The sequence below is a fragment of the Salvelinus alpinus genome, chromosome 18 (assembly GCF_045679555.1).
Source record: "Salvelinus alpinus chromosome 18, SLU_Salpinus.1, whole genome shotgun sequence".
Lineage (NCBI taxonomy): Eukaryota > Metazoa > Chordata > Actinopteri > Salmoniformes > Salmonidae > Salvelinus > Salvelinus alpinus.
The window spans coordinates 4,499,279-4,787,636 of record NC_092103.1 but is presented as its reverse complement, the minus strand read 5'-3'; the positions used below and the strand labels follow the sequence as shown (position 1 = coordinate 4,787,636).

General features: G+C 41.9%; 13 protein-coding genes, 2 long non-coding RNA genes and 2 pseudogenes across 25 annotated transcripts; 9 read left to right on the top strand and 8 right to left on the bottom strand.

Annotated features, from left to right (window-relative positions):
• Positions 1-7,045: 7,045 nt before the first annotated feature.
• On the top strand, positions 7,046-18,876 carry LOC139544616 (transmembrane channel-like protein 2-A; annotated as a pseudogene).
• Positions 18,877-26,799: 7,923 nt separating this feature from the next.
• LOC139543566 (G2/mitotic-specific cyclin-B1-like) lies at positions 26,800-30,276 on the top strand. Its single transcript, XM_071349761.1, has 9 exons — positions 26,800-26,916; positions 27,177-27,311; positions 27,407-27,526; positions 27,704-27,886; positions 27,990-28,148; positions 28,914-29,150; positions 29,243-29,383; positions 29,760-29,870; positions 29,999-30,276. Exons 1-9 carry the CDS (start codon positions 26,896-26,898, stop codon positions 30,101-30,103), a joined length of 1,212 nt encoding a protein of 403 aa, XP_071205862.1. The 5' UTR covers positions 26,800-26,895; the 3' UTR covers positions 30,104-30,276.
• A 13,939-nt stretch (positions 30,277-44,215) lies between these two features.
• LOC139543565 (uncharacterized) lies at positions 44,216-49,133 on the top strand. Its single transcript, XR_011668736.1, has 2 exons — positions 44,216-44,724; positions 46,437-49,133. It is a non-coding gene; the product is annotated as an uncharacterized lncRNA (long non-coding RNA).
• Positions 49,134-64,865: 15,732 nt separating this feature from the next.
• LOC139544625 (pro-MCH 1) lies at positions 64,866-65,512 on the bottom strand. The gene has a single exon (XM_071351944.1). The coding sequence runs from the start codon at positions 65,418-65,420 to the stop codon at positions 65,022-65,024; it is 399 nt and encodes a 132-aa protein (XP_071208045.1). The 5' UTR covers positions 65,421-65,512; the 3' UTR covers positions 64,866-65,021.
• An 11,862-nt stretch (positions 65,513-77,374) lies between these two features.
• Positions 77,375-85,631, top strand: spag8 (sperm associated antigen 8). 2 transcript variants are annotated; one of them, XM_071349759.1, is made up of 7 exons: positions 77,375-77,600; positions 77,897-78,056; positions 78,313-78,358; positions 79,382-79,496; positions 79,686-79,748; positions 80,744-80,869; positions 83,638-85,631. In XM_071349759.1, the coding sequence occupies exons 1-6, from the start codon at positions 77,529-77,531 to the stop codon at positions 80,855-80,857; spliced, it is 570 nt and encodes a 189-aa protein (XP_071205860.1). In that variant the 5' UTR covers positions 77,375-77,528; the 3' UTR covers positions 80,858-80,869; positions 83,638-85,631. The 2 variants fall into 2 exon arrangements, with proteins under 2 accessions (XP_071205860.1, XP_071205859.1); XM_071349758.1 differs by lacking the exon at positions 83,638-85,631 and having other exon boundaries at positions 80,744-81,736.
• A 5,498-nt stretch (positions 85,632-91,129) lies between these two features.
• Positions 91,130-148,841, bottom strand: LOC139543559 (atrial natriuretic peptide receptor 2-like). 2 transcript variants are annotated; one of them, XM_071349752.1, is made up of 22 exons: positions 147,849-148,841; positions 137,293-137,474; positions 132,631-132,744; positions 131,697-131,832; positions 131,444-131,538; positions 129,673-129,808; positions 124,347-124,431; positions 117,220-117,340; positions 115,975-116,070; positions 115,026-115,103; positions 110,506-110,610; positions 110,026-110,097; positions 109,175-109,334; positions 108,897-109,052; positions 102,483-102,651; positions 99,914-100,060; positions 99,036-99,159; positions 95,126-95,194; positions 94,855-95,029; positions 93,893-93,991; positions 92,142-92,233; positions 91,130-91,661 (listed from the first exon to the last, which is right to left on the bottom strand). In XM_071349752.1, the coding sequence occupies exons 1-22, from the start codon at positions 148,549-148,551 to the stop codon at positions 91,599-91,601; spliced, it is 3,177 nt and encodes a 1,058-aa protein (XP_071205853.1). In that variant the 5' UTR covers positions 148,552-148,841; the 3' UTR covers positions 91,130-91,598. The 2 variants fall into 2 exon arrangements, with proteins under 2 accessions (XP_071205853.1, XP_071205854.1); XM_071349753.1 differs by having other exon boundaries at positions 115,975-116,049.
• A 483-nt stretch (positions 148,842-149,324) lies between these two features.
• On the bottom strand, positions 149,325-159,600 carry anapc2 (anaphase promoting complex subunit 2). Its single transcript, XM_071349756.1, has 14 exons — positions 159,288-159,600; positions 158,768-159,026; positions 158,334-158,655; positions 157,953-158,085; positions 157,482-157,701; positions 157,182-157,301; positions 156,893-157,010; positions 153,322-153,500; positions 152,951-153,092; positions 152,594-152,669; positions 150,761-150,964; positions 150,476-150,608; positions 150,117-150,358; positions 149,325-149,978 (listed from the first exon to the last, which is right to left on the bottom strand). Exons 1-14 carry the CDS (start codon positions 159,363-159,365, stop codon positions 149,766-149,768), a joined length of 2,439 nt encoding a protein of 812 aa, XP_071205857.1. The 5' UTR covers positions 159,366-159,600; the 3' UTR covers positions 149,325-149,765.
• Positions 159,580-162,625, top strand: ssna1 (Sjogren syndrome nuclear autoantigen 1). The gene is made up of 3 exons (XM_071349760.1): positions 159,580-159,950; positions 161,696-161,895; positions 162,338-162,625. The coding sequence occupies exons 1-3, from the start codon at positions 159,899-159,901 to the stop codon at positions 162,428-162,430; spliced, it is 345 nt and encodes a 114-aa protein (XP_071205861.1). The 5' UTR covers positions 159,580-159,898; the 3' UTR covers positions 162,431-162,625.
• A 126-nt stretch (positions 162,626-162,751) lies between these two features.
• On the bottom strand, positions 162,752-198,080 carry LOC139543561 (taperin-like). Of its 2 annotated transcripts, XM_071349754.1 has the most exons (4): positions 195,748-198,078; positions 168,960-169,155; positions 168,274-168,398; positions 162,752-166,614 (listed from the first exon to the last, which is right to left on the bottom strand). In XM_071349754.1, exons 1-4 carry the CDS (start codon positions 197,920-197,922, stop codon positions 166,552-166,554), a joined length of 2,559 nt encoding a protein of 852 aa, XP_071205855.1. In that variant the 5' UTR covers positions 197,923-198,078; the 3' UTR covers positions 162,752-166,551. The 2 variants fall into 2 exon arrangements, with proteins under 2 accessions (XP_071205855.1, XP_071205856.1); XM_071349755.1 differs by lacking the exons at positions 162,752-166,614; positions 168,274-168,398 and adding an exon at positions 168,416-168,706 and having other exon boundaries at positions 195,748-198,080.
• Positions 198,081-199,011: 931 nt separating this feature from the next.
• On the bottom strand, positions 199,012-201,898 carry LOC139543556 (transmembrane protein 203-like). Its single transcript, XM_071349751.1, has 2 exons — positions 201,798-201,898; positions 199,012-201,238 (listed from the first exon to the last, which is right to left on the bottom strand). Exon 2 carries the CDS (start codon positions 200,934-200,936, stop codon positions 200,520-200,522), a length of 417 nt encoding a protein of 138 aa, XP_071205852.1. The 5' UTR covers positions 200,937-201,238; positions 201,798-201,898; the 3' UTR covers positions 199,012-200,519.
• LOC139543554 (delta-aminolevulinic acid dehydratase-like) lies at positions 201,839-213,142 on the top strand. Of its 4 annotated transcripts, none has more exons than XM_071349743.1 (12): positions 201,839-201,956; positions 202,796-202,918; positions 203,486-203,536; positions 204,692-204,788; positions 209,359-209,494; positions 209,598-209,681; positions 209,821-209,909; positions 210,070-210,125; positions 210,225-210,312; positions 210,423-210,509; positions 212,275-212,404; positions 212,509-213,142. In XM_071349743.1, the coding sequence occupies exons 2-12, from the start codon at positions 202,803-202,805 to the stop codon at positions 212,565-212,567; spliced, it is 993 nt and encodes a 330-aa protein (XP_071205844.1). In that variant the 5' UTR covers positions 201,839-201,956; positions 202,796-202,802; the 3' UTR covers positions 212,568-213,142. The 4 variants fall into 4 exon arrangements, with proteins under 4 accessions (XP_071205844.1, XP_071205848.1, XP_071205846.1 ...); XM_071349747.1 differs by lacking the exon at positions 201,839-201,956 and adding an exon at positions 201,964-201,982; XM_071349745.1 differs by lacking the exon at positions 201,839-201,956 and adding an exon at positions 202,022-202,132.
• Positions 212,691-218,261, bottom strand: LOC139543558 (uncharacterized). The gene is made up of 4 exons (XR_011668735.1): positions 218,128-218,261; positions 214,899-217,988; positions 213,670-213,759; positions 212,691-213,549 (listed from the first exon to the last, which is right to left on the bottom strand). It is a non-coding gene; the product is annotated as an uncharacterized lncRNA (long non-coding RNA).
• Positions 218,262-218,514: 253 nt separating this feature from the next.
• On the top strand, positions 218,515-228,438 carry LOC139543557 (F-box/WD repeat-containing protein 5-like; annotated as a pseudogene).
• Positions 228,439-229,616: 1,178 nt separating this feature from the next.
• On the bottom strand, positions 229,617-252,004 carry traf2b (Tnf receptor-associated factor 2b). 3 transcript variants are annotated; one of them, XM_071349741.1, is made up of 11 exons: positions 251,980-252,004; positions 242,877-243,075; positions 241,600-241,678; positions 241,122-241,220; positions 238,682-238,843; positions 238,453-238,527; positions 234,717-234,791; positions 233,538-233,774; positions 232,934-233,237; positions 232,618-232,766; positions 229,617-232,469 (listed from the first exon to the last, which is right to left on the bottom strand). In XM_071349741.1, exons 2-11 carry the CDS (start codon positions 243,044-243,046, stop codon positions 232,251-232,253), a joined length of 1,569 nt encoding a protein of 522 aa, XP_071205842.1. In that variant the 5' UTR covers positions 243,047-243,075; positions 251,980-252,004; the 3' UTR covers positions 229,617-232,250. The 3 variants fall into 3 exon arrangements, with proteins under 3 accessions (XP_071205842.1, XP_071205841.1, XP_071205843.1); XM_071349740.1 differs by having other exon boundaries at positions 251,818-252,002; XM_071349742.1 differs by lacking the exons at positions 242,877-243,075; positions 251,980-252,004 and adding an exon at positions 242,032-242,870.
• On the top strand, positions 251,985-258,146 carry coq4 (coenzyme Q4 homolog (S. cerevisiae)). 3 transcript variants are annotated; one of them, XM_071349748.1, is made up of 7 exons: positions 251,985-252,151; positions 254,275-254,427; positions 254,890-254,986; positions 255,129-255,231; positions 255,325-255,454; positions 255,543-255,636; positions 256,325-258,146. In XM_071349748.1, exons 1-7 carry the CDS (start codon positions 252,019-252,021, stop codon positions 256,506-256,508), a joined length of 894 nt encoding a protein of 297 aa, XP_071205849.1. In that variant the 5' UTR covers positions 251,985-252,018; the 3' UTR covers positions 256,509-258,146. The 3 variants fall into 3 exon arrangements, with proteins under 3 accessions (XP_071205849.1, XP_071205850.1, XP_071205851.1); XM_071349749.1 differs by having other exon boundaries at positions 252,011-252,127; XM_071349750.1 differs by lacking the exon at positions 251,985-252,151 and having other exon boundaries at positions 254,299-254,427; positions 254,873-254,986.
• A 5,505-nt stretch (positions 258,147-263,651) lies between these two features.
• Positions 263,652-272,167, bottom strand: bspry (B-box and SPRY domain containing). Its single transcript, XM_071349739.1, has 6 exons — positions 271,317-272,167; positions 270,476-270,574; positions 270,095-270,325; positions 265,391-265,416; positions 265,120-265,244; positions 263,652-264,973 (listed from the first exon to the last, which is right to left on the bottom strand). Exons 1-6 carry the CDS (start codon positions 271,707-271,709, stop codon positions 264,438-264,440), a joined length of 1,410 nt encoding a protein of 469 aa, XP_071205840.1. The 5' UTR covers positions 271,710-272,167; the 3' UTR covers positions 263,652-264,437.
• Positions 272,168-273,584: 1,417 nt separating this feature from the next.
• zmynd19 (zinc finger, MYND-type containing 19) lies at positions 273,585-276,536 on the top strand. Its single transcript, XM_071349738.1, has 6 exons — positions 273,585-273,844; positions 274,940-274,999; positions 275,152-275,258; positions 275,419-275,559; positions 275,720-275,900; positions 276,112-276,536. Exons 1-6 carry the CDS (start codon positions 273,794-273,796, stop codon positions 276,253-276,255), a joined length of 684 nt encoding a protein of 227 aa, XP_071205839.1. The 5' UTR covers positions 273,585-273,793; the 3' UTR covers positions 276,256-276,536.
• The last annotated feature ends 11,822 nt before the right edge of the window (positions 276,537-288,358 follow it).

Here is a 288,358-nt window from a genome sequence, read left to right as displayed (position 1 = left end):
CATTCTAACCACTTTTGTGAGAAGACCGATTTTCGGGATGTCTCCTGGTCTGACAAACAGTGCTGTAGCTCTGCCATATTACACCGCAGATGCGGAAGGCCGGTGTAGGCGGATGCGGTGGATTGAGACAGATATCTCTAGAGTAGCCCTTTCCTGCAGTCATAGACCAAAAGGGCACTCTTTGGCCTCATAGGTGGAATGTTATGAATATTTTTCATAATTTCACAATTAATAAAGATTTTTTTTTAAATCAACAACGAAAATCCGGTGTTTCTATGTGAAACAGTTTTGTTTTATTTCTGTCTTCTGTGATGTATAGAAATTGTAATATTGGGATGCAAACTCAAAATTGAATACATTTCAACTCTATATCTGACATGGTACAGGTGTCATATTTTTTTTAAAGCCCATAATCATGTGTGTAAGGTGTATACTTTTGTTTCAAAGTAGATTTGTTTAAGATTAACTAGAATCACTCTGTGTGATCATGATTTAGCCCACTGCTGTAAAAGGTTAAATTGACCGATTTAAATTTTTTATTATGTTTTTTTTATTACATTGATGCACGCATCTATAGACTCTTAAGGATTTTAAACTCTGTAACTGTTTTAAAGTCACCATTGGCCTCATAGTGAAATCTCTGAGTTTCCTTCCTCTCCGGCAACTAAGTTAGCAAGCGTGCCTGTATCTTTGCAGTGACTGGGTGTATTGATACATCTTCCGAAGTGTAATTAATAACTTCACCATGTTCAAAGGGATATTTTCACATCTGCTTTTCTTTACCCATCTACCAATTGGTGCCCTTCCTTGCGAAGCATTGGAAAACCTTCCTGGTCTTTGTGGTTGAATCTGTGTTTGAAATTCACTGCTCGACGGAGGGACCGTACAGATAATTGTATGTTTGGTGTACAGAGATGAGGTAGTCATTCAAAAATCATGTTAAACACTATTATTGCACACAAACATATGTGACTTGTTAAGCACATTTTTATTCCTGATAATTGTACCTAGATAGACTTACCTAGATAGTTTCCCTTGTGTATCAAGAATGGTCCCCCACCTAAAGGACATCCAGCCAACTTGACACAAGTATGGGAAGCATTGGAGTCAACATCGGCCAACATCCCTGTGAACGCTTTCAACACCTTATAGAGTCCATGCCCTGACAAATTGAGACTGTTCTGAGGGCAAAAAGGGGTGTAACTCAATATTAGGACGGTGTTCCTAATGTTTTGTACATTCAGTGTGCGTGGGGTATAGAGATTTTATTTTATATTTAACCTTTATTTAACTAGGCAAGTCAATTAAGAACAAATTCTTATTTACAATGACGGCCTACCAAAAGGCAAAAGCTCGGACGGGAGCTCGGATTAAAAATACAAAATAAATTAAATAAAAATATAGGACAAAGCACACATCACGACAAGAGAGACAACACAACACTACATAAAAGATCAGGTAGTCATTCAAAAATCATGTTATTATGTGATTTGTTCAGTAAAGTTTTACTCCTGAACTTATTTAGGTTTGCTATAACAAAGGGGTTGAATGCTTATTGACTCAAGATATTTCAGCTTATCATTAGAAAAACACGAGTTGACTTTGATATGATGTGGTATTGTGTGTATGCCAGTGACAAAAAATCTAAAAATTCAGGCGGTAACACAACAAAATGTGGTAGAAGTCAAGGGGTGGGAATACTTTCTGAAGGCACTGTAAAACTAGCTGAAACGAGCCACCTACGATTCCCCACAGGGCAGCTTCTTGTTATTGTTGCTAGCTATTTGGCCATCCAGAATCATAACAACATGGACTTTTGCTCCATTGAAGCCTGCGCATCGTTTTCGTGACATTGTCAGTTAACCCGTTTATTAAACCGTTCGGGCTTTACAGATGTTTTTGTGAGAAGAACCGTTTTCTGATATGTGGACTACAGAGAAGGGTCCACTCCCTTCTGTCTGACACAGAGACTGTCCTATGAAATGGTTCCTGGTTATCTCTAGGGGTTATCATGGGTGTAGTTCAGAAAACTACCACCAGACCATTCTAAAACACCTTCTTTACCCTCTTTGAGGATAATACAGTGCCACCGACACGGCCCGCTACCATGGATTATGGGCCTCCCCCTCCCCTTCTCCGTGGCCGAAAGTAAGACATTTAAACGTGTCAACCCTCGCAAGGCTGCCGGCCCAGACGGCATTCAAAACCACGTCCTCAGAGCATGCGCAGACCAGCTGGCTGGTGTGTTTACGGACATATTCAATTGCTCCCTATCTCAGTCTGCTGTCCCCACATGCTTCAAGATGTCCACCATTGTTCCTGTATCCAAGAATGCAAAGATAACTGAACTAAATGACTATATTCCCATAGCACTCACTTCTGTCTTCATGAAGTGCTTTGAGAGACTAGTCAAGTATCATATCACCTCCACCTTACCTGCCACCCTAGACCCACTTCAATTTGCTTACCGCCCCAATAGGTCCACAGACGATGCAATCGCCATCACACTGCACATTGCCCTATCCCATCTGGACAAGAGGAATATCTATGTAAGAATGCTGTTCATCGACCATAGCTCAGCATTCAACACTATAGTACCCTCCAAGCTCATCATTAAGCTTGAGGCCCTGGGACTCAACCCCGCCCTGTGCAATTGGGTCCTGAATATTCTGACAGGCCGCCCCCAGGTGGTGAAGGTAGGAAAGAACATCTCCTCAACACTGGGGCCCCACAAGGGTGCGTGCTCAGCCCCCTCCTGTACTCCCTGTTCACCCATGACTGCGTGGCCATGCATGGCTCCAACTCAATCATCAAGTTTGCAGACGACACAACAGTAGTGGGCTTGATTACCAACAACGATGAGACAGCCTACAGGGAGGAGGTGAGGGCACTCGGAGTGTGGTGTCTGGAAAACAACTTCTCACTCAACATCAAATCAAATCAAATGTATTTATATAGCCCTTCTTACATCAGCTGATATATCAAAGTGCTGTACAGAAACCCAGCCTAAATCCCCAAACAGCAAGCAATGCAGGTGTAGAAGCACGGTGGCTATGAAAAACTCCCTAGAAAAGCCACAACCTAGGAAGAAACCTAGAGAGGAACCAGGCTATGAGGGGTGGCCAGTCCTCTTCTGGCTGTGCCGGGTGGAGATTATAACAGAACATGGCCAAGATGTTCAAATGTTCATAAATGACCAGCATGGTCAAATAATAATAATCACAGTAGTTGTCGAGGGTGCAACAAGTCAGCACCTCAGGAGTAAATGTCAGTTGGCTTTTCATAGCCGATCATTGAGAGTATCTCTACCGCTCCTGCTGTCTCTAGAGAGTTGAAAACAGCAGGTCTGGGACAGGTAGCACATCCGGTGAACAGGTCAGGGTTCCATAGCCGCAGGCAGAACAGTTGAAACTGGAACAGCAGCACGGCCAGGTGGACTGGGGACAGCAAGGAGTCATCATGCCAGGTAGTCCTGAGGCATGGTCCTAGGCCACCGGATAAGACAGGAGATATACTCCAGATACAACAGACTGACCCTAGCCCCCCGACACATAAACTACTGCAGCATAAATACTGGAGGCTGAGACAGGAGGGGTCAGGAGACACTGTGGCCCCATCTGATGATACCCCCGGACAGGGCCAAACAGGCAGGATATAACCCCACCCACTTTGCCAAAGCACAGCCCCCACAGCACTAAAGGGATATCTTCAACCACCAACTTACCATCCTGAGACAAGACCGAGTATAGCCCACAAAGATCTTCGCCACAGCACAACCCAAGGGGGGGCGCCAACCCAGACAGGAAGACCACGTCAGCGACTCAACCCACTCAAGTGACGCACCCCTCCTAGGGACGGCATGGAAGAGCACCAGTAAGCCAGTGACTCAGCCCCTGTAATAGGGTAAGAGGCAGAGAATCCCAGTGGAGAGAGGGGAACCGGCCAGGCAGAGACAGCAAGGGCGGTTCGTTGCTCCAGAGCCATTCCGTTCACCTTCACACCCCTGGGCCAGACTACACTCAATCATATGACCTACTGAAGAGATGAGTCTTCAGTAAAGACTTAAAGGTTGAGACCGAGTCTGCGTCTCTCACATGGGTAGGCAGACCGTTCCATGAAAATGGAGCTCTATAGGAGAAAGCCCTGCCTCCAGCTGTTTGCTTAGAAATTCTAGGGACAATTAGGAGGCCTGCGTCTTGTGACCGTAGCGTACGTGTAGGTATGTATGGCAGGACCAAATCGGAAAGATAGGTAGGAGCAAGCCCATGTAATGCTTTGTAGGTTAGCAGTAAAACCTTGAAATCAGCCCATGCCTTAACAGGAAGCCAGTGTAGGGAGGCTAGCACTGGAGTAATATGATAAAATATTTTGGTTCTAGTCAGGATTCTAGCAGCCATATTTAGCACAAACTGAAGTTTATTTAGTGCTTTATCCGGGTAGCCGGAAAGTAGAGCATTGCAGTAGTCTAAACTAGAAGTAACAAAAGCATGGATGAATTTTTCTGCATCATTTTTGGACAGGAAGTTTCTGAAAAAAGCAAAGGAGATGATCATGGACTTCAGGAAACAAGAGAGGGGGCACCCCCTTACCCACATCGATGGATCAGCAGTGGAGAAGGTTGAAAGTTACGTTCCTTGGCGTACACATCACGGACAAACTAAAATGGTCCACCCACACAGACAGTGTTGCGAAGAAGGCGCAACAGCACCTCTTCAACCTCAGGAAGCTGAAGAAATTTGGCTTGTCCCCTAAAACCCTCACAAACTTTTACAGATGCACAATTGAGAGCATCCTGTAGGGCTGTATCACCACCTGATACGGAAATTGCACCGCCCACAACCGCAAGGTTCTCCAGAGTATGGTGCGGTCTGCACAACGCATCACCGGGTGCAAACTACCTGCCCTCCAGGACACCTACAGCACTCGATCTCACAGGAAGGCCAAAAGATGGCAGGACAACAATCACCCGAGACACTACCATCCAGAAAGCGAGGTCAGTATAGGTGCATCAAAGCTGGGACCGAGAGACTGTTAAACAGCCATCACTAACACAGAGAGGCTGCTGCCTAAATACAGACTCAACATCATAGGCCACTTTAATAAATGGATCACTAGTCACTTTAATAATGCCGCTTTAAAAATGTTTACATATCTTGCATTACTCATCTCATATGTATATACTGTATTCTATACCATCTATTGCGTCTTGCCTATGCCGCTCGGTCATCGCTCATCCATAAGCTTCCCACAATAAGTTGGGTGAATTTTGGCCCATTCCTCCTGACAGAGCTGGTGTAAGTGAGTCAGGTTTGTAGGCCTCCTTGATCGCACACGCTTTTTCAGTTCTACCCACAAATGTTCTATAGGATTGAGGTCAGCGCTTTGTGATGGCGACTCCAATACCTTGACTTTGTTGTCCTGAAGCCATTTTTCCACAAATTTGGAAGTATGCTTGGGGTCATTGTGCATTTGGAAGACCCATTTGCGACCAAGCTTTAACTTCCTGACTGATGTCTTGAGATGTTGCTTCAATATATCCACATAATATTCCATCCTCATGATGCCATCTATTTTGTGAAGTGCACCAGTCCCTCCTGCAGCAAAGCACCCCCACAACATGATGCTGCCACCCCCGTGCTTCACGGTTGGGATGATGTTCTTCGGCTTGCAAGCCACCCCCTTTTTCCTCCAAACATAACGATGGTCATTATGGCAAAACAGTTCTATTTTTGTTTCATCAGACCAGAGGACATTTCTCCAAAAAGTATGATCTTCGTCCATGTGCAGTTGCAAACCGTAGTCTGGCTTTTTTATGGTGGTTTTGGAGCAGTGGCTTCTTCCTTGCTAAGCGGCCTTTCAGGTTATGTCGATATAGGACTTGTTTTACTGTGGATATAGATACTTTTGTACCTGTTTCCTCCAGCATCTTCACAAGGTCCTTTGCTGTTGTTCTGGGATTGATTTACACTTTTCGCACCAAAATACGTTCATCTCTAGGAGACAGAACGTGTCTCCTTCCTGAGCGGTATGACGGCTGCGTGGTCCCATGGCGTTTATACTTGTATACTATTGTTTGTACAGATGAACGTGGTACCTTCAGGCATTTGAAAATTGCTCCCAAGGATGAACCAGACTTGTGGAGGTCTACAATTTTTTTTTCTGAGGTCTTGGCTGATTTCTTTTGATTTTCCCATGATGTCAAGCAAAGAGGCACTGAGTTTGAAGGTAGGCCTTGAAATACATCCACAGGTACACCTCCAATTTACTCAAATCATGTCAATTAGCCTATCAGAAGCTTCTAAAGCCATGACATCATTTTCTGGAATTTTCCAAGCCGTTTAAAGGCTCAGTCAACTTAGTGTATGTAAACTTCTGACCCACTGGAATTGCCATACAGTGAATTATAAGTGAAATAATCTGTAAACAATTGTTAGAAAAATTACTTGTGTCATGCACAACATAGATGTCCTAACCGACTTGCCAAAACTATAGTTTGTTAACAAGAAATTTGTGGAGTAGTTGAAAAACGAGTTTTAATGACTCCAACCTAAGTGTATGTAAACTTCCGCCTTCAACTGTATTCTTATTCCATTCCTTTACTTAGATTTGTATGTATTAGGTAGTTGTTGTGGAATTGCTAGATTACTTGTTAGATATTACTGCACTGCCGGAACTAGAAGCACAAGCATTTCGCTACACTTGCATTAACATCTGCTGACCATGTGTATGTGACCAATAAAATTTAATTTGAAGCCTTTTTTGAAGTTGTGATAAAGTTTCCCACTCCCTGATGTCATCCAGCAAGGATTGACATTGATGCTCATCGTGTTTTTGTTTCCAGAAACTCATTTGTCTCGGTTATAATACCTATGAAGGCAGGTCACATACTGTAGTTGTCATAGTGACGGGGAGTTAGTTACTCGAGGAGGGTACCGGTCCAGGTATAGCTCTGGCTCTGTGCACCTGAGGAGGTGTCGGTGCGTTCATTCCACAGTTACAGAGCATAGCCAAGGAAGAAGAGAGAGTAAAGTACCTTCACATCACCATGCCTATGAAGAGTGATGTAGCAGCGATGATGGAGGATGGTGAGTTGAGATTCAGAATGTCAGTGGTAAATGTTTTAATGCTCTGGCTTTGAGGTGAATTAAAGCCTTATATGGGATGCAAATGGATGACAGGTATCTTACCGGTTGAGCAAGGGGCTAGTAACAGAAAGGATGCTGGTTCAAATCCCAGAGCCGAATAGGTGAAACATCTGTTGATGTGCCCTTGAGCAAGGCACTTAACCCAGACTGCTCCATGGTCGCCGTCAGTAATGGCTGATCTCTGGCCGTCACCCCAATCTCCGAGGGTCTCTCAGGATATGCAAACAACAAATTTCGCATTTACGTGTATAATACACACTTGTGAAATAGGACAAATGTAAGCACCCACCTAATTATTATTAAATGCTAAAATCCGTGTAAACTCAGCAAAAAAAGAAACGTCCCCTTTTCAGGACCCTGTCTTTCAAAGATAATTCGTAAAAATCCAAATAACTTCACAGATCTTCATTGTAAAGGGTTTAAACACTGTTTCCCATGCTTGTTCAACGAACCATAAACAATTAATGAACATGCACCTGTGGAACGGTCGTTAAGACGCCTAAGCGGCACTACAGGGAGACAGGACGGACAGCTGATCGTCCTCGCAGTGGCAGACCACGTGTAACAACACCTGCACAGGATCGGTACATCCGAACATCACACCTGCGGGACAGGTACAGGATGGCAACAACAACTGCTCGAGTTACAACAGGAACGCACAATCCCTCCACCAGTCCTCAGACTGTCCGCAGTAAGCTGAGAGGCTGGACTGAGGGCTTGTAGGCCTGTTGTAAGGCAGGTCCTCACCAGACATCACCGGCAACAACGTCGCCTATGGACACAGATCTACCGTCGCTGGCACAGACAGGACTGTCAAAAAGTGCTCTTCACTGACGAGTCGCGGTTTTGTCTCACCAGGGGTGATGGTCGGATTCGCGTTTATCGTTGAAGGAATGAGCGTTACACCGAGGCCTGTACTCTGGAGCGGGATCGATTTTGAGGTGGAGTGTCCGTCATGGTCTGGGGCGGTGTGTCACAGCATCATCGGACTGAGCTTGTTGTCATTGCTGGCAACCTTAACGCTGTGCATTACAGGGAAGACATCCTCCTCCCTCATGCGGTACCCTTCCTGCAGGCATGACAATGCCACCAGCCATACTGCTTGTTCTGTGCGTGATTTCCTGCAAGACAGGAATGTCAGTGTTCTGCCATGGCCAGCGAAGAGCCCGGATTGAGATCCCATTGAGCAAGTCCTGGACCTGTTGGATTGGAGGGTGAGGGCTAGGGCCATTCCCCCCAGAAATGTCCGGGAACTTGCAGGTGCCTTGGTGGAAGAGTGGGGTAACATCTCACAGCAAGAACTGTCAAATCTGGTGCAGTCCATGAGGAGGAGATGCACTGCAGTACTTAATGCAGCTGTTGGCCACACCAGATACTGACTGTTACTTATGATTTTGACCCCCCCTTTGTTCAGGGACACATTATTCAATTTCTGTTAGTCACATGTCTGTGGAACTTGTTCAGTTTATGTCTCAGTTGTTGAATCTTGTTATGTTCATATTTACACATGTTAAGTCGCTGAAAATAAACGCAGTTGACAGTGAGAGGACGTTTCTTTTTGTGCTGAGTTTAGATACATTTTGGGTGATTTTGGTCAGCTAAGAGATGTCTGAATGAGTGGTGGAAATGTATTTGTTTGTGTTGTCATTCAGTTGGAACCGAGATTGACGGGGATGTGAGTAACAGTGAAGGTAAGTGGAGATGAGTTCTCACCCTACCCGTATAACACGGAGCTTATAGTTGTGTCTTTCTCTGTGAATAAGGCAGACAACTATTGACACTGGTTGTTAGAATTGAACTGATATTTTTAAAAGCTTCAGCTCTAACTGTATTAGTGGGGGTTTTTACATGCTGAAAGTGTATATTTTTGCTTGTGTGTTTAAGCTGTTGTGTGTTTGTGTGTGTGTGTATATACAGACGACACCAGTCGAAGGGGTGGGAACAGAAGACCGGCGGCTGATAGAGGAGGAGCCCGCAGCAGGGTCAAAAAGCCAGCCAGCGAGGATGAGGATGATGAAGAGGAGGCTCCCAGAAACCGCAGAGGAGCCAATGAGAAGAAGGCCACTAAGTCACGTGACGGCGACGATTACAATGAGGATAATGCCCCCAAGAGGAGACGAGGAGGAGCAACAAACAAAAAGAAAGGAGGAAAGGCCCAGGACAGTGATGGTGAGGAGGAGAAGGGGAACAAGGGAAAGAAGAGGAGACCAAAGTTAAGAGAGGATACACCAAGGGGAAGGGCAAAGGAAAGGAGAAGGAAGATGAGAAGGAAAAGAAGAAGGAAAAGAAGAGAGCAGGTATCTTGGATGGAAATCAGGACCCCAAGCGATAGTGTGATGACCTTAGAGAAGATTCTAAACGTAATACTACACAGCACAGGAATCAAAGTAATGGGTCAAATACATTATTTAAGTGTATTATACAGTATTTGCCAGAGGTGGGACCAAGTCATTGTTTTACTAGTCACACAAGTAAGTCCCAAGTCAAGACAGTCAAGTCCGAGTCAAGTCAAGACCATCAAGTATCAAGTCAAGTCTCAAGTCCTAAACTTTGAGTTTCGAGTCCTAAAGTCATAATGTGCTCTTCACCAAGTGTAATACCATTTCATATTTTAATAGTATATTAGTATAATAGTATAATAATAGTATATTAATAGTATAATAGTATATTACGTTTACGCAAATTATGAATGCTTTTAAAATATCTATATATTTATTGCTTTCCAAATAAACGTTATATTTCCATGGAAATACATGGGTAGCCATGAGAAAGACACCCCCCCCCCCCCAATAGTGATCGACTATTGAGGATCGCTATGGGGCGCAATCGGGCGAAGTAGGCTTGTACACAATCGCCCAACCTTAACAGACACACACACACACTCTGTGTGGTTACAGTAGGCTAACGTATGTCAATGGTTTTAGGAACAGCAGTAACATCAGGCAGGATTTAGGCTACCAACTGGCTAGCCAGTTGTAGCTCAATCTTGGGTGCAATGATCAAGTTCCCGCACTGACTGACTGTGTGGAGGTTCATTGATTTAACGTTCCTGTCACGTTCGCTGGAATAAATGTCGGACCAAGGCGCAGCGGATGTTGAGTTCCACATTATTTATTAGAAAGTGAAACTTAGCAAAGACAAAAATACAATAAACTAACAACGAACCGTGACTACAGAGATGCTACGTGCAATAACTCAAAACAATATCCCATAAACCAAGGTGGAAAAAAGCTACCTAAATATGATCCCCAATTAGAGACAACGATTACCAGCTGCCTCTAATTGGGAATCATACACAATCACCAACATAGAAAAACAAACCTAGAACCCCACATAGAAATAATAAAATAGACTAACCCCCCAGTCACGCCCTGACATACTCTACCATAGAAAATAAGGACTCTCTATGGTCAGGACGTGACAGTTACTTTATCCTACATGATACACCAGTAAAGTAATAAAATATATAGCTGTCGGCTATATTAGCCACGACTTACCATTCTTTGTGCAGCTTCAAATGTTGAACAAAGTTGGAAATTCTTGCGCCTCTTTTCTTCCAGCATGTTTTGCAAGTTGCAATCAGTTTTTTGTTGATACAGCGTCGCCTTTTATCCGAAAATGATAATTTTGGGTATCATCTTTCCAAGGGCTCCATCTGAATTCACCCGCCGACGTTCCTCTGCACTGCCACGCACAACTTTTTCTCAGCTGGCACAATTTGATTGGTTGCTGTCCGATTCAAACTGTAATCCGTAAAATGAAGAGTTGATGCGCTGCACACTTTTTTAATAGCATCATTTTTTATATTTGGGCTTGGGGAGGGTATCAAGTCCAAGTCAAGTCACAAGTTATTGGTGTTAAAGTCAAAGTCGAGTTGCAAGTCATCATATTTGTGACTCGAGTCCAAGTCATGTGACTCAAGTCCACACCTCTGGTAGAATATGACTTCCGGGTTGGAGCGAGCGGTCGCATTCGCGCTTTGGTCCGCAGGTAGTATAACTTTTCATTACATTTCATTACATTTCATTATAGTACAACGGTTTGATTTGTCTAATCTTAGCAATTTCTTCTTAGCTAGCTACATAGCCGTCTTTGTATCAAAAATAATTGCGTAATTATCGTATTACGTCGTCCTAACGCAGTCTACACTGCTATCTGCCCAGCAGCTAGCCAGCTAGCAAACGTCCACCGTCTACCGAATAGCAGCACTGTAGCAACTATTACACTCAACTGAACGACTTGATTAGTGTAGTGTTAGCTAGCTACATAGTTGTCTTTGCTGTCTTCGTATCCAAGATAATTGTGTAGTTTAGAGTGTGTAGTTTTAGAGTGATTATCTTAATTTACCGAGGTTAGCTAGCCAGCTATTTGTCGTCCTTAACATAGGAGACACTGCTAGCTAGCCAACAGCTAGCCAACGTCTACCGAATAGAACTTCCGCACTCAACAACCCGGTCGCATTCCGCTTCGCTCCACAGGTAGTATCACATTTTCATTTCATTTCATTACAGTACAACGGTTTGATTTGTTTGATCGTAGCTAGCTACACAGCTAGCTACATAGCCGTCTTTGTATCAAAGATAATTGTGTAGTCTAGAGCGATTTTCTAGGTTAGCTAGCCAGCTACTGTCGTTCTTTTAACGCAACGTAACGTAATCAACACTGCTAGCTAGCCAGCTAGCCCCCGAATAGCAGCACTGTAGAAACTATTACACTCAACGGAACGACTTGATTAGTGTAGTGTCAACAACGCAGCCACTGCCAGCTAGCCTACAAAGTCAACAACGCAGCCACTGCCAGCTAGCCTACTTCAGCAGTACTGTATCATCTTAATCATTCTAGTCAATAAGATTCTTGCTACGTAAGCTTAACTTTCTGAACATTCGAGACGCGTAGTCCACTTGTCATTCCAATCTCCTTTGCATTAGCGTAGTCTCTTCTGTAGCCTGTCAACTATGTGTCTGTCTATCCCTGTTCTCTCCTCTCTGCACAGACCATACAAACGCTCCACACCGCGTGGCCGCGGCCACCCTAATCTGGTGGTCCCAGCGCGCACGACCCACGTGGAGTTCCAGGTCTCCGGTAGCCTCTGGAACTGCCGATCTGCGGCCAACAAGGCAGAGTTCACCTCAGCCTATGCCTCCCTCCAGTCCCTCGACTTCTTGGCACTGACGGAAACATGGATCACCACAGATAACACTGCTACTCCTACTGCTCTCTCTTCGTCCGCCCACGTGTTCTCGCACACCCCGAGAGCTTCTGGTCAGCGGGGTGGTGGCACCGGGATCCTCATCTCTCCCAAGTGGTCATTCTCTCTTTCTCCCCTTACCCATCTGTCTATCGCCTCCTTTGAATTCCATGCTGTCACAGTTACCAGCCCTTTCAAGCTTAACATCCTTATCATTTATCGCCCTCCAGGTTCCCTCGGAGAGTTCATCAATGAGCTTGATGCCTTGATAAGCTCCTTTCCTGAGGACGGCTCACCTCTCACAGTTCTGGGCGACTTTAACCTCCCCACGTCTACCTTTGACTCATTCCTCTCTGCCTCCTTCTTTCCACTCCTCTCCTCTTTTGACCTCACCCTCTCACCTTCCCCCCCTACTCACAAGGCAGGCAATACGCTCGACCTCATCTTTACTAGATGCTGTTCTTCCACTAACCTCATTGCAACTCCCCTCCAAGTCTCCGACCACTACCTTGTATCCTTTTCCCTCTCGCTCTCATCCAACACTTCCCACACTGCCCCTACTCGGATGGTATCGCGCCGTCCCAACCTTCGCTCTCTCTCCCCCGCTACCCTCTCCTCTTCCATCCTATCATCTCTTCCCTCTGCTCAAACCTTCTCCAACCTATCTCCTGATTCTGCCTCCTCAACCCTCCTCTCCTCCCTTTCTGCATCCTTTGATTCTCTATGTCCCCTATCCTCCAGGCCGGCTCGGTCCTCCCCTCCCGCTCCGTGGCTCGACGACTCATTGCGAGCTCACAGAACAGGGCTCCGGGCAGCCGAGCGGAAATGGAGGAAAACTCGCCTCCCTGCGGACCTGGCATCCTTTCACTCCCTCCTCTCTACATTTTCCTCTTCTGTCTCTGCTGCTAAAGCCACTTTCTACCACTCTAAATTCCAAGCATCTGCCTCTAACCCTAGGAAGCTCTTTGCCACCTTCTCCTCCCTCCTGAATCCTCCTCCCCCTCCCCCCCCTCCTCCCTCTCTGCAGATGACTTCGTCAACCATTTTGAAAAGAAGGTCGACGACATCCGATCCTCGTTTGCTAAGTCAAACGACACCGCTGGTTCTGCTCACACTGCCCTACCCTGTGCTCTGACCTCTTTCTCCCCTCTCTCTCCAGATGAAATCTCGCGTCTTGTGACGGCCGGCCGCCCAACAACCTGCCCGCTTGACCCTATCCCCTCCTCTCTTCTCCAGACCATTTCCGGAGACCTTCTCCCTTACCTCACCTCGCTCATCAACTCATCCCTGACCGCTGGCTACGTCCCCTCCGTCTTCAAGAGAGCGAGAGTTGCACCCCTTCTGAAAAAACCTACACTCGATCCCTCCGATGTCAACAAATACAGACCAGTATCCCTTCTTTCTTTTCTCTCCAAAACTCTTGAACGTGCCGTCCTTGGCCAGCTCTCCCGCTATCTCTCTCAGAATGACCTTCTTGATCCAAATCAGTCAGGTTTCAAGACTAGTCATTCAACTGAGACTGCTCTTCTCTGTATCACGGAGGCGCTCCGCACTGCTAAAGCTAACTCTCTCTCCTCTGCTCTCATCCTTCTAGACCTATCGGCTGCCTTCGATACTGTGAACCATCAGATCCTCCTCTCCACCCTCTCCGAGTTGGGCATCTCCGGCGCGGCCCACGCTTGGATTGCGTCCTACCTGACAGGTCGCTCCTACCAGGTGGCGTGGCGAGAATCTGTCTCCTCACCACGTGCTCTCACCACTGGTGTCCCCCAGGGCTCTGTTCTAGGCCCTCTCCTATTCTCGCTATACACCAAGTCACTTGGCTCTGTCATAACCTCACATGGTCTCTCCTATCATTGCTATGCAGACGACACACAACTAATCTTCTCCTTTCCCCCTTCTGATGACCAGGTGGCGAATCGCATCTCTGCATGTCTGGCAGACATATCAGTGTGGATGACGGATCACCACCTCAAGCTGAACCTCGGCAAGACGGAGCTGCTCTTCCTCCCGGGGAAGGACTGCCCGTTCCATGATCTCGCCATCACGGTTGACAACTCCATTGTGTCCTCCTCCCAGAGCGCTAAGAACCTTGGCGTGATCCTGGACAACACCCTGTCGTTCTCAACTAACATCAAGGCGGTGGCCCGTTCCTGTAGGTTCATGCTCTACAACATCCGCAGAGTACGACCCTGCCTCACACAGGAAGCGGCGCAGGTCCTAATCCAGGCACTTGTCATCTCCCGTCTGGATTACTGCAACTCGCTGTTGGCTGGGCTCCCTGCCTGTGCCATTAAACCCCTACAACTCATCCAGAACGCCGCAGCCCGTCTGGTGTTCAACCTTCCCAAGTTCTCTCACGTCACCCCGCTCCTCCGCTCTCTCCACTGGCTTCCAGTTGAAGCTCGCATCCGCTACAAGACCATGGTGCTTGCCTACGGAGCTGTGAGGGGAACGGCACCTCAGTACCTCCAGGCTCTGATCAGGCCCTACACCCAAACAAGGGCACTGCGTTCATCCACCTCTGGCCTGCTCGCCTCCCTACCACTGAGGAAGTACAGTTCCCGCTCAGCCCAGTCAAAACTGTTCGCTGCTCTGGCCCCCCAATGGTGGAACAAACTCCCTCACGACGCCAGGACAGCGGAATCAATCACCACCTTCCGGAGACACCTGAAACCCCACCTCTTTAAGGAATACCTAGGATAGGATAAAGTAATCCTTCTCACCCCCCCCCCCCCCCCCTTAAAAGATTTAGATGCACTATTGTAAAGTGGCTGTTCCACTGGATGTCATAAGGTGAATGCACCAATTTGTAAGTCGCTCTGGATAAGAGCGTCTGCTAAATGACTTAAATGTAATGTAAATGTGGTATTTGCTAAAATAGGATACAGCCTGAATTTAAAATGGATTAAATTTAGATTTTTTGGTCACTGTCCTACACACAATACCTGATAATGTCAAAGAGGAATTATGTTTTTCTAAAAGTTTACAAATTAATTAAAAATGAAAACTGAAATGAGTCAATAAGTGTTCAACCCATTTGTTATGGCAAGCCTAAATACGTTTAGGAGTAAAAATGCACATACAAGCTCCCTCAGTCGAGCAGTGAATTTCAAACACAGATTTAACCACAAAGACCGCAGGGAGGTTTTCCAATGCCTCGTAAAGAAGGGCACCAATTGGTAGATAGGTAAACAAACAAACAGACATTGAATATCCCTTAGAGGATGGTGATCCCTTTGAGCAAGTTATTAGTTACACTTTGGATGGTGTATCAATACACCCAGTCACTACAAAGATACAAGCGTCAGTCCTAACTCAGTTGCCGGAGAGGAAGGAAACAGCTCAGCGATTTCACCATGAGGCCAATGGTGACTTTAAAACAGTTACCGAGTTTAATTGCAGTGATAGGAGAAAACTGAGGATGGATCAACAACATTGTCATTACTCCACAATACTAACCTAATTGACAGAGTGAAAAGAAGTAAGCCTATACAGAATAAAAATATTCCACAACATGCATCCTGTTTGCAACAAAGCACTAAAATAATACTGCAAAAAAAAGTGGCAAAGCAATAAACTTTTTGTCCTGAGTACAAAGTGTTATGTTTGGGGCAAATTCAATACCACACATTACTGAGTACCACTCTCCATATTTCAAGCATAGTGGTGGCTGCATCATGTTATGGGTACGCTTGTAATAGTTAAGGACTGGGGAGTTTTTCAGGATACAAATAAACGGACTGGAGCAAAGCACAGGCAAAATCCTAGAGGAAAACCTGGTTCAGTCTGTTTCCACCAGACACTGGGAGATTAATTCACCTTTCAGCAGGACAATAACCTAAAACACATGGCCAAATCTACACTGGAATTTCTTACTAGGACGGTAAATGTGGCCGAGTTACAGTTTTGACTTAAATCTACTTGAAAATCTATGGCAAGACCTGAAAATGGTTGTCTAACAACCAGTTTGACGGAGCTTGAAGAATTTTGAAAAGATAAATGGGCAAATGTTGCACAATTCAGGTGTGGAAAGGTCTTAGAGTCTTGCCCAGAAAGACTTACAGCTATAATAGCTGCCAAAGGGCTTCTACAAAGTATTGGCTCAGGGGTGTGAATATTTATGTAAATGACATATTTAATTTTAAATATATTTGCCAAAATGTCTAAAAACATATTTTCCCTTCGTCATTATGGAGTATTGTGTGTAGATAGGTGTAGAAAAAAAAGTCATCTATTTTGAATTAAGGCTGTAACGGAACAAAATGTGGAATAAGTCAAGGGTTATGAATACTTTCTGAAGGCACTGTATTCCCACCCATAAGTGAGAAACCTACATGCCAAGTATAGACCATATTGTGGTCCATAAGCTAACTGTCTGTCTGTCTGTCTCTGTCTGAGTGCAGCAGTCCATCGTGGATGAGCAGGAGAACCAGAAGGATGAGAACATCCACCTGAGGAGGTTCCTGCGTGTGCTGGCCAATGTCATGATCATCTGCTGCCTGGAGGGAAGTGGCTACCTCATCTTCTCTGTGGTGAAGAGGTTCCAGGAGTTTGCCAACAGGGACGATCTGAGCTGGTACAAGAAAAACGAGGTAATGCTTGGAGAATGGCGTTGATGTCAAGTACATTCTTTCAAACCAATAGAATCTGTTTATTTTTTGAAAAAATGTATAGTGATATTATGTTATATAGATGTAGGATCTTAATTTGATCACCTGTTGCAGGATGTTTAAAAAGGCTTCAGAAGTTTGTAATTTCCACTTCGAAATTTCAGACTTCATTTTCCCTTACACAAAACGTATCAACCCCTACAAAAATGGCCATTAATTTTAATCCACATAATGTTTCCTGTTGATGCAGGATTATTTTCCTGTTGTAGCAAACTGGCTCAAATTAATATCCTACATCTGTAATAGTGCAGCCTTCTTTTTTATCACATTCATTACTGACTAAACAAACTTCCCTCTCTTTCATCACTGACATATTTTGTATCATATGGTGTTGTGTAAAGTGGTGGTGTAGTGGGGAGATGGTATGATTCCTGCCATGGTTCCTCTGTGTAGTTGGAGCTCATCATGTCCCTGTTGGGCCTGGTGTGTCCTCCCCTGTTTGAGACAATCGCTGAGCTGTAGGAGTACCACCCCCAGATCACCCTCAAATGGCAGCTGGGGCGCATCTTTGCCCTCTTTCTGGGAAACCTCTACACCTTCCTATTCACCCTATTTGATGAGGTCAAAAATAAGGTACTGTAAGGCTGCCTCTGGCTGCTTCAGGCTACTACCAGACCTCTTGTTTATCTTAAATTAATATTAAGAGCTGGATTACAGAATGTTTATTCCTTTTTGGGATAATATGAAAGAGTAAAAGAAAAGGATAAGGTTTTATAATGGGATGGGACTGATATTCCTCATAGCGATGCATTGTCATTGGGGTGAAAGGGTAGCGCATAGTAATAATGACCTGTGATTTGATGGCTTCCTTCCACTCAACTTGAGGTGTCCATTAGGAATGCGTTCATCTGGGCCCAGAAGGAATACTAACTTCACCCTCCGCAACAACTACACGGATGCCACCCCACCCCCCACGACCACTCTGATGTCATCAGGGGGCCATGCTGGGAGACCGCCGTTGGCATAGTAATGGAACCTTACTGATATCCTCATCTCTGGTATGTTCATTGTTTGTGTTGTATGTACTGTACCTTTGTAAAGCGTGTGTGTTGTTCATCATGTGACAGGAGTTTGTGAAGCTGACCGTGTCAGACATCCAGGTGACCTACCTGACCATCCTGATTGGTGACTTTGCGCGGGCTGTCATTGTCAGGTTCCTCAACTACTGCTGGTGCTGGGACCTCAACGCCCCATATGTAGGTCCTCCAATGGTCATTGTTACAAAGGGATACAGTATATTACATAGTTATGTCTTATTTTGTCTATTGGTGGGGATATTCTAGATTTGTACATTTTTGTTTGAATCACAAGTTTGAATCACTGTTTGTGATAGGGTTTGTAACTCCCTCTGTAGCCATCGTATGGCGAGTTTGACATCAGTGGCAACATTCTTGGTCTGGTCTTCAACCAAGGAATGATCTGGTAAGAGATCTCTATTTTGGTTGCAGAACTATAGACCTCATGCAGTATATTCCACATCCCTGCAATGACACTGTGTGTGCGTGTGTGTGTTTCAGGATGGGTGTGTTCTATGCTCCAGGGCTGGTATTGATAAACGTCCTGCGTCTCCTCTTGTCCATGTACTACCAGTGCTGGGCCGTGATGGCCACTAACGTGCCCCATGAGAGGGTCCAAATCCAACAACTTCTACATGGGCCTCCTCCTCATCCTCTTCCTCAGTCTACTGCCTGTGGTCTACACTATCATGACCCTGCTACCCTCCTTGGACTGTGGGCCATTCAGGTAACAAACATACACACAGGCTGTTGCTGTTTTTTCTTCAAACAATACAAAACATACACATAAACCGACTGCATACAGACGAACACAAACATCAACGACATCACACCTGCCCACACCCCCATCTCCAGCCCCCACATTACCCTCCGCCACATGGCCTCAAACTGCACCATTTTGTTTCTCTCCTTCCCCCAAGCACTTTCAACATTTAGATAATAAAGCATTTGACCTTTACATTGTGTAAACAACGGAGAACTGGTTGATTTCCAGTGTTTTTTTAAATACCCATCGGGTATCTCACTGCACCCTCATATGCCATGTCTTGAAATATGCATACAAAGGATCAAAAGTAAAGTTACATTGTAATATTTCTGACAGCCAACTTTCTAACTCTGCCCATAAGTTTTGAACTGTATTGCATTCCAAGAAGACATGGATTATTCAGTCATTGTTAGTTTTACACTTAAGACATGACTCTACCATTCTGCTTTAGAATTTGTGAATTTTGTCCCTTGTATCATACATTGTATACATTCGTTTATTAAGCCTACATTTTTGTTTAGTGTAATTTTATTATTTATGTTCCAACATTCCCTTAATTTGTGCCAATACCAGTACTTTTAAAGTCTTGGCTCCAATAGTTTATATTTTCTTCCTAAGATATTGTCAGTTGGATAGGCTCTGTGCAAGGTTTTGGATATTTTACCTGTAATATGAATATCCTTTTTTAAATTTGTACCCCATTTTTCTCCCCAATTTCGTGATTACGATCTTGTCTCATCGCTGCAACTCCCCAACGTGCTCGGGAGAGGCGAAGGTCAAGTCATGCGTCCTGTGAAATATGACCCGCCAAACTGCGCTTCTTAACACCCGTTCACTTAAGCCGGAAGCCAGCTGCACCAATGTGTTGGAGGAAACACCATTCAACTGACTACCGAAGTCAGCCTGCAGGCGCCCGGCCCGCCACGAGGAGTCGCTAGAGCGAGATGAGCCAAGTAAAGCCCCCCTGGACAAACCCTCCCCTAACCCGGACGACGCTGGGCTCAATGTATGCCACCCTATGGGACTTCCGGTCACGGCTGGTTGTGACACAGCCTGGGATCGAACCCAAGGCTGTAGTGACGCCGCAACACTGCGATGCAGTGCCTTGCATCACTCAGGAGGCCCATGAATTTCCTTTTCTGACTCAACTAGGATTCCCTCAAGATTGCTCTGATGTTCAAAAGATTTCTGATATACATTTTGTGATATGAACATTTTAAGTTACATGTATTTGAAAATATCTACATTGGTCAGTCCAAAATAGCTTTTTAACTCTGTCATGGAAATAAATAAATGTCCTATTAATTTACGGTTTCTATGCCAATTTACGGTTTCTGAAAAGCTGTCCAAGGATGGTTCCATAGGGTTGTGTTTTAAGGGAGTGATATTGGTTCTTGTAGAATATGTTTCATTGAAATTGTTAATGTTCTTAGGTTTATCCTTTGAAAACAGACACATGAAAAGGTGGGGTAATTGGTATTAGCTTCTACACCTGCATTGCTTGCTGTTTGGGGTTTTAGGCTGGGTTAGGCTGGGTTTCTGTACAGCACTTCGAGATATTAGCTGATGTACGAAGGGCTATATAAAATAAACTTGATTGATTGATTAGCGAGAATAAATATAAAAACTTTAGGAGCCATTTCATTCTGAAAAGGTTTATTCTACTTGTAAGATGTATGGGAAGATTGTTCCATTTAATTAGATCTGCTTTCATATTGTTGAGTAATGGGATAAAGTTATCCTTATATATTTGTTGTTTGTTGTCATTTATTAAGCATCCTATTTTGTGGTCTACTTAAAGGATTGCTGTAGATCATTAGTTATTATTTTTCCTATTGCCATTATTTTATTTTTTTCACATTCATTTTGTGAAAGTGTCTGATGCCCTCCCAGTCATCCCGTCCCAATCCCTCTCTTCACGCTCACCAATAACCACCATTGAATCTTAGCTATCATGACAAACAAGGAATAATCATGACTCGACATCCTCTCTTAATCTGTCCAGAACTCTTATTCATTTTACAGCACAAAAATAAATAAATCTCTCTTCTCCCTCTCACAAGCCAAACCCATCCCTTTCCACCTCCCCCTCCCAGTTCTCCCCCAAGTCAAGCTTGTACCAACTTCCCACCCTTGCCCACCCAAGCCAAGCTTGTCCAAACCTCCCATCCTTGCCCACCCAAGCTTGTCCTTACCTCCCATCCATACCCACCCGAGCTTGTCCCAACCTCCCATTTGTCCCACCCTCCCTACCGCTCAGACACACTTACACCCAGATTTACTCATCCATTCTAGCCAAACTTATACCCTATGCATCCACATACCCATTCTCTCCCACCCTCCTACACATATTCATCATCCCTCACTCTTAAGTGAGCTGGTCTAAGGCATCACAGACTCCTGAACATCTAATCAAATGGCTACCCAGACTATTTGCATTGCCCCCCCCCCCCCCACACCTCTTTTACACTGCTGTTTGAGCATAAAAAAAAACAGGAAGCAGGAGGATGGAGTCATGGTCAAATTTGCCAAATGGAGGATGAGAGATGGGCCTCGTATGTGTTTCTGCGGGTAAAATAAACGTGGTCTAGAGTTTTAGCGCACTTTGTGGTGCAGGAGACGGGTTGGTAGAAGTGAGGTATGACGGTTTTAAGTCAACCTGCTTTAAAGTCTCCACTGAGTGGTTTCTTGTTTGTTTATGGCCCCATACAGTTCATTGTGTACCAGAGTGGTGTTGGCATGTGGAGGAATATAGACAGCAGTGATCATTACGGATGAGAACTCTTTTGGTAGATAAAAGGGTCTACAGCTTACCATGAGGTATTCTGTATCAGGTGAGCAAACGTTTGAGATTTCCTTCATACTTGAAGCAGCACACAAGTTGTTATTTATGGAAAAACACCTTTTGATTTCCCCGAAGCCGCTGTCTGATCCTGCATGGAGAATCCACGAGTACTACGTGCATAGCTTCAAATTCCAGCCACATTTCAGTAAGACATGTAATATAGCAGCTTTTCAAGTCTCTACGATAGGAGACCCTTGAACTAAGCTCATCCATTTTATTTTCGAGTGACTAGACATTTGCTAATAGAACAGAGGGGAGCTTCGTTTGGTTCTCTTCTTCACCTTCATTCCAAACAAACATTATCAAGAACGCCTAGCCCTAGCGTCACCATCTAAGTTAACTAGCTAGCTAGGCTGTTGGCTTGTAAAAGACAAAGAAAGCTAAACTCGTTTTTATGAATTGCTCATGCATTTAAATAGCTAGGCAAATACACAGCTAATTTAGCCATCTAGCTCGGCTAATGTTGCTAACTAACTAACTATGAGCTAGCTAGATAAGTGTACATTTAAAACTTGCCCAAGACAGTTCACAGAATTGTTAATTTAAACAACTTCAGCCAATTGATTAATTACAACATTTTGTTAACATTAGATAGTTAATCCAGAGATTCTTACCTTTGCCTCGATACGGCAGTCTAGTTCAGATCATCATGGCCCTGGTGAGTGATGTGACGCTTAAGACATTCATTTATAGTTCTGAATGATAAGCCTACACGAAACACAGTTCTTATTTGCAGGGTTTCTAAAATCCACAATGGATCAAATTAATGGTGGAAATTTATTAGAACCATTTCCGTGTTTGACCGCTAGGTTTTATGGGTATTATGACTCATACTTCTTCTTCTTTGGTATTATGGCAGTGCGCAAACAAATGTTATAGGTGCATGCTGTCACCTACTGTATTGGCTGTGTATCAGCCTACTATTCTGGAATATGATTTCATTACAATTTGTGAAAATAAAAATGCCCTACCAACTAACCCTACATCCATTAAAACCTCAATCATTATTCCACTACTTTGGCCCCATCTGATCCTACACAGGCCAGCAGCCTGGGAGGACAGGACACTATTGTTCAAAACACCTTGTAACGCTTCTGCAGTAAACTATTGTACACCCAAGCACTTCTCTGCAGTTGCCACCACAAAATCTGTCCTCTGTGATTTACATTCCATTCCTGTGGTACAGTTGACAATGGCCATGAACGCAAAAACAAAAAACCTTACTGAAGCACGTGTTATTTATATCACTCTTTATTAAACTTGTCCTACTCACAGGGATTCTTATAGGATCCCTCACCCTGGACCTATCTTTCTCTACTACTCGCTTCACTGCCTCATCATACGACACTTTCTGCGCTACTCTGATCCTGGCAACCTCAACCTGCCTTTCAACGGACACCTCTGATCTCCAGCACCATGGGTACCCCTGCAGTTTACACTCACAACTTTTCCACTGATACTACACATTCCTTTGTCTCATGTCTCCCGGGTGGCGCAGTGGTCTAGGGCACTGCATCGCAGTGCTAGCTGCGCCACCAGAGTCTCTGGGTTCGCGCCCAGGCTCTGTCGCAGCCGGCCGCAACCGGGAGGTCCGTGGGGCGACGCACAATTGGCATAGCGTCGTCCGGGTTAGGGAGGGTTTGGCCGGTAGGGAGGGTTTGGCCGGTAGGGATATCCTTGTCTCAGTATGTAAAAATGTAATAAAATGTATGCACTCTACTGTAAGTCGCTCTGGATAAGAGCGTCTGCTAAATGACTGTAAATGTAAATGTAAATGTCATCCTGCACACTTCTCACATCTAGGAATCTCCCTCCTACACACTGCTACTACATTACCATAAGCTTGACAACTAAAGCCCTCACGGGATAACTAGCACACTAACTAGACTTTATGTGGTAAAAACTCTGCATCAAAACTCAGTAGTACAGAAAGTGTATTCTCTATTTCACAACGATCTCCACCAGGTCTGCATCGCACCAAAAAGGGGGCGTTGCAAATCAGGAATCTTCAACTTCAGTTGACCCTCCTCAACACTAAACCCCACTCCCGTTATCACTCCTTTCAATGGTGCCCTGTTCCAGGGGGAAAGCAAGTCACAGTTCTTGTCCCCAGCCACATGGTGCAGCGCCCACGCTCCCTCTGGATGGCAGAAACACAAAAGAATCGACACGATTCCACATCAAGTCACTTTCACCGACCCAACATTCCCCAACCTCTTGTCCACCCAACTTGACACCACATATGGATCAACCAGAAGGCAAGGATCCATTCTCTTCAAAAATCGCACTCCCACTGGGTAAAAAACATATTTATCACCAGCAGGATGAGGTTCAAACTCTGTTTCTTCGTTGCACCTGCCACCGCAGTTAATTCATCCTCACTCTCATCATGTTCAATTTCCTTTGACTCATACTTTGGTAGACTATACACATCAAGGAAGTCTCGCGATGTTGTGGCCTCTGGGTTTAGAATTTTTTTATTGCAACAATAATAACAATATTACACATCAATACAGGGACATTCCTGTGAATACAACGAAAAAAAACTACAAATAATAGAATACCAGGTGTCACAAGCCGGCTCATAGCCTGTGACAAAAATGAGGGGACACGAACAACAGGTATAGGCCAATTAAAAGTGTTCTTTATTATAAACAAAACTATTAACTTTAAACTAAGAAAAAGGAATGAGGTGTGGAAGTATCATAATGTAAGGTGTATGTAAAGTGCATGGATGTGTGAATCTGTGTGTGTGAATATGACTGAGTGAAAACTATGCAAAACTACAAAGGAACAAACAAAACCGGATCATACCTGGAGGAGCAGAGAGAGAGAGATTAGTGAAGCAGCAGTTTAAATACCCTGAGCCCAGGTGACTCCAATCACTAACGACCCTCCTCTGCCTGCAGGAGGACCCGCCCCTGCAATGCAGAGGAGGAGCCGTGACACAGGCAACCCCTCCACCCCCTAAAAAATTAATAATTCAGGACATCATTAATATGTGACAAGGCAATGAGTCTGTATCAGACATTCAGAGACATGACTTCTGATAATTTCCCCAACTTTTTAAGTTTCACAAGTTTGAGGGATTTATAAAATTGTAACAGTTAAATGAAAAAAACTACAAAATAAGGATTTTTTCCACCCCATTTACATTTGTGAATATAATATTTGGCCAAGAGAATAATAATGTTAATAAAATAGTTATGATCGGAATTACAAGGATAAGCATAATGACATTTAACATCAGGTAATTCTGAAGATTTTATACGCAACCATTCATGAATTTCAATCCATAGTTTACTTGAATGGCGACATGAAAAAAATAAATGCTCTGTGGATTCAGAGGAACAAAAAACACAAGGCATTTTGTCAAAACGGACTCTTTTGTGCAAGAAATCATTAACAATGAGTTTCTTTAACTTTTGGGATAACTGGACAAGTAAGGTGCAAGGTTGTTGCTTTTGACCGTAGCATGGGTTGGTCACTTCCATAGGAATATATTGAATTATAATCACCAACAATTACTTAATTAACTGCCAATTGTATCCACTTTTTGTTGCATTTTTATCCAAAAGATTCAAGTAATTCATTTGTAAACTTGGAAAGAGAGAACAACCTCATAATACAACAAAGTGTTCTTAATAAGTCCAAGTAAAGGAAGTGGAATTGCTTTGCAAACCTTCATATATTCTCTGAGTAATATTAACCTGAAATTTACCAATGAACTCATCAAACGGCAAAAACTCCCCAGTGTTGTCTACCAAATCACATACAAAACTGAATACCCTTGTCAAACTAAAGGCCTTTGAAAACGGATTTCCTATTAACTTGAATAACTCTATTATTCCAAGTCAATGTTTTGTGTGGGGAAAAATTGTGCTTGAATAACATTTTCCAAAAAAATAACATATGCTGGTGAAATTTAGACAATTTCACAGGTCATTTTGGAGGGTCAAAATCCACCAAGTTTATTAAACAGACTGTTAGGGATATGATACCACATAGAGGTAGGATTAGACAGACATCATTTCAACCATTTAATTCTAAAAGCACCCACTAACGACTCAAAGTCAATAGCCTGTAAACCTCTACGATCATAGTCTTTCACTAATTCTGATCTCCGAATATAATGCGTTTTATTCCTCCAAACAAATCTAAATATAACAGCATTGACTTAGAAGAAATAAAAAGGGACTGACTTGGGTAAATGATTCTAGATAAACCATCAGTCTTGGACAAAAGAATACGACCCAAATTGAGATATCACGTTGCAGCCACTGACTTAATGAAACTCTCATGGAATTAACCATATTATCGACGTTTAAAGAGTCTCTATCTGACACGTGCCTCTTTCTAGAGCTCCAAAATTCCGACCTGAAGATCACTGACGTCATGATTCAACCTAGTTTTTTCCAGAGGTCCTAGTTGTCTTTAAAGCACCATTATACATACACGTGCCACGTTCAACCAGTTAGCAAGTCGGAAATTTCAGAGGGTCCATGATTCAAGGGGTTTTTGGGAGATCCCTACTCCATTGAAGTTGAAATGTAAAATGGTTAAGGTAAGGGTTTCTGGTTAGGGTAAGATTTAGGGTGGGACGTCTGATCCCAGATAGCAACAAACTACTTTCCTAGTTCCGACTTGCACGTAAACGCAGCATTAAGACCGTAAATACTCAAATAACAGTACAGTCCAAAGTGTACACTTGTAGGGTGGGACAGTACAGTCCAAAGTGTAAGATTTAGGGTGGGACGTCTGATCCCAGATAGCAACAAACTACTTTCCTAGTTCCGACTTGCACGTAAACGCAGCATTAAGACCGTAAATACTCAAATAACAGTACAGTCCAAAGTGTACACTTGTATTAGATAAAATACAGGTTAAGAAAATCAGCTACAAAGGTTTATAAGAATCTTTGGGGCATGTCATCTATATGGTAAGACACACCTCAACAAAATTGTACATTAACTGTAAGTAAGTACAATACAGTGCCTTTGTTTTGAACTGGATAACTTGCTTCTTATTTATAAGGTGGCAGAAGCCTTTAAAAAAAACAACGAGCTAGATCCTGTCATGTGATTACTGGTCGTCCTAGGAACGCATTCTAATCAGCTGCGTGTCATCCAATCAGATGGCAGCGCATTTTGGAACGCAACGAATGAAATTCGAGTAAACCAGGATTTAAACTACGGCTATTCACCCTTAGAAATTGTGTGCAGTAAGAGTATTCTCTTTCACCGAAGCATCGTATATTTAGAAATGGCTCACCGTATGACCAGAGTAAGTTGTATTTTTCAGAATTCGTTTTGCATTACGATATATTTGGTTTATTTTAGCTATTTGTGTTACGTTTGCAACTTGTTCATTGCTTTTGTTTAGAATTCAAGCTCAAATGCAGAGTGACTCGCCTCGTGCCTCAGCAAAATGTTTTGCTGCTGCATTTTCTGAAGTTATTGTTTACTCGTTCAGATATATGCTATATCGTGTTCTATTTGAATAATAAACTATTATTCTACATGGTTCCCTTTTTATTCCTGTAGAATCGTCTGGGTTCCTCAGAGAACCAAACTGCTCTGCAAGGCAAGGTGGTTCTGGGAACCAAGCCTACACTGAGAGCACGAGCTGCGCTTGGCGAAATCGGAAATGTTGGTGTCCCCAGACAGACTCTGAAAAAGGTGACTATTATATATTTTGGGAACTTCACAATGCATAGGTTTCTAGCTGCTCTGTTTCTAGTACTAAAATACTGTGCTTCATTTTTATTCTACAGGATGTCAAGGCAGAACCCACAAAGGTGGTTGAGAGGAAGGCCAGTACACGGGTGGCAAAGGTCCCTGAAGTCCAACAACCCCAAAAAGTTGCTATTGCCCCTGTTAAACTGGAGGTTCAGGTGAGATTTCTGGGGCAGAGGGCAAGAATTTGGCTGCTTGTGATTTTATTTGTAATAGCCTTCAACCTGCTCAACTCCATGCACTATCATGATTAGACTTTGTTCACCACCATACCCCATATTGAATACTAACACTTGTGTTTTATATATAAATAAATGTTTTTTTTTGTCTGACAGGTTTTACCTGAGCCAATGTCTCCCACAGCAATGGAGACCTCTGGCTGTGCTCCCATTGAACTGTGCCAGGCCTTCTCTGATGTTCTACTTAATATTAAAGATGTGGATGCTGATGACTATGACAACCCCATGCTCTGCAGTGAATATGTGAAGGACATCTACAAATACCTTCAAAAACTTGAGGTTGGTGTATTATGTTTCTTAGCTGAAAGCTGAGGTCCAGGAAATGCACTTTATTTTCCTGCCTGTTGCTTACATATCCCTTTTGTGTCGTCTCCCCTCAAAGGTTGATCAGGCTGTTAAAACCAATTATCTGGAAGGACAGGAAATTACAGGCAACATGCGTGCCATTCTCATCGATTGGCTCGTCCAGGTCCAAATCAAGTTCCGCCTGCTGCAGGAGACCATGTATATGACTGTGGGAATCATTGACCGCTTCCTTCAGGTAATTTGCTTTACCTGCTGTCCTAGCCATCCTGATGAGAAATTACTGCCAGTGAACTACAGTGTAGCAGGAACGTCACACAGCCCACCAGTGGGCTTGCTCGCTGACCACGTTTAAATGCGCACAATATTCTGGTTGGTAGCTCATAGTCTTATTTGGGATAAGCTGTTTACATGCACCTTTGATAAGCTGCTCACAAGTAGCCATGAATAAACAGGTTCCTTGTAAGTTCGTAGGTTAAATGGTAACTGTAATATGGACACTGACTGTAGGCCTAAAACCTGTCATATGTAGCATAATTAACTCTTGCGGCACTACATTTCTTGCAGTAAAATGATAAACCATGTGTTTTGTCTCACACATTAGTGGCGAAATGTGACGCTTACATCATGTGCATTCTTAATAGATGCTGAATCATCTTTGACACTGTTATGCAATCAGACAGCATTTCAACTACACAAAATATCCACCCAAGACGATGTGTTTAATCTGCTTTTAATTTCCTTAACTAGTCAAACTGATAATTAGTCCTGTGCAATATCTTTACATAGTTTTTTGGCATTTTCTCCCCGGGCTGTAAACGACATTGACAACTTTACCGACATTGACTAGATTACTAATGCGCTCTATTGACGTAAGGCATTATTCTGGTGAGCACTACTTCATTTAGTTTTCTAGGGCAACACATTAAGGCAGAAGCTGCATGTAGTTGACAAATGGCCTACCAACTTATGGAAATTATAAGCAAAAAATTGTCTCCAACAGGATAACCCAGTGCCCAAAAAGCAACTTCAGTTGGTTGGTGTGACTGCCATGTTCATCGCCTCCAAATACGAGGAGATGTACCCTCCAGAGATCGCAGACTTTGCATTTGTGACTGACCGGGCCTACACCACTGCCCAGATCAGGGACATGGAAATGACGATACTGAGAGTGCTGAAGTTCAGCTTTGGCCGCCCTCTCCCCCTCCAGTTCCTCAGAAGGGCCTCAAAGATTGGCGAGGTATACCAACCCCTTCAACACTGACACTCCATCTGTATTGCCTACAGTCACACCAGTTATAGAATCAAAATGACTAATTAAAATCTCTCCAGGTGACTGCTGAGCACCACACCCTGGCGAAGTACTTGGTGGAGCTCACCATGGTGGACTATGAGATGGTGCACTTCCCTCCCTCCCAGGTGGCCAGTGCAGCCTTCGCCCTCACCCTGAAGGTCTTCAACTGCGGTGACTGGGTAAGATGTCCTTCAGTAATTGCTGTGGGTGTCTCTATTTTCTGAGTGGAATCCACCATATTTGCTTATCTGGTCTCTGATCAGTGATTGTGGGGAAAGAAGCCCTTTATGTAACTAGGCAAGTCTGTTAAGGACACATTCTTATTTACAATGAAGGCCTAACCTGGGAGCCGCTGGGTGAATTGTGCGCCACCCTATGGGACTACAATCACAGCCGGTTGTGATACAGCCTGGAAGCGAACCAGGGTCTGTAGTGATGCCTCTAGCACTGAGATGCAGAGGGTTAGACTGCTGTGCCACTCGGGAGCCCTTGGTGTATACCAGGTCACTGCATCACTTGATCTTCTCACTTACTGCCTTTGTATCCTCTCCCCAGAGTTCCACACTGCAGCATTACATGAACTACACCGAAGACTGCCTAGTCCCGGTCATGCAGCACATTGCAAAAAATGTTGTGAAGGTGAACGAGGGACAAACTAAGCATATGGTGCGTAGAGGATCCGCCTTATTAGTGAAAGCCATTTACTTAGTTTACAACTCTTTAAATGCACCTAATTGTAAGACTTCATCTTCTACAAAATGACCTGTTGCCGTAACTTGTTTTTTCTTTTGCAGGCAGTTAAGAATAAATACTCTAGTCAGAAGCATATGAAAATAGCCACCATTTCACAGCTGAAGTCTTCGCTGATCAAGGACCTTGCAAAGCAGCTCACCCTATGAGATGCCTGACAGCACTGCTGATTGTATTGTACAGAATGTATGTAACTTATGTCGTTTTAACAATTATGGGAGAAACATTGGTGTTGGGTAGTGTACAGTCGGGTAGACAAAAAGCTTATATTCAAGGAATGCTGTATATTCAAGTAATGCCAATAAACATTTTACCATTTTAATTCCGCTTTGCTGTACAGACACTTTATGGTTAACCTATTTTTGGCTGTCGGTTGGGGAGTGGCAATCTTTACCAAGGATCACCTTCAGTGCTCGGTTGTCTCAACAATTTTATTAGCTGGTTTTAGGCATTAAACTTTCTAATGGCTCTTTGTTGACTGATGCTGGGTGCTATAGTCCATCAGCACCGGCTTCTGCCTTAATGTCAAGGAGCCAGAAGAGAGCTTATCCTCACAAATAATCCTGATGGCTATCAGTCTGTTTTCTGTAATGATTATTGTTTTAAAGCCTGTTATGGCTGTGCAGTGAAATGTGCTTTCCTGAGCTGTCATAGACACTTGCTTAAGCTTTAATGCGCAAGCCTTCATGAACTGGCCTCTGATATAGAATCAGCTTGAGTCCCTCTGTCGAAGATGCTTGGACCTTTAATTTTTTTAATTAAATTCATTGGTATTAACAAACGCCCCCATAAATGAGAATTAACATGTTTGGCTGTGATCTTGCAGTTACTCCACCTCAAGAATTGCATTTGGCGACAGGCTCGGCATACTCAGTCTGGCTCTCGTCCAAGCAAATGAGGAATGTGTTCACTCAGGCTATCCAGAAGGCCAAAGTTAGTTTAAGGAGCAGTTCTCTCTGTGGGTCGAACCCTAATTTAATTTTTTCCGCTGCCCCGCTACAAAGTTTCTCCCTGCAGGCAGTCGCTGAGTCCGAGGTGCTAAAGGAGCTCCTTAAACTTGACCCGTAAAAACGATCTGGGTCAGATGGTTTAGACCCTTTAAGTTTGCTGCCCCTATCATCTCCAACCTTTGAATGTGTCTCCTTTCTTTGGAGGTTCCCATTGCTTCGAAGGCAGCCACGGTTTGTCCTTTAAAGGGTGAGATCAAGCTGATCCTGTTATAGGCCTATTTCTATTTTGCCCTGTTTATCAGAAGTTTTGGAAAAACTTGTCAATAATGAACTGGCTTTTTTGATGTCTATAGTATTCTCTCGGGTATGCAATTTGGTTTCTGCTCAGGTTATGGATGTCACTGCAACCTTAAAGGTCCTCAATGATGTCACCATTGCCCTTGATTCTAAGCAATGTTGTGCTGCTATTTTTATTGACTTAGCCAAAGCTTTTGTTACGGTAGGCCATTCCATTCTTGTGGGCCGGCTAAGGAGTATTGGTGTCTGAGGGGTCTTTGGCCTGGTTTGCTAACTACCTCCAGAGTGCAGTGTATAAAGTCAGAATCTGCTCTGTCACCAAGGGAGTACCCCAAGGCTTGATCCTAGGCCCCACCCTCTTAATTTACATCAACATAGCTCAGGCAGTAGGAAGCTCTCATCCATTTATATGCAGATAGTCTTATACTCAGCTGGCCTCTCCCTGGATTTTGTGTTAAATGCTCTACAACAGTGTTCTTAGTGTCCAAGCTTTCTCTACCCTTAACCTTGTTCTGAACACCTTCAAAACAAAGGTCATGTGGTTTGGTAAGAATGCCCCTCTCCCCACAGGTGTGATTACCTCTCTCAGGGTTTAGAGCTTGAGGTAGTCATCTCATTGAAGTACTTGGGAGTAAGGCTAGACGGTGCACTGTCCTTCTCTCAGCACATACCAAAGCTGCAAGCTAAAGTTAAATCTAGACTTGATTTCCTCTATCATAATCGCTCCTCTTTCACCCCAGCTGCCAAACTAACCCCGATTCGGAGGACCAATCACCCATGCTAGATTACGGAGACGTAATTTATAGATCGGCAGTTAAGGGTGCTCTCGAGCTGCTAGATGTTCTTTACCTTCGGCCATCAGATGTGCAACCAATTCTCCTTATAGGACACTTCACTGCACTCTATACTCCTGTAAACTGGTCATCTCTGTATACCCTTTTATGACCAACTGGTTGATGCTTATTTATAAAACCCTCTTGGGCCTCACTCCCCCCTAAATGAGATATCTAATGCAGCCTCCACATACAACACCCGTTCTGCCAGTCACATTCTGTTAAAGGTCCCCAAAGCACACACATCCCTGGGTCGCTCGTCTTTTCAGTTTGCTGCAGCTAGCGACTGGAACGAGTTGCAACAAACACTCAAACTGGACAGTTTTATCTCTTTCAGACTCCATCATGGACACACACATGCTGACAGTTGTGGCTGCTTTGCGTGATGTATTGTTTTCTCTACCTTGCCCTTTTTGCTGTTGTCTGTGCGCAATAATGTTTGTAACATGTTTTGTGCTGCTACCATGTGTTGCCATGTGTTGCTGCCTTGCTATGTTGTCTTAGGTCTCCATGTAGTGTTGTGTTGTCTCGCTTGTTGTGATGTGTGTTTTGTCCTATATATATCCCCGTCCCCGCAGGAAGCCTTTTGGTAGGCGGTCATTGTAAATAAGATTTTTTTCTTAACTGACTTGCCTAGTTAAATGCATCGTTCATTTAGAAGGAATTCATATTGCACAACTTGGTCTTGTAACTGCTAGTGTCCACTAGAGGGAGGTAGTGCTCTGGATACAGTCCTATCTTGGTTAGTGACTGTTTAGTGATCTGCTAGAGTAGTTCTGACATGCCCACAACCTGCAAGTGACATGGAGCTAATTTCCTTTATTGATGCTTGCATGTAGGGCACATTTAGAATTTACCATTGTAAAACTTGTCACTAGTCTAGTCCAAAGATTTTGTTGGCCGTCACTGTAAATAAGAATTTGTTCTTAACTGACTTGCCTGGTTAAAGGTAAAATAAAATAGTTTAAGTGCGGAATGCAACTGCTTGTGACACCTGATGGGCTTAGAGGGGAAATGGCAGTTCAGTTCATTAATGGTGTTCACGTGCATTTAAGATGCCCCACCTGAAGGCTCTTTGCTGGCTACATGTGGCTGTGCTAGCCCAGATGCTCTGAGCTGCTCCTTTTCAAGGCCTCATCACTGCAGTCTTAAGGAGCAGATATTCAGGTCAGATCCATTCCACTAGTCAAGCCCCATTCTGGCTTCTGATTCCAGTAGACATGTTTTTAAATGAACATGGATCCATCCCTTTTGTCAATGAAAAGTTATTTTATCTTGTAACAGACCCATTTTCTTAGTGGATAGGCTTGGAAAACAAGGTGTCAACAGCAGTTATCTGATTCCATAGTCATAACTGTTCATAAATCCTAATTCCAAGTGGATGTAGATTGAGATCTGTAATTCCATTTTCTTGTCCAACCTTCAGATTTAACAGACATTTCCTACACATCCAGTTACCCTAACAGCCATTCCAATGAGTTTAGTCTACCCTTTGAACTCACAGATTCCAGTTTAGGAACAATGTCACCTGTCTTTTTTCTGCCACAGCTTTTTGCTACGGGGCTCCATTGCAGACAAGGCGGTAGACTAAGACCTACTTGACAATTCTCGGAATATGAGGATCCCATTAATAGAACAGGCAGATGCACAGGACTCATAACCCGTCCTGGAGAAAGCAAGCGGCGTCAATTACAATTGATCACCTCAAGCCTCAAATATTTAAGGCAAATGGACACAGCAGAGGGGGAGAAGTTCACTTTAGCCCATCCACAGCTGCACGACAGGGGACCTTGTGCAATGAGACCCATGAGGGGATTCGCAGAGCTTACGCTGTACAAGACCACCTGTCATCCCACAGAGGCCCTTCACTTTATCCATTATGATCATCATAGGCCATCATAAGTGCATCTGCTGACAGCTCAAACTGTTTGTTGGACAACAGCTTGTCACCGAATGAGAAATATTTCAGTAATGTTTTTGTTATTTGGAATTAAACCTGGTTTACTGTAGTTTGTTGTACAGATCGCATTGCCAGATCCTGACATTTTCTATAAGTCTAAATTAGTACAAATTATTAACACCATTATTATACCAAGCAGCACTCACTGAAATATGTATTTATTGGAGAATTAAGAAAAACATTGCTTTAGTAAATTGCTTTTAGAACACAATAAATGCAAAGTAGAAAAACAAAACCTGCTGTCATAGGCAGAGGGGATGTGTTAAAGAACATCTATAGGTTCATCTTTTTAGCTCTACCTTATGCTGCTCTTCATGGGGACAGATGATAATTAGTTTCAGTTACCCTGGAAAGCTGTGCTTTTAAACCCGGCCCATGCTGAGAACTCATGCTTGAAGGGTGAGGTCATGAATGGGCAGGAAGATCAGTTTACAAGACAGATTACTTCTGTGGAGCCTGAAACCATACGGTTGAAGCCGGCTGGACCCCTGGATTTTTGGCCTTTAGCTTATTTGTGGGAATTTCAAGGAAAGCAGTTGTAGGGTAGAGTGGGGTAAGTTGAGACAAAGGGGTAAGTTGAGCCACATTTGTTTCTTTGTGTCTAAGAAACCATACACAAAATGTATAATTTTACCAAATTTAGGAAGAGGTCATAATTTCATGGAGACTGTGAAGAAAGAAACCACATGGAAAAAGTGGTAAGCAAGTTAGGGAACAAAATGAACTAGCTTTACACCAAGTCAAATGAATTTATTGTGTTAGAGGTTTTATGATGCTTGTATCTAAACCAAAGTAGATCGTTTTAAGATTGTTCTATACATCAGTTGGGGTTTCTATAAGCTTTAATATGAGGTCCTAAACCTAGCATGAAAGCGCATCATTGAAGCTTTCTGTGATATGAATCAAAATGTTTGCTTTGGGGTAAGTTTAGCCAATAGCAAGTTGAGGAAATGTAAGTATTTTCATCCCAGGAGTAATGCAAGGCATTATCGCTGGGATATGAGGTAACAACAGGGCCTATCCTATGCAAAAAGTGTTCAAAAAAGTACTAAGTCTTTGTTAGGTGTTAAGCCGGTGTTAAAATACGCTTAAAATTAATAAAAGACAAAAAAGTGATTGTGTTGAATTGTGTTTGGGAAATAAAGATAGACATGGTTTTAAAAAGGTAGTGGTAATATTTTAGTCAGTACAGAAATGTGTAGGCGGCTTAACTTACATGGCCCACGGCTCAACTTACCCCATACCTGGGTTAAGTTGTGCAAAGAGACCACTTTTGACATAGTGGAATAGTGGAGATGAGTGACCACATAACTGTAGTGATGAATGACCTCTCACTCATTAACCTGTGTATTATTGTTGAATATTGAATAACAACAATATACCATATGTCAAAACTGGATTTATGATTTGTGAAGTTCACACTTGGAATACCCCAGAATTACATCAAATTACACACTCATTACATCAAATTACAAACTCACTGATGACATCTTAAATACACTTTTGGGATAATATTTATTCAAACATATTCAATCAACACTAAGGCACAAAAACTCATGTCATATTCTATTTTTATTCAAGCCCTCCTCAATAAATGAATTCAAGAGCCAGGTTTGAGGTCCAGAAAGAATGGAAAACTTGGTCTCAGAAACCCATTTAATATTTCTGAGATAAACTCAACCAAAGTTGAATTGTCCAAGACCAGAGTCGAAAGTTTGGAAGTGTTTCTCAGTCTAAACATTATCCGGGATGGCCAGTGCACCCTTGAAAATGAGTCAATACGCATTCTCAATTCACAACCACTGTGTATGTGTGTCTCAATTCAATAATGACAAGTCAAACAAACACAACCCCACAGAGGAGATGTTAGGGTTTCTGTGGGGTGCTAATAGGTACGCAGCTGCCAACCGGACTGAAGTCTCTAGGCCTGAAAGTGAAGCACAAATAAACACAGGGGCATTCATTTTCACAATTTATAGATAATAATAAAATAAAAAAATCTGTGTGCTTCCTGAACTTTACAGATCTTTGCTGCTCAATGGCACGTTAAGGAAAGAAAGGCTCCTATTGTGGCCTGAACACTGGTCTGTTTCAACCAGGTGTGAAAAAGCATCACTACTTGGTTCATTCCAATTTACTGAACAGAACTTTCCTCTGACCACGTAACCTCTCTATGTTAGAACTTAACGGCAACAGCTCTTTCACCCTCTGCCCAACCAAGTTCATACCCTCACATTTGTTGAATAGTACAACATTGATCCTTATACTGCACATTTTCTTACTTAACCAAACCCACTGTTTGTTTCTTGTCTTTGCTCTAAGAACTGAGAACTTCCCAACTCATCTGACTTTGTAACACAACAGATACACTGGTAACAAAGTATTTACATAGTTATTATCTTGTGAAAAATTGCTATGCTGTTATCATTGAATAAAGTTTATGATAATGCCATTAGCTTTATAAATGATCTGTCAAATCAGATCACTTTTTTCTCAATTTTTATCCATAAAAATGTGATACATTGACACTGTGTTGCAGTTGTGCTAATGCCTATTTTGCAAGTTAACATGGCTGTGTTTACAAAGGCAATTCTGATATTTTTCTCACTAATTGGTATTTTTACCACTTAGATCAGCTCTGGAAAAGATCTGATGCGATTGGTCTAAAGACCAATTAGTGGAAAAAAGATCAGAATTGGGCTGCCTGTGTAGACGCAGCCTATTACTACCTTATTATTGTGAGTCGAATCATACTGTTACCTAGTAATTGTCAAATTGTTTAGGGATTAATGCCAATGTACTTTGTTTATGTTTTGATTTGACAATATGTTAAATCAACACATTTTCAAATGATCCAGCTCCTCTTTCTACAGAAATTCTTGGAACCACTGGCTTTTGCAATTTGACTACATCAAGAAATCTTTAATGGAAAACAGTTTACAACAAGATTTTTTATCAGCCGGAACTATAGGTATTGTTTTTTGTATGTATTACACTTGTACAATATTGATCACTTCATGACAATTCCAGCTGGGGGTTTTCTGCAAACTGGCCTTGAACCTGGAATGAACCCTCTTATCAAGCGGTAGGTTCAAATTTAGTGCAGAATCTGACGGGAAATGGCACATTTCCAAAACATATCTTTCTATACTATCAGTCTATCACCACCATGTCCTGTACTGTAATCTATGCTCAAGATAGATCCACTCTTCATTCCCATAACCATATTTCCACCCCAATCCCTATACACGATTTATGAATACCTCATCTGTATATCTATATTCCAGATTGGCTTTGACACGTACACCACAATGTGAATGAGCTATTGGCTCTGACTTCGTAGGATTTCAATTCTACCACATATTGAAACCATGGTGTAAAAGGCTCCAGATGTAGCCGGAAGTCTATGGGGAGTGATGTAAAGATGCTGTATGATTGCTCTTTCATCATGTGGCTCATCATACAGCAAGATGCTGTAATTTGACCTTGGTGAATCAGCCAGTCAAGCTAACACTTGTCCAGTCATGTTATAAATCTTTAGGGCATGTAGGGAGGAGGGGGAGGCTGCTGCTGCTGACACATTGTAAATCTACCTCTGGGGTCACTTGACCATCTCCAATGTTGTTGTGAGTGTGTGTGTTGCAGTGGATTCGCTGAGAAGGCCATTGCACCTGGACACTTTCTGTGAGTTTGCTCACCAACCAGAATCCATTCTTTAGAGAACAGCTGTCCATGCATCATCATAATTCTATCATGACTTTGAATTGACCCGAATGAGACAACACAATCCATTACCTGTTTCCTTACATAACATGTTGGAGAATTAAATTGATGAATATGTCCATGTAAAATGATTTCAGTGAAAGTTTACTATCATCAACTGGGATGACCTTATTGTAAGAGCAGTGTGTTCGGGTAGTTAATTTCTACCCAAAGCGTGCCAAAACGCTATGTACAGTAGGCACACAATGCTGAGTAAGCACTTCCATAAATTGGAATGGGAAGGAGCCTCATTTTTCTTTTTCTTTATATGAAAGGTGGGTAATTCCCTACAAAAGACAATCCCATTACTATCAACATGGTTAAGCTCTTCAGATTTTTTACATTCTTCATCTGTCATCATTCTCTCATAAATTACCTTGAGTTTATATGCCAATATATGCCTTCATTAATAAACAATTCTCTCAACGACTCTTTCAGTTTGAGTTGTTCAGTATAGTGTAGAGGTACTTAACCTTGTTGGAATAGCTCATCCCCTTGCCATGAGGATGTTGTGTGTGAATATTGTCACTGATGGCTCTTCGCTCTGACCAGGACATGAATGGTAAATGACTCTGAGTGAATCAACACAAATCATTTATTAGCTGTTTGTTTTCCTCATTGGCATACAACAGAATATGGGAAACTAATTCCCCCATAGGTGGAATTGCCATGGGGGAATATTCAGAACAGGTGGTTTCATCGAATTGCAGGAAATTTGCTTTAACTGTCAACTTTGGGCATGAAAAAACAGTCCAACTCCTCTTTCAACATTTTCAAACAGAAATGGGGTGTGCATTTGCTGGTTCATCGATGTATCATTTTGGTAATGCTCACTGTGACCGACATAGTCAGTTCTTTAGCTAAGCTAGCCACTTGAGGCTAGGCAGTAACTTCTCCAGTATGTGTAGACATCATTTCACATGATTTGTTTTTGGATGGAAGCTGTAGAGATCAGAAAGAAATGGCACTTCTGTAGCCAAATATCTTATTCATCCATTTTTGTTTTAGTTTATAAGCATTCAATGACCTGGTATGATAAGTTTTACAATTTAAAGCCATTATTTTTGTGTTTTTCTCAAAGTCAACCTTTAAAGTAACAGATTTCTATGAAATATGACCTATAATTAATTACAATATAAATGAAATAGTTTTAATTAAGCATGTTAAAAATAAGCTTTTCTGTGTTGGAATGGTGTGGGCGTACTCCAACAGAATGGTGTGAGCGTATACTGGTCATAAAAAATATTCATGTGATTAGACTGCTGATTGGCAGGTTCATCCTCCTCAGGAGGATGACATCATCCTCTATGAGAAAATAGCAACAATTTATGAAACGGTCTCTTTGAGATACAAGATTGAGATTGGGTTTTTGAAGTGTTTTTTCCCCCTCCAATTTATGCTTTGCCACAAATACAAGTATAGGATGAGTCAACAACATTGTATGGCTATAAGTTACCAGAATATTAATTTTTAAATGTGAGATTTTCATGCGACAGTTACTTTAAAACTGCAACATTTTCTCTCAGCCTTATGGCAGAATGTGTAGAGTAACAGGAAATTAGCTTTAAAACTGCAAAATGTTCTCTTTTCCTCATGGTAAAATGTGAAGAATAGCATGAGATGAACTATAAAACAGCACATTTTTCTCTCTGTTACATTGCAAAATGCAGGAAATTAGCTTTAAAATTGCAAAATGTTCTCTCAGGCTCATGACAAAATGTGTAGAATAGCATTATAAAACGGTACATTTTTCTCTCTGCCACATGGCAAAATGTATTGAAATGCAGGAAATTAGGTGTTTTCCATAAATATATATATACAGACATTTCTCCAAAAAGTACTATCTTTGTCCACATGTGCAGTTGCAAACCGTAGTCTGGCTTTTTTATGGCGGTTTTGGAGCAGTGGCTTCTTCCTTGCTGAGTGGCCTTTCAGGTTATGTTGATATAGGACTCGTTTTACTGTGGATATAGATACTTTTGTACCTGTTTCCTCCAGCATCTTCACAAGGTCCTTTGCTGTTGTTCTGGGATTGATTTGCACTTCGCATCAAAGTACGTTCATCTCTAGGAGACAGAACACGTCTCCTTCCTGAGCGGGATGACGGCTGCGTGGTCCCATGTTGTTTATACTTGCATACTATTGTTTGTGCAGATGAACATGGTACCTTCAGGTGTTTAGAAATTGCTCCCAAGGATGAACCAGACTTGTGGAGGTCTACCATTTTTTTTCTGAGGTCTTGGCTGATTTCATTTGATTTTCCCATAATGTGAAGCAAAGAGGCACTGAGTTTGAAGGTAGGCCTTGAAATACATCCACAGGTACACCTCCAATTTACTCAAATCATGTCAATTAGCCTATCAGAAGCTTCTAAAGCCATGACATTATTTTCTGGAATTTTCCAAGCTGTTTAAAGGCACAGTCAACTTAGTGTATGTAAACGTCTGACCCACTGGAATTGTGATACAGTGAATTATAAGTGAAATAATCTGTCTGTAAACAATTGTTGGAAAAATTACTTGTGTCATGCACAAAGTAGATGTCCTAATCAACTTGCCAAAACTTGCCAAAGTGGTTGAAAAACGAGTTTTAATGACTCCAACCTAAGTGTATGTAAACTTCCGACTTCAACTGTATATATATTCATTGGGGGCCTTCCACTTAACCTTCCACTTATACTGTGTTTTCAAAATACCCCTCCATATACCCCTCAAAATACCTCTCAAGAGAGGCATATTAAGTAATGACAAACTGTAGAGTTGCACAGTTTGACATGACTTACTGTTCGTCCCCCCTCAATATCAACACCACAATTTCGCCCCTTGAATTCACTCCAATGAGAACAATTCATCTGGAAATGCTCTGTAGTTAATCTTTTCCTATCTGATCATCTGTCCACCGCACCCCCAGTCCTTGTGAACAGAAGTGGTGCTATTGATTAGATTAGTCAATAAAAGCTAGTTCCCCCTACTACTATTATACTAATGCAATTAGAAAGAATGTCCCAGGAAGGCAGCCTTGCAGGCCAGGTTATAAAGTGCACCAGAGCTCGTAAATTATTCACAAGCCCCTTCACCAGCTGAGGCCTCCATTAGAGACGAGCAGGCGGTGGCCGATGATGTCACACAGCCCCATGGAGCCAGACAAGGGCACCTGGGAATGAAACTGAATGATTGAGTCAGCTGTGCACGCTCCGTTCAAACCGCTCAGGCAGTATCATTACAACCTATGTCCAGGACAATGAATGAAGGACTGTAGTTGAAAAGTTATGTAACCCCATTTGATTGGGTCGGACAAGAGAGATGGGAAAATGTGACTGGATTTGATAGCTTTTCTCACAAATGGGACCATTTATGAAGAGCCACATGAATGTTTTGACAAAGTGACAGTGTATCAAAGATCTGAATTTATATTTTATATTCCAGTCTTGGACTGCAGTAAAGGGAACGTGTGACCATTTTTTTTTATCTACCCAAAAATATATATCTCAGATGGAGATCACAAAGGGCATCTAACAACTTCTGTTATATTTAGCCTGTTCCATCATTGTTACATCAACAAGGTTCTATGTGGCTAAGCCCAGACAGAATACATTGAGGTTAATACCCATAAAATAGCAGACATTTTTCATGTCATTCATAACAGCACACATCTAAAGTAAACACTCTTGTGCAAAACACCGAAATGGAGAATAGACTGATTGAAATCAGCCAATTGACAGGATGTTTTATCACACAGCTCAAAGCAGCTCATCTACCTTCAAGAGCCACCTTGAGAGGCCCATCAACTAGTCACCTCGGGATTGCGACTGCCATTGACTATTGACTGCTCGTCAATAAGGATTAGAACTAGCCTGTTTCATAACAGCCGTTTTATAATGTCCATGTGTCATAAAAGCTAAAGCACAGCATAGCCTGTCTTCCAATTTCCTTCAGCATTAGCCAGGACTATTGTCTTTGTAATGCCAAATGCCAAACAAGGCAGCAACAGCTGAGCTGGCTATGACTGAAACAGACAGGCAAATCCAGACTATACCCAGCCCTCAGTCCAGGTTTAAAAACACCATGAAACAAGAATTGCGTATTTAAAGAAAGAGTCTGAGGTATTTCTGCTCTCCTGCTGGTCTGCTTCTCTCTCATTTCTGGGAAGTCCAGCTGAAAGTATATACAGTAGAAACACTGTGGAAAAATCAACATTCTGCAACAAAGCCAAGAGCGAAGGGATGACATTGCCAAGCGCTAGCTCTCTGCTCTGAGCTCAGAGTTTCAGGAGGGCTGGAAAGGGCTTCACTTCAAATCAAATCAAAGTTTATTTGTCACGTGCGCCGAATACAACAGGTGTAGACCTTACAGTGAAATGCTTACTTACAGGCTCTAACCAACAGTGCAATTTTAAGTTTAAAAAAGGTATTAGGTGAACAATAGATAAGTAAAGAAATAAAAACAACAGTAAAAAAGACAGTGAAAAATTACAGTAGCGAGGCTATATACAGTAGCGAGGCTATAACAGTAGTGAGGCTATATACAGGAACCAGTTAGTCAGGCTGATTGAGGTAGTATGTACACGCAGGTATGGTTAAAGTGAATATGCATATATGATAAACAGAGAGTAGCAGTAGCGTAAAAGACGGGTTGGCAGGTGGTGGGTGGCGAGACACAATGCAGATAGTCCGGGTAGCCATTTCATTACCTGTTCATGAGTCTTATGGCTTGGGGGTAAAAACTGTTGAGAAGCCTTTTGATCCTTTGGCGCTCCGGTACCGCTTGCCATGCGGTAGCATAGAGAACAGTCTATGACTGGGGTGGCTGGGGTCTTTGACAATTTTTAGGGCCTTCCTCTGACACCGCCTGGTGTAGAGGTTCTGGATGGCAGGCAGCTTAGCCCCAGTGATGTACTGGGCCCTACGCACTACCCTCTGTAGTGCCTTGCGGTCGGAGACAGGTGCAGTTGCCATACCAGGCAGTGATGCAACCAGTCAGGATGCTCTCGATGTTGCAGCTGTAGAACCTTTTGAGGATCTGAGGACCCATGCCAAATCTTTTTAGTTTCCTGAGGGTGAATAGGTTTTGTCGTGCACTCTTCACAACTGTCTTGGTGTGTTTGGACCATTCTAGTTTGTTGGTGATGTGGACACCAAGGAACTTGAAGCTCTCAACCTGCTCCACTACAGTCCCGTCGATGAGAATGGGGGCGTGCTTGGTCCTCCTTTTCCTGTAGTCCACAATCATCTCATTACTATTGGTTACGTTGAGGGATAGGTTGTTATTCTGGCACCACCCAGCCAGATCTCTGACCTCCTCCCTATAGGCTGTCTCGTCGTTGTCGGTGATCAGTCTACCACTGTTGTGCCATCTGCAAACTTAATGATGGTGTTGGAGTCGTGCCTGGCCATGCAGTCGTGGGTGAACAAGGAGTACAGGAGGGGACTGAGCACGCACCCCTGAGGGGCTCCAGTGTTGAGGATCAGTGTGGCAGATGTGTTGCTACCTACCCTCACCACCTGGGGGCGGTCCGTCAGGAAGTCCAGAATCCAGTTGCAGAGGGAGGTGTTTAGTCTCAGGATCCTTAGCTTAGTGATGAGCTTTGAGGGTACTATGGTGTTGAACGCTGAGCTGTAGTCAATGAATAGCATTCTCACATAGGTGTTCCTTTTGTCCAGGTGGGAAAGGGCAGTGTGGAGTGCAATAGAGATTGCATCATCTGTGGATCTGTTTGGGCGGTATGCAAATTGGAGTGGGTCTAGGGTTTCTGGGATAATGGTGTTGATGTGAGCCATTACCAGCCTTTCAAAGCACTTCATGGCTATGGACGTGAGTGCTACGGGTCTGTAGTCATTTAGGCAGGTTGCCTTAGTGTTCTTGGGCACAGGGACTATGGTGGTCTGCTTGAAACATGTTGGTATTACAGACTCAATCAGGGACATGTTGAACATGTCAGTGAAGACACCTGCCAGTTGGTCAGCACATGCCCGGAGCACACGTCCTGGGGTATGCACGTACAGTCACTGTGGGGACGACGTCCTCGATGCACTTATTGATAAAGCCAGTGACTGATGTGGTGTACTCCTCAATGCCATCGGAAGAATCCCAGAACATGTTCCAGTCTGTGATAGCATAACAGTCCTGTAGTTTAGCATCTGCTTCATCTGACCACTTTTTTATAGACCGAGTCACTGGTGCTTCCTGCTTTAATTTTTGCTTGTAAGCAGGAATCAGGAGGATAGAATTGTGCTCAGATTTATCAAATGGAGGGCAAGGGAGAGCTTTGTACGCGTCTATGTGTGTAGAGTACAGGTGATCGAGAATTGTTCCCCCTCTGGTTGCACATTTAACATGCGATAGAAATCAGGTAGAACTGATTTAAGTTTCCCTGCATTAAAGTCTCCAGCCACTAGGAGCGCCGCCTCTGGGTGAGCGGTTTCCTGTTTGCTTATTTCCTTATACAGCTGACTGAGTGCGGTCTTAGTGCCAGCATCCGTCTGTGGTGGTAAATAAACAGCCACGAAAAGTATAGATGAGAACTCTCTTGGCAATTAGTGTGGTCTGCAGTTTATCATAAGATACTCTACTTCAAGCGAGCAAAATCTAGACTTCCTTAGATTTCGTGCACCAGCTGTTGTTTACAAATATGCACAGACCGCCCCCCTCGTCTTACCGGAGTGTGCTGTTCTATCTAGCCGGTGCAGCGTATATCCTGCTAGCTGAATATCCATTTGATGTCCTGTTGGTAGGATATTCGTGATCGTACCTCATCTAATATATTGTCCAATGATTGCACGTTGGCGAGTAATATTGACGTTAACGGCACATTTCCCACTCGCCTTCTGCGATTCCTTACGAGGCACCCCGCTCGGTGTCCTCTGTACCTACGTCTTTTCCTCTTACCAATAACTGGGATGTTGGCCTTGTCGGGTGTTCGGAGTCCTGTGCGTCCTGCTTGTTGAAGAAAAAATCTTTGTCTAATCCGAGGTGAGTAATCGCTGTCCTGATATCCAGAAGCAATTTTTTTGCCGTAAAATACGGTGGCAGAAACATTATGTTCAAAACAAGTAACAAATAACGCGAAAACCCCCCACATAATAGCACAATTGGTAGAGCGCCCGTAATACTGCTGCCAATTCATCCGGCGCCATTTCACACTTCTCAGAGCATTAAACTCACTGGCTCAAACTAGCATCCAAGATGTTATTGCACTAAGACCTTTGGGATATTTGGTCAATGCTCTCTAATTTAACGGTTTGATTTGATTTATTCTCTGTTTGATGACATGGAGGAAGCAGTCAGTGCAGAGCAGTGCATTCATTGTGCTGTGTCATGCCTTAATGTAACCTTTATTTAACTAGGCAAGTCAGTTAAGAACAAATTCTTATTTACAATGTCGGCCTAGGAACTGTTGGTAAACTGCCTTGTTCAGAGGCAGAACGACAGATTTTTACCTTGTCAGCTCAGGGATTCAATCTCACAACATTTCAGTTACTGGCTCAACGCTCTAACCACTAATGAAGTTTAGAACAAAAATAAATTCAGACCTTTCTTATACTCATTGAGATTCCCACACTATTCTCTGGCTAAAATACACATAAAGCCTTGGATTTGAATACAACTATATTCTATAAAAGTCAACATGATTTCAGGCACTACAGATATATTTATGGACAAGATAGTTTCTTCTGGTGGCTCCACAGTGACATGTGGAAAGTTAATCAAACATAAGTCAAGCTGAAACATGTTAAGTACTTGCACTGATTGTTTCAACCGATTAAGGGAATTCAATCAGCAGATTAAGCGCTCATAGTCCAATTGGTCTTTGGCGCCAGCTGCTGTGTTACAGGTTATTGAAACTATTAGGTTAATCTTATTATCGCTAAATTGAGTTGTACATCATGGTTATGTTTGTACAAGCGTCAGTTACCAAGAGACAGGGTCATATCAAATAGACATGTTATATGCTAATGACTACTTAAAATAACTCTGGACTCCAGGGCTATTTTTAGACATGCAGCCCAATCAGATCAGCTATGAAAAAGAGATGATGTGAAAAGATCTGATGTGATTGGTCAAAAGCCCAATTAGTGGAAAAAATATCAGAGTTGGGCTGCCTGTCAAAAGGAAAGCATGTACATTGAAAAAATATATAAATATAGTGTAAAGTGTTGGTCCAATGTTTAAATAGAAGATCCCAGAAATGGAGGTCTCTGTTTCAAGGTCCATTCTTTTCATGAAATGCATTCACTTCTTTTTTTTTACTCCTTTCTGTCAAGACCAAGATTAAGGAATATAATGGGGTTTTCATGAAGTAAAAAGGAATAAATTCATGTTTATATTAAAAAGTTACTTATTACGAATTTCACTTTGAGATGTGGCATACAAATAATGATTTACAGACAGTTCCCTCATGTTGCACTGAAACAAGAAAAAAAGCATTTTGTTAAAATTTGTAAAACAATGCAAAGATTTTTATCTGTTTAGGATTTGACCAGACAGGCAAATCACTTAACCATTGATGTCTTCCAGATGTGATTTTGTCCCCCCCAAGGTACCCCACAGATGGCGAGACACATTTATTTTAAACTGTGCAAATCGACTACTGTTAAACAATGAAAATCTAGGAGAGACCATTTAAAGACAATTCCTGGCCTGCTACAATTATGCTTCCCATGCTAACCTCTTTTCACTGTCAGCTGTTTCAAGCATTTCGGACGGGCTCATGGGTCTACCTACACTGCAAAGAATGCCTCCCTCCAGCCAAAATGTCTTCCACCATCTGCTGAACCTCTACCCAAGACAAAACATCAACTGAGTGTCATCCATCAGATTTCACTTCCTCAAATGATTGAATGTGTATTCATTCACATTTTACATACTCTATCTACTGTTTACATTATTTTCATAAACCACAAGAGTATCTTTTGCCATGATAAGTGGTTTGAAGGAGATAATCAGGGGTTAAATTGGGAATTCGGAGGTGGGGGAGTCCTATTTCGGGAGGATAGGTTAGGATTAGGGTTGAACCAGGCTTCAACATAGGGTTAGGGTTATGTCAACATTAGGGTTAGGGTTATTTCAATATTAACCCTAACCCTAGCTTAATTTCCACACCCCAGCTCAACCCTGGAAGTTGGAGGTTCTAGCCACAGGATTGACAATGCATCACCTTATTTCCCTGGAATTCATGAAAGACATGAGGGATATGACTATATGACCAAGTCCTATATGGGCATTGAGACAAAGAATTCACGTCATCCCAACTGCAGTGAAAGAGCATCTCTGTATGAGATGGAGTTGAAACAATGAGCATGGACAAGCACCACCACAATAAATGAGCTAGCACTCTGTTCTGTTTTAGGCAGATGGTGATGGAAGCACAGACAAGTGTGAGTGTGGGACTGTGGTAGCGATATACTGTACCTGAGCCAACACTCTGGGTTTCATCAGCGTAACACTTGGGCTAAGTGGTTGTAATTTCAAACATTACATCAAATGGTGCAATCTCATGATTAAGATGTTTAGCCTCCTAAGTTTCCATATTTTGCCATTGTTTGGTGAGATTAAAGTAGGCCTGTTGGTCTTCACCTATGTTCATTTCATCTTAAATTAACAAAGTCGTGTATTTTCACACACTTTTTTTTTCTTCATGTCCCATCCAATAGCATAGATAGCACATACAGTTCAACATAATGTTTTCCAATAGTACAGGGATACATCCATTCAGTATATGCTCCATTCAATCACTATGTCCTAGTCATTGAGATCAACACAAAACAAATCAATGGCCTGATCCTTTCCCCTTTCCACTGAGAGTGTAGAACCAGAGCCATTAAGGCCATGCACCTTTTTTCTTTACTCTTATCAGACTCAAACTTTACCAGTTGATATTTTTGCATTATAAGCTTTATTTTTTAATAAAATATGCAAATGAGGCAACACTTCCTTAAAATGCGCTAATTTGCATATTACGAGAATCCGCTTTTTCAACACATTGCTTCATGGCAGAATAATTTTTGTTGTTTTATTGTGATAAGACACTCAATGGTCAGACTTTTACAGAGCAGTTTATCAAAACATTGTAATTTCATGGAATTATTTAAAAAAAACACTATGTATGACGGATGCATATTTTGCATATATTTACAGAGAAAATGACACGTAAAATCAAAACGATACAAGATATCAAAAAAAGCCTCTGTAAAAGTCAGACTATAAGACCTAAGAACCTGTGTGTGAAATAATGTGACTGTACGTCATATGCTTTGAAGACTGGTCTGTCGGGCAAATCTGCAGTTTTGGGCAAATTCTCACATCACTTTGCTCAATTTCTCAAATTCAAGGTTTTTGTATGGCTGTTGAAATGTGCAGAACATTAATCAGCTATGCCTGCCCCATATGTAAGGCCCTCTTTGAGTTGTTGCTGGTGCTGCTTTACTTTCTTGACCGTGTCATGGGACCTGCGCCTACGCTTAGCACACTCCATTGAAGCAGCATCAGCTCTCACAACACGCCTCACATTCTCCTCTCTGATTGCTTCCAGTGCCACCAAAGTGCTGTCAAGCCACAATTTGTCTATCACATTTGATATAGCAGTGGCTCCCTCATTGAACGTGGCTGCTGCGTCAATGCAGCTTTTGCCCACAAAGACAGTTTTGGGGCATTGCGATCATATTACAGTTCAGACATTCATTTTCATTCTGGGTTCTTCCGTGCTGCATTCTTTTGAGGAGGTTATCATTTGACATCCTATGATATACAGGTACCATATTCTTTGCAACCTCTTTTATTAAAAAATGTATGGCCTCCATAGTTTTTGTGACTGGGTGGATCTTCACCCTTTTCTAGGGCTCACTGGTACCAGCACCAATGCACACACCTATCCCATAGTAGAATCCTCTCTTGTGCCAAGTGCCATCAAAGGAGGCATAAATGTCTATGATGGCATCCTCATCCATCTTCAGCAACTCTGCTTTATCTGGGTCTACTGTATATCTGTGAAGCTCTGCTAAATATCTTTGCAGCACTTTCCATTGACTAGCCCTCTGAATCTCTGCAACTAAAGTGTGTGTGTGTGAAGGGGGGAGTACTTATTATGTCTATCAACATTACAGTCAAAACTGCAGAACTAAATATCAGCATGTTACCCGATGTAAATATTAGCATATCAGCATGTATTTACTTTATGTAAAGCTAATTTCTCAGTAATCACAGCAGGCTACAGCCCTATGACACTGTAGGCTACAGCCCTATGACACTGTAGGCTACAGCCCTATGACACTCTAGGCCTATGTGACAGTCTCATTGTACAGTTATGTTTTCCTATCACTCTGTTTATTCACTTTGAATACATTTGCTGAAGCAAGGAAATAAATAGTATTTATGCACAGCAAGACCTGACAATAATGGGCTCCTTTCCCTTTTTATTTACCTGATGAGCTGAGAAGCACGGAAGGAATCCGTAAGCTATAAGAACCATCTTCACATTTAAGGGCAGAGAGAACCCTTGGTTTACTAAGGAACTTACACAAATCATAAGGAAAAAAAATGCTATGTGGGCTAAAGCAAGAGGGACTGGTTTGGCAGATGATTGGATGGCTTTTAAACGTCTTCGAAATATGGGTGTGGCTATGATCCGTAAATTGAAGCAGACCACTACCTGAAATCTACTTCACAAAATGTAAATAATCCATCCAAATTTGGGCAAGTAGTGAAAGGTTTGGAGTGCAGAAAAGATACACACCTTCCTACAACTATTGACCCATATCAAAATTGTCTGTACTGTCAAAGGTACTGGAGTCCTTAGTTAGTAGGCAGCTAAAGACCAGTCCCATTCTGATTTGCTTCTAACAGTACCAAAAATTAGAACAGGTCATGGTAGAAATAGTTTTAGTTACTTAGCACCGTGGTCCTGGAATTCTCTCCTGAACATTTTAAAATGTGATGATCTAGTTTCGTTGGTGGAGTTTAAACACTTGATCGATGTATATATCATAGAAGAGTGTAATTGTTTTAGGCCAGCTGTTTTTAGTCAAGATGTTTGTGTTTTTAATATAATATGTAATTGTTGTACTGTATTGTGTGTTTATAGTTTTGTTTAATGTTGTGTTAGTGTATGTAAGTTGTTTTGTCTGAAACGTTGTTCCCCCTGCTGCTATTGGACCAGGTCTCTCTTGGAAAATAGATATTATCTCAATGAGAAAAAACCTGTATAAATAAAGGTAAAATAAAAATAAATAAATAAAACATTTATATCAAATACATCTCCCCTGGAGCACTCCTGTAGCCTGGAAGAAGTGTAAACACTCCTCCTAAATGTATCACGATCACCTTCACAGTGTGCACATTCTATCATGACAGAATTACAAAATCCCTGGTTGGTGGGGTCTATGGTGATTTTCAGTCTAGTGTTTAGATACTTAGGGCAAATGAAAACATGTACAAATTGGTTTATTTGTGACATGTGGAATAAAAGCCACTGTTGGTTGACTGGCTGCTGCCTGGTTGATCGCTGCTAGCTGTCATCTTCATCTCAACTAATTTGTGTACAAAGGATCAGAAGTCTAGAGGCTTACTAAATTTTAACCCTCTTATTAAAAAAACCCAGAAGAAGCTAAATCAATGGCTACAGAGGGACTTATCTTTAAAAGGTAGAGTCCTAATAACCAAGGCTGAAGGTTTCTCTAGACTAACATATGGCGCTCTATCTTTATATCTTGACAGTAAAATAAGCAAGGAGATAGACCAGATGCTTTTCAACTTTCTTTGGAGAAACCATACCCATTACATTAGGAAAACTGTTGTAGTGAACAGTTATGAGAATGGTGGACTGAATTTTCTGGACTTTACTACTTTAAACAATACTTTTAAGAGCAATTGGATAAAACAATTCCTAAGAAGACCCACTTCTATCTGGAATTTTATTCCTCATCATGTCTTCTCTACTTTTGGTGGCCTTAACTTCATGTTGTTTTGCAGTTATAATATTGACAAAGTTCCAGTGAAACTTTCTGCTTTTCATCGGCAGGTTTTCTTATCATGGTCCTTAATTTATAAACACAATTTTTCTCCACACAGATATTATATATGGAATAATCGGGATATATTGTATAAAAATACTTCTTTGTTTTTAGAATATTGGTTCCGAAATAATATCCTATTGGTGAGCCAACTGGTAAATGGAGAGGGTATTTTACTCAGTTATAAGGAATTCTTATCACTTTACAAGGTCCCTGTAACACCTAAAGATTTTGCAATTGTTTTAGATGCCATTCCCTCAGGTGTTGCTATGTTATTCAGGAACATGTCAAGACCTGACCCTCAGAACCTACCTTCTATTGACCCCTGTTGACTCATCAGTAGGAAAGATTTGTTTATCTTTTGGTCAACAACAGAGCAATACGAACCTTGTTTCAGCAGGATGTTGTATCTATACCTAATGTCATGCTTTATTGGAATGGATTTATTGATAATATCTGTTGGGAAAAGTTTGGATGTTGCCACACACATACCTACTTGTTAACAAAATGAAGGAAGTTTCCTTTAAAATTATTCATAAATATTATCCTGCCAACCACTATATGAAAAGTTTAAGGAAAACATCAACTCAAATTGCTCCTTTTGTAATGACCACCCAGAAACAGTGTTGCATCTTTTTTGGCATTCTATTCATGTAAGGAAACTGTGGCAAGACATCAGTAGATTTATAATTGAACACATTTATGAAGATTTTACACTATTGTGGAGAGATGTACTGTTTGGATTCTTTACATACGATAGAAATAAGCTGAAACATTTTTATGTAATTAATTTCTTTACTCTTTTGGCCAAATTTCATATACACAAATGTAAATTTACAAACAAAAAAACACATTTTCTTACCCTACAAAAAGAAATTGAACTGTATTTTAAGACAGTTAAATACTCTACTAACAAAAAAGCTGTTAGAATTGTAAGTGTATGTATGTCCCTTAAGGTCCTTGTGTAATTGTAATGTGATATTGTACCCCCTAGCTCGATTGTCCATTGTATATAATATATATATATATACTTGTGTTCCCTCATGTACTTCATGTATTGATTTGTTGTTGATAATTAAAAAATAAAAAATAAACTAATTTGCGTCTCGACGCGCTGCTGCCAGCTACCTCCTTTTCCTCATCTATCGGTACTGCCACTGGCTGCCTCGATCGGCTGATCAGGCACATTTTTTCTTTCATTCACTGTTTTTCTCGCATTGGCTAACTGAGTTCGTTTATTTTTATTCACAAACTGTAAGTATATTCTTCGACATCTTTTCGGGAGATATTTTCAAACAAGGAAGTGCGGCACATGAGGCATTTTAACCAATCAGGTTGCTGGAAAAGGCCTTTAAATGCCAGTAACCGGATGTCAGGAAATTACTATTCTTTTCGCACGAAGCACTACGTCTACAAAGGATATAGCCATGTATGGACTAGCTAACGATATGCCCCGGAAAACAAGCTTTTGAATGATATATGATTCAACATGGAGAGTTTTTAAAAAAGCGGTTGAAGTTCTACATGAAACATGCTAACAAGAACAACATTTATGCTAGGTGTAGTTGACAGAGTTGGGATAAAATGAAAATCAAGTATTTTTATACATTATTGCCGATTTATTTGTACATTTTATGAAAGTATGGAAGTTGTTACAAAATATCCCAACATCTGAAAATTGAGAAACGGAAGCAAAATCACAAATTTTGCCTTTGGTGCCTGGCCTTAATTATACTGTTTTTCGACTGTAACCCCAGTGTTACACTAGTGCATACACCTTTATGTTATACTAGGGAAATTGTGTTTCCATAGCTAGGACTGACAGTCAGGACTTGTGATATCATGGGCAGAAAACCCAATTAATCTCCATCATTCATTGAAGTTGATGGGTCATTTATAACAAAACGTTTTGATATTGCCTAGCATTTCAATGGCTATTTCACTAGTAAAGTGGAAAAACTCCAAAGGGAAATGACAACATTGAATAGTGAACCATCATATTTTTGTATAAGATATCTAATAATGAAAGAGTAGGATTGCTGTTTTGAATTTGGTAAAGTTAGTGTGAGAGGTGGAAAAACTATTGCTATCCATCAATAATGATAAGCTACCAGGTATAGACAACCTTGATGGGAAACTATTGAGAATGGTAGCAGACTGTATTGCCACCCCTATTTGTTACATCTTTAACCAAGCCTAAAAGAGTGTTTGTGTACACAGGCGTGGAAGGAAGCTAAAGTAATTACACTGCCTAAAAATAAAGCACCCTTTGCTGCCTCTAAATGCCATCCAATCAGTTTGCTCTTAGTAAACTAATGGACATAATTGTGTTTGACCAAATATTATTTTTCAGAGAACAAGTTAACTACTGACTTTCAGCATGCATATAGAGAAGGGCACTCAACGTGTACTGCACTGACTCAGATGACAGATGATTGGTTAAAATAAATGGATAATAAGATGATAGTTGGAGCTGTATTGTTATATTTCAGTGCAGCCTTTGATGTTATTGATCATAAATTATTGAAGATGTTCACTTGCTATGGCTTTTGATCACCTGCCATCACATGGTTGGACAGTTATTTATCCAATAGAACCCAGAGGGTGTTCTTCAATGGAAGCTTTTCTAACATCAGATATGTACAGGGCGGTTGCCTTGGGCCATTATCTCTTCTTTATTTTTACAAATGATTTGTCACTGGTCTCACACAAAGCTAGAATGGCTATGTATGCAGATGATTCCACACTCTACATGTCAGCACCCAAACCCAAAATTCTAAATAAGGATTTACAGTCAGTATTAGAATGGATGATTCATAGTAAACTGGTGTTAAAAACATCTAAAACTTAAATCATTGTATTTGGTTCAAAACATTCTCTAAGACCTAAACCTCAACTGGGGTTGTGTATAAAGGGTGTGACCCCGGCCAAGTCCTGGCTGTTCTGCCGCCCTCCTCATATACCCCCGCAAAACTAGAAAAGGGGGATACCTAGTCAGTTGTACAACTGAATGCATTCAACTGAAATGTGTCTTCCGCATTTAACCCAACCCTTCTGAATCAGAGAGGTGCAGGGGGCTGCCTTAATCAACATCCACGTCATCGGCGCCCAGGGAACAGTGGGTTAACTGCCTTGCTTGGGGCAGAACGACTGATTTTTACCTTGTCAGCTCGGGGATTCGATCCAACAACCTTATGGTTAATGGCCCAATGCTCCTACCCACCAGGCTACATTATACTGTACTATACTCTACTGTGCTGTAGTGTTGTACTCTACTCTACTCTTCTTTACTGTACTGTAATTTACTGTACTCTGCTGTGCTGTAGTGGTGTACTCTACTGTACTCTACTTTTCTTTACTGTACTGTAATTTACTGTACTCTACTGTGCTGTGCCGAGTGGCGCAGCGGTCTAAGGCACTGCATCTCAGTGCAAGAGGTGTCACTGCAGTCCTTGGTTCAAATCCAGGCTGCATCACATCCGGCCATGATTAGAAGTCCCATAGGGCGGTGCACAACTGGCCCAGCGTTGGCCGGGGTTGGCCGTCATTGTAAATAAGAATTTGTTCTTAACTGACTTGCCTAGTTGAATAAAGGTTAAATAAAAAAATGTGCTGCCCAAACTTGTGAAAAATAGATTGTTTCAGATTTGGTCGAGTCAAATGTTTGGGCCAAGTCAAGGCTGTCCGGACCGGGACAGATCTGAACCAATAATAGATGTTTATGTTTGGGCAAAATATAGGCCGGTATAAACCGGATGTCTGTGGACATTAAAAAGAAAGCCGGTCCAGACCAAATCTGAACCAAATGTAGATGTCTATGGTTGGTTCAGATTTGTTGAAATCAAGGCCGGTCCGGACCGCACCAAAAAAAGACGTCAGTGTCGGTCCGTGCTTAATGGGGTGTAGCCTACAGTGTTGGCCTGCAATGGAATTTTATGAATGACCATCATTTGGTAGGCATACCGTTTGTCAAACAGGCAGTTGCATTGGCTTTGTTAGTTCTGATTCCTGTGACTAATCCTTTTGGCTATTTAAGCTCTGAATATCAACTACCCAACTTCATCAGGAGTTATCCTGAGCCTATTTGCAAATGAGAATCAATCTGTTTACACAGAGGGAAATGCAGAAGTACTTTTCGCTAAGATCATCTTGTCAAAAATGTACTGATACAAACTTCAAACCACTGGTTATCATGCCAATTTAGCCCACAGGGTGAAACTCCTGGACAGCAGTTGTGAGTAGCCTGATTTTCCATTCCATATTGTCCATTTTACTTTGACTTGTCCTGTTTGTAGGATATAATTTTTGTTAACATGCCATATTCACATCAAATAAATGTTTTTCTTTGATTGGCCGCCATTCAATTTAGGCTTATTTGATCGAAAAAAATTGCATGATATGATGTAAAAAGTGTCTGTCTCATGACATTGTCATACATTTGATCTCCAGCCTGTAGGATACAAAATAGGCCATATACTCATTCTACCATAGGCTATAAAGTACATGATTTATGTTAGATGTGTTTTTGATGGAACATTGGTGGAGAGCTGTAGTGGTGCTTCTCTCCAACAGCACCCTGGAGAGGCGCGCTCGGTATGGACAAGCAAAATATTTAGTGCTACTGCTTTTGACAAAGTGGGGACTGCTTATCACAGGGAGGCATCAGTGCTCACCTAAATAGCCCATATGCCACTAGTTGAGAGACATTTTAATTATTTTTGGGCAGAATTATGTCAGGTTTTATGTGTTGTTGGAGGTGCTTCTTGGTCAGTTTAGCTTGGAAAATTCCGCCCTCGTCAAACTGCCGCTGTAGGCGGCTGCCTAATCCTGTCTATTGTGCGGGCCGGCCCTGGTGTGACCATTGAACAAGTTGAGGAAGCTAAACTCCTAGGTATAACATTGGATGGTCAATTATCATAGTCAACTCATATTGACAAAGATGTTGTGAAGATGGAGAAGGGTATAGTGTGTCTGCATTTTTGACACAAACATCAACTGTACTAGTTGTTCAGGCTCTGATCCCATCTTGATGAGTGTCCAGTAATATGGTCAAGTGCAGCAAAGAAAGAACAAGTAAAGCTGCAGGTGGCTCAAAACAGAGCAGGTTGAGGGTTGGTGAAAGATTAACTGCTTCTCTTCTAGTTTTTATGAGAATTATTACTGTAATGAAAATTCCAGATTGTCTGCAAAATCAAATAACATTCACCTCAGACACAGATACATACCCCACAAGACATGCCACCAGGTGTCTCTTCACAGTTCCGAGTCCAAAACTAATTCACGGCAACGCACAGTATTATACAGAGCCATGATCAGCGGTGAGGACACACACACACACACACACACACTAACACACACATTATTTTATAATTGTATTGTTTTGTATTTTTTATTTTTTATTATTTATTTTTGTTTTATTGTTTGTGTATTTTTTTATTTTACATTTGTGTGACTGTTTTTTTTCTAGCAGTGTCTCAGGGTCTTGTTACTTGTCATGTTTTGTGTTTTTTGTGGACTCCAGGAAGAATATCTGTTGTTCGGCAAAAGCTAATGGGGGGTCCAAATAAACAAATAAAACAAATAACAGCAGAATCAACAACCTCTGCATAATGAAAATGGTTGCTTTAGAATGTTTTAATTATATGCCCAGGCTTTTCTGAATGCATTCAACTGAAATGCACCAAATATATTGATAAATTGATAAATTGCACAACGTTAACCTAATATGATCCACTAATGCTAGCATCCCTCATGAACAACTACATGGACGTTACAGAGGAAAGAAAGATAAACGGAATGGAATGATGTAAAATGTAGTCTACAAAATTATTTTTGTTAGACAGAAAACCCAAACATATGGCAGCAGATCCACAAGGTCTGCCATGAGAGGTGACTGTATAGTTCCTTTAAGGAAATAGCACCTTTAGTAAATCCGCTTTCTCTGTGAGAGCTTTCCATGTCTGGAGTACACTGCCATCAGACACACATAACTGCACCACCTATCACACTTTCACAAAAAACATGAAGACATGGCTAAAGGTCAATCAGATTTGTGAACATAATCCCTAGCTGTGTATTGCCTCTTTCCATGTTGTCTGTTGTCTGTAGCTTGTGAGGTGTGGAAACACTTTGTTGCTTTTATGGATTTTGTCTTGTTGCTTTTTGTGCTATATTGCTCTGTCTGTATGCTATGTCTTGCTTGTCCTATGTTGCTCTGCGTGTGCTCACTGCTCAATGATTGTCTATATTGTAATTGTTTTTAATAACCTGCCCAGGGACTGCGGTTGAAAATTAGCCGGCGGGCTAAAACCGGCACTTTTACTGAAACGTTGATTAATGTGCACTGTCCCTGTAAAAATAAACTCAAACAAGGAAACTAACACTAAAATGACAGTTATAAATGAATGTGGGTATTACTGGCGGTGGCTCCCAAAAGTGGCTAATATTTAACATGATACAAATTGTAAAATAAACGGAGAAAAGCCTGGGCATATAATGAAAACATTCTAAAGCGTATACATCAACTCGGCAGGTTCGGCCCTACAGATACCTAAAGCTTGGATCTCCAAATTTCATCCACTCAAATTATGAGGGCATACAACTAAAATAATGTTATTTACAGCGTACTTCACTGTAGAAAAGGAGTCGCAATACATGTCATAACTCATGTTGATATGATTTTCATATGACTGGTTTAAAATGAATCTCCATGGATCATAAGGAAAAATCATCTAAAACAATTGCTATGTGTATTTACAATACCCTTCTCCAAACGAATGACTAATTTACCTAGCTGTTATCAACAGCTCTGATCAATTTGTAGATTACAGTTCATGGAGAATGCTGTTATTTCTATTGGAAAAAGAAAGTAGATGCTTTTCCCACTTTGAGCCGGCAGGTTTGCACAACCTTATTCATGGTTTCCTCGCATGTAAAGGTGTCGGAATTATGAGGGAATGAAGTCAAGGTCAGAATATGGTGTATCTGTAGACATACCTCTGCCGCACCTTCATTTGGTTGATCTCCACCCCAAACAAATAGTGGGTGAATAGCGTGCTGTTCTCATGTTTAAGTTCAAGGTCAGAATACGCAGAGAGAGAAAAGTGCACACAAAGGGAATTGTGTTCCATGTACACGTGCTTAACTCAGGTCGAACTTCCCCCCAAGGTGAAATCAAATATCTGTTTAAACAAGGAATCAGAAACCATTACAGGTGGCTCTATATATACTGTAAACCAAACATGAAATGGAAAATGTATTCTGTATACTGTAGAATAAACTGAAAATGGTCAGAACAATACATGCAACATTGGTCTCTTGTTTTTTTTATTTGGGAGTCTAGTTAGTGCAACACAGGTATTTGGAGATTATACTTAATTTTGTGTAGTGAGCTAAATCAGGGTCACACAGTGATTCTTAGTAGTCTTGAACAAATCTAGTTTGAAACAAAAGTATGCACCTTACACACATGGTTATGGGCTTTCAAAAATAAGACACCTGTACTATGTCAGATATAGAATTTAAATGTTTTTGCATCACAACATTACACATCATAGAAGACTGAAATATAACAAAACTGTTTGACAGAAACACTGGATTTTAGTTGTTTTTAAAAATTTATTATGAAAAATATTAATAACATGCCACACGTGAGGCCAAAGAGGGCGCTTTTGGTCATTGACTGCAGGAAAGGCTACACCATTGGCCCTTGGTCAATAATGTTATTGTTTTGAATATGGGTCCTGATTCAACTGTGCTAATTATTCAAATGAAAAACAACCTTTCCAGACAGATGCATTTTTTGTGTTAATCTAAAGAATTGTTGGTGTAATAACATCCACAGTAATTTCAATGAAAACAAAATTGAGTCCCTTTAAAAAAAAAGATTACCAGCCCTGCAAGTGACACTTACAGCCTCCAAATCAACAGTTTCCAGATGTTTCTCCAGCAAGGCTTAAAGACGCAATCTGCAGTTCAAACAATAGTAAAGCAGTCACCCACTACTGTTTTGGAAAAAGCTGAGGGATGGGACTGGAGAAATGTTACTACTCTCAAATTCATAGACAGAGCTATGGATGCAAAGATTCATATAAGTTAAATTCTTCTAAAATCAATGGGTATATACCAGTCATTTAAAAGTATCAATCGCAAATTGCCCCTTTAATGTGTGCCATCTATAAAGAACCACGCTCTCCCATAAAACACTTATCTATGTACATTGTGCTTATGAGATGCAGTGCCTCCGGAAAGTATTCAGACCCCTTTCATTTTTCCACATTCTGTTACGTTACTGTCACAAACTTTGTTGTAAGAATTGGACCAAGGTGCAGCGTGGTTTGGGTTCATTATCTTTATTTAATGTGAACCCGCAAAAAACAATAAAGAAGAAAGAAACGAACATGAAGCTATGTAGTGCGAACCAGCAACTATACACAAAACAAGATCCCACAAAAACCCAGTGGGAAAAGGCTGCCTAAATATGATCCCCAATCAGAGACAACGATAGACAGCTGCCTCTGATTGGGATCCATACCAGGCCAACATAATCACACCCCGACCTAACCCAAGTTGAGAATAAAAGTCTCTAAGGTCAGGGCGTGACAGTTACAGCCTTATTCTAAAATTAATTTAATTATTTTTTCCCCATCAATCTACACACAATACCCCATAATGACAAAGCAAAAACACATTTTTAGAAATGTTTGCAAATGCACTACACATAAATAACGGAAATACCATATTTACGGCAGGTAGCCTAGTGGTTAGAGCGTTGGACTAGTAACCGAAAGGTTGCAAGATTGAATCCCTGAGCTGACAAGGTAAAAATCTGTCGTTCTGCCCCTGAACAAAGCAGTTAACCCGCTGTTCCTAGGCCGTCATTGAAATAAGAATTTGTTCTTAACTGACTTGCCTAGTTAAATTAAGGTAAAATAAAAATAAACGTAAGTATTCAGACCCTTTACTCAGTACTTTGTTTGAAGCACCTTTGGCAGCGATTACAGCCTCGAGTCTTCTTGGGTATGATGCTACAAGATTAGCACACCTGTATTTGGGGAGTTTCTCCCATTCTTCTCTGCAGATCCTCTCAAGCTCTGTCAGGTTGGATGGGGAGCGTTGCTGCACAGCTATTTTCAGGTCTCTCCAGAGATGTTCGATCGGGTTCATGTCCGGGCTATGGATGGGCCACTCAAGGACATTCCGAGACTTGTCCCGAAGCCACTCCTGCATTGTCTTGGCTGTGTGCTTAGGGTTGTTGTCCTGTTGGAAGCTGAACCTTCACCCCAATCTGAGGTCCTGAGCGCTCTTGAGCAGGTTTTCATCAAGGAGCTCTCTGTACTTTGCTCTGTTCATCTTTGCCTTGCCACCGAAAAACATCCCCACAACATGATGCTGCCACCACCATGCTTCACTGTAGGGCTGGTGTCAGGTTTCCCCCAGACGTGACGCTTGGCATTCAGGCCAAAGAGTTCAATCTTGGTTTCATCAGACCAGAGAATCATTTCTCATGGTTTGAGAGTCTTTGGGTACCTTTTGGCAAACTCCAAGTGGGCTGTCATGTGCCTTTTACTGAGGAGTGGCTTCCATCTGGCCACTCTACCATAAAGGCCTGATTGGTGTAATACTGCAGAGATGGTTGTCCTTCTGGAAGATTCTCCCATCTCCACAGAGGAACTCTAGAGCACTGTCAGTGACCATCGGGTTCTTGGTCACCTCCTTGACCAAGGCCCTTCTCCCCCAATTGCTCAGTTTGGGCAGGCGGCCAGCTCTAGGAAGAGTCTTGGCGGTTTCAAACTTCTTCCACTTAAGAATGATGGAGGCCACTGTGTTCTTGGGGACCTTCAATGCTGCAGGCATGTTTTGGTACCCTTCCTCAGATCTGTTCCTCGTCACAATCCTGTCTCGGTGCTCTATGACATTTCCTTCGGCCTCTAGGCTTGGTTTTTGCTCTGACATGCACTGGCAACTGTGGGACCTTATATAGACAGGTGTGTGCCTTTCCAAATCATGTCCAATCAATTGAATTTACCACAGGTGGACTCCAATCAAGTTCTAGAAACATCTCAAGGATGATCAGTGGAAACAGGATGCACCTGAGCTCAATTATCGAGTCTCATAGCAAAGGGTATTTCAGTATTTTATGTTTAATACCTTTGCAAAAAAAATTATAATAATGTTTTCACTTTGTCATTATGGGGTATTGTGTGTAGATTCCTGAGATTTTTTTGTATTTAATCCATTGTAGAATAAGACTGTAACATAACAAAAGGTGGGTAAAATCAAGGGGTCTGAATACTTCCGAAGGCACTGTATGTAAATGTCAAAAGGCAACCTGGTTTAGAAATTAGCCTTTGGAAAGACCTTTGGTAATTAAACCCTGGCAGTATGTTATTGCACAGAGAAGGGGATTGGGAGAAGTGTTTGTGGTGCAAGGGCAGAATGTGACACCCATCAGGATATCAGCCAGAGAAAGTACTGTATGTGGGGAAGTGTACACTGCAGACTCCATAGTCCTTTATTTATTTATTTTTATTTAACCTTTATTTAACCAGGTAGGCTAGTTGAGAACAAGTTCACATTTACAACTGCGACCTGGTCAAGATAAAGCAAAGCAGTGCGACACAAACAACAACACAGAGTTACACATGGAATAAACAAACATACAGTCAATAATACAATTGAAAAAGTCTATATACAGTGTGTGCAAATGAGGTAAGATTAGGGAGGTAAGGCAATAAATAGGCCATGGTGGCGAAATAATTACAATATAGCAATTGAACACTGGAGTGATAGATGTGCAGAAGATGGATGTGCAAGTAGAGATAATGGGGCGCAAAGGAGCAAAATAAATAAATAAATAACAGTATGGTGATGAGGTAGTTGGATGGCCTATGTACAGGTGTAGTGATCTGTGAGCTGCTCTGACAGCTGGTGCTTAAAGCTAGTGAGGGAGATATGAGTCTCCAGCTTCAGTGATTTTTGCAGTTTGTTCCAGTCATTGGCAGCAGAGACCTGGAAGGAAAGGTGGCCAAAGTAGGAATTGGCTTTGGGGGTGACCAGTGAAATATACCTGCTGGAGCGCGTGCTACGGGTGGGTGCTGCTATGGTGACCAGTGAGCTGAGATAAGGCGGGGCTTTACCTAGCAAAGACTTGTAGATGACCTGGACCCAGTGGGTTTGGCGACGAATATGAAGTGAGGGCCAGCCAACGAGAGCATACAGGTGATAAAACGGATGGCACTGTGATAGACTGCATCCAATTTGCTGAGTAGAGTGTTGGAGGCTATTTTGTAAATGACATCGCCGAAGTCAAGGATCGGTAGGATAGTCAGTTTTACGAGGGTATGTTTGGCGGCATGAGTGAAGGATGCTTTGTTGTGAAATAAGAAGCTGATTCTAGATTTAATTTTGGATTGCAGATGCTTAATGTGAGTCTGGAAGGAGAGTTTACAGTCTAACCAGACACCTAGGTATTTGTAGTTGTCCACATATTCTAAGTCAGAACCGTCCAGAGTAGTGATGCTGGACGGTGTGGGCAGCGATCGGTTGAAGAGCATGCATTTAGTTTTACATGCATTTAAGAGCAGTTGGAGGCCACGGAAGGAGAGTTGTATGGCATTGAAGCTCGTCTGGAGGTTAGTTAACACAGTGTCCAAAGAAGGGCAAGAAGTATACAGAATGGTGTCGTCTGCGTAGAAGTGGATCAGAGAATCACCAGCAGCAAGAGCGGCATCATTGATGTAGACCTGTTCAATGCTGAGAAACAGTGAACCAGCACCACAGCACACATTCAGCGCTGCTGTTAGGGTGTTTACAAAGTGTTCCCCTGCTGCCTAAGGGAAGTGTATTTGTAAGTAAATGCTTTCAGAGATTACACACACCAATTCCTACAGGGATTCAACCCCATCTATTCTTAGGTAATATAACTCCTTGGTATTAACAAAGAGCTATTGAAATAAAATGACATAACATCCTTATGCTATTGCAATTACCGTCATCTAGCCCCATGTTAATGTGGGTTGAACTGATATCCAGGAAGTATTTTCTTCAGAATAGCTTAGTGCTGTTCAATGTTGCTGCATTAATGGTGAACAGATATAATTCTCCACTGCTGAGGAGGTGCTCATTATCATAACACAATGCATTGTTGCTGACTCATTTCCCTAACTCTGTATTTTCTAGGAATTGTTCCTGTCCCGCTAGTTCCATCTCTGTCAGCTGATCAGCTGATCATGAATGGTTACTGTCTGCTTGACATTTCAAATCAATGTTTATTGGGGTAAAAATACAAAAACCGATACTCATCATCCCTCTTCTTTCAGACATGTACCTCTAAAAAACACTCCATTAATTATCTATAGGGCTACTTGTTATTTACACAAGTGCACTAGAATACTGTCAGGTACACTAGAAATGTGGTTACACATCAAATGCAAATCTTCTGGCATCATTATGACATGAAATAATAATTGAATACCTCCCTTTCAAGGTCATGACATATAACACATTCAAAACACACTCCAGGTTGGCCAGTAGAAATGTCCTCAATTAATTCTAACACATCTAAATTCTAGTAAGTGGTGTGCTTTTGACTAATCAATGCTACAAAGGACTTTAATTAGCCTGCTGCTCTGACATTTCAGAGTATCTATCTACAAATCTTTAGGCCTTCATTTGCATCTGCGTTTGACAGGGTGGCTACATCAAAACATTGTAGATACAGTAAGCCCATTCCAACGTCTCAGGGCATTTAATTAATGTCCCCGGAACAACAGGAAGCTTATTTCACCTCTTAATTGAGCAATAAACCCTGAAGGTCATTCTCAATTATAGTGTACCTCCGAATGGCAGACAGACAAGAGGCAGACAACATACTGGTGTTCAGAGGTTTTCTCAACCTTACTGCAGCACTTAGTGGAAATCATATACAACCTAATGCTTTGAAAGTATAAGGACGTCTGCTTAGGGTCTTGAGACACTCAGCCATTAGACATGTTAGTAATGTAAACATGGGGACTGGAATGTCTAGCATGAGAGCATGTCAAACTCCCAGACAAAGTCTAATACGTATATTTTTCCTGTATTGATACACATTGACTTTCTTTTGGTCTTTTTTTTTAAGACATGCAGCTCCCTCATAACATCATACGGTAATGGGCAATATAATACTAATAAGGAAAAATCTAGTTATACAATGCAGTCAGTGGAATGAGATGGGAGAGATGAAAATGGTAGAGGATACTGTATACAGAGGAAAAACTGGTAACAGGACAAAGTGTGCAGTCATGTAAGATTATAGTAAGTAACAGAATGAGACAACATGAAACTTTTAATAATGTGTTTTGAAAACCAACAAGATTAACCATAATAACATTATTCTCTCAATCAAGAGACTGGAGAATAGAGTATTTCAACTTGTCACATAATCGGTGATTAAAGGCCAACTTGAGCAATCATCGCCAACCCAAGTAATTGCTTCTTGATGCAAACTCATTACCATATTCATTCTCAGCTCACCCCAGGAACTTTGGAGACATGCAGAGTCATGTACACATCCACAAGAGGGAATGATTATCAATGGTTTCCACAATCAAACACTGCAATAAATACACGTTCCTTTTTTTCTCTGAAAGCTGGACAGAATCCACTCAGAACCTGGACATTTTACATTCACATTTTTTGTAATTTAGCGGACAGTCTTAACCAGAGCAACTTACAGTATTGATTGCATACATTTTCATACTTTTTTCATACTTGTGCCCCGTGGGATGTATGGTAGACAAACAGAATATGACTTCAGCTGATTATTTCAGGTTTATTAGCAACACCACATTATTCCCGGAATGATGCAAGTGTCTTGTGTAGTTTTATAGACCTACTTCCCACTTACTTCCCATTCCAGAGTGATGTAAACGTTAAAGACCAAATACCAAAAGGCTGTTGTAAATGTAATACTGTGGGTAATTCTAGAATGCTATTATTTTAGAATAATTGGCTGTCGCAACCTTATTAAGACTGATAAAGGCCTCCCGAGTGGCGCAGGTGTTTATGGCACTGCATCGCAGTGCTAGCTGTGCTACTAGAGAAAAACATACACAAGGCGTCAAATGCAGTGTTCTGTCTTTTTAATTGCAAATATCAGTTCATGTAATTACATGAATACATATTCTCAAAAACGAAAGATCATATTATACAATTTAAGATACAGAAGGGTAATCTGGCTGGCAGATGGATGATGAGATGAGACGATCTCGTTGGTCACCTCTACACCTCCCAGCAGGGCCGGTACACCCTTCCCACCATACACCTCATGGTGTCCCTCCTGACGATGGAGATGCTTGGGCTCAGGTCCTGGCCAGCCTCTCTGCGGTCCATAGTCAGGGCTCTGTCAGGCCCGGCGGCTGCAGCTCTCAGCTTGTAGAAAGGAAGTCCTCTGTTCAGGTTCATCCACAGGCCAGAGTCTGCCAACAAGACAATCTTGGAGCTCCTGCCTCTGACTGAATCAGGGCTGTTTTCAGCCACCTCTACACTCAGTAGGGAGTCTAGGGTATCTTGCTCCAAGGCGACGTTGTCCGTCTTGCCGATGGGGATCGCCGTGGACGGTGTGTAGCACTCCAAGACAAGTGCCACGGCAAAGGAGATGGAGAGGACAGAGTGTCTCATCTTGGAGAATGAGGATCTTCGTTGAGGTTGATGTTGCAGGTTGTTGTGATTTTTTTTGAGCTGGTTCTCTTCTGACCGAGATGTTTGTCTTCCTCTTTTATACCGTTTGGCCTTCCAGGATTTGCAACATTTGACATTTGTTTCATCACTGCTTTTCTTCTCATTGTGTTTCAGGATATTAAACAACAGTATAATGACGTGGTTGATGAGACCCCTATCAGTGTTGGAGTGTTGTGTCTTGTGGAGAGTTAATTAAGCTTATCTGTAAAGTGGCTGGTCTTTCTAAAGTCTGTGAGGATGAAACAGTGGGATTTCATTGAATGAGGACACAAAGGAAGACGCCATTCCAAGAGCCTGCCCTTTAAAATAACTGGAGTGCATTACTCACCCATTGACTACCTAGTGGTTAAGGACTCTCAATGATACATACTCCCCTCTCATGGCCACCTTATGACAATGTAAAATAAGGGATTTCAGGTGGGATTACAGTTGAAAAGTAAACTAGTGAAGTGATCATTGAAGAGCTTGGTGTGTATGTGGCACCAGGAAAACCAGCAGGGTTCTTTGAATACGTGTTGAGAGGAAATTCACAACGTCACTGATGTAAGGCTTTGGTGAAGATCGGAAATGTCTCTTAATTCAGAGCATATCCTTTACGTCTGCTGTCTGTGCTCTCTGTAAAGCTTTATTTGTTCACTTACTGGTACCTGCATATTTGCAACCTTACCTAATTAGGAAGATCAGACAGGGAGTTAGGTTTGAAAACCTGCTCACATACTGTAGCCCTCTTGAAACAGAATGCTGGTGTGAGGCTGATGGGTTCAAAGTCAGCTTGGCTAGAGATATGCACAAAAAAGGAGATATTGGCTGGTGGACCGTCAATGGTTTTGTTTGGTGATTTATAGTGATGACCTCAGATCAGATATTGCTACGGTCAGATAATGTTACTGCATAATAACTTTTCAAATACGCACAACTCTCATCCAAAGAAGTGTATCTTTTTGGGGAGCTGTTATTATTGTTCTATAAATAGGCCTACTACAGTATATTTTGGACATTTTGTCTGTTTATTCATACTAGCATGTCTTGCTTCAAATCTTAGCTTTGTTTGACAAGGGTTGGTTTTTGTCCAATGGTCAAATCCAGCTGTAAAACTTTAAAGTGGAGGATGTTTTTGTGTCTTAGAGTAGTTTTCCAAGGCATTTTAAAGAAATTGATCACTATAGATAGGAATCCGATTTGTTCAGACATCGTTAGCACCCATATACTGTGTGAAAATGACACTCTAAGATGTTCTCCCATAGTTCCCCAATTAAGAGGAATAAACTTGAAGTAGGTGGTCTCTGTGTGTTCGTCTCAGAGAAATGCTTTAATGGCCTCTTTTAATGTTATTTTCCCTTCTCCTTATCAGAGAGGAAATGGTTCTGTTGAAGGGGATCTAGAAGTTTGCATTATTGTTTTCAGCAAATTAATACTCCAGCCTCCTCTTTCTGCAGGTGAATGTTAAATGTCAAAAAATAATTGGATGCAAACAAGCCGACTGGCTCGAACAGAAAATATTAAACTATATTGCAACTCAAATAATCAAACACGATTCTATTAAAATCAAGCAACTAGCTAGAGACAAAATCAAAATTTCATAAGGATTTCTAGCAGGTTTTAGTATGATATACAAGAAAAAAAGCGTATCAGGATGCAGTACTATGTCTTTTTTATTCAATTAATGTCCTCTTACTCCATTTATTTAAAAAAAGTTCATCACCCCCCCAAAAAAATAATATTCAAGCACTTGATATTTCTTCAAAATCAAAACAACCTTAAAATCTATATCGAACTTACACTGAACAAAAATATAAACGCAACATGTAATGCTTTGGTCCCATGTTTCGTGAGCTGAAATAAAAGATCTCAGAGATGTTCCATATGAACAAAAAGTTTATTTCTCTAAATTGTGTGCACAAATTTGTTTACATCCCTAATAGAGAGCATTTCTCCTTTGCCAAGATAATCCATCTACCTGACAGGTGTAGCATATCAAGGAGTTGATTAAACAGCATTGTAACGGTTTTCCTCTTCATTGTCTGAAGAGTAGCAAGGATCGGAGGACCAATGTGCAGCGTGGTAAGTGTCTATTTTAATTATATAAAACTGAACACTAAACAATACAAAGTAACAAAGTGCAAAATACTGAAGAAAAAAAAACCCGAAACAGTCCCATGTGGTGAAAACACTAACACAGGATACAACCACCCACAAAACACAAAGGAAAACAGGCTACCTAAATATGGCTCCCAATCAGAGACAACGACTGACACCTGCCTCTGATTGAGAACCATACTAGGCCAAACACATAGAAAAAGACAACCTAGACATACAACATAGAATGCACACCCACATCACACTCTGACCAAACAAAACATAGAAACATACAAAGCAATCTATGGTCAGGGCGTGACAAGCATGACCATTACACAGGTGCACCTTGTGCTTGGGGACAATAAAAGGCCACTCTAAAATGTGTGGTTTTGTCACACAACACAACGCCACAGATGTCTCAAGTTTTGAGGGAGCGTGCAATTGGCATGCTGACTGTGGGAATGTCCACCAGACCTGTTGCCAGAGAATTCAATGTTCCTTTCTCTACCATAACCTGCCTCCAATGTCGTTTTAGAGAATTTGGCAGTACGTCCAACCGGCCTCACAACCGCAGACCACATGTATGGTATTGTGTGGGCGAGCGGTTTGCTGATGTCAACATTGTGAACAGAGTGCCCCATGGTGGCAGTGGGGTTATGGTATGGGCAGGCATAAGCTACGGACAACGAACACTGATGTTTGGGATGCTCTGGATCGACGTGTACGACAGTGTGTTCCTGTTTCCGCCATTATCCAGCAACTTCGCACGGCTATTGAAGAGGAGTTGGACAACATTCCACAGGCCATAATCAACAGCCTGACCACTCTATGCGAAGGAGATTCTGCACTGCATGATGGTGGTCAGACCAGATACTGACTGGATTTCTGATCCATGCCCCTACTTTTTTTTTTACAAATAGGTATCTGTGACCAACAGATGCATATCTGTATTCCCAGTCATGTGAAATCCATAGATTAGGGCCTAGTCAATTTATTTCAATTGACTGATTTCCTTATATGAACTGTAACTCAGTAAAATCTTAAATTGTTGCAAGTTGCATTTATATTTTTGTTCAGTATATATTAAAAGCTAACTAAGTAAATCAAAAATCACCTGGCCACAGCAGTAAGCATGTATTTTTTAAATTAAATATTTTTCAATTAGGCCAACAGTTTATAATGGGTCAAACAGTCCATAGTCACATTAAGAACATTAATGTCATTCTGAAATGTGTGCATTTTCTAAAACTATGACCTTTAATGGCTTCTAGTCTGGAACAAATCACATTGGTTATTTTAGTGTGGGTGATGTACTGCCAGTGTGGCCAGATGGGAAATGCCATGGACCATTTCTTATTGAAAAGCGTGTCTGTGTTCTGAATGGTCAAAGTTAGCCAGTCTGTGATGACTAATTAGTCTGTCAGTTGACCATTTCTTCACCTTGTTTTTTATATTCTTTTACAGGGCTCATGTATTTGTCTCTGTAGATAACAAACATTCTTTATTTTTAGAAGGTGGGCGGGTTGGGATAAAGTGCATTTCACAGGCCTTCTGTTCCATAAGACAACATGTAAGGACCAAATGGATGGATGCTATGGAGGGTGACTACAGCTAAGGTGACTGAAACAGGATGTCATGACTATAAATCTACTTTTATTTACAGAAAATCCAGAGAGGGTGACCGGAATCAGGACAAGTGGAGAAACCGCTCAAACAGACAGACATCACTGAAAGTTGTGGAAAACACAGAGTAATGACACGGTGAAGAAATAACTGAAACCCCATTGAACTTTTATAACCTGTGATTGAACTGATGATAAAACAGAACCTCCAAATCGTATTGTTGATCCATTCATTCATTACTTTCCTCATAAACCACATGTGGAGAAGACAAACAGTCCGAACCCCACCGAGTTATTCATTCGCAGTATGGAACTGTATTGACCTCTGTATGTGTCCAGTGGTGTTGTGGATACTGTAGTTATAACAGAGTGAGGTGTTTATCTGTTGGTGGCCAGTGTGTTTCAGGCCTCTCCCTCCTCAGGTGTTTGCTTGGTGATGTGTGTGGTTATTGGAGTACAGCTGTACACCACATGTTCATGACAGACCTGACTCTATAACATAACTAGAATGCTTGTTTTATGCACTATGGAAGCCATTCTATCATAAATAAGGCAACATGAATGACTGCAGACTTTTTATACTCCTCAATATGTATTTTCTTAACTTTTCTCTCCTTGAAAGTCGAGTGGCAGGGTAGAGGACAGGGTACCCCTTCCATGTTTGCCCTTGGGTGAGGAGAGGGGGTAGCAGCTAGTCCAGAGCAGCGTTCAATGTGTTTGTGTGTTACAGAGAATCACATATTAACTGCAACACTGCCTCACCACTATAGAATAAAGTCCCTTTTGAAGTGCGAGGCCAAGATGGGCAGACCAGCTGACTACACTGACGATGCCAACCCAAACACCAGGCCTGAGTCTCGGGGGTTTGAAGGAGTCAAAAAGACCCCAGCCACGCACCGAGGGGAGACAGTGCCTCTCACATAACGCAGGGCCCTTCTGGACACAGCAACGCACTTCTTTAAAACAACACCAAGAGGCAGGCCGCACCAAACAGGCTAAAGTGTTATTCCAGCTAGGTAAATACAGGGCACAGATCTAACAGTGATGAATGCCACATATTAACAGGCACATATTTAATTATGTTGTTGAACTTCCATGCATTCTGCTGGCCAGTTTGAGATTGGGGTGATTGAAATCTATGAGTCTTTCCACTTACGGCGTGAGGATTTCTGAACCAAACTCACCTTTCAGAGGCAGATCATGCAATTTCTAAAGGATGGATGACATTGTCCTCCAGTCTTCTATCCTGTGAAGAACCTAGAGAAGGTAATCTAGTGTGTCTTTCATATAGACTTTGGATAAAAGTCAGCTCAGCAGGGTAAAGCATTGACGTGGACACTTAGGATGTGTGCCCAAGGACGCTTTCAGGCAGCAGGCACTATTGCATTGGGATTTAGAGATGAATACAAACTAATTAGGGTCTGAATGGAAGATAGAAGTTCAGATCTGATGTAAGGTCAGTTTTGCTCTATAGCTAATGGATAAGGTTAGGCTTGGATAAAAGGCAATGGATGAAAGCCGATCCTAGATCAGAGGCCACCTCCACCTAAATCACTCATTAGATACAGTGCAGAGATACCATAAAAGCTATATGGACCCAAATAGGTCTGAGTCATGAAGGGGTCGCTAAATGCAATAACAAGAGGCAAAGCCATCTTCTCATCTTTGAGCACTTAAGGATGTATAATCTCCCACACAGATACACAGGTTACACACACAAAGAGATCTGCAGAGATACCAGTAGCCATGGTGATGGTCAGACAACAAGTAATCATGATGCAGAGTATAAATAGCAACACAAGCTCCCTGGGTGTTGTGTAAGACAGAGACAAAAAACATGTTTTGCGGAAAGTATTTCGTTTTTTCTTCCTTAGTGTAGCGAAGGAATAATTCATTATATGGACATGCTCGATAGAATCTGATCCCCTTCCAAAACACACACACCTCGGTGACCAAACTGTTAATATTGGGTTTCGGAATGTTGTTCCAAGACTCTGGATTATGAGCATTAGTAATGTTGTATTTCAAAGGGGACTTTTGCACATTTGCTATGAGTGTTGTGCATGCACTATTTTTAAGTAGGAAATTGGTAAGGGTTTGTAATGTGTGAGACCTTTCCACTCTCTTTTCCTATGTCTTTGTTATCAAAGTGTTAATTCAACTAATTAATTCCAATATAAGTAATGCCAAGTAGAAACTGTGTGCGATTCATGGCATGATGTGTTTGTTGCCAAATTGTTATTCTGCTCCCATGTGGAATGATACAAAGAGAAAATGTCTCAAGGAATTCTGATGATTTCAACCAAAAAGTCTTCATAAATCATCACGCATGAATAATCTGGTTGGGAGGATCGTTTTGCACCATATGAAAAATCTAATCTTGACAAGTCTAGCTTCAATAAAACATTGACTGTATTTCTGACCACGCTTTATACTGTGGAGGTACATTCCAGACACATGGGCTGTCTGATGGCTCATGTAAAAAAGACTTGAGTGGTTAGGCCTTTACAAGAAACTGGGGAAGGGTACCAAAACATTTCTGCAGCATTGAAGGTCCCCAAGAACACAGTGGCCTCCATCATTCTTAAATGGAAGAAGTTTGGAAGAACCAAGACTCTTCCTACAGCTGGCCACAAGGCCAAACTGAGCAATCAGGGGAGAAGGGCCTTGGTCAGAGAGGTGACCAAGAACCCGATGGTCACTCTGACAAAGCTCCAGATGGAGGCTACTCCTCAGTAAAAGGCAAAGGACAGCCCCCTTGGAGTTTGCCAAAAGGCACCTAAAGGACTTTCAGACCATGAGAAACAAGATTCTCTGGTCTGATGAAACCAAGACTGAACCTTTTGGCCTGAATCCTGTGTCACGTCTGTAGGAAACCTGCCACCATCCCTACGGAGAAGCATGGTGGTGTCAGCATCATGCTGTGGGGATGATTTTCAGTGGCAGGGACTGGGAGACTAGTTAGGATGGAGGGAAAGATGAATGGAGCAAAGTACTGAGAGATTCTTGATCATAACCTGCTCCAGAGCGTTCAGGACCTCAGACTGGGAAGGTTTACCTTCCAACAGGACAACGACCCTAAGCACACAAATACAGGTGTGCCAAGCTTGTAGCGTCATACCCAAGAAGACTTGAGACTGTAATTGCTGCCAAAGGTGCTTCAACAAAGTACTGAGTATACTTATGTAAATGTGATATTTCTGTTTTTTCTTTTTAATATATTTGCAAACATTTCTAAAAACAATTTCATCCATTTTAGAATAAGGCTGTAATGCAACAAAATGTGGAAAAAGTCAAGGGTTCTGAATACTTTCCGAATGCACTGTACATGCAAACAGCCATTCACTCAGAGATATTTATTATTTCACTGAAATCCCTCTTGCAGGAATTTGAAAGGTCTAGTCATTTTGGGGATGATTGTGCTGTAAAGTTGAACCTTTAGGACGTATTAAAAGTGTGCAGGCACATATTTCTTTTAACAACGTACGTAATTGTTTTGCCTTGCACCTGAACTGAGTAAAGCTGGTGTGGAGCTTACCGTTTTTCTCAATTGCGTAAAAGCAATTTTCGGATCTGTGTTGAAACGTAAAGTATGCTCAAGTCCATTTCAGCCCTAGCTAGCGATCTTGCTAACCTTGTCTAGCTAGCTCATATTATGTTGTTGCATTTTTTTTTTTACTACTACACCATATTAAAACGATTAGCCTGCTGGCTTTATAGCTGGTTCTGGAGTTGGATTTGTCATAAGCATTGATTTAGGTAAAACTTCGCCACAGATGGAAACCACTGGACTACTTTGACTTCGCTAACTATTGTTATCTCCAAATGTGTGTAGTCTTCCATGAATTGCAGCCGCAAATCTGCCAGAAAAATAGTTCGAAAGAATAAGATGAAGCTCCGGTAATATGTATAACTATTGAAATGCGAAATTCTAATGGACACGGTACAACCCTTGGTAGGTAAGCTGCTGGCAGGCTTTGGCTCCGGTACAGCAAAGCCAAATCAGGAAGTGCTCATGGTTCTCACATGGGAAGTGAAATTATAGGCTACAATGATTTGCCTCAATATCATGCACGCCGCAGATGACATGTATATTTGAAGCGTGTAGTGAGGCAAAACTCTAGTTGTCAAAACCATTCATCTTGGGGCGACGGGTGGGAGCGGATTTGCAAAATGTTATCATATCACACAATTATACAATTTTGTAAAATGGTCAGATATGTATTTTAAATACAGACTAGCTCAAAAGTAAGTGAAAATTGACAAATTATCCAATGGATTCTGATAATTTTATGTTTAAAATAGTGGAGGTTAAAAAACATTCATTTCCAGACCCTATTTTAATTTGCTTCATGGCTCAGGCGGCCAAGTGGACACAAGGATGTTTGGCTCGTTTCAGTTGCAAAGAGGAATAACTTTGCAGCTGTTTCTGATTAATTAACTTCTTGTGAATAGGGGGGCGCTGTTTTCACTTTGGAAAAAATTGTGCCCAAATTAAACGGCCTCGTACTCTGTTCTAGATCATACAATATGCATATTATTATTACTATTGGATAGAAAACACTCTGAAGTTTCTAAAACTGTTTGAATTATATCTGTGAGTAAAACAGAACTCATTTGGCAGCAAACTTCCATACAGGAAGTGAAAAATCTGAAAACGAGGCTCTGTTTCAGGGCCTGCCTATTCAACTGGCTTTTATTTATCGATATGTATGCACTTCATACGCCTTCCACTAGATGTCAACAGGCAGTGGAAGGTTGAATGGGGTGTCTAGCTTGATCTGAGGCCGAATAAGAGCTTTTGGAGTGGCAGGTCCGGTATTTTGTTTTCGACGGCGTGCGGGGGACCTCGACATTGTCTTCTGAAAAGCGATTTTATTTGATACATATGAGAAAAACATCATAAAGTAGGATTTTTCAACCGAGTTTGATCAGTTTATACAACGTTTATTGGGACTTTTGGAATTTTACGTTCTTTGCGCCAAGAGATGATGGGCATGTTCGCGCTAAAATGCTAGCCAAAGTTGCTAATTCGACAGAAGAAATGGACATTCTAAAACCAAACAACGATTTATTCTGGAAATAGGACTCCTTGCACAACATTCTGATGGAAGCTCAGCAAAAGTAAGACACAATTTATGATGTTATTTCGTATTTCTGTGTAATATGTTGACTCCAACTCGGCGGAGAATAGGTGGGCGCTGTCTCACAATAATGCATTTTGTATGTTGTAGTAAAGTTATTTAAAAAAATCTAACACAGCGGTTGCATTAAGAACCAGTGTATCTTTCATTTGCTGTACAACATGTATTTTTTAGTAAAGTTTATGATGAGTTCTTTGATTAGATTAGGTGACTGTCCAAAATATCTCCGGAGATTTTGGTGAATTGTTGCTACGTATTCACAATGTATAACCACGATTTGCAGCTCTAAATATGCACATTTTCGAACAAAACATAAATGTATTGTATAACATGATGTTATAAGACTGTCATCTGATGAAGTTGTTCAAGGTTAGTGATTAATTTTATCTCTATTTTGTCGGTTTTGTGGAAGCTATTTTGGCGGGGAGTAAATGGCATTGTGTGTTTGGCTATTGTAGTGAGCTAATAGAAATATATATTGTGTTTTCGCTGTAAAACACTTAAAAAATTTGAAATATTGGCTGGATTCACAAGATGTTTATCTTTCATTTGCTGTACACCATGTATTTTTCATAAATGTTTTATGATGAGTATTTATGTATTTCACGTTGCTCTCTGTAATTATTCTGGCTGCTTTGGTGCTATTTGTGATGGTGGCTGCAATGTAAAACCAGGATTTGTAGCTATAAATATGCACATTTTCGAACAAAACATAAATGTATTGTATAACATGATGTTATAAGACTGTCATCTGATGAAGTTGTTCAAGGTTAGTGATTAATTTTATCTCTATTTGTGGGTTTTGTGAAAGCTACCTATGCGGTGGAAACATGGTGAAAATATGCCGTTGTGTGTTTGGCTATTGTGGTTAGCTAATATAAATACATATTGTGTTTCTCTGTAAAACATTTTAAAAATCGGAAATGATGGCTGGATTCACAAGATGTTTATCTTTCATTTGCTGTATTGGACTTGTGATTTCATGAAAATTATATTATATGATATCCCTGTCCCGTTAGGCTAGGCTATGCTAGTCAGCTTTTTTGATGAGGATGCTCCCGGATCCGGGATGGGTATTAAGTAATTAACAATGCCATGCTGGTGGGTGGTAACGTTCAATTAAAACCCAGCCCTGAAATGAAATTTAGGCTGAAAATAATTTGTGTGTCATATCGTAGGAAAAGATACCGCATTCACATGGATATGTTACTTCAAGCCCAAATATATCATACTTTGACTAAAATAATGACTTATTGCCTTAAATCGTTGTGCAACATCATGGGTATGCTCTGGCCATCGTCTTTCAGCTCGCTTTGCGTTTAAATATATATCATCATTCAATACAAAATTCACTGTTAAGTGTTTAGTTCACAGAATATTAACTATTGTTTTCATCACAATATAAATATGTGCAATTGTGTTTATTGTATCGGCAAGCAGTAAATACTACTGCACCAAATTCTAGTGTCATACCATGTACAATATACGGAAAGATCTAGTCAATGGGGACCGTCTAATTGTGATGATTTTTTACAATATTGCGGACATGCAGAGATGCAGAGAATGAAGTTGAGTTCTAAGTCATTTTGGGTTACTCCTAAGTCATCATCTTCAACATTGTGGCCTTCCATTATAGAGCTTTGCTTTGATGTTAATTGAAGCGTATCAGTTGTGTTCCTCCATTGTATTCACCTTTCCTTATTTCTATTGTGGATAGTGCTCCTGTGCACAATGGACAGTCTACAAAACAATGAGCAAACCTGCCTCTGGAATTGGATTGTGATGATACCATGAATGAATCATGCACACACTATGCTTCTTTCATTTTTTTTTTTATCAAAAAAATATTTGATTTGATGTGTATGAAATTAGTTCATAGGGGAGATGCTTTGGAGAGAAAAATATAGCTAAATTGTCAAGATTTAGACAGACACAGGGCAGTGTTTCTCCAATGCCTCCAAACACAAAAGCATCTTCTTTATTCACTGTAATTGTACCTCAGGGGGCCATTTCTTCTCTTGGAACCAAAGCAATGCATTTCACATACCTGCATTTCATGCCGTACCTTCCATCCTCTACATATCCCTTTCATTTGTCTTTCCTCTCACAAGAGACACCTCAGTCTATATTGTTACACACACATACACGCACGCACAAACACACACACACACACACACACACACACACACACACACACACACACACACACACACACACACACACACACACACACACACACACACACACACACACACACACACACACACACACACACACACTTTTTAAGAGCAGAAAGCATTGGCATTTGTTAATAAAATGGCTGTCTGGTGAATAGACAGGAAGCTACATTTAAATTTTGCTCCATCATCTGGACAGCTGTTGGGAATCAGTGTATACCCTCCCATCCCTCTCCACAGCCCAAGGGTCTCGGGAGAAAACTTGTCATGACTGGCTGCTTTGTGCACAACCAATGGGCACATCTGAGGACAAATCCATCCACCCTTTTAGAGCACGTACGGACTATATGCCATGTAGCGGCACAGTGCAAATACTGAAAACAGGGTTTTGAAATAAGGGTGTGGACACAAATACACATTGAGTGATGTGAATGTTAGCTACATAAAATATAGTGCTTTATGCGCCAAATTATATAAAAACTTTATACCAAGGATTTAATAACAAAATTATATTATAGAATGTTGTGTGTGCTGAAATTGCACGTCATGTTTACAATACCGCGTTGGTAATAAGGAATTATTTGTTCGACCGAATGGGAAAACGTCTGTGTGATCATTTGAAATAAGAGCAGGATCAAAAATATATTTGATACAGATGTTATTATAAACATATGAAATACGAGTGATGGCGTAATCAATGTGTAATCAATGTGTAATAACTACGTAAAAAAATTATGAACGTGTTAAATTATTATGTGACGTGCATTCAAATTCAGGCCCTGAACAAGCTTATTTGACCCGCAAAGACCCAAAAGGATCTCTATGCTTATTTTCTTCGAATGACGTCACGATGTCGTTTGTTTACAGTTGCTAGGGTTACACTTCCACAACAGAATAATAAATAGTGGTAGCTACATTTAGCTAGAAGCAAGCTAGAAGCAAGCTAGCTAGCTACCTCAACTATCTTGGTTTCACAAGATAAATTAGCGATTTCACACTACTAACTAAGTGCATTGTAATGAAAGTATAATGACTGCATTGGACGCTTCTGTTGAACAAAAATCTATTGGAAAATGTTTGCTGTATAACTGGGTAGAGGAGGTGAGTTTTTTTCTTGGCAAAAGTTGTCTCAATATGAAAGCTGGTAGTAGTGTGTGTGTGTGCGTGTGTGAGAGCGAGAGATGTAAGTTAGCGGTAGGCCTACATGTATAGCTAAGTTCAGGTATATGAGGGCTCGCATGTTCTCGCTCCTGTTTTCTCAGTTAGCTATGAGTGCCATCATTAATAGGTAATTAGTACAAGTCACCCCTTTAACTAATTAAAAATGATTGAAAACAACAATATGTTGTCACACATGGCACAGCTTTTTATTAATCTTTGGAATTACATTCATTCAGCGGGCCACTGCCGTCCTTGACAATGAGAGGCCCAGAGCGCACATCCACAAAAATGGACATAAAGGGATTCTCACTATGGATCTGTCATCCAAAGTTCAAGGTGTCACCACGGTGAATGATGCTTTCACCCCTCCCAAGGGTCATGGAGTGAGACAAAGAGGTAGGTACAGAATAAGAACATTGAACACCAATAAGCATCCTACATCCAGCCGACCTTGAATAGATTTTTCCTGGAATGAGTTTTAGATTCAGTGGATGCCACGCAACATTCAAACATACTGTAACCTTACTACTGTGCAAACTGTTCATAAGCATACTGTTGTGCTGTCTCACTGGCTGACTTGATTAAAATTCACTCAAGCATTTTAGAGTTCGGTATGTGTTTTGCCCATCTTTTATTTGTTTTATTTGTTAAGGCCTCAGAGGAGAACTTTTGGAAAATGATCTGCTCAAGAAAATAAGGTAGGCCTAATTGACCAAAGTTTCATTTCATAACAGTTATCATAATGTGAACAAAACATTCAAGCTTGAAATATATATTTTTTTACGATGTGACTTACTCGAGACGTGACACAACACTGTTCAATCCATGCCTTGAGCGGAACTGGTAGGAGGAAAGGGATGTAATTTACAAGTCTTGGTTAGTTTTACAGTTCTATGAAAACTTTGTGCTTTTTGATTTGACTTCATTATCTGATTTAACATTTATGTGCATTGTAATGTGGTTAATAGAATGTGTCCACAACAATGTGGTTAACATCCCCAACAAGCGATTTTAACAAAGGGAGGTAAGACGGTTAAAACTGGTTGTTGGAGGGGAGAGAGTCTCAACTCATATTCACTGACTTATGCCATACAAAACCACACAGTCACAAAACTGACCTAGATTTTTACTGTATGCTCAAAGTTAAATGTAAAGGACATTAACAAGGCTCTAACTAGTTTATTATGACAAAAATAACATCAATTTAAATAAGTAGCATTAGTCATAGAACCTTTAATAGTGGTTTGGAGAGTGTTGCTTTGTTTTTCCATGGCAATAATCTGCTGTAGGGAAACAGTAAGAATAAATGTCAACACATCAACACTTCTTGGAAGCTGCTCAACGTGAGAATTAAATCTGGATCTGTGGACACCAGTTATGAAGAGATAGGACAGGGAGTTTACACCACAAATAAGTATGTTATGACAACCTATATAAATAATGTAGAATAACAGTGGAACAATGTTATTTTGATTCACATGGCAATGCATGTATTATTATGCATATTCATGCACTAATCATGTAAGCCTAAGAATAACTAGCCTTTATCACTGCATAGACCTTACACACAGCAATGCACCTACTGATAGATTTAAAAAATAGTAATCTAAAGTTGTTCAGCAATGTGAAAATGTGGAAAAACAATGTCAGAGTAGCAGAGACAGATAAGGATATTGCTGTAGGTTCTCATGCTGATATGGCCCTCCTCCTCTATCCCACAGTGAGCAGACACATGCAGAATTTAACCCTGACCCTCCGAAAACAGAGTTCTGCTCCACTACCAAAGAGGACTACAAAGTTGAAGGCTTTCAGCCTTCCCTGCCTTCACCACTAAAGGTCTTCTAAATCAAGTATATTCTATGAACATGATTACCAAATTTCGCTCTTTGTGAGACACCTTGTTTTGGGACTAGCTACCTTTTATAATTTTCCTGTCTTTCACATATACAATTGACATCAGCATTATTCAACTCATACTTGAACAGAATGTTCATTTCTAATGCATTCTTGGTTTGCTGTGATTAGGAGCATGACTACAAAAGCGATCAGGCAATTACCTTTTGGAGTGAGAATCATCATCAGATACAGGTTGGTCTGATTATTACATTACTCCCCCATTTACATAACCCTCTCTACATTATCAGAAATGGAGAGAGCACCATGTTTTCACTATTACTGGATGGCTGCTTAACATTATAGTCAACACTAGACAAAATGCCTTTGTTACATTTTATCATCTTTATTATTTTCAATTATTAAGTCAGCTTTTGTGTGATGGGTCATTTACTCTGCTATAGTACAGTGACTGTGGCGTTAGTGGTCTGTCTGTGTTTGTGAAGCATTTGTTGCTTGGCTATTCCACTTACAAAATTGAATACAATAAATTGCTGGAAGAGACCTCCCACATACCCACAACTCAGTAAAACATTACATGAGTGTGTAAAGAAAGCAATTATTTTCAAAAGCATTTTATTTACCCTATCAAGGTTAGAGGACCATAGCCTTATATTCTTAAGTATTCTTAGGTTTGTACTCTTTGGGACTCACTCCTAACATTATATTATATAATTATATAGTATTAATATTCATATAGTATTCATATTATATAGTATTTAATCTCTACTGCACAATCTGGCTTTTATTCTCTCAATTAAACCATCATTATTGTTGGACATCTGGCCCTTGAGTTTTAGTATTTGATGGCTGTTGATATGTAAGATATTAACAAATGAAAAGGATTTAGCATATGTTTGTAATTTTGGTGTCATATTTGATGGCTATTTACAAGCCTCCATTTTGAATGTGGAGCCCTTCATTAAGACATCTTATTAGATTCTGCCAATAGACTTCAAAGAGCACAGCTGGTACAGGGTACTGTCGATTTCTGAATGAAATGATACATCTCATCCACTTTTGAACTCAGTTCAGTTAATTTAAGCCTTAAACGAGCAGCAGATACTGTAATAATAGCATACCTGGCATACATTTCACTGTAGTCTGATAATACTCTACAGTCTACACAAAAACCTTTTTAAACAGCAGCAAGAAAACATTATGTCTTGTACCATGTTCTGCCGTCTCAGGGTGTGACAGCGGTGAGAACCAGGGATACCCCATTCAAGATGAACGCCACCTTCAGCACACCTATCAGTGAGCACATGGATGACAAGCCTATTCTGTACACACCGGAGAATTAAGCTGTTACTCATGTGAGCATTGGACACAGTGGTATTAAATTATTGTTCCATAATATTGTGTATGAATATTGCTCTGTTTATCATTTCAATTAGGTCTAGTCTCTGCACAGTATATGAATTGCGTAAGTACTGCACAAATGATTTAACACAAGCAGACAGATTAATGGTTTTGAATTGTAACTTTATCTCAGGGTCATTGTCTCCTTGCGGAATTACAGTTTTTTTTTATTTATTCATACCAGGGCTTTGTATTAAGAATATTCTCTCTGTTTGTTCACGCTTTTATTTTTGTTTGTAGGTTATTTTCTCCCATGGTCTTTTTCTCAAACCTTTGCAACTTGTAATAACCACAATTGAGCAGTGCTGAACAACAGAAAGCCACATTTTCCACTTTCTCCTGTGCTGGGCAAAAATGGATCTGGCTATTGTCCTTGGACAAATGACAAGAAAACCATTTGTTTTCTGAGATAAGGAAAGTGTTTTTCCACCGTTAGAAAGAGAGGCACACAGAAGCCTCCACCTTACAGATGTCAGAAATATTGATGTTCATGCAGCCAACTTACTTTAGAGAGCATGGCTCCGATTCAGATTCGTGTTCTGTCAATCAAGAGACAAGTCTACATGGTGTTCCTCTCTCCTCTCGCTTTCAGCAGAGATTATAGGCGGTAGCTATGGCAACAAGTAATTTTAGACTACATTTATGCAGATTTTCCCCCAAAACATTTCATTACCTCATGGGATTAGAGGGGGAAACAATTGATGTCTGAAACAGATGCCATTTAGCTACTTCCAGCCAAGTGAAATATATTGCATATAATTGTTTTAATTCAAATTAACTGTGATAAAGTAAATATTTCCTTGAATAAATTTGACTACTAATTTTTGTCCATGATTCAATTCAATTAATAATGTCTGTTTTGATCTATCCATAACTGTGTATTTGTTTAAGTTTATAAAAATGTATTGCAGTACTTCATTCTCTGTATTTCCCTGTGAAGGGAGCAGTGCTCTGAGTTATTAAAATGGATGTAGTGCTTTTGTCAGAGGAGACAAATGTTGAACCATCTTGTGAACTATGTGCTTGTGATACAGTAGGCCTACATACCTGCAGTAGAAATTCCTTCAGTGCATTCCCCCATCAAAAGTTCCCTTCTTGGTTGTTGTTGTCTCTCCTCCCAAATTGTACCAAAAATGCTAATGGTGTTCTTCACCCTCTCTTCAACTCTCTTCAAAAGATAAAACCAGGAGCCTTTGATGACTCAACAATTACTAAAATCCATTCTTCATTCTTCTACTGAATTCCACAGTATCATTTAATTTAATTTAAACATCTGTATGCACACACATGTACAGATTTGGATACTGTACACTCCCTGAAGGGGAGACAAAAGTGATGAGAGACTTATGTGACACTTACTTGGTTGATAAGGGCCCGATTCAGACTTAGGAAATGTATGCTACAGACAGAAATTGGCATATCAGCATTATTGACAGAGTCCCGTGGCGCTTGTGGGGGTCGTCGAGCAAAACAGAGGACACCACCGTGTTTGTGAGAGTCTCATCTTTTCATAGAGTGGTCACATTAGTTTGAACGCTACAGACGTTTCTGTGAGAAGACTGATTTTTTGGGATGTCTCATGATCTGACAAACATCGCTGTAGCTCGGCCACCTTCCACCGCCGATGCGGAAGGCCGACATACGCAGATGGGGCGGATTGAGACGCAGCCCATGCAAATATCTCTAACTTAAACGGACAGATTTTGATGGGGATTTTTTCATTATGTTACTTAGATTGATGCACAGATTAATCTTAAGGATTAATCTGTCTCCTCCCCTTCATCTACACTGATTGAAGTGGATTTAAGAAGTGACCATAAGGGATCATGGCTTTCACCTGGATTCACCTGGTTAGTCTGTCATGTAAATGTTCCTAATGTTTTGTACACTCAGTGTATATTGGTGAATCAAAAAAATTGTTTTGATTCATCCTGAAAGTTGCCATATTCAGTTCAATTTTTCAATCCATTAAACATTGGAAAAAGGGAAAAAGTGTACAATAGTGGTTGACCAGTAGTCCTATAAATCTACCCTAATAATCCTCACTAATCATGAAACTGTGATGACAACGGTTCAGTCTTCGTGAACCGTGTGACAGGCTCCAGGTTTAAACTCATTATGGTCTGCATTCCATAATGATTCAAATAGGTTACATGTCACAAATTATAGCACAACTTGTAATACGTTAGCCTAACATGATCCACTATTGCTAGCGATCCCCAGAAACAACCACAGGAACGTGACAGAAAGAAATGTAAACTAACGATGAAATGGAATGATGCAAAATGGAATGAAACTAACACTAACATGACAGTTCTAAATTTATGGTGGTATAACTGACGAGGGCTACCGATAGTGGCTAATATTTAACATGATACAAACTGTAAAAAAATAAATAAAAATACAGTGAAAAGTTCAGGCATATAATTAAAGCATTCTTGAAATCATAAATCAACTCAGTAGGTTTGGCGCTATAGGGTCATTTGCGCATGGCTACAGGGTGGCAGGTGGTTAAAGCGTTGGGCCAGTAACCGTAAAGGTTGCTAGATTGAATCCCCGAGCTGACAAGGTAAAAATCTGTCGTTCTGCACCTGAACAAGGCAGTTAACTCACTGTTCCGAGGTCGTCATTGTAAATAAGAATTTGTTCTTAACTGACTTGCCTAGTTAAATAAAGGTTAAATAAATAAGCATTATCACTTAATTACGGAATTCCCCCTTAGTGAATTGGAGCAGAGATGAAGAGACACATGATGCACACTGCCATGTCACAGCAGCTAATGACTGGTGATGTCATTGCAGCTGAACACAACTGCATCCTGCACAACCTGATAATGACTGTTATTGTACAGTGTACCGGTTCTTCTCACTCTGCATCTCTTTTTTCTCTGTCTGTTCACACCTGAATTTTGCAAACAGTTCATTGTAGTCACTACCTGTGCAGTTTGACAACATTGCCATGTGAAAAGGCAAGAGATTTTTGTCAACGTGCATATGGTGGTGTTCTAACATTTACTAGAAGGTTTCTGATACTGGCAGATGCAATGCAAATACTAGGCTACAGATGATTGTATCGTGGGACTTTAGTTAAATAAAAGAAAGAAAACATTTAAAGCTACTTAGCATTGCATAACTTCTATCTTTCATGTGTGAAATGCAATAGCCACTGTTGGTTTATGAACCTATTAAAGTGATACTGTAATGAACTAAAAGGGACAGAGCAGGGGACAACGCTGTAATTAGAATTTAGGATGTCTAAGGTACCGTAGCAATTTCAACAGAAGGGCCATTCAAGATTCCCAACAGGTTATGCTGACTAACTTACACTTTCACTCCTAAAAAGAGAAACCTTTCAAACAATAAATGAAGCAGATTCTCGAACATTTTTAGAGACGTCATAAGGACACTAAATTCTGTCCAAGTTACATCTTGGAGAAACTATTTGGGTAAGGGTTATCAGGGGAATATGGCCCAGTTATTAAAGCGGGTCCGGTTCCACGAGAGGGAAAAAGGGGACTTAGCCCCCTCAGTTGAAACTTGTGTCCCCTCAGTTTTAGTTGTATGTCCTTATATAAAAATAGCATAAAAGTTCAAATGATTGAGTGACAGGTTTGCGCGAAATCTGTACCTCTGCTGCGCTGTTTCAGCACCATAGACAGAGCGCTCCGCGGAGTGTGTTTGTGTGTAGGGGGGCTATGGAGAGCCACCGGGTGGTTAGGTATGACACCTTTGGATTTCCATAAAAAGCCGCAAAATATAGATTGTGTTATGCCTTTATTGATCTGATATTTTGTCTATAGGCCTATAGTAGGCCTACCGCTGTTTTGTACTGTTCGCATTCATTCGTTCGCATTCGCAGTTGTTTCAGTATTCAAAGCCCAATTGTTTTGGCATGAATAACTAGGCTACTACTTTCAGCATTTAGTTTGCATTATTTTGGTAAGACAGATGTGTGTAGGGCTGCATTCACATAAAGTAATTCATCTTTTACAAACAGCATATTTATCTTGTAGCCTATATTCATTACCAAAGTAGCATTGCTTTAGTGTGTAGGGCGCTGTCTATTGTATTGATACAGCGCAGCTGAGATGGGCTACAGATTTCACGCCAACCTGTCACTTCAAAAGCACTCAATGGTCTCGGAGTCTCAGCCTTTGAACTGTATGTTTATTGTGATAGAAGCAGAATTCTATATAATTCCAATGCAAGAACCACCAAAAATGTTGCTCCCTCACCGATTTCAACTGCCCCCGTAGTAACTTTATCCTGGCACCGGGTCTGTATAAAAGTTCAACACAGTCTCACATTCAATTCGCGCATATATGTACAAAATGTATTTCAGCAGATTTCGTGCGTTTTTGTGCATTTTTGGGGTGGTTCAATTCGTGCGAAAATACACGAATTTCTGTGCTACTTAATTCGTGCGAAAATACACGAATTTCTGTCCTACTTAATTCGTGCGAAAAGACACGAATTTAACCAGTAGGCGACACAAGCCTTTGCAACAACCATATAGACGCGATAATTTGTATTTCATTTTTGTTCTTCTTAATGGCTAATTCAACGTCATGAATATACAGAAATGTTGTCTTTGTTTAACCATGTTTTAAAATGTGTCGTTGTATGCCTATATGTACTGTTTTAGACTTGCTGAACAGAATTTTTGAGAAAAGACGCACATTTAAGTGCGACTTAATTCGTGGGAAATATAGTTTTATTAATGCCAATGCTGTTTTCTGTGCTTGATTTCGCTTAATACTTTGGATACTGGTGCACTTGTAATCAGAACGCCTTTTTGTCATGTAGGCAACCATACACGATTTTCTTCATAACCCATTTCATATTTCGTGAAGCCTAAATTACACAATTTTCTTCATAATGCATGTATTACATGTTAATGTAAAATAATGAATTGTGTTGGCTTACACTTATGGCCTTTCCAAGGCCTTTCCATACCTTAAGGGAACATTTTAGCACTCACCATATGGTGAGTGAGAAACGCCACATTGCAAATGTAAGGTCCCTTACTAGACGTCCTGCAACGTTTCTAAAATTCGTGGACGGCGTCGGGCCGTGCGCGGGGGAGAGATCTTTCAGGAAGTCATCAAACTAAATCTCTCGGACGTTCGGTTTCCGTTTTATAAAAATAACACATTTTGGTCATTTTTCCGCAGTCTCGGAAATTCCCACCAGAGGGAAAATAAATAATATTGCAAATGCACAAGCACATTGCAAATGCATGTGGCCTTTTCTCCTAAACGGAAAATATTTCGAAGACGTAATGGACAGTTGGCCCCGAACAAGATGGCGTCGAGGCCTCAACGCTTTTTGAGTTATGGCCATTTTTCTGGGATTAAAGGTCAAAAACGCAAAGTAGGGTGCTAATTTGACCGCTTCACGTCAAAGTACATAAGCATACGGTGTCAGGAAAAAAAGAACCAGCCATTTATCTATCGTAATTTAAGAGAAATCGTACATTGACAAATTGGTCATGTTCACAAAAAGGAGTAAAAAAAAAAAAAGTTACAGATCCAGTTGCAGTGTGTTCAGACGAACATTTTTTAAGTGGGTCTCGAAGCTCTGCCAGAATTCTGTGATTTTATGTGATTTTATGAAATAACACACACTCATTTAACCCTCTGTAAATAAGTCAGTTCTTAACATAAAGACTTAAAACTCAATATTATATAAGAGCCTACCCCAAGGAGGATATGTGTTCACTTTCAGCTTCCTATGTCAACCGGAAGTACCTTCAAATGGTGCCATAGGGTCAGTTTCGAAGGGTTAAAAAGGTCAGATCTGCCTCCCGGGTGGCGCAGTGGTCTAGGGCACTGCATCGCAGTGCTAGCTGCGCCACCAGAGTCTCTGGGTTCGTGCCCAGGCTCTGCCGCAGCCGGCCGCGACCGGGAGGTCCGTTGGCCTAGCGTCGTCCGGGTTAGGGAGGGTTTGGCCGGTAGGGATATCCTTGTCTCATCGCGCTCCAGCGACTCCTGTGGCGGGCCGGGGGCAGTGCGCGCTAGCCAAGGGGGCCATGTGCACGGTGTTTCCTCCGACACATTTGTGCGGCTGGCTTCCGGGTTGGAGGCGCGCTGTGTTAAGAAGCAGTGCGGCTTGGTTGGGTTGTGCTTCGGAGGACACGTGGCTTTCGACCTTCGTCTCTCCTGAGCCCATACGGGAGTTGTAGCGATGAGACAAGATAGTAATTACTAGCGATTGGATACCACGAAGAAAAGGGGATAAAAGGATGGAGTGAAAAAGTACGGTGCTTAAAGACACACAAAGCCTGCAATGGCATTGCCATTATCTCCAGGCCGTGCCGAGTTCAACGAGATGCCCCGCTTGACCGTAGCTAGCTCGGTCTGAGTGCAGCGACAGGGACAAGAAGAAGGACCCAAATGACCCTTTGACCTCAATTTCATATTTTTTTGCTTTTGGGAGACAGAGAGAGAACCGTTAAGGTTAGAAGCACAATTTGACCTCAGGAACGTTCCTAAGGTCCTCCCGATCTGTACAAGCCTAACATTGACCGTGTGGCATTAACCCTTAATAGTTAAAAGAAGGTGTTTACATCAAACAGTTTACAATGACATGTCTCCCCACAGGAAGTAATTGCCTGCTCCCCTAAATTCAACCTGAAGCCTATGTGGGTTAATAATGCCTTATGAACCTGTCTTCGATGACAGTCCATCAGGCCACTATGAGGTCTACCTGTGTCGATTCTAAGCTTCTTGGAGCAACCGGAAGTGGTTAAATCACCCTAAAAGTGTTTGCCATACCCAACCTGCAGTTTGAGAGAAATAGTGCATTCAACCCTATGTAAATCAGTGAGTTCTTAAAGTATAGACTTAAAACTCAGGATTCTGTAAAAAGCCCACTCCAATGAGGATATGTGTTTACTTTCAGCTTCCTGTGCCAACCGGAAGTGCCATAATTGGTGTCAAAAGGGCTGTTTCGAAGGGTTAAAAAAGTCAAATCTTTCCAAAACTTAATATATGTGAATAGGCAACCCTCATGAACTGTAAATCAGTCATTCATCCCATCAGATTTCAAGGAAAAATTTACACACCCACACAGAAAGGATGGAGTGACACACTGAGGGGCTTAGAGGCAGACAGTGCCTGCAATAGTTACTTTTGTTTGAACTTTTAAAGAACCGTCAGACCTAGAGTTCTGAAACTTTACAAACCTGTTCTAGAGCTCAGGTCGATTAAGCACGGTGAGTTATGTGGCTCTAGAAGGTTCTCGGACCGATAAAAAGCCTCGGTGCATTTGCATTGACTTCAATTCATTTTGAGCATTACAAAATGGTGACATTTAGAAAAGTCCCAGAGTTGCAAGACTAGGTGCATTGAAACCGGCTCGGCCCATAGAGACGGACCCCGACATTTCTGTCCGATAGCTCATAGCAAGGCATGGAAAAAAGTGTAATTTCAGCACCAATTAAGGTTTTGCTCGGGCACCGAATGACCTATCGAGCCGAAACTTGGGATTCGAGGTCGCCTCACATAGGGCTAAACATAATGTGAAAACTGGACCCGCAGCTAGAACATAACTACGTATTATTTGTTTTATTATGGTTTAAATGGAAGGCGCTGTGAATTTTGGGCCTGCTCTGAAATATGTGATAGTTGGCTTCTAAACGAGTTGGAAAAAGTGAGTTTGGAGTCAGATGGTATCAGTTTGGTGTCTGAAAATATCTAATTGGCTGATGGACACTGACTTGCTAGTTGACTTTTGTGCATTTGCAATATGTTTCAACAGTGAAAAACCACCAAAATAGCATTCTGAAATCACCACTAAAAATGACATCAACATAGCCGTGCCGAGTTCAACGAGATGCCCCGCTTGACCGTAGCTTGCTCGGTCTGAGCGCAGCGACAGTGACAAGAAGATGACCCTTGACCTACATTTCAAGTCTTTTGCTTTTGGGAGACAGAGAGAGAACTGTTAAGGTTTAGAAGCACAATTTGACCTCAGGAACGTTCCTAAGGTCTCTGTGCAAGCCTAACCTTGACCGTGTGGCATTAACCCTTAACAGTTAAAAGAAGGTGTTTACATCAAACAGTTTACAATGACATCTCACCCCATAGGAACACATTGCCTGCACCCCTAAATTCAACCTGAAGCCTATGTGGGTTATGAATGTCTTATGAACCTGTCTTCAATGACAATCCATCAAGCCACTATGAGGTCTACCTGTGTTGATTCTAAGCTTCCTGGAGCAACCGGAAGTGATAAAATCACCCTAAAAGTGTTTTGCCATACCCAACCAGCAGTTTGTGATATATAGTGCATTCAACCCTGTGTAAATCAGTCAGTTCTTAACGTATAGACTTAAAACTCAGGATTCTGTAAAAGCATACCCCGATCAGGATATGTATTTACTTATAGCTTCCTGTGCCAACCGGAAGTGCCTTAAAATGGGGTCATAGGTGCTGTTTCGAAGGTTTAAAAAAGTCAGATCTTTCCAAAACTTTAAATGTGTGAATCGGTCAACCCTCATGAACTGTAAATCAGTAATTTCGCTAAACAGATGTCAAAGAAAAGCTCTCTCACACACACACACACACACACACACACACACACACACACACACACACACACACACACACACACACACACACACACACACACACACACACACACACACACACACACACACACACACACACACACACACACACACACACACACAGCAAGGACGGAGTGAAAAAGTATGGTGCTTAAAGACACACAGAGCCTTAAATGCTTTTAGGGGGGATCCAGACTTCCATACCCGCTCTGGGAGCACTATACTACCGCCCCAAATCAATGGGTGCTGGCCTGAGTGATTTATGGAGGTTTTCAAAAAATATTCTGTTTTTTCTTCTGGAAAATATTTTATGTTTTTTCTTCTCGAGTCAATGGCCTGAGTGATTTATGGAGGTTTTCAAAAAATATTCTAAGTCCAAACTTTTCATGCACCTGGTATTTTTTTGGGGTGCATCATTTTTCAAAACGGTTGAAATTGCTTTTAGGGGGCATCCAGAGTGTCACATGACCGGATGAGGTAACTATTCTTGTTCTTCTTGTAACTTTCCGGTAGGCTAGAAGCTTTCCGGTGTTTTGCTGCTCGACACAGGTCGACGCAGGTATTGCACTTGATTTATCGTTATCGTAACCGTAGGTGCGTGGAAGTGGAAATGGAAATACGTGGAAATACAAGTGGAAATACGAAAGCTTTCTAGCTATTTCGCACTGACGGTAATTTGAACACAAGAACGTTTCTAGTGAAAAGGTGCTTACACTCAGAGCCATGTATTTACACTCAGCCACCCTAGCCTTATTACGGGTTAACGTTTTGGTAATTTTGGTTGGCCAACAAAATGTAAGACTACAATGACTGCATACGTTTCCCCAAATGTTATACAAAAAATTTTTTTTTTGTTATTGATGGACAATGGCAAGGCTGCCATTGTATTTTCAGTTACATTCTGGTCAATAAAAATGGTTTACACGTTTGTTTTTTAAGAAATACATGGAACTACAACCGAATAAAACACCATTAGCCATCATGCATTGCATGATTCATTCTATACTGAAGTCTGTTCAGAAAAATCGAAAACAGTACATATAGGCATAAAACCACAATGTTTTAATAGGGATTAAATAAAGACAATATATATATAACCTCTTATGGTTATATGGTTAAAAAAAAGACAAAATATCTATATATTCATAACGTAAAATAAATAAATACAGGCGATCGCGTCTATGGTTGTTGCAACGGCTTGTGTGTCGCCAACTGGTTAAATTCGTGTCTTTTCGCACGAATTAAGTATCACAGAAATTCGTGTATTTTCGCACGAATTAAGTAGCACAGAAATTCGTGTATTTTCAAACGAATTGAACCACCCCAAAAATGCACAAAAACGCACGAAATCTGCTGAAATACATTTTGTACATATATGCGCGAATTGAATGTGAGGCTGGGCTGAAAAGTTAAGACGTACGGCCAGACACATAAATAGTGAGCTGGTTACAAGAAATGTCCCCCTTTTACCGTCAATGATGATATTTCAAAATGTTATTGTTTTGTAAAAATCTGATTTACTAAATCATGAAATGTTTTTATCAAAAGCACCTTAACAATGCAGTGCACCGGCTCACACACGACTATGAAAACACACAAGGTTGAACATAAATGATATTATCTGAACAATGTATGAAACACAGTTGTATTGTACTCAGTTTATTGAACAAAATATCTTACAATATCTTGGAAATACATATATCATCTTGTACTCTATAACACCACTGTGGAACTCGGACCTCTGCATTGACATCTATTACACTGTGTGCACATCCGTTATGAACGCTGTATGGAAATATTAATACAGAATTGACTTCCAAACACATTATACAAATCTTAATATAGAAAGTACTCAATCTCAGGACAGAAAGATTCTCCATACAAAACATCTTACCATTTTATGGGCAGTAACCGTACACAGGTATTATAAACATACCATTAAACATCCCTTCTTTTCCAAAAAGGCCTAATTCAGTAAATATTGTTGTTCCGCTTTTGGGGAGGGAATCACCTTTAGGCATTATTCTAGAACAAATAAAGCATTGGCTGACTGTGCCACTGTGTAGCCTCTGTGGTTGGCTCCACTGTGGGTACACGCTATCAGCAGGCCTCTCAGATAACGTACACATCAGTCTTCTCCCCCTCAAGCCAATAGGTTCTCATTTTGCCTTTGCCCTGGAAAAACACAGAAATCAATAGGCTCATCAATGGAGACGAGTGGAAGTGATAGATACACAAAAGGGCTTCTCTTCCTTGAAGGGTGACCCTGGCATTAGCTGGGCCTGGTAAAACTAATCTGGCATCCCTAGAGAGAGTACGCTACTCTTCATAACCAGACTTTATGGTTTTCTTCCATTTCAACAGGAGAGTACAGCCATCTTTTCTACGACACTCGTAATCTGAGTGATCCAGAGCTGCAGTCTATTGAAATGTACTGCATATAATAAACAGAATGGGAATCACAAGGCCACATTTCACTATAGCTGACCCTGTAAAACAACAGATTTCACTGCACCTATCTGGTGTATGTGACAAAACACTTTTGTATTCTTTAAAAAAAATTCTATCATATTCATTTCTCAGACAAAATTGAATACATGAAGCCATTACAGATAATGCTGACAACAACACATGCATTATTCATTGTGGCCTTACCTTCATTTCTACCTCCCCTCTTTCTTGGAGTTCAAAATAGCCAAACTCATCCAGCACTTCTTTGGTTGCTGAGGAGAGGTGGATCCTCAAGGCTGTGAAACACATCAATGGGACAATAGACAATCACAGTGAGTGCTTTGCAGGGAGTGACACCGAGTAGCATTAATGAAACATTTATCCTCTGCCATATGCACTGTGGTAGATCATAACAATTACAGTACGCATACATACATATGTCAACCAAGTGTATGTTATGTGAAGGTCAAAAGTAGAAATGAACAGTGAAATCTTCCTGTTGCTGTAGAAATAGTCCCTAGAAACAGTTGTTGCCAGTCCAGTCCCAGAGGTGATTCCTACCACTATAGGATATTTTATGGTATGCAGTTTATCACTATGGATGTGGCCTGGCTATAAGTGTTATTAATTATTTATCAACGGACGTGAAAGCACACAGCAGGAAGAGAGCAGGAAGTGAGTGGGTTAATCAATAATGTGATGAGTCACTCACAAAAAATCCTGGCCGGCACAGCACCAGCGGTCCAACTACCACCACACCAGTTAAGAACAGCTGCCAGTAATACCAGTCCAGATAACGACTATTAAACTATGATGACAACCTCCATCCCCTCTGTTGCTTTGTGATGATAAATATTCCATTCCCTGTCTACTTAATCTATCCCTTGATGCTTTGTTTCTTACAGGGAAGTATGTGCAAAGAGCTAGTCCACAATATTTTTGTTATGGATTCTCAGACACAAGCATTAGTCAGATTTAGTCAAGACAAATAATGACGGGAAACCAGTCTTTCACAAAACAATTGCATAAGCAAATATACAACAGGGAATGCTCGACAGACGAACAAAATCCAAATCCAAGGAAATACCACATAATCAACAGGAAATAATGAATACTTAGTTGTTTTAGTTTGTGTCAGCTGAAACATGCAGTGCCTTCAGAAAGTATTCATAGCCCTTGACTTATTCCACATTTTGTTGTGTTACAGCCTGAATTCAAAATTGCTTTTTTTCTCACCCAACTACACACAATGCACGTATAATGACAAAGTGGAAATATGTAGTTAGACATTTTTGCATATGTATTGAAATAGAAATACAGAAATATCTCATTTACATAAGTATTCACACCCCTGAGTCAACACATGTTACAATCAACTTTGGCAGCAATTACAGCTGTGAGTCTTTCTAGGTAAATCTCTAAGATATTTGCCCACCTGGATTGTACAATATTTCATCCTCAGTTTTCTCCTATCACAGCCATTAAACTCTGTAACTGTTTTAAAGTCACCATTGGCCTCATGGTGAAATCCCTGAGTGGTTTCCTTCCTCTCTGACAACTGAGTTAGGAAGGACGCCTGTATCTTTGTAGTGACTGGGTTTATTGATAACCCATCCAAAGTGTAATTAATAACTTCACCATGCTCAAAGGGATATTCAATGTTTATTTTTACCCATCTACCAATAGGTTCCCTTCTTTGCGAGGCATTGGAAAACTTTCCTGGTCTTTGTGGTTAAATCTGTGTTTGAAATTCACTGCTCGACTGAGGGGCCTTACAGACAATTCTATGTGTGGGGTACAGAGATGAGGTAGTCATTCATATTATATTAACTGGATTCCAGAATGTGACACTGTTTAATGTGGCAAAATTTCCATATTAATAGTTTTAAGTGTTTAAGTGCTGACACCAATCAAAATAGAAAATAGGAAAACAGAGATCCAAATCTGAAACTCACCCTCTCCATTCGACTCCATCCGAGACGCTGTGTTGACAGTATCTCCAAATAAACAATATCTGGGCATTTTCAGACCCACCACCCCAGCACAGACAGGCCCTGTACAGAACAAAAGGCAGTGACATTTACTGGAAATATCCTCCATGGAAAAGCATACTGTAGATGGATAACAATTTCTTTCATCACCAGAACCTCATGATAAACTAAGTGTATTTAAAAGCATGATCAAGATATGATTGAACTCAAAAACAACATATTCACACAATGACAGGATCAGGCACCTCCCACACACAATTTTTAAAGACCTATCAGTGATGATGTTCATGTCAAGTGTTTGAATAAGAATATAAATACTGCCTGCATGAGATAATTGTGTCCAAGCACAATGAAAAACCTCCTTTGCATGCAATACAGCTTGTATTTGTTGTATTTGATCATCATGTCAAAATATTGTAGGTACTGGAAATATCTCCAGAGATTTCTTAGCTGAAATACTGTATGTCTTAAAACCTAGATATTGTCATCAACTGTCATAACCAATCACAGCAGTTTATAACATTTAGTGAGCAAAAGCCCCATGCAATCATGAGGCAGGATACATAAGTGGGCAATTTAATCACAAATGACTTCTTGTCTAGACAACTATTTACCGTATAATAAATAATTTTGTGCCATAACATAATTCAGATATTTGTCATAGAATTAAATAAACTGTCATTGGCTAGGGAAGATCATGTAACATTTAGGAGGTATTGAACGATTTAAATGTGTATGATTTATTAGAGGTTGAGTGGTAACTATATGGATGCTAAGGATCAGGAGTAGGATTGGGCAGTCCCCAAAAGCACTGACTCATTCCATTTGAAAAAAACAACAACAACATCTATCTTCCAACAGTAGTTAATAAGCATAAGACATTTTTACCATCATTTCAAACTCTATGTGAAATGTGAAATTTATACCTGTGTGGATTCCTATCCTTAGCCGTAGTTGGTCTTGGGGTCTGTGACGAATCTTGAATGTTTTCACTTGTTCTAGTAAGGCTAAAGACATCCCAGCTATCTCCCTTGCGTGTAGTTTACCATTCCTGACTGGAAGCCCTGACACCACCATGTACGCATCACCAATGGTCTCCACCTCAGATATACATGACAACATGTTAGTAGGTTGAAACAGGTGACTATATATAAAATAACCATATTTACATTACAAAACATAATTCATCTGACTTACCTTGTACACATCAAAATTATCGATGATAGCATCAAAGCAAGTGTAGAGATCATTCAGCACTGTCACAACCTATGAAGAGTAAAACAATACTTTAGCTACAGTACTCAGTTAAACTAGAAACAATGGTTCAAGGGTAAAACAATACTTTAGCTACAGTACTCAGGTAAACAAGAAACAATGGTTCAAGGGTAAAACAATACTTTAGCTACAGTACTCAGGTAAACAAGAAACAATGGTTCAAGGGTAAAACAATACTTTAGCTACAGTACTCAGGTAAACTAGAAACAATGGTTCAAGGGTAAAACAATACTTTAGCTACAGTACTCAGGTAAACTAGAAACAATGGTTCAAGGGTAAAACCATACTTTAGCTACAGTACTCAGGTAAACAAGAAACAATGGTTCAAGGGTAAAACAATACTTTAGCTACAGTACTCAGGTAAACTAGAAACAATGGTTCAAGGGTAAAACAATACTTTAGCTACAGTACTCAGGTAAACTAGAAACAATGGTTCAAGGGTAAAACAATACTTTAGCTACAGTACTCAGTTAAACTAGAAACAATGGTTCAAGGGTAGAACAATACTTTAGCTACAGTACTCAGGTAAACTAGAAACAATGGTTCAAGGGTAAAACAATACTTTAGCTACAGTACTCAGGTAAACAAGAAACAATGGTTCAAGGGTAAAACAATACTTTAGCTACAGTACTCAGGTAAACTAGAAACAATGGTTCAAGGGTAAAACAATACTTTAGCTACAGTACTCAGGTAAACTAGAAACAATGGTTCAAGGGTAAAACAATACTTTAGCTACAGTACTCAGTTAAACTAGAAACAATGGTTCAAGGGTAAAACAATACTTTAGCTACAGTACTCAGGTAAACTAGAAACAATGGTTCAAGGGTAAAACAATACTTTAGCTACAGTACTCAGGTAAACTAGAAACAATGGTTCAAGGGTAAAACAATACTTTAGCTACAGTACTCAGGTAAACTAGAAACAATGGTTCAATGGTAAAACAATACTTTAGCTACAGTACTCAGGTAAACTAGAAACAATGGTTCAAGAGTAAAACAATACTTTAGCTTCAGTACTCAGGTAAACTAGAAACAATGGTTCAAGGGTAAAACAATACTTTAGCTACAGTACTCAGTTAAACTAGAAACAATGGTTCAAGGGTAAAAACAATACTTTAGCTACAGTACTCAGTTAAACTAGAAACAATGGTTCAAGGGTAAACAATACTTTAGCTACAGTACTCGGGTAAACTAGAAACAATGGTTCAAGGGTAAAACAATACTTTAGCTACAGTACTCAGGTAAACTAGAAACAATGGTTCAAGGGTAAAACAATACTTTAGCTACAGTACTCAGGTAAACTAGAAACAATGGTTCAAGGGTAAAACAATACTTTAGCTACAGTACTCAGGTAAACTAGAAACAATGGTTCAAGGGTAAAACAATACTTTAGCTACAGTACTCAGTTAAACTAGAAACAATGGTTCAAGGGTAAAACCATACTTTAGCTACAGTACTCAGGTAAACTAGAAACAATGGTTCAAGGGTAAAACAATACTTTAGCTACAGTACTCAGTTAAACTAGAAACAATGGTTCAAGGGTAAAACAATACTTTAGCTACAGTACTCAGGTAAACTAGAAACAATGGTTCAAGGGTAAAACAATACTTTAGCTACAGTACTCAGGTAAACTAGAAACAATGGTTCAAGGGTAAAACAATACTTTAGCTACAGTACTCAGGTAAACTAGAAACAATGGTTCAAGGGTAAAACAATACTTTAGCTACAGTACTCAGGTAAACTAGAAACAATGGTTCAAGGGTAAAACAATACTTTAGCTACAGTACTCAGGTAAACTAGAAACAATGGTTCAAGGGTAAAACAATACTTTAGCTACAGTACTCAGGTAAACTAGAAACAATGGTTCAAGGGTAAAACAATACTTTAGCTACAGTACTCAGTTAAACTAGAAACAATGGTTCAAGGGTAAAACAATCGCAAACACCACCACTAAAACCAGATAACTGTTACCCTCCTGCTCCTTCATTCTCTATTTTAGAAATACTTCTTCAGCTAGTGGCAAACATTTGTGAAACAAAGCAATTTCAAAGATAGTGTGCAAAGATAATAAGTTCCACTGTGCGTGTTCATGAGACATGTTCCATTTAGTTTGCCTCTGTGATTGACTGAGATGTGTTTCTGCATGAACTCCCAATGGTTCCCCAGTCAGATTAAAATATTTCTGCTCCCCCTGCCTTGGACAAGTGCCCAGAACCTCAATTTACTGAGAAATGTGCTTGCATGAGTTAAACAACGCAACAGACCAAATACTGGGAACACATTTTCACAATATTTTCCGGAATTTGAAGAGTAATACACATCAGCTGTTTATTCAAAATATGAAGTGTTTCTTGTCATTCATTAAATAAATGTTTGTATATTGTAATTCCTTTGAGGGTCTATTGGTCAAGTTAGGAGATTCAGTGGCTTATGGAGAGAGAAATGGTGATAAGAAAACAGTCTTAGTTCTAGTTTAACTTTCAGAGGGGCTTAGCATTATTTCTTAAACCATTACGACTTAATCTGGGGGGGAAATGGCTCAATGTAATTAGATATTTTAATTAAATAGAGCACTAACTGGTAGGTGAGATACCTAGACCTAAAAGCTACACTAATGTTGAAAGAATACCATCTGTTTTGTGGCCTTAATTGAATAGACATGTGACCTTAAAATCAAGTGCGTAGAATATAAGTGACAATGAATATATTTCACATAATACATCGCCACTGAAACCTAGTGGTTGGATTCTTAGCTCTGAGCTATATTAAAATACATTTGATGAAAGGTAAGATTTATGACTGTACTTGTAAGTAGCTTCTGCTGGATGAATAGAATAGATCAGTCTGAGTGTACCACTCGCCAAGTACAAACTATCGCTCATGCAGAGTTATTGGAAATGATATGACTGACGTGTCTTCACAATTTTAGAAGAAACACTCCAGAAATACTTTGTCTGAATTCATGGCACAAGTAGCATCAAGAAGAAAACCTGGTTCCTCTGGATGAATTTCAGAATTCGGAACGACTAAAATGTCTGGAGAAAATAACATGTTGGGGCACTGCACTTAAAACCATTGAGACCATTGAGACCATTACAACAATCCCATCAAATCAAATCAAATTGTATTTGTCACATGCACTGAATACAACAGTGAAATGTGCACCTTACAGTGAAATGTGCACCTTACAGTGAAATGTGCACCTTACAAGCCCTTAACCATTCATCAGCCATTCATCATACAGTACTTTAGACCCTGGTGAAGGGATTCTCAATATATGAGTGGTCTTGAAATCTTCTTCTTCATCTTCTTCTTCATGAGAGAGAAGACATTTCATAGCAGCTACAGCACCCAGTGACTCAGCAATGCGTCAATGCGCTCTCAGCTACTCACAATAGCTATTTTGAGTTGTGGCCTCTGTGTGGGAATGCTTTGTAACTATGAGACATACGGTAGGTGCTTTAATAGGCTCTGCATGAGTGAGGTCGGTGTAAGTAACAAAGAAGCTCCTCTACATTTCCTCTTCATATTCTCTTCTCTTCCCATAATGTTGTTGGACCAGCATATTTTCAAGCTTTCTTGTCAACTACCTTCAAGTGTCTTGAGGGAGAGTTTACAGGAAGTCTCTAATATCCCATGGTGAATTGATACTTCGACTCAATAAACCTTGAGTGCATTTTACTTAGCAAAACTGACTGGTCACACAGTAAGATTCAAAGTGCAAAATCATGTTGTGGATTTGCTCCTGCTGTTGGTTGGTATAGGATAGCTACTGTATGAAGTCTGTACCTGTTTTTGGTTAGGAGTGAATATATCTACTGACAGTTGTTTACCTGTAGTGGTGTACTCTCAGCTGACATTGACGTGAAACCCACAATGTCACTGAAGTAGATTGTCACACTGTCAAACGCCTCTGCTTGGACCGTCTCCCCTCGCTTTAGCTGCTCTGCTACTGAGCTGTGGACAAGAAAACGCAAAGTAAGTAAAACCACAATGAACAAAATGCTTATACAGTGCTTAAGAGATAATGTTATCGTTTGCTATAAATCAACAGTGACAGTAAGCTTGGCAGCTACGATCCACAATGAGTAAATAAGCAGATTCTACCAGTATCATTTCCTGTTCACCAATATTTTAAAGTACAGTAAAGAGCCAGAGGCACAGTGTAGCACTAGCAGCTAGGTTAATCCAGGACTCTGGTAAAATTATCTGAATTATCTGAATTCTGCAGTGAGAGAAGGTATCTCTCGGTTCTCTCAGGCCATTTTCTGTCTGTCAAATTGGCTTAAAGTTGGAGGGAGTCATTTGGCCAGACAATGGGAGGATAAATGAGTGTGACTACGGCGCTGAGACAGACAGCTTAAATAGATGGAGGACATGGCTTGTAGTTTGCTGCTTTCGTGTTATCAGAGGTGCTTAACACCCTATCACATTTCTCCTCCTAGTTCTGGTTAATGAGAAGTTTGCTTGTCAGCTCCCATCTTGCCTTGCCCTTTCATCTCCTCTCTGCTTAACTGTGAATGTGTATCTTTTTTTAAAGTGTGAGATATAGAAAGCTGAGACGCTCTTTCTTGGAATTTGAACAATGATCAAGTGGCACAGCATTATACAGAAAATAGTCTCCTCATTTTCTCAATTTGATAAGCAGAAGTTCAGACTGATAATAAGGATAATAGGGCAAGACGAAAATCTGAATAATAATTATTCTTACTGTGGCAAGATCTGGTAAAGTAGATTTTCGGCTTTTCTCTTCTCCTCCAGGTAGGCTTGCGTTCGTTCCTCTACCAGGTTCTCCAGGTTGTTGGCGTACTGCTCCATCCTGGACAGCAGGTTGTTCAGAATACTGGTACTGCCCTCCCTGTGATGAAAAAAGACAGAAAGATAACATACCCATTCATTTGTTGCTATTCTGAATGAAAAATATCTGAACTTTCTATTCTGTTAACATCACCTAATGTACAATTCAATGCGTATTTCAGAAGTGACTTCATGGTCTAGAGCCTGATAAAATCTGTAATATTTTAAGCCTGATTCCGTTGAGTTTTTCCTAAATCCATTTCTCCGTTTTGTTTTTCCTGGTTTCCATCTTTCCAATTTATTTTCAGGTTATCGGCCTCTCAAAATCACACTTTTTTTTATACATCAGGAGGCCACTTTTAGATCTGGGAGAAATCTAAGAAATGTTGAATTTTGTGTGTAGTTACCCTTTAATGCAAGTGTGCACCAGCCAGAGACCATTGTTTGGTTAGCAGTGTTTCTGTAGCGCTCGTGTGATTGCAGAGTTTCCTAAACGAAATGCTCACTGGATTGATGCAAATAATCATGATATAATTCTGTCAGGTAGGCATAGACTACACTGTAGTTAAAATGTAATTGAGAAGGTTTTTGGGAAATCTTTTCCATTTACCAGCAGACGGTTATTATTATCATTATCTCTAACGGCTACACAAAGTGGCGGGTTGAATAAAGAGAAAAAAATACCTTTAAAAAATCTATAAATGTATAATTCTTGTGCAATTTACACTGTGTACAAAACATTAGGAACACCTGCACTTTCCATGACATACACTGACCAGGTGAAAGATATGATCCCTTATTGATGCCACAGGTTAAAGAAGGTTTTGAAGCCTTGAGACAATTAATACATGGATTGTGTATGTGTGGGTGAATGGCTGTGTGAAGGGTGAATGGGCAAGAAAAAACATTTAAGTGCCTTTGAACAGGGTATGGTAGTAGGTGCCAGGCGCACCGATGTGAGTGTGTCAAGAACTGCAACGCTGCTGGGTTTTTCACACTCAACCGTTTCCTGTGTGTATCAAGAATGGTCTACCACCCAAAGGACATCCAGCCAATGGCAGGCCAGTGGTCGAAAATGGGTCATTGATGAAAGCGGACAAAGGAGGCTGACGAATTGTGCAGAGCAACAGACAGGCTACAGTTAGTCAACTGACAGTCCAGTACAACATTGGTGCCCAAAGACCCATAAAAGAATGCACAACTCATCGTACCTTGATACGAATTGGATATGGCAGCTGATGACCTTACAGAGTTCCACTTCTTTCAGCAAAAAACAAGAAACTGTGGTTGCAGTGGGCTAAGGAACAAAAACACTGGACACTGGAGAATTGGAATTACATTGCCTGGTCTGATGAATCGTGGTTCCTGCTGTTTTATGCTGATGGGAGGACTATGGTATTGAGAAAACCACATGAGTAGATGCATCCATCATGCCGCGTGTTAACACTGCAGGCTGGTGGTGGTGGTGTTATGGTGTGGTCTTTTCATGGCACTCATTGGGCCCCTTGATAAAAGTGGAGCAACGTTTGAATGCCACAGGATATCTGAACATCATTGCCTATCAGGTGCATCCCTGCATGGCAGCAGTATATCCATTAATGGATTTTTTCAGCAGGATGCCACAAGGATAGGATTGTCCAGGAATGGTTATACGAACATTACAGTGATTTCAGCTTACTGAAGTGGCCTGCACAGTCACCAGATCTTAGTTATTCAAGTATACATTACCAAAGTTACCATAGAGTGACAAAAATGACCTGTTAATACCAATATTACTGAAGATTCTTTGGTAAATTACCGGTACCTTTGCAACCGTAGTTGTGATCTCCCTGGCACAACTGTCAGAATTCAAAAGGAGGATTTCTACTATACCAACACAAAAAAAGCCTTTGTTTGCACTTGTAAGAAATACAGAAGCGTTGAATAACATCAAAACACTTCTGCACAAAGGGGGCACATCTGAAAGTTGTAGGAAAGCTTAATCCAGCGACAAAGCAAATACCAGGGTCTGATTTCCTCCCACAGCTCATTAAGTACTTTATTTTCTTTGTCACAGAGGTCACTCATCTGTACATCTTGAAGGTTTTCCTGCTTTTGATCAGTGACAGGTGTGCCCAGCTCAAGGGAAAACATGCTTTTTACATGCATACACGCACACACCACTGAACCAAAATATGCATCTAAATAAGTAAGCCGAAAAGCAACAAGATAAATATAAACCACACACTTTTGGAGGGAGAAGACTTCCTATCGCTCTGATCTGAAATGATTTGTGTGTGATAAGCATCCCAATTTTATTTAATATTAATAGTAGATCCCTTTTCCAGCATCTCTTGATAATATCAACTTAATGCAATTATTTCCTCCATTCTCTTTTTCAAACATCTTCATAAAATAAATCCAAAGAAAATATTATCTACATGGTATCTGATACAAGATGAGATTGGGAGCCATTTTGGGGCACGACGGTGCTCAGTGCTCACTTGTTGAGTTTGGTGATGTAGATCTTGATGTGGCTGAAGTCTGGCCGCTCGACGGGGTCCTCGGCCCAGCAGCTGTCCATCAGGATGGTCAGCTTCTCACAGTGGCAGCTGTTGTCTGTGGTGGGCCGGAAGTAAGGACTCTGGTCATTACGCACCTTCTGCACTATCTCTGTAATAGACAAGATAGGGGGTGTGTTAGTGTGTGTGTTCTGCATTCTCTGGGAAAACAGTGACATTGATCGATCAATTAAGGGCGTTTTCACACATAGTTTAGAGCTATAGTTCGAATCAGAGTCAGACTATTTGTTAATATAATGTTTTAATTTGGTCAGGTTGGTTTCACATTGCCAAATGTCAAACTAATAAAATTTCCTAAACGTGTCCATGCAAGTCATTTGCTTATTGGACAAAAATGCATTGATGATTATCATGAAGGATCACTTGTGTTCCCATCTTCATACTACTTTCGCTTTGGTCTTCCAACAACATGCGGGAGGAAACTCTAAACGCGATGTGAATAGACTATATTCAGTATAGCCCCGTCTCTACAAATCTGCATTGGACGCACTCATAAATGCGCTGCTACTCACAGAATGTTTCAGATATCTCAAGTTATGATGCTGTGTGCATTTCATCAAATGCTCGCAGTCAAACAACCAATAATAATGAGCGACTCTGGTTCTTTTCCTGTATTTGGTCTGGACTGCGTTCTCACCTGCAGCAAACCTCATCACGGTAAGAATTGAATCGGACCAAGACCACCCTTTTTGAGGGAACCACGGTACGTTGTTTAGTGCGCTCCCGAGTGTGGATAGAGTGTTTACACCAGTCCAAACGAACTACACTAAGGGGGTAAATGGACCAGAGTTCGGAAAAACAGCACAAAACCAATTTGGTGTGAAAGCCCCCTAAGTCCCAGGGAGAACTGAAACCAGCAGTACTGCAGCCCTCGAGCCGAAGACTGGAGTTGTCCAACTCTGATGATTGTGACTTTTACTCCATTACTTTATCGATTAGGAACATTCAATCAAGCAGGAAATAATGGCACTTGAGTCATGGTGAACAGGAGGCAAGCTGCCTAAAGTATCTGAAGTGACAGAGTAATTGGCTCAACATTGGAGACAGACACAACAGGGCATTTCCATGTAAAAGGACCCATGAGCACCAACGTGAAGTTCATAGGAGCATATCAAATTGGGTGTAAAATGAAAGCTAAGAGTCTATATTTTGGGGAAATGAAGGCATAGATACACTTTTCAACCAGTTTCAATCTTTAAAAAAGTACATCCAACCGGCCTCACAACCGCAGACTACGTGTATGGCGTTGTGTGGGTGAGTGGTTTGCTGATGTCAACTTTGTGAACAGAGTGCCTCATGGTGGTAGTGGGGTTATGGTATGGGCAGGTATAAGCTATGGACAACAAAGATAATTGCATTTTATCGATGGCAATTTGAATGCACAGACATAGATCGTAAGGCCCATTGTCGTGCCATTCATCTGCCGCCATCACCTCATGTTTCAGCATGATAATGCACGGCCCCATGTCACATGGCTCTGTACACAATTCCTGGAAGCAGAAAATGTCCCAGTTCTTCCATGGCCTGCATACTCACCAGACATATCACCCATGGAGCATGTTTGGGATGCTCTGGATCGATGTGTACGACAGCGTGTTCCAGTTCCCGCCAATATCTAGAAACTTCACACAGCCATTGAAGAGGAGTGGGACAACATTCCATAGGCCACAATAAACAGTCTGATCAACTCTGAAAAGGAGATCTATCAAGCTGCATTAGGCAAATGGTGGTCATACCAGATACTGACTGGATTTCTGATCCACACCCTTACCTTTTTTAAGGTATCTGTGACCAACAGATGCATATCTGCATTACCAGTCATATGAAATCCATAGATTAGGGCCTAATGAATTTATTTCAATTGACTGAATTCCTTATATGAACTGTAACTCAGTAAAATCTTTGCAGTAGTTGCGTTTATATTTTTGTTCAGTATATATCATTTTGGAGAAATTGTTTACCTTCAGTAGGAATAAGAAATGCTTTGTGGGTTGTAATTCCGTTACCAGAAATCCACATATATTTAAGATATTTTCTAATTTCTCCCCCTCCCGAGGAGGGAGGATAATGAAAGTTCACAGAAGTAACAAGTACAGTATATTTGTACTCTACTGTACTGAACTCTGCTGTGCTGTATTGTACTGCACTGTACACTACTATGCTGTGATGTCCAAACTTGTGAAACAATGACATTCATATCCATAATTATGCATTTCTGTTTAGTACAGATCAGGGACCCATTGTGTAATTCCATTACCGTAATTCTGTTACCGGGTGTAAATCCACTTCACTTACTGTAGTTCAATAACCAAAATTATATATTTTTCAAACTCAAGGTGCCATGTCATAGCAGACACCCCATTCTGCAAATATTTACGTGGTTGCATAAACATCTTGTAGCGATCGTCTAATTCCTCCTCCTCGGATGGGTCAGATGGCACTGGGCAGACGGATGGCTCAGATGACGCTGGGTAGACGGATGGCTCAGATGGCACTGGGCAGACGGATGGCTCAGATGGCGCTTGGCAGACGGGCAGCTCTGGCCGGATGAGGCGCACTGTGGGCCTGGTGCGTGGTGCCGGAACTGGAGGCACCGGGCTAAGGACACGCACCTTCAGGCTAGTGCGGGGAGCAGGAACAGGGCACACTGAACTCTCGAAGTGCACTATAGGCCTGGTGCGTGGTGCCGGAACTGGTGGTACCGGACTGGAGACACGCACCTCAGGGCAAGTGCGGGGAGAAGGAACAGTGCGTACAGGGCTCTGGAGACGCACAGGAGGCTTGGTGTGTGGTGCCGGAACTGGTGGTACCGGACTGGAGACACGCACCTCAGGGCAAGTGCGGGGAGAAGGAACAGTGCGTACAGGGCTCTGGAGACGCACAGGAGGCTTGGTGCGTGGTGCTGGAACTGGTGGTACTGGGCTGGAGACACGCACCATAGGCCTAGTGCGTGGAGGAGGAACTTGGCTCTGGAGACGCACTGGAAGCCTGGTGCGTGGTGTAGGCACTGGTGGTACTGGACTGGGGCGGGAGGGTGGCGCCGGATATACCGGACCGTGCAGGCGTACTGGCTCCCTTGAGCACTGAGCCTGCCCAACCTTACCTGGTTGTATGCTCCCCGTCGCCCGACCAGTGCGGGGAGGTGGAATAACCCGCACCGGGCTATGTAGGCGAACCGGGGACACCATGCGTAAGGCTGGTGCCATGTATGCCGGCCCGAGGAGACGCACTGGAGACCAGACGCGTTGAGCCGGCTTCATGGCACCTGGCTCAATGCCCAATCTAGCCCTGCCAGTGCGGGGAGGTGGAATAACCCGCACCGGGCTATGAACACGTACAGGAGACACCGTGCGCTCTACTGCGTAACACGGTGTCTGCCCGTACTCCCGCTCTCCACGGTAAGCATGGGAAGTGGGCGCAGGTCTCCTACCTGCCCTCGCCACACTACCCTTTACCCCCCCCCCCCCCCAAGACATTTTTGGGGTTTCTTCACGGGCTTCCAGCCACGTCTCCGTGCTGCCTCCTCATACCACCGATCTTGGGCTCTCGCTGCCTCCATCTCCTCACGAGCGCGGCGATATTCCCCAATGTGAGCCCAGTGTCCTTTTCCCTCCATTATTTCCTCCCATGTCCAGGATTCCTGTGTAGTGGGCCACTGCTCGTACTCACGCTGCTTGGTCCGGGTTTGGTGGGTGGTTCTGTAACGATCGTCTAATTCCTCCTCCTCGGATGAGGAGGAGGAGTAAGGGTCGGACCAAAATGCAGCGGTGAAGGTAGACATAATGATTTATTAACAGAACCGAAAAACACGAAGAACACTTGATAATTAACAAAATAACAAAATGACGTAGACAGACCTGGACATGAGAACTTACATACAACGAAGAACGCACGAACAGGTACAGACTACAAACAAACCGAAACAGTCCCGTGTGGCGCGACAAACACAGACACAGGAGACAACCACCCACAACAAACAATGTGAAACAACCTACCTTAATATGGTTCTCAATCAGAGGAAACGTAAACCACCTGCCTCTAATTGAGAACCATATCAGGTAACCCAACATAGATACACATAACATAGAATGCCCACCCTAACTCATGCCCTGACCGACTAAACACATACAAAACAACAGAAAACAGGTCAGGAACGTGACACATCTGAGGTAGATTTTACCGTAATTCCTTACTAAAGTTTTTTTTCAGTGGAAATTGTTAAAAGTAGGCTTTGTGCATAGAGTTGTATGGTTTGTTAAACTTTGATATCAATGTTTTTGTTTGGCATACATTTTAAAGTGAAACAACTGAATCAACTCGTAATTCTGTTATCACGGAAATGCCCAACTTGATGTTCAATATGTCAGCCATGTGGGAACTTGCATCCACTACAAGACCATGGTACTTGCCTACGGAGCAGCAAGAACGACGAGACAGGAGGTCAGAGACCTGGCCGGGTGGTGCCAGAATAACAACCTATCAACGTAACCAAGACTAAGGAGATGATTGTGGACTACAGGAAAATGAGGACCGAGCACGCCCACATTCTCATCGACGGGGCTGTAGTGGAGCAGGTTGAGAGGTTCAAAATCCTTGGTGTCCACATCAACAACAAACTAGAATGGTCCAAACCCACCAAGACAGTTGTGAGGAGAAAAATGACAAAGCCTATTCCCCCTCAGGAAACTAAATAGACTTGGCATAGGTCCTGAGATTTTTTTATTTAACTAGGCAAGTCAGTTAAGAACAAATTCTTATTTTCAATGACAGCCTAGGAACAGTGGGTTAACTGCTTTGTTCAGTGGCAGAATGACAGATTTTGTACCTTGTCAGCTTGGGGATTCGATTTTGCAACCTTTCGGTTACTAGACCAATGCTCTAACCACTAGGCTGTGCTGCCACCCCTGAAGATCCTCAAAAGGTTCTACAGCTGCAACATCGAGAGCATCCTGACTGGTTGCATCACTGCGTGGTACGGCAACTGCTCTGCCTCCGACCGCAAGGCACTACAGAGGGTAGTGCGTACGGCCCAGTACATCACTGGGGCTAAGCTGCCTGCCATCCAGGACCTCTACACCAGGCAGTGTCAGAGGAAGGCCCTAAAAATTGTCAAAGACCCCAGCCACCCCAGTCATAGACTGTTCTCTCTACTACCGCAAGCGGTACTGGTGTGCCTCGCTACTTTTATAGCCTCGCTACTGTATATAGCCTGTCTTTTTACTGTTGTTTTATTTCTTTACCTACCTATTGTTCACCTAATACCTTTTTTGCACTATTGGTTAGAGCCTGTAAGTAAGCATTTCACTGTAAGCATTTCACCTGTTGTTTTCGGCGTACGTGACAAATAAACATTGATTTGATTTGATTTGAAGAACTGCCTTCAGGCTATAGTCAAACCCGACACCCCAACCTGAGTACTCTGTTCTGCCACCTCTGATCTCTTGGCCCTCCCACCCCTATGGGAGGCCAGCTCCCGCTCAGCTCAGTCAAAGCTCTTCTCTGTCCTGGCACCCCAATGGTGGAACCAGCTTCCTCCTGAAGTTAGGACAGCAGAGTCCCTGTCCATCTTCCAGAAAATGGCTGAACCCCTACATCTACAAAGAGTATCTTAAATAACCCCACAGCACCCTTGCCTCTTGTAAACTAATACTCGCACACACCTTTCTATTTTCTACTAGCATTGACTTTGCTGATAGCTACTATGATAGACATTTTTATTCAATTCCTGTGTTCTATTCATGTCCTTTTCTAATAACCAATTTCTTTGTTCATGCAAGTGACTGATTGAATGAATCCTCACTATCAGTATCTGCAATTTGGCAGTACGCCCAGAACCTTGTTTTGAGAAAGGGATGTCTTAGTTTCAAGGTCTCAGCTTAGAGAGAAGAAGCCTCATGAGATATTGGTCTGTCACATACCTGACCCAGTATTGGTCGGTCACATGAATTAAGCAAATGTTAGTGATTAATTAATTATGAATGATGAATAAGCTAAATCATGCAAATATAACTTGTCTGTATAAAAGAGAACTAACTGGACTGCCCTGGGAGGAGCTCCTGATCAACATGTGTACTTGAGATGGTTGGAACCTCTCCAGCATGCTGATAATAAACAATGATTCATTTAAGATTGACTTCGAGTGTTCCTGTGTAGAATATCCACGGCACAGCTTTATTAAGAAAAAATGTACTTACAATGGCAGAGATATGTTTCTGCCTCACCTAGCTTCCTTAAGAAGAATACACTAACTGTAAGTTCCTCTGGATAAGAGCGTCTGCTAAATAAATGACTCAAATGTCAAAATGTCATTATAATTGTGTTTATAATTAATTTTACCTTTGGGGCTCAGATCCATGCCCTCCACATAGAAGGGTCCATTCCTCAGGGCTATCTCCTGGAGTATGATGCCAAAGCTGTACACATCTCCTTTCTGGGTGCCCTGTGGAGGGTGTCTGTCGTAGATCAACAACTCTGGGGCCGTCCACAGCTTCTCTGGAAACACAACAAACTCACATTATCCACTGAACACCTTTTCCTTTATCCAATCCTCCATTTAGTTTCCTTCCATTGGTGAAGAGGCAAAGTGATCACCTCCGCTGATAATGTTGACCTACTTGCATAGAGTGCGTGCGAGTCGTCATTTTCACATGATGAATGGAAACTGGCCAGTCCGTAATCTGTAATTTTCAACACAAATCGACTGTCCACCACACAATTAGATGACTTCAGATTTCCATGGGAGCCGATGTAGCTGTTGTGCAGATAGTTCATTCCCTGGCGGAGCAAGCATGAAATGTACCGTTCAAGACATTTTTCCTACAGTATAGCATACATGAAAACATACTGATCATGTGGAAAATATGTGTTTTGAGTTTGATCGAAATGGAAATGTAATAAAAATTCTGCATGGATCCAAGTGTTCAGTTTACATGTCACATTGGAACTTATGTGGTATTAATGTGCATAACATTTCTACGGGGACTCAAAAGGATACTGCACTCTCATGTATACGTCTAATATTTTGAGGCACTTGTGTACCAGAATGTGGCTTGTAGGCCCTTTTGCTTGTCAGAAGGTCCCTGTTGTTGCCAGCTTGAAGGACTGTTATTTTAACAGCAATGTGGTTGGTGTACTCCATTCTCCATGTACTTCACCAATATAGTATCTCTCAAGATAGTGATTTCAAACAAACAGCCCCTTTGTTAGAGCAGGCTATAAATAACCATTGAAAACATATGGATGATTACTTTTTATTTTGTGGTGAGATTGTGATTATGTTGCTGTCCAAGTTTGATGTCATATGAAGTTTGATGCATATAGCCATGTGACCTCAAAACAACCAAACTGCAGTTACCAACATAGTATTGTTGGCTGCTATCTTACAGCAACATGTGACGTGGCTACACACATGGATTCCCTTTATATTTTCCACAATATGGCACCTAAGTAGGTGAATAACACATACCTTGACTATGTCGTTGATGAGTGAATAGCGGAACATCCAGTCCAGATTGATGCTCTCATTCTCCAAAATGTCCTAAAAGTTAAATAAACATTTCTGGAATCTTGCTGTCATCTTGCTACATCACATGTATCTGTTTTTTAAACAGTAACACCGTTTTACAGTGTGTCAGTATGAAATGTTTTCACACAATAAGCTCCATTGCTAAAAGTTTCCTATAGTTTTACATTCTTACATTTTTGGCAGTTAAATAGTAGCAGTATATCAGACTGGCATTTCAAACTGAAGATGAAAGTCAAGTGTATGTTTCCAAATGTCTCTCTGTCAGGGCATTTTAAACCATACATTTACAGAAATAGTATGAATGAATAAATTAGTAAGATCACACTGAATGGCCATTTTAATATTATATTGGTGGTCATACTTGACAAAACATGCAATACAACTAATATTCCATTAAATATAATGATTGTGAGGTCTTACCTGAAGACTGCCTCTGGGACAATATTCAGTCACGATGCAGATGTTGGGAGGATCAATGCAGGCACCAATGAATCTGGTTAAATGGTTGAACTGCACATCTCTCATCTGCAACCAAACAAGTATAATTATTACATCATTATAGCTATATCGCTCAAGATTATATGGCAATAGATGCAAAAAAAAAAATGGATGAGCTTTTCTAGAAAAGCTAACAAATAGGACAGACAAAACCTCATCAGAATAGTCTATTTACAGCTAGCAGGATTGGCACCGTGTCTTTTCTACGTGTTGAGTATAGCATTCACTCATAGGCCATCCAGTTGACACGTGCATGTGAATAAATTGGGCTGAGAGGTTATGAATGAGGCAGTGTTGTGAAAAACCACAGAATGTGAAAAAATATGGAGGTGTTGAAAGGATGTACTAGCTATAATATGAGTGCATAGCTGGCTAACGTGTAAAATGCACTACATGGGATCTAGTCCAAAAATGAATCATGTCAAATAAAATGTCATGGAATTCACCTTGGAAAGCATTGTGAACTCTGTATTTAAAAGTTCCATATGCTGTGTATGTATAATCAACCGAGTGAAGGAATCTTTTAAAGAGACACACAAATTAATTCCTGTCCACATATCCTCTCGGTTTCAATACATCCATGCCCTGGCAGGGAGGATGTACATAATATCTCTGAGCAGCATGAAACTTCTAAAAAAAACGCGAGCATAACCTGTATGGTGTGTTTTGGTCTGGGGCCATTTCATGGAAAACAGAGGTGAGTGACAGATGCTATAACACCAAAACCAGGGAGTCAGTCGCTCCTGTTTCACGACTCAGGAGAAGTTAGCATACCCTTTGGCCTATATCATTTCCCATGCTGAACGCTAGCTAAGGGAGGAGGGGAGGAGAGGCTCTGGAAGACAAGCAGTTAAGTTTCCATTGGCAGACCCCTCTCTCCCCCATATGGTTGACAGCCGATCAGGTCGCCGGGGCGTCTGAGGAGCTGCTAGCTCAGACTGTTGTCTCTCCTGTGCTCGCAGCCTGCCCACCGCCGTGTCTCACATCCAAAGCTCAGACACAGACATAGAGCGAGAGAGCCCAGGCCGTCCAGAGCCTTATCCACCAACACGGGTGATAACTCAATTAATACAGACCCAGAGATCAGATAATAGCACTGACGTCTGGCTTTTCAGTAGCTTTAACCCTCCTGCTGTGTTCCGGTCGAATTGGACTGATTTACAAGTTTCTCTCTGAAAAATGTAGTTCACTTAATCTGATTGTCATAAGATTCCATGACTTTGTCCACACAGAGCATCTCAACACACAAAATACATTTGGATGATTTTCACTACATTTTGGGTGTTTTATTTAACTTTTGTACACCTGTGGTGTTCCCGGTCAAAGGAAATGAATAGGTGAGACTACAATTAGTGTATAAAATGTAGTTCAGGCATATGCCCATTCATCAGATGGACACATTTCTTCTCCCAGACCCCCACATGCCTGTGTGTTTGAGCACACACACCTCACTCCCCTTCTTGGCTTCCATGGCAACCCCCATGGGAACCTTTCCACAATAAAATCTTTCCCCCAAGGGAATGACACCTGTTGGCATTCTCACAAACAATCGCAACATTGTTTCAATAATACATAGAACTTTTCTCGCAGCTCTGGTATATAAAGCTTTTTATAAACCTTGCTCACAATTCATTCCGTGGAAGCACAACGCCCAAACGATATACTGTATGTTAGGCTTTTGATCATATCTGTGATCATGACACTGGTGAGGAGGAGAGATAGTCCTTGTTAAACTTTGACACAAAGTAGTCTGTGATAACTAGCACAATATGTTTCATCTGAGTATTTGTTATAGTCAAAAGAATTCATACATTATGCTTTTTTTTACTCAAAAATGAGTTATATGAGCTCAGGTCAATGAGGCCTAGAGGCCATAAATAGCAAATAGAAGTTAAAAACTTGTAATGTTCACAATAACTTAAGTTGATAAAAAGATGTAACACAACATTAGGTGATAATATATGGATTATTATGGATTTATAATCAGCTATAATGGGGCGGTCATTTTGGACCGTGAACACAGAATTAATTAACATGAAACGAGCACGACAGGAGGGTTAAACTAATATGTTTCATCAATGTTTGCCTTTTCCACATTGTGTTTCAAGTATTAGTTGTTTTTCCCCATTTCCTTATCACTGTCTCATAAAATGTCATTCCCAAAATGGAGACAATTTTCTTCATCCACAGCTGATGTTGGAGGATGTTTGAGGACATTTGAGGATCTGTCTTTGTAACAGCAGCAAGAGCACAGGTTCCGTAATGAGACATCTCCTGCAGCAGAGTTAAAGAGACCCTCCTGTGAACAACCTGGTAATGATTCAGTACACATCCCCTTCACATCCCCCAAAGTCTACAGTGGCTTAACCACCTCAGTGGGAGAGACTCATTCTACTACTGCTGTTGCAGAGGGGTCATAAATAGAGGTATGATCACCTACAACAACAGGAGGCAGGGAACAAGGCAGGCACATTCAACTCTAGTCCTGGAGGGTCCAAGTGTTAACTACTTTAGTCTTTTCATCAGCGACTGGTTTAAATCAGGTGAGTGGACTCTCTATAGCAGCCAATAAAACTAAATCATCAATGAGGTATAGGAGGGAAAAGACGACAATATTTTTACATATGAGTCATTTAACAGACACTCTTATCCAGAGAGACTTACAGTAGTAGTGAGTGCACACATTTTCATACTTTTTTCATACTGGCCCCCTGTGGGAATTGAACCCAAAACTCTGATGTTTAAAGCACCATGCTCTACCAAGTGAGCCACACGGGACCATCTAGCTGAACAAATCTTATCAAACACTTACTTAGGGAATGAATACCCCTGCAGTGAGGTAGTAAAGAGTTAAACAACACACCAGACTTTATGATAATAATGTTAAGTAATAACATCACACATACAGTACATTTGGAAAGTATTCAAACGCCTTGACTTTTTCCACATTCTGTTACGTTACAGCCTTATTCTAAAACGGATTAAATCGTTTTTTCCCTCATCAATCTACACACAATACCCCATAATGACAAAGCAAAAACAGGTTTTTAGACATTTTTGTGAATGTATAAAAATGTTCTACTGAAATATCACATTTACATAAGTATTCAGACCCTTTACTCAGTACTTTGTTGAAGCACCTTTGGCAGCAATTACAGCCTCGAGTCTTCTTGGGTATGACGCTACAAGCTTGGCACACCTGTATTTGGCGAGTTTCTCCCATTCCTCTCTGCAGATCCTCTCAAGCTCTGTCAGGTTAGATGGAGAGCTTGCTGCACAGCTATTTTCAGGTTCAAATCCGGGCTCTGGCTGGGCCAGTCAAGGATATTCAGAGACTTGTCCCGAAGCCACTCCTGTGTTGTCTTGGCTGTGTGCTTAGGGTTGTTGTCCTGTTGGAAGGTGAACCTTCACCCCAGTCTGAGGTCCTGAGCGCTCTGGAGCAGGTTTTCATCAAGGATCTCTCTGTACTTTGCTCCGTTCATCTTTGCCTCGATCCTGACTAATCTCCCAGTCCCTGCCACTGAAAAACATCCCCACAGCATGATGCTGCCACCACCATGCTTCACCGTAGGGATAGTGCCAGGTTTCCTTTAGACATGACACTTGGCATTCAGGCTAAAGAGTTCAATCTTGGTTTAATCAGACCAGAGAATCTTGTTTCTCATGGTCTGAGAGTCCTTTAGGGGCCTTTTGGCAAACTCCAAGCGGGTTGTCGTGTCTTTCACTGAGGAGTGGCTTCCGTCTGGCCACTCAACCATAAAGGCCTGATTGGTGGAGTGCTGTAGAGATGGTTGTCCTTCGGAAAGATTCTCCCATCTCCATAGAGGAACTCTGGAGCTCTGTCAGAGTTACCATCAGTTTGGCCGGGCGGCCAGCTCTAGGAAGAATCTTGGTGGTTCCAAACTTCCTCAGTTTAAGAATGATGGAGGCCACTGTGTTCTTGGGGACCTCCAATGCTGCAGACATTTTTTGGTACCCTTCCCCAGATCGGTGCCTCCACACAATCGTGTCTCAGAGCTCTGGTTTTTGCTCTGACATGCACTGTCAACACTGGGACCTTATCTAGACAGGTGTGTGCCTTTTCAAATCATGTCCAATCAATTGAATTTACCACAGGTGGACTCCAATCAAGTTGTAGAAACATCTCAAGGATGATCAATGGAAACTGGATGCAACTGAGCTCAATTTCAAGTCTCATAGCAAAGGGTCTGAATACTTTTGTAAATAATGTATTTCTGTTTTTACATTTCCTAAAATGTCTAAAAACCTGTTTTTGCTATGTCATTATGGAGTATTGTGTGTGGATTGCTGAGGGAAAAAACGATGTTAATCAATTTTAGAATATGGCTTTAACGTAACAAAATGTGGAAAAAGTGAAGGGGTCTGAATACTTTCCGAAGGCACTGTATACAGTAAAACATTTGGCACTGATCTGGACTTACATGTTTGAGTTCAAAAAGCACTTGTCTGGTCAGCTCTATCCTCTTCTTGTTCATATGTTTGATGGCCACCAGGTTGCCCTGTGTCAAAGAGACAGAAGAGCAAGATAAAGAGACAGATATGAATAACCTTCTACGCAGGCTGCGTGACAGACTACTGTGTGGTGTACTGGAAGAGATGTGTTCTATTATATTTCTATAATAGCAGAGAACTAAATGTGACCATCTTTGGGAACTGTGTGACAGACAGTAGGAAAATAGCGAAAAGAAAAGACATGTATAAGGTTCATGGGAACATTGACGTATTCCATTCTTATTCACTGAATTCTTGGAAGGAAGAGAAAGGGAAAAACATAAGTAAAAATAGGTGTACATTAGCGTTCCTTTAACAGAGTATGGTATCTGTATGCCAGGTATATTTAACATGAACTCTATGCTACCGGGATGGAGAGTTATATCTGTCACTTTGATATGGGATGATAAGTCAATCTACAGAGAAGGTGGGGAAGCGAGAGAAATCCAGGGAGACACAGTACATGATAGACTGCTAGGTACAATAGGATGAATATAGCAATTGAGCAGCTCACCATCAAATTCAAGGTGTGCATTCTAAATAGAAAAAAGGAGAAAATATAATGCTTTGGATACTTTACAACATATTTCTATAGAGAAGAAATGTGTTACATGTAGCCAACAACCACGTCTCAACATTTAAAGCCTGACGTTTTTCACATAATCCTCCCCCTTCTCAGTAGACTCATTAAACAGAGACATTAACAACAACAACACGTTGCTAGCTGTGTCCAGACGAGGTGTGAACCACACTGTCTATCACATTAAAACCAGCCAGCTGAGCTGTGCAGAGCTCGCCCACTCTCTTCTCCATCTCCTCTGTGAGCGTGTACATGTGGGTGAGCAGGAGTTGAAAATGTCAGAACTCAGAAAGCCTTACCTTAAAATAGCCTGTTTTAGCAAATAGCTGATATTTTCCATGGGCAGTTATCAAGGAGCCGTAGCTGGAGCCTCTCTGGAAGGAGTAACAAGTATCCTTTCTCAGATAAGATACAGTCAGAGAAATGTTCAGGTACACTACAGTTAGGTTCAGTTTGGTTATCATTACATTTACAAATATACAATGTTCACTTAAACAATTCAGTTGAGTTCTTTGCAATAGCTTGAACATTTTATTAATATGTAAGTGCAATGGGTATATTTGCCAGTTAAATGAAGAATTGCTGTGTTCATACGCTAAACCGAATCTCGGGGAGACGTATGTGTAGCAACGGGTGTACACAGAGTGAATGAAAAGGGAGTGAGAGTAATGTATTAAGTGTCAGCATGCACTACACATGTTTAGATAATGCAAATACTGGCAACACATGGCATACTGGAAATAAACTATTATCCCAGGAATTGGACTGAAAGCTTGTAATGAAGAAGGTGTGTGCATGTGCGTGCATGAATGTCTGCACATGTGTACTGTAAGATTTGGGATTATTTTAACAATCATTTAATATGTGTCTGCCACTGCAAACCCAGCCACCTTCAGTAAACCACCAGGAAGACTTTCAAGAATGTTTAAACTAACAAAGGATTTGGACCGTCTTTCTCTCTTTCTTTGTGTTTCGCTCTCAATGTAAAACATATACTGTATGTACAGACACCAACATGTACCTACAGTTTTAGTACATTCCAATGCCAGTGATGTTACTGCACATTTTGTGTGCTATTAAACAACAATGATGTCATGAATTGTACCATGGAGACAGATATCTAGTCCTCTGTTGCATATAATAATAATAATAATAGATGTATTTTATATACCACTTTTCATTACAAACAGAATCTCAAAGATGCTTTAAGAACAAAGCAATGAGAGCAGTAGCAGTGATACTGTGGGTCTGTAGAGAGGTTTTAGCAAGATAAACTGCATCTGTTGAGCCTTTTCTTTCCCACTGGCTAAAATGGAATTCTAATCTGCTAGAGAAACAACAACATCTTAATCTCCGATGCACGGCAGTACCAGGACTACTGACCAAATCAAAACAATATTAAGATCAAATTGTGAGGAAATGTTTTAGGCTGCCAGCATGTCATGATATGAGATCGCTCTGAACGACTAATAAACAACATAGTACAGGTCATTCATTGGTTTGAACTCTTGAGTTTTGACAGGATATTTCAGAGACAAATGTACCTGTGAGAGGGTGAGACGGCTGCCTGCTTTTTTGGAATATTTGTTGGGGCTCTCAAACTGCAGGTCCTCCCACTTTATCCTCCACAGCATTCCAGCCAACTCCTTTTCCAGCTTCAGTTTCCTTCAACAGGAACAGCAGGAGGACACATTAGTAAAAGTGTTTACAACAGAGGCACAGAACTGAAACTCTAGCATGTAGATACATTATGCATACATTGTTGTTATCAGATTGTTCTAACATGATAGAATCATTACTGTTATGATCATTCATCATAATTGAAACTTGCCATTTCAAATGAGATATTAAACTTTTGTCAGTGGTATTTCCTCAGATACTATCTGATAAATGCAGTAAATGAATGATTTGGGTTCAGCAATCTAACACTGACAAAGGGTAAAGTTTGAACTGTCCACAGCTCTATGACAAATTATCAAAATAAAGTTGTGGTATTATGATAATAACTGTAATGATGTAATGTTACAATTCTACCTCCCCAATGTCGATCAAACTGTAAGTTACCAGAACAAAACTAAATACTGTGTGACCAAAAATAGACCACTTAAAAATGTATTGACTTTTTATTTTTAAACACCAGTATAACTAGAAGTCACTCTGAGATGTGAAAAAAAAATATCCAAGTGAATAAACACATCTGGTGCAGATCTCTCAGGACCTGGTGTTTCTCAACATCCCCTCGATTTGCTGCAAAAATTCCATGTTTTTGAAATCCTCAAGCATGGCTTCAATGTTAAGAATGTGAGCGTTTTGAGGGGGAAATCGTTATTAGTTTGATACGTTGAAAATGAAGGGGGAAAAAGAGCCGAGCCCACACATTCCAGGTCAGTCTAAAAGGTGCAAGACACTTCCAGATAGTGCCAGTATATAATTGCAGTGTTTGCATATTGGTGGATTTTACCCCTCTGCTGAGCCACCTATTGAATAATTATTTAACTACATGTACCGTACATGTGACTTGAAAATGTATTCTGGAGAAACAAATAAAACAGCTATTTTCGCTCACATGTACGGTACATGTAGTTAAACAATTAACTTTCTGCAAGTGCTGCATTTCCATCCACAGTGGCCAATCACCATTCATTCTGATCTTAACTCCCGTCCTCCTTTTGCTGGGTCTTAACATTGAAGACTTGGAGCTGTTCTTGATGTGTATGCACAGGAACCAACTTCCATGGCCCTGCATTCCAGAGAAGCCAGTTCAGAGTAGAAAACATAAGGTACTGGGCTTTCAAGTGACTCCTTGTCTAAGTAGGAAACTGTATTAACTGTAGGTATGTCTAAAACAGACATAAATTGTACCCAACATAAGAACTTCAAGATAAGCCTCATCTTAGTAAGTAAGTTTCTGATCAGCTACATTTACTAATCAGCTACTTTTAGTAAATTCATAAACCAGATAAAAACTTGTAAGGCTCTTGGGGTATGTCTCTATGTTTCTATAAGCTTGGCACATCTAACCACTGGGATTTTTGCCCATTCTTCAAGGCAAAACTGCTCCAGCTCCTTCAAGTTGGATGGGTTCCGCTGGTGTACAGCAATCTTTAAGTCATACCACAGATTCTCAATTGGATTGAGGTCTAGGCTTTGACTAGGCCATTCCAAGACATTTAAATGTTTCTCCTTAAACCACTCAAGTGTTGCTTTAGCAGTATGCTGATTGGTTGTTGATTTGTGTAAAGTTATTTGTATATACAGTATATACAGTTGAAGTCGGAAGTTAACATACACCTTAGCCAAATACATTTAAACACAGTTTCACAATTCCTGACATTTAATCCTAGTAAACATTCCCTGTCTTAGGTCAGTTAGGATCACCACTTTATTTTAAGAATGTGAAATGTCAGAATAATAGCAGAGAAAATGATTTATTTCAGTATTTGGTAGCATTGCCTTTAAATTGGTTAACTTGGGTCAAACTTTTCGGGTAGCCTTCCACAAGCTTCCCACAATAAGTTGGGTGAATTTTGGCCCATTCCTCCTGACAGAGCTGGTGTAACTGAGTCAGGTCTGTAGGCCTCCTTGCCCGCACAAGCTTTTTCAGTTCTGCCCACAAATGTTCTATAGGATAGAGGTCAGGGCTTTGTGATGGCCACTCCAATACCTTGACTTTGTTGTCCTTAAGCCATTTTGCCACAACTTTGGAAGTATGCTTGGGGTCATTGTCCATTTGGAAGACCCATTTGTGACCAAGCTTTAACTTCCTGACTAATATCTTGAGATGTTGCTTCAATATATCCACATAATTTTCCTTCCATGATGCCATCTATTTTGTGAAGTGCACCAGTCCCTCCTGCAGCAAAGCACCCCCACAACATGATGCTGCCACCCCAGTGCTTCACGGTTGGGATGGTGTTCTTCGGCTTGCAAGCCTCCCCCTTTTTCCTCCAAACATAACAATGGTCATTATGGCCAAACAGTTCTATTTTTGTTTCATCAGACCAGAGGACATTTCTCCATAAAATACAATCTGTGTCCCCATGTGCAGTTGCAAACCATAGTCTGGCTTTTTTATGGGGGTTTTGGAGCAGTGGCTTCTTCCTGGCTGAGTGGCCTTTCAGGTTATGTCAATATAGGACTTGTTTTACTGTGGATATAGATACTTTTGTACCTGTTTCCTCCAGCATCTTCACAAGGTCCTTTGCTGTTGTTCTGGGTTTGATTTGCACTTTTCACACCAAGTACATTCATCTCTAGGAGACAGAACACATCTCCTTCCTGATAGGTATTTTTTATTCTACTAGGCAAGTCAGTTTAGAACAAATTCTTATTTTCAATGACAGCTTAGGAATAGTGGGTTAACTGCCTTGTTCAGGTGCAGAACAACAGATTTTTACCTTGTCAGCTCGTGGACTCAATCTTGCAACCTTTCGGTTACTAGTCCAACACTCTAACCACTAGGCTACCTGCCACCCCACTGGAATTGTGATACAAGTGAAATAAGTGAAATAATCTGTCTGAAAACAATTGTTGGAAAAATTACTTGTGTCATGCACAAAGTAGATGTCCTAACCAATTGCCAAAACTATAGTTTGTTAAAAATAAATTTGTGGAGTGGTTGAAAAACGAGTTTTAATGACTCCAACCTAAGTGTATGTAAATTTCCGACTTCAACTGTATAAGCTCTCTGGACTGTGCCCGTGTGGAAGAATGGAAATGTCACATTATCGCTGGGGAGTGGTGCAATCTTTTAGGGCAGGAAACACTATTAAACCAATTCTCTCTCCCCCAAAAAGTATTTTTCTATTTAAAGGCCTTCATTTGCAGTCTGGCAGCCGCAGCACCAAAGTGCTCCACACTAGCTCTATTGTTTCATAAATCCCATATGTGAATACCTTTGCTGGACAAACTCTCCATTAAACTACAGAGCCCTATAGTAGGTTCTGCTCAACATCCCCTAACACTTCACCAGTGTGAAGTTACGGAGTTATAATCCGTTACATGTAAGGGATTACAAAAAAACACTAACTGTCATCGTTACATTACCAGCTAAAATATTGTAATCAGATTACAGATACTTTGAAAAACTAGATGATTACTTCAAGGATGACTTTTAAATTCAGAAAAGATGTTTGCGTAAAAAAATATTTGACACTTCTCTGTTTTCGCAATGACATTCAAATCAGCATTGAAAAAAGGCGCAAGTTTAAGTTTGTTCCACCAGAGCGAGTCTCACCACAAGTCAGAGACCACTATAATGACACACCAAATGTGTTTGATGGATCGCGGGAAAAGAGCAGGAATAGGCTTTGGTAGGCTACAGTCCAAGCTATGTCTTCCAATGGTGCAACTGCTGTCGGCATCCAAAGATGATCCAATTTTAATAAGCGCTTGGAAGTAAGGATGACAGCAGTGGTGTAGTCTACAGCGATATGGATATCACTTATTATTGATATCTACATAGCGCATTGATGTGAATCACACTGCTGCTCTCTCATTTAGCTATTTGCGGCTTACGGATTGTGGTTGTTGTGGATGGCTGTTCACAAATTTAAATGTGTATTTGAACCCAATAAAGGTTGAATTCAAGAAGTTTAAGCTGCCTATCAATCATTATTTTTGAAACCAGTGGACAGCCAGTGAAAAATGTGCTCTTGGAACAGCTGCATAGTGCAGATCCCAGCCTAAGGAATAAAAGTCTGTGTTTTATTGCTCAATCTAATTCATGCTGATAAAAACAAAATCCATAGTCCTAATGGACACATGCTCAAACTCACACACTTTTGATAGACTTAAAGGGGCAATCTGTAGTTGCTACATCCATTTTTGGACTTATAAATTATATATACGGTAGCAGTAAAAAGTTTGGACATACCTACTCATTCCCAGGGGTTTTCTTTATTTTTACTACTTTCAACATTGTAGAATAATAGTGAAGACATCAAAACTAGGAAATAGCACATATGGAATCATGTAGTAACCAAAAAAGTGTTATACAAATCAAAATATATGTTATATTTGAGATTCTTCAAAGTAGCCACCCTTTGCCTTGATGACAGCTTTGCACTTTTTTTGGTTACTACATGATTCCATATGTGTTATTTCATAGTGTTGATGTCTGATGTCTGTGTTATTTCATAGTGTTGATGTCTTCACTATTATTCTACACTGTAGACAATAGTAAAAATAAAGAAAATCCTTGAATGAGTAGGTGTTCTTAAACTTTTGACCGGTGGTGTATATCCATTGATTCTTGAAGAATATAACTTATAAATGGCTCATGAGCTTAGTTCAACTGTCACACTCCACGAGAACCCAAAATAAAAGCTTGTTTTTGTCCAATGTCTGTAAACATTGTAAATGTAAACAAACACTGTATAGCCTCATACCATGGTTAAAACAATAATTTTGATATCATGGATGGTCAGTCCTTGCAGCCATAGCTCTGTCTATTAATCTGAGAGTGGCTAAATCCCTTAGCTTTTTACCAAAACAGAGGCGGGGCGACCGTTTTGTTATTGTGTCATCTGTCGATTTGCCCTTTAAACTGCTGCATATTGTCAAGATATCAAAGTGTCACCAACGAAAAGGTAAACAATGGGCCTATAGCAAATGCAGCATATGGCATTCATTTTCCAAATGAAAATAGCCCTCTCAGTAGTTCTCAAAGCATGCCATTCCATGAGCGCAGCATTTATTTTTCAACTCGAATCAATGAGCCCAATCAGTCCTCCATGACAACAAAATCATAAACAACAGAGTAGGGCTGTCTTATAAATCCTTAGTTTTGGGGCTATTCTCAGGTAAAATAATTTGGCTAATCTATACTTCCATATTTCCAAGTCCTATTCTTAAAGATCAAGGGGTATATCATTTATTGTAATGACTGGAATTCTGATAGCCTTTGGTTTTTAATGTAAAGATATAATTTAATTGTATTATTATATGTAGTAGAAAGCGATGGGTTAGAAGAAGCCTACATAACCAACCCATAAAGTAAATGTATGTATATATGGCCAGCTATGTAAACTTCAACATTGATTTATCCTGCAATAGATTTCGTTCAATTGGTAACATACATTTCTGTCTTCTTCTAATGCCTCTTAAGGAGAAAGTAATCTAAAAGTAACTGAATGTAATCAGATTACGTTACTGAGATTGGGCAATCCAAAAGTTACGTTACTGATTACAATTTTGGACAGGTAACTAGTAACTGTAACAGATTACATTTAGAAAGTAACCTACCCAACCCTGCACTTCACACACATTTAAACCCAGTCAGTCTTCATTAGAAAGCCAAGATGACCCTTCTTTGAATGTTGTAAAATACACATGGAAGGAAATTACACCTTAAATTGTGACATCTGTGAGAAAATGTGTTCGTTCACAACCCCTATAAGAGAACCCTATATAGTCAAATCATGGAGTTTCATATAAAGCCAATGACCAAAACATAAGTTTCACTCCAAAAATGCAATTCTGCCTATTTCCTGAGGAATACCTAGTATCTAACTAGTATCTAACTGTGAAAAGTAATTATATAGATTTGGTCATTAAAATCCTGGCAAATAGAGGGAGGCCAATTAGTGTTTTGATATTAAACATAACTAATATGAAATATCAGTGTTCCACCTGTGACGGACAACATTAACATCAATATTAGGGGTGACAGTAGATGCATTCATTTACTGCCAAAACTCCATCTGCATGAAGAGCATGTGCAAACATTTACATGTCGCTCTAGATAAGTAAGGGGTGTCAAATGTCCGGACCACGGGTGGTCTAAGTAAAAAATAATATTGGGAAAACTAACTCAACATACTTTAAAATGACTAAAACCAAATCGAAACAGTGTAGAAATGAAAATTGACCTACATTCATACATTTCCTTGACTGTGTACAGCTCGCTAATAATCACAGAAATTAAATTTAGACATTCAGGCAGCTTCGGAAATTCCAGAAACGATGGCTTTTTGCACATTTTGACGGCGAGGAAGTATAACCAATTTTCAGAGCAGCCCTCTAGACCTTGTTGAAGACCGAATGCAGCCCGTACATAAACAGGGTTGAGAGTACCAATCATTTCCCCAGCAGATGCACAAGCACATGTGGGTGTTTCTAGCCTCCGCATTTAAAAAGCCAATTATGAAAAACTAGAACTTATTTCCGAAAGCTCACCGGAACTCTATTTCATTTCACAAACAGGTTCATAGCAAAGTTCATAGAATGCGACTGGAGATCAAGCAAAGGTCTCTGTCTACATTCAGTGTAAAGAATAATAACAAAGGAACGTGTTAATTACTATTATGTGAGCGTAACTATGAAGTTGTTCAAATATTTAGGCCAGGTAGTGTAACTGAGTTTACCTTGGGAACTGACATACTTTTCTGCTTAACTTTTCCACCATCACTTGCTGAGTGGTTGCTCCTGGCAACAATCATGTACATTTCATGCTGGCACCTATAATTGTGCTCCTAATAAATCCTCTTTGAAACACATCAATTCTCTCTCTCCCTCTCTCCCTTCCTTCCTCTATCCCTCCCTCCCTCTATCCCTCCCTCCCTCTCCCTCTCTCTCTCTCTCCCCTCCCTCTACCTCCCTCCAAGATGAAAGATGTTAATTTCACTGCTTGGTCTTCAGAGCACAAGCCTGAATGAACAAAACAACTCACCTGTAAATGAGGAAGCTGGAGATTCCAAAAATGATGAGGGCTAAGCCAGACCCGACAGCTACAATCCCCAGCACTGGAAGATGAGCTGAAAATACAGGGAAGCACAGCAATGTACACATTTCTCCTTTTATTAACATTTCAAGATTTATAATATTTGTTTTCAAAACCAAATGATACTTATTAGAAACAGGCTTCTATTTGAGCCAAGCGTCTATTTCCTTAATTCACACAGCTTTTGCTCATTTGCATAGTTAATTGTTTGATTCCAGCATTCACTTCCAGCATTTTAATCAACTTCTTCATTTCCTGCACTAATGTGTCACATTTCTTTTAACTTAGTATGTCAGAATAATTATTCTCCTCTTTAACTGTGCGTTTTTGATAGTTCTTACTTTTGCCACTATAGGGCGATTGGCTGATTTCTGGGGGTTTGTACTCCCGAAGTTGTTGACTGTTTTGTGCTTGCCAGTTAGCTAATAGTTCTCAGCTGTTAGCAGCAGGCGCGCAATAGCCCTGAGACTACCTCGCAGCTCCCCCAGGGCCTGCCGAGACTACCTCGCAGCTCCCCCAGGGCCTGCCGCTTAGCCCACAGAGAGAAGCACAAGGTCGAACTTCACTCAACTTTCTAGAGCAGTGGTCACCAACCGGTCGATCGCGATCGACTGGTCGATGTCCAAGGCATTCCAAGTCGATTGCCAAACATTTCTGTAAAAAAAACAATAATAAAGCCTTGTCTTCCTATTTTTTTTATTTGTCTCGGGCTGATGGCAGTAGATACACTTGATTCAGCTGCCTTGCTGTTGCCATTTTGAACCATTTCATATGGTAGAAGGTACAAACTCTGCCTTCCCTCCAGGCCCGGAGAGCAAATCAAGTGCACTATAGGCCTAACGCTGGCCAATCGGACTACCGTGTCTGCAGTAACGTAGCAGGAAAAAAAGAAAGCTATAGCAAAGTTGATACTGTGAGATTTCAAAACTAGAGAGATACTAGAGATAGATTGTCAAAGAGCGAGTGAGTTCATGTTTAAGTTCTTACTCAGCACTGTCAATACTTTGTATTCAACACTTTTATAAGGCATAAAATGTGTGTTCTTCATATTTCCACTCAGCGCTACAACAAGCACTGCAGCAGTAATGAATGAGTAGGAAAGTGTATCTATAGGCTTGATTTGTTGTTATAATTAGCGGCTTGGGTCTTTTTTAATATCAAGGAATATTTCACTTTCTCTGTTCATAGGAGTAACAACATGAATTACTTAAATGTATGCTCACTCAGCTGCGCCTCACAAGTAATACAACAATGGATCTATTACCGGTGTGTTCATATAGCCTACCTCAAATTTTTTAATAATGCATTGGCAGGGCAATTCAAGCAAAGCCAATATGCGTAGATCATCTATTGGGCCTATAGCTTACTGTACAAACCTCATTGCTACAGTACAGTTTTTAAATGGTTAATATTTCATAGGCTTACGTTTAAGTCATGTTAAAAAAATTACTGAGCGGTAGATCTCGGCTTGCATTTTGACTCAGAAGGTGATCTTGCTAACACTATCAACGTTTCCCTTTACTGTGGCAATTGTGATCGAATCAACGCAATATTATCCACTTTCAATGCAACATACCGAAACAAAACTAACTATTCAAGAGATTTGGTTGTAGGTTGTACTTTGATCTAGACTGTGTTTACAGCATGAGCGGTCATAAGTAGATGCGCTTGTTTTGAGATAAAAGCGAGAGCTGCATGTAGCCATGTGTGCACATTTGTTCATATCCTTTACTAGTTAGTTAGTTATTAGCCCAGTTATAGATCATTTGTAGTCAGCAATAAGGGAGTGTTTGCTTCCTGCAAGGGCACAAAATGTTTACATTTCTAGACATATTTGAAAAGTGAGTCAGGTAATGAGCTTTTTTTCTTCTTAAAGGGGCAGTGTTATATTTTGAGACCGGCTTGAATAAGCTAAGTAGCCAATAGGCAGTGGGTTGCATAATTTGTCTGATTCGCTGTAATAATAGTATGGGAATAATAATGCATTTTATTTTGTAAAGGGATTTCTTGCATCAAACAACACAACAACATTTCCAGTCACCTCCTTATCTGAAGTACAAGTGGATAAACAGGTTAATGTCAAGTCCTGCATGTTTTTTTTTCAAAAGTCTCATGGAATGTAGGCCTACATTGAACACCACACATTGACTGCTACTGTAGGGTGAATGATACAATTGTTATGGGATGCATTTTCTCCATTGTTTTTGATGGTAGGCCACTCTGGTAGACCTACATTAGGATCAAATAGCCACAGTAGGCTACTTGGGTACCGCCTCAGTGTTCACAGTAAACGCTCACTCAGTAAACGCGCACTGCATTTTCACAATGTTCAAGTTTGTGCTCAGCAGACCTGAAATATGCTCAGTGCTGATTTTTTTTGAAGGAACATTGGTTAGCAGCCAATGGCTAGCAGTTTCTTACTTGCGATAAAAAAGGATGATTGCCATCATTTTTCCAATAATTACTGAATTATTTAATGTAATAAGTCAAACATTAAACCTCGCAAACAATTCATGATATTTTTTTAAAACTTTTATTTAATCAGGGGAGCCCAATTGAGACCAGGGTCTAATTTTCAATGGTTCCCTGAAAACAACATTACATTAGAACATCACAGGCATCATAAACAAATTATTAATGTCAATCAAAACTAATTTATCATCAGGGTTTTCAAAATTCCCTAGTGGCACCAGGGAATCCAAATGTAATGAATGTCGTAAGTGATTCCAAAATGTGTAACTAAAAGCGGATTTACCTAGTTCCGTGGAGACCCGAGGAATCTCAAGAGTTAACCAAACCTGTGAACGGGTTTGGTGTCTTGTGTTTTTATACTTTAACAACGAAGTTAGGTCATTCGGAAGCGTGTATAGTAGAGCTTTGTAAACAAAAATTTAGTAATGAAGTGATCTACGGGACTTTAATAAGGACCAGCCAACCTTTTGACACAGGATGCAGTGATGCGTATTAAAACTATCACCTGTGATAAAGCGAAGGGCACTATGGTTGACGACATCCAGAGGTTTAAGAGTAGTGGCTGCTGCATTCCGATAAATGGTGTCACCGTAGTCAAGAACTGGCAGGAAAGTTGACTGTACAATCTGCCTTCTGCTGTTCAGGGAGAAGGATGATATATTTCTATAAAAGAAGCCAACTTTAAAGCTCATCTGTATGTTTTTAAAACATCAAATTATTATCAATCCAAAACCCCAGATATTTATAGGAGGGAACCTGCTCGATGAAAGAACCAACCAATGCATGAATGTGTAAGCCATCTGAAATATAATTAGAAAACAGCATACATTTAGTTTTCCTGCATTAAGTACCAATTTTTTATTAACAAGGACTTTCTGCAAGGCAACAAAATCAGATTGCAGCTCCAACATAGCCTGGTCAGCCATAGGGGCAATGGCATACATAACAGTGACATCTGCATACAGATGAATGTTGCAGGTTTTTGAAAATAGACCAATATTATTTATATAAATAGTAGAGGACAGGTCCCAAAATCGAGCGCTCAGGGTTACTTTTAGTAATATTATGGTAACCTTGTAAATAATTCATTTAGACCAGGCGTTTATTTGAAACTGTCACGCCCTGACCATAGAGAGCTGTTTATTCTCTATGTTGGTTAGGTCGGGGTGTGATTAAGGGTGGATTATCTAGGGGAATTATATTTCTATGTTGGCCTGGTATGGTTCCCAATCAGAGGCAGCTGTTTATCGTTGTCTCTGATTGGGGATCATATTTAGGTAGCCATTTCCCCATTGTGCTTTGTGGGATCTTGTCTAGGTATAGTTGCCTGTGAGCACGACTCTGAGCTTCACGTTGCGTTTGTTCGTGGTTTTGTTCTTTAAGTTTCTCTTCTTTAAGTTTCTCTTCCAAATAAAAGGATGGAAACATACCACGCTGCATCTTGGTCCACTCCTTATAACGATCATGACAGAAACAGGCTTTTATCTGCTGAAATGTGTGCCGTTGCCTGGCTATTAAAAGGAACAGGCGGCTATTTGAGACTCACCGTTTCATTGTAGTTTTAGGGTATTCTATATTAGCCAGCACATACAGACATAATATCCACCAGTAACATTTCCTAAAAATAACATATTGTACTTCCACACTAGCCTAAATTAAGCTCACACTAACCTAAATTAAGCTCACACTGGCCTAAATTAAACTCACACTGTCCTAAATTAAACTCACACTGGCCTAAATTAAACTCACACTGGCCTAAATTAAGCCCACACTGGCCTAAATTAAACTCACACTGGCCAAAATTAAACTCACACTGGCCTAAATTAAGCTCACACTGTCCTAAATTAAACTCACACTGTCCTAAATTAAACTCACACTGGGCTAAATTAAGCTCACACTGGCCTAAATTAAGCTCACACTGGCCTAAATTAAACTCACACTGGCCTAAATTAAACTCACATTAACCTAAAATAAACTCACACTGTCCTAAATTAAACTCACACTGGCCTAAATTAAGCTCACACTGGCCTAAATTAAGCTCACACTGGCCTAAATTAAACTCACACTGGCCTAAATTAAACTCACACTGGCCTAAATTAAACTCACATTATCCTAAATTAAACTCACACTGGCCTAAATTAAACTCACACTGGCCTAAATTAAGCAAACTGGCCTAAATTGGTGTCTTGAAGATATATGTAACGCACCACTTGCTGCATCACCGCAGTTTTTCAAATGTGCCTTTTTCAACCATCCTCCTATAAGTGACCCTCTGCGTGGCTCCATTACAGTTCTCCTTCCGTCCAACTCATGCTAACTGAGTCAGAAGGTCATTCCTAGACAAGGCAGAATCCTGTTTGCCTCTTAACCTTGTTCAGCAGGCATACTGTAGTATATCATTGTGCATGAGTGTCTCCCTCCTGTCTTCCTCATATACCACTGAGACAGCCAGACTCACAAGTCAGATAATTATTTGTGGATGGACTCTATTTGGAGAGATTGTTACTTCTCATCACTCTCCCCCTCATTCAATATCTATAGATACCATATCAACACATTACAGTGGTCTACCTAAATATTATTTATTAGCTAATGCATGTATATTACTTCATAACAAGTGTTGCTCCTTCTACAGTAGTCACATTTTTTCATCCATATGTTCCTTCCATGAAAAACCATGTTGCACATGAAATAGAATCAACGCAGATAACATGTAGCAGAATTAGTCAAACTGCTGTACTACTATATAAGCACCTGACTTAACTATGAATCACTTGTACAGGAGCCAGCCTACTTTACATACCATCAGCACAGGTGGGGTCATCAAAAGAAAAGACGCACGGTGGGTTATCCAGAGGTGGGCTTCCTTTGGGCCAATGAATCCTCTCCGTTGAGGACCAGATGATCTCTTTGTTAGTTCCATTGTAATGGGCCACAAGCTGCAAAACATCAAGAGAACGCTTATGCAATTTTTACAAATGCGATAGCAGAAATTCCCATGGCCAAATGATACATTCAGAGGGATGAAAATGGAGCATGTTACCTAATTAAAATTAGCTGTTTTTCTCCCACTTCAAATAAGAGCACAAAGCACAGTATTACTCTAATGAGTGCCTGTTTAAATTCACAGTAGCATTAAAGCTGCATATTAAAATAGCTGTTACTCTTGTTCAGTGCCTTTAAAACAAGCCCATCAGTGAAGAAAGCAAATCTTTGGCATGCTTTTTGGGGCACGTCCATAATAAATAACTATGTGACTAAAATATTCAACATTAACATATACTAATACGTATAGCAAGACACGATATTGTTGACTTAACAGAACTGTCACTTTTCAGACAAATTAGCTGTTTGGAAAAGGTTGTCTGAGAAACGGTGGCCTTTCAGCTCTAGCAATGGGAGGTTTATTGTTTGATGCTATGGGATTTGTCAGCCCAGTCAATAGCTTCCATTTTCACAGAAGGGCATTGTGAAACATGACTCCCATGTCTCTAACCAGCTGATGGAGAATGTCAATTTAGCCTGCCTCCTTAGTGGAGGGCCAGACAGGCATGTTGGGTCTCATTAATAGCCAGTCTGTGAAGGGGAAGGGCAGCCCCACTCAGAGGGATGTAAAAACAATGCAGGTTGTAACAGTTTGTTGTGGAGCAGGAGGACCACTCAACTCAACCATTTATCAATGGATTCACTAGTTGCTGGTTTCTACAGAACCGTGTCTTTCTAATCAGCTATTTATTCACATCGGGAAGTTTTGGTTAGGTTAGTGGACTCTGATCGATCTGGAAAAATGTTGTCCTCCAGAGAGCAACTCTGGAACAGTTCAGAGAGTCATGGAAGTGTTTGTAGAGCACAAGACAAGATAAACAAATATCTTCATTTGAATTTGAGGGAAATTTTAGTTTTTTACACATCTTATCATTAAAAGAGTACTGTACTCCAGAATACTGTATCTCCAAAACAGTAATAGCCCTTAGCCTTTGCATGATGTTGAACATTTGCTTTTAATTACATTGATGGCATATTGGCAATTCCCAAGCAAAGCATTGAAAGTTCACATAGGAAAAGACATATTGATAATGCCAAATGTTTACTTGGAGAACTCTTAATGATTATCTTGTAAATCACACTCAAAACTAACCTAAAAGTACCTTTGTCATAGTGAACATATGGCCATTCGTTAAAGCATATTTGCATGACATCATTACATGCAGTTCAAATCTCATGATGATGCCAAAGTGATCAGTCTATCTGAGCCAATCAGAGCCATGAGCTGCAGTCACCACTACTGTGCATTGTGTGCACTTCAGACCACAATTCAAACAGTATAAAATAATGGTGCACTGTCTACCACTATGGTAAATTAGCAACAAATGTATTGTGTAATGTTTATAAACTATTGGCCCTTTTTGAAATAGTAATAAGTATCATGACTTTAACACAACTGTACAGTTAACTTGTCAGAAAAACAAAGCATGAAAACAAAATAGCAAGTTGTCTTTCTGTGAGTGGCTTCTAAAATAGAAAAGCTTTAGATGTCTTGCTTAAATTGATCTACCTGCAGAAGTATCACTTACCCCATACTCTCCAGATTCCTGGTTTGTCATTGCCCAGAGGTTAAAATCAGTGTTCCTGGCATTGTTTTTGTCTGTGGTCACAAGTCCTGTAACCCCTTAAACACAGAAAACCTTCACATTTAGACATTTCATATCACTCATAATGCAACAATGGGTTTAACAAATGCAATACCTTTTTCCTTCCCAATTGACACCAAATAGATGAATGCAAAGTCAACTAAAAACATCACCATGATCAACTCATAATATTCACCCCAGAATCGCAGGTTTTGCATCTTCTGTGTGATGCTGATTCCATCGTTCTGGGAGCCCCCCTCAGCTAGCGTGTCCTCCAAGGCCTTAGCATACATCACAAAGCCATCATAGAAGCAGCCAGCGATGAAATCCATCTGAAAGGAATGGAGGTCTGTACATAAGCCAACAAGAGAGTAGTCTTCATGATCTTCATGTCTGAAACAAGTCTGGAACCAACAGGAACCTGAACAGCTTCTACCCCCAAGCCATAAGACTGCTAAATAGTTAACCAAATAGCTACCTGAATTATCTGCATTGACCCTTGTTGCATTTGACTCATCACATATGCTGCTGCTACTGCTTATTATCTATCCTGTTGCCTAGTCACTTTACCACTACCTATATGTACATATCTATCTCAATTACCTTGTGCCCGTGCACATCAACTCGGTACTGGTACCCCGTGTATATAGTCAAGTTATTGTTACTCATTGTGTATCTATTCCTTGTGTTGTTATTTTTCTATTATTTCAAAAATGTTCTCTCTGCATTGCCTGTATGTAAGCATTTCACCTGTTGTTTACGAAGCATGTGACAAATAACATTTGATTGATTGATTGACTTCGTTTACTATTTGCCTGGAATTCTACCTTGACCCCTATAGGCATGGGTCTATGGCTGTCTCTAGTTAAATATCTGTTTGCATACACTTAGTCTGCCAAAAGGCTATACATCTTCACAAAGAAGAGTGAAGTTTTTCATGAATCAAAGAAGTCCATTAATAACTATGCATAAATGATCTGCTTTATGATCTCTCGGGTTCTTTGAAAGATATTTCAAAAACACAGTGCTTTTTTCTAGTGTGGAGAATCCTATCAAAGGTGTTAAAGCCTTTCAACAAATAAACTTTGTGGCTCTGATGCTGAGATGTGGCATGATTTCAAACAACTTACCAGAGAGGGTTCAATGTTCACATCAAAGTCCTTCTGAGCTCTAATGTGGAGCTCATCTTGAAACTGTTTGTACTCTGGATTATCAGGCTCCCTGTATGTTATTACCAACACAGACTGGGAGGAAGAGAGAGACAACAATGAGAAAGTGGAGCATTCCTGGGGAATTACACAGGGACGTAATTTCAACCTCAGTCAATAGGGGACTTCGCTTTGGGACACAACATCGGTAGTCTGTGTATTGCTTGGACTCCCTGAGTTGTGCATCGTTCACTATCAAATAAACATGAATCCAACTTTTGTCCAAACAGCAGATCAGGCAATTCACGTGAGACTTCCTACCACAAAATCTACCACTGTCTACACAGCAGGAATATGGTACGGTTTTGACAAAAGTTGGATTCATATGTTTATTTGATAGCGAGGGACACATTTCACTTCACGTCTGGTGGGTAGAGTTCCTAGAAATTATACATATACCTGGGTTGACAGGAAAGGTTTATTTGGTGTAGTCGCAACCCACCAAAACAATTCACAACTCAGGGAGTCCCAACTAATATACAGACTCTCGATGTTGTGTCCCAAAGCTATACATTCTACAAACACGTCACACAATAATTTGATGCTACGCACTAGCTCAGCACCTGGATTAAACTCTAGTTTCATGTCAAGTCAAACAGCAGTTACCTAGCCAAAGCAATCTAGTACAGCCATCTTTACCTCTGCACAGGTCCCTGCAGCTGCACTCTTCATAAAGCCAGCCAGCCATACAAACCGCCTCCCTCCCCGCTTCCATGCATCTGCATGGTCCTAAAATCAGAACCTAATACCTCTAAACTGCATTTTCCTTTTAATCGGGATTGGAATGATTTTAGTATCCTATTTTAAATTGTTTGTGTTGAGCTGCCATACCCAACTGACGTGCCTGGAATTACACCCATAGCATCATAAACATGTACCAACTACTGTTTGACAGATTTATAACGGTATGCAGAGTGATTTCCTACTGGGTGGAAATGTCAATGATAAACATTACATTTGAAGTGTATTGTAAACACCAGAAGTAGGATTAATGACGAACAGATGTCTCCTCTTTTATAATCTAAACGGTCTAATTAAAAGTCCATTATGAGTAAACAGCAACAACATTATTTATAGTGAAGAATACATAATCTGCTGTATCCAAATGCACTTAAACTTATTGACATGTCTTGAAGAGAAGGCAAAAACATAGAAGAGCAGCTGTTGTAACTCTGTATATTGCTTATGTTATCCCTCATTTCTAGTTGCACCACTTGTTACAAATGTGCTATTACACTGCAGTTGTGACTTGTTGCATATTGTTTGATTATGTCTGGATGGAAAAGCACACTTTCTGCCAAAGACTCAATATAAGATCATCACTTGAGTTTTGACTTGTACTGTGCCTTGATATACTGAAATAAGCTTCATCCTGCTGAATGGCTCGACACAGTAATGATCAACAACCCACAACCAACTTCCAAAAGCAATCAACGTTCTATGTGCAGCATATTGCCATTTTACTGAGTTACAGTTCATATGAGGAAATCAGTCAATTGAAAAAAATTAATTAGGGCCTAATCTATGGATTTCACATGACTTGGAATACAGATATGCATCTGTTGGTCAAAGATACCTTACAAGAAATAGGCCTCAGGATCTTGTCACGGTATTTCTGTGCATTTAAATTGCCATCAATAAAATGAATCAATATTAACTATGTATTAGTAAGTCTCTACAAAGTTCTTCAGCTTATCTAAAATCCAATCAAAGTGTATTGGTCCCGTGCACAGGATACAGGGTGTAAACAGTACAGTGAAATGTTTACTTGCAAGCTCTCAACAGTGCAGTACACATTTATAAGAAAAAGTACATAATAAGTAATAGAAAAGTAGTAAGAAGAAAAATAGCCATGTTTGGAAATATATACATAATATTAATATACAGTATAGACAATGAAATGTGCTAAAGTGAGTAGTGACATGGTTGAGCAGCTTTGATAAATAATAATAAATAGTAGCAGCAATGTTGCCCCCGCGTGTGTGTGTGTGTGTGTGTGTGTGTGTGTGTGTGTGTGTGTGTGTGTGTGTGTGTGTGTGTGTGTGTGTGTGTGTGTGTGTGTGTGTGTGTGTGTGTGTGTGTGTGTGTGTGTGTGTGTGTGTGTGTGTGTGTGTGTGTGTTTTTCCATCTAGTGTGTCCCACTATCGCCATCTACAGTGCCTTCAGAAAGTATTCACACCCCTTGATTTTTGCCACATGTTGTTGTGTTATAAAGTGGGATTAAAATGGATTTAGTTCTCATTTTTGTCAACGATCTACACAAAATACTCAGTGGAAGAAAAATTCTAACATTTATAAAACATTTATGAAAAATAAAATACTAATATCTTGATAAGATAAGTATTCAACCCTTGAGTCAATACATTTTTAGAAACACCTTTGGCAGCAATTACAGCTGTGAGTCTTTCTGGGTAAGTCTCTAAGAGCTTTACACACCCGTATTGTACAATATTTACCTATTATTATTTTTACAATTATTCAAGCTCTGTCAAGTTGGTTGTTGATCATTGCTAGAAAGCCATTTTCAAGTCTTGCCATAGATTTTCAAGCCGATTTAAGTCAAAACTTTAACTAGGCCACTCAAGAACATTCAATGTCATCTTGGTAAGCAACTCCAATGTATATTTGGCCTTGCGTTTTAGGTTATGTCCTGCTGAAAGGTGAATGACTTCCAGTGGCTGTTGGGAAGCAGACTGAACCAGGTTTTCGTCTAGGATTTTGCCTGTGCTGAGCTGTATTCCGTTTCTCTTTTAAAACTCCCTAGTCCTTGCTGATGACAAACATACCCATAACATGATGCAGCCACCACCATGCTTGAAAATATGAAGAGTGGTACTCAGTGATGTGTTTTGTTGGATTTGCCCTAAACATAATGCTTTGTATTCAGGACAAAAAGATAATTTCTTTGACACATTTTTTGCAGTATTACTTAAGTGCCTTGTAGCAAACAGGATGCATGCATTGGTATATTTTTTATTCTGTACAGGCTTCCTTCTTTTCACTCTATCCTTTAAGTGGAGTAACTACAATGTTGTTCCATCGTAATTCTTCTGATAATAAAACCGTTTCGTTTCCCTTCCCGCAACTTAGTTAGGAAGAACGCCTGTATCTTTATAGTGACTGTGTGTATTGATACACCATCCAAAGCCTAATTAATAACTTCATCAAACTCAAAGGAATATTCAGCTTTTCATTTTTTTTATATATATATTTTTTTCTACAAACAAAATTCCACTTTGACATTATGGGGTATTTGTGTGTAGATCAGTGACACACCTTTAAATTCAGGATGTAACAACAAAATGTGGAAAAAGTAAAGGGGTGTGAATACATTCTGAAGGCACTGTAAGTGCCTTGATATTCAGTCTGATATCTCAATCCTAAACTTTTGTATTGTAACACTTCAGAAAAACATTTGCAATTGCCAGACAATGGCAGACACGTTTTACACCACTTACTAATTAAGATGACTCAGTCAAGTTAATTAGCCTAACTTTTCTTTATCAATCCAAAGCCATTCATAGCACCTTTCATTTGGAGTTCAACACCGGAATCCACATTCCCAATACTAAGTAGGTGACTACAGTAACTGCAGTGCAGTCAGTGACATTTAACAGCCAAATTGGAAGAGGAGCATCTGTACCCCCACTCACTTATTTTTCGACACATTAATATGCATAAGTAAGTGGCTTTAAGCTGAAAAAAACACTTTCTCCTTCATTAAGTCCATCCAAGTATTAAAGTCCAAGCAGAGACGGGGAGGAGGCAGGGAGTAAATTATGACCTTTCTACAGATTATTGCCTGCCGGAGTCAGAACCATTATGAAGTTTGCATGTTGCAATTTCCTTTTGCAATTTGTGGGATCACTAATTGTTATTATAAGCAAAGGTCAGTTCTGACTTGAATGCAGTGTGTTAGCCTGGTTTAGGGGGAATTTGTGGGTTGGATTAAAAGGATGTGATGTAGCCCTGTATTCCTACTGTAGAAGGCAGGGCTGGGTTAGCTCATTAACTGTTAGGTTATGGATCAGTGAACCAAAATTGTTCCAAGCTGGTTGTCAATGGCTGGTGACAAACAACAAACATATACATTGTACCTCATGCAATTTGTATTTGTTTACTGTTTATAATTTTTTTTTATGTTTTAAGATAAAACTTTACAGTAATTCATACACGTAGGCTACATGTGGGTCAACCTCAGTCAACTTGATGAACTTTGTGTTCCCTTTAATACAGGTTCAGTTGGAACAGAGGGGTACGAAAGTATTCTTTTGATGGACAGGCCGCTGATTCACACACGAATGAGAGGTTTTGAATTGAATTTCCTCAGTGAAAGACATCCATTTCACATGCCAAATGGCAGTTTCAGACTTGTAATCCTGTCTGGTTCCAATTACCGAAGGGGGAAAAGAACTGACAGTTCAGCACCAACTAATTGACAGAGTATTTGGACACAATTACTCAAAAAGGATTCTGCAATAAATTTAATTAATCAAACGTAATGAATGAAATGGAAGGAATATTTCTCAGTCTCCATCCATGTTTGTCTGTCTGTCTGCCTGTCAGTCTGTCAGTGCAGTGTACCTTGAAGACCTTGATGGGATCAATCCAGAGGCTGTCGTTGTTCAGCCAGGGTTTGCGCTCCGTTAGGCTTTCAGCAAACACGTCCAGATAGAAGATGGCGTAGTTCTCAGGGTCTGGGATCTCACTCTGGAAAAGCTTCATGATATTCAGAAACGTGTCTGGAGGCCCGCAGATATACACAACTGTAGGGAAGACAAAAAACACAACACAAAAGTTACTTATAACTGTTTATCTGAATGATGGTTGTATTTCCTATAACTGCTTTAGCTATCAAACCTCTCCATTTTGTGAATTGCTCCTCTTATCATTGGTAGACTAGATGTAGATATGAACCACATGAGGTATGGAAGTCAATCCAAATCAGTAACTTCTGGGGAATGCTGTTATGAGTAATCATGTGTAGGTACACCTACTGAAGTTGCACAGTGTCTGCTATTTAGGGGGAGTGTGCATGTGTGTTTAGAGCGTGTAAAACTGTCTGTGCTGTACGCCTGCCTACATAATACCATCCCATTCTGTTTTCATGCAGTCTGCTCCATAGACAGCATGTCTGTAGGCATTATTTCCATTCGCTGCATATGTCATAGTGACTGCTGCCAGCTCTAAGGCAGCCCTCCCAGTTAGCAGACATTTCCTGTTTGACCAAAGTCAGCACAGAACACCGCTCAGACCCCAACTCTCATCTCTTCCAACATAGCTCACAAGGAGCCATGCCAAGTAGTCCTGCTGTCTCCTGGACATCGTCCAAAACAAATGTACAAAAAGGCAGGGGAAAAGTCAACCTGTGTTGTAGGAATCATAAGGATCTGCCTGGGCTTAACTTATTACAAAGCACATCAAATTGTTTGGTACATTTTGTTTCACTTAGCGGCAGACTCAAAGAGAGCAACCAGCCCACCTCACCTGAACTCTCCATTTCTAGTAGAAGGCAGCATTAGCTCCCATGACTCACACAACATCTAGACGTAGAGAAACTTAATGCTGCAATGACTATTAAATGCATCCCATTCTGTTCATAATCAAGCGCCTGAGTATCCTAGCCTATATCATGAATACATTCCATTTGTAGTTTTCCCAGGTGTGACGCTTGAAAGAAGAGTCTCTGCAAAATTGCATGTTTAGAAACTACTATCAACTTTACAGTGTTTTGTGTCATGTGTATCTTACTTATTAAAGTGTAATACAAATATGACAGAGATCATTTTAGAGATAATTATTTTGTAGACCATTGTGTTACCATGGTCTAATCTGTCAAATGGGCTTTAACAACTCTCGTAAGAGAACTTAGGAAACGTACGCCTTTGTCGCATGTCTTTGTTCTCTTCCAGGAAGTTGTACACAACTTCCATAAACACATTTATATCTACGATAGACAGAAAAGAGCCAGTCACACAACACAAATGTGATGCATGCTGAGAGTTTTTTATGTACAGAACCAGTCAAAAGTTTGGACACACCTACTCATTCCAGGGTTTTCTTTATTTTTGCTATTTTCTACATTGTAGAATAATAGTGAAGACATCAAAACTATGAAATAACACATATGGAATCATGTAGTAACCAAAAAAGTGTTAAATAAATAAATATTTTATATTTGAGATTCTTTGCCTTGATGACAGCTTTACACACTCTTGGCATTCTCTCAACCAGCTTCATGAGGTAGTCACCTGGAATGCATTTCAATTAACATGTGTGCCTTGTTAAAAGTTAATTTGTGGAATGTCTTTCCTAGTTAATGCGTTTGAGCCAATCAGTTGTGTTGTGACATGGTAGGGGTAGTATACAGAAGATAGCCCTATTTGATGAAAGACCAAGTCCATATTATGGCAAGAACAGCTCAAATAAGCAAAGAGAAATGACAGTCCATCATTAATTTAAGACATGAAGGTCAGTCAATTCATAAAATGTCAAGAACTTTTAAAGTTTCTTCAAGTGCAGCTATGTTTAGACTGTTGTTCATGTTTTGCTGTGTTCTAGTGTACTATGGAATATATTTATTTCTTATTCTTGACACTTCTCCCAGTAATATTTAAGGTTAGAACTACCTTTCTAAGTGTTCTGATACTTCTAGCTTGGAGTTGTATGTTTATGATAACATAGCTACAGTATTTCACCTTTTAATGTGTATATTATTGCTTACTAGGTGTGTCCAATCAATTTTGTAACCACTCCCTCTTCCAATTAGGGCTAATTGGAAAAGCTGTTCAAAAGAGGACATTGTATTCTCTTTTTTTTTGTACTCCCTGATGAAGGCCATGCAGCCGAAACGCGTCGGTTTTTAAAAAACTTTGTTTCTATTGAACATGCCATACTAATAAAGGCATTTTAATTAATTATATGAAGAGTGCCTTGGTCCTCCTTTCTTTTCTTCAAGTGCAGTCGCAAAAACCATCAAACGCTATGATGAAACTGGCTCTCATGAGGAAAGGAAAGGAAGACCCAGAGTTACTTCTGCTGCAGAGGATAAGTTAATCAGAGATAACAGCACCTCAGATTGCAGCCCAAATAAATGCTTCTCAGAGTTCAAGTAATAAACACATCTCAACATCAACTGTTCAGAGTAGACTGCGTGAATCAGGCCTTCATGGTCGAACGCTGCAAAGAAACCACTACAAAGGACACCAATAATAAGAAGATACTTGCTAGGGCAAAGAAACATGAGCAATGGACATTAGACCAGTGGAAATCTGCCCTATGGTCTGATGAGTCCAAATTTGAGATTTTTGGTTCCAGCCGCCATGTCTTTGTGAGATGCAGAGTAGGTGAACGGATGATCTCCGCATGTGTGGTTCCCACCGTGAAGCATGGAGGAGGAGGTGTGATAGTGTGGGGGTGCTTTGCTGGTGACACTGTCGTGATTTATTTCGAATTCAAGGCACACTTAACCAGCATGGCTACCACAGCATTCTGCAGCGATTCTGTCACGCTCGTCGTTAGGAGAAAGAGAGGAGGACCAAGGCGCAGCGTGATAACAATGCATTCTTCTTTTAATGAAACGAAACGAAGAACACTTGACAAACTAACAAAACAACAAACGAACGAACGTGACGCTATAAACAAATAGTGCTGACACAAACACTACACATAGACAATCACCCACAAAATACCCAAAGAACATGGCTGCCTAAATATGGTTCCCAATCAGAGACAACGATAAACACCTGCCTCTAATTGAGAACCAATCTAGGCAACCATAGACTTACATAAACACCTAGAATGAACACAACCCCATAAATCTACAAAAAAAACCTAGACAGTACAAACACCCTAGACGAGACAAAAACACACAAACCACCCTCGTCACACCCTGACCTAACCAAAATAATAAAGAGAACAAAGATAACTAAGGCCAGGGCGTGACAGATACGCCATCCCATCTGGTTTGCGCTTAGTGGGACTATCATTTGTTTTTCAACAGGACAATGACCCAAAACACACCTCCAGGCTATATAAGGGCTATTTGACCAAGAAGGAGAGTGATGGAGTGCTGCATCAGATGACCTGGCCTCCACAATCACCCGACCTCAACCCAATTGAGATGGTTTGAGATGAGTTGGACCGCAGAGTGAAGGAAAAGCAGCCAACAAGTGCTCAGCATATGTGGGAACTCTGTTGGAAAAGCATTCCTCATGAAGCTGGTTGAGAGAATGCCAAAAGTGTGCAAAGCTGTCATTAAGGCAAAGGGTGGCTACTTTGAAGAATCTCAAATATAAAATATATTTTGATTTGTTTAACACTTTTTTGGATACTTCATGATTCCATATGTGTTATTTCATAGTTTTGATGTCTTCACTATTATTCTACAATGTAGAAAATAGTACAAATAAAGAAAAACCCCTTGAATGAGTAGATGTACCTAGACTCTTGACTGGTACTGTATATATATATATAAATATATTACAGGAAACACACTTTGTGTGATTTCAGTGAGGGGCCTATATTGTACCTGTGCTACATTATGTTGGTAACCCTGTTAGCACCCCGCGTAGTCTGCAACAAACATTCACATATGTGCCTCCACAAAAGATAAGACACAGCTTGATGTATTCTTCCTTCCAGCCATGTGGCATTTTTTTACCTTTATTTAACTAAGCAAGTCAGTTAAGAACTTGCCTCTACCTTCTTGCCCTTTGTTCTTTTGTCTGTACCCAATAATGTTTGTACCATGTTTTGTGCTGCTACCATGTTGTTTTGCTACCATGTTGTTGTCATGTTGTGTTGCTACCATGCTGTGTTGTCATGTGTTGCTGCTTTGCTACTTTGTTGTCTTAGGTCTCTCTTTATGTAATGTTGTGTTGTTTCTCTTGTTTTGTTCTATATTTATATATTATATATATATATACACAGTATATATATATATATTTAAATCCCAGTGCCCGTCCCCGCAGGTCTTTTGCCTTTTGGTAGGCCGTCATTGTAAATAAGAATTTGTTCTTTACTGACTTGACTAGTTAAATAAAGGTTAAAAAATAAATTAAATAAAATAAAAAATGTCTTATTTACAATGACAGCCTACACCGGCGACGCTGGGCCAATTGTGCACCGCCGTATGGGACTCCCAATCACAGCCAGTTATAATAGAGCCTGGATTTGAACCAGGGTGTCTGTAGTGTACTCTAGCACAGAGATGCACAGCCTTAGACCGCTGTGCCACTTGGGAGCTCAAGTGTATGTGTGCTTTTTAGTGGTCTGAAAATGATCACGGTGTGAGCTTTCTCCACAGGTAACCTGGTGAGACTTTGAAAACATAATTGGCCTCATGTTCAGTCTGGTTGTTTAGGTTTGTTTATTTGAGGCAGGTAAATGTTTTTGGGGGAGATATTACATGTTTCTACCATTTCTCTTTTTTCATGAACAAATCTGATAGGAGGCTAATAATTAGACTTCAAAGGGTTTTCCCATCAGATTCAGAACACAAAATCAGAGGGACTGTGTCGGAGTGAATCAATTTACATTACAAATCTGTACCTGACAACAACTGGCTTAAAAACAATCAACACTCAACGCTATACAGTACTGTCAAGACGTCGACCAAAATGAGAGACCACACAGTTGAGGTAAAGGTTGACAACCCAGTGGTTATATGTTGGTGATCTCAGAGGGATGAATGTGAATGGAATGTCAAGCCAGAACTCCAAGCTTGGACAAGCCATGCCAAAACCATTAGCTTCCGTGACCCCAAGCTCACCATGGCGGGCCCATAATTCAGCTAAGAGGTTTGGCAGCTTTCAAAATGATTTTCCTGATATGACAGCAGTTAAGTACCATATGCAGTGTTTATTGCACAATTTGTTAATGTTACTGCTGGAAAAGTTTTTTCAAGTGCTTTAAAAGCGAATAAACCCAGTCATTTACATGCATCACTCATTGACAACACAGTCGTATCTGTATTCTGTGCTCTGCTGGTTAGTGCTGAGTCACTCTAGTCTATAATGTTCTTCTCATCCACTGATTTCTAATCAGTACCCTGACAATAACTATGGATGAAAACAGTGAGCCAAGAGTATCATTTTGTGGTTATAGTAATGTTTCAGGGTTATTGAGAAAACCAAAGGCCAGTATCTTCCCAGATGATGTGAAAGAGTTTATTGCCTTTACTTCTTCCAGATGAACCTTAACCAACACACAGCATCAGACGGTTCAGACAAACAGAACAGTTCTGGGCCAAAGCACACATCAATATCACTTGCCAGTATTTGTGTTTCGCTGTTGGACTTTCAACACTCCAATTCCCCTCTATCGGTATAGATATTTTGATATTGCAGTATAACACTATGGCCCAAGGTGATTGTTTAGCTGATGCAACTATGTCAGTAGACTTGATCGTTAACACCATTCCCTTGTGTTATTGATATGCAGCATCCAATTTTGATGGAATCTGAGTTACCAACAAATATGAAGAATTTGAAAGCAACAAATTCCTAAAATACTTAGTCTGAATTTGTGAAATATTTATTCAACTGAGACAAAAAAAGCATTGATGCCACTTAATTGTCTTGATAAGGGTAAACAACAAGAAAGTCTAGCTGCATAAGGCAACTGTGAGCTGGCTGTTCCTGATGATTAACAGAGAGCAAATACTCACAAATAACTGGTAGCAAACAAATTACCCAATTTCAACCTTAGATGTGTCAACACAATGGATCATTTGCCACATCAAACAATAAATCTGAGTACATGTTGTATTAAGACAGAGGTCTAATGGGTCTCTACAGACAAAATGTCTCTACATCACTAACAATAATATTTGTAAATGTAATATGTTATATCTTATATATATGTTATATCGATGGTTTTAGACCCCATCATAGCACTGAGACTGCACTTGTGAAGGTGGTAAATGACCTTTAAATGGCGTCAGACCGAGGCTCTGCATCTGTCCTCGTGCTCCTAGACCTTAGTGCTGCCTTTGATACCATCGATCACCACATTCTTTTGGAGAGATTGGAAACCCAAATTGGTCTACACGGACAAGTTCTGGCCTGGTTTAGATCTTATCTGTCGGGAAGATATCAGTTTGTCTCTGTGAACGGTTTGTCCTCTGACAAATCAACTGTACATTTCGGTGTTCCTCAAGGTTCAGTTTTAGGACCACTATTGTTTTCACTATATATTTTACCTCTTGGGGATGTCATTCGAAAACATAATGTTAACTTTCACTGCTATGCGGATGACACACAGCTGTACATTTCAATGAAACATGGTGAAGCCCCAAAATTGCCCTCACTAGAAGCCTGTGTTTCAGACATAAGGAAGTGGATGGCTGAAAACGTTCTACTTTTAAACTCGGACAAAACAGAGATGCTTGTTCTAGGTCCCAAGAAACAAAGAGATCTTCTATTGAATCTGACAATTAATCTTGATGGTTGTAAAGTCGTCTCAAATAAAACCGTGAAGGACCTCGGCGTTACTCTGGACCCTGATCTCTCTTTTGACGAACATATCAAGACTGTTTCAAGGACAGCTTTTTTCCATCTACGTAACATTGCAAAAATCTGAAACTTTCTGTCCAAATTTGATGCAGAAAAATTAATCCATGCTTTTGTTACTTCTATGTTAGACTACTGCAATGCTCTACTTTCCGGCTACCTGGATAAAGCACTAAATAAACTTCAGTTAGTGCTAAATACGGCTGCTAGAATCCTGACTAGAACCCCCCAAAATTGATCATATTACTCCAGTGCTAGTCTCCCTACACTGGCTTCCTGTTAAGGCAAGGGCTGATTTCAAGGTTTTACTGCTCCTACCTATCTTTCCGATTTGGTCCTGCCGTACATACCTACACGTACACTACGGTCACAAGACGCAGGCCTCCTAATTGTCCCTAGAATTTCTAAGCAAACAACTGGAGGCAGGGCTTTCTCCTATAGAGCTCCATTTTTCTGTGTCTCTCACCCATGTGAGAGACACAGACTCGGTCTCAACTTTTAAGTCTTTACTGAAGACTCATCTCTTCAGTGGGTCATATGATTGAGTGTAGTCTGGCCCAGGAGTGTGAAGGTGAACGGAAAGGCTCTGGAGCAACGAACCACCCTTGCTGTCTCTGCCTGGCCGGTTCCCCTCTCTCCACTGGGATTCTCTGCCTCTAACCCTATTACAGGGGCTGAGTCACTGGTTTACTGGTGCTCTTTCATGCCGTCCCTAGGAGGGGTGCGTCACTTGAGTGGGTTGAGTCACTGACGTGATCTTCCTGTCTGGGTTGGCGCCCCCCCTGGGGTTGTGCCGTGGCGGAGATCTTTGTGGGCTATACTCGGCCTTGTCTCAGGATGGTAAGTTGGTGGTTGAAGATATCCCTCTAGTGGTGTGGGGGCTGTGCTTTGGCAAAGTGGGTGGGGTTATATCCTTCCTGTTTGACCCTGTCCGGGGGTATCATCGGATGGGGCCACAGTGTCTCCTGACCCCTCCTGTCTCAGCCTCCAGTATTTATGCTGCAGTAGTTTATGTGTCGGGGGGCTAGGGTCAGTTTGTTATATCTGGAGTACTTCTCCTGTCTTATCCGGTGTCCTGTGTGAATTTAAGTATGCTCTCTCTAATTCTCTCTTTTTCTCTTTCTTTCTCTCTCTCGGAGGACCTGAGCCCTAGGACCATGCCTCAGGACTACCTTGCATGATGACTCCTTGCTGTCCCCAGTCCACCTGGCCGTGCTGCTGCTCCAGTTTCAACTGTTCTGCCTGCGGCTATGGAACCCTGACCTGTTCACCGGACGTGCTACCTGTCCCAGACCTGCTGATTTCAACTCTCTAGAGACCGCAGGAGCGGTAGAGATACTCTTAATGATCGGCTATGAAAAGCCAACTGACATTTACTCCTGAGGTGCTGACTTGCTGCACCCTCGACAACTACTGTGATTATTATTATTTGACCATGCTGGTCATTTATGAACATTTGAACATCTTGGCCATGTTCTGTTATATTCTCCACCCGGCACAGCCAGAAGAGGACTGGCCACCCCTCATAGCCTGGTTCTTCTCTAGGTTTCTTCCTAGGTTTTGGCCTTTCTAGGGAGTTTTTCCTAGCCACCGTGCTTCTACACCTGCATTGCTTGCTGTTTGGGATTTTAGGCAGGGTTTCTGTACAGCACTTTGAGATATCAGCTGATGTACGAAGGGCTATATAAATACATTTGATTTGATTTATAATGTAGAGTGGTGTGTGTGTTACGACTTGGCAGAGTCTCTGTTTATATGCTTTCTCAGCCGATTACAAGTAGTGAGGATTAATGAACCATTTCTAAAATAGATTTGGAGTTCATAAAATGTTATGACAACATTCCAGTTGTAATAAACATGTAATAACATATTCTACAGTGGGGATTACCATGGAAACAATGTTACAACAGCTGTGTGTCACTACGATTTTACACTAGGTAAACAATCAACACTATTTGTGTAATGATAAGAATGTATTTCTAATTGTTTTGAGATAAGCAATAGGCTACATCAAGTACATAACGGTGAACTGTAAATAGAATGAGCTGGAAAACAAGCTGGTGTGAGTCAACACGGCATGACATTGGAAATGAACATTGGGCCATTGTAGGCTAATTAATGAACAATAATAATGCCTTAGCCTTATTACAGGTAAAACTGAATATTTACAATCCTTTTTTAAGTTTCAGCTGAAAATGCCCGTCTACTTAATTGGGATAGATGCTGTAAATAACATGTATGAAAGACCTATTGAACAAGAAAAAAAGAAAGAAAATCTATGCGTGCAGGCACATAATCTCTCTCTCACACACAAACACACTTTCAGTGATTACACAGGTGGTTCACAGCAATAAATGGTGGTCTGGTAAGTCACATACTGGGTTAGAAGTGCATTCTATACTGTTCATCACTTCACTTCTCCCTTTTTGTTTACAGAGCTCTTCTTCACAAGCTTTCAACACATCTCACTTATCTGTTAAAGTACAGAAATAAGGACCACCAAACCCGCTCACAGGGTTGGTGAACTCTTGAGGTCCCTCGTGTCTCTACCAACCCAGGCAAATCAGCCTTTACTTTTAATACCTCATTACATCTTGAATCCCTGGTGCCAATAGGGCTGTTTAGAATGCTGATGAGGAGTTAATTCACTTAGGTTTACAAGTGTTTTGGTTGATTGTGGTGGTTTATTTGTGTTGTTGAGATGTGGTGTGTCTATCTGCTGTATCTTCTAGTTTATTTTTAACAGTTTTATTGATTTATGTTGTGAGTGGTTTGTTCTCAGGGCACCATTGTGAATGAGACCCTGGTCTCAATTGGGGCTCTCCTGAATAAATAAAATCTAAATAAATAAATAAAATAGGTAGGCTTACTAAATATGTTTTTATTATATTAAATAAATATTCCAAGAACAGGTTTAAATCCACTGTAGGCCTATGTAAGAATATGCTTTGACTAACACTGAGTGTACAAAACATTAGGAACATCTGCTCTTTCATGGCATAGACTGACCAGGTGAATCCATGTGAAAGCAATGATCTCTTATTGATTTCACTTGTTAAATTCACTTCAATCAGTGTAGATAGATGAAGGGGACGAGACAAGTTAAATAAGGATTTTTAAGCCTTGAGAAAATTGAGATATGGATTGTGTATGTGTGCCAGCACAGAGTAAATGGGCAAGACAAAATATTGAACGGGGTATGGTAGTAGGTGCCAGGCGCACCGGTTTGAGTGTGTCAAGAACGGCATCGCTGTTGGGTTTATCACGCTCAACGGTTTCCCGTGTATATCAACCACCCAAAGGACATCCAGCCAACTTGACACAGCTGTGGGAAGCATTGGAGTCAACATGGGCCAGCATCCCTGTGGAACGCTTTCGACACCTTGTAGAGTCCATGACCCGACGAATTGAGGGCAAAATGGGGTGAACTCAATATTAGGAAGTGTTCCTAATGTTTTGTACACTCAGTGTATATGACCAACACTGGCTACTCATAAATTAAAAACGTAAGCCCAAAAATCATATTAGCCTACTATCAAGCCAATGTTCCACATTTTTAGGCTATCTTATAATGTAACATCTACATTTCATATTGCATATGTGGAAATAGCCAATTTATAGACTTACTTCTCCCGTGGTCTTTCATGAAAGTAATGATTTCTTTATAATAGCTTGGCGAGTCTTGATATGGCAAGGCATCAACTGTGACATTTTCCGCTTTCAAAATTATGTAAATTCCTTCAGAGAGGAAGTAGTGAGGTCGGTCATCTTTTTTCACATCGTGAAAAATCAGAATGGCACGAGAGGTCCAATTAAACTGCGCGTGAATAATACTAGCAAATTCTCCCAATTTTGTAGTCGAGGGTCCGGTGCGCACAATCGTTTTGTACTCATCCCCGTTAACAAACCCATATGCTGTTCCTCCCGCAGTTATCAATGGGAGTTTCCAATGAGATGCAAATCTTCCAACGGAGGCCACTGAATACACGCAACCAGGTCCAAAGAAAGCATCTGGTTTATTATAAAGTTTGGTATCCACGGCTATAATCTGTGCCCTATTTTCTGCGCAGACACCGGTTGAATCCTCCGTGCTGAAATTCAAGAGTTGAATTGAGTGGTCTTGGAGAACTCCGTGCTTCTTCTGGAGATTCTCGTTCGCCATAATAATTGCTGGGAAAACCCGAGGCAAAGCCCAGGGATACTTGTGGTAATTGTCGGGAAGCATCACCGCAACTGTTATATTATTTCCCATATTCGTTCGACACCTGGATATGAGAGAGTATGTGAATGCCACAAAGAAACAGTATCCAAGATCCGTTTTAGATCCCATTGCTTTAATTTGTAGTATAAAATAAATCCAAGAAAACGGACCTCGTGTGTTCTAGTAAGACGCCTTACTGTCCTGAAACCTAACCATATGGCTCTCTATTGAAATGCAACTTCAGTCAATAGAAGAAATGTTTAGGTAATCCATGTGTCATGTATCATCTTTAACGTTGCTCTAATGGTTATCCAGCAGTGATTCTGTGCGTTGTTCACTTCAGCGCATTTCTCGGACTGATGTTCCTTAACACGCCCCTCCGAGTGTGATAACATCCATCCAAATGACTGGAACTTAAATCACAGAAACATTCAGTGCAGCCCCCCACACGTCATATCACAGGTCTGAGAAAGACTAGGAAGAGGCGCCCCCTGCCTGCTGTCACTGTTCTTCCGTCCTGGTCCTTGGAGACCCACAGGGTGTGCAAGCTTTTGCTCAGCCATAGCATAACTGATTCAACTACCCTTGAATCAGGTGTTCCTGCTGGGCTAGAACAAAAACCTGCACACCGTGTAGATCTCTATGACCAGGTCAAGAGACGATCAGTTAAATATTGACAATAATCTGGAAGACACAATTTCAGCAGTTGCAAGCCTTGTGTTAAACTCCGTGAGAGTTGAATAAACAAAAATACAAGCATGCAGTACACATTCCAAACTGAGACGCTGAATTTGATTTACACAAATCTGAGATTCCACAATGATCCACTAGAGGTCAGGAGTTCCTCACAAGGCTTCATTTCGGCGAGCGCTACAATAATCTTTAAGACAAATACAATCATATTACATATTCATGTATTTTTATTACCTCAGACAATTGTCATGTTATCAAAAGGGGAACTTCAAATTACACAAAGTCCAACCACGTGTCAATTCAATGTGCAACTTTGTTTTAAAAGCATCAAAACACAATGGGTGCTGAAACACATTGAAAGTATGATTTTGAGTCCTCCAAAACTCATAACAAAGTCAAGCAACCTGGATGGTCAACAATAAAGACAGAATGAGAGGTTCATGCTCCTTATAGCCATTATTATTGTAAGACATAGTAATTCAGCACGATGCTTGGCATTTTCAGTTGCCTTCGAAACCTATTTCTGAAAAGGTTAATCTGTGAAACTGGAGTCTCCAACTGCAATGCTGCATCATGTACATTTCAGAAACTAATCAGATATTTCCACTTTTCAGTTGAACCTCCTCTTTTCTCCTCTCTTCTCCCCATCCTCAGTTGGTGGACTTGGGCAGTCTGTAGACGCCTGCGGACACGATGAGCTGATGGTCTCGCACTTTCCTCTGCAGGAAGGCCTGCAGCTCGTTCACGTCCATCTCTGTGACAATTGGTCCCGTGGCAACGAACATCCTGAGCATGGAGTGGATGCGCTCTAGGGTCATGGTCTCCAGGTTGGTCAGCATGGCCTGGATGTAGGCCCAGAACAACTGTATCAACAACCACGCACACAGGGGAGAGAGAACACTGCTGTTAGGGCTAGCTTGATTTGTATTTGACAGGAGATTTGTATTTGAATTCCATGCCTCCAATGTGTGTGTGTGTGTGTGTGTGTGTGCGCAATGCACCTGTAGTTTCTCCTCCCTCTGCTCTGACTGAGTGGTGGTATTGGAGTCTCCCTCCTCGTCACTGTCAATCAGCATCACCCCTCTCTCAGGTCTCTCCCGGGACGAGCCTGTTTCCAGGACAGAGTAGCGCCCCCCAGCCTCCTCCTTTAGGACCCCCTGCTGCTGCCACAGAGCCAACTTCCTCCTCACCATTTCCTGGGGCACGCCCAGGACCCCACTCAGATCCTCCAGAGTCCACGAGCCTTCAGGACACATAGACAGAGAGAGCGATGGTAAAGGTAAATCTTAGTTACTTGTACAATGTTTGTATGCATTGATAAGTTGTACATAAGGCAGCCTGTGATGGCCATAGTACTAACTTTTGTCTTGGAAGTGCAGGATGATGGCAGCGTGGATGGGGGACACAGTCAGGTTAGTCAGAGTCCTGTCCTCCAGCTCCACATCCAGGGTCACTAAGCCCAGATGAGGCTTCCAGCTCAGGGTCCTCATCGCCTGGGGAGGGAGAGCGTTTGAAGTATGGAATGACATTTTTAAATAGAATGTCCCTATTCATTCTCAGTTGGCCTGGCTGCCAGTCTGTTTATAAAGACTTGACTAAAGAAGAAACAGACTGGCACCCAGGCTACGGCTCCATCATCAAGTACCTTGAGTTTCTCGTAGCGGTGTGTGTAGGCCTCCATGGCTTGGGAGGCCAGGGGCGGGAGCTCCATCTTCTCCTCCTTCAGTGTGGGCCAGAACTCAGAGGACAGGATCATGGCTGACAGGGACAGAGGGGGCTGCTCCTCCTCAGCCAGCCTGGACTCCTCCTCACGGATGTTGGTGTTGATCCTTCGTGAGTCAGCCACGTCCTGGAGAGAGAGAGGGAAGAGAGGAGAAGAGAGTGAGGCTCTGTCCTAAAGTGCTCTAATGGCCTCTTTTCCTCATACTGTACTGTCCTGTGTCCTCAGCTTTTATCCTATGATAGATGGGACTGCATGTATTTTTAAAGATACTGCTTTGATCAGTGGTGATTAGAGTATGTGAGCGGAGCGCAGCGTGTCCAATTTGACTGGAGGTGGAGCGAGATTCCCCAAGGCTGGAGCCTCCAGTAGCACTCACTTCACGAGCTCAGGCCATGCCCGGACCAGCATGCATTTGTAGTCCACTTGTGTACTGCTATATTCCCTTGATTTAGCTACTGTCATCCAGTTTGCTAAATATTTTCATAAACAAACTGATAAAACAGGAGGACTAAGAGCAAGAGAGGGAGTGCAGTGATGTAGTCTCCACAACTAAATAATAATTGTGGAATCTGAAAAGACATGTATTCCCGAAAGCATGATGGTGTACTTACTACATGCACATGCTAACAGAAAGGAATGAGGTTGGTAGCTAGCTAAGTGTGTCATTGTAGCAAAGTATTTATAAACAAAAAAAATCAGATCTCTTAAAAGTTTTGTTCAGTATTCGTTCATTTATCTATACAATAGGCCATAATTGATTTGGCACCAAAAAGCCTGGCAGTTTTCCATTTTCCATTATGATAGGGTTATTTTACCTAAAATCCTTTAGGCTTACCTGTAGAAAAAAAAAAAAAACAACTATGCACCCTGCCCAGCCTGGCCCAAAGGGTGTTTAGCATCCCCAGTGGCTCTGCAAGTGTGGAGAGGATATTCTCCACTGCTGGCCTTCTCTCCAGGCACCATCGCATGAGTCTGAAGTCACAGACTCTGGCCAAGCTCATGTTTCGAAAAATTAGGCACTGTAGACTGAGCCTAATAAGGCATTTTTCATTTAATTTGTATTTAATTTTAAGTCACCGCCTATATGCGCAATTTATAGACTACAATGATTTAATACAACGAAATGTTGTTTAAACGCTGAGCACTTAATGTCCCCGACTCCCTACCAGCCTAGTGTGTTGCACTCGCAAATGCTTTACCATGTATTTCTTTGTAGGCTATAGCCTTGAAATAATTGAAATAATATAGCCTAGATAACACATTTTTGTTCCATCTTACACTGTCTGGCTCCTGACTTATTTAGAATGTTTATAAGCTGGTTAATATGACATGTAGCCTATATAAAATTATGAGCGCTTCTTACAGTCACCTTTTCCTGTTGTTTTTAAAAATACTTTTCATTCAAATCATATGGTTTGGTTTGAATAGTTCAAAACCAAATGACCCCGTGACCCAGTAGTCACAAAAATAGATGAGTGTTGGTTAAATTGTGACTTTAATGAATGGAGCGGCAGTTTTTTTCCCAGTGAGCGAGGAGTGATTTTTAGCAGAGCGGTTTGAAAGGACGTGGAGCACCGGAGTGGTGCGCAAGCACGGCTCCATGAGCAATGAGCATGATTTCCCACCGCTCAACTCCGCTCACATACTCTGATGGTGATCAGTTGTGACACAGCTAGGGAGTCATGATGTCAAAGCTCACGCTGGTATGAATGGGAACTTAAGGAGACACAGAGTAGTGTATGTACAGTACTTCACCTTCAGCATCACCTCGCAGTAGTGCATATGGGACTCTCCGAATCTCAGTTTGAGCAACTCCACATTACGAATCTCCCTGGAGGCACATGAGAAAAGTGACTTATAGAACAAATATGGAACGATTTCACTCACCCAAAATGACCAGACAGAGAATACATTATAATCAACAAGACTACCAACACCAGTATATCTGCGTAATAATAGTGACTCCAAAGTGTCTCAAGTGTGTAGATGGATGCTGAGTAGTAGGATTTCATGGTGTGCAGTAAAGGAGTGAAGTGAGTAATGTACAGTATAGCAATGGGATACATGCCTTTGGAGTGCAGGTACTAGCTACTGTACATGAGTGTTGCATACCTGGCTGTATTGTAGTTGAACTGGTGGAGCAGCCTGTCTGCCAGGACAGTTCTGTACTCATCTATGAAAATCTCTTTACTGCCATATATGCTGACCAGAAGAGTGATGATGTCAGACGAACGTCGCTTAGACCCTGTCTTGTCTGAGAGAAGAAGGAAGATGATTTTGCATTTCGTGAAAGAGATGTGTTGGAGAGGTGTTCTTTCGGAGCAATTCTAGTTCAATACAGCAGAAACAGGAAACTGACAGTTTGTCTAGTGTGATGACAACCTGATAGTGATAATCATATACAATACATCTCCAATGGATAATTGGAGTTCACAGAGTAAAAGAATGCAGTGTGTGTAAGGTGGGTACACAGAGGGTTCGACCTGTCACAGCATCTTTAGGGTCTGGGGTCCATTCCTCTGGGTCGCTGCCCTCGTCCTCACTGTCCTGGGTCTCCAGGGTCACGGGGTCGGCACGGGACAACTCATTGGCCAGGTCACTGCAGCCCTCCGCATCTCCAGTAAGGCTGGCCACTATCTGACGCACTGTATCCTCCCGCGTCCTAGCAGCGGCACACAAACGTTACGTCAACATCACAGCAACATGCTATGGGAATCAAATCAGTAAAGTAACAAATAAAATATCTGTCACATAATTCGCACACAACGTGTAGACTAACAGTGAAATGCTAACTTATGGGCCCTTTCCAACAATAAAAAATTGAATATAGAATATAGAGAAATAAAATAATAACACAAGGAATAGATACACAATGAGTAACAATTACTTGGCTATATACACGGGGTACCAGTACCGAGTCGATGTGCAGTGGGTACGAGGTAATTGAGGTAGACACACCAAATATACAAACATTTGTGGACACCCCTTCAAATTAGTGGATTCGGCTATTGGTACTTTTTAACTTTATTTAACTAGGCAAGAAGGTTAAGAACAAATTCTTATTTTATAATGACGACCTACACCGGCCAAACCCTCCCCTAACCCAGACAACGCTGGGACAATTGTGTGCCACCCTATGGGACTCCCGATCACGGTCGGTTGTGATACAGCCCAGGATCGAACCAGGGTCTGTAGTGACGCTTCTAGCACTGAGATGCAGTGCCTTAGACAGCTGCCTCACTCGGGAGCCCCATTTCAGCCACACCCATTGCTGACAGGTGTATAAAATCGAGCACACAGCCATGCAATCTCCATAGTTAAACATTGGCAGTATGTATGCCTTACTGAAGAGCTCAGTGACTTTCAATGTGGAACCGTCATAGGATACCACTTTTCCAACAAGTCAGTTCGTAAAATTTCTGCCCTGGTCAACTGTGCTGTTATTGTGAAGTGGAAAATGTCTAGGAGTAAGCCGCACAAGCTCACAGAACTGGACCGCCAAGTGCTGAAGCGCGTAGCGTGTAAAAATCGTCCGTTGGAACACTCACTACCGAGTTCCAAACTGCCTCTGGAAGCAACGTCAGCACAAGAACTGTTTGTCCGGAGCTTCATGAAATGGGCTTCCAGTGCCGAGCAGCCGCACAAAAGCCTAAGATCACCATGTGCAATGCTAAGCGTCGGCTGGAGTGGTGTAAAGCTCACTGCCATTGGACTCTGGAGCTGTGGAAACGTGTTCTCTGGAGTGACGAATCACGCTTCACCATCTGGCTGTCCCGGCAGACGAATCTGGGTTTGGCGGATGCCAGGAGAACGCTACATGCCCAAATGCATAGTGCCAACTGTAACGTTTGGTGGAGGGGGAATAATGGTCTGTGGCTGTTTTTCATGGTTCAGACTAGACCCCTTAGATCCAGTGAAGGGAAATCGTAACACTACAGCATGCAATTACATTCTCAACAATTCTGTGCTTCTAACTTTGTGGGAACAGTTTATGGAAGGCCCTTTCCTGTTTCAGCATGACAATGCCCCCATGCACAAAGCGAGGTCCATACAGAAATGGTTTGTCAAGATCGGTGTGGAAGAACTTGACTGGCCTGCACAGAGCCCTAACCTCAACCCCATCAAACACCTTTGGGATTAATTGGAATGTCGACTAAGAGCCAGGCCTAATCTCCCAACATCAGTGACCGACCTCACTAATGCTCATGGCTGAATGGAAGCAAGTCCCCATGGAAATGTTCCAATATCTAGTGGAAAGAAGAGTGGAGGATGTTATAGCAGCAAAGAGGGGACCAACTCCATATTAATGCCCATGATTTTTGAATGAGATGTTCGACAAGCAGGTGTCCACATTCTTTTGGTCATGTAGTGTATGTACATATAGGTAGGGATAAAGTGACTAGGCAACAGAATAAATCATAAACAATAGCAGCAGTGTATGTGACGAGTCAAAAGAGTTAGTGCAAAAAGGGTCAATGCAGATAGTTAAATAGTTAACCAATAGCTACCCGGGCTAACTATTTAGCAGTCTATTGCTTGAGGGTTGAAGTTGTTCAGGGTCCTGTTTGTTCCAGTAGAGAGCAATATTCTCTAACATTTGCCTCACAATGCAACATGTAAAGCGTTGGTCCAATATTTCATGAGCTGAAATAAAAGATCCCCAAAATTTTCCATACGCACAAAAAGCATATTTCTCTCAAATGTTGTATAGAAATTTGTTTACATTCCTGTTATTGAGCATTTCTCCTTTGCCAAGATAATCCATCCACCTGACAGGTGTGGCATATCAAGAAGCTGATTAAACAGCATGATCATTACACAGGTGCATCTTATGCTGGGGACAATAAAAGGCCACTCTAAAATGTGCAGTTTTGTCATAACACAAAATAACACAGATATTGTTTTGTTTTGAGGGAGCGTGCAATTGGCATGCTGACTGCAGGTATGTCCACCAGAGCTGTTGCCAGAGAACTGAATGTCAATGTCTCTGGCATAAACTGCCTCCAACGTCGTTTTAGAGAATTTGGCAGGATGTCCAACCGGCCTCACAACCGCAGACCATGTGTAACCACGCCAGCCCAGGACCTCCACATCCGTCTTCTTCACCTGCAGGATCGTCTGAGACCAGCCACCGGTGAAATATTTCTGCATAAACTATCAGAAACTGTCTCAGGAAAGCTCATCAGCATGGTCATCGTCCTCACCAGGGTCTTGACCTGACTGCAGTTCTGCGTCGTAACTGACTTTAGCGGGAAAATGCTCACCTTTGATGGCCACTGTCACGCTGGAGAAGTGTGCTCTTCACGGATGAATCCTGGTCTCAACTGTACTGGGCAGATGGCAGACTGCGCGTATAGCGCCGTGTGGGCGACGGTTTGCTGATGTCAACGTTATGAACACAGTGCCCCATGGTTGGCGGTGGGGTTATGGTATGGGCAGGCACAGATGGCAATTTTAATGCACAGAGATACCGTGATGAGATCGAGGCCCATTGTCGTGCCATTCATCCACCACCATCACCTCATATTTCAGCATGATAATGTACGCCCCCATGTCACAAGGATCTGTACACAATTGCTGGAAGCTGTAAATGTCCCCAGTTCTTCCATGACCTGCATACTCACCAGACATGTCACCCATTGAGCATGTTTGGGATGCTCTGGATCAACGTGTATGACATCGTGTTCCAGTTCCAGTCAATATCCAGCAACTTCGCACAGCCATTGAAGATGAGTGGGACAACATTCCACAGGCCACAATCAATAGCCTGATCAACTCTATGCAAAGAAGATGTGTCGCGCTGCATGAAACTCATGGTGGTCACACCAGATACTGACTTGTTTTCTGATCCACGCCCCTGACTTTAAAAAAAAAAGGTATATGTGACCAACAGATGCATATCTGTATTCCCAGTCATGTAAAATCCATAGATTAGGGCCTGATGATTTTTTCCCAATTGACTTATTTCCTTATATGAACTTTGAAATTGTTGCATGCTGCGTTTATATTTTTCTTCAGTGTAAATACAGATTACAATAATACATGTGTACCCACCTGAGGTACTTGCGGATTGGTTGGCACGCAACCTGCAGGATGACCATGGACGGGTCCAGCTCCCGTAGGGCCTTTATAGCTGAGATGTACACAGTGATGATGTCAGAGGTATGGACTCCTAGAGGGGAAGAGGAATGTTGTTGGGATGGGATTCATATACACAAGTCTAGTTTCTTCTCTAACATTATGTTTGCAAACAACACTTAGTCTTCACTGCTTTAAATGTGTAACAGACAAAATAAACAGCAAACACCAGTCATTGTTTGTAATCCGCCATCGGTTCACTGACCTGGGTGAAGCAGACGGGTGTCAAAGGCTGTCTTAAGGGACGTAAGGAGCTGCTGCCTCTGATTGGTTCTCTCCAGGCAGAACTTGAGGTCATCGATGGCAGGCTTTGACTCAGGAAAATCTGACAGGGACAGAACAAACCACAGCATGTGAGGGAGAAGAAATAACCACAACTCTCCGCCCTCTCTGTATCTCCTTCCCACCAAATCTCTTCCCTATGCCATCAAGTGCCCAACACTGACTGCTTTCTCTTATTATTCACCACCTCCCTATCTCCTCTCTCTGTTCCCTAACCCCTCACCTCTGATGATGCTGAAGAGCTCCTCGATCCTCATGTTGACGTAGATCCTGCAGAAGAACTGGTGCATGTGACACCTCCAGCGCTGCAGCACGGCGTTGGCTGGCTGGCCCACCACCCCAGTCCCGCTGCCTGTGCCGTTGGGCACCGTGCCCAGTCCACTGACTCCACCCACATCACTGGCAAACACCCTGCTCAACCAGCCCAACACCAGCTCTAGCCACTGGAGAAAGAGAGAATCAAAGAGGATTTTGAGAGAACGTTTTTAAGTAAGATAATAAGTAAAACAGATAAATTATCACATTTCTGAGATTTGGACTTGGTGTAGTAAATTGTTTGAAAAACAAATTTTATTTGGTCAGCGACCTATTCTGTTGAGTAAGGCAAGCTGGAAAAGTCAAACTTGTTGATAGGTCATGCCACTTTATTCTGTGAGGTGGTCCTCCCATAGACAGGCTCTTTGGTCTACTGTACCTCCTGAAAGTCGAAGAGAAAAGAGCTCTCGTACTCCCCCCTGCAGTGCTGCTCCATCCGCTGCTCTATCAGTTTGTGTAAGATGGACGTCACCGCCTCTGAGCTGACCCGCTCCAATAGCTGCAACCTGGACCTGGGGAGCGGGACAATCACACTTTAGCAGATTTGTAGGAAGAGACAACTGCACAAGAGACATTTTAAACACAGCAGGCACACAAAGGTAGAGATGTAGACAATGGTTAAGGAAGTGAACCCTGATCTAAGACATTTGTGATGTTGTTGTTGTTGTTGTCATATTTGAATGTAAGACATTAAGCAGTACCACAATTAGGGTCTAGAAAACAGAGCAGACAGTGACACAGCACCCCTCCATTCACTCACAGTACTTGGCTGAGCTCTTGCAGCTGCTCCAGGGCTTGCTGACACCAGCATCGCTGAGTGGGGACAGTGCAGCCCTGACAGACCCCCCCCTCAGGTCCCCCGCCCCCCTCCTCAGCCTCCCCTGCCTCCCCCTCCTGGGTCATGTGCACAGAGAAAGTCCTACTGTAGAACTCCAGTATTCTCTCCTGGAGCACAGCCGAGGGGGAGAACAGCAGAATGGCCCTGATGACGGAGAAGGCCCTCTCACGGAGACCCCTGGCACCAGGGCCACACAGACCACCCCGGCCCTCGTCCTGCCAGGTACCCAGCCTCTCCAACCCTCCTGGGGAAAGGGACATGGAGCACATTTTTACACATTTGACAAGATTCTGTTCAGTCAAAATTCTAGCATTATTAAGGGTGCATTTAACTGTAACTTGAATGTTTGAACCCACCTAGGAAAGGTTGCAGTCTGTCCAAAAGGGTACGGAAGGCCATGAGTAGGATCCTGGCCCTGTCCTTCTCCTCCAGCTCATTCTCTGGTTGCTTCATTCCAGCCCAAAACTCAGGGGCAATAGCAGTAGTAAGACGCACCTGCAGGGTCTCCATTAGCCATCCCTCCAGAAACTGTCCCAGGCTGTTAGAGCACAGCAGGCTAAGCCCCTCAGAGAGAGACTCATCAGACATGGTGATGTCATTGGATACTGGAGACACCTACAGACAGAGGAAATTGTTTATGTTCTTATAAACAGATACGGTCTATGGTGTGTATGTACATTGATAGGTCAACATTGGTCTTAGCTAGTTAGCTAATGCCTGGCATGTGTATCTGTTAACGTTAGCTATCTAACGTTACATGTCCAGCAGTCAACCACAGCGGTACAATTGATCTTATTTAATTCTCACATAAAAGGCAAGCAGGCTATATCAACAACACAAGGTACTACCGTAGGCAAGTTAGGTCCATCTACTCACCAGAGCTGCAGTTACGGTGTCCCAAGCAGAAGATAGCCCCTGTGGTACTGAGAATAACATCTCAGTAGAGTCCATCATCCCGGTTGGACCAAATTACTCAGCGAGAACCACTCGATTGTGTACTTACAAAGTTATCGTCTGTGTTATATCACTCACCCATATTAATAAGATGTACGTAGCATGGCTTATAAGAAATAGTAATATGTATCTAAAATGTAAATATAGATGCCATTTGATTGAAGTTATCGCGCTCTTGCTAAACCTGTGGCGCATAATAGTGACGTATGTGTGGTTGCGGAAGTCATAAAAGTGTGGCGGAAGTGTATGTGACAGTTTGTTAGCTAGTTGTCTTGGAAACTAGCTAAATGGAGGGATTTTGAAGCTAGTGAAGGACAGAGTCGTTGTCGAGAAGTCCATATCGACTGCCTAAATCTTTGCACAAATGAGCCAGTTTGCCAACTAGTTAGACCTAGCGAGAGTTATCTGTAGCAATACTTGGCTTCAAACTGCAAAGTTATCATTGAGTCGCTAACTAACGTAGATAGTACTCTGGCTGTGCGCGCCGGGAAGGGCCCTGAAGAGCTGGAAAAGTAAGTATAATCTACAACATCATGACCCAACAAGGAGCAGCGCTACAAACCTACAACAATGAGCTTGTCAAGTGTAAGTGAATGTGGCATTTTGTATATTTGTCGTTAAATAATTTGTCAGTTAACTTAGTGTTTTGACATAGACACCAAATCCGGTTTATAAAATACTACGTTGCTTTAGTTAACTGTTAGCTAGTTTCTATCTAGCTATGTCAATATGTTAGCTAGCTAGCTTCTTGTTTTCACTTGTTTGGGTCCGTTGTGGAAATATCTGTATTTTTATGCTGTACTTAGGCCCTTCAGGGACAAAGATTTACTGAATGTATCATATTTCAGCTCCTCCTTTTGGACAACTACAGCTAATTAGGGACGTGTGACTGTGAATCTGGTTAGTTAACCTTGAAAGAGTACGCTACTTCTATCCCATGCTTTGATGCAGCCTGTTTCTAGGCTCTGTCTTTAATGCGGTTTCCTTTTCTCCCCATAGAAAATCATTATTTCCCTAGGTGCATGTGCAGACAGTTGTTCTTTTTTTCCTATATCACTACACAAGAGTAAGTGTGATTTAGTCAACTGAGTTGTTGAAAGGGTAGGGAGGGGGATTAAAGAAGGCAGAATCATGTTATTCCTTAGTCTGTATTTTATAGGCAAGAGACGCTAGACTTGGACCCAGTCTGTGCGGGAGTTTACCTGTTTGACTTGTCAAGGAAATATGTTTAGTTTGAAATACTTTTGTATTAATTTATTTCTTTAAGCCTTCATTTAGTTAATTACACACTTGTGACACCCAGTGTGTGGTTAGTGGGAGGGGATAGAACTGTTACAAGAATATTGGTATCCAAGTAGAAGGTGTGTGTTTGTACTGCAGATACTGTCTGCAGCTATTCCAGACTACAGCAGACCCATCGGAAATATCCAGACTATAACTGACCTTGCTTTAGCACAGCCATCAAACCCCTGACACTTAGTTTAAATCAAGACATGGCATTCTGCTTGTGTAGAATTTAAATGCATCCAACTCTGAGTAACTGTTTCAGAGTCATGTATAGATGCCCATAATCTGACTAACATGACTGGTAATGTCAGAGGAATGTGATCTAGACTTGCAGACATCTCGAGTCTAGTTTAGCCCTGGTGTTCTGCTTCATAAGACTATTTTCATTGGAATTGTCAGTAAGATTAATTGAACCCTTGATTCTCAACCCACTCATTATAGTTTTGATAGATTTTATGTCAGCAGTTTTGAATCATAATGGCTGGCTTTGAAAATATAGGCTAGTATTATGGAGCTGATTCGATGGAGTGTTGATGCAACTAATGCCTATCTTTATACTGTGAAAGATCTTAGTCCGTAGCTATGGAATTAGATGTGACCTCTGGCAGTGGGATTTCATTAATGTATGATTGACTCCGTCTCACACACTTTCATCCATCACAGGCTGGAATGGGCTGATTCAACAGGAAAGGGGTGCTGAGTGAGGGGGACCTCAGTTTAGACCTCCCCCTCCCTGTTATCCCTCTTACATTGTGCACAGGAAGTCTGACACATATTTAGAAGGATAGATTATAGGCCTCTAGGTTGTTTTCTCTTTAAAATACCCTGATTTGTTACTATTCACATGCTGTTGGGACTAGGAATGTAGGCCCAGGCTATATTTGATGCTAAGCATTCATAATTATAAGTAATTGATTTAGGCTACAGCTACACTGTAAAAACAGTCACATACACATGAATTGAACTGAATACCATGGTCGTATCCACATTAATTGTACATTTACGCTCCATCTCCTAAACAGCCATTGTTTCCTTCTCCCCAGGTATCGAGGAGCTGTGCTCTAAGAGGGATGAGTTGAACCGTCAGATACAGCTGGAGGAGGAGGAGAAGGGTCGTCTACAACACGACATTCGTGTCCTCACTGAGAAGCTAAGCCGCGTCAATGAGAGCTTGGCCAGACGACTCACCGCCCGCGCTGACTTTGACCGCACCATCGCTGAGACTGAGGCTGCCTATATGAAGGTCAGGCCAGGGTTCAGGGGGTTTATTTTTCTTATGTTTAGGTTTTTCAACGCAAGTTTAGTCTCACAAAACCCTGAATGGACATGTCAGCTTTACAAGATCGCTCATGTTAATTTGACTGCAAAAAGACCCTACAAACGTACAGGGCAAGACATTTTCTGACTCACAAAAGAACCCTGGAATTACTTGTAATTCAAGACAACATACATCCCACGTGTTTTCTTATTATTCAACTCCCTTGGTGTTACTAAGAGCTTAATGGCAGAGCAAACAAACGCCTGTAAGTGTCGTTAATTAAAAACAACGGAGTGCTCAAAGTCAGACTTCCAATCAAATTGTTACACAGCACATTGTCATGCTGCATCTCATTCCCACTTACCTCGGGCTATATGGTATTTCATACTGAGGCAAGTGTTTAATTTAATTCATGCCTTATTCTCAGATTCTGGAGAGCTCTCAGACACTGCTGAGTGTACTAAAGAAGGAAGCGGGAAATCTCGGCAAAGCCACTGAACCCAGAGGGAAAGATCACTGATGTCCAAACTACCTTCCCTCTCACCCAGATACCAGCACTTCCCCTCACCATCTTATCTAGAACTGTTTGTAATATATTTATGTAAAAATGTTTTGAATATCTAATTCTGCTCTTTACTGGTGTACTTATTTTATATCAATTGAATTATTTTAATAAAGTTTGAAGATTCCCTTCAGTTGCCGTGTATGGAACCAACTCAAAAGTCCTTCCATTTGTTGTGAGTGCTGTGTCTTTCAACAAATACCCACACACTCTTGGAAGATTCTGCCTTCACATGAGGGCTGGAGACTAGTCTGACACTGCAAAATAAACTATTCACTGTCAAGACTTCATCTATTTATTGAGCTTTCATTTGTACAGTTCTGACATCTTTTTTTGCCCAAATCATTGACAACTACAAATTTAACAGTAAGCACATCTGATGCTGGAGAATATTAGATGAGGCTTCCAGGTACACTGTTTCTTAACAGGAATATACAATAGTCCCAGGCTTCAATATTCTCTCAAGGGAATCCGTCTCACCGTATGATCACTGGAACATGCCATCATAAAGCTCTGGCTCTTGGTCCCCCGATTCAATTAAAGGCACAATTCCCAGGAAAAGCTTTTGGCCTTAGGGATTTGGTCCTAAATGCAGCAGTTGGCACAGATGAATGGCAGGTGTGCTCTATATGCTTTGAATCCAAGGATTATCAGTGGACACTAACCAGTTATCATTCCCTGGTTTCCCCAATAGGGTTGTGGCAGAAACTGAGATCATGCATTCCTTATTTTCACCCCTTGTTTCTCATTGACGTACATCGATTGACAAGCACCCCTTTCCTCTTGCCTGTATTTCTTGTGAGGTGCAAAACAAAATCTAATCATGATACATAGTTACAGTATAGAGAAATGTTGACCCTCCCATAGCCAGTCCTGTCTAATCTAAACCCCTTCCTTTGAAGATGTTCAAAAAGCAATACATTGTGGAGTATAGAAACTGTACATCAATACTGTCCGAAGGAGTATGTTTGAGAATGCGAGTCCTGGCCAACACAGTAATAAACACTTGAGTAAAAATCTTGAAGACTTCATCTTACACTGGTCTCAGATAAACAATTGTGTGTAAGTTTCATATCAATGTCTTCATTACTAAAAATAGACCAGCTCACTCTGTGGCAGGGGTTCCCAAACTCAGTCCTCTGGACCCCAATGACTGCATGTTTTGGTTTTTACCCTAGCACTACACAGCTGATTCAAATCAACTATTGATCAAGTGTGTAGTTTTAAGACAAAAACGTGCACCTCTTGGGGTCCTGAGGACCAAGTTTGGGAAACCCTGCTCTATGGAATTTGAAAGTGTAGGAGGTCTGGCTGTAGAGGTCAGAAGCTGTTCACTGGTCAATGAAGTAAAAACATGGCCATGAGGACACACCCTTCCTTGTTCCATCTATAGCAGCTATTTGACCCATACACTACACAAGAACGAGTATCTGACAGGCAACCTTTCAAACGCACATGCTGGTGAATTGTTTCAATAGTTGCTATTCTTGGTATCTTTCACACTTGGCAGTGTTCAAACATGAACACTGAAAGGGGGAAATTGTTTCTAATAGTATTCTAGACAATGGGTCTAATTCCAGGCTACACCAAGGCATTTATACTCTATTGTCCCTTTGACATTAAGCTTCTTGCAGAAGGTATATCAAATGGGCATGAGCTGCCGAGGCAATATTTGAAGCAGTACTTCACAGATCTTTGATGATCAAGTCTACAGAGCATTTCTTAATTATAAGAGGGAGTGTTGACATTCCCTTGCTCCTGGACTCTTCTGGCAAAATCTCCAACACAGCATTGGAAACATAAAAACTAAAAGGCACACAGAAGAAGCATACACTAAGGGGAACCAAGTCAATTGAAATCAGGTAGAAAAACAAATTACTAGTATTGTGGAACCCTTGCCGTATTTAAGTCTTGTTTAATGTTTGTTTTTGTCTGCCCATTCCCTATGAAGTGTGGCGTCCTCAGCCTACATTTTGGGACTCCAGGACACAATAACACTGAGTCTCTTCTTTACCATGATAAGAATGGGCACTGATGGCTTCCTTGTTTAAGGAATTTGGTCACCACCACTACACAACTCCCCTTTACAAGAAGGAGACAGACACCATACACTGCATTCGGAAAGTATTCAGACCCCTTGACTTTTTCCACATTTTGTTGCAGCCTTATTCTAAAATGGATAAACAAAACATTTCCTCATCATTCTACACACTATACCCCATAATGACAAAGTGAAAACAGGTTTAAAATAGTTTGCACATTTATTAAAAATAGAAACAGAAATACCTTATTTACATAAGTATTCAGACCTTTTCTATGAGACTGGAAATTGAGATGTTTCTATAACTTGATTTGAGTCCACCTGTGGTAAATCCAATTTGATTGGACACGATTTGGAAAGGCACACACCTGTCTATATAAGGTCCCACAGTTGACAGTGCATGTCAGAGCAAAAACCAAGCCATAAAGTCGAAGGAACTGTCCATAGTGCTCCGAGACAGGATTGTGTTGGGACACAGATCTGGGGAAGGGTACGAAAAACATTTCTGCAGCATTGGAGGTCCCCAAGAACAGTGGCCTCCATCATTCTTAAACTGAGGAAGTTTGGAACTACCAAGATTCTTCCTAGAGCTGGCCGCACGGCCAAACTGATGGTCACTCTGACAGAGCTCCAGAGTTCCTCTATGGAGATGGTTGTCCTTCTGGAAGATTCTCCCATCTCTGCAGCACTCCACTCATCAGTTCTTTATGGGAGAGTGGCCGGACGGTAGCCACTCCTCAGTAAAAAGGCACAATGCAGCCCGCCTGGAGTTGGCCAAAAGGCACCTAAAGGACTCTCAGACCATGGGAAACAAGATTCTCTGGTCTGATGAAATCAAGATTGAACTCTTTGGCCTGAATGCCAATCGTCATGTCTGGAGGAAACCTGGCACCATCCCTACGGTGAAGCATGGTGGTGGCAGCATCATCCTGTGGGGATGTTTTTCAGCGGCAGGGACTTGGAGACTAGTCAGGATCGAGGGAAAGATGAACGGAGCAAAGTACAGAGAGATCCTTGATGAAAACCTGCTCCAAAATGCTCAGGACCTCAGAATGGGGCAAAGGTTCACCTTAGAACAGGACAACGACCCTAAGCACACAGCCAAGACAACGCAGGAGTGGCTTCAGGACAAGTCTCTGAATGTCCTTGAGTGGCCCAGCCAGAGCCCGAACCCAATCGAACATCTCTGGAGACCGGAAAATAGCTGTGCAGTGATACTCCCCATCCAACCTGACAGAGCTTGAAAGTATCTGCAGAGAAGAATGGGAGAAACTCCCCAAATACAGGGGTGCCAAGCCTGTATCGTCATACCCAAGAAGACTCGAGGCTGTAATCGCTGCCAAAGGTGCTTCAACAAAGTACTAAAATGTAATTTATAAAAACTGTTTTGCTTTGTCATTATAGGGTATTGTGTGTAGATTAATGAGGGGAAAAAACTATTTAATCCATTTTAGAATAAGGCTATAACATTAAAATGTGAAAAAGTCAAGGGGTCTGAATACTTTCTGAATGCACTGTATTGTGGTCATTCCTGTTATACATACGCAGTATATATAATATGACAACAATGATGGAGACACAGAGATAGACATCAAGGCAGACAGAATGGAGCCAGATAGCCGCCTTCTAGAGATCGTAAGCCTGGAAAACCGCATTATAATGCATGATTATCTTCCAAGTACAGATTTCTTTGGACAATCAAATACAGTCTGTCAGAGATCTGGTTCAGACTTCACCGCTCAATGGCAGTCAGTGAGAGGAATTGGTAGTGGTTGAGAGAAAAGACAGATCAACTGTACATGTAAGGTGAGGACAGTCCAGCTGCTTGGGTTATGTGGTTGGTTGGTTGATGTCTATGTATCAAACTAAACAGGGTGTGGAAAAAGAGTGCTTTGATTGTGTTGGAGTGCGACTTGAGGTCCAATTCTGTTAAGTCTCACTGGGCACTGGTAGGAGTCTGGTCCCAGCCTGGGTTGTGTAACTGTGGTTCTGAGTCCAAGCTGTAGGGCAGTGTCCATTCCTGTTTGGTCCAGGCATATCAGAAGTACAGAGCAGGTTCACTTCTGAAATCTGACAGAGAGGAGCTGTCTGCTGGGATGAGCTGATATATATATATATATGGAATGAAGAGCAGGGTAAGGGTGGAGAGAGAGAAATAGAGTTACTTTAGTAAATTATGTGCTGCTATGCCATTCTGATACTTTTAAAGTAACCCCACAAAAGTTGAGGTTGATGAATGAATGTGTCACATCATATACAGTACCAGTCACAAGTTTGAACACACCTACTCATTCAAGGGTTTTTCTTTATTTTTCTACATTGTAGACATCAAAATCATGTAGCAACCAAAAGTGTGTTAAACAAATCAAAATATATTTTATATTTGAGATTCTTCTAAGTAGCCACCCTTTGCCTTTATGACAGCTTTGCACACTCTTGGCATTCTCTCAACCAGCTTCATGAGGTAGTCACCTGGAATGCATTTCAATTAACAGGTGTGCCTTGTTAAAAGTACATTTGTGGAATTTCTTTCCTTCTTAATGCGTTTGAGCCAAACAGTTGTGTTGTGACAAGGTAGGGGTGGTATACAGAAGATAGCCCTATTTGATGAAAGACCAAGTCCATATTATGGCAAGAACAGCTCAAATAAGCAAAGATAAATGACAGTCCATCATTACTTTAAGACATGAAGGTCAGTCAATTTATAAAATGTCAAGAACTTTTTAAGTTTCTTCAAGTGCAGTCGCAAAAAACAAACACTATGATGAAACTGGCTCTCATGAGGACCACCACAGGAAAGGAAGACCCAGAGTTACTTCTGCTGCAGAGGATAAGTTCATTACAGTTACCACCCTCAGAAATTGCAGCCCAAATAAATCCTTCACAGAGTTCAAGTAACAGACACATCAACAGAGGAGACTGCGTGAAATCAGACCTTCATGGTCAAATTTCTACAAAGAAACCACTACTAAGGGACACCAATAATAAGAAGAGACTTGCTAGGGCCAAGAAACACGAGCAATGGACATTAGCCAGGTGGAAACCTGTCCTTTGGATGATGAGTCCAAATGTGAGATTTTTGGTTGCAACCGCCGTGTCTTTGTGACACGCAGAGTAGGTGAACGGATGATCTCGACATGTGTGGTTCCCACCGTGAAGCATGGAGGAGGTGTGATGTTGTGGGGATGATTTGCTGGTGACGATTTATTTAGAATTCAAGGCACACTTAATCAGCATGGCTACCACAGCATTCTGCAGCGATACGCCATCCCATCTGGTTTGCGCTTAGTGGGACTATCATTTGTTTTTCAACAGGACAATGACCCAAAACACACCTCCAGGCTGTATAAGGGCTATTTGACCAAGAAGGAGAGTGATGGAGTGCTGCATCAGATGACCTGGCCTCCACAATCACCAGACCTCAACCCAACTGAGATGGTTTGGGATGAGTTGGACCGCATTAAAGGAAAAGCAGCCAACAAGTGCTCAGCATTTGTGGGAACTCCTTCAAGACTGCTAGAAAAGCATTCCAGGTGAAGCTTTTTGAGAGAATGCCAAGAGTGTGCAAAGCTGTCATCAAGGCAAAGGGTGGCTACTTTGAAGAATCTCAAATATAAAATATATTTTGATTTGTTTAACACTCTTTTGGTTGCTACATGATTCCATAGTTTTGATGTCGTCACAATGTAGAAAATAGTAAAAATAAAGAAAAACCCTTGAATGAGTAGGTGTGTCAACTTGACGGGTACTGTTGCCTCACCATAACTTCCCCTGACATCTGTGTGCGCTGGAAATTGGTGTCCCCCTGGTAAACAGGGTCATCAAGCTTATGTTCCTGCCAGCTGTTAAAATCCACAGTGTGCTTGGGAATGTAACTGGACAGATCTGAAGACATAGGAATGGGGGAAAGCACAATGCAAGTCTGTAGCACATTGGTTATTTATTATACATTATTTTTTTGCACGAGCTCATGTACATGTTGATTAAAGATTGGCAATAAGCTGTGTAATGAAAAACTAATCTAATTATACTGCATGTCTACTGTTTAAATGGGGAGACATTTATGGGAGAGCAGATAAAAACGACAGATATGTTTAGTTACAACTCACTGAAAGATAGTTTTTGCCTGCTGAACCCCAGCGGTTTCTTCGTTAGGATGTAATGCTAACTCTGACCAGTAGGTGTCTCCCATGCTACATCAAACAGTAGCAGTTCAGTGCCAAACCACCATGCAGCCATTTCCAGATTACTAATACATTGTATGGAATTCATTACTTTCCTTTTCCTTATCTTACCCTCTTTACCATTAGAATATGTTTCATTTAGTCAGTTTGATTACTTTCCCTTTAACTCTGTCCTCTTCTCACTCCAATTCCATCCCCTCCCTCTCATTCTATCCGTTTCCTGCTTTCCTTTCCCCTCCCCCATTCCCTCTCTCTCTCTCACCAGTGCCATTGCTGGTGTAGCTTGGACGAGGGATGTGGATGCGGCCCACCATGCTGGGCTGATCTTCCTCCTGTCCTCCTCCCTTCCCTTCCGCCGCCGCCTCCTCATCCTCCTCCTCCTCGCTGTCCCACACGCTGCTCTCTGAGGGGTACTCATAGCTGCTCTGCAGGCTCGACTCGTTGAACGATATCTTCAGCTGAGTGGGGGGGAACGGAGAAGTCAGTCAGTGATTTAAAAACACTCAAACATAAGACTCAGTGGTGAAATGGTAGGCCTGCTGTTTTCTATGGTTCTCTTATGTGTTGAGTGCTATGAATTGAATTGATCTCCTATCAGCACTTTCAATAAGTAAGTGTACCAGAGAGAAAATGTCAGCTTCATGTTAATTCATGTACAAAGCTTAACATCATTAGGCTAACTCAATGATTGGGATTTCCCCTAGCTCTGCTTGCCACAATAATAATTTTCTTCCTCAGCACTACAGAGTCAGTTTAGTATGATAGTACTGCCACAAAAGATTCAACGCTGCAGAATTAAAAAACTACCGGTTTATTGTGCATACTGTACTTTACTCCCCGATGACAGAATAGTTATATGACCACATTGAACAATAACAAAGAATTTTGTTTCCTTATTACTGTATCATTAAATGTAATTTGGCTTTTCGCATTGTCAGGCTGGCCTACTTTGATTGGATGAATTTCAACACCAACATTATATGGTATGTGTACGTGACCCAAACTGAACCTAGTAGCCTACACAAGCACATTATCTTGAGTTATTGGGGTTACCTTGAAGGCACTTGTAATTATGAGAATATGTGCTTGACCTGCGAGTTTAATTTCCCAGTGTCGGTCTCTAGTATCATAGCACAGGGCAGGTGGCAGCGTTGCAGGGGCTGCTGGCATTGTGATTGATGGCTGGAGAGCTCGTTGTACGACATCTCCGTTTGGCACCACCCCAGCGCAGCACAAACATGCCACCGTGGGGTGAGACTTTGTGGCAACATGTTGGAGAACGTGACTATCAACTTCACAACAGCCAACCTCAATAGTCTGAAGGCTTAATGAAGCTCAAAACAACATTGACCTTTAATGGCTAATAAGCTGTGAAAATTAAGCGTACAAGTACACACACACACACAGAGTACTGCTGCGTCTCCCAAGAGTCAGCTGATGTTGGTGCTGAGGCTCTGATGTGCCTCTCTCCCCCCTTGGCTCCATCCCACTCAGTAGGCTCTAAATTGGCCCTAATCTCCATAACAAGGCCCAGCCTCAACCCCTACCCTAACTCCTTCCCCAGCTCCAACTCCAGTCTGGCCTGCTAGACGTATGGATATAGGGCAAGACAGGGACAAAGTCCCTGTGCTATCAGAGAAACCTTAATGCACACAGGCTAAGTAAGCATTCTGTCAATGCAATCACAAGACATTAGAAATGTTCTCCTCTAAAGACAGAATTCCAAGCAAATGAGCTTAGTTCTTAATCTAGATCAATATGTTATAATTTAGTCTCATCAAAATGAGAATAGGCTATATCTCATACATTCAATAACTCAGTCATTTCTCAACTTCTCAGCCCTGCTGATACTGTATGCTTGGATAAAACAAAAACCCATTGAGGCGTGCTGCCTTAACGCTGATTTAGAAACTGCTTTCATTTTCACTTGTGGTGCATTTTTCAGTTCATCATCATAATAAGCATGTGCTTTCAGAAGGGAAAGGGCATGCATTGAACTCTATTAATCTAAGCATTATAATTACAGACAGTTTTATAAATCAGTAATTTTAATTCTTTACAATTAAAATTACTTTAAAACCCAAGAAAGATGCAGATATCATATTAGGGACAAAACCAACTTGTTTTTTAATCATGTGATCTATCAAGACAGTGGATTAGTTGTGTGTTTGGCCTGGTCATGGCTGAACCAAAGTGGCAGCCGTGGCCTTCCAGTGACAAAGACCAAATGAGGAGCACAAATAATATTTTTAAGGTATTAAATCCAGTCTAAAGCCATATCACTGGAGCTCCAACCCCCCAAAAACCATCAGCTTTACAAATCAGCTTTTTTCATGTCTAAAACCCTTGCTCTCTCCCAAGTTCCCTGATCAACTTAATCACACCAAAACATTTCACCACGTGGCCCATGTCCTGCTTTAGGAGTCTATCTCCATGCCAGAAGAGTGTATGAATAAAATCAGACTAGCCACGGGGTTAGCTTCCTCTCTGTGTAGATCTGGGCTGAGATGTCAGGGCTGCCCCTCTCGCTCTGCCCACCCGTGGCTATGAAGGCCTGTATTATTCAAGAAGTGATTGCTGTCCTCTCTCTGGGCACTGAGACAGGCCAACAGAGGGCCGATTCAGGCCCCAGGCTCTTCCCATTCACCACTGCACACTTCAGCAGGACAGAGACCACAGAACCAAATTGTCTGAGTGCTCTCTCACTCCAAAAACGGGACAATGACACGGAAATGACTCAGCTGAAGAGGATTTGAGCGTTTGCTATTTGGTTTTTATGATTTTTTTCCCCTCGAGAGTAGTGAGAGTGTATCAATATAGTGTGTTGGAAAAAATTGTCTTTGTTTGCAATTCTGTCTGTGCGGAAGAGAAAGTGCACAACAGAAAGATTAACAATGCGAGAGAAGGAGCGAGACAAAGCGAGAGGGAATCAACATTTTCCAGGCCACCCAGCACGCTGTCCTAGTTTAGTAGAGGGTACAGTGACATGGTGCACATTGAGAGACACACACACGGTAGAATCTGGTAGAGTTCATCCCAACATTCTGGCAGCGGATTGGAGGTGAGCTCTGCTGTGGAAATTGGGTAGGAGCTACAGCAAGTACAAGAGTGCAGGGTTTGGGCATTTCCATTTAAAAGGACCCATGAGCACCAACATGTGAAGTTCATAGGATAATATCATATATATATATATATATATATATATATAGTACCAGTCAAAAGTTTGGACGCACCTACTGATTCCAGGGTTTTTCTTTATTTTTACTATTTTCTACAGAATAGTGTAGAATAGTAAAGACATCAAAACTATGAAATAACACATGGATTCATGTAGTAACCAAAAAAGTGTTAAATCAAAATATATTTTATTTTTGAGATTCTGCAAAGTAGCCACCCTTTGCCTTGATGACAGCTTTGCAAGAGGTTCTCCTGCTCCCTTATAATTATCCATGAATTCCTTTTTGATTGTTTTTTGTGAGAGATGTGGCCACTTTCGTTTGTTTCCCGCCGTTTTAATGGAAGTGCGTTGGGCTTCTTTTTTGCGGTAAAACCATGTGTGATTATTAGGAGGATGAGGATAATTGGCTTCAACTTGGCCTTCTATACAAACCCCCCCCCCAAAAAAGAAACCTGTTTTTTGGTCACTTTCTCATTATAAAAACAGCGATGGTGAGTTTCAAATGGTGAGATGAATGCTACATCTAGTCATGGCTTTATGTGTCCCTGCATCGGCCACAGAAAAATCTCCATGCATCCAATCTATTTAGTCAGGCAATGTCCACATTATTCTCACATTTTAGAATGTAATAATACTTTTTATATCACTGCATTGGCAAGGCCTAAAAAAAAACTATTATTCTTAAAGTGGTAATAGCCTACTTTGACACTTTTTACATGTTATTTGGAGCAGTAGGGTTCTATATTAGGCCCTATATGTACAATTATATAACATTGAGGTCCTTGAACATTACAACGAAGTGCTTGAAAATGTCCCTGAAAGTCCTTGAATTCTACTTGCCAATGTCTTTATGAACCCTGCTTAGAGTATGTATAGTCCTATGTTGTTGTATAGGTGGAGTTATGGGCCAATATGCATATATTCATTTTTATACCTCTAAGTACACATGTGGAACTGCATGATAATCTTTTCGATTTTTGTTTCAAACCATTTGGAAATGTTGATCCCGATGTTACACATTGGCCCCATTATTTATAGAAAGACCCATATACCTGTTTAAACAATTTTCCATGCCAAAATTAGGAATAAGCAAAGGCTTTGATTTCTGGTCAAATAGATGGAAAAAGGTTCTTAGACCAGTTTCCCAAACTTGGTCCTGCCCTGCCCCCCCCCCCTGGGTGAAACATTAAATGTAAATACTACAGTATTAACAACTGTTTTTCACTACAGTGAATACTACAGTAAAGTCCCCAAAAACACTACAGTGAATACTATACTATTTATAACATAGTATTCTATTGTTTTTTCAAAACAGTAAAAAAAAAGAAAAGTAGAGTACAGTAGAACACACTAGAGTAGTGCCTACTGTACATATTGTATCTGATTTGGTCTGGTCTGAACCAACCAAATATGGTGTTTGGGGGCAGAGCTCATTACAATAACAGCCAGTGTGTACAATAATTTCCAAATATGCAAAAGAAGGATATTGTATATTTCTACCTTTGTGTTCAGGATACATTACCATGAAGAGAAGGACATTCATATCCATAATTATACATTTCTGTATAGTACAGATCAGGGACCCATGACGAAATTCCGTTAACAAAATAAAACATTTCAAAGTCAAGGTGTCATGTCATAACTGACACCCCATTCTTTCTGCAGACATCTTTGAATCTTTATTCGGAGCAGATATTTAAGAGCTTTTGGACAACGTGGTCTCATAAAATACTGAGGGAGATTTTACTGTAATTCGGTTACCAAACTTCTCCACAGTTCTTCCAGCAAATGTGTTTTTGTGAAGTTTTCTGTGTAAATTGTTCAAAGTAGTCTTTGTGCATAGAGTTGTATGGTTTGTTAAACTCTGAAATCTGTTTTTGTTTGGCATACATTTTAAAGTAAAAAATCTGAATCAAAGCGTAATTGCATTACTGTGGAATTGCCCATTTGTAGGTGTGTGTGGGTTTACATGGGTGTGTTTTGTGATAGGAGGGGAGGAGGGATTGCCCTGTTAATGCCCCTCATTGAGGTGTGGGACAGACTGACCAGATGCCTGATTAAAGCTCATCTCCTGCCAGCCAGTTAATATTAGAATCCTACTACAGTGGAGGAGACAGACAGTCACTCGCATACATTATCATATAGAGAGAGGAGATTTGAGCTTGAGTTTAGAGGGTCCCTGGTTCAAGCCCAGGTTGGGGCAAAGACAGGAACGGAAGCAACACTGTTAGATGAGCATGGATTGGAGTTATTCCACTAACATGCTGACTAAACCATTGCAAAATAAATTGACACGTTATTCAATAATTTCATTCAAATTGCTCGCGGGCGTTTACGTAGCCAGGCGCTAAAATAGAACTTGGTTCTAATTTTAGGCACTTGACGCACTGCAAGTCCCGCCTCTCCCATCTACTCATTTGTTTATAAAACGAGCATATTAACCCACGTGGGTGTTTGAAAGATGAACGATGTCCACACTCCAGTCGGTGCCGGTAATGCACCTTAAAAGGTGGTTACCAACAGCCATATATAATCCACAGAAGAACAAGACCACAAACAACGAGAAATTAATAACAAAATAATTTCTAAAATAAAAAAACTGATTTCACCAGTAGATTCCTTTTCCGAGTAGAGAGAACATGATTTTGTATGACTGAAAAATTTATAAAAATTATACAAAAATCCTGCAATAAATAAATAAAAATTCCCATATGCATCAGGTAAAATAACAACCCAATCTTTATCTCCCACAACAAATAACCTAGCAACAGCAAGCTAGCTAAATGTCCATGAATGTTTGTGTTAGGACCTGTCCTCAAATTAAAATACACTACATGACCAAAAGTATGTGGACACCAGGTCGAACATCTCATTCCAAAATCATGGGCATTAATATGGCGTTGGTCCCCCCTTTGCTGCTATAACAGCTTCCACTCTTCTGGGAAGGATTTCCAATAAATGTTGGAACATTGCTGCTGGGACTTGCTTCCATTCAGCCACAAGAGCATTAGTGAGGTCGGGCACTAATGTTGGGCAGTCGGCGTTCCAATTCATCCCAAAAGTGTTCGATGGGGTTGAGGTCAGGGCTCTGAAGGCCAGTCAATTTCTTCCACACTGATCTCGACAAACCATTTCTGTATGGACCTCGCTTCGTCCACGGGGGCATTGTCATGCTGAAACAGGAAAGGGCCTTCCCCAAACTGTTACCAAAGTTGGAAGCACAGAATCATCTACATTAGAATGTCATGTTGTAGCGTTAAGATTCCCCTTCACTGGAACTAATTGGCCTAGCCCGAACCATGAAAAACAGCCCCAAACCATTATTATTCCTCCACCAAACTCTACAGTTGACACTATGGATTCTCCTGGCATCCGCCAAACCCAGATTTGTCCGTCAGACTGCCAGATGGTGAGCGTGATTCATCACTCAAGGAGAACGCGTTTCCACTGCTCCAAAGTCCAATGGTGGCGAGCTTTACACCACTCCAGCTGATGCTTGGAATTCCGCATGGTGATCTTTTCATGAAGCTCCCGACGAAAAGTTGTGCTGACGTTGCTTCCAGGTAGTGAGTGTTGCAACTGAGGACAGAAGATTTTTACGTGCTACACGCTTCAGCAGTCCCGATCTGTGAGCTTGTGGCCTGCCACTTCGTGGCTGAGCTGTTGTTCCTCCTAGATGTTTCCACTGCACAATAACAGCACTTACAGTTGACCAGGGCAGCTCTAGCTGGGCAGAAATTTGTAGCACTTACTTGTTGGAAAGGTGGCATCCTATGACAGTGTCACGTTGAAAGTCACTGAGCTCTTCAGTAAGGCCATTCTACTGCCAATGTTTGTCTATGCAGATTGCATGGCTGTGTGCTCGATTTTATACACCTGTCCGCAACGGGTGTGGCCCGAATCCACTAATTTGAAGGGGTGTCCACATACTTTTGTATATATAGTGTAGTTTGTTCACAGTTGGTTTTGGTATTTTAACCTGCGTGTCATGAACGTGTCTGGTGGAGATAATCAACATGCGCACGATGACACGCGGTTTGATCAGCATGTAACGCACAACATTTAAATTCCAATTTTTTAACCAGCCTTAAAGTAGACAGCTCTACAGAACACAAAATAGTAGCAGGAACCATTGGTTTCTGAACTCACTAACAACCATTTGCAAATCTTCAACCATGTGTAAGTAACCACACTTACTGATTTAGTGCCTTGAGGTACCCCCCCCCCCTCCTCCTTACACACAATCAATCATGTAGGCAGAATCTCTCAGTTGTGGATGAAAGTGTTTGTTTGCTACAGTGTGAGCTATCTCTTAGATACAGTCAAAGAGAGAATATGTCAAATGAATGAAAAAGTGATATGGTCCATTACTTAATTACAATGTCAAAGCTAAGGTGAATATATACACCGAATGCACAAAACATTAGGAACACCTTCCTAATATTGAGTTGCACCCCCTTTTGGCCTCAGAATAGCCTCAATTCGTTGGTGTCGAAAGTGTTCCACAAGGATGCTGGCCCAGTTCTTGACACACTCAAGCTGCTGCGCCTGTCACCTACTACCACACCCCGTTCAAAAGGCACTTAAATATTGTCTTGCCCATTCACCCTCTGAATGGCACACATAAACCATCCATGTCTCAATTGTCTCAAGGCTTAAACATCCTTCTTTAAATCAGTCTCCTCCCCTTAATCTACCCAGATTATAGTGGATTTAACAGGTAACATCAATAAGAGATCATAGCTTTCACCTGGGTTCACCTGGTCAGTCTGTCATGGAAAGAGCAGGTGTTCCTAATGTTTTGTACACTCAGTGTCAGGAGTAAGAGAGAAAGCAAGTGCTGTGTATGGACCTCTTCCTTATCCTGGAATCCTAAATGGCAATACAGAATGGCCGCGGCTTGCGTTGCCAGGGTGACAAATGCCATGGATAAATGGGAGAGAGGAGGTGGAGCACGAACAGGCAGTACAGGGCTGAGAGGGAGAACGAGAGAGTGGAAGAGGCATGCTAGTAGACAGACAGTATTGTATATGCTCATTGAAGGAGGGAGAAATAGGGCATAGCGTGAGAGAATTAACTGAGTCCGATTATAACCTTACCACAGAAACACATAGTGCAAGAACATAATAACCCACAGCAAACCATGGCACTACAGACACAGATATGATCTGTGAGAAAGACCATCTACAGTACATGCAGTTGGTGCTGTAACTGTCACGGTGGGGTTAGAGGGGAATGTGAATATTATTTGTTGGTATATAAATACACAGTAGCACAGAACACACACAGTGTTACATATACAGTCAGGCAACATTATCTACAAGAACACACTGAGAAATAGTGATATTAATAGGTGCTGTTCCATCTGCCCACATGACCTCAACACAGTTCTGTTTTTATACATCGCCGAAACCACCTCCGCATCATTCTATCCATCTGGTTCTCAAACACTTCTCTTTTCCTCATTCTTTCGATCGCTCTGACACACACGGGTCAGGCCTGAATTAAACATGACACTGACGCTTTGCTGGATGAATTCTAATTAGTGACTGGCGGAGCTATACAAATGACAGGCTGTATGAGAGCTGTGTGTGTGTGTGTGTGTGTGTGTGTGCAATATTTGACTGTGTGTGCCATCTTCATGTTGATGGCATTGCCCCAATAGTTTTGTTTCTCACCCTGCCCGGCAGGACTCACAGAACTCTACAGCCGGATCACACTCACTGGAACTGTCACGCTTGTCACAGGCGCCGACGAACCGCAAACAGGCCGGAATGAAGCTGAAGACCCAGTATCAATGGCATATTTACACCTCGGTATTGGTCCCGAGGGAAACACTGGTCTCTGCTGCTGCAGTAGATGCACATTAAATACACAGACTTACTGGAGAAGCACAGGCAGGCAAGCGTGTGACAATGGGACACAGTCATGATGAATGTTCCAAGCTGCTGAGGAGATAGTAGCTGAAACTATTCATCTAAACCGCACTGAGCCTCTTGGGTACGACAAACAAACAGGCGAACACACAGATACACACAGCGCGTACAGAATCAAGCACACCCAGGCAGGTACAGTTGAAGTCGGAAGTTTACATACACCTTAGCAAAATACATTTAAACTCAGTTTCACAATTCCTGACATAATCCTAGTAAAAATTCCCTGTCTTAGGTCAGTTAGGATCACCACTTTATTTTAAGAATGTGAAATGTCAGAATAATAGTAGAGAGAATGATTTATTTCAGCTTTTATTTCTTTCATCACATTCCCAGTGGGTCAGAAGTTGACATACACTCAATTAGTATTTGGTAGCATAGCCTTTAAATTGTTTAACTTGGGTCAAATGTTTCGGGTAGCCTTCCACAAGCTTCCCACAATAAATGTTGGCCCATTCCTCCTGACAGAGCTGGTGTAAGTGAGTCAGGTTATAGGCCTCCTTGCTCGCACAAGCTTTTTCAGTTCTGCCCACAAATGTTCTATAGGATAGAGGTCAGGGCTTTGTGATGGCCACTCCAATACCTTGACTTTGTTGTCCTTAAGCCATTTTGCCACAACTTTGGAAGTATGCTTGGGGTCATTATCCATTTGGAAGACCCATTTGCGACCAAGCTTTAACTTCTGACTGATGTCTTGAGATGTTGCTTCAATATATCCACATAATTTTCCTACCTCATGATGCCATCTATTTTGTGAAGTGCACCAGTCCCTCCTGCAGCAAAGCACCCCCACAACATGATGCTGCCACCCCTGTGCTTCACGGTTGGGATGGTGTTCTCCGGCTTGCAAGCCTCCCCCTTTTTCCCTCCAAACATAACGATGGTTATTATGGCCAAACAGTTCTATTTCATCAGACCAGAAGACATTTCTCCAAAAAGTACAATCTTTGTCCCCATGTGCAGTTGCAAACCGTAGTCTGGCTATTTTATTGCGGTTTTGGAGCAGTGGCTTCTTCCTTGCCGAGCGTCCTTTCAGGTTATGTCGATATAGGACTCGTTTTACTGTGGATATACATACTTTTGTACCCGTTTCCTCCAGCATCTTCACAAGGTCCTTTGCTGTTGTTCTGGGGTTGATTTGCACCAAAGCACATCCATCTCTATGCGACAGAACGCGTTTCCTTCCTGAGCGCTATGACGGCTTCGTGGTCCCATGGTGTTTATACTTGCGTACTATTGTTTGTACAGATGAACGTGGTACCTCCAGACATTTGGAAATTGCTCCCAAGGATGAACCAGACTTGTGGAGGTCCACACATTTTTTTCTGAGGTCTTGGCTGATTTCTTTTGATTTACCCATGATGTCAAGCAAAGAGGCACTAAGTTTGAAAGTAGGCCTTGAAATACATCCACAGGTACACCTCCAATTGACTCAAATTATGTCAATTAGCTTATCAGAAGCTTCTAAAGCCATGACATTTTCTGGAATTTTCCAAGCTGTTTAAAGGCACAGTCAACTTAGTGTATGTAAACTTCTGACCCACTGGAATTGTGATAGTGAATTATAAGTGAAATAATCTGTCTGTAAACAATTGTTGGAAAACATCTGTGTCATGCACAAAGTAGATGTCCTAACCGACTTGCCAAAACTATAGTTTGTTAAAAAGAAATTTGTGGAGTGGTTGAAAAACACATTTGAATGACTCCAACATGAGTGTATGTAAACTTCCGACTTCAACTGTACATAGATACACACTAGACAGAAATACAGACAGAGACCGACACACACAGTCAAGGAGGGAGCAAGGAGAGAGGCAAAGACGGAAGCGTGCAGAAGAAAACGAAGTGAGATAAGAAGAGAGAAGGAGGAAGTGTGATGAGGGATAGGGAATGACTCGAGGTGGTAAATAATTAAACACAATGGACCTTCACACCTGGAGCACACAATAATTGGATTTCCTGTGTTACAGACACGGTGCATTGGCATTATTTAAGTATAGACATTTTTTACTTCCCTTACGCATGGCATGACTTTCCCACAACCAATAAAAAACAGTTTCTCTTAACATTGGACAGAGGAATATGAGATATTTCAACTAGGGCTGATCCCAATTAGTTGACTAGTTAAGTGTTTGGTCGATGGGTTGTTGGTCAACCAAGATTTTTTTATTTGTCAAGCAGTAGGCAGTGTGTGAGATGGATAGATAAATAAGTAAAATGATGGCACACGAGACACCTGCCTGATTTGTACCCATCTCAGTGAACTAATCCATTGCGGAGGCCGCGTGAATGGCACAGTCCAAGAAGAAGGGAATTGTGGCTAAAATGCACATCTCTCTCCAGAATGTGCTCTCTCCCAACAATTGGTCCACATTCATTGTTTCACAACTTCATTGTGTGAATTGTTTGCCTTGATTGTTAAAAAAAATATATATTTAACCAGGCAAGTCAGTTAAGAACAAATTATTATTTACAATGATGGCCTACTCCGGCCAAACCCAGACGATGCTGGGCCAATTGTGCGCTACCCTATGGGACTCCCAATCACGGCCGGATGTGATACAGCCTGGATTCGAACCAGGTACTATAGTGACGCATCTTGCACTGAGATGCAGTGCCTTAGACCCCTGTGCCACTCGGAAGCCCCATCAGTTCCCCATTACATATATCACCAGTAGTAGCCTACATTTACTTTGAATTCCTAATCTACAATTTTTGTTTGGTTATGGTCATTTCTATTAATGCATTCAATATATTATTATTCCAGTCTTTCACCATTCACATTGTCGGAGTGGACACGTTGTTTGCGTACAACCTATGCTACACATGTGAGAAACACGTTTTGGTTTATTTCATTCAATTTAGTCATTTGTTTGAAGCGCTACTTGTCAATGTTGAGTAAGGACGCACCCCTGATTACGCGTAGAAGTAGGCCTATAGGCAACCTGGCCTGCCTGCAAATGTAGGCATATAAATATGTGCACATTTGGGGATCGGATAGTATTTCTGATTGGCTTAATGCACCACCACTAATGACCTGTGGAGCTTCTCAAAGTAATGTTTTCTTCACCTCAAACAGCAGGCAAACAAAGTCTGTTTTTACATCCATTGAGAATGACAATAGTTCATCAATGTATCTTTAAAGGCTTTCCAGCTCTCTCCCTTTTCTATAACCACTCAGCGTGAAAGGGAAAAATGTCATGCCCTGATCCAGTGGAAATGTCATAAAATAGGTCTACTTGATGAGCTCTTATCTCTAGGGAAAAATAGCCTACAGCTGTGTCTGTCTCAAGCTCACTGGTGGAAAGAGGACCCTAAATATTTTTTTCAATGTTGCAAGTTTGCTAGCACGAGCTTCTGGCTGGACCAAAGTTGATACAATTGTTTAAAGTTGGTTGCAGACAGGCCATGCGTAGCCAATGTGATTTATAGATTTTTATTTATTTTGATATTTTTTACCTGCAGGCTGCAATGTTTTTATTTGTTGGCTTTATGTAGGCTATTTTTACATAGTTGGCAATGTCAATAGAAATAACTTTTTAGGTTGGGGAGGCAGGTAGCCTAGTGGTTAGAGCGTAGGACTAGTAACCCAAAGCTTCTTGATCTTGTATCCTTTGTTTTTTTCCTGTCAAGTTTGGGCACCCATCAGTGGTCACACTGGATAACTTCTCAAAACTCAGTACCAGCTTTACCATACACTTACTAACCTCCTCCAATAAATCTTTCCCTGTGGTTGTGCTCTTCGTTGACTACACTGAAGCAATCTCCTCCAATTTCAAAGTCTGGGGTTATGGCTCGTAAGAATATCAACAACTGCACCGTGTCACGTGCATCACTGCTCGCATCCAGGGCCAAGGAGAAATGGGTGAAATCCTTTACATTGTCTTTCAACTGTTCCATATTCTCTGCGATGTCCTCAACACGCCGTGTCATTGCTCGTCTTGACAGGGAAACCTTTTCAAACAGCTCTTTCTTGTCTGGGCAAAGTATTGCTGCAGAGTCAATTAAACATTCTTTAACGAATTCGCCCTCAGCGAATGGCTTGCGGTTTAGCAATTTTGTGGGACAGTACATAGCTAGCTCTCGCAATTCCGTAATTTGCTGAATGCAGTTTTGTAGAAAGTCCTTGCTGCTTTTGCAACTGAGAAAGCAACTCTTTCGATAAACTTGTCCTCTGTTCAAAAGACATTCTTATTTCTCTGCATGCTTCATTTGGAAGTGTCGGGACAAGTTGTAGTCTTTCAAGACAGCGATGCTCTCTCTGCACACTAAGCACACAGCTTTCTCTGATGCCTCATCACTGTTGACGTTGAGGTAACTCCGGGATGCTGGCCTTCTAGGCAGAGTTCCTCTGCCCAGTGTCTGTGTTCTTTGGCCCATCTTAATTTTTTATTTTTATTGGCCGATCTGAGCGATGGCTTTTTCTTTGCAACTCTGCCTAGAAGGCAAGCATCTCGGAGTTGCCTCTTCACTGTTGCCATTGAGACTGCTGTTTTGCGGGTACTATTTAATGAAGCTGCCAGTTGAGGATTTGTGAGGCATCTGTTTCTCAAACTAGACACTAATGTACTTGTCCTCTTGCTCAGTTGTGCACCGGGGCCTCCCACTCCTCTTTCTATTCTGGTTAGAGCCAGTTTTCTCTGTTCTGTGAAGGGATTAGTACGCAGCGTTGTACAAGATCTTCAGTTTCTTGGCAATTTCTCACATGGAATAGCCTTCCTTTCTCAGAACAAGAATAGACTGACAAGTTACAGAAGAAAGTCTTTGTTTCTGGCCATTTTGAGCATGTAATCGAACCCACAATTGCTGATGCTCCAGATACTCAACTAGTCTAAAGAAAGCCAGTTTTATTGCTTCTTCAATCAGAACAACAGTTTTCAGCTGTGCTAACATAATTGCAAAAGGGTTTTATAATGATCAATTAGCCTTTTTAAAATGATAAACTTGGATTAGCTAACACAACGTGCCATTGGAACACAGGAGTGATGGTTGCTGATAATGGGCCTATGTAGATATTCTATTAAAAATCTGCCGTTTCCAGCTACAATAGTCCTTTACAACATTAACAATGTCTACACTGTATTTCTAATCAATTTAAATGTTATTTTAATGGACAAAAAAATGTGCTGTTTCAAAAACAAGGAAATGTATAAGCGACACAACTTTTGAACGGTGGTGTACGTGCCTTCAAAATGTCCCACAAGCGGTGGGAGTTAAATCAGTACACAAAGACGAGTATTCATTGGGCTTTTAATTTGAAGAACAAATACGTTTTTCAAAACTTCACTATCGCAAATTCTTTGATCTGAACATGATTCTGCGGGCCATATTGAATCAGGTCGAGGGCCACATGCGGCCCCCGGGCCGGCCTTTGCCCAGGCCTGATCTAGACTAACTACCTAGAACTAGGCCTAGATCTGATTTTTACTACTGTATTTTCAAAAGGTCCTTGTAGCATATTCAATTACGTTTTATGAAGTTGCAGTTAGGGCTGTCCCCAACAACAACAAATCTTGGTCGACCGAAAGTCGTCAATTCTCTCTGGTCGGAAATTTTTTAAAAGCAAGACAAGAAAAACCTTGACCATCCTCCTCCCGTTCCTGCTGGCCTTCGCAGATTCTGCTATTACTCTCCGGAAGTTGCCGGTAATAGGCTACACGAGGAGTCGGCAACCTTTCTCATGTGGAATGCCCATTTATCTTACCATTTCTACCAATCTGTGTGGCAGTTGTGGTCTTCATATGCACATTTACGTGGAACAGTTTCATTTAATTTATAATAACGTCTTCGTATCTCAATCATTGTCATGTTGTTAATCAATTCTATTTAAATAAATGATACAAACCTTTTTTCTTTCTTTTAACCTTTTAGGCAAGTCAGTTAAGAACACATTCTTATTTTCAATGACGGCCTAGGAACGGTGGGTTAACTGCCTTGTTCAGGGGCAGAACGACAGATTTTTACCTTGTCAGCTCAGGGATTCAATCTTGCAACCTTACAGTTAACTAGTCCAACGCTCTAACCACCTGCCTCATTGCATTCCACGAGGAGCCTGCCTGTTACGCAAATGCAGTAAGAAGCCAAGGTAAGTTGCTAGCTAGCATTAAACTTATCTTATAAAAAACAATCAATCAATCATAATCACTAGTTAAACTAGTAATATCATCAAGCATGTGTAGTTATATAGCGTGTCCTGGCGTTGCATATAATCGATGCGGTGCGCATTCGTGGAAAAAGGACTGTCGTTGCTCCAACGTGTACCTAACCATAAAACATCAATGCCTTTCTTAAAATCAATACACAGAAGTATATATTTTTTAAACCTGCATATTTAGCTAAAAGAAATCCAGGTTTGCAGGCAATATTAACCAGGTGAAATTGTGTCACTTCTACTGCGTTCATTGCACGCAGAGTCAGGGTATATGAAAACTTTTGGGCCGCCTGGCTCGTTGCGAACTAATTTGCCAGGATTTTACGTAATTATGACATAACATTGAAGGTTGTACAATGTAACAGCAATATTTGGACTTATGGATGCCACCCGTTAGATAAAATACGTAATTTCTCCTTATTTCACTGAAATATACGTTTTGTTTTCGAAATGATAGTTTCCGGATTCGACCATATTAATGACCTAAGGCTTGTATTTCTGTGTGTTATTATGGTATAATTAAGTCTATGATTTGATAGAGCAGTCTGACTGAGCAGTGGTAGGCAGCAGCAGGCTCGTAAGCATTCATTCAAACAGCACTTTCGTGCGTTTTGCCAGCAGCTCTTCACTCAGCTTCAAGCATTGCTCTCTTTATGACTTCAAGCCTATCAACTACCGAGATTAGGCTGGTGTAACCGATGTGAAATGGCTAGCTAGTTAGCGGGGTGCGCGCTAATAGCGTTTCAAACGTCACTCGCTCTGAGACTTGGAGTAGTTGTTCCCCTTGCTCTGCATGGGCCGCAGCTTTTGTGGAGCGATGGCGCCGACACGAGATGGCCGCCTCGCTTCGCGTTCCTTGGAAAATATGCAGTATTTTGTTTTTTTATGTGTTATTTCTTACATCGGTACCCCAGGTAATCTTAGGTTTCATTACATACAGTCGGGAGGAACTACTGAATATACGATTAACGTCAACTCATCATCGTTCCTACCAGGAATATGACTTTCCCGAAACGGATCCAGTGTTTTGCCTTCCACCCAATACAATGGATCTGATCCCAGCCGGCGACCCTGTGCGACGCCGTAAAAGGGGCAAACGAGGCGGTCTCCTGGTCAGGCTTCGGAGACGGGCACATCGCGCTCCACTCCCTAGCATAACTACTCGCCAATGTCCAGTCTCTTGACAATAAGGTTGATGAAATCCGAGCACGGGTAGCATTCCAGAGAGACATCAGGGATTGCAACGTGCTCTGCTTCACGGAAACATGGCTAACTCAAGAGACGCTAACGGAGTCGGTGCAGCCAGCTGGTTTCTTCATGCATCGCGCCGACAGAAACAAACATCTTTCTGGTAAGAAGAGGGGCGGGGGGGTATGCCTTATGATTAACGAGACGTGGTGTGATCATCATAACAACACACAGGAACTCAAGTCATTCTGTTCACCTGATCTAGAACTCCTCACAATCAAATGTCGACCGCATTATCTACCAAGGGAATTCTCTTCGATCATAATCACAGCCGTATATATTCCCCCCCAAGCAGACACATCGATGGCCCTGAACGAACTTTATCTGACTCTTTGTAAACTGGAAACCACACACCCTGAGGCTGCATTCATCGTAGCTGGGGATTTTAACAAGGCTAATCTAAAAACAAAACTCCCTAAATTCTATCAGCATATCGATTGTGCTACCAGGGCTGGAAAAACCCTAGATCATTGTTATACTAATTTCCGCGACGCATATAAGGCCCTCCCCCGCCCCCCTTTCGGAAAAGCTGACCACGACTCCATTTTGTTGATTCCAGCCTACAAACAGAAACTAAAACAACAAGCTCCCGCGCTCAGGTCTGTTCAACGCTGGTCCGACCAATCTGATTCCACGCTTCAAGACTGCTTCGATCACGCGGATTGGAATATGTTCCGCATTGCGTCCAACAACAATATTGACGAATATGCTGATTCGGTGAGCGAGTTCATTAGGAAGTGCATTGACGATGTCGTACCCACAGCAACGATTAAAACATTCCCAAACCAGAAACCGTGGATTGACGGCAGCATTCGCGTGAAACTGAAAGCGCGAACCACTGCTTTTAACCAGGGCAAGGTGACCGGAAGCATGACCGAATACAAACAGTGTAGCTATTCTCTCCGCAAGGCAATCAAACAGGCTAAGTCCCAGTACAGAGACAAAATCGAGTCGCAATTCAACAGCTCAGACACAAGAGGTATGTGGCAGGGTCTACAGTCAATCACGGATTACAAAAAGAAAACCAGCCCCGTCGCGGACCAGGATGTCTTGCTCCCAGACAGGCTAAACAACTTTTTTGCCCGCTTTGAGGACAATACAGTGCCACTGACACGGCCCCCTACCAAAACCTGCGGGCTCTCCTTCACTGCAGCCGAGGTGAGTAAAACATTTAAACGTGTTAACCCTCGCAAGGCTGCAGGCCCAGACGGCATTCCCAGCCGCGTCCTCAGAGCATGCGCAGACCAGCTGGCTGGTGTGTTTACGGACATATTCAATCAATCCTTATCCCAGTCTGCTGTTCCCACATGCTTCAAGAGGGCCACCATTGTTCCTGTTCCCAAGAAAGCTAAGGTAACTGAGCTAAACGACTACCGCTCCGTAGCACTCACTTCCGTCATCATGAAGTGCTTTGAGAGACTAGTCAAGGACCATATCACCTCCACCCTACCGGACACCCTAGACCCACTCCAATTTGCTTACCGACCCAATAGGTCCACAGACGACGCAATCGCAACCACAATGCACACTGCCCTAACCCATCTGGACAAGAGGAATACCCATGTGAGAATGCTGTTCATCGATTACAGCTCAGCATTTAACACCATAGTACCCTCCAAACTCGTCATCAAGCTCGAGACCCTGGGTCTCGACCCCGCCCTGTGCAACTGGGTCCTGGACTTCCTGACGGGCCGCCCCCAGGTGGTGAGGGTAGGTAACAACATCTCCACCCCGCTGATCCTCAACACTGGGGCCCCACAAGGGTGCGTTCTGAGCCCTCTCCTGTACTCCCTGTTCACCCACGACTGCGTGGCCATGCACGCCTCCAACTCAATCATCAAGTTTGCGGATGACACTACAGTGGTAGGCTTGATTACCAACAACGACGAGACGGCCTACAGGGAGGAGGTGAGGGCCCTCGGAGTGTGGTGTCAGGAAAATAACCTCACACTCAACGTCAACAAAACAAAGGAGATGATTGTGGACTTCAGGAAACAGCAGAGGGAGCACCCCCCTATCCACATCGACGGGTCAGTAGTGGAGAAGGTGGAAAGTTTTAAGTTCCTCGGTGTACACATCACGGACAAACTGAATTGGTCCACCCACACAGACAGCGTCGTGAAGAAGGCGCAGCAGCGCCTCTTCAACCTCAGGAGGCTGAAGAAATTCGGCTTGTCACCAAAAGCACTCACAAACTTCTACAGATGCACAATCGAGAGCATCCTGTCGGGCTGTATCACCGCCTGGTACGGCAACTGCTCCGCCCACAACCGTAAGGCTCTCCAGAGGGTAGTGAGGTCTGCAGAACGCATCACCGGGGGCAAACTACCTGCCCTCCAGGACACCTACACCACCCGATGTCACAGGAAGGCCATAAAGATCATCAAGGACAACAACCACCCAAGCCACTGCCTGTTCACCCCGCTATCATCCAGAAGGCGAGGTCAGTACAGGTGCATCAAAGCAGGGACCGAGAGACTGAAAAACAGCTTCTATCTCAAGGCCATCAGACTGTTAAACAGCCACCACTAACATTTAGCGGCCGCTGCCAACATACTGACTCAACTCCAGCCACTTTAAAAATGGGAATTGATGGAAACTATGTAAAAATGTACCACTAGCCACTTTAAACAATGCCACTTAATATAATGTTTACATACCCTACATTACCCATCTCATATGTATATACTGTACTCTATATCTGCATCTTGCCATCTTTATGTAATACATGTACCACTAGCCACTTTAAACTATGCCACTTTATGTTTACATACCCTACAGTACTCATCTCATATGTATATACCGTACTCTATACCATCTACTGCATCTTGCCTATGCCGTTCTGTACCACCACTCATTCATATATCTTATGTACATATTCTTTATCCCTTTACACTTGTGTGTGTATAAGGTAGTAGTTGTGGAATTGTTAGGTTAGATTACTTGTTGGTTATTACTGCATTGTCGGAACTAGAAGCACAAGCATTTCGCTACACTCGCATTAACATCTGCTAACCATGTGTATGTGACTAATAAAATTTGATTTGATTTGGGTAACGCTGCTTCGAGGGTGGCTGTTGTCGATGTGTTCCTCGTTCCAGCCCAGGTAGGAGCGAGGAGAGGGACGGAAGCTATACTGTTACACTGGCAATAGTAAAGTGCCTAGTATTGGCACAAAAGTGTTGGAGAAGTAAAAGTGCAATATGTGCCATGTAAAAAAGCTAACATTTAAGTTCCTTGCTCAAAACATGAGAACATATGAAAGCTGGTGGTTCCTTTTAACATGAGACTTCAATATTCCAAGGTAAGAGGTTTTAGGTTGTAGTTAATACAGTATTTATAGGACTATTTCTCTCCATACCATATGTATTCCATATACCTTTGAATATTGAAGTCTCGTGTTAAAAGGAACCACCAGCTTTCATATATTCTCATGTTCTGAGCAAGGAACTCAAACGTTAGCTTTTTTTACATGGCACATATTGCACGTCTACAACACTTTTTTGGGGGCATTATTTAAACCAAATTGAACATGTTTCATTATTTATTTGAGGCTAAATTGATTTTTATTGATGTATTATATTAAGTTAAAGTGTTCATTCAGTATTGTGGTAATTGTCATTATTACAAATAAATTAAATAAAAAAAATAAAAACGGCAGATTAATCGGTATCGGCCTTTTTTGGTCCTCCAATAATCAGTATCGGTGTTAAAAAATCATAATCGGTCGACCTCTAAAAATGACATGCTGTTGGTTTCCTCTCCTTTCACCTTCAATGTGGATAACGCTCCCACTGACCTGCAACTTGAGCTTATCGATCTTCAGTCTGATGCAGTGATTGGAGAACTATTCAAAACAATGTCACTAACGAGCTTCTAAAGATTAGGAGTCATGCTTAGAAGATGTATGTACTGTTTGGGACAACCCACGTATGTGAACAGACATTTCAGTGATGAAATATAACATGTCAAGGCACAGATAATCTCTTACTGACTCTCACTTCTCAACAAATCCTGCGCATGGCGACGTCAGAAACTATACCGGACTTCACTGCTCTAGTCAATGCCCATCAGAGACTTCACTGCTCTAGTCAATGCCCATCAGAGACTTCACTACTCACACTGATTGAGTAGTTTAAATGTAATGTTGAGCTTATTTATGTGCATGTTGAAAAAGTAAATTAAGTAGCATATCTGGACGTGATTTACAGTAGATATATCTTTCGACACAGTCCTACACATGATGTATAATCCTGTAATATGATACCTTGCTGATTCATCATATCATTCTACTTCATTCTGGCCTATGTGGCAGTGTAACATCATGGGTCCAAACTACAGTAGCCTACACTCCTCATCATGAGTCCCATATCTCGATAACAGGCCCTAAACTCCTGCAGTAATGAGCACTAAATTGAGAGCTGACAGACAGCTGCTGCCTGACCAGCCTGGAAGACAAACAGCAGTTGAGTGTACTATCAGACAGCCAATACAGCTGACAGTCACAGGCCCCTCCACTCACTTCCTGATGATGACGACATGTGACATGGCCTGCTGAGAGCCAACATGACAATTCATCGACAAAGACCCATGAAGGTGCTATAGAGGTGTGATTGGGACTGCTATTTTATGTTTTCTGCTTGATAAACAAGGAAATCTGTACAAAAGACACAAGGATCAAAGCATTTTAAATAAAAGTTATAGGTTTTCAGTGATATGTTTGTGGAAAAGTTTCAGGCCATATCATGAGAAGGAGGTACATTTGAAAATAGTCCAGCCTCAAGGATTAATCTATGACCAGAACATCTCGTTAGGGGTATGCTCCTGGCTGTACTACTATGGGTATTTAGGTTCCATTGGGTATTATCAGCTTGTCACAGCTTGTCACCAAACCTTTAAAATCAGCTTGAATTAATAGATCAGTTCTATCAATTACACATTACTCAGCTGCGTAGGTCCAGGCCTTCCACTGAGAAAACACATGGAAATGGCAACATGGAAGCGCAGGAAGAATACAAATGGCAGGAATGGTCTCTTCTCGTTCTGTCACGAACACATGGGCCATCTCCTGTTTCCTATAATAACTGGTCACCAACCTCAAAAACAACCAGCCACGCCTCCCCATCTCTTCCTGCCAGCTCCATTTCTATTCAATGACAGAATTGCCATAGACCACAACAAAGAAATACACCAAAAGCTGTTCCAAAAGGTATTAAATGCATTCGGAAAGTATTCAGACCCCTTGAATTTTTCGACATTATTACGTTACAGCCTTATTCTAAAATGTATGAAATAGTTTTCCCCCCGCCTAATCAATACCCCATAATGTCCAAGCAAAAACAGTTTAAAAAATAAATAATTTAGCAATTAAAAAAATATCACATTTACATAAGTATTCAGACCCTTCACTCAGTACTTTGTTGAAGCACCTTCGGCAGCGATTACAGCCTCGAGTCTTCTTGGGTATGACGCTACAAGCTTGGCACACCTGTATTTGGGGAGTTTCTCCCTTCTCTGCAGATCCTCTTTTCTGTGTTCATCTTTCCCTCATTCCTGACTAATCTCCCAGTCCCTGCCGCTGAATAACATCCCCACAACATGAAGCTGTCACCACCATGTTTTCGCTTTGTCATTATGGAGTATTGTGTGTAGATTGATTAGGCGGGAAAAAAACTATTTCATACATTTTAGAATAAGGCTGTAACGTAACAAAACGTGGAAAAAGTCAAGGGGTCTGAGTACTTACTGAAAGCACTGTATGTTACTACACATTCTGTCAAATGAATTACCATTGAGAGAATCTAGGCCAATCAAATTATTAAAGCCGTATGCAAATCAACCCTGGTGCAGTGTGACCAATATAACCAACTATCACTCCTTAAAGATATCACAAGCAAAGAGTAAAGGCTTAAAGGACAAGCGTGATTATCCAACACATTATCCAAGATAACGAATACAGGGTTACAGTAGGGCTAGGTGTAAAGCATGTACATGTAAGGGCCTTATTTGAATCTGTCATAATGATTTGAAAGCAATGCATAGACTTAACTCCAACATGCTGCAGAATCCCCCCCCAAAACAACAAAATACCAGTACAACCTTCAGAACTGGACAAGCAACCGTGGCCAATAAATGAGGGAGTGGAAGTAAATTTTTTCAGAAACATAAGAACCTAGTAGGCGGTGATACACTGGTTTCAAGATCCACTCTCCTATATTGATGTGATTGAAAAACTTTGCATCCGGCAAGCTCAGTTCCTCTTGAAATGGAAAAAGCGCATTCGAAAAACTCATCCCAAATGCTGAAAAGGAAACTCACAGAACCATAGCCAAGTAATTCCACAAAATTCCATAGGCCTACCCTTGATGCTTTTGTAATTGCTGCCCTGCCCTAGCTTTAATACCAGAGGAACCTTGGCCGTGGTGAAATGATGACCGGGAGGAGAAGTATGCATGTACATTACAACAAAGGCGAGGGAATTTTGTGAGCCCAAACATAGCATGCCAAATGAATTCTATAGAGTTCAGAGTACAAAAACACTGATTGCTTCTGAGGGGCCTCATTACTGCCTGTGTTCTCTGTCTCCTGGCCAGGGACAAACAGTGACACACACACACACACACACTCAACCTGCTTGAGACTGGTAATATCTAGAGACCAAAGGATTAGGATATGACAGAGACAGTGCTGCACTGTCAAGTATGTAGCCTAGAGCTCAGAAAAAAAAGCCAATAAACAAACAATGATATCCATTTGGGAAGAGTTACAATTCTATTCATAAATTGAAATGTATAGGAGTGTCTTGATTAATGAATGGAATTGATCCCAACCTTGGTCACAAAAACACATCTCCATGTTGCAAACCATGTTGAAGGCTGGTGCTAAAAATCAACAGCTTCTGCCTTCCCTGTTCAATCTTACTACTAAATATGCATTACTTCCTGTAGAGCAGGGGTCATCAACTAGATTAAGCCGACGGGCCGTTTTTTTTCTTGGGCGGCTGGTCGGGGGGCCGGAACATAAATATAAATAATTTGTACTCTGCAAATTGACGCAAGAAGCCAAATAGATATTGTATTTTGAAACCTTGATTACATTGATACACGATCAACATGTCTATTTATGAGTGGAAATACTTAGATATAGATTTTCTACATTAAAATAATTTTGAGGTGAATTTTTAAATTTTTGTGGGGCCAAATAAAATTTGGCCCGCGGGCCGCCAGTTGACAATTCCTAGAATTTTATGTTGAATATCCTACATTTAGCAACAGGGGCCTGAGTAATATACAGTGCATTCAGAAAGTATTCAGACCCCTTCCCTTTTTTTATTACCTTTATAGGCAAATCAATCTACACACAATACTCCATAATGACAAAGCAAACAGGTTTTTAGAAATGTTTGTTAATTTATATAAAATAATAAAACAGAAATACCTTATTTACATAAGTATTCAGACCATTTGCTATGAGACTCGAAATTGAGCTCAGGTGCATCCTGTTTCCATTGATCACGCTTGAGATGTTTCTACAACTTGGAGTCCACCGGTGGTAAATTATTTGGAAAGGCACACAGCTGTCTATATAAGGTCCCACAGTTGACAGTGCACGCCAGAGCAAAAACCAAGAGTTCCGAGACAGGACTGTGTCGAAGCACAGATCTGGGGAAGGGTACCAAACATTTCTGCAGCATTAAAGGTTCAAAAGAGCACATTGGCCTCCATCATTCTTAAATGGAAGAAGTTTGGAACCACCAAGACTCTTCCTAGAGCTGGCTGCCTGCCCAAACTGAGCAATTGGGGGAGAAGGGCCTTGGTCAGGGAGGTGACCAAGAACCCGATGGTCACTCTGACAGTGCTCTAGAGTTCCTCTGTATAGATGGGAGAACCTTCCAGAAGGACAACCATCTCTGCAGCACTCCACCAATCAGGCCTTTATGGTAGAGTGGCCAGACGGAAGCCACTCCTCAGTAAAAGGCATATGACAGCCCACTTGGAGTCTGCCAAAAGGCACCTAAAGACTCTCAGACCATGAGAAACAAAATTCTCTAGTCTGATGAAAGCAAGATTGAACTCTTTAGCCTGAATGCCAAGCATCATGTCTGGAGAAAACCTGGCACCATCCTATGGTGAAGCATGGTGGTGGCAGCATCATGCTGTGGGGATGTTTTTCAGCGGCAGGGACTGGTAGACTAGTCAGGATTGAGGAAGAGATGAACGGAGCAAAGTACAGAGAGATCATTGATGAAAACCTGCTCCAGAGCGCCGAGGACCTCAGACTGGGGCGAAGGTTCACCTTCAAACAGGAAAACGACCCTAAGCACACAGCCAAGACAATGCAGGAGGGGACAAGTCTCTGAATGTCTTTGAGTGGCCCAGCCATAGTCAGACTTGAACCCAATCGGACATCTCTGGAGAGACATGAAAAAAGCTGTGCAGCGACGCTCACCATCCAACCTGACAGAGCTTGAGAGAATCTGCAGAGAAGAATGGGAGAAACTCCCCAAATACAGGTGTGCCAAGCTTGTAGCATCATACCCAAGAAGACTTGAGGCTGTAATCACTTCCAAAGGTGCTTCAACAAAGTACTGAGTAAAGGGTCTGAATACTTATGTAAATGTGATTTTTTTTTTTATATACATTTGCAAACATTTCTAAAAACCTGTTTTTGCTTTGTCATTATGGGGTATTGTGTGTAGACTGATGAAGGAAAAACAATATCAATTTTAGAATAAAGGTGTAAAGTAATAAAATGTGGAAAAAGTCAAGGGGTCTAAATACTTTCCCGAATGCGCTGTACATTGTTCTTTTCCTTCCTTCTTTGGGACAGACAGGGTTGTTTGGAATGAGGCCTTACATTAACCTGTTGGTAAAGAAAGGCCTAAACACCACACAAGGACAGATAAAACAGGCCTACTTAGACCAGGGTCCTGGGGTAAACCTGACAAATAGACAGCCCGTTCAGTCCCATAACTTAGACAGGTGGGTGTCTGGTACTAACCAACTCAAGTCAGGTTTTCCAAACCAAATCCTGGGGATCAAGTAACAGGTTGATCAGATCAGTATGCTTCAAGCAAAGACTAACCCAATAAAGCACTGACATGGAAATAAATAACATACATTTGCAGGACAGTGGTCCAAAACACTGCAAAATAAAAGTGCCACACAAACACACACGAACAATATAATCTACAGAGGTGTGGTATAATGAGATGGGCTGAAAAGCAGACCTAAATTAGAAGCTTAGCCTAGTCCACTCCATAGACATTAAAACCAGCTGATAGTGATAGCTCCAACATCATCCACTTATTTCTATGGAAAACTCCCAATGGCACATGAAGGCGGAAGTATTTGAATTTGAAGTGCGCGTCCTCTGCATCCATTTTGGTGTCATGGTGTTCAGAGTTTGTTATAACCAATTTATTGATGTGATTATGATATAGGTCAGGCCCTATTGGTCACGTACATGCGAAGCATACATGTGTCACGTAAAGAGAGCCAGAGGTTGAGGGAATAGGGAATGCTTTTCCTAAACAAATTATTGATTTCAGTAACATAACTTCTCAGTCAGAAATGGGTGTAATTATGTTGCAGCTTCAGCAACACGGACAGCATGATAAATACTGATGTTCTGTGGTGGTCGCTGCAGCAGGGAGGAGAGAGAGACAATGTATGCTAGTCACACAGTCACTCGCTGTCTTTTTTTAACACAGCGCTGCAAGTCTGAGCCAGGCAGCACAATCAAATCAATTGTGGTCAGACTCCCTCTAGTCATTTGTGTCTTAATTATTTAATCAAACAGCTCGCTTAAAGCATCAGACAAGCTCAGTGCTTATAGTGGATTTGATTAAAACACAGGATGTGTCTATATATGGAAAAATACATGTTTTAAAATTTCAACCAATCGATTGGTCGAAAGAACAGATGTCTCTTGGTCAACCAAGATTCTATTTTGTCGGGGACAGCCCTACTAAGGATCATGGTGAAAGTGGCCGGAACTAGCAAAGGATCATGGTCTATGTAGTTGTTTTCATCTTGCCTGGGAGTCAACCTTAATGTCAATAGCATGAGGGCGCGAGCACATGGTCCTGTGTGTAGACAAATGTAGTAGTCAGAATGGATCACTATTTAATTAAATATCTAAATTTGTAGAGAAATTTAAAATAATTATTCGTGGGGATCAAACTTGATCATAATAAACAAAAATAGAGCGCAAAACAGCAGTCTAAAAAATTATCTGGGGGACGTTCTGGCAATCGTAATTTACATAGGCTTTCTAGGGCAGACCATGGCTTTTGGCACCACTAGGTTGCTATGCAGTAGCCGACAAGCAGAGCTCATGACTTCACGCTCCAGACCAGATACTGGGGGCTTGGCCCACTCATATGCATAGTCGCATAAAAACATTTTGTTCATTTATACTAAATGACAAAGCACAAATGGAAAATGAAAACAAGGGCTAAATTATCACTGTAAAAAAGGCTTCTTTAGATTAATGTTCAAACAGCATGTGAAGTACCACGAGTTAGGCATTGTCTCACCTTCTTGCCAGTGGAGCCTGTCTTGATGAGGCAGGAGCGTCCCAGGGACTGGTAACCACCAATGACCTCGATCTCCTCCACAGCAGGGTAGCGCTTCTTCAGCAGGGAACCCAGCTGTGCGTAGGGGGCTTGGGATGGCGTGGGGGGGGTCTGGGCCCCTCCGGAGGGCTCCTGGGGCTCTGGAGAGTCAGGCTGAGGCTCTGACTTACGTTTAGGCACCACAGTGAAGGTGTTCCCCTTCCGCCCATGCATCACTGGAGTGGGACTGGGGGCAACAGGCTTCAAGGGGTCCACATCTATGTCATCTATGTTGGTGACAGGTAGCTGGTCAGCAGGGGCATCCTCTGGAGGTGGCGACTGGACAGAGGGAACTGGGGAGGGTGCTGGGGATGGAGAGGGGGGCAAGGTGGCGGTGGGGGGAGGTGGGTCTGGTTTGGTTGGCCTGGCTGCCCTCACCTCCTCTTTCCTCTTGGAGGCTGCTGGGGTGGGTGGAGGGGTGATGGGAATTGGCACTCCTGGAGTGGGCATCTCTGCCACTCTCTGGGAAGGAGGAAACTTGATGGGGCTGGAGGGGACCGTGCTGCCCGGGGAAGAGGCTGCTCTGTGGCGTTTGGGGAAGACGGTGAAGGAGTTGCGGGACTGGAGACGCAGGTTGGCAAGGGCACGAGCCTGGATGTCCCCGGAAGGCAGCTGGGAGAGGTCAGGGCGGGGCGAGGGGCGGATCTCGAACCCTGGAGAGGGGGGAGACATCAGGGGTGTGGTGGGGCTGGCAGGGGACTCGGCACGAGCACAGCAGGTATCCGGAGAGCATGGCACCTTGGATTTGGGGGGCACCTCTGTGCTCTCCCAATCTCTCTCTCGGAAAGGCTTGGTCTGGGGCCCCTCTGCCTCCTCTCTGGGGTTGACCACCACACTGTGGCCCCCACTCACCTCAAAACGCTGGCGGTAGGAAGACACTGATTGAGGGGGTCCGGCAGAGTGCAGGGTGCTGTCAGGCTCATAAAGAGGGAGCTGTAGATTTGGTTTGGAAGACTGGGAGCTGGGCAAGACTGAAGAAGATGACTGTGTGTTGCCTAGGGTGCGGACTGGTGAGCTAGGCTGGGCGTGTGATTTGTATTTTGGCACCAGATCTGGCTGTGGCTTGGGTCTTTGTCTTGGCCTGCTTGAACTGGTCTCCAAGTCCAGTAGGTTCTCTGTGCTGCGAGACTTGGGTTGCAGTTTTCTGTAGTTGCTGTCAAATTTCTGCAGCATGCGGCTCACCCTGCCCTGACCCTCTCCTGTCTCGAATGCGCCCTCGTGACAAGGATGACCTAGCGTGCTCAAGTTCTCCTCGCTCCTGCTTAGTGTGGTGTCATAAATGACCACCTCCTTTGCCCGTATCTCGGTCACCCCACCATCTCTCCTGTCCAAGAGGTCATTGAGGGAGCTGTAACTGCTTAGCCCATTCTGCTGCAGATAAAACCCGCTTTTTATTCCACTGGCCCCCGTAAAGTAATCCGGATCGGATTCTATGATAATGATATTCTCAGCGCGTATAGTCCGAATTCCAGGTACACTGCCATACAATTCCAGTATGTGCTGAACGGGACGAATGGCGTTCTCCCTGTCCTGCCGTTTCTTTCGCTCCTTCTCCAGTTTGATGAAGGGGTTCTCCTGCAATGGGCCTAGACTGTCCTGCAGAACCAGGCTTTCCTGTCCCTCGCCATCGCTTAACGTTTTCTCCGAGTCATATGGGTCGGTGGCAGTCAAGGGGTCTTTGTTTGTTTTCACCGGCGAGAGCTCTGGGGAGGTGGGGGAACTGCCACGCTTGCCTGCAAAGTGCTGGCTCGCTGCAGTGATGGTGTAGTTCCGAACTGAATCAGCGTTGGTTTCATTGTCTTTTTTGGAGGCGCTGCTGTTTCCCGTTACTTCGCCATTAACCCGCGATGAGCTCGCGCTAGGGCAAGGCTCAGCTGCTCCTGCTCCAGACCCGCCACCCTTTGCTTTCCTCCGCTCCAGAATCTCCCGTTTCCAGGCCGGCATCGTCGGGCTCTCCTGCCCAGCCTCCTGGCGGAGAACACGGACTTCTCCTCCACCAGACATTGTGGGGAGAAATGTAATGTATTTGGGATATGGTGTTACCCGACTGGGAAAGAACGCTGTATGTCGCTGTCCCTGCAGCGCCGAAAATCGCATACACACTTACATCCCCACGGTCTCTTTCGGTCTTTCTACGTTCTTCCTCCTCTGTCTGCGACTCATGCCCCGCCCTCCGCACCTGTAAATCTATAACGTCATTATTCAGTTTTAAGAACAGCGCCCCAAGAAGCAACCTCATTTGGTGATATCGATTTGGAATACACCCCATTTTCACAGAGTACCACCCATCAAAGGAAATCCCTCCTCTTTCTATTGTTGAGTAAGTAAAGAGGAACTGTCAGTCAAGGAAATTCAGTTCAGCCCCCCTTCTACGGTTTAACCCTTTCAGTGAATAAATTGAAATATTTTATCATAAAAGCACGTATCGACTCCTCAATTGTTCTTTTTAAATAATAACATAATGCATTTCATTTCAATTGAATTATTGACCTAAACATGAAAGGTACCATTAAATGGTTGTAATATATTAAAGTATTTAAAGATGTGTGTGGAGCAGAGCAAATTGTCGACCATCAGTGTCCAAGACCAATAAATTAAAAGTCCCTGCTGTTGCCTTGCCAGCACTCTAAATAAAATGGTGCTGGATATAAGATAATTAATTTGGTCAAGCTATGCCTACTACTATTCTACTAGTTGTTTAGGGAAAACTTTAGATTAAATCCTGTGGGACTATTGGTGAGTGGATCATATTCGATTCTCTCACCTTAATCCATGTAATAATAGAAAAACAAGAAATTAGTGCTCGTTAGGCCTAAAATGGTCAAACAGCTTAAAATGCATTTTATTTTCCAAAATGAAGCTTATGCAGCCTTAGCCATGATATTAGCGATTATGACTTTTCCTTCCATGAACTCACTCCTATGTGAACTTTCCTTTTATTACTTGAACGGCCGTGCCAATGTTGGTTTAGGCATAGGAAATTGAGTAGGTCACACGCCCATCTTCAATGTAAATAGCGACACCTTGTGCCCAAATTTTGTCGTCATACGGGATAACAGTGGACATACCAAAGATCTAAGTCTACATGGGACATAACGGCATGGAATCCGTTCAGAATTTACCAAAAGAGGGCTGATTAATGTTTCATAGATTTCTGATGAGATTAAATAATATTACATAATCAACTTTACCAGCTTAAATGTTTATTTACACATATATACAAACAACAACAAGGTTACCAAAAACGAGCAGATAAGAAAAGGAGAAAAAAAAAAAACTGGCGACAGTCTAACCAAATTCAAAAGACAGAACTTCAATCGTCCCTCCCCAGCACCACATTTCACGTTAGGAATTAAATTAGTTTGAAGGATACAATTAGGCTATGCTTGAACAAGAGGACCATAACACAGATCAAATACGATACATTTTATCCACAGGCAGCAATGTTCATGGGAGAGCCATGCAGACAAAGCGCATGGAAACACTGTCACACTGTCCTCAGACGGGGTCAGAACGGAGGAGAAACCCATGACCCTCATCTCCAGCCATTAGTCCACCGAATATTTGACAATAGTCTGTTAATTAAAACAACCCACCTGTATAGACGGGTTGGCTCACAACGTCACGAAAGTGATCCAAGCACATCGATGTAGCCCGGAATGCATGCGTTGTCATGATATCTAGCAATAATAGTGAATTTCGTTTCGCATGGCCGGGGCCCAAGGTGGGGAGGATAATTCACTTAAGACCTCCGTCTACCTGGGGCACCGGGCCATGCAAAATTAACTCGACCATTGACAAGAACCTGCCATGCGGGGAATCGTAGGTGGCTCGTTGCAGCTGGTATCTTTTTATTGATACCATATCTTGTTTAGAGGCGTTTTCGCTAGCTAGCTAACCAACAATGTATTTGAGAGACAGCAAGTACTCATTGTGCAAATATATTTATGTTTTCAATAAACATTGAGACTAAATATAGTTTACATGTTGTCAACAATCTAAGCCAGGGATGGCGAACTTTGGGGGTCACAAAGAATTCTGAACTCATCATGAGGTCTGGGTCTGTGTACCTACATCCATACACACACATTTTATTTAACTAGGCAAGTCAGTTAAGAACAAATTCTTATTTTCAATGACGGCCTAGGAGCAGTGGGTTAACAGGGGCAGAACGACAGATTTTTACCTTGTCAGCTCGGGGATTTGATCTTGCAACCTTTCGGTTACTAGTCCAACCCTCTAACCACTAGGCTACCCTGCCGCCCCAACATGCCGTAAGAGCCAGCCCTAACCTTTTGGGGGCCCTACCTTTTGCCCCCCTACCTTGCAAGCAAAACGTGACAGCGGAAAGAATAATATGCAGTTTTACAGCTAATTTCCTGATATTCTACCTTAGGGAGAGAAATGTTTGCTGTTTTTAATATGATGAGTGAGTGAGTAACAAAATCAATGGGGCCCCCCTGGTCGGTAATTAGACCAAGTTTAAATAGCTGGCAAGACTAATTTACCAATCTAAAAAATGTTAGCTGACATGGTATAATTGAGTGACTGTCAATGACTGACATAACATGAGAAAAACTGCTGATACACAACCAAATTTGCCCAACCCTGATCTTAGCCAACCCGGTCTGGGTTTTTTTGCCCCATAGTTGCGCACGCGTCGATTTTGTTGCTAAACAAAACCGCCCCAGGCCTCAGTTGACGCGGCAGGCGCGAATCATCAGCAGCTGCAGGAGGATGAAGAGCGGCGAGACAATAAGACCGAACCACAGATCGCGCGCCTGCTCCTGCTCTGCCAGCTTCTGGCACAGTAGCACCTCACACACCAGCTTGAGGCTGAGCACCGTCAGCACCCATAGCAGCCTCAGCACTGCCAGCCTTTTCTCATTCTCCTGGTATAGCCGGATGGACACGATGGCTGTGAAGTAGGTGCTGAGGCCATCAGCGGCAAACAGAGGGATGAAGACCAGCCACCAGCTCATCCCAGGGTCGAAGAAGTCGGCCCGCAGCGCTACCAGCACGCTGAAGACCAGCAGAGCCCCCAGTTGGAGGAAGAGCTCAAAAGTGGCAAAGCCCAGCCATTGGACCAGCTCCCGCAGAGAGAACAGCATTACCTTAAGGTGGAGGAAGTAGACGCAGGTGGACTGTTCAACCAGGGATGAGCTGGGGTATAGTCACTGGTTTCGACTCAGGATAGGTGATGTTCCAGACTCAGGGTGGTAAAGTGTGAAGGAAAGGAGACATGGACGTCTGGGCAGGAATCCACAGAAGGCAATAGAAGAGGAACTGCTGCACAGACGATAAAGCTCATCTACATCATTGAAGACCGTGGGGAGCAGAGAGGACGGAATACTGTGAACCAGTGATGAGCTTCACATGTGGAGGATGTCTTCAAAGAATCAAGGTGTTCTGCCTTTATTTAGAAACAGAGATATTTTATTCAGAGTATGACAACAAAATGTAACTTACATTTATTGAAATGGCCATACACTGAACATCAAAGTGACAATAACTGTTTACTTCAGTTCCATTTTACCAAATTACATTGTAACAAGCGTGAAGTCGATTGAAACAAACGTATCAAAAGTTGCAAACATTGTTACAATCTCAATCTGTAATGTTAGTCTAGACGAAACTGGTGTCGTTCAGAAATACAATGGTTCGAGGATAGTGATGAGTTGAAATCGCAAACGAATAACGAAATAGTTGTCTAGTAGTTAACCGATCAAATGTTGTATTGTCAGATTATTCGGATAGTTAGCTAACAAACGTTAGCTGAGCTGCAGTCAGACAGTGCTAGCACAATGAGCTAGCTCGCTATCTACAGTAACGTTATCTCGTAGCGAAGCCCTTCATCTCATACTAGCTAGCTACAATCACCACATGCAGCTATTTCTCCTTCTTTGCATGTGTCAACTGATGGGGGTTATTGTATGACATTACAAGGTTTTAACAACAGTTTGTGGTTTTACCTTAATTCATTGAGTTCCGATTTTTTCATAATGTTTTCCTTCCTTCACTGAGATAGTGTACAATCGCGAGAACTTGTACGTTCACGGAATTTACGGTGGCCGGTTAGTACGTGAGACTAGTGCAAGCGAAAGCCAAGGAGCAAGGACGTACTGTACAAGGTAAGACCACGAACATGAACCTTGTTGTATGTTAGTTTATGCTGATAAATTACGTTTTGAATGTTGCAAGTTGAACAAGTTATACATCTACGGAATATGAGCAGGAGGAGTTGCAAGTGTGCTTGCTATAATCGTTTGGTGTATGGAGTACATGATTCTTGATCGAATAAGTTGAAGTTAGCTTTCTGTCATTACATTTAATTGTTTTAAACCTATTGTTTAATAACAGATTTAGCTTAATCATTATTAATAGTAGGTGTTGTATGTCATAAAGCACAATATTGTAAGCTTGCTTGCTAAATCAGTCATTTACCTAATGTTGTATTTTTATTTTATCAAACGCGCTTTTTTTTGTCAGGTATCGCTTTAAGGTTACTCGTCTCCAGCTGTGAACTTGTGATGTCTGGTGTCAAAGCATGGATTTTGCTTCTCTGGTCCGCGTGCTTATGGATAGTTCCAAAGAAAATAGGAATTATCCACGAACTCTCTCCACCCATTTGATTCGAATATAATTACCTGCTTATTTGAATAAAATCAGCCATTTTAATATAGATGTAGACCTTTTCATGTTAATAATCTTTAAATTATATAATTAAACGGATCTGGGATGTGCTTTCATAAATGTGAACAATTACTCTTGCTCAAGTTGTGTGAAAACCAGCATTATCACTGCTGTCACTCAGGGTCATCCAATTGTTTCGTTTAAGTCGGGTTTCACGCATGCTTGGTCAGTTAATGTGGGTGAATGTGTAAACCATTCTCTCATTCCAATGCGTCTCAGAAATGTGGGCGTGAATATATGTGCCATTGTCAAACACCTCTCTCTTCCTCTCTTTCAGGGCAAAGATGCAACCGGTCGAGTCTCTCCTCCACAGTGGCTATTTCCACCCAACACTCAGATACTGGCAGACCTGTGCCTCAGACTTGAGACCTGAGAACCTCATCTACCCCATCTTCATCACGTAATGTCTCTCCTCTACCACATAGACACTAGGATGTCTTGATGTTGTGATACAAATGTCAAAGTAAGGTAAACTGTACAGTACCAGTGAGAAGTTTGGACACACCAACTCATTCAAGGCTTTCTTTATTTGTACAATTTTCCACATTGTAGAATAATAGTGAAGACATCAAAACTATGAAATAACACGTATGTTCGAATACGTTTTTTAAAATGAGTATATGTGGGAACTCCTTCAAGACTGCTGGAAAAGCATTCCTCATGAAGCTGGTTGAGAGAATGCCAAGAGTGTGCAAAGCAGTCATCAAGGCAAAGGGTGGCTACTTTGAAGAATCTCAAATATAAAATATATTTTGGTTTGTATAACTCTTTTTTGGTTACTATATGATTCCATGTGTGTTATTTCATAGTTTTGATGTCTTCAATATTATTCTACAATGTAGAAAATAGTAAAATTACAGAAAAACCCTTGAGTGAGGTGTGTCTAAACTTTTGACTGGTACTGTATATATTTGGGTGGCTATGTGTTTTTGTGACATGGCAGCTTTCTGGTTCTTTTCTCCAACAGTGACAGTCCTGATGCTGTGGAGCCCATCACTAGTCTACCTGGCCAGGCCAGGTAATGACTCCAGATTACCTGTTCATTTGGTTTATAATCTCATCTATGATAATTGCTCATCTATGCTGGGTACAGTAGTTGAATACCCCCAATGTGCTATTAATGTATCATGTATTGTAATCATATTTTAAAACATATGACTTTGAAACAAAAATACTTTAAATTAGAATTATGGCTATCTGATTGAGTGAGAATGAGTGGGAGATGGGACCATTGAGAGCAAGGCTGTGACCTCCAGATAAATACTGTGAGGCAGGGTGGATCCAGAGCCAACAACTGGGCCAAGATAAGAAGAGATCCATTAGCTTTTTGTCCCTCACAACCCTCCCTTATCATGCACCATTTGGTTACAATAAAGTAGGCTGTAAACCAATACTGAGCCCTAAGCCTTGGTACTATTATGTGTCAGAGTTGAAAATACTGTGTCTATAGTTCAAATCAAAGTTTATTTGTCACGTGCGCCGAATACAACAGTGAAATGCTTACTTACAGGCTCTAACCAATAGTCAAAAAAAGGTATTAGGTGAACAATAGGTAAGTAAAGAAATAAAACAACAGTAAAAAGACAGTCTATATACAGTAGCGAGGCTATAAAAGTAGTGAGGCTACATACAGACACCGGTTAGTCAGGCTGATTGAGGTAGTATGTACATGTAGATATGGTTAAAGTGACTATGCGTATATGATGATGGGTGGCGGGACACAATGCAGATAGCCCGGTTAGCCAATGTGCGGGAGCACTGGTTGGTCGACCCAATTTGAGGTAGTATGTACATGAATGTATAGTTAAAGTGACTATGCATATATGACAAACAGAGAGTAGCAGCAGCGTAAAAGAGGGGTTGGGGGGCACACAATGCAAATAGTCCGGGTAGCCATTTGATTACCTGTTCAGGAGTCTTATGGCTTGGGGGTAAAAACTGTTGAATAGCCTTTTTGTCATAGACTTGGCACTCCGGTAGTTATCTAACTTACTAAGACTGATTTGGTTTGTTGCCCAAGGCAAACATGATTTTAGGCTATGGAGAATACATCACAATGCATTGCTAATGAAGTGCCACTATGTAATTGCTTGCCTCAAAGTTGTATTGAAATAGCACTTTGTTGTTTGTCCATTCCCTGTGTCTCCATCAATCAATTTTTTTCTCCTCTCAGATATGGAGTGAATAAACTTGAGGGCATGCTACGTCCCCTTGTGGAGAAGGGCTTGAAGTGTGTGCTGATTTTCGGAGTGCCCGCAAAAATAGCTAAGGTACCAGTAAACTATACTGAACAAAAATATAAACGCAACATGTAAAGTGTTGGTCCCATGTTTCATGAGCTGAAATTTTCCATACAGACAAAAAGCTTATTTCTCTCCAATTGTGTGCACAAATTTGTTTACATCCCTGTTAGTGAGCATTTCTCATTTGCTGAGATAGTCGATCCACATCACAGGTGCTGTAATATCAAGAAGCTGTTTAAACAGCATGATCATTATATAGGTGCACCTTGTGCTGGGGACAATAAAAGGCCACAAAAAATGTGCAGTTTTGTCACACAACACAATGACACAGATGTCTCAAGTTTTGAGGGAGCATGCAATTGTCATGCCGACTGCAGGAACGTCCACCAGAGGTGTTACCAGAGAATTGAATATTAATTTCTCTACCATAAGCCGCCTCCGTCATTGGAGAGAATTTGTGAGTACTTCCAACCAGCCTCACAACCGCAGACCATGTGTAACCACACCAGCCCAGGACCTCCACATCCGGCTTTTTCACCTGTGGTATCGTCTGAGACCAGCAACCCGGACAGCTGATGAAACTGAGGATTATTTGCCTGTAATAAAGCCATTTTGTGGGGGAAAACTCATTCTGATTGGCTGGGTCTGGCTCCCCATTGGGTGAGCCTGGTTTCCAAGTGGGTGGGCCTATGTCCTCCCAAGCCAACTCATGGCTGCGCCCCTGCCCAGTCATGTGAAATCCATAGATTAGGGCCTAATGAATTTTTTTTACTTGACTGATTTCCTTTATATGAACTGTAAGTCAGTAAAATTGTTGCATTTATATTTTTGTTTAGTGTGTATATATAGGTATTTCTATGAACTAGGGTACCAGTGAGGATTTCCTACACTGGACAACTTGTTGATAAGTCATTGATAATAATCAGCATTTTTCCCCCCCATGTCATTACATTAAGATATGGGGGGATTGTGGCTATCTATATTAAATACGATTCACAAGTTGATTTAAAACCTATGCTTAACCTTTTATCATGGTTGATGGTTTGACGGATTTGTCTAAAATCGTGTGACATAAAACAACTTTTCTTTCCTTGCATGTATGGCAGTGTAAATTGTTGTTATATCATATTATGCATGAATCAGTTAAATTAGACATTGAACTTGAACCCTTTAGAATCCTGGATCTAATTGTTGGACAGTTTTTTGTAACTCAGAAATGCAGTATAACTACGTAACATTTAGTTTCTCCTTATGTTACGGGGTGAAAATCAAATCAATTATGTACGCAATTGCAAAATCGAATGCTTCTAACCAAAAGGTTCACCTTACCTTGATACTTAAAACTTAAGTCAATACTGTCATGAAATGAGTTCTTCAATAATTATGCATAATACTTATTGGATGCGCATTTGTGTCCAGTTGATGATACACCAGTGTAATTTTCACACGTCATCTGATCCAGGAAGGAATTGTCAGAATGACAGTCAAGTGATGAACAGCTGTTGTGATAGTGCATGCGATGCAACAACAGCCCGAGTGCTGGAAAAAAAGGTGTTCACAAGGAATGTCCTGAATATTTTGGTGTCTCATTCCTCACATTGGTGAAGACAGTTGTGCCTGGATCCACGTTGGATCTAATATCCCTAGGGAATTGATATTGATCATCTGCTGTTGTCTGCTTGATTAACAGCAGGGTCTCGTTAGGTTTAACAGAGAAGGCATTAAGATAATGAGTTTATGTTTTTGTGCCACAGATTGGACAGAGTTTACTGTGCGCAATTGTGTAGGATATTCTGGATATAATGACAAACGACTGCCTAGTGGTCTTATTCACAATATGATCAGGTAATGAAATAACATGACAAATACATTTTGTTTTCCATGTTACACCTGCATTTTTTTTGGGGGGGGGGTTCTATATTAGTCGTTAGCTGTCAGAGCAGCTCATAGATTACTGCACCTGTACATAGCCCATCTATAATTTAGCCCAAACAACTACCTCTTTACCTACTGTATTTATTTATTTATTTTGCTCCTTTGCACCCCATTATTTCTGTCTCTACTTTGCGCTTTCTTCCACTGCAAACCAACCATTCCAGTGTTTTTAGTTTTTATTTTACTTGCTGTGTTGTATTTACTTCGCCACCATGGCCTTTTTATATTTTTATTTATTTATACATACTGTATATTTGTTTGCCTTCACCTCCCTTATCTCACCTCACTTGCTCACATTGTATATAGACTTATTTTTTTTCACTGTATCATTGACTATATGTTTGTTTTACTCCATGTGTAACTATGTGTTGTTGTATGTGTCGAACTGCTTTGCTTTATCTTGGCCAGGTCGCAATTGTAAATGAGAACGTGTTCTCAATTTGCCTACCTGGTTAAATAAAGGTTAAATAAAATAAAAATAAATAAAAATTAAGCCCTACATGTACAATTTATATAAATTATACAATTGTATAACATTGAGGTAAAAATTACAATGACGTGCTTGAAAAGTCCCTGAAAGTCCTTGAATTTTGCTTGCCAATGTCTTTATGAACCCTGCTTAGAGTATGTATAGTCCTAGGCCTACAGTCGTGGCCAAAAGTTGTGACAATGACACAAATATACATTTTCACTAAGTCTGCTGCCACAGTTTGTAGGATGGCAATTTGCATATACTCCAGAATGTTATGAAGAGTGATCAGATTAATTGCAATTAATTGCAAAGTCCCTCTTTGCCATGCAAATGAACTGAATTCCCCAAAAACATTTCCACTGCATTTCAGCTCTGCCACAAAAGGACCACCTGACATCATGTCAGTGATTCAATCGTTAACACAGGTGTGAGTGTTGACGAGGACAAGGCTGGAGATCACTCTGTCATGCTGATTGAGTTCAAATAACAGACTGGAAGCTTCAAAAGTAGGGTGGTGCTTGGAATCATTGTTCTTCCTCTGTCAGCCATGGTTACCTACAAGGAAACACGTGCCGTCATCATTGCTTTGCACAAAAAGGGCTTCACAGGCAAGGATATTGCTACCAGTAAGATTGCACCTAAATCAACCATTTATCGGATCATCAAGAACTTCAAGGAGAGCGGTTCAATTGTTGTGAAGAAGGCTTCAGAGCGCCCAAGAAAGTCCAGCAAGCGCCAGGACCATCTCCTAAAGTTGTTTCAGCTGCGGGATCAGGGCACCACCAGTACAGAGCTTGCTCAGGAATGGCAGCAGGCAGGTGTGAGTGCATCTGCACGCACAGTGAGGCGAAGACTTTTGGTGTCAAGAAGGGCAGCAAAGAAGCCACTTCTCTCCAGGAAAAACATCAGGGACAGACTGATATTCTGCAAAAGGTACAGGGATTGGACTGCTGAGGACTGGGGTAAAGTCATTTTCTCTGATGAATCCCCTTTCCAATTGTTTGGGGCATCCGGAAAAAAGCTTGTCCAGAGAAGACAAGGTGAGCGCTCCCATCAGTCCTGTGTCATGCCAACAGTAAAGCATCCTGAAACCATTTATGTGTGGGGTTGCTTCTCAGCCAAGGGAGTGGGCTCACTCACAATTTTGCCTAAGAACACAGCCATGAATAAAGAATGGTACCAACACATCCTCCGAGAGCAACTTCTCCCAACCATCCAGGAACAGTTTGGTGACGAACAATGCATTTTCCAGCATGATGGAGCACCTTGCCATAAGGCAAAAGTGATAACTAAGTGGCTCGGGGAACAAAACATCGATATTTTAGGTCCATGGCCAGGAAACTCCCCAGACCTTAATCTCATTGAGAACTTGTGGTCAATTCTCAAGAGGCGGGTGGACAAACAAACAACCCACAAATTCTGACAAACTCCAAGCATTGATTATGCAAGAATGGGCTGCCATCAGTCAGGATGTGGCCCAGAAGTTAATTGACAGCATGCCAGGGTGGATTGCAGAGGTCTTGAAAAAGAAGGGTCAACACTGCAAATATTGACTCTGCATCAACTTCATGTAATTGTCAATAAAAGCTTTTGACACTTATGAAATGCTAGTAATTATACTTCAGTATTCCATAGTAACATCTGACAAAAATATCTAAAGACACTGAAGCAGCAAACTTTGTGGAAATTAATATTTGTGTTATTCTCAACTTTTGGCCACGACTGTACGTTGTTGTTGTATAGGTCGAATTATGGGCCAATATGCATATTTTTATTCCTCTTAAGTACACATGTGGAACTGCATGAAAATCATTTTTGTTTGTTTTAAACCATTTTGTAGTGTTGATCCCAATATCACACATTGGCCCTATTTATTTATAGAAAGACCGATACAGATGTAGGATCTTAACTTGCAAACCTGTAGTGTATTCAAGGTTTAAAAATTATTCTTAAGTTAGTAATTTCCACTTTAACATTTCAGACTTGATTTGCCCTAATGTAAAATGTATCAACCCCTAAAATAAATGTAAATTAATTATAATCCACATAATAATTCACATTTCTTGTTGCTGCAGGATTATTTCCCTGCTGTAGCAAACTGGCTCAATTTAAGATCCTATATCTGTATGCACTTGGTATGTATTTAAAAGGCTGACGGCAGCTTTCTTGCACACCTTGTCATCCTCTCAGGATGAGAGAGGTTCGGGTGCAGACACAGACAATACTCCGGCTGTGTTGGCTGTGAAGAAGATAAAGTCTCTTTTCCCTGACCTGCTGATGGCCTGTGACGTCTGCCTCTGTCCCTACACCTCACATGGACACTGTGGTCAGTCACTCTATCACATTCCATTTGTCTAAAACTAATGCAAATATAATTTATTTTGATTGACAGTACATTGTTATAAGACTGCCCTCTGATTCTCCCTCAGGAATCCTGCGGGAGGATGGCACTCTGGACAATGGTGCCAGTTGCCAACGTTTGGCAGAAGTGGCATTGGCCTATGCCCGCGCTGGTGAGTTTGGTCACTCCTCACCCCTCTGTTTTCTACTCTCACTTCTAAAAAATAGTGTTTATCAATACCAATGTTGATATTGTTTATGGGGCCTTATACCCATGTCAATAGTTTAAGATCTCTTGTTCGTCTCGTATAGGCTGTCACATCATTGCACCCTCTGATATGATGGATGGGCGAGTGGGAGCTATCAAACATTCACTGATGTCCAATGACATGGGCAACAAGGTAACAGATGGGAGCACTAGTTTGTACATAAAAATAGAACGCATATTCATATGGACTCAATAAGGAAAGGAATACTCACTGTAAGGAAATCCTCAGTAAGGAAGCCATTTGCTAAAAGTCCAAGATGTCCAAGAAAATACATGTATTTCCTCCTCCTCAGGTGTCAGTGCTGAGTTACAGTGCCAAGTTTGCTTCCTGTTACTATGGTCCCTTCAGGTAACAATTGATTGTAAAACTTAAGATGGGCAGAAAAGGCATTACTTACGCGTTACCATTTGACAAGATGTTCTAAGATCTATTATTATCTGTGTGTAGAGATGCAGCACAGTCCAAGCCAGCATTTGGAGATAGGCGCTGTTATCAGCTGCCCTCCGGTGCAAGGGGCCTGGCACTACGAGCTGTGGTAAGAAAGTGTCTGAAGTGTGTCCATGTGTATTAGGGGGATATCGTGTTTGTGTCAGAGATCTTCCGTTTACCCAGCTGGTTGAGGTTTTGTTTATGGTTTTATCTCAGGACAGAGATGTCAAGGAGGGAGCAGATATGCTGATGGTGAAGCCAGGACTGCCCTATCTGGACATAGTGAGGGAGGTCAAAGACAAGGTCAGTATGTTCTCCCTCATTAACCCCTTTCTGTCTGGTAACAGTGTTTCAGGCTCTGGGTGTGGTGTTGATAGTTTGAGCTAAATAACCACACCACACTAAATTCACACCCAAGGGTACACAAACAAGCTTTTCATCAGTTATCTATGAAGACTACAAAATGTGCCTCTTTAGCTTCTCTTCTGACAAAATGAACTCAGCAAGAAAAGAAACGTCCCTTTTTCAGGACCCTGTCTTTCAAAGATAATTCGCAAAAATCCAAATAACTTCACAGATCTCCATTGTAAAGGGTTTAAACATTGTTTCCCGTGCTTGTTCAATGAACCATAAACAGTTAATGAACATGCACCTGTGGAACGGTCATTAAGACACTAACAGCTTACAGACGGTAGGCAATTAAGGTCACAGTTATGAAGACTTAGGACACTAAAGAGTCCTTTCTACTGACTCTGAAAAACACCAAAAGAAAGATGCTTAGGGTCCCTGCTCATCTGCGTGAACTTGCCTTAGGCATGCTGCAAGGAGGCATGAGGACTGCTGATGTGGCCAGAGCAATAAATTGCAATGTCCGTACTGTGAGATGCCTAAGACAGCGCTACAGGGAGACAGGACGGACATCGTCCTCGCAGTGGCAGACCACGTGTAACAACACCTGCACAGGATTGGTACAGCCGAACATCACAACTGCGGGACAGGTACAGGATGGCAACAACAACTGCCCGAGTTACACCAGGAACGCACAATCCCTCCATCAGTGCTCAGACTGTCCGCAATAGGCTGAGAGAGGCTGGACTGAGGGCTTGTAGGTCTGCTGTAAGGCAGGTCCTCACTAGACATCACTGGCAAAAACGTCACCTATGGGCACAAACCCACTGTCGCTGGACCAGACAGGACTGGCAAAAAGTGCTCTTCACTGACGAGTTGCGGTTTTGGCTCACCAGGGGTGATGGTCGGATTCGCATTTATCGTCAAAGAAATAAGTGTTACACCGAGGCCTGTACTCTGGAGCGGGATCAATTTGGAGGTGGAGGGTCCGTCATGGTCTGGGGCGGTGTGTCACAGCATCATTGGACTGAGCTTGTTGTCATTGCAGGCAATCTCAACGCTGTGCGTTACATGGAAAACATCCTCCTCCCTCATGTGGTACCCTTCCTGCAGGCTCATCCTGACATGACCCTCCAGCATGACAATGCCACCAGCCATACTGCTTGTTCTGTGCGTGATTTCCTGCAAGACAGGAATGTCAGTGTTCTGCCATGGCCAGTGAAGAGCTTGGATCTCAATCCCATTGAGCACGTCTGGGACCTGTTGGATTGGAGGGTGAGGGCTAGGGCCATTCCCCCCAGAAATGTCCGGGAACTTGCAAGTAGGTGCCTTGGTGGAAGAGTGGGGTAACATCTCACAGCAAGAACTGGCAAATATGGTGCAATCCATGAGGAGGAGATGCACTGCAGTACTTAATGCAGCTGGTGGCCACACCAGATACAGACTGTTACTTTTGATTTTGACCCCCGCTTTTGTGCAGGGACACATTATTCAATTTCTGTTAGTCACATGTCTGTGGAACTTGTTCAGTTTATGTCTCAGTTGTTGAATCTTGTTATGTTCATACAAATATTTACACATGTTAAGTTTGCTGAAAATAAACGCAGTTGACAGTGAGAGGACGTTTCTTTTTTTGCTGAGTTTACATGTTTTCACTATCTTTCACAATAGTTTCATCTGCTCCATCGCTTTCTTACCATCCTTCCCTGGTCTCTTCCAGCACCCCACTCACCCACTGGCAGTGTATAACGTGTCAGGGGAGTTTGCCATGCTGTGGCATGGGGCCCAGGCTGGAGCTTTTGACCTGCGCACCGCTGTACTGGAGTCTATGACTGCCTTCCGCAGGGCAGGTGAGAGGGGATGGGAGACTTTGGGTCTGGAGGAACAGTGCTTTGTTCTCTATAGAGAGAGTGAGTTCTACTGCTCTAGTTCTATATTCTTCCCTCTGCTCTAGGTGCTGACATCATCATCACCTACTACACACCTCAACTGCTCACCTGGCTGAAAGAGTAACAGACAGAAGGATGGACATAAAGATGGATCATGTGACAAACTCCTTTTTACCCAGCTGTGCAAGGCTGACCTACACTGACAAATGGTGTCTATTCAAACCAAACTGACATGTGAGAACAGGCAATCTATCTTCATACATTAATTTACAGTTTATTTTTATACATAACATTGTTACGTCATATTGTTTTTTTTCTTTGTGTGCAGCAACCACTAATTCTCAGCAAAGGTGGGAGTCTTGGAGCTAGTAGACACTTTTGTAAAGCGTATCAAATTCGCTTTGAAGGGTTTGTCTAATGTTAGATGAAAGAATGGTAATATAAAATATGTTGATTGTGTTTTTGGTTTATGGGCATTATTTACTATTCTATAGTTTTCTAAATAGAGTATCATGATTATAGGCCTTGACTTTTTATAGTTCTGTGACGTCTGTAATAGCTCTGGCTTTAGCGCTGACATTTAGCAGTGGTTGTAAGGTTGGGTTAAGAAACCTGTAAAGCTCTTTTTTACCAGGGTAAATGGTCCTGTCCCAGAAAATAGAGATTTGTTAGATAATAAAGCTACAACCAAGTCTGAAATGTGCTCCATCAAGTAACATTTTCTTAATTACATATAACTTTGTTCAATATGTTTGTCATAGATTTGACTAAACATAATGAAAGCAAAATAGGTTGCAGTTCAGCCACACTCGACTCTGCTGGTTACCTTCTGTACTTGGGTGTTGTCAGATATATCCACCTCCCAAAGAAGGAGTTTACAGACAAGTCATCATTATCACAAGCACAGAGGAAAAGTACCGGCTAGCCATATGCAGAACTATCTAATTCTGTACTAATCAGTGAAATCTTGAAGGAAGGATGCATTTTCAAAGTACTAAAACCCTACCCCTAGTCCCTCTCTAAAATAGCCATCTAAGAGAGAATCTTATTGGCTGGAGGGTTTTCACTGGATGGTGCCCCGTTGAAGACTGTCCACACATCCTCCCCTGCAAAATAGAAAAACAGGTAGAAGTTGAACATGCTTTACTCAGCTACTGTACCTACACACACCCATAGATTCGACAGGAGAACTAGACATACACATTTTGGCAGGTCAAAACACTTACCCCTGAGCTGGTAGTGTCATCCTGTAGCTGAATTGATCTTTCCTGGGGGGCAGCAGCAGGAAGCTATGCTGTCAGCCACATAGGACAGCGCTGAGAAGGGACACAATTTGTTAATGTGCAATATTACAGTATGTGTCTGTTTCAGTGCTTTCATGTATTTTCCTCATCCTATGTTCATTATATTGTTATTACTTATATACTAGGGCTCTTTGTTAGGAGAACAGATATTTTTTAACTCCAGTGAATTTCAAAGCTTTCTATTTGTCTGGCAATCATTTGTCATCTGTAAATTATGCACAATCGAGAGCATCCTGTCATCACCGCCGTGTACGGTAAATGCACCGCCCTCAACTGCAAGGCTCTCCAGAGGGTAGTGCAGTCTGCACAACGCATCACAGGGGGCAAACTAGCTGCCCTCTGTGACACCTACAGCACCTGATGTCACAGGATGGCCAAAAAGATCATCAAGGACAACAACGACCCGAGCCACTTCCTGTTCACCCCGCTATCATCCAGAAGGCGAGGTCAGTACAGGTGCATCAAAGCTGGGACCGAGAGACTGGGAAAACAGCTTCTATCTCAAGGCCATCAGACTGTTAAACAGCCATCACTAACATAGAGAGGCTTCTGTCAACATACAGACTCAAATCTCTGGTCACTTTAATAAATGGACTTAATAAAGGTATCACTAGTCCCCTTAAATAATGCCACTTTAATAATGTTTACATATCCTACATTACTCATCTCATATGTATACACTTTTCTATACCATCTACTGCATCTTGCCTATGCCGCACGGCCATCGCTCATCCATATATTTATATGTACATATTCTTATTCATCCCTTACAGTTGTGTGTATAAGGTAGTTGTGAATTTGTTAGATTAGTAGAACTTTACAGTAGATCACAGTTCTGATTATTCACAATACAATCCTGCACTTTAGTCTACCTACAAGGACAACCAGCATAGCTATGCGACAGGCTGGTAAAATGATACCACCCCTATCAGGTTTCAAGTTGTAACTCCTTGGCCAATTGAGAAAAATCCTAACCATTCTCTTATAGGTGTCTTATTTTGATGAGAATGAAAAGGAATTACTCTTTAGGAAATGGTAAATTATTGCATTCATTGAATAGTGCGTACAATTTTGATTTTAGTTAAAGATTGAGTAAATGATGGTATATTAGACTTGTAATTATTTGCTATATAATGTTGTAATTTTCTTACCGCTGAAGATGAGTCACAACATGGGTTGGCTTCAGAAGATGATCTTGGTCATAGACAATATGGGTTGTGGTAGGTAGCTTGTACAGGAGCTGAAGAAAGGTGCCCAGTTCTATGCAAGTGCTCCTACTGTTGGAGGAGTGTGCAGACTGCACAGACAAGCCAATGTGAGAACATTCATCATCACAGATGCCTGCATCAGCAATTATGTATGAATAATGCAGAGGAAACTCACTCTGCTAAACTGTCCACAAATTTCTTTGTCAAATATTTTCAACAAATACATGATTTAGTTCAATCTATTTTCCTCTACCCAAGAAGACATTGAGTAGGCCCATCTTTTATACACACAATATATATTGTGTATTTGTTTACTGCTTACTTTTGTTATTAGTTTTGTGTTTATAAACCTCTCTGTTAGTGCACAATAATTCCCTAACGACCAATTGCTGCTGTGTAATTGATTGGTTTACCCCTGGTTTTAATGTCTGGTTTACCATTCTGATGAGATGGCGAGTGTTCTGAAATCCACTTGTCGGGTCTGTAACATGTGCGACAGGAGACTTCTCGCGTTTGTCACTAGTTACCACAAACCACCGGATTAGACTACACCTACACTCATAACTATGCTTAACTCCGTTTATTTCTACAATTAATCGAATTAAAATTGATTTTAAACCTAACCATACTGCTGACATTAAATGAATACAAAAAAAACGAATTTATGTTTTCATGATTTTTTTTACAATCAAGCCTTACAGGTGCAGAACATTGTCATTTTTTTCCTGGTTAGCTAGCTACAGTAGCTACCTTTGGTTAGCAATTTGATTCGTCTCCATAAAGATTGTCGACGGGCAGGTGGTTCACGGTTTCATATTATACGAATTTATGTTGGGGGGGGGGGGGGGGGAAGTAGTTATTGATATAGCTAAATTAATGTTTAAGGAAGGATACACACTGGCAAAGTGACATTTAGGAACGTATGACAGCTAACGTTAACTTGTAGCTTATCTTGCTATCGCGTAACGTTAGCTAGGTAACGTTAACTTAGGTACTTTAGTTAGCGAGCTGAAAGTTTTTGCTTCCCTAAATGTGTAGCTTTCAATATATTCATCACACATTGCAAAACAAACCGTAACGAGTATTGTCTGTTTTAATTTGACTGTTCTTTTTAGTTGGAGGTATGTAGAACATAGCTAATTGTTGATGCCGGTAATGTAACTAGCAGGCCTTTGATCAATAACGTTACTAATTTATATTAACGTTACACATAAATCATTGGACGACGCGAAAGGGTCTTCTATGGGGAGTGTTTTAAGAGCCCCGACGCTTTGTCGGATATTATTAACATGCATCACTTGCGGTACCGTTTTTGAAGCATAAGGACCTTAACTTTCATATCAGCGATAAATAATTTTCAATAAACAACAGATTAAATTGACACACACAGGTTTATGGTTCCCACACAGCCATATGTCCATGGTACAGCGCTTGTCCATGGGAGACCTAGTGGACTAACGTTACCTGCATCTCCCAACACCTGTGTGTAAACTGAAGAAGGAAACGGGTTGTCGTTGGAAAATACTGTCGGCTGCAACAGTGTTAAAATCGATTAAAACAGTGTACATTAAGTGTATATTTTAAGTTTGTACAATTATTTTGATGTGATATGAAAGTAGAGATATTAGAATCGATTCACGTTTGAGAATTGAGAAACGATTCACATTTAGATGGCGTATTTTGCGGTATTGGCTTCCAGAGCAATTCGCCTATAAACAGAACAAGTCCTTGGTTTAGCTAGAAATCTAATATTTACAGAAAGGGGGTTGTTTGTTTGCGAATGCAAGATTAACGTTAGCTAGTAACTTCAGAAGATTCGCTAGCTAACGTAGCTATATGTGGACATGTATAATTTATGGATATAGCCACCATTCCTTGTTGTATCCATTATTCCATATGATCAAGACTGATGATTATACACATGACTGGTTAATTCCACTTCATTCTATCAACTCATGACTGGTTGCTGGACCTCAGTGGGCAAACCTTGCCATGTGGTGTGGAGTCAAACTCTTAGCTGTCATGCTTACTATAGAACGAGTTGGTAGGAAATAGGGTTATTTTGTGGGGCAGGGTCTTAAATGTTTTGGGTGCTGCTGTCATGCATGTGTTACTGTATGGCCTCAAATTAAAAAAACATTTTATTAGTCACATGCGCCGAATACAACAGGTGTAGACCTACAGTGAAACGCTTACTTACAAGCCCCTAACCAACAATGCAGTTTCAAAAAAATGCGGATAAGAATAAGATAAAAGTAACAAGAAATTAAAGAGCAGCAGTAAAATAACAATAGCGCAGGTTGAGAGCTTCAAGTTCCTTGGTGTCCACATCACCAACAAACTAACAAGGTCCAAGCACACCAAGACAGTTGTGAAGAGGGCACGACGAAACCTATTCCCCCTCAGGAGACTGAAAAGATTTGGCATGGGTCCTCAGATCCTCAAAAGGTTCTACAGCTGCACCATCGAGAGCATCCTGACTGGTTGCATCACTGCCTGGTATGGCAACTGCTCGGCCTCCGACCACAAGGCACTACAGAGAGTAGTGCGAAAGGCCCAGTACATCACTGGGGCCAAGCTTCCTGCCATCCAGGACCTCTATACCAGGCGGTGTCAGAGGAAGGCCCTAAAAATGGTCAAAGACTCCAGCCACCCTAGTCAAGCCATAAGACTCCTGAACCTCTAGTCAAATGGCTACCCAGACTATTTGCTGTGCCGCCCCCAACCCCCTCTTTACACCACTGCTACTCTCTGTTGTCATCTATGCATAGTCACTTTAATAACTCTACCTACATGTACATACTACCTCAACTAACCGGTGCCCCCGCATATTGTATTGCTACCCCCCTGTATATAGTCTCTCCACAGCAGCTCTGTCGTTGAGAATGGGGGCGTGCTCAGTCATCTTTTTCATGTAATCCACAATCATCTCCTTTGTCTTGATCATGCTGAGAGAGGTTGTTGTCCTGGCACCACATGGCCAGGTCTCTGACCTCCTCCCTATGGGCTGTCTCGTCGTCACTGTTGTGTCATCTGCAAATTTAATGATGGTGTTGGAGTCGTGCCTGGCCGTGCAGTCATGAGTGAACAGGGAGTATAGGAGGGGACTGAGCACGCACCCCTGAGGGGCCCCTGTGTTGAGGATCAGCGTGGCGGATGTGTTGTTACCTACCCTTACCACCTGGGAGCGGCCCGTCAGGAAGTCCAGGATCCAGTTGCAGAGGGAGGTGTTTTGTCCCATGGTCCTTAGCTTAGTGATGAGCTTTGAGGGCACTATGGTGTTGAACGCTGAACTGTAGTCAATGAATAGCATTCTCACATAGGTGTTGCTTTTGTCCAGGTGGGAAAGGGCAGTGTGGAGTGCAATAGAGATTGCGTCATCTGTGGATCTGTTGGGGTGGTATGTAAATTGGTGTGTGTCTAGGGTTTCTGGGATGATGGTGTTGATGTGAGCCATGACCAGCCTTTCAAAGCACTTCATGGCTACAGACGTGAGTGCTACAGGTCGGTAGTCATTTAGGCAGGTTACATTAGTGTTCTTGGGCACAGGGACTATGGTGGTCTGCTTAAAACATGTTGGTATTACAGACTCTGACAGGGAGAAGTTGAAAATGTCAGTGAAGACACTTGCCAGTTGGTCAGCGCATGCCCGGAGCACATGTCCTGGTAATCCGCTTGGCCCTGCGGCCTTTTGAATCTTGACCTGTTTAAAGGTCTTACTCACATCGGCTGCGGAGAGTGTGATCACACAGTCATCCGGGACAGCTAGTGCTCTCATGCGCGTTTCAGTGTTATTTGCCTTGAAGTACTTTAGCTCGTCTGATAGGCTCGTGTCACTGGGCGGCTCTCGGCTGTGCTTCCCTTTGTAGTCTGTAATGGTTTGCAAGCCCTGCCACATCCGACGACTGTCAGAGCCGGTGTAGTACGATTCGGTCTTAGTCCTGTATTGACGCTTTGCCTGTTTGATGGTTCGTCGGAGCCTAATACAAATACTATGTATCAGAATAATTATTTCCCTGTGCTGTTCCCTTGAAGACTGTCAGGATGGACAATGGCTCAGGCCTGCCAGACAGCCTGGTGCTGGAGATCTTCCTGCGTCTCCCCCACGACGCTGTGCTGAGCTCTGGCCTGACCTGCAGACAGTGGCTGGCAGTGTCCAGAGATGAGTTCCTGTGGAGGGAATTGTTCTAAAGCTACTACCAAATCACCCACTCTGTGCCCAGACACCCTTGTAGGCCACATAGAATACCAGGCAGCAGAGTTGGGCTAATTCCATTTCAACCCATCCAATACTGTAAATGATGGACACTTCCATTTATAATGAAAGGAGGAAAGTCAGACATTAATTTGAAGCTCATCTGCTGAGTATTGAAGCCATGGGTTGGGCTAGCCCTCAACTAGGCTAATTTTGGAATGATTTGTTGGAATACATATTGATTATGGATAATGGTATGGTCTTCTGCATAGGAAAATTTAGATTTACTTCCACCAATACACACGTGAATAAGTGAAGCATCTGAATATCTGATATCTCATGTTGACTATTGCTTATTGTTGCAGTACTGTCATCGATTTGCATAGATATTTTCAATAGTTTTGTGATCCATTTTCACTTGTCTCTCCCCCTAGCTTCTGTGTCGTGGTACAGAGAGTTCAAGCGTCTGTTTAACTGCATCCCCTGTGTGGAGGTTCAGACTCTGAGAGAGCACCTGGCCTTCTCCCACCGAGGACACCGCTTCTCCTCCTGTTCCAAAGACTGCACCGTCAAGGTCTGTCACATCATATGACCGGAGAAGATGGTAGCTTTAGCCTAGGGCTAGGGATAAGCCAAATAAAGATGGCCATTGTGCACCAATATTTGTTTTGTTTTATTCCACAACAACAGTCACAAATATACATTTGGGCCTCAAGGCCTATGATAGCATAACTGCTGTTATGCAAAAACAACAGTATAAATATTTGTCAATAATATTATAGCACAGGAACCATCATGGACCTGAGTTTCAAGCTTGTAGTGCCCACAAATGTGATGTAAGGGGAAACAAATGTAATTGTTGAGATTTGCACTTCATAGCTGTAGACTTGACATCTTCTCTCACATTTTTCTGTTCTCATTTTTAAACCACTCGTCTCTCTCCTCACCCAACATCCTCCTCTCTACTGTGCTGGTCAGCTTTGGGACACAGAGCGGCCCGATGGCACCATTACCATGGTGCACAGCTCCAGCATGCGCCACTTCAACTGGGGCTACACCCAGTTCTCCCAGTTCAACGCTGACGACACCCTGCTACTGGTGTCTGGAGTCTACCTGGGCTCTAATCACTCTTCCTCTTGGGAGATTGATGTCATCTGTCTTGGTAGGACACACACACCTGCTATTTCTCACTCACTTTTGTCTCCTTCCTTGTCTCTCTTCTCTTTCTCATAATGTGCTTTCATGTTTTGGTACACAATGCCGTTACTTACGACACAGACATTGTGACTCGTGTGGCACATAGATGGAGCTCAGTATGAGGACATGTGGAGGAAAACTAAATGACATACACAGCACAGCTCTTAATTATAACCCTAACAGTAAGGCAACAAACATATCCTCAGTGTTTGTTTGCATGCAAAACAGGTCTTAAAAGTTGCATATTTGCTCTGAAACACCCAAGCCAGATTATAACCACTACAACCCATTTCAGTTGAGCAAGTGCATCCGTGAAAACACAAAGAATCTCACCACACCTGAGACAAGTTTTTGCAACATCGTATGAAATAGGCCTACCTGTATTCATGAAGATTGATCTGACCTTTCTATGATAACATAACTGATATCTAAAATATAACAATATTTGCTATTCTCATACTCTAATGGGTCATTATCCAATGTGGGTAACATAGATAACCATGGGTGTGTCTTGTCCTGCCCTCCTCCACAGAGAACTACACCCTCCTGTCCTGTGTGAGGAACAAGCCCTACGATGTGTTTGGCTGCTGGCTGAATGAGACCCACCTCGTCTCTGGCAACCTGCACTAGATCGGCAACATGACCTCCTGCTCTGTGCACTGGCTCAATAAAGCCTTTCAGGTCGGTCCCTGGTCATAAATGTTATAGTTGGTAGAGGACAAAACAGCTGTGGGACTATTTGCCTTTATATAGTGACCATTTTGACTGGGTCATCGTATAACTGGTCAAACTGAATTAAACTGTGGACGTCCCACACACAGAATTATAGGATCTCTCTGGTTTCACTAATCTTGGTTTCTTTGAACAAGGTTTTGGTCCATGGCAGCTCTCTAAGTCAGAGTTATCAACTCCCTAAAGGCGTCCGCATGCTTGTGATGTTTTGGTCTTCGGTAAGGTTTTTTTCCGGCTATTCGTGCTCACACCAAAAATTGAGTCAGGCAGAAGTTCGGAGCCGAAGTCTACGCCCCTTCATTGGTCATCAGTAGAGATTCTTCAATTAAGTGTTTCAAATCAAATTGTATTAGTCACATGCACCGAATACAACAGTTATGTTATGCTCCGAATACAACAGTTATGTTATCATAGAAAGGTCAGATCAATCATCATGAATACAGGTAGGCCTATTTCACCTTACAGTGAAATGCTTACTTACGAGCCCCTAACCAACAATGCAGTTAAAAAAATACAGATAAGAAATAAAAATAACAAGTAATTAAAGAGCAGCAGTAAAATAACAATAGCGAGACTATATACAGGGGGGTACCGGTACAGAGTCAACGTGTGGGGGCACCGGTTAGTTGAGGTAGTATGTACATGTAGGTAGAGTTATTAAAGTGACTATGCATAGATGACAACAGAGAGTAGCAGTGGTGTAAAGAGGGGGTGGGGGCGGCACAGCAAATAGTCTGGGTAGCCATTGACTAGATGTTCAGGAGTCTTATGGCTTGACTAGAGTGGCTGGAGTCTTTGACAATTTTTAGGGCCTTCCTCTGACACCGCCTGGTATAGAGGTCCTGGATGGCAGGAAGCTTGGCCCCAGTGATGTACTGGGCCTTTCGCACTACCCTCTGTAGTGCCTTGTGGTCGGAGGCCGAGCAGTTGCCATACCAGGCAGTGATGCAACCAGTCAGGATGCTCTCGATGGTGCAGCTGTAGAACCTTTTGAGGATCTGAGGACCCATGCCAAATCTTTTCAGTCTTTCTGAGGCGGAATAGGTTTCGTCGTGCCCTCTTCACGACTGTCTTGGTGTGCTTGGACCATGTTAGTTTGTTGGTGATGTGGACACCAAGGAACTTGAAGCTCTCAACCTGCTCCACTGCAGCCCTGTCGATGAGAATGGGGGCGTGCTCAGTCCTCTTTCTCCTGTAGTCCACAATCGTCTTTTTTGTTGCTATTCAGAGTTACAGTTCATACAAAGAAATTAGTTAATTGAAATAAATAAATTGGACCCTAATTTTAAGCTATGGATTTCTCATGACTGGGCAGGGGCACAGCCATGGGTGGGCCTGGGAGGGCATAGGTCCACCCACTTGGGAGCCAGGTCCACCCACTGGGGAGCCAGGCCAAGCCAATCAGAATTAGTTTTCCCCCACAAAAGGGCTTTATTACAGACAGAAATACTCCTCAGTTTCATCAGCTGTCTGGGTGGCTGGTCTCAGAACATCCCGTAGGTGAAGAAGCCGGATGTGGAGGTCCTGGTTGGACCTACTGCCAAATTATCTAAAATGCCATTGGAGGCGGCTAATGGTAGAGAAATTAACATTACATTCTCTGGCAACAGCTCTGTTGGACATTCCTGCAGTCAGCATGCCAATTGCATTCTCCCTCAACTTGAGACATCTGTGGCATTGTGTTGTGACAAATCTGCACATTTGTCTTTTTATTGTAGCTTCTTGATATGCCACACCTGTCAGGTGGATTGATTATCTTGGCAAAGGAGAAATGCTCACTAACAGGGATGTAAACAATTTTGTGCAAAATATTTGAGAGAAATAAGCTTTTTGTGCGTATGGAATATTTATTTTATATTTTATTTCAGCTCATGAAACATGGGACCAACACTTTACATTTTGTGTTTATATTTTTGTTCAGTATATTTACTGTGTCGTGTGTTCATGCATGACCCATATCCTCTCTCTCCCTCTCCCCAGGACGTAGAGTCTGAGAACATTAACGTGGTCAAGCGGCTCTTTAAAATCCAGAACATCAATGCCAGCACCATCCGCACGGTCATGGTGGCTCACTGTCGGCTCCACGACAACCCAGACCTGCTGCTGGACTATGAGGCCCAGTCCAAGGCTAGGGCCCTGGCTCAGAGCCAGCCACAGAGACACCAGCCCCTGCTCTTTGACCTGGGTTCCACTGACAGCGAGGAGGAGGATGAGGACGAGGACGAAGAGCGCCGGAGGGAGATGAGACTGCAGGGTCTGTTGACAGCCCACCTACCTCAGCTCAACGCTACTGTGCTGGAGCATGTCATACAGGTAAGCACTCAGGTTGTGTGTTACGGTGGAATAGGCCAGCATGAAAATAACATGTTGTGCTGTGTAATCAATGGGAAGTTTACCAAGTAGTCTCATATGGCCACATGAACTTGACTTATGACTTCCATCTCCTTTTTATTTTTATTTTGTACTCTGACCCTTTCTCCTCTCTTCCTCTGGTGCCCTCAGGGTTGTCAAAGTGAAGCCTCAGAGGTGAGGCAGCTGGAGACTTAAATGGGCACGGCTCATCAGTAAAACCCACACCAAGGCCCCAGACCACAATGTGCTCTCCTCCTCGGCCCCTGGGGAGGGAGAGGACAAGACCAACCTGCTCTTCACCACCGGCAGCCTTACCTACTCCCCCCACCAGATAGGTATCAAGCGGATCATGCCTGACCAGATGATCACGTCTGGGCCTGTCCTGGGGGAGGAGAGCAGCACAGACAAGTTCTTTGACTCTCTAGACCATGTGATCGACATCCATGGCCACATCATCGGCATGGGCCTGTCTCCAGACCACAGGTGAGGGAGTGAGTGTACGTCATGGGCAGCAGTGTGAAGAGGCTGAATGTCTTAGTTGCAAGGCTACCGGTGCAAAGATGTGACAGGAGTGCACCTGAAACCCATTGAATGACTGTCATAGAAACCTCATATTAACTAATCTCTCATGGACAGATTCTCGAGGACAGATTAAACGGCAAGAATCTGTCAAAGCTCAAGCATAATTGTGTGATTACGAGCAGCAATAGTTCCTGGTTTTGGGTTTTTATCATTGATTATCTGGACGAATCAGCATTGGGCGAACATGGTGCTTAAATTGGTGCAGGGATTTTCAAGCCCATGTGCAGATGATTGACAATTTTTTGTGGAAACTGTTTATCATAAAAATTCATGAAAACCAAAATTTGCTTTTGGCCATGATGAACACGGGTGAATTTAACAGAAGGGAGGGGTTTGGCAGAGTTTCCTTTTGCACAATGGTAATCACAGTTGTTAACTGCATTTCCCCCAGAAGTCAATCAGGAAATTAGAATTTAGCTTCTGGGTAACCAAGATTACATAGTAAATATTTGTCTTACAACATCAACTTGCTTTTCTCACTTTGTTTTTAATGCTGAACAAGTACACCTTTACCAAGACCGTCCATGCTGTTGTCTCTGTCCAGGTATCTCTGTATGTGAACAGTCGAGCGTGGCCGGCGGGCTGGGTGATCTCTGACCCCATGTCTCCGCACCTCATCGCTGAGGAGATTGACCTGAGGTCATTGACCTGAAGAGCCTGCGGGAGGAGCGGCGGAGCCTGAGGGCCCACCGAGCCTTCACGCTAAACGACGAGTGCTTCTTTATCTTCTTGGACGTCAGATGAGATTTTGTGGCAAGGTACGTATGTCACGGCTGCTTTAACAGTTACAGGCAGTATGGGGTTACTATGGGTTTATAAATGACTTCCGATACCTTTTTCAATGTTATTGGGCCTTTGTATCAGATACTAACAGAGAAATTGTGTGTATTATATGAAGGACATATTCTTCCATATACAGATTTGATAATCTTTAATCCTGTTCAGCATGTGTTTTATGAAGTTGGAGTAAATGTAATGCAAACGCCAGCTGGGCACAGAAATCACCTACAGTACCTTCAGAAAGTATTCACGCCCCTTGACTTTTTCCACATTTTGTTATGTTTCAGCCTGAATTTAAAAAATATTAAATTGAGATTTTGTGTCACTGGCCTACACCCAATATCCCATCATGTCAAAGTGGAATTATGTTTTTAGAGATGTTAACAAATTAATACAAAATGAAAATGTCTTGAGTCAGTAAGTATTAAACCCCTTTGTTATGGTAAGCCTAAATAAGTTCAGGAGTAAAAATGTGTTTAACAAGTCACATAATAAGTTGCATTGACTTACTCTGTGTGCAATAATAGTGTTTAACATGATTTTTAAATGACTACCTCATCTCTGTACCCCACACATACAATTATCTGTAAGGTCCCTCAGTCAAGCAGTGAATTCCAAACACCGATTCAACCACAAAGACCAGTGAGGTATTCCAATGCCTCGGAAAAAAGGGCACCTCTTGGTAGATGGGTAAAAAAAGCAGACATTGAATATCCCTTTGAGCATGGTAAAGTTATTAATTACACTTTGGGTGGCGTATCAATACACCCAGTCAGTACAAGGATACAGGCATCCTTCCTAACTCAGTTGCCGGAGTGGAAGGAAATCACTCAGGGATTTCACCATGGGGCCAATGGTGACGTTGAAACAGTTACTGAGTTTAATTGCAGTGATAGGAGAAAACTGATGATGGATCAACAACATTGTAGTTACTCCACAATACTAACCTAAATGAAAAGGAAGCTTGTATAGAATAAAACATATTCCATAACATGCATCCTGTTTGCAATAAGGCACAAAAGTAAAACTGCAAATCATTTAACCTTATGTCTGTTATGTTTGGGGAAAATTCAACACAACACATCACTGAGTACCACTCTTCATATTTTCAAGCATGGTGGTGGCTGCATTATGTCATGGGTGTGTTTGTCATCGCCAAGGACTAGGGAGTTGTTTCGGATAAAAAGAAACGGAATAGAGTTAAAAACAGGCAAAATCCTAGAGGAAAACCTGGTTCGGTCTGCTTTGCAACAGACACTGGGTGACATTCATCTTTCAGCAGGACATTAACTTAAAACACAAGGACAAATATACGCTTGAGTTACTTACCAAGACGACATTGAATGTTCCAACAACCAACTTGACAGAGCTTGAATAATTCTATAAAGAATAATGTGCAAATATTGTACAATCTAGGTGTGTAAAGCTCTTAGAGACTTACCCAGAAAGACTCACAGCTGTAATTGCTACCAAAGGTGATTCTTACATGTATTGACTCAAGGGTATAAATACTTATGTAAATTAGATTTCTGTATTTCAAATTTAATAATTTGCTAAAATTTCTTAACATGTTTTCACTTTGTCATTATGGGGTATTGTGTGTAGATGGGTGAGAATTTAAAAAACATTTTTTTATTAATTTTGAATTCTGGCTGTAACACAACAAAATGGGGAATAAGTTAAGGGGTAAGAATACTTCACTCGTCATTCACCAGTGATTATCCCTCTCCCTCTAGTGGTGCAGAGGACAAACATGGTTACATCTGGGACCAGGCTGGGACCACATCTGGGACCACATCGTCATGCTCTGTGGCCTTCAGCCCGACCGACCAGGAGCTGCTGCTCTCTGCCAGCGACGACTCCACCATCAAGGTGTGGCACTCGGCTCGTAGGGTCCGCCTGACACAGACGCCCACCCGTCCCCCGCAACCTCTCCTGGCTGGTCCGCAACAAGAACACCACCTCCGCCAACAGGAAACCCTGACCACCTGAGAGGGGTGGGAGGGGACTGGAAATGAGAGCGGGGGAAAGACTTTCATGCTGTTGTCTCTGTTCAGGTATCTCTGTATGTGAACAGTCGAGCGTGGCCGGCGGGCTGGGTGATCTCTGACCCCACTCCAGGAGTAGCTATCTTCATTGTGGGAAAATCACACTTTTTATGCCTGACATCACCAACCACCAAGGACATGTGACAGCTGGGGTAAGCCACAAGGAGGCATAATTGCAACAGCAATTTCACAGGCCTCTCCATAAATGTCCTTTTTGAAGGTGACACCTAGCAAGGTCAATTGCTGTCAAGGTGAAGGTCATACGGTACAGGTAAATTCCTCCTGGACCCGTGCAAGGTCTGGGAGGGAAATTACATTCATTGATTATAACGATCATGCTTCCAATGAATGAATGAGCTACTGGAGAAGAAACATGGGAGACTACTTCAAGAAAGAAAATTATTTAGAGTTTGTTCACTGAATGAAGAGAAGAGATGTGGACACTAAAATATGGTCAAAGATCACACTTGTGTGTTTTGTCTTCTGTTTTTAACTCTCTCGATCTATGTGCATGTTTGCACATATTCTTTCACATTTGTTTATGTTGGGTGTACTATCACATCAGTGATGTCATATGATTGCAGAGCTGAGGATGTCTGAAATTACCAAGAGCAATTCAAGTGGTCTGGTACCTCCTGAAAGTGTGTTTGTGAATGTGTCAGGGGGGCGCGAATAATCCAGGACTGTAATGGCCGACAAGGTCTCTTCATTGTTACACTCAAGTTTCACCAAGTTTTCATGATAGAAATATCACTAAACTTTGTTGCTACATTCCACAATCTACAAAATTACTCTGACTCTCCTTTAAAACACATGCTAGATGAATAAGGTGACACAACCGACCCATTGCTCCTGAACACTGCCAGTATGATGCCAGTTTCAAATCAATATTTTACTAAATGGTTGTAATAGTCCTGTGGTCATTTTATCCCTGAGGGATAAACATCCAACTTGTCATGGGATGGGATCATAGGAAGACGTGTCTTTATTACTATTGTGTCAGCAAATATGCTCAATGAATGTTTCCAAGGAGGCTTACAATGGGAGTGCCACCTATCATAATACCCCACCCTTCCTACACAGGATACAGCTTCATGGTCCAAGGTCATACGGTTAATGTGAAAACTGGCAATATCAAGGCAGTATTCCTTTGAAATTGTTTTGCAGCCATTGGGTAAAGATATCCATATCTGAACTAGCACACGATTTATGTAAGTGTTGCATTTTTATAGAGCCTACTGACAAAGCACATTCAAAGCAGTACAGTAGGTCATGGTCATATCTGCATTTCTTGCAGCAAAAGCCTTCAGTCCTCTAATGCTTTTAAAACACTCTCTCCTGAAACCTGAGCTAGAAGTCTGTGTGCCTGTTGCTTCTCTGATTGGATGTAACCACAACCTACCCCAGCTCTGGTCATGCATCATTTTATTGTGCATAGAAAATGTAAATTTTAAGTTATGTTTTTAAAAATATGTCTTGCTCTTTTTCAGTTCTCACTGGCTAATCTGCAACCCTACGCTAGATTTGATTGAACTTCAAATACACTTTCCTATCACTTTCATTGTTACCTTTCATTTCCAATGTGAGTGGAAAAGATCCTTGTGATCACAGGGCAAAATGCACAATCAATGCTCATATAACAAAATCACATGCTTGGTTCATGTTCTCTGACCAAAGCAAAGAGACAATCACAAGGTGTATAGTATTCATAAAGTAGATCTCCCCAGAGCCCTATACTACGAATGTAGTTTGTAGTTAGCAAGGTAACTTTATTCAACTCGGGATAATTGGTACCACGTAAGTGGCTCACATTTTAGCCAGGTACATTACTTTTGAGAAACAGGTATACTTTTCCACCTCCAATTCATTGTTATAGATACAATATATCTTCTATATAATCCCAGGACTACTCAATGCTAGATTGAATTAACATGCAATCAAATCAAACACCTCAATGTTCCAATGAAAACAAGTAACTACGGCACACAGGTCTTGACAGTCACAATCATGAGAGCATATAACAAAATGACTCCTGCAAGATCAACAGTGCGACTTCCTTGGTTAAATAAGACAAATAAATCAATGACAAACTTAAACAGGTAACTATATTAATTATAATTGCTTTCCTATAACACATGCATATAATTAACGTTACACACTGTGCTGTTATATTTCTCTAACCTGCCCTTCAACAAAAACACCTACATATGACTCTTTACCATTACAGTGACAAAAATATACATAATCTACATTATCAACACATCAAATGTTTTTGTATATTAGTTATAGCTGAATAAGGACCCACAATAATATGTTAAGTGAAGGAGATGTCCTTAAATAATTCTCATCCACTCTACACAAGATAGATAAGGTTAACCTGTCACAAGTATGACATTCAGAAACACTTAATTGTTCTATTCAATACAATTATGCTGGCATAATAGCCTGCTAACTTACCATTTATTTATGCGCTAGCTCAGTATAAATACTAATCTTGTTATTTGAGATAAAATATGCATTTGAAAAGAGCAGGAGCTTCCTCAGCTTAGCCTATAGCATAATATAGTTCATATAATTGTTATAGTTAATATGATGTATACTGTATTTTATTACAGTATATTTAATCATATATCTTAATTGGGTACATGTCTACTGTGGCGTACTCTTGTACACTACAGCTATATAGGCACTGTTCATCTACCTAGCTAACAGAACTGGACTAAAAAGTATACTGAGGAAAGATACGATGATCGGTTCATCTGAGCCTCAAGCGGATCAAATCAAAATCTAATTTTATTTGTCACATGCGCTGCATACAACAGGTATAATAGACCTTAACTTGAAATGCTTACTTACAAGCCCTTTTACTAACAATGCAGTTGAAAAAAATACGTGTTAAGTAAAAAATAGTTAAAAAATAAAAGAGCAGCAGTAAAATAATAGTAGCGAGGTACAAAATAAGTTACAAATAACACGAAAAACAATTGTGCTATTGTGTGTGTTAAGGGCCCGTAAAATCGGCAGCCATCTCCTCCGGCGTCATTCAGTCAAAATGGCGTATAATGCTCAAATTAAGTATTGCCTATGTCTGCCTGAAGCTCAGGATAATGCAGAGGATGTGGTTGGTGCCTTTGAAAGGAGGTCAATTAAGAGGTGTCAAATTTGGTCCGCTTTGCAGCTATTTTGATCATTCTTTGCCATGCTTAGTAGAAGACATTAATGGTAACACAAACTTGATACTGCTTCAATTTGATGGAAAACTACTTTAAATTCAAGGTAAAGCCTGTTGTGCACATGCACAGTATTATGCACCCACCGTGTTCAATGATTTATTAGGCTTTAAGTACAGCGCATACAGCATGTATGTGAGCAGTGGTGTGTATTCAGCCAAGGAGCATTTGGCCTCCCTTGATCATTTTTTCTATAAAATAGCCAATCAACGTTGAGCTAAACTGAGTGAGCTCAGCTGTGTATGGTCCTGGCACACCAAAAAAAAAAGAAGTCTCAAGGTAAGCCAGTTTGGATTTAGCTTCAGACCAATCACATCACATTAGAAGCCAAACATCATTGACAGAAAACTTGAATTAATTGCATCCCATTGTGTCGTTGTCCTCCAGTGGCTAGCTAGCTAAAATTGGCCCATTCCTAAATTAGCAATGGATAGAGAATTGGACTTGTGGTTTACTTAATTATCCGTACTGGCCAATGGTTATAATGGCAATTCTGATCCAACCATAAATTCATGCATTGTGTACCTGGCCCGAGAGGATGGAAGTTCAACATGTAGCTACATGTAGTAATGTTAGGCTAATGTTAACTAGCTGGCCTGGCACATCATTGCCAATGAAAGTAAGTTAGGCTAGTGAGCAAGTATTTTAGCCAGGTAGCCTAGGACAACAAAAAAATAAAAGTGTATGACAGAGTCATAGATCGTTTAGGCAACATGAAAGTGGAGGATGGCATTGGCGTTTCTAGGGTACGGTGTAGGGTGAGTCAACATGTTTTTCTATTGCACGCATACACACAGAAATCAGAACCATGGACAGCTACATAATATTTAGCTTACATTGGTTGGACAACATTTTTTTTTGGTATCTTTTAGTTGTCACTGTATTAGACTAAGCATAGGTGATTAGATGATGTTGAAATGGTGCTGGAATAGTGGAGGCAGCTCCTGTTTTCTTTGCAACTTGCGGTAACTCAGTGGTTCTAAATCAATAGTTGTTTAGTAGTCTGAAAATGACAGAAACATTAACTTGCTTGACCATGCTGTAGGTCATGTAACTGTTACATGCAGTATCTTTTGTGGACTTCACCAGACAGAGGTTGCTCTCCTGTTTTGTGATGAAACAAAGCTGTGGTTGAATTTATTCTGCTACTGTGTCTTCTTATTTTCTCGGCCTTAGGCCTAAATATTACGGTGTCAAGGCATATGAACTAACAGATCATAGAGCAAACAACGCAATGATCACGACACACAGGTTGTAATATGGCTTTTCCCCCCCTGGCTTGGCTTCCCCAGTGATTTTACCCACACACCGCTACTGGATGCGAGTGCACAACTGTTTAAATGGGAAAGCGTACTTATGTTTTTGGAATGCTCTTAGCTACTTAGTTAGGCCCATTGCTCCTCAAGGAGCATTTGCCATCTATGATCAACTAGTACAATTGTACTGTTGATCATAGATGGCAAATCTATGGCAAATGTATTTTATTTTTACAGATTGCGCCTGCTAGTCTTATGCATAACCTAACCCATCCTCCTTTATCCGGGCTTGGGACCGGCTTGTAGCTTTTTTGAGAAAGCACTAGGCGGAGTTTGTGGAACATTTCTTTAATATAAATTACCGACCGATTGGTTTTGCCATTTAAAAAGTTGTGCCTGCTCACATGATGAATGGGCAGGATCTCTAACACATCCTTGTCCATGTGTACAACAGGTGCTACCTCAAGTAAAATTTGTTTTTCACAACTTGACAGTGTCATTTAGGCACGATCACATCAGTGTCTCTAAATTAAGAAATAATGGAAAATATGATAGAAATACATAACGTGATATGTGCAATAAGCCTATTTTCTGACCAATTTTGACAAGCTCCTATTGCCTTGCATTCAAAAAAAGTCACGGCATCCTCTGCATAATACTGCACTTCTAGTAGTCAGAGCCAACACTTGGGTTGGCCATATCACTCACCCTATTTTTCTCTGTTTAAACCAATTGAAAAGATCTGCTAGCAGAATTCATTTTTCATTCCAGTGCCTTCAGCCAGCAAAATAAACAGTGTCTATGATATACTTATAATAATAAATATATGCATTTTATAATAATATTACTTATATCATGTCATTTCAGAAGTTATATATATTAGTCTGCATTTTGTGCCTTTGTGTAGGGGGCTTCCACAGCCTCTACAAGCCTGTGAGGTCTACAATGGCCTTGATGAAAATGGTATCATCCCTAAGGTAGGAGCTCTTGCCTGTCAGTTTAGCTAATGGGCAGAAGAGTGGGCAGCCACTGGCTATGTTCATCTCACTGATTGGCCGCTGGAAAGAGGTGGAGCTGACATCAGGTCGGAAGGCGTCAATAATATGCTCCCTGTTATTCTGATCCAGCAGCATCAGAGTCACCTATAGTAAAGAGAATGAGTAGGGAGACTTCATATTTTGTTTGATTTATAATGCAGTCGGTTGTAGTTAATTATGTTAGACATAAGTAAGATCAAGTTAATATGACAGATGGAGTTGAATAAGGAATCAGAAAGGTAGAGAAACTCACTTTCTGACTGAAGGGCCATTTGAGCAGAGCGTCACACTTGCCCCTCATCACCACAAAGAAAAGAGAAAGGTGTGTCCCTCGACCTGTTCCGTCCCCATTCAGATACAGTCTTAGACACATCTTATAGCCATATTTACTGGAATAGAACGCTGTGGGAGAAGATAAACTTCTTTAGACAGGCCCTCGGTATCTGCATCTAACACTCACAAGGAAAACATGAGTGCATAAATGTGTATTGGTATGGTATATTTACGATACATTAAACAGTAAGGATACGCAGGTGTAGAGAATAACATATAATCAGCGTGGATCTAACCTGGTGAGAACATGGCAGGTGTTCGCCCGGCCACAGCGTCCTGCCGGCGGCGTGAGAAGTCAGCGATCTTCCAAACAAACACACCGTCAAAGGTGCAGAACTGGAGCTCCCTCAGAGTCTGGTCCGTCTCGGCTAGCTGTAGATCCCGCATGGTGAGAGTACGCTCTAGTTGACGCACCTTGTTGCTGAGGTTCTCAATCTTGTCCTGGTCTAGTCGATGTTGTCGTGAGAAGGCCTCTAAAGTGAGAGAGCTCCTCTCTACTTCTCTGTTCAGTACACACACTATATTCTCCAGCACTGTCACCTGCAGGACCACAAGGGGAGAACAGAGAACACAATGAATACCAATCCTACACTATGTGTTGCTGTATCTTCAACAACTTCAGATGGACAAATATTCAGGTCATCTATTATAGTTAAATAACAACACGGTACATGTAGGACGCCAGTCTGTTTCATAATTTACCAGCTTGATTATCATTGCCCCCATCACACACGAGGGACAACAACCACCACATTTGGGCTGCTAAATTTAGACACAGGCTAGCTTCTGTAGTATTCCTAGCTTTCCTACATAGCAAACATCCGCTCAAATAAGACCCACCTTATGGTCAAGGCCACTGGTCTGTCCAGAGGCAGCAGTTCCACCCCCAACTGTGGCTGCAGAAGCTGTGGCTCCCTCCTCAGGAGCGCGGTACAGGCCAAGACCAGAGTCCTCCTGCCACTCCCCCGGCCCCGGGGCTTCCGGACGCTGCAGCCGCACCATAGACGTCGCCAGGATCAGACGCATGTGCTCCATGACGCTCGTCTGCTCGTGGTCACTGTGCTTTCCATTATCAATCTGCGGTGACACAACACAAGGCGGTTAGCACACCGAGTTAACTAGTCTGTTCGATACTGTTCAGTGTCAATTTCAGATGCCCTTCAATATTGAGATTAAAGCTGAAATTCAATTGTAGAGGGCTGCACAGAAAGATAATTTACTCTCTACAAACACTAGATGTCTCTTTTGAGACATAGCTCTCTTAAGGGTGTGTCCAATACCCAAGGGCAGATCTAAATCAGAGATACACTGAACAAAAATATAAACGCAACATGTAAAGTGTTGGTCCCATGTTTCATGAGCTGAAATAAAAATTCTCTGAAATTTTCCATACTCACAAAAATATTCTCTCAAATTTTGTGCACACATTTGTTTACATCCCTGTTAGTGAGCATTTATCCTTTGCCAAGATAATCCATCCACCTAACAGGTGTGGCATATCGAGAAGTTGATTAAACAGCATGATCATTACACAGGTGCACCTTGTGCTGGGGACAATAAAAGATCACTAAAATGTGCACTTTTGTCACACAATACAATGCCACAGATATCTCAAGTTGAGTAAGCATGCAATTGGCATTTCCCAGTCATGTGAAATCCATAGATTAGGGCCTAATGACCGTATTTCAAATGACTGATTTCCTTATATGAACTGTACCTGAGTAAAATCTTTGAAATTGTTGCATGTTGCATTTATATATTTTTTCAGTATGATAGTCATCTTTGCACCCCAACAATGGGCAAGTTTCTCTCGATCTTCAAGGCTACGAATATAGGCATATTTATTTGACTAACAAATGAGGTCATAGGAAAATATAGACCTGTTCCTTCTATGACAAACAAGAAACCAGTACTAAAGAGCTGGCTGGGACATTATGTTCAAAGATTTTCAAACATCTAAGGGATCATCATATAGATAAGTTTTTATCTGATTAGATATAATTGATCTTCTACACATACCACAGCCTTGCAGCCAACCTCACTGAATGGACATGCAGTCTTAGACTTGGCACAGGATCTGCTGTGATCTAGAAACTGAAGGGAAAGAACAGAAAGGTCAGGGTTATGAAGATGAATGGGGGCAAACCCTGAAAATACCCACCATAATTTCAAATGTGAAGGTTGACAGTTGAGAGACAGGTTATTTTGATCTAAGTTCAAAGGTCCAACTCAAATGGAAAGTGCAACTACCTTTTTAGTTGTGTTATGAGAAGACTTTAGAGTAAGACCGACTTCTACTAAAGAGTGATAAATGATTAACATAGGCCATTCTGTTCATGCTCTGGCCTCCCACATGAAAAAGATACTACAGTATACCGTAGTATCACTATATACTGTAGTTTTTTTCCCAGACTTTACTGTAGTATTCACTATAATGTACAGTGAATACTGTAGTATTTACTGCAGTGTTTTGAAGACATTAATTCAAATGTTATTTGTCACATGCTCCGTAAACAACAGGTGTAGACTAACAGTGAAATGCTTACTTACAGGCCCTTCCCAACAATGCAGAGAGAAAGAAATTACTGAAGTACTTACTATTGTGTTTTGCGGACATTACTGTAGTATGCTGTATACAATAGTCTTGTTTTATTAGGTTTTAAATTATTTTATTTGTAATCTTGTCGTTGCTTTCTCCTAGAAGAAACTTACTGGAGAAACTAAAAGAGCAAATTGTCCATAACCTGTATGTAGGTAGGACTGTGGTCTGAACGGTTAGGTTCCACGCTTCTGCTCTTTTCTATAACCTGTAGGCAACACAATATATGGTCTATACTTGGCATGTAGGTTTTTCAGTTATGGGTGGCACACATTGGGAAATGGGGGAGGGGACCCACATGCAAATATCAAATCAAATCAAATTTTATTTGTCACATACACATGGTTAGCAGATGTTAATGCGAGTGTAGCGAAATGCTTGTGCTTCTAGTTCCGACAATGCAGTAATAACCAACGAGTAATCTAACAATTCCACAACTACTACCTTATACACACAAGTGTAAAGGGATAAAGAATATGTACAGGTTCCATTGATGACTGACTGGCACTCTTCTGGAAACCCAGCAATTGACTATGTTGTTTACATATCCTTTCTTACTGCCTTGTTTTTTGTTTGCCTGGTTACTACATGATCGAGGGATACTACAGTGTGTAGAATAATATTCTACAAAATTCTATAGTAAGCACTACACAATCGAGGGATACTAGTGTGGACTATAGGATTCTACAGTATACCACAGAATTCTATAGTAAGTACTACAGTATTCTATAGTAAACTGTAGTATTTTTATGTGGGCTACTCTTGGCTAGGCAATAATGCATCCTTATTGAAAGCAGAAACAGTATGGCACCAACAATGCTATAAAATAAGATTAACTGACCTAAAAATTTAACTAAATTACATTTACATGTTAGTAATTTAGCAGATGCTCTTATCCAGAGCGACTTACGGGAGAAATTAGGATAAGTGCCTTGCTCAAGGGCACTGACAGATTTTTCACCTAGTCGTCTCGGGGATTCGAATCAGCCCACCGCTCTTAACAGCTAGGCTACCTGAAAGGTCACAGAGGTACAGTAGAGCATAGGGCTGTGCGGTATACCGTATTTAACTATATACATAGGTATTTATGCACGAACCGGTTTGGGTTTTTACTTTACCTTCTATAACGGTATTTGACTGATTTGTTAAATGTGATACGCCATGTGTAACGTCCATTTTTCCTCCACTCTCTCTCCCGCTCTACATGCCGCTTTCCACACAGCCCTGTCACAACTCTTCCATGGTATTTTCATTCGTTGTCATGTCAAGCAACACTGTATTCAAAGGGCCCACTATTATTTATATACTAACTATATAATTATAATAAACATTCCATTTCCATGATTCCAAAAGTTCACCCAAGTGTTTTGATCTAAATCACAATTGCAACATTTGGTTAAAAATAAGGCCTAGTATTTTTGCCCATATCGTGGCAGTGGGGAAATGATCTCAAATGAGTGCAGGAAATGCAGAAATTGATGGAAATGCAGGAAATTATTTTAGGTTGAAGTTAAATTGAACAGTATAAAACAATCCGAATGGAGAAAGACCCATTGAAATAATTTAGAATATAAAACTCAGCAAAAAAAGAAACGCCCCTTTTTCAGGACCCTGTCTTTCAAAGATAATTCATAAAAACCCAAATAACTTCAGATCTTCATTGTAAAGGGTTTAAACACTGTTTCCCATGCTTTTTCAATGAACCATAAACAATTAATGAACATACACCTGTGGAACGGTCGTTAAGACACTAACAGCTTACAGATGGTAGGCAATTTAAGGTCACAGTTATGAAAACTTAGGACACTAAAGAGGCCTTTCTACTAACTCTGAAAAACACCAAAAGAAAGATGCTCAGGGTCCCTGCTCATCTGCGTGAACGTGCCTTAGGCATGCTGCAAGGAGGCATGACGACTGCAGATGTGGCCAGGGCAATAAATGGCAATGTCCGTACTGTGAGACGCCTAAGACAGCGCTACAGGGAGACAGGATGGACAGCTGATCGTCCTTGCAGTGGCAGACCAAGTGTAACAACACCTGCACAGGATCGGTACATCCGAACATCACACCTGCTGGACAGGTACTGGATGGCAACAACTGCCCGAGTTACACCAGGAACGCACAATCCCTCCATCAGTGCTCAGACTGTCCGCACTAGGCTGGGAGAGGCTGGACTGGGGGCTTGTAGGCCTGTTGTAAGGCAGGTCCTCATCAGACATCACCGGCAACAACGTCGCCTATGAGCACAAACCCACCGTCGCTGGCCCAGAAAGGACTGGCAAAAAGTGCTCTTCACCTTAGACTCGCTGTTTTGTCTCACCAGGGGTGATGGTCGGATTCACGTTTATCATCAAAGGAATGAGTGTTACACCGAGGCCTGTACTCTGGAGCGGGATCGATTTGGAGGGGGAGGGTCCATCATGGTCTGGGGCGGTGTGTCACAGCATCATCGGACTGAGCTTGTTGTTATTGCAGGCAATCGCAACGCTGTGTGTTACAGGGAAGACATCCTCCTCCCTCATGTGGTACCCTTCCTGCAGGCTCATCCTGACATGACCCTCCAGCATGACAATGCCACCAGCCATACTGCTCGTTCTGTGCGTGATTTCCTGCAAGACAGGAATGTCAGTGTTCTGCCATGGCCAGCAAAGAGCCCGGATCTCAATCCCATTGAGCACGTCTGGGACCTGTTGGATTGGAGGGTGAGGGCTAGGGCCATTCCCCCCAGAAATGTCCGGGAACTTGCCTTGGTGGAAGAGTCGGGGAACATTGCAGAGCAAGAACTGGCAAATCTGGTGCAGTCCATGAGGAGTAGATGCACTGCAATACTTAATGCAGCTGGTGGCCACACCAGACACTGACTGTTCCTTTTGATTTTGACTCCCCCTTTGTTAAGGGACACATTATTCAATTTCTGTTAGTCACATGTCTGTGGAACTTGTTCAGTTTATGTCTCAGTTGTTCAATCTTGTTATGTTCATATAAATATTTACACATGTTAAGTTTGCTGAAAATAAACGCAGTTGACAGTGAGAGGAATTTTCTTTTTTTGCTGAGTTTCAAAAACATAAAATACCGTCAAATACCGTCATAAATTTGAAAAATACCATGATATGATATTTTGTCCATATCGCCCAGCCCTAGTAGAGCACAGACCTTTTCCCGTGGGATCTTTTTCTTTCCACAGTCCTTGCATTGCATGGGAAACTTCTGGCAGATTTCATCATGAGCCTGTAACATGAGGAGTGGCGTTGGTAGGAGAATATCAGTTCATCCCAGAGTAAGGAGGACATTCCATAAGCATCTCATCACAATCTTACTCTAAAGTACTGGAGCTAATTGTACATTTGTTGGCCATTGGTGTTCTCCAGATAAGCTCCCTCACCTTGATCTGCTTGAAGTTGAAGGAGACTTTGCAGTACTTGCAGTTCAATGTTCTTTCTTCACATTCTCTCTCGTTATGCATCTCTTTTTCACTGCGCAGGATGAGGACCTGGCAGGCTTCACATGGTACGTGCTCATACTCGCACTTGCCCTCGTGTTGTGCCTAGAAACAAAAATAAAAGACACTATTCAAACAAATTCATCACATGCAGCCCAGATTGTAAACACATGGACACAAGCTTTGAGAGGAAGAATGGTACATGTTACACCACATTTGAAAACCCCCAGAACCAAATTGATTAGTTTGACAGCGCTTGTTAGATTTAGTGCACAATGAGGTTTAGTTCTGGGTTTTGAGATTATACCGTAAAGGACAGTCATTCCTTATCAGACTTGATCTAAATTCCTCAAACAAAATGGAGTGGCGTTATTACTGGTCTTAGAATTTGCATTGAAGTTGAATGGTATTCGAATTGTAGGTAGGGTTAACACTTGACATTTACTTATGAGTGTACTGTGGGAGGAAATGTAGTTTACAATGACTGTAAACTTGTGCATAGATCCCTTTCCTGCAGTCAAATGACCTGATCACCCTCGAGTGGCCTAACTGAAATGTGATTATTAATGTTCATAATAAAAAAAAAAAATTTTTTTTTTAATACGCTGAAGATCCTGTGTTTCTATGTCAAATGGTTTTGCTATATTTCATTCTTCTGTGGTATATAAAGTGTAATACTGGGATGCACCCCAGTTAACAATTGATTGTGGTTGTTGCAACAGTTGAACCAAGTTCAAATACAAACATCCCCCTCTGAGCGGGAAGCATGATAAGAGTGTGGGTTCTGGGAGTATTTGTGAGGATGTGCAAAGTAAGCCTTTGTGTCTACTAACTAAAGTATTTGGCATTCATGAAACGCACATTCATGAAACGCACATTCATGAAACGCACATTCATGAAACACAATACTGCTGCACAGTTCATGCAGTAACAAGCAAATAACTGAACATTTACTGTGCTTTGTTTTTCTTTGTCTCATCTCAAAAACATGTGGTAGGTGCATTTCTGCTCTGTTGAATCACTCCTCTCTGAGCGTCAGTGCGAGCAGCAGAACTGGTGAGTACACATCTATTTTCTTCATTTCGACCTGGGACTAACCATAAAGGCATGGCCTTTAGGCTTCTACCCGTAGGCTTCTATGACTAACTCTTACCATAAACAAACCCAAATATAGCTCCACCCACCCCTAACTTTAACCGTAACCAACATCAACAACACGTTTAATTAACATCACTCCCTGAATGGAAAAAGGTTCAGCCCATGCCTGGTTGGTTAGCAACAGTATATATCTTCCCATTCCCCAGTGTATCAAAGTATGTCTCATTGAATGAGGTTTGTCTTTCATTTCTCTATCTTGCATATCACACTAAAAAGGTCAGAGAAACCCCACACATCACGTCTGTTCTGCATGATAAAAAAAATTATGGTAACACTTCTTTTGAATAGTCTGTAGAGTATCTACAGACTATCCACTAACCCGAACCCTTATCCTTACCCTAACCTTTATTCTAAACCTAACCCTAACAGTAACCTTGCAAGCATTTGCTTGTCAGCAGGTAGTTTTGTTGATAGTATGACCATCTGTAAAGCATCTGCAGATGGTCACACTTCATTTGGATAGTCTAAACCAACAGAGGTTTAGCTAATCAGCAAGTTGTCAGGGTGACATTCATCTACACGTATGCAAAAAGTTCTCCTGAATCAGCCCTATTGCGGTGTACATACCGTTAGTGCTAGTATCACTACTTTTCCCCCCCATGTTAAACTACTGTTGATTTGCAGTACACTATAGGCTAAACTTCTACCCACAGCTTGGAGACATACATGTACCCAGTATCAATCATTACCCAAAACCCCCTTTTCACTTCATTAGCGTAGACAAGCATGTCACATATAATTGACAGTCTTGACAGCCCTTTTATAACCCAAAGAAGCAAATACAACACTCTGACCAAATAAAAAAGGAAAATGGCCTTTTAAAACACGCCTTGACATGCCTTGTATTATACAACAGTACATATTTTTTTAACCTTCAGAGCTGTAGGGCAAAGTTCCTTCCTCAAAAAAATACTTCCCTCCTGTTTTTAAGGCACTAAAGTCAAAGGACATTTTGAGATGTTTAGTATAGCAGCCAGTATCATTATCATGACTATTATTGCTAAATATTGTACTGAATACTGTAAACATGGTTAATCTAGCCCAGGGAGACTTCGGTACTTTCCACCTCATAGTGTGCCAGTCAAAGCATGTAGGGACTTTCCAGGCTGAGCCTTAATGAGACAAAGGCATCCTGTTTCAAACCGAAAGCTCAAAATGTTTGCCAAATCAGGCACCACAAATTCAATAGTAAACCTACAGTTATGAATCTAAGTCCTTACTATACCTCATATTCTTTGATGCAACCTGTCCAAGAGCAGCCCCCATTGAAACATTTGGCAGGCAGGCTGGCGATTTCTCTACCGGCTGCATTGTCTGGAAAAGCCTTGGGGAGGGGGGGGGGGGGGGGGGACAAGAACAAAGAGTACTATAATTACATAGCTGTCTGGTTCACTGTGAGCTGTCCAGACAATGTGGGGTATGTTTGAAGGATGTGGTTGGTGCCTGGTAAAAATGACATCTGGCCAACTACCTAAGCAGGGAAATATCCTACATAGTTCACTTCTCCCCCCTCAAGTTTCATTTTCTCCCTCAAGTTTCATTTTCTCCCTCAAGTTTCATTTTCTCCCTCAAGCTTCGAACTGTAATGAATTGGAATCTTGTGAATGAAAACACTCTCCAGTATTGACGTCCTTTTTTCGCCAGGAGCAACATGATTCACCAGTGATATTCTTAGAAGTCAAATTAATAGTACAAACGCTTACCTCATTGCTATTGAGAATGGACTGGGGCTCCTCGTATATCTCCTCCTGTCGACAGGCTTCACAGGGCTTGGGTCCAGAGCTGATGATGGAGACATATGTCATGGGATTTTACAGTTAAGCATGATTTCAGTGGATTAGCCTCACCTTAATGGATTAGCCTCACCTGATCCACTACTAGCATCTCTGATGATCACCAGTGGGATATAAAGCACAGGGCTAAACTATAAAGATGAATCATGTAACTATGTAGCACTTTGCAAAATACATGACACTTTTGTTGGGCAAGTCATGTCAAGAGTGGGATAAAAATAGGTGATACTCAGATCTACAACAAGACACTAATAATAGGTATTAATAACACTAGAATTAGAGAGCACGGGCAAGACATACAGTACAAGGACAGGCGCATCAGTATGCAAGGCAACAAATTACCTTCCACGTACTCCTTCACTCATAGCTTTTCCCAGTACAGATTCTATGTGGTCTGAACTCTGATAATGATTTCTTTACATTTCACAAGTCAGAAATGTCCAGTCTTGAACATACTCCAATAACTCACTGATAATCAGGTGATAAATCAGGACATCCTGTAACTACATAATGCTGATGCTCAACTCCATTCCATCTTCTTTCAATTCCACTGCACATTTTTGACTGGAGTTCGCAAATTAAAAGGGGCAAAAATATTGCTCTTTCATTTGTAGCAGCATGTGAATTATAAAAAAATCCATGATTCCACTTCTCTTTAAAAGGACTAAAGGTGTGACAAAACTTTAAGATCATTGTTAAAAAGAAGGGGGAAATCACGGAAGAAAAAGGTGCCCAAAGTTAAAAGAACACCAGTGTGTTAATGATCAGATTAACAAATAAATGATTAGGCAGTGTGATATGGAGAGTAAAAACACTCCTGGTGAGTAGACATCTTGAGTAGTAATCAGCAAGAGCAGCTTGGTCCAGTGTTACCACCTCCAGAGCTAAAATCCATTCCAGATAATCCCAGTGGAGGCTGGACCTGCATTAGTGTTGATCATCTGACAGCACTACCACACTCCCACCGCAGACAGACACACAGTCCATGATGGCTCATCAAGTGGAAGGATGAGATGCTGATGGGAGCAACAACAACACCACAGAGAGATGCTGCAGTACTGCAACTACAGCAGGACAGGGTGGGGTGGAGCAGCATGCTCAGTGAGAAAGGGTTTTTAAAGGTGGGGGAAAGAGCAGGGTTTGCAGAGCCGGGAGAGTGGCTGAGGTGAGGAGGTCCTGTAGTCTACCTGGTGAGCAGTTTGAAACAGTGGACACAGAAGCGATGTCCACACTGAGCCTGGACCGGCTTCCTCAGGACCTGGTGACACTGCTGGCATTGGTACTTAGTTTCCATGGAAACAGCCAGCACATTCTTCGGTATCCCTTGGAGGGAGGAGTCTAAAGAGGGCAGGGCCATGCTCCTCCATCAACTTCTGATACAGCTTCCTGTGTAAACAAACATCAAACACTTTTGAGTAGATAGATCAACTGCAGCGAATCCCCCTCCCAGGCCACTGCAAGTTTAGGCTAGCTACAGAACTCAAAACAGTTATGTTTATTCATTTGCAGCTGTTGCACGTGGGATGCATGCACAGTTCAGTTGTGCACCCCCCTAACACATCCACATACAACTTCTGCACATAGTATTACGAGGATAATTTGATGACAAGTGCATGACTTGGCAGTAAGGTACAACAGACTACAACCCTATTTCATACAATATACCAGTGGTGACCTGCCATTAAGGGCAGGTGGGGCTCTTGTTATTAGTTAAAAAAAATATATAATAATTGAAAAATAAAGCATGTTCTTTTGGTATTAATTCATGTCACAAATCAGTTTGCAAACAAAGTTTTTTTTTTTATGAAAAAAAAGACCAAACATGGTCTCGTTCTTGAGTAAGGCAGCTCCAAAATGCATATGGTTTTCAGCCCATCTCAGTGCTTACTGTGGTGGAGGGGCAGCCAGTGAAAATACGGAGCGTAGGCGTTGGTCATCTTCGCCGTGATTGGCTCAGTGTTCTGTCACTCATGGGGACACTGCAGAATCTACAGGGAGAGCTAGGCTGTTCAAACACCCTTGGGTGTTGCCATAGATTTACATTAGAAGTGCCTGTCCAAGAAGGCCCAGGGTCATTGGCCACAGATAAAATGTCAAATCACGTAATAGCTATCCTAGCTTTGATTGGACTGATTATGTCAACATCATACTTTCAAAATCTTCGCTAGCAAGCTAGCTAGCTAAACAAGCAGTCATCATGAATCACATCGACATTCTACTGGCAAATCCTTTACAATTCTTGTCATATGAAAAGAAATTATAGATAAAATGTATCGGTGCTCATCGGCCACAAATATTACACAAGTCTGAAATCACAAATTCAACAATGAGTGGTTTAGAAGGAATAAGTGGCTAACTGCGAGTGTCGCAAAGCAATCCCCATTTTGCTTCGCATGCCTGCTATTCGTTGGAGAGGGTGTGTGGTCCAAGTCTGGGTTTAAAGATTTAAAACATCTGTCTGAAAAGTTCTCTTTTCAAGTTTAAAAGGATAAACTTCTGTTGGTGTCCATTGAAGTGCTGAACAAATAGAACTACCTCGTCGCAGCTTGTTTGCTTGCACTTGCTTATACTTAGAGCTAAGTGTTAATGATGAGAACAAACATTAAGGATTTAAAACATCCTTCTGAAAATTATGAATTTACTAAACATAAATGTAATAATGTTTGTGTATTGTTCAAAAGTCACAACTCATGTCGGCATTCATTATTATTGAAGGAGAATTGCGGTTCTTATCGAGTTACACAAATCCACAAGGTGTCAGCCATATCAGCTATGGTTTTTAAAAAGGCAGTAAATGAGGCTGAATTAACTGTTTCGCTGCCAGACAAGGCTCCGCTGATAGCCAGGTGTAGCGGTGGTAAGTGGTGCTGAAAGGAAAGCTCCACTGTTGGGACAGCTTTATGTAGGCCCTAACAGTTTGTGGGCACCGTTTGTCACCGTTATAGTGCAATTCATGTATTGTTTAGTGTTGTGTAGGGGCTTTGTTGGCATGCATCTATAAAAATTGGGTGAATTTGCCCCACCAAGATATACATGCTAAAATCGCCACTGCAATATATAGCAGGATATTACATTGTAACTGCAGCATTATTACGTTTTAGGCTTGATTGAGTCTCCATAGAAACCATATCAGTAAGACAGGCCAAGCGGAGAAAAGATGGCCCGTGTACAACAGAACCATAAAACGCCAAAACACATTACTGGTATCCTGGAGACCCCAGCGTCCCTAGGGATTTGTTCTCCCTAATCAGTAAACCATTGGTAGCAGAACATGAGCAGGGCTCTGGTTAAAAGTAGAGTCAGGTAAAGAGAGTTTGCGGTCTGTGGAAATTTATCGATTCCTATACAGGAGAGTGACCACCCCACTGCAAAGGGTTTGTCACACAATTTACCGATCCAATCAAACCAGCTAAGTAGATGCAATGTACAAATTACCTCGACAACCTGTACCCCCACACTGACTCGGTACCGGTACCCTGTATTTAGCCTCATTGTTATTTTATTGTGTTACTTAAAAAACATTTATTTTAAATGTTACTTCAGTTTGACGGAGCTATTCTACTACTACTACTACTTCACAGCCACAAGCTGGCACTCTCGTACTCAGTGGTGGAAAAGTACCCAATTGTCATACTTGAGTAAAAGTAAAGTAATTTAATATAAAATGACTCAAGTGAAAGTCACCCAGTAAAATACTACTTGAGTAAAAGTCTAAAAGTATATGGTTTTATATACAGTGGGGCAAAAAAGTATTTAGTCAGCCACCAATTGTGCAAGTTCTCTCACTTAAAAAGATGAGAGGCCTGTAATTTTCATCATAGGTACACTTCAACTATGACAGACAAAATGAGAAAAGAAAATCCAGAAAATCACATTGTAGGATTTTTAATGAATTTATTTGCAAATTATGGTGGAAAATAAGTATTTGGTCAATAACAAAAGTTTCTCAATACTTTGTTATATACCCTTTGTTGGCAATGACAGAGGTCAAACGTTTTCTGTAAGTCTTCACAAGGTTTTCACACACTGTTGCTGGTATTTTGGCCCATTCCTCCATGCAGATCTCCTCTAGAGCAGTGATGTTTTGGGGCTGTTGCTGGGCAACACGGACTTTCAATTCCCTCCAAAGATTTTCTATGGGGTTGAGATCTGGAGACTGGCTAGGCCACTCCAGGACCTTGAAATGCTTCTTACGAAGCCACTCCTTCGTTGCCCGGGCAGTGTGTTTGGGATCATTGTCATGCTGAAAGACCCAGCCACATTTCATCTTCAATGCCCTTGCTGATGGAAGGAGGTTTTCACTCAAAATCTCACGATACATGGCCCCATTCATTCTTTCCTTTACACGGATCAGTCGTCCTGGTCCCTTTGCAGAAAAACAGCCCCAAAGCATGACGTTTCCACCCCCATGCTTCACAGTAGGTATGGTGTTCTTTGGATGCAACTCAGCATTCTTTGTCCTCCAAACACGACGAGTTGAGTTTTTACCAAAAAGTTATATTTTGGTTTCATCTGACCATATGACATTCTCCCAATCTTCTTCTGGATCATCCAAATGCTCTCTAGCAAACTTCAGACGGGCCTGGACATGTACTGGCTTAAGCAGGGGGACACATCTGGCACTGCAGGATTTGAGTCCCTGGCGGCGTAGTGTGTTACTGATGGTAGGCTTTGTTACTTTGGTCCCAGCTCTCTGCAGGTCATTCACTAGGTCCCCCCGTGTGGTTCTGGGATTTTTGCTCACCGTTCTTGTGATCATTTTGACCCCACGGGGTGAGATCTTGCGTGGAGCCCCAGATCGAGGGAGATTATCAGTGGTCTTGTATGTCTTCCATTTCCTAATAATTGCTCCCACAGTTGATTTCTTCAAACCAAGCTGCTTACCTATTGCAGATTCAGTCTTCCCAGCCTGGTGCAGGTTTACAATTTTGTTTCTGGTGTCCTTTGACAGCTCTTTGGTCTTGGCCATAGTGGAGTTTGGAGTGTGACTGTTTGAGGTTGTGGACAGGTGTCTTTTATACTGATAACAAGTTCAAACAGGTGCCATTAATACAGGTAACGAGTGGAGGACAGAGGAGCCTCTTAAAGAAGAAGTTACAGGTCTGTGAGAGCCAGAAATCTTGCTTGTTTGTAGGTGACCAAATACTTATTTTCCACCATAATTTGCAAATAAATTCATAAAAAATCCTACAATGTGATTTTCTGGATTTTCTTTTCTCATTTTGTCTGTCATAGTTGAAGTGTACCTATGATGAAAATTACAGACCTCTCTCATCTTTTTAAGTGGGAGAACTTGCACAATTGGTGGCTGACTAAATACTTTTTTTGCCTCACTGTATACACTTAAGTATCAAAAGTAAATGTAATTGCAAAAATATCAAAAGTAATTGCTTATATTAAGCAAACCAGAAGGCACAATTTTCTTGTTTTTCAAATTTATTTACAGATAGCCAGGGTTACAATACAACATGCAGACATAATTTACAAACAAAGCATTTGTTGTTTAGTGATTCCACCAGATCAGAGGCAGTAGAGATGACCAGGGATGTTCTCTTGATAAGCACGTAAATTGGACTATTTTCCTGTCATACTAAGCATTCAAAATGTAACGAGTCCTTTTGGTGTCAGGGAAAATATATAAGTAAAAGTTGTCAACAATATAAATAGTAAAGTACAGATACGCCAAAAAACGACTTAAGTAGTACTTTAAAGTATTTTTACACCACTGCTCATACTGCAACTTTGCAGCCCCGCCACCAAAAATGAAGTTCCTCTATCACATTCCTCTTTAAGTTCTTCATTCATCTTTCCAAACCCTAATTTCATGTACTTGTTGGATAGGGTGAATCACTGGCTCTTGCACATGAGGTACACGGTCACTTTATGGATATAATTTTGACAGTAGATATCTATTGTCTTGGCCAGTTTGCTCTCTGAGAAAGATTTATCTGATTAAACTAATGGGAGGTGGCATATACAATCCAAGACAGATTAGATTTTTTCAATCATTAGCACATCTATTTTATCAACTTTAGTCTCTCAAAATGTTTGGCAACTTGACCATCCGGTAATGGTTGGTTGATTTTCAACAGACCTCTGATTATTGGTAGGCTAATTCGTGTAGGCTACAATAAACACAGAGGATCTCGGAATTGAACCAAGGTATGAACGCTCTGGTTTTGAATCACGGTTCTCTGTGCAACTCAAGAATCAAGACCATATTAGCCAAGCTCTGGGATACTCAGTATCTCCAGGACAGGCCTACTCATCACAAGTGTCCCAGAAAGGAAATCCCGCCGCTAAAGGGGCACAATCTCACAGTCCTCGGCTCCACACCATTAAAACATAGCCTACTCAAGAAGCACTGTCAATAGGCCTTCCACTGACCCAGTAAAGCCAAGGCATTATTAGATCCGGGCCGAGGTGAACGAAGCCTACTTCTTGGTCTCAGAAAGGCAGCAGCGATACACTTAGTCATCTGCTACATCCTCCTTCTCCCGCAGCAACCCCAACAGCCGGACAGAGCCTAATCTCTCCTGGACAGATGGTAGTAGCACCTTTAACAGACAAAGGGATGCAACAACTAACGAGAAACGTTGTTCCGTACAGCGTGCAACACTCGAACAGAGTGGAAATAAATTCCAACTGACCAGGGCGCCAATAAAACGTACGTCTAGGTCTATGGAAGGCAAATAGAGATGCACCAAGCCATCAGATGCACCTCTGCTGCATATGCACTGGGTCCCAATAGGTCTTTGGAAACCAGGACCTAAGAAGATCAACGAAAGTGGCAGTCCATGAAGCAGTCTGTGACTCCACACACACACTACTGTTTTACATTTTTATTTAACTAGACATGTCAGCTAAGAACAAATTCTTATTTACAATGACGGCCTACTCCGGCCAAACCCGGACGACGCTGGGCCAATTGTGTGCCGCCCTATGGGACTCCCAATTTTACATTTAAGTCATTCACGGCCGGTTGTGATACAGTCTGAATTCGAACCAGGGTGTCTGTAGTGACGCAGTGCCTTAGACCGCTGCACCATTCAGGAGCCCCAGTACAGCGCAGAGAGATGGACACCCTACCGCTGTCACACATCCACCACTCGAGGCCCTGAACATCAGATGCTTTCACACAAGTGCACACTATGGGAGAAAGGTCAGAGAATTTGGAAGACCTAATGCAGTCTCATAGTGTAGTGTTTTTATGAACCAGGCTAGATTGAAAACCAAAAATCTGTGTTCAAGATTGTAAAAAGGAAGTACTTGTACAAATGATAATTGTCAGTGTATGCTATATTTGACCGGCAGATGGTAGCTTTTATGCCTTTCCCTAACCTAAACCTCACTGAAACTATATCCAACCTTAACCTAACCCGAATTCCTAAACCTAACCTTAATTCGTTTCAACCCCCTATACCTAAACTTAATTGTTGTTCTGCAGGTCAAACTTCTACTTCCTTTATGCTGCATTCATGACATCTCGTAAATGTGTAAATACAAACATAGGACTGGGAAAAATCCACTTGAATGTCCCTCCAACTCGCATTACTTCTGGGAAACCTGTCTATCAAGATGTGTTTTAGTGCTCGTCGGAGCTTCCTATTTCTTAGCTGTGATGTCGGAAATAGGACTTTGTTTCATTCATGTAGTTTTTGGCCCGAACAATTCTTCAACCGATAACATTGCTTATAATAAAGTTCACTTGCTTGTTTAACATTGACAATATGGTCAAACCAGCTACATTACCCATATTGTAGTTGACAAAAACAGACGTGGTCATCTTTTGGTTGAAAAGGTAAAAGGTCAGTGGTGAAACGTCACAACTCGGCAACCCAGGCAACAACATTTTCTCAGTTTCCCCACTTGAAATTCCAGCTTGTAGGGTCGTTCTAGTGAACTAGGAACTTCCGATAACTCATAGCACGTAAACACAGCATCTTCTCTGTGCTCCAAGTTACCCACTTGCAGCTCTCTGACATCATATCATGTCAACAACAAAAAAGTTGTGTTAACAGAAATAACTAAATACAAATTGTAATGTGTTTCTAAGCTTTTGAACACATGCTTAAATTGATTTTCGTGCATGCATTTACATTAACGGCTGTGATCATTTTCTAAATTGATAGGTAAAACTGTTCTGTAGCCAGCTAGACAATGTAACCAGCACAGAACACATTAGGCATGTGCCGTCTTGGCAGGTCAGTCAGCTAGCTAATTATTTATTTATTTATTGAAACTTCTAATGTACTGATGTTTCCTTTCATCTTCCATTTGATTCAGAAATCAAAAGCAGCTCTGGATATACTTCTTATGGGCCATTTTTTTTTTAAAGAGCAAAACATTCATAGCTAGCTTTTTAATGACCTCTATCCATGATTGTACAGTATTTCCCACTTAAAAGCACATTAATATACAAAACTCATTACGACATAACTGGTAACTACAACCTTCCCACTTGGTCATGAACGCAGCACTAGGACTTGCTTCCATTCAGCCACAAGAGCATTATTGAGGTCGGGCACTGATGTTGGGCGATTAGGCCTGGCTCGCAGTCAGCGTTCCAATTCATCCCAAATGTGTTCAATGGGAGGTCAGGGCTCTGTGCAGGCCAGTCAAGTTATTCCACACTGATCTCGACAAAGAATTTCTGTATGGAACTCGCTTTGTGCACGGGGGCATTGTCATGTCGAAACAGGATTGGGCCTTCCCCAAACTGCTTTCAAAGTTGTAAGCACAGAATCTAGAATATCATTATATGCTGTAGCGTTAAGATTTCCCTTCACTGGAACTAAGGGGCCTAGCCCGAACCATGGAAAACCACCCCAGATCATTATTCCTCCTCCATCAAACTAAGGTTGGCACTATACATTCTGGCAGGTAGCGGACTGCCAGATGGTGAAGCGTGATTCATTACTCCAGAGAACGCGTTTCCACATTTCCAGAGTCCAATGGCAGTGAGCTTTACACCACTCCAGCCGACGTTTGGCATTGCACATGGTGATCTTAGGCTTGTGTGCGGCTGCTCGGCCATGGAAACCCATTCCATGAAGCTCCCGACGTACAGTTCTTGTGCTGACATTGCTTCCCGAGGCAGTTTGGACCAGGGCAGCTCTAGCAGGGCAAAGATTTGACAAACTGACTTGTTGGAAAGGTGGCATCCTATCATGGTGCCACGTTGAAAGTCACTGAGCTTTTCAGTAAGGCCATTCTACTGCCAATGTTTGTCTAAAGTGATTGCATGGCTGTGTGCTCGATTTTATACACCTGTCAGCAACGGGTGTGGCTGAAATAGCCGAATCCACTAATTTGAAGGGTTGTCCACATACCTTTCTATATATAGAGAAGCATGGTCTTTTTTTTTGTTCTTGTTCTCCTTTCGTGAGGAATCAGCCATTACAATTGTGTATCATAAGTCCAAACGAGAGCAAGGTCAATGATATTATACTGCCAATGTAACCAATACAATAAGATACAATTGATAAGACTGACTTCACGAAGATAATTTTAATGGCATAAACTAATGAATGTGGCATAGGCTGCGACATTGACCCTGAAAAAAAGTAAACAAGATTGCCATGAAATAATTCTCAAGTAGAGATCCATCCAACATTTCGAGGTACTGTAAAGTTTAGGTACGTGTATTTGTCTGTATGTATATCTGTTTCTGCCGGACCAAGAAATACGTATAAACAGTAAAGCGGATCTTCCTACCCCGTGCTGCACCCTAAATAAGCAGCCATGTTCAGGCAGGCATAGGCTACGATCGAGTCTAAATTCATGCTCAAAAATGTAGTTGCTCCGTGTATGAGTCTTCGTCACAATCATCTAACTGCTAGCCAAGTAACCCAAGTGTTATACTCACCAATACGTGCTCCAATGTGATGTTACTGGAACATTTGTAATGTAACTTTATTTTGTAATGTAACTTGCAAAGCGGTGCGACAAAAACAACACAGTTACACATGGGATAAACAAACGTACAGCCAATAACACAACATGATGGCTCAAACACGTATCATGAAAGTAATGTTTTTGTTTGGTTAGCTTTTGGAAACGTTAACTTGAGCACATAACTTTCCCTAACATCACACTTAACGTTATACATTGTAATATTCGATTTACCTGATATCGTAGGATGGCTAACATTCGATGTTTGGGATGCGTTGTCTTCTAGCCAAGATATGAAATGCAATCATAATTGACTGTAGCACATATAAGGCACACACAATAGTTCCATTATGAGTGACACATTTCCAGTCCATTTAAAATGAACTTCTTTATTACCTTGTCCTCCGTCCTCCAAATGTAAACTCTTCAACCGTCATGACACGTCATCACGTCCGCTTCATTTTTGGTAAAAGGCGCATGTGCCAGCCAGCTCACAACATAGAAATGTTGCGTTCACTCCTCGTTTCAAGTCGAAGAAGCACTGGTAGGGGCGCGTTTATGTTCGAAGGTATGCAAGTGAGACTGTATAGTAACTAAATAACCATGGACAATATATATTTCGATAATTAGAGAATGATAATGTATTATTTGTTTTATTTAGCTATAAGGTCGTATAGTAGCGGTTAGCGGAGTGTACCACAACTCCACTGTAGGGGGTTCGCCATTATATCACTTCACAGAACTACCACAAAAAAATAGGGCAAACCAGTTTGGTTTTCCCCTACTCATCTGTAGATCTACTCCGCAGACTAGACCAGGGTTTCTCAAGCAAGACACATCACAACTACAGCTACCAGATTTATTATACTGCTCAAATATTAGACCATAACTAGTACCTTCCTGTATTATGCTAAGATGTTGGCATCATTTACTTTATATTCGTATTCTTATTTCCTTTCTTATTGTTGCATTTTCGAGAAGGAACCTGCAACTATTCATTTCGTTGGGCTATGTATACCATACATATCCTGTACATACAGTACGACTAATACAACTTGAAACAAGAAGTGCTCAGAGTGCTTTCAGGGGTTCCCTGAAAAAGCAGGGATAAAACTAACTAAATGAAAAAAAAAATGCAGCAAGGCCAAAATACCTATAATGGAAGAACTGTTTGACAAACAGTTGTGCAATTTTATATTTTGAGTGACGACAATTAATTTTGGCCTCACATTGTATTCTTAAAAACGTGTAGGGGTTCCCTAGAAAAGGGTACAGTGGGCCGAGCACCCCTTGGGCTAGACTCCGTTCTGTATAGGGCTACAAAACACAGTATTGATGACCTATTCATTGTCATATGATCTCATGAAGCACAAAGGAAAAACTCTTATCACAACCCACTGGGCACACACTGGTTTGTCACATGTGCCAAATAGAACAGGTGTAGACCTTAGCGTGAAATGCATACTTACAAGCCCTTAACCAACAATGCAGAATTTTCAAATGTAAGTAAGAAACTATTTGTTAATAAAATAAAAATGTAAATAAAGTAAGAAAAATAAGTGATAAAATAACAATAACAAGGCTATATACATGGGGTACCGGTACCGAGTCAATATGCGGGGGTACATACTATTCGATGTAAATGGGGTAATATGTACTCTACATGTAGGTAGGGGTAAAGTGACTATGCCTAGATAATAAACAACGAGTAGCAGCAGTGTAAAAAAAGGGTCAATGCAAATAGTTCGGGTAGCCATTTGATTAACTGTTTAGAAGTCTTATGGCTTTGGGGTAGAAGCTGTTAAGGAGCCTTTTGGACCTAGACTTGGTGCTCCGATACCGCCTGCTGTGCGGCACCAGAAAGTACAGTCTATGACTAGGATGGCTGGTGTGTATTTTACAATTTTTTGGGGCCTTCCTCTGACACCGCCTGGTATAGAGGTCTTGAATGGAAGGAAGCTTGGCCCCAGTGATGTACTGGGCCATACGCATTACCCTCCGTAGCACCTTGCGGTCGATTGCCGAGCAATTGCCATACCAGGCAGTGATGCAACCAATCAGGATACTCTCAATGTTGCAGCTGTAGAACTTTTTGAACATCTGAGGACCCATGCCAAGTCTATTCAGTTTCTTGAGGGGATGTTGTCGTGCCCTATTCATGACTGTCTTGGTGTGTTTGGACTAGGATAGTTTGTTAGTGATGTGGACGCCAAGGAACTTCAAGCACTCAACCCGCTCCACTATAGCCCCAGGATCATGCTCGGCCCCCTTTTTTTTTTATAGTCCACTATCAGCTCTTTGGTCTTGCTCATGTTGAGGTAGATGTTGTCCTGGCACCACACTGACAGGTTTCTGACCTCCCTGTAGGCTGTCTCATCATTGTTGGTGATCAGGCCTACCACTGTTGTGTTGTCGGCAAACTTAAGGATGGTGTTGGAGTTTCCTGTAGTCCACTATCAACTCTTTTGTTTTGTGTTGAACCGTTGAACTAATGTGGAATAGACGTTGAATTGACGTTGAATTGACGTATGTGCCCAGTTTGAAGGTGTTGACTGGAAACAGAGCACTGGAAACCACCTGTGGTCCCATAATCTCTAAGTACTAAGGTCACTACAGTATTAATACCATGTCCTGATGGGATGTCCATGTGTACTCTACTGTATGTCTGATGCTGTTTGGTGTCACCCACAGCCCTTTGTGTCCGGCAGCAGCACCATGGCGTGGACCATGCAGACGGGCAGTATGACGGACTGTACCCAGGCCACATCCCTACCAGCCCCATCCAGAAAGCCCTGTTGGCTGTCGGCTCCGGGGTGGCAGCTCTGCAAGACCCCTACAGACATGGTGAGAGGGATGCCCACTTCCAGTTGTGATACTTTCATATGGTCATTTTGCATCTGTAGGGAGTTTGGCATACTTATCTGTTCTTACAGAACATGTGGGTAGGCTGTGTTCACTGTTTTACTTTCCTTTCTTTTGCATTTGAAACTCAAACTATTTGAATGCGTTTCATTACGCACAGTACCCAATACCAAGCAGGGTTATTTAATGGTTGTCATGTGTCATTTAGATCCCTAGTTATCAAGGTGATGGAAAACACTGACGTTTTAGAAAAACAAGAAACTAAAAGAGTCATAGGGAAACTGTCGTAGATGTCATTTTGATTTAAACAAGTCCTTGAAATATAAATTATTCAAAAGGGTGAGAAATAACTTGAAAGTGACTCTTGGTGTAACATACTGTACTGCATTTTCTCAATAAAAAGTACCACATTTCTCTTCACTGTAAGCCGTGTTCCCCATGTAGACATGGTGGCAGTGCTGGGAGAGACGACAGGACACCTGGCCCTGATGACGCTTCGGGATCGAATGAGAGGAGACCCTGAGGGCTATACCATTCTAACGTATGTCACAACTTCTGCTGTCTATCTCACTCTGTTTACGTACACCCTGAAATATACATCTCTATGATTTTAAATAAGTTGTGTGTACAATTGCTTGTCTGTGAATGCTCATGCGCGTATGTTTCACCTATTTCTGTGTAAGTGAGCGCCCACGGATCCGACTATCCACATTGGATCTGTCCAAGATGGCTTCCCTTCCAGATGGATCCTTTGGGAGAGAGTACCTACGCTTCCTTGAGAACAATGTGAGTTTGTGAAGGACATAATGGATCTCTTTTTACAGAGGAAGCGTAGTGGTTATTTGCCAATCCTCGTATCCCTCTGTCTCTCTTTCTCAGAGGGTGACCCCTGACTCGAGGGTGAACGTGAAATTTGTGGATAATGAGGAGTTGGCGTACGTCATGCAGAGGTACCGAGAAGTCCACGATTTACTGCACACCTTACTAGGCATGCCCACTAACATGCTGGGTGAGTCTGGGGAAAGGGGATTCACTGAGAGTATTGGTATTAGTGTGTTTCACTACATGGCTTTTCTTTCTCACTTCCTCAAACTCAGGTGAAGTGGCCGTAAAGTGGTTTGAGGCTGCTCAAACTGGCCTGCCCATGTGCATCCTGGGAGCAGCGTTGGGACCGCTCCGTCTGTCCACAAGGTGCTGCCCATCAGGCTCTCTTCTTATTCATACTGTATGTAGTGATATAAACCAGGGGCCTTTTCAGGAGACTGACTGTCTGCCATGTTGAATAGGAAGTAGTCTTGGCTCTACTCGTTACATTTCTGCAATGTTTATTGAATACATCCCAAGATTTATCTGTGATGTCATCAGTTTCCAGGAAGTTGTACTGTATATTCTAAGGGAGACTGGTGGTGAATGGAACATACACTTCCTGGACACCTCTGATATTTGGTAATCAACCACACACCGGAGCAGCCCCCTGAGGTGTAAAGAGAACTGACATTTAGGTGGATGACTCCCTTCAGGGAACTAAGACAATATAGTTGGTTTATTTGCAAGTGTCACAGAACTAGTTGAGCTAGTTATGATCAACACATTGTAGTTATTGACTGAAGGGAATGAAAGTCTGTCTTCTGAAAGAATTACAGTTCACATGTATTGTTTTTCTGGAAGGGAAGTCTAGTTTCCTTCCTGGCTGAAAAACATCCCCCATGTGTGTGGAAACTAATACTTACTGAAAGTGTCATCATGAATTTTCTGAGTATTGGCTTTGACTGTAAATTATTTCTGCTCTGTAATACAATAACCATTGACATCACAGTCTGGTATCTGTACAGTAATGCAATTATTACGGCCTGATTGTTTCCTTGTGCCACTCCCGCAGTCGTCTGGAGCCCTTGGTGACGTCCCTGGGACCGTGGGCTGTGAGGAATGGCCGGCAGGCCCGCTGTGTCTTCAGCATCTTCTACGAGCGCCGCTGGGAGCAGAGTCTGGAGGACCTGAGAGAGGAGCTGAGCATCGAGCCTCCCCCGCTCACCATCACGGCCACCAGCCAGAAGCCACATTAGATTCTTAGCACTGACCTCGAATGTCAGAGGTCACTGTACAACCAGATGGGACAGAATGCAGGGACTCTTTGGAGGGATGTCATACAGTAATTTAGGCATTGTATGTGGACTGACTGAGTCATAGCAATTGTGTCAAGCTTCCCCCATGATTTCAAGTGAAGGAAGGAAAGGCCAATATTCACAGTGGGTGCAGAGGATTACCAGAGGGCTGGATGCAATTTTCACCATGGCACAGACACACATAATTATTCGAATATGGCACATATTAGTCAATTATTGCATTCTATCCATGCTACCTGAGACATGAAACAGACAAGTGGGAGGGCATGCAGGAGGGCATACAGATAGGTCAAATCAAATTGTATTGGTCACATACACATGGTTAGCAGATGTAATTGCGAGTGTAGCTAAATGCTTGTGCTTCTAGTTCCGACGCACAAGCATTTCGCTACACTCGTAATAACATCTACTAACCATGTGTGTGTGACTAATACGATCTGACCAGACCTATCTGTATGCCCTCCTACCTGTATGCCCTCGCACTTGTCTGTTTCATGTCTCAGGTAGCATGGATAGAATGCAATAATTGACTAAAATGTGCCATGTTCGAATAATTATGTGCGAAGTATCACCACGGTCCGTGCCATAGTGAAACACTCCTGGGAGGGCATACACGCAATTTGCCTAAATGGAAACACTTCAGCCTCTTCATTTTAATTGGACACTGTAGTAATGTTTTTGCGAAAAAGTGTATTTGTTGTTTTTAAAAGTCACCTTGACCTAGAGAGATTTACACCGTTACCAAATCATTACAGCAGGGTAAGCCTACACAAAACACAGCCCTTATTTGTAGTGGTTGCTAAAAATCCCGTATGGGGAAAAATGAATGGTGGAAAAACGATTGGAACCATTTCCCTGTTTGACTGCTTTTATGGGTATTATGGCTCATACTGTGGTACTCTGTTCTACTATATCTGCCATTTCCATTACACATGTCACAATGATTCAATGTAAACCTACCTATTGAGTGCATGGCACTTTTTTTAACAACCTTGTTGAGGATCTTGTAGGTCATGGCTAGAGGGGATAAGCTACAGCTTTTGTAAAATGAATGCCTAAATGTGATTTTATTTGCATGTTAGCTAACCTGAACCCTTTTCCTGAGGTCTTAATCTAATTCACCTAATCTGCTACGTTAATTATCCTAACCTGCTAATAAAAGTAAAATCTGACAAAAGCTGTAGGCTACATATCCCATCTAGTCAAAACCGGGTTTTGTATTAGGCCTACCAGCTGGCATTTGTCAACCACCTAACCATCACAAGGCTGGGCAGACCGAGGACAAGGGAGAGCATGTTGCTGCCAGTTAGGCTATGTGAGCTGGAAATGAGTGGTTATTTAGTCATCAATTGATGACTGTTGATAGAAAAAGTAATGTCTCGTCTGGTATCAGTAAAACACTAAGACTTAAAAAAAAATCTATCTGCCATAGCCCTATTGGTATCACACATGGCACATTTACTGTAAAGAATGGCAGTCATGTAATATGTGTTTTATATGTATTCATGATGAGCACAGTGCTGTTCATGTATCTCAGGGGTGAGATGTGTCGCTCATCAATAAATGCTTTGCACATTGTTGATGCCCGTTTCAATGACTCTGGGATTAGTACAGTAGTACAGCATTATGGAAAGACTAAAGGCTCTATTCAATCAGATCTGCTTTAGCCAAGGTAATTTGACTCTGATGTGTGCCACAGAAAGTATTTGACTCAAGTGACAAAATTAAGGAAATTGGGGAGGATTTCGGCAAGGCCATTTTCTTGCCTGCCGAAATCGCCCCCCCCCCCCCCCCTCTAATTTCCTTAATTTTGTGGCTAGAGTCAAATACTTTCTGTGTGGCACACATCAGAGTCAAATATTTTATGTAGAACAAACTTCACATCAGGATAGGAAACCGAAATTAATAATTTCAGTATGTGTGTTATATTAAACATGTAGGCAAGCAATAAACATTTCAGAACAACTACTAGTCGAATAAGACATGGGAAAGATGACGAATTTTGGCAAAGAGATTTATTTACAGACTAATACACTTGAAACAAATAGCCAAACCGAAAACTACAGACATTACTAGTGCCTCCCCCGTGATCAAACCGCCATAAAAAATTAAATGAAACAGGGCCCAACACAGTTACACATGGAATAAACAAACATACAGTCAATAATACAGTGGAAAAAGTATATATACAGTGTGAAAATGAGGTAAGATAAGGGAGGTAAGGCAATAAATAGGCAATGGTGGCGAAGTAATTACAATATAGCAATTAAACACTGGAATGGTAGATGTGCAGAAGATGAATGTGCAAGTAGAGATACTGGGGTGCAAAGGAGCAAAATAAATAAATACAGTATGGGGATGAGGTAGTTGGATGGGCTATGTACAGGTGCAGTGATCTGTGAGCTGCTCTGACAGCTGGTACTTAAAGTTAATGAGGGAGATATGAGTCTCCAGCTATAGTGATTTTTGCAGTTCATTCCAGTCATTAGCAGCAGAGACCTGGAAGGAAAGGCGGCCAAAGTAGGAATTGGCTTTGGGGGTGACCAGTGAGATATACCTGCTGGAGCGCGTGCTACGGGTGGGTGCTGCTATGGTGACCAGTGAGCTGAGATAAGGCGGGGCTTTACCTAAAACTTGTAGATGACCTGGAGCCAGTGGGTTTGGCGACGAGTATGAAGCGAGGGCCAGCCAACGAAAGCGTACAGGTTGCAGTGGTGGGTAGTATATGGGGCTTTGGTGACAAAACGGATGGCACTGTGATAGACTGCATCCAATTTGTTGAGTAGAGTGTTGGAGGCTATTTTGTAAATGACATCGCCAAAGTCGAGGATCGGTAGGCTGGTCAGTTTAACGAGGGTATGTTTGGCAGCATGAGTGAAGGATGCTTTGTTGTGAAATAGGAAGCCGATTCTAGATTTAATTTTGGATTGGAGATGCTTAATGTGAGTCTGGAAGGAGAGTTTACAGTCTAACCAGACACCTAGGTATTTGTAGTTGACCACATATTCTAAGTCAGAACCATCCAGAGTAGTGATTCTGGACAGGCAAGCAGGTACAGGCAACGATCGGTTGAAGAGCATGCATTTAGTTTTACTTGCATTTAACAGCAGTTGGAGGCCACGGAAGGAGAGTTGTATGGCATTGAAGCTCATCTGGAGGTTAGTTAACACAGTGTCCAAAGAAGGGCCAGAATTATACAAAATGGTGTCGTCTGCGTAGAGGTGGATCAGAGAATCACCAGCAGCAAGAGAGACATCATTGATGTATACAGAGAAGAGAGTCGGCCCGAGAATTTAACCCTAGGCACCCCCATAGAGACTGCCAGAGGTCCGGACAACAGGTCCTCCGATTTGGCACACTGAACTCAATCAGAGAAGTAGTTGGTGAACCAGGCGAGGCAATCATTTGCGAAACCAAGGCTGTTGAGTCTGCCGATAAGAATGTGGTGATTGACAGAGTCGAAAGCCTTGGCCAGGTCGATGAATACGGCTGCACAGTATTGTCTCTTATCGATGGCGGTTGTGATATCGTTTAGGACCTTGAGTGTGGCTGAGGTGCACCCATGACCAGCTCTGAAACCAGATTGCATAGCGGAGAAGGTACGGTGGGATTCGAAATGGTCGATAATCTGTTTGTTAACTTGGCTTTCGAAGACCTTAGAAAGGCAGGGTAGGATAGATATAGGTCTGTAGCAGTTTGAGTCTAGAGTGTCTCCCCCTTTGAAGAGGGGGATGACCGCGGCTGCTTTCCAATCTTTGGGAATCTCAGACGATACAAAAGAGAGGCTAGTAATAGGGGTTGCAAAAATTTCGGCAGATAATTTTAGAAAGAGAGGGTCCAGATTGTCTAGCCCGGCTGATTTGTAGGGGTCCAGAGTTTGCATCTCTTTCAGAACATCAGCTATCTGGATTTGGGTGAAGGAGAAATGGGGGAGGCTTGGGCGAGTTGCTGTGGGGGTGCAGGGTTGTTGACCGGGGTAGGGGTAGCCAGGTGGAAAGCATGGCCAGCCGTAGAAAAATGCTTCTTGAAATTCTCAATTATCATGGATTTACCGGTGGTGACAGTGTTTCCTAGCCTCAGTGCAGTGGGCAGCTGGGAGGAGGTGCTCTTATTCTCCATGGACTTTACAGTGTCCCAGAACTTTTTGGAGTTTGTGCTACAGGATGCATGGGTCATCTGTGTGTTCACCCGCACCCGCCTGCAATTGATAATAACACATCTGCAACTGCCCGACTATTGGCGATGTGAAAAGTGAAAATCTGAGGCCGGCACCCGACCCTAACCCGCTAATATAGAAAATGCGCTGTAGGCTACAGTCACAGACAGCTGACCAATTTTTGAGAGAGGGTGCAGGAATTTTTTTGTTGCCTAATTTAGATAGGCCTATGTTTCCACTTATAACTTCCGATATTTTGGTAGGCTATTTGTTAGACAACTTGTCTATAATTAGATACATGCAGCTTCTCTTTTGTCATTACAGTTGAAGTCAGAAGTTTACATACACTGAGGTTGGAGTCATTAAAACTAGTTTTTCAACCACTCCACAAATTTCTTGTTAACAAACTATAGTTTTGGCAAGTCGGTTAGGACATCTACTTCGTGCATGACACAAGTAATTTTTCCAACAATTGTTCACAGATTATTTCATTTATAATTCACTGTATCACAATTCCAGTGGGTCAGAAGTTTACATACACTAAATTGACTGTGCCTTTAAACAGCTTGGAAAATTCCAGAAAATTATGTCATGGCTCAAGAAGCTTCTGATAGGCTAATTGACATAATTTGAGTCAATTGGAGGTGTACCTGTGGATGTATTTCAAGGCCTACCTTCAAACTCAGTGCCTCTTTGCTTGACATCATGGGAAAATCAATAGAAATCAGTCAAGACCTCAGAAAAAAGATTGTAGACCTCCACAAGTCTGGTACATCTTTGGGAGCAATTTCCAAACACCTGAAGGTACCACGTTCATCTATTCAAACAATAGTACACAAGTATAAACACCATGGGACCATACAGCCATCATACCGCTCAGGAAGGAGACGCATTCTGTCTCCTAGAAATGAATGTGCTTTGGTGCAAATCAATCCCAGAACAACAGCAAAGGACCTTGTGAAGATGCTGGAGGAAAAAAGTACAAAGATATCTATTTCCACAATAAAATGAGTCCTTTATCGACATGACCTGAAAGGCCGCTCAGCAAGGAAGAAGCCACTGCTCCAAAACCACCATAAAATAGCCAGACTACGGTTTGCAACTGCACATGGGGACAAATATTGTACTTTTTTGGAGGAATGTCTTCTGGTCTGATGAAACAAAAATAGAACTGAACTGTTTGGCCATAATGACCATCGTTATGTTTGGAGGAAAAAAGGGAGGCTTGCAAGCCAAAGAAGCACGGTGGTAGCAGCATCATGTTGTGGGTTTTTTTTGCTGCAGGAGGGACTGGTACACTTCACAAAATAGATGGCATCATGAGGTAGGAAAATTATGTGGATTATATTGAAGCAACATCTCAAGACATCAGTCAGGAAGTTAAAGCTTGGTCGCAAATGGGTCTTCCAAATGGACAATGACTCCAAGCATACTTCCAAAGTTGTGGCAAAATGGCTTAAGGACAACAAAGTCAAGGTATTGGAGTGGCCATCACAAAGCCCTGACCTCTATCCTATAGAAAATGTGTGGGCAGAACTGAAAAAGCTTGTGTGAGCAAGGAGGCCTAGGAACCTGACTCAATTACACCAGCTCTGTCAGGAGGAATGGGCCAAAATTCACTTATTGTGGGAAGCTTGTGGAAGGCTACCCGACTCGTTTGACCCAAGTTAAACAATTTAAAGGCAATGCTACCAAATACTAATTGAGTGTATGTAAACTTCTGACCCACTGAGAATGTTATGAAAGAAATAATAGTTGAAATTAATCATTCTCTCTACTATTATTCTGACATTTCACATTCTTAAAATAAAGTGGTGATCCTAACTGACATAAGACAGGGCATTTTTACTTAAATTATTAAATGTCAGGAATTGTGAAAAACTGAGTTTAAATGTATTTGGCTAAGGTGTATGTAAACTTCCGACTTCAACTGTATATGTTGCCCTAGATTAGAAGACTAAATAAACCCATGCTCCCCAGAATGTCATAAATGATAGAGTGAATGCTTCAATCTAGTTGACATTGGTAAAGTTATCTGTCATCTTTCTTTATTTTAAGGAGCAAAGACTTTTAGGGAACGAGGAGAAAATGCAATTACTGAAAATGCTGAATGAAATAAATCATATTTCTCCACAAGTAGAGCCTCACAATCGTCACACATGACACCGGAACTGTTATCCTCTTTTACCATTTCACAAAGCATTACTTTTCGCAGCTTTTCTCTTATTTAATTCAACTCTGACATTGTCCATTTTGCCTCCATAACTTTTTCTGCCCGTTCCCAATAACATTTGGCGATTGGCGTGTGGGCTATTTGGTGCGCATACAGGCACAGGCTTTGATCACACCAACAGTGTTACATTTTGGTACACCAGAATTACATTCATTTCGAATGAAACGCTGCGTTTGCCATGCAGCATTGCGTTGCAGAGGCAGTTGCAGTCCGTTCGGTGTGGTGCATACATTGGATTTATCGAACATATGCGTCAAACTGTATGTGTAGACGACTTTACAGAAATGGTAGCAGAAGGTGAATGTTGAACTTTTGTTGCATACATATCCTGATGATGCTGCGTACTATTTTGCGCAATGACACTGTCGGTGTGTACCTGAGGCTTCATCACACTGACAGGGTTATAGTGTACAGCATCATCAGGATATGTATGCAACAAAAGTTCAACATTCACCTTCTGCTACCATTTCTGTCAAGCCATCACACCGAACGCACTGCTGAAAAGCAAATGCAGCGTTTAATTGGAAATGAATGTAATTCTGGTGTACCAAAATGCCATAACACAGTCGGTGTGATCGCAGCGTTAAATTTAGGCTCACGCACTAATGCCAGATAGCCTAAAATAAATAAATAAAAACGTAAATGTAGCCTATAGATATAAATTGCACAAGACTGATACATTTATGGATTTAAGGTATTGTTTTCTCTTTATTAAACCCTTTAACCGCAGGAATTGCGGGTTACGAGTCAACCTCCGCATCACTATGACACACACTACATTGCCCCCTGCTGTTCATTTCTAGACTGTGTCTCTTGCAATGAGTCTGGTATTTCATTAATTTTCTTCGCACTGACGGATGGATGGAAAGTAGGATGTGAGTTTCAATAGAGACATACATTGCATATCAGACAATTAACAAATATTTGTATGCGTATGGATCAACCACTCCTTCAGACAGGTGTCGCTTTAAAAGATAGAAAAGGTCTCAAACAGTCACTTCACTTACAGTAAATTATCATAACAGTATAAGAAATATAAATAGCATACTCCTATATCTAAAATGACTACAGTATGACACATTAAAACTACTGTATAATTTGATCAACAGACTCCTACAGAAATCTCTACAGAATCATTACTTCAGATTTTAAAAAACAAAAAATAAATTAGAAATATATCTCCCATCAAAAAACTTTCTGCATACCTCTTCAATGCAGAGAAACAGAAGGCCTAATTTTGGCCAATTTGATTACATTCAAATACATTGTGAAGCTTTGATAGTATTCTATTCTATTAGTAGGATGTACAAATATTATAAGTAATTCAGTACCATTTTATCAGCAGGTATAATGCAGTACTACTTGTTGTAAGCATTAATGAGCCCTTTCACTGTTATATTATCAACTCATATGATATGCCTTATGAAAGTGTTACCCGTAATTCTATATCATTGACACTACAGTTACAGTACTTCAGAGGTCAGTGCAGTATGGTGACACTGCGGTCAGCCACAGCAAATGCTGGCAGCAGCGGGCCACTAAAGGCGTGTCTGACCGAGTGCAACACAGCACTGGAGTCTGGGTCATAAAATACCAGGGTCTGACTAGGCCAGTCCAGGAGTAGCCCTAGACTCTTGGGCTTGTGGACCACATGCAGGGGTGTGTTCTTCCCCGCATGGCAGAAGGAGAAGTCCCCATCGTATTTGGAGAGCACCCAGGACTGGATGTTGTAGCCCAGGCGGGAGTCGTTGCCCGAGCCCTTGCGCCCCATGCTGGAGTAGCATACCCCCACCTTGAAGGCCCCGCTCTCACCCATGTCAATCACCCAGCTGTGGGTGCCGGAGGAGATGGCCAGATTGCCCAGCGCATTGGGCCAGCAGTCGAAGCGCGCCGGGTCATAGGGCGGGGACTGGCGTGACCGCTTAGGCAGGAAGGTCAGAGTGCAAAGGTCTTCTGAGAGGGAAAGTACGGAGCTGACGGTGCGCTCGTCAAATGTCAGATTTGCTGAACCATAAGCTTAAGAGAGAGGGAAGAGAAGAGTGTATTTTTATTCAGAATTAATTAAGCACTTATTGCCAGTTGTTCAGACACTATTAACTGCAACTATTTGAAACTACTGTATCCTGAACAACTGGAATTTGCCCTGGCCTGTATCATGTTACCAGTTGGTCCCAGCAGTATGGCGCTGGCCCACAGGCCCATCATGAGTTTGCTGTCTCTACAGCTGGCGTTCAGGTTGAGATGGTCGGTGTCATGAGGCTCACCCACCCCCTCTGCCTCCTCAATCCTGATACACAAACACACACACACACACACACACACACACACACACACACACACACGAGGCAAGTCATGTAAATCTGGCTAATGAACAACGCAGGATTGCTTCACCAAGTGGTTGAGCAAATATACATGTCAAAACAGAATATTTACCTCTCAGCTATTTCCTGGCCAGAGGTCTGAAACACAGGAGAGCGTCAACGATGATTTACAGCAATCAAGTGTATCATTATTAACATCATCATTGTTTGCGCCACCTATTTTTTCATCCTTCTTTCTTCCACATCTATACACTCCTGCGTCCCACCCTCTATAGTTGCTCAAAATCGTTTATATACACACTGGAATGCTGATGGTATGTATTAGGATGCTGTGAAGCCACAGGTCAGCCATTTTGGTACTCAGTTCTCCAAAGGAATGTATGGAATATAATGTAAAAGTATGCCTTAAAGGGGCAATCTGCAGTAGCTACATTCATTTTTGGACTTATAAATTAATGATTTGTAGCCATTGATTCTTGAAGAATATAACTTAAATGCCTCATGAGCTTACTTCAACTGTCGTACCTCATCAGTACCCAAAATATAAGCTTGTTTTACTCCAATGTTTGTCAACAAAGTGAATGTAAACAAACACGGTATAGCCGCAAAACATAGTTAAAGCTATCATTTTTATATAATTGACTTTTAGTCTTTGCATCCATAGCTTGGTCAATGAATTTGAGAGTGGTTTTACATTTCTCCAGCCCCATTCCTCAGCTTCTTAGCGAAACAGTGGCAGAGAGATTGTTTTGTTACTCTTTCAACTGCTGATTGCCGCTTTAAGATGACTGTAATAGAATAAATGTGGAAAAAACGAATGTAGACATTAACAAATGCAATTCTATAGCTTCCAGAATATTTTTTACAATGGTGGGGGAGTGCCAAGATTGAGGCACTGTGGCTTCAACACAGCGCCCCCTATCAGTCATCTAGTGTTTATTTTATTTATTTATTTTATTTCACCTTTATTTAACCACGTAGGCCAGTTGAGAACAAGTTCTCATTTACAACTGCGACCTTGCCAAGATAAAGAAAAGCAGTGCGACACAAACAACAACACAGAGTTACACATGGAATAAACAAACATGCCGTCAATAATACAATAGAAAAAGTCTATATAGAGTGTGTGAAAATGAGGTAGGATAAGGGAGGTAAGGTAATAAATAGGCCATAGTGGTGAAATAATTACAATATAGCAATTAAACACTGGAGTGATAGATGTGCAGAAGATGAGTGTGCAAGTAGAGATACTGGGGTGCAAAGGAGCAAAATAAATCAAATAAATAACAGTATGGGGGATGAGGTAGTTGGACGGGCTATTTATAGATGGGCTATGTACAGGTGCAGTGATGTGTGAGCTGCTCTGACGGCTGGTGCTTAAAGTTAGTGAGGGAGATATGAGTCTCCAGCTTCAGTGATTTTTGCAGTTCGTTCCAGTCATTGGCAGCAGAGAACTGGGAGGAAAGGCGGACAAAGGAGAAATTGGCTTTGGGGGTGACTAGTGATATATACTTGCTGGAGCAAGTGCTACGGGTGGGTGCTGCTATGGTGACCAGTGAGCTGAGATAAGGCGGGGCTTTACCTAGCAAAGACTTATAGATGACCTGGAGCCAGTGGGTTTGGCGACGAATATGAAGCGAGGGCCAGCCAACGAGAGCGTACAGGTCGCAGTGGTGGGTAGTATATGGGGCTTTGGTGACAAAACGGATGGAACTGTGATAGACTGCATCCAATTTGCTGAGTAGAGTGTTGGAGGCTATTTTGTAAATGACATCGCCGAAGTCAAGGATCGGTAGGATGGTCAGTTTAACGAGGGTATGTTTGGCAGCATGAGTGAAGGATACTTTGTTGTGAAATAGGAAGCCGATTCTAGATTTAATTTTGGATTGGAGATGCTTAATGTGAGTCTGGAAGGAGAGTTTACAGTCTAACCAGACACCTAGGTATTTGTAGTTGTCCACATATTCTAAGTCAGAACCGTCCAGAGTAGTGATGCTGGACGGGCGGGTAGATGCGGGCAGCGATCGGTTGAAGAGCATGCATTTAGTTTTACTTGCATTTAACAGCAGTTGGAGGCCACGGAAGGAAAGTTGTATGGCATTGAAGCTCATCTGGAGGTTAGTTAACACAGTGTACAAAGAAGGGCCAGAAGTATACAAAAGGGTGTCGTCTGTGTAGAGGTGGATCAGAGAATCACCAGCAGCAAGAGAGACATCATTGATGTATACAGAGAAGAGAGTCGGCCCGAGAATTGAACCCTGTGGCACCCCCATAGAGACTGCCAGAGGTCCGGACAACAGGCCCTCCGATTTGACACACTGAACTCTTTCTGAGAAGTAGTTGGTGAACCAGAAAAGGCAGTCATTTGAGAAACCAAGGCTGTTGAGTCTGCCGATAAGAATGTGGTGATTGACAGAGTCGAAAGCCTTGGCCAGGTCGATGAATACGGCTGCACAGTATTGTCTCTTATCGATGGCGGTTGTGATATCGTTTAGGACCTTGAGTGTGGCTGAGGTGCACCCATGACCAGCTCAGAAACCAGATTGCATAGCGGAGAAGGTACGGTGGGGATTCGAAATGGTCAGTGATCTGTTTGTTAACTTGGCTTTCGAAGACCTTAGAAAGGCAGGGTAGGATAGATATAGGTCTGTAGCAGTTTGGGTCTAGAGTGTCTCCCCCTTTGAAGAGGGGGATGACCGCGGCTGCTTTCCAATCTTCGGGAATCTCAGACGATACGAAAGAGAGGTTGAACAGGCTAGTAATAGCGGTTGCAACAATTTCGGCATATCATTTTAGAAAGAGAGGGTCCAGATTGTCTAGCCTGGCTGATTTGTAGGGGTCCAGAGTTTGCATCTCTTTCAGAACATCAGCTATCTGGATTTGGGTGAAAGAAATGGCAGAGGCTTGGGCAAGGTCCTGTGGGGTGGTACAGGGCTGTTGACCGGGGTAGGGGTAGCCAGGTGGAAAGCATGGCCAGCCGTAGAAAGATGCTTATTGAAATTCTAAATTATCATGGATTTATCAGTGATGACAGTGTTTCCTAGCCTCAGTGCAGTGGGCAGCTGGGAGGAGGTGCTCTTATTCTCCATGGACTTTACAGTGTCCCAGAACCTTTTGGAGTTTGTGCTACAGGATGCAAATTTCTGTTTGAAAAAGCTAGCCTTTGCTTTTCTATCTGCCTGTTCCTAACTGCCTAACATACATTGGTTCCTAACTTCCCTGAAAAGTTGCATATCACGTAGGCTATTCGATGCTAATGCAGTCCGCCACAGGATGTTTTTGTGCTGGTCAAGGGCAGTCAGGTGTGGAGTGAACCAAGGGCTATATCTGTTTCTGGTTCTACATTTTTTTGAATGGGGCATGCTTATTTAAGATGGTGAGGAAGGCACTTTTAAAGAATAACCAGGCATCCTCTACTGTCGGAATGAGGTCAATATCCTTCCAGGATACCCGGGCCAGGTTGATTAGAAAAGCCTGCTCGCTGAAGTGTTTTAGGGAGCGTTTGACAGTGATGAGGGGTGGTCGTTTGACCGCAGACCCATTACGGGCGCAGGCAATAAGGCAGTGATCGCTGAGATCCTGGTTGAAGACAGCAGAGGTGTATTTGGAGGACAGGTTGGTTAGGATGATATCTATGAGGGTGCCCGTGTTTACGGATTTGGGGTTGTACCTGGTAGGTTCAATGATAATTTGTGTGAGATTGAGGGCATCAAGCTTAGATTGTAGAATGGCCGGGGTGTTAAGCATGTCCCAGTTTAGGTCACCTAACAGCACGAGCTCTGAAGATAGATGGGGGGCAATCAATTCACATATGGTGTCCAGGGCACAGCTGGGGGCAGAAGGTGGTCTATAGCAAGCTGCAACAGTGAGAGACTTGTTTCTGGAAAGGTGGATTTTTAAAAGTAGAAGCTCAAATTGTTTGGGCACAGACCTGGATACTAAGACAGAACTCTGAAGGCTAACTCCGCCCCCTTTGGCAGGTCTATCTTGTTGGGAAATGTTATAGTTAGGGATGGAAATCCCAGGGTTTTTGGTAGTCTTCCTAAGCCAGGATTCAGACATGGCTAGGCCATAAGGGTTGGCAGAGTGTGCTAAAGCAGTGAATAAAACAAACTTAGGGAAGAGGCTTCTAATGTTAACATGCATGAAACCAAGGCTTTTACGGTTACAGAAGTCAACAAATTAGAGCGCCTGGGGAATGGGAGTGGAGCTAGGCACTGCAGGGCCTGGATTAACCTCTACATCACCAGAGGAACAGAGGAGGAGTAGGATAAGGGTACGGCTAAAGGCTATAAGAACTGGTCGTCTAGTACGTTCGGTACAGAGAGTAAAAGGAGCAGGTTTCTGGGCACGGTAGAATAGATTCAAGGCATAATGTACAGACAAAGATATGGTAGGATGTGAATACAGTGGAGGTAAACCTATGCATTGAGTGACAATGAGAGATATTGTCTCTCGAAACATAATTTAAACCAGGCGAGGTCACCGCATGTGTGGGAGGTGGAACTAAAGGGTTAGCTAAGGCGTATTGTGCAGGGCTAGAGGCTCTACAGTGAAATAAGGCAATAATTACTAACCAAAACAGCAATGGACAAGGCATATCGACATTAGGGAGAGGTATGCGTGGCCGAGTGATCAATTGGGTCCAGTGAGTAGCTGGGCGAGCTGGAGACACGGCGATTCAGACAGCTAGCGGGCCGGGGCTAGCAGAAGTACCTTAGAGGGACGTCGCGACGGAAGAAGTCAGTTGTAGCCCCAGTGTATATATAAATCATTGGTCTCTCCCTCCCTACCTGTACCCATCTCCCTTACTCACTGCCAGCTGTATGTCCGGTGTGTTTGTGAGGATGTGCACCAGACGTGTGCGTGTCTGTGTGAGCATAGCCAGGGCCTGGCCCCAGTGGGCTCTCTGGGTGAGGAGGCACTGCTCCACCCTCTCCTCCTCCCTCTGCACCGCTTCCAGCAGCCGCTGTTCCTCCTCCTCCACCGCCTCCCTCACCACACTGACCTGGGCTACCACTTGCTCCCGAGCCCCGCTCGCCTCTACCTGCATGGACACACAGCAGAGGGCATAGGGGACACAGCAAAGATATTTGATGGAATCCATTAGATATCTGTATGTAGAGCTTGCGATTCCAAAGCTGTATGTAGTGTAAGCACATAAGGGACTGAGTGCGAGTGTCACAGGGCTGCTCACCTGCAGTGCCCGCTCTTTGGCAGTCAGGGTCTGGTTGATAAAGCGCTCGATGCGCTGGGCCTGCAGCTGCATTTTCTCACAAATGTCAACCAGTTGGTTCTGTTCAGGACAACACACACACACACACACACACACACACACACACACACACACACACACACACACACACACACACACACACACACACACACACACACACACACACACACACACACACACACACACACACACACACACACACACACTCAGTGACTGGCATAAAAAAAGACTAGTGTTGGACTTGAAAACCACAGAGCTGATCAGGTACATTTTCAAAAGCAGGGACCCCTATCCTGATAAGCATATTCCTGTAGTGCTGAACTGCCATCACCAACATGTCATTGTGTATCCTGAAATAGAAAATAATTTAGAAGAGCACTGATGATAATTCATGCTGCCTCTTCCCAACAGCTTGAAACTCTTGTCTCCTCACACCCCATGACACATCAATAGGGGAAACTCCTCAGTCTGGTGTGGGATAAGTGTGGCACACCCTACACACCCACCAGGCATGTGAACACACACTTTCAAAACACAAACCAGCTGGCCCTTTGTACTGTAGTACCCCATGTAAACAAAGGTATACTCAGTTTGCCTGTTGCATTCTCACCCCTAACTCTAGGTAAACAAAGTCTCCTGGCCCCATTCACTGTGACAAAGGTCCATATGACACACAATACGCAGCTTAAATGTAACTGCTCAAAAAGGACATGGTGTTATTAATAGGTGGTATATTCTAGTGGTATTACTACAAGAGACTACATCTGGATAATATAATTTCAGGAAGAGTCTGGGCACTCACCCTGACGGCTGTCACTCTGCTGGCCAGGGGTGTCACTGTGTGGCCCTGGCAGGATCCCACTATGGTGCAGTGCAAGCATTTGAGTTTCTGCTCGGAGCTGCAGAACCAGTCCAGGTCTGATTCATGTTCCATGCAAAGTTTCGATTCACCTGAGAATATACCGGATTCTGAGTCGGAGGTGGTCACCACTGATGTAGCGGCAGCATTTCTAGACAACCTGGAGACAACTTTAGCTGACTGAGTTTCATGTTGGTGTACATCCAACGAGAAGAAAATCGGCTGTTGTAAATCCATATTAAAGTCTCCCGAACTTTCTCGAACTTCCACTCCAGTGTCTGGGTCGTCTCGCAAAGACACAGGTGTCAAATCACATGATTCTGCCTCCGCGCTCATGGCACGTCAAATAGCCTACTAGGCTAATAGCAATAGAACGCGACAGGTGGCTTCAGTAGCCAATCTACTGCAGTTATAACACAGGTGTATCAAGGTATGAACACGGAAGTAACACGTACACTAGAGCTGAAAAGCAAGTTTAGCAACAACTGCAACAACGGGGCAGTATCAATGAAAACGATTTTTGTTCAGATGTTATTGGCTATCATTGATTTTATGCTACCTCCTTTACCTGTATGATGACAGTGTTTTGATGTTGTAATTTGACCTCACAACATCCTATATCGCAATGAACCTCTCTAGTCGAATTGTAATCTTACGTTAAAAACCTACATGATCTTTTAGCTTTACATGTTTTATAGTTTAGTATAGGCTAAATAGTCCTACAATAGTTGGGGCTATATATTTGAATATTGTATAATTAAATTAAACAAAATAAGCCTACATTTAGCGTCGGCTATCCTGGAATGGTATAGGCTAGGCCTAAATGCCAATGATGAAAGTTTATTTTGAGACTCTTGTGCCGCGTTCAAAACAACTGGGAACTTGGATAAATACGACTGGGAAAAATCGATTTGAACCGTCATCCAACTCGCTCTTTCTAGAGCCCCGACTATCTGACCTGAAGATCACTGACGTCACGATTTGACCTCATATTTTTCCGAGTTCCCAATTGTTTTGAAAGTGGCAACATGACCGAGTTTATGACTTGCAATTCTGAATTGGATGACCATTCAAAGTACGTGCTTCATTTTTTTCCGAGTTCCCATTTGTCTTGAACGCACTGAAGTCAGAGATTCCCGAGTTCCCAGTTGTTTTATAACGCAGCAATATGCACATGACTGATTATACCGGGGGTCATTCACATCATGTCCGAAACTCTGATAGGACTACCTGGAGTTTCTGATTTGGGAAGTATCAGAATAAACCATTAGGAAGCTCTATGCAAATAATTTACGTTCATTTTAACTCGGAGGTTCCCAGTTTCCAACTTGATTTCAACGTGGCATTAGAACGTTTTATAAAATAAATGGCGTACTATAAACCCCACAGTAAACGTGTAGGCTAATCTAGGTTTCTAGCCTATGCCTAGCACTTTTGGCCATTTTATTTAGGCCTAAATAAACATAATATCAAATGTATTTAAAGTGCAATTTCAGAGATACATTTCTATTGACGGAAATAAAATGCACAAAAAGGGGGATGAAAACTGTTGCATTAAACATTTTATAGTTTTTATTTTGAAGGAGGAAACAGACAACCACCTGTCTGGTGGACTAAATAAGGGGTTCTCCTCAGGGACTCCCAGACGTTCCATGTATTTGAACTATTCCACAACTAGCACACCAGTTTCAAATTGTCAACAAAACATCAAACCCTTGACTATGTGAACCAGGTGAGTTAGTTCAGGGCTACAATACAATTGCGAAATGTCTAGGTTTGAGAACCACTGGACTAAATAATGCAGAAGACGAGAATCAGAGTGTAGAAATCTACTCTGAATCGAATAGCTAGGCCTACTCTAAATCTACTCGGAATCGAACTGGGATTACAGTCACATAAAACAGGGCAGGGCAATCCAAGGGTTGTTCCATCCATGGGCTACTCCTGCCTGGCACCCTGCAATCCTACCGCTTCTGTTTTCGCGCTAAAATGACAGCTCACTGTCGGAATACACAGAAACAAGCAATAGAAACGTGATGGCGTCAGGAGAGAAATGGGTGGTGCTCAAAATAAATCCCCGTCTTTGATTGGAGAATCGGATAGGACAATAGATTAAGAACACAAAATATGTAACGCTTTTTTGGATTGGACTGAAGCTTTTCAGAGCTGTATTCTCAATGGTTGAAAAATGTTTAGCTTCTTCGTACCCTCCCCTAAATCTTGCCTGGCTTTCTTCTACGCCAGCGGTGTGTCACGGAGGTTTGTTAGCCGGTGGGGTGGACCAAATTCGGCCATCGATTGACCCTATTTAACCAAACTGGCAGTAAATCGGGTCTGGGGGGGGTCGCCCTGACGACTTTTACACGAGTAGACCGCCTCACCTGTTCTTACATTTCGCCCCTTGATCGACCGCTCTTCCAATGTCGGATTTCAAGCTCGGGATTGTTCGACTTGGCCGTGTGGCCGGGAAGGTGAGCTGGATCCGGGGGCTGCCATGTGAGCGACAAGAAGGGGAGGGGATCACAAAAGTGCTTACAAAATGGCTCGTTGAGACAGGCGATGGCTGGCATCGAATATGTTTTAATATGGAAAACAGACAGACATAAGTCGTGGATCTTTTTAGAATTCTAGGTGGTCTAATATAAATGTTTCGCTGGAATCGTTTTCTCTCGAAGCCGCCAAGAACAACCTATTAATTAGCTAACCATGCTGAAGCTAGCTACATTTTACCGACGTTCGTAGCTAACTAGCTAATGTATGGACGCAACGATGGCATGGGTCAATGTTAAAAAAGTAAAAAATATCCTGGCCTCCAAATGCACACTTCACAAATGGTCAAGCAAATTGTAATGTAGCTAACTGGCGACACTGGCTAGTGAAGTAGTAGGAAGCCATTGCCACGCTCTATCAGGAACACCGGCATGACAGCTCTCAAGTAACGTTTGTTACCTTTGTGGTTTAGCTAACTACGGTATCGTTTTTTTTTAAGCAATCTTATTTTTTTTCTTTACATTTGAAGGCTGCCAAACTTCGTCTCTTATGTTACATTATTATTGAAATGTAGCTACGCCTAGCTAGTGTTTTGTTTAGGCTAGCTACGTCAAACAGTTTTTACCAGACGAATGTGAACAGTGACTTGAATATTTGTGTCCTCTTGTTTTTAGCTAGGACAGTTGGTAAACATTGAAATGTCACTTGTAGAAATGAGAACCACTTGGACATATCACGTGTAATGGCGTGACCCCATGGAACATTAATCTGGAGACCATATATAATAGTCCATCAACACCGTTGTGTTTTTGCGTGCCAGTCAGTGTGATCGATAGCTATGTTTCCTCAAAAGGCTTCTGTGTTTAAATGACTGCTAACATACTCAAAGCAAATGTAACTTGACTCAGGGTCTTGATTATACCATCACATGTGTTAGGTCATCTGATTTGGGGTCATCTGATTTGGGGTCATCTCACACACCTCATTGTTGTAATCTCGCCCCATTGTTTTTAATCCCACACAATAATAGTGTAAACCCACATTACATGTGGCAATAACTGTCCATTATTTTGCAGACAAAGTACACACTGATCGATGAACAGGACATACCATTGGTGGAGAACTATGCTTTTGAGGTAAGAGGTTGAGGAGTTATGTGGAGGTTTTGTGAGGGTCGTTAGTCAGAGACCATTCCCACACTATCCTGGCCCTGGTAAAAACAACTGGTCTTGACTATGATACTATGAGGCCTGGGATAAATAAATCAATGTTACACCATATTTTTCAGGCACGCATGGAGGTAGATGCAGATGGCAATGGGGCAAAGATCTTTGCTTATGCCTTCGACATTGGCAAAGGGCGCTGGGCTGGCAGGCCACTGCACGAGCTGCTCTGGTGAGTTGTGTCCGATACCCAAAATCTGCAACTAAATACATCCTCATAGTCTGTTGGTTAGGGCAGCTTTTGCCTTTATCAAACAAACTGTGTGCTTCATATTCAGTGTGTGATGCTGGCAGACTGGTTGAGTCATAAGGTGATTTGAATGTTTATCCAGGGAGAAACATAGAGGAGGCATCGCTCCCAGCTTCCAAGTAGTCCACATAAACTCTGTTACAGTGGATAACCGTCTGGACAACCTGAGACTGGTCCCCATGGGTTGGAGCCCCAAACCAGAGGAAATCTCCAGCAAGCAAAGGTATTACAGCTGTGCACTTCTCCACTACAATTACTAGAGCTATATTCTGCTCTAGTAAGGAAAGAGGAAAGTAAGGAAAGAGGAAAAGACAACATAATATTGAGAAAATACAAGGTTATTCAGACTTGGCCTGTTATTACTTGTGTTTCTATCCCTGTAGAGAGCAGTCTTTGTACTGGCTGGCCATCCAGCAGGTACCAGCTGACCCCGTAGAGGAGCAGTACCTGGAGCTCAGTCGTACCCGCTACTACAATGCTAACGGAGAGCTGGTGGAGGAGGAGGAGTGCTCCTGTACTTACTACGAGTGTCACTACCCACCCTGCTCGCTCATTGAGAGGAGAGTATGTACTGCTACCCATATATTCTGCTTTCTTCTGTTATTTTCACTCTATATACTCACTCTTGGGAAGGGAGTGCTGAAGTACGTGGCTTTGAGGATATTTGTGATCAGAGGCTGACATAGATTATTGTTGCTATTTTGAGGTGTTTAATATAATAGTCTCAGTACAGTGTCTTTCCACCAGTCTGACTTTGTATTCCATCTGCCCACAGCTTAGAGAGTTCAACATCTGTGGCCGCTGTCAGGTGGCTCGCTACTGTGGCTCCCAATGCCAGCAGAGGGACTGGCCCGCCCACAAGAAGCAGTGTCGTGAGCGCAAGAGGGTCCTGGCCCTAGAGTCTGAACCTGAGCGATGATCTCTGAATAAATCACCGGAATAGGGGAATGGGGGGGGGGAAATTAAGTGCAAGGGGGGGGGGGGGGGGGGATCTGCTGACAGAGACGAATGACAGAGGACAATGTTGGTTGGTTGAAAGGGTGGGAAGATAAAAAATAAAAAAAACAACTACAACCAGTTCACAGAACTGACAAATCTCCATAACTTGCTTTTTTGGAGAAGGAGATCCTCCTGGAGCTCTACTTGCTGCTATGAATTTGTGTGTTTGATTAAGAAGAGGTCACATGGATGAAACTGTCTGTGCTTCTTTTGGACTACAATTGATTACAGTTGTCGTCAGCTTTCTCCTTACTCCCAACCAGTAATGCCGTGTGTACAGGGATATAGGGATGACAGTGCCTGCTGTTCACCTGGTACAATGGACATGGACCTTTTCACTGTACTACTACTCCCTCTTGGACCTTTGGTGCACATACTCAAGACACCTTCCTGTCATGCTCCAAGACCAACATAAAACAGATTTTCCATGCTGTTTCACGCTAGCAGTATTGTGTGTGCTGCCATTATGGACTGAAGGATATAGATGAAGTGTTGAACATGGGGGGGGGGGCTTTTGGTCTGTGTATTATTATCATTTTGTCACTTAGATTTTGGGGAGGGTGGGAAGGGGTTAGTGATTTTTGGACTTGATCACTTGTAGAGGCATTGTTACTTTCCTGTGTTGAAAATCCCTGAATGAATCTGTCTCTTGATGCGATCTGTTCGGTTTCCCTTCCAGACGCTCACACCCAGTCCCTGTCGCTAACGTTTGAGGTATGTCCTGGGAACAACTGAAACCCAGGTTGGCCATTGGACAGGCTACGTCAGTTTGTTCTTGGGATTGTATGAAATGGCCTGAATATGTTTTGTTTTCTACACATCAGTCAATAAAGAGATCTGTTCCATGTCCAAGTGATCGTAGATGAAATAATACATGTTCCAGATCACCCCCTCAGTGTACTATTCATGCACACCTGCTCAAAGTTTGTCTTCCTGTAACCTCGCTCCCATGCTATTTCACACAGTGAATATAAGCCTGGTACATCAATGATTCAAAGTTGGCATTTAGTGGTAGTGACCATAGCATTTTATGGGAGTGACCTTAATGAGTAAAGTATTTGTAGCTTAATTTTAGCTAGTCGCGTGACTCTGTGCTTGGGGTGTGCTAGCATACAGGGTAGAATTAGGGGAAGGTGTTGTGGGAGATGTTTGGTAAATTAAGCCAATGCCTATGCGCCGGGAGTTTCTCCCAGTTTTTCTGTGTTGGCTGGAGAAGTTTGAACCGTTGGTCTACCAGGCTCTTCGCACATTTAGGCAGAAGTGTCTGGGAATAAGATTAAGGTGCTTTCAAGACAACTGGGAATTCAGAAATAACCAAGGTCAAATCATGACGTCGGTGATCTTTAAGTCGGAGCTCTAGAAAGATGCCAGTTTACGACTTGGAATTCTGAGTTCAATGACCATTAAAAATAATTTTCCCAGTCGGAGCTAGTTTTTTTCTGACTTCGCAGTTGTCTTGAATGTACTGAAGTCGGAAGTCTGAGATTTCCCAGTTGTTTTGAATGTGGCATTAGTCTTCCTGTTTTCTCTTAGTTGATGATGAATCCTGACAAACATTCACAGATCTAGCATGTAACAAGCATACAGATGTAATACATGCAACACGTTGATTGTTAGTTATGTATGTAGACCGGTTCATAACACTGCACTGAGTTGTTTTAACATACCCCACTATTATCTATTTTTAGAGGGAGGGAGAGTTTTTTTTTAATGGTAAAGGAAAAAGCATTAATCAGAATAAAGACTAAAGTTGGGGATAACTGTAAAATTAAATAAAATGTTTCTCATTGATTAATGACCCTTGTGGGAGTTTAAGGGACCCTCTTGGTATGACACCACAAAAATGTCTGTTTTTCACATACCTATGATTTATGATGTTGGTTCATTTAGATACAGTGCTTTCGGAAAGTATTCAGACCCCTTGACTTTTTCCACATTTTGTTACGCTACAGCCTTATTCTAAAATGTATTAAATATTTTTGCTCCTCATCAATCTACACACAATACCCCATAATGACAGGTTTTTAGAAATGTTTGCAAATGTATTAAAAATAAAAACAGAAATACCTTATTTACATAAGTATTCAGACCCTTTGCTATGAGACTTGAAATTGAGCTCAGGTGCATCCTGTTTCCATCGATCATCCTTGACGTTTCTACAACTTGATTGGAGTCCACCTGTGGTAAATTCAATTGATTGGACATTATTTGGAAAGGAACACAACTGTCTATGTAAGGTCCCACAGTTGACCATGCATGTCAGAGCAAAAACCAAGTCATGAGGTCGAAGGAATTGTCCATAGAGCGCCGAGACAGGATTGTGTCGAGGCACAGATCTGGGGAAGGGTATCAAAAAATGTCTGCAGCATTGAAGGTCCCCAAGAACACACTGGCCTCCATCATTCTTAAATGGAAGAAGTTTGGCACCACCAAGACTCTTCCTAAACTGAGCAATCGGGGGAGAAGAGCCTTGGTCATGGAGGTGACCAAGAACACGATGGTCACTCTGTCAGCTCCAGAGTTCTTCTGTGGAGATGGGAGAACCTTCCAGAAGGACAACCATCTATGCAGCACTCCACCAATAAGGCCTTTATGGTAGAGTGGCCAGATGGAAGCCAATCCTCAGTAAAAGGCACATGACAGCCTGCTTGGTGTTTGCCAAAAGGCACCTAAAGGACTCTGACCATGAGAAACAAGATTATCTGGTCTGATGAAACCAAGATTGAACTCTTTGGCCTGAACTCCAAGCGCTACATCTGGAGGAAACCTGGCACCACCTCTACGGTGAAGCATGGTGGTGCAACAGTTTTTCAGCGGCAGGGACTGGGAGATTAGTCAGGATCGCGAGAAAGATCAATCAAGCAAAGTACAGAGAGATCCTTGATGAAAACCTGCTAAAGAGTGTGCAGGACCTCAGATTGGGGCGACGGTCCCTAGGCACACAGCCAAGGCAACGCAGGAGGGGCTTCAGGACAAGTCTGAATGTCCTTGAGTGGCCCGGAATTGAACCTGATCAAACATCTCTGGAGAGACCTGAAAATAGCAGTGCAGCGACGCTCCCCATACAACCTGACAGATTATATTTAATCAATTTTAGAATAAGGCTGTTATGCATCAAAATGTGGGAAAAATCAAGGGGACTCAATACTTTCCAAATGCACTATATTTACGAAACGGCCAATCTTTCATTTAGCATACTATAAAAGTTTTACAAAGGGGCAATTTGAAGGTGCTGCATATAAGGGTTAGGCTCAGAAAATGATAGCAGGGAATTTATTGTGGAGCTTGTAAAATCAGATCGTTACCTCTTGAAAATGTAGGCTATTGCCTAAATCTATTTGCAGGTGTGAATAAACTAGAGTAAAAAGGGGACAGTATGCAAATGTACAAATAAACGAGCCTGGACAGTTTAATGTGTGTCTAAGTAAAATGGGATGAATAACCTTTACTCAACGTCAACATGGTGATCAGTGGGCTGGTCTGGTACTGTGCAGCTCTCTGGGACAAGAGATAGGAGCATAAGGAGCCTGTGATGTTTATCCCCTCCCTCTCCTTCCCCAATCGAACCCAACCCAGGTAGAGAAGTGAGAAACTCTCACTATTGAATTAGGGCCTATGTGAAAAAGCGGTTAAAGGATAAACATTTCTTTCTGGAAAAACACTGCGACTGCTACTAGAAAATGTCACAAGTCTATCTTAGTTGCGGTACAATTTGCCCAGAGGCTCGAATGGTGTTATCGTAGCACTAACGGACAGATTGCAATGCTTTCAACAAAACAATATTTTTGCACACCTGAGCACAGTGGATATTTAACTGGACTTAATGGACAGCCTTTATGGATTTCAAACGTCTGTATCTGAGCCACAACTCTCACTCAGCACCGACCCAGTGAGTATTTAAAGCTTATGTTAATAGAATTAAATGGGTATTATTGTAAGACAGACTGCATCTTGTTGGAACGCTACACAGGCAATCATATCCAAATCATTAAACTTAGACCCCCTTTTTATAGGGCTCCCGAGTGGCGCAGCGGTCTAAAGCACTGCATCTCACTGCAAGCGGTGTCACTACAGTCCCTGGTTTGAATCCAGGCTGTATCACATACGGCTGTGATTGGGAGTCCCATAGGGCGGCGCACAATTGGCCCAGCGTTGGCTGGGGTAGGCCGTCAATGTAAATAAGAATTTGTTCTTAACTGACTTGTCTTTTTAAATAAAGGTTACATTAACCACAAAAGGCACTAAAGTCCTGAAATAATACCACACATGACAACTGATGGCCTGTCCTGACCCATGTCACACCAATAAGTGATATGGAGGCTGGAAGCTGGCTTCCCTTGACTACGCCTGAGTTTAATGTGACTACTGAAAATAATCATGTTTACTGCTACTGTTTGTAATTTGTATAACCATGGTTCTGAGATGCACATACATAATCTCTAAAGCATATTAATGTCAGGCTTTACAATGTGACAGCTCCTGACCGGGGGTTATTGTTTTTCCCCCTGCTCATTCAGGCTTTGCAGTACTGCAGCCTATCTTTTAGGAGTCCTGGTGGAAAGAGGTTGTGCAGCAGCTGCAGGCCATGGCTCCAAAGTGCAGCAATGGCCTTGTTGGGACTCTAGGGCAACTCTTAACCAGACATGATCCAGACATTGTGATGAATGCTGCTGGTGCCTTAGCCTCTTTGGTGTGTGGGTGTGGCAGCCTTACCAGTAACCCTCTGTCTTGAATCATCCCTCTCTCTCAGGTTGAGAGCTCGGCTGGGCGTGGGTGGCTACAGAGAGACCAGGCTGTGTTTGGGCAGGTCTTGACCAGCCTGTTGACCCTGCTGGACCAAGGATGGGAGAACAGTCAACTCTGCTGCCCTGATCCTGGCCAGGCTGTCCCTGTGTAAGGTGGCCTGCCAAGGCTTGTTACGCCACCCCTCAGTCCCCAGCACCTTAAGCCACCTGGCACAAAGCCACATCGGACAGAGGCAAGGACACGGGGGGATAAGGTCTTGTGTGGCAAAACACAGCGCTGCCATGATACTGTGCTATTGATCCCAGAATGCCATGCCAGTAGGAATTGTGTTATTGCTTCACTACCTCAGATTGTTTAATCAAATATTGACACTGACAGGTTATCTTGATTTTGAATCCACACCAAGCTCTGTTATTCAAAGGGGTATTGTTTTGTTAATCTCTCCAGGTTCACCGTCTACAAGCCCTGATGAGTGAGGTGGCTGAGCCAGAGGCGGGACAGACGGCCTGTTTTGCATTGAGTTGCCTAGTAACAGAAGATGGACACGATCTGGTGCTGGGTAGCCCCTCCTTCCCCAGTCTGCTTGATTTCCTTCTTTACCGCTTACAAACAGAAAACGAGGACAGTTCCTGGTTCGCTGCCATGTATGTACGTCACTCCGTCTGACACCCTAGGGCCTGGCTCATTCTGTCATCAAGAAGCATTCATCTCGCTGTCACTGTACCATTAGAGAACATGGAAAATATTTCACAATCTATCATAGTGTAGCCAAATAGATACCTGGCTGAAGCACAGCCCCTCACCCTTTCTATCCTCTCTCACAGGGCAGTGAAAGTATTGTCACGAACAGCTGGAATGTTACACGTGAGAGCACAGGTTTCTCGAGTAGCAACTGAAAATTGGCTCATTACAGTACTCTCTGGAACATCTCTGTTGAAGTTATTCCAACAAACCTGGAATGCCATGTATGCTTGGTTGGTCAGTTATTACATACAGTGGGGAGAACAAGTATTTGATACACTGCCGATTTTGCAAGTTTTCCTACTTACAAAGCATGTAGAGGTCTGTAATTTTTATCATAGGTACACTTCAACTGTGAGAGACGGAATCTAAAACAAAAATCCAGAAAATCACATTGTATGATTTTTAAGTAAATAATTTGCATTTTATTGCATGACATAAGTATTTGATACATCAGAAAAGCAGAACTTAATATTTGGTACAGAAACCTTTGTGTGCAATTACAGAGATCATACGTTTCCTGTAGTTCTTGACCAGGTTTGCACACACTGCAGCAGGGATTTTGGCCCACTCCTCCATACAGACCTTCTCCAGATCCTTCAGGTTTCGGGGCTGTCGCTGGGCAATACGGACTTTCAGCTCCCTCCAAAGATTTTCTATTGGGTTCAGGTCTGGAGACTGGCTAGGCCACTCCAGGACCTTGAGATGCTTCTTACGGAGCCACTCCTTAGTTGCCCTGGCTGTGTGTTTCGGGTCGTTGTCATGCTGGAAGAACCATTCACGACCCATCTTCAATGCTCTTACTGAGGGAAGGAGGTTGTTGGCCAAGATCTCGCGATACATGGCCCCATCCATCCTCCCCTCAATACGGTGCAGTCGTCCTGTCCCCTTTGCAGAAAAGCATCCCCAAAGAATGATGTTTCCACCTCCATGCTTCACGGTTGGGATGGTGTTCTTGGGGTTGTACTCATCCTTCTTCTTCCTCCAAACACGGCGAGTGGAGTTTAGACCAAAAAGCTCTATTTTTGTCTCATCAGACCACATGACCTTCTCCCATTCCTCCTCTGGATCATCCAGATGGTCATTGGCAAACTTCAGACGGGCCTGGACATGCGCTGGCTTGAGCAGGGGGACCTTGCGTGCGCTGCAGGATTTTAATCCATGACGGCATGGTGTGTTACTAATGGTTTTCTTTGAGACTGTGGTCCCAGCTCTCTTCAGGTCATTGACCAGGTCCTGCCGTGTAGTTCTGGGCTGATCCCTCACCTTCCTCATGATCATTGATGCCCCACGAGGTGAGATCTTGCATGGAGCCCCAGACCGAGGGTGATTGACCGTCATCTTGAACTTCTTCCATTTTCTAATAATTGCGCCAACAGTTGTTGCCTTCTCACCAAGCTGCTTGCCTATTGTCCTGTAGCCCATCCCAGCCTTGTGCAGGTCTACAATTGTATCCCTGATGTCCTTACACAGCTCTCTGGTCTTGGCCATTGTGGAGAGGTTGGAGTCTGTTTGATTGAGTGTGTGGACAGGTGTCTTTTATACAGGTAACGAGTTCAAACAGGTGCAGTTAATACAGGTAATGAGTGAAGAACAGGAGGGCTTCTTAAAGAAAAACTAACAGGTCTGTGAGAGCCGGAATTCTTACTGGTTGGTAGGTGATCAAATACTTATGTCATGCAATAAAATGCAAATTAATTACTTAAAAATCATACAATGTGATTTTCTGGATTTTTGTTTTAGATTCCGTCTCTCACAGTTGAAGTGTACCTATGATAAAAATTACAGACCTCTACATGCTTTGTAAGTAGGAAAACCTGCAAAATCGGCAGTGTATCAAATACTTGTTCTCCCCACTGTAGCTTGAAAAATAGGCTAATATCAATAGGATGTCTATTACTGTATTGATCATATTACTATAAGTTTGATTATATATCAATATCCATTAGTTATCAATTATTGGTGGTATAAATACATTAAAATGACAATAGCATACTCTTTTCAATAGGGATAAACAACACCTCAACCAATGAAATGTACATTTTGTTGTTACTTGCATTTATGTCTCAATCAAGGGAGGCTGCTGAGGGGAGGACGGCTCATAATAATGGCTGGAACGGAGCGAATGGCATCAAACACATGGAAACAATGTTTGATGTATTTCATACCATTCTGCTCCATCCATTACCACGAGCCCATCCTCCCCAATTAAGATACTACCAACCTCCTGTGGTCTCAATCCCATTCTGACTCCCCTCCAGTCTCTCTCCAGCTCTCCCTCCATTGGCCAGGAGCTCAGGGAGGAAGTGAACTCATGTCTTAGGAACCTGTAGCTGTTTTCCAAGCCATTGCCCATGACAACTAGACTCCTCCCATTGGGGGCCTGCACTGTGTCCTAGGAGAAGTGTTTCCTTGAGAATGGACTAGAGATCACATACAGGTCAGCTGACTGCTAAATAAAAATGAGTTTTATTATAGGGACCTTTAAACCAAATAGACCCACTCCAAGGCTCATAAGTATTTTTAGAGGAAACATAAATGAAAAAATAAAAATTGTTACATGGACAAGCAACATTGTGTCATTCAATGTAGAATTGGAAATAGTCAACCAATATCAAAAGGTATCATTGTGTAAGCCGTTGCCTGATACTCTTTTTCGGTCCTCAGCCTTCTGGACAGAGACTGTTTTCTATCTTGGAACCCTGAGTCCTGTGACCTTGTCTGTCTTTATCCTCAAACATGGACATGAACTCTCACTCAGACTGCTCCACTCTACCTCTGATGGGGGCACCTGCAGTGACCCTGTGCTATTGGCCATAGAATCAGAGGATGGAGGGACAAGGCCTGGTCCTCCACAGGAGCTGCGTGTGATTGGATCCACAGCATCTCATGTGCGACGGAGTTGGGTTTCACTGGCGGGTAAGCTAAAGCCCAAGGTGTATCAACTGTATCGTGGTCAAGCGCTAATAGAGCTGGGGTAAATTATGCTACTCCAGTCAATGCAGATTTTACTAACAGCAGCCTTAAACATTTACCATAACACCAAATGTCTTTTGTACATTTCTCTTTGCTAGGGCTATAGTGTGTGGTCTGTCCCCATGAACCCTGTACCAGCTGAGTGTGTGCAGTGGGGCCTGGGGAAGAGGTTGGCCCCTGTGTGGCGGTGAAGGTCCGTACAGCCGAGGCCACCAACACAACATACCACCAACATACCTGTACTGTAACGGCCATCACTTCCAAAGGGCGCTGTTAGAGCCTGCCCATCACCAAGAGGACCGACAGGACGAGAAGTCAAACAGGACAATGACCCTAAGCACACAGCCAAGACAATGCAGGAATGGCTTTGGGACAAGTCTCTGAATGTCCTTGAGTAAATGAGCCCGGACTTGAACCCGATCGAACATCTCTGGAGACTTGAAAATAGTCGTGCAGCAACGCTTTCCATCCAACCTGACAGAGTTTGAGAGGATCCACAGAGAAGAATGGGAGAAACTCCCCAAATACAGGTGTGCCAAGCTTGTAGCGTCATACCAAATAAGACTTGAAGCTGTAATCGCTGCCAAAGGTGCTTCAACAAAGTACTGAGTAAAGGGTCTGAATACTTATGTAAATGTTATATTTCTGTAAAAAAAAAATTTAATCACATTTTGAATAAGGCTGTAATGTAACAACACGTGGAAAAAGTCAAGGGGTCTGAATACTTTCTGAATGCACTGTTGGTGAGTATCAGAGCATGTTACATATATCATATCTAATTTTATTTGTCACGTTTTCATAAAAAACAGGTATAGACTAACAGTGATTCTTACTTATGGGCCCTTCCCAACAATGCAGAGAAATAATAGAAAAATAATAACGCAATAAATAAATTCCCAATGATTAACAATAACTCTACTATATACACAGGGTACCAGTACCGAGTCGACGTGCAGGGGTATGAGGAGGAAGATGTGTACATAGAGTGTACAACATATTAAGAACACCTGCTCTTTCCATGACTGTCCAGGTGAAATCTATGATACCTTATTGATGTCACTTGTTAAATCCACTTTAATCCATGTATTTTATTCGGGATCCCAATTAGCTGTTGCCAAGGCAGCGGCTACTCTTCCTGGGGTCCAAACACATTAAGGCACATCACACAAAAAAATTACAAATAAAACAGATCATATAACATTACTACACCACTACTTATCCACAACACAAAATGCACCATACCACCATACAACAATACCATTATGTGTGGAGTGCATGTGCTAGCTAGCATGTGTCTCCTCACAGTTTGCTGTTCCATAAGGTGTTTTTTTTTTCAATCTGATTTTACTGCTTGCATGAGTAACTTAGTGTGGAATAGAGTTCCATGTAGTACTGTGTGTTTCCCGAAGTCTGTTCTGGACTTAGGGAGTGTGAAGATGAAGGGGAGAAGACGGGTTAAAGAAGGATTTTTTAAGACTTGAGTCAATTGAGACATGGATTGTGTATTTGTGCCATTGAGAGGGTGAATGGGAAAGACAAAATATTTAAATGCCTTTGAACTGGGTATGGTAGTAGGTGCCAGGCACACTGGTTAGTGTCAAGAACTGCAATGCTGCTGGGTGTTTCACGCTCAACAGTTTCCTGTGTATCAAGAATGGTCTACCACCCGAAGGACAACTGTGGGAAGCTTTGGAGTCAACATGGGCCGGCATCCCTGTGGAATGCTTTCAACACCTTGTAGAGTCCATGCCACGATCAGTTCCATTGTCTTAGTGACGTTGAGGGAGAGGTTATCCTGGCACCACATTGCCGGGTTTCTGACCTCCATGTAGGCTGTCTCATCGTCGTGTCGTGTATTATGCTTTGAAATCCCTTCCTATAACAATAACCCTCTCTGTGTCGATTTCTGTTGTAGGACCAGGCTTATAACAGCACCAAGAGTACAGAGCGAAATCAGAGGAAGCCATTCTCTGACAACAAACTTGACCAAACTTTTTGGGGACTGAATGCTGAGTTAAGGCTGCCAGGCTTGCTAGGACAGACCAGATGCAACTTCAATTAGCACTGGGATGTGAAGTGAGAGGTGTTGAGGCCTTTGTGCCCAACAAGTGCAGGAGTCTTTCGCAGCCTGCCCCACCCAAATCCAGAGGCCTTTGAAGCCCCTTCCTGCTGTTCAGAGACCATCCACTGGCATTTTCTACAAGAAGTCTGCCTCCAGAAATAAAAGCTTCTCCCAAGTGGGTGTGACACCTACTCCCGTTGCCTGCTGCACTGCTGCTTGAATTCCACCTGGCGATCTGTTCATCTTCTGTCTTGGCCTGTCTCCCTCTGTCTGGTACAGGTACCCCCGCCCCCCCCCCTCTCTCCCAAGCTTTCGCTCGCATCGAGCACACACGCACTGTTGGGGCGAGTGACTCTGAACTTACAATGGCTAGCCCCAAGTCGTTATATATTTAATTATTTTCTTGTGCATTTTGCTATTTAGTTTTTTGTCTCATGACTCTTGCATGCTTTGTTGACTATGAACTTTCTTGTTTACCCAACCGTGGGACAGACTGTTTGTTCCCACACTCGGGATTCTGACTCTCTATTGGTTACACTGACTTTTGGCCTTCCATCCTATTCTAACCACCTCTCTCCGGCTTTGTATTCATGTTACTGAAATTGCTGTACAATATGATCTTGTTGTCATCTAATGCACATTCAAATGTCATAAATCAACACTGCAGAGCAACACTCCACAAACAATTTGATTTGCTGGTTTTAAGTATTAAACTTTCAAATAGCTCTTTGTTGACTGATGCTGGGTGCTATCGTCCTCCTCCAGCAACCGGCCTGTACCCTACCTGCCCTAAGCTCTCTCCTGACCCCTTACACTAAGTATGAATGTGTCCTGCTAGGTAACCGAAACTGGGACACGCTTACACCACCTGACCAAGTCCTAAAGCAATGGGACTCCATAAATCTTTTTCAGATTATTACCAATCCTACAAGGTATGACCCCAAACACGCAGAAAAGGCTACTCTCCTCTACGTTATCCTCACAAATAATCCTGATGGGTATCAGTCTGGTGTTTTCTGTAATGACCTTAGTGATCACTGTTTTACAGCCTGTGTTCATAATGGCTACTCAGTGAAACGAGCTTTCCTGATTTGTCATAGACGCGTGCTTAAAAAACTTTAATGAGCAAGCCTTCATGAACTGTCCTCTGTAAAATGGTATAGAATCAGCTTGATTCCCCTGTCGAAGACACTTGGACCTTTTTGTATATTTTAGTGGTATTGTTAACAAACAAAGAAAATGAGAATTAAAAACAGGTTCAGCCCCTGGTTCGACCGTGATCTTGTGGAGTTACACACATACTCCAGCTGACTGGCTCTCGTTTAGACAAATGAGAAATAAGTGCACTCAGGCGATCTGGAAGGCCAAAGTTAGTTACTTTAAGGAGCAGTTCTCTCTCTGTGGGTCTAACCCCAAGAAGTTCTGGAAAAGAGTTAAAGACCTGGAGAATAAACCCTCTTCCTCACAGCTGCCCATTTCCCTTAATGTTGATGATGTG

What these genes read in the sequence shown, in the direction of transcription:
- bspry (XM_071349739.1), bottom strand. Translation starts at nt 271,709, where the DNA reads ATGAGCGCGGAGGCAGAATCATGTGATTTGACACCTGTGTCTTTGCGA. An exon ending in CACCGGACATACAGCTGGCA is followed by an intron (nt 265,417 to 270,094) that starts GTGAGTAAGGGA and finishes CCTGTGTTTCAG; the next exon opens with ACCTCTGGCCAGGAAATAGC. An exon ending in CATACTGCTGGGACCAACTG is followed by an intron (nt 264,974 to 265,119) that starts GTAACATGATAC and finishes CTCTCTCTTAAG; the next exon opens with CTTATGGTTCAGCAAATCTG.
- coq4 (XM_071349748.1), top strand. Translation starts at nt 252,019, where the DNA reads ATGACACGTCATCACGTCCGCTTCATTTTTGGTAAAAGGCGCATGTGC. An exon ending in GGGCGCGTTTATGTTCGAAG is followed by an intron (nt 252,152 to 254,274) that starts GTATGCAAGTGA and finishes TGTCACCCACAG; the next exon opens with CCCTTTGTGTCCGGCAGCAG. An exon ending in CCGCTCCGTCTGTCCACAAG is followed by an intron (nt 255,637 to 256,324) that starts GTGCTGCCCATC and finishes CCACTCCCGCAG; the next exon opens with TCGTCTGGAGCCCTTGGTGA.
- spag8 (XM_071349759.1), top strand. Translation starts at nt 77,529, where the DNA reads ATGACTGCATTGGACGCTTCTGTTGAACAAAAATCTATTGGAAAATGT. An exon ending in TGTATAACTGGGTAGAGGAG is followed by an intron (nt 77,601 to 77,896) that starts GTGAGTTTTTTT and finishes ACATTCATTCAG; the next exon opens with CGGGCCACTGCCGTCCTTGA. An exon ending in GATCTGCTCAAGAAAATAAG is followed by an intron (nt 78,359 to 79,381) that starts GTAGGCCTAATT and finishes TCTATCCCACAG; the next exon opens with TGAGCAGACACATGCAGAAT.
- anapc2 (XM_071349756.1), bottom strand. Translation starts at nt 159,365, where the DNA reads ATGATGGACTCTACTGAGATGTTATTCTCAGTACCACAGGGGCTATCT. An exon ending in CAAGAGCTCAGCCAAGTACT is followed by an intron (nt 158,086 to 158,333) that starts GTGAGTGAATGG and finishes CCCGCTCCCCAG; the next exon opens with GTCCAGGTTGCAGCTATTGG. An exon ending in GCTCTTCAGCATCATCAGAG is followed by an intron (nt 157,302 to 157,481) that starts GTGAGGGGTTAG and finishes TGTCCCTGTCAG; the next exon opens with ATTTTCCTGAGTCAAAGCCT.
- LOC139543554 (XM_071349743.1), top strand. Translation starts at nt 202,803, where the DNA reads ATGCAACCGGTCGAGTCTCTCCTCCACAGTGGCTATTTCCACCCAACA. An exon ending in TGCCCGCAAAAATAGCTAAG is followed by an intron (nt 204,789 to 209,358) that starts GTACCAGTAAAC and finishes TCATCCTCTCAG; the next exon opens with GATGAGAGAGGTTCGGGTGC. An exon ending in GACTGCCTTCCGCAGGGCAG is followed by an intron (nt 212,405 to 212,508) that starts GTGAGAGGGGAT and finishes CCTCTGCTCTAG; the next exon opens with GTGCTGACATCATCATCACC.
- ssna1 (XM_071349760.1), top strand. Translation starts at nt 159,899, where the DNA reads ATGACCCAACAAGGAGCAGCGCTACAAACCTACAACAATGAGCTTGTC. An exon ending in CAACAATGAGCTTGTCAAGT is followed by an intron (nt 159,951 to 161,695) that starts GTAAGTGAATGT and finishes CCTTCTCCCCAG; the next exon opens with GTATCGAGGAGCTGTGCTCT. An exon ending in CTGAGGCTGCCTATATGAAG is followed by an intron (nt 161,896 to 162,337) that starts GTCAGGCCAGGG and finishes CCTTATTCTCAG; the next exon opens with ATTCTGGAGAGCTCTCAGAC.
- LOC139543566 (XM_071349761.1), top strand. Translation starts at nt 26,896, where the DNA reads ATGGCTCACCGTATGACCAGA. An exon ending in TCTTCAACTGCGGTGACTGG is followed by an intron (nt 29,384 to 29,759) that starts GTAAGATGTCCT and finishes TCCTCTCCCCAG; the next exon opens with AGTTCCACACTGCAGCATTA. An exon ending in AGGGACAAACTAAGCATATG is followed by an intron (nt 29,871 to 29,998) that starts GTGCGTAGAGGA and finishes TTTCTTTTGCAG; the next exon opens with GCAGTTAAGAATAAATACTC.
- traf2b (XM_071349741.1), bottom strand. Translation starts at nt 243,046, where the DNA reads ATGGCCCTGCCCTCTTTAGACTCCTCCCTCCAAGGGATACCGAAGAAT. An exon ending in TCAACTTCAAGCAGATCAAG is followed by an intron (nt 238,528 to 238,681) that starts GTGAGGGAGCTT and finishes CTCATGTTACAG; the next exon opens with GCTCATGATGAAATCTGCCA. An exon ending in CCAGTGGCCTTGACCATAAG is followed by an intron (nt 233,238 to 233,537) that starts GTGGGTCTTATT and finishes GTGGTCCTGCAG; the next exon opens with GTGACAGTGCTGGAGAATAT.
- zmynd19 (XM_071349738.1), top strand. Translation starts at nt 273,794, where the DNA reads ATGTCGGATTTCAAGCTCGGGATTGTTCGACTTGGCCGTGTGGCCGGG. An exon ending in CCACTGCACGAGCTGCTCTG is followed by an intron (nt 275,259 to 275,418) that starts GTGAGTTGTGTC and finishes ATGTTTATCCAG; the next exon opens with GGAGAAACATAGAGGAGGCA. An exon ending in GCTCGCTCATTGAGAGGAGA is followed by an intron (nt 275,901 to 276,111) that starts GTATGTACTGCT and finishes ATCTGCCCACAG; the next exon opens with CTTAGAGAGTTCAACATCTG.
- LOC139543561 (XM_071349754.1), bottom strand. Translation starts at nt 197,922, where the DNA reads ATGCGATTTTCGGCGCTGCAGGGACAGCGACATACAGCGTTCTTTCCC. An exon ending in CAGGCTCCACTGGCAAGAAG is followed by an intron (nt 169,156 to 195,747) that starts GTGAGACAATGC and finishes CCCCCCACTCAG; the next exon opens with CTGAAGATATCGTTCAACGA. An exon ending in AGATGTCAGGGGAAGTTATG is followed by an intron (nt 166,615 to 168,273) that starts GTGAGGCAACAG and finishes TATATATATCAG; the next exon opens with CTCATCCCAGCAGACAGCTC.
- LOC139543556 (XM_071349751.1), bottom strand. Translation starts at nt 200,936, where the DNA reads ATGCTGTTCTCTCTGCGGGAGCTGGTCCAATGGCTGGGCTTTGCCACT.
- LOC139544625 (XM_071351944.1), bottom strand. Translation starts at nt 65,420, where the DNA reads ATGAGACACTCTGTCCTCTCCATCTCCTTTGCCGTGGCACTTGTCTTG.
- LOC139543559 (XM_071349752.1), bottom strand. Translation starts at nt 148,551, where the DNA reads ATGGGATCTAAAACGGATCTTGGATACTGTTTCTTTGTGGCATTCACA. An exon ending in ATCCCATCAAGGTCTTCAAG is followed by an intron (nt 132,745 to 137,292) that starts GTACACTGCACT and finishes TCTTCCTCCCAG; the next exon opens with TCTGTGTTGGTAATAACATA. An exon ending in TGAACATTGAACCCTCTCTG is followed by an intron (nt 131,833 to 132,630) that starts GTAAGTTGTTTG and finishes CATTCCTTTCAG; the next exon opens with ATGGATTTCATCGCTGGCTG.